Below are 288,358 nucleotides of genomic sequence, written 5' to 3' on the forward strand. Positions count from 1 at the left end.
ATATAAATTTTGGAGGGTCACAATTTAGTTCATAACAACCAGGATTAATGAGTTAGATTTAATTCTAAGTGTCACGGGAGGTCATGGTAGGATTTCATATGGAGTGAATGGCTTTTTATATGTGATTTGTTCCTCCTCTATTATGAGTTGGAGTTTGGAAGCATTATGTTTACTTTTCTGATATGCCAGGTGTGGGCATAGGGAAGGAGAAAATTCAACAGGGAGTGTACAGCTGTTAATGGAGGAACTGGAGTTTAAATCTCTCTTCTGAGCTTGTGTTAAAGAGAATCTCCAGAGTTCACATCACCAAATCTAAAATATATTTTAATCACATGGTGTGGGAATTCTGCAACTTAGCTTAGAATCCCAAAGCTCTGATTCTTCAGTATAATTTATTGGATGGTCTCTCCTTAGAAGCTGATGCCATGCCGCTATCCAGCAGATGGAAAGTAAGAAAGCTTTCTTTGGAGTGGTGGGTGAAGGACAGGTGACTTTGGGCTTTCAGTGGGGGAGAACCCTTCCTCCCCAGCACTCTGTTCCCTTACAGACTCCTATAGTTTCTATGCTCCAAATTTATTGCTTAGAATGGTGATCTGGCCAGAGCCATGATAACTGGGCTCCCTCCACTTTTCTTCCAGTTTGAAGAGACAATATGGATAGGTAGTGTCTCCTGGAATGTTTTCCTGCTTCAACTGAAATCCCATTGTGATGATTTCCTTTATACTTTTCTGTTTTGGATCCAGTCTCTGGCTCTCCGTGTGCCACATTCGACACGTGTGAATGCTCGTGAATGTTCTCAGGATTTTCTAACCACACTCTCCGATGCCTGCTTTATATTAGTATTTTCTTCCATATTGACAGAAGCAAAATCAGTGATCAGGGTTAAATCTACCCTGAGGTGGAAGAATATCTTACACGACACACTCATTCCTGCGGTGGCTTCATGTTTCGTTTTGTATTTGATTCAGTTACACAGTAGCCCCTTCCTCTCCTTAATGTTAGATTGACTTCAATCAGTATTTTTTAATTAAACAATGTTCCTGCCACTGGATTTGTGTTTTTTAATCAAGAACACGAAGCAGAGCAATTAGTTGCTTGAAATTATGAACAAACTAAACCATATAGTTCTCGGCAGACATTGATTCTATTCCGACTCTTTTACATTCTAAATGAAGAAGGGAACTCATAAAAGGCTGCTGTGAACAGAGCAGGCAGAGATAACAGGGGCTCAGACACACTAAAGCTAATTACCTACAGTAAGTGATTTGAAGCAAGGCCAATAAGAGACTGGGGAGTAAGCATATTAAAGCCACTATAATAGAAGACATGAAATGAGACAAAAGAAATGAGGGATGGAAACGTAATACGTGGAAAGAAAGTCACACAAGAGATTAAGGAAATTATACGGCTATTGTGTTTTATTCTAGGGAAAGTGAATGACATTCACTGGCAATGATTTTGAATCTGGTTCTTGTAAGACAGCCCAGACTTGTCTGCGGTCAATGCCACACAGGTTAACTCTTTTTTGTCTTCCCAGTAGCACCTTCTTTCCTTACCCCTTCCCCTCGTGATGTAAATGACTGGGCACATGGCAGAAAATTTATAGGCAGGTGACAATTCAAAGAGCGTAGATGCTGTGGGCTATGCTTCTCTAGATGACGGCACAATTTTCCAATGTCATTCTCATCCTCTTCATCAGTTACCAAACTGTTGGGTTTATACAGTAACAATTCTTCAGTTGATGAAAGGATGTGCTATTGAAACACATTTTTTCAACTTTACTGCTAGTTCCAGAAAGTCTGGCCTTCAGTTGGCTGAATATATATATATTGGTGGAAAGTCATTTTTTCCCCTCATTATTATATACTTATAAATGTGAATAATATGCTTTATTACTCCCATGATAAGGCTGCAATGGGCCACATGGATGGGAGGGAATGGAACATAAGTCAGGCAGCATTCTGGATCTGCGTACTTTCTCCCTAGATACAAAGACAGTGCTATAATCCACAAGATTTTAATGAATAGATACTTGACTAATAAAGTCTAGTCTTTTAATTGCTAAAGCTAAGAAAAAGGGGAGAGACTAGGAAATTAGTCCAACAGGCAATAAAGCATCAGAGTTTTAGAGACATTATATTCTTATCGCATAGTTTTTAATCTGCCATGCCGTGATCTGATTCAGTCATTTTAGCAAAACTATAAATCTTAAAGTTGTATGAGTACTGGCATATTTCAAATTTTAAGGATTATAATAGGGGTACAGACAATCTTTTCAGATTCAAAAAGCGAAAGTACATTAGATAGGGTTTATTTTTCAAGAACAAAATCTACTCTTGCTGATTTAAGCAGAAAGGGAAGTATTACAGAGTACTGAATGATGTGAAGAATGATCAGCCTAGCTGATAAAACAGACTTCAGGCTTCCAGAAACATTTCTCAAATGACCCCACAGACCTGTACAGTCAAGGCAGCTACTGCCTCTGTGATGAAGAAGACGCTGCCCCCTCCAGGACATGGTTGGCTGGGCCATGAGCCACACCAGGAAAATGGCCCTTTATGTGCTGCTGCTCCTCCCACTTCCTTCATGTCTAAATTCTAGTTTCCTAGGAATGCATCCAAAGGAACCCCAAAAATATAGGAGTCAGGGAGATACGATGTATCGATTTCTAGTCCATGCAGTACAAGAGACATACCAAAAACGTTAGACTATCTAATAAAGGTGTCAGTCAAGTATCTGTAATTTTGATTATGGGTTTTACATCAAGATGCCTTTAATGTCTTGCCACTCCAGGGGCACCTGGATGGCTCAGTCATTAAGCACCTGCCTTCAGTTCAGGTCATGATCCCAGAGTCCTGGGATCAAGTCCCGCATCGCGCTCCCTGATCAGCCGGAAGCCTGCTTCTCCCTCTCCCACTCCCCCTGCTTCTGTTCCCTCTCTTGCTATGTCTCTCTGTGTCAAATAAATAAATAAAATCTTTTAAAAACATTTTCTTGGCACTCCAAAGGCTTCAAAATGTCTTCTCAGTTATCAATGCATTTGCTGATCACCACAAGATAATAATGGTTATAGGCCACGTGTCTGATTCTCATTTGTCTTCATACTTCACAATACTCCATAGAAATACTTCTAAGGCATCTGTGCAGCTTTGATTATTGCATTTCAATGATTACTTTTCAAGTATTACCTGATGTAAATATACCCCATGTTATTTAAGAGTCTCTGATGAATGGACATTTACTGAGTTCCCACTTGTCTTCTACTGTAAACAACACAACAGCAAATATCTTTGAACATAATCCTTGTATGCTATTCCTTTTCTCTTTTGCTCTATCAAAGGATAGTGGCTAGTCATTTCTTAATAACCATTTCACCTTCCTCTTTAGTAATAAACTCCTTATATTTCAGTTGAGCATCTTTCTTTCTTTTTTAGATTTTTTAAAATTTATTTGACAGAGAGAGAGAGAGCGAGAGAGAGCACAAACAGGAGGACTGGCAGGAGAAGAAGAGGGAAAATCAGGCTTCCTGCTGAGCAGGACCCTGGGATCATGACCTGAGCTGAAGGCAGAGGCTTAACCCACTGAGCCACCCAGGTGCCCCGAACGTATTTATTTCTTATAGTTAAAAATGGCTAAGTGATGATTATAAGCATAATTTCTAGAAAATGTCCTTAAATGAAGGTGATAAGCCCTTTGATGCCTTTTCTTTTGCATACTAATTGAAGTGTAGGTGTGGTGGCTGGAACTCAAACATTCACCTGAGTCATGAGAGGTAAGCCGGGGGCTAAGGAAGGCAGGAGCAGACATCAGAACCTGATGACTGTGGGGTGTCCTCATCACATTACATATTTTTATTTCTAGGCCTGGTTTATGGGAGATAGAGACATCTCTTTTGTTCCATCACTGGTATATTACATGTTCTTGTTAATGGTAGCCAAATGTATAAATTTTCATTTTAATTGTCAAATTATGTTTTACCTTTGTAGATTTTATCTTTTCATCAATAATGAATAAAAACATACTTTCCCCACATTTTCACACTTTAACATTTTCCAATAATGGATGAAAAGCATTTATGTTGTTTTAGTTTGAATTCTCTTAATATTAATATTTTATTTGAGCATGTTTCCATGTGTATTTGGCCATGTGACCTTTTTTTCCCCGTGAATTATTCTACCGTATTGAGTTGTCCTTTTTTCTTAAAATGTGAGAACTTTTCGTAAGTTATCAATAACATTTTCTCTCTTTGCTGTCATACTGCTTTGCTTTGTTTTGTTTTTAATGATTGTACTTATTTATTAGACAGACAGAGATCACAAGTAGGCAGAGAGGCAGGCAGAGAGAAAGGGGGAAGCAGGCTCCCCGCTGAGCAGAGAGCCCGATGTGGGGCTCAATCCCAGGACCCTAAGGATCATGACCTGAGCCGAAGGCAGAGGCTTAACCCACTGAGCCACCCAAGTGCCCCTGTCATAATGTTTTAGTAAAATTTATTTCTAAAACATTTAACAGTAACAGTAACTCCAGGTTACTTTTCTAAATATATAGTTCTAAACTTCTTTTTATTGAAATTTTTTTTCAGGGTTCCTTAATTAAGCATAGTTTTTTGGTAAATTATCTTCATTATTAAAACAAGATTCTTCTAAGGCTATTTTAAGTTTCCTTTTTAAAAATAAGACATGAGGGGCGCCTGGGTGGCTCAGTGGGTTAAGCCTCTGCCTTCAGCTCAGGTCATGATCTCAGGGTTCTGGGATCCAGTCCCGCATCGGGCTCTCTGCTCAGCAGGGAGCCTGCTTCCTCCTTCCTCTCTCTCTGCTTGCCTCTCTGCCTACTTGTGATCTCTCTCTGTCGAATAAAAAAAAAAAAAAATCTTAAAAAAAAAAAAATAAGACATGACAGGTAATCTTGTGAAATACTTTTAAAATTTTAAAAAGAGCCAGATCAAATATTCTTACCCAGGCCAAGTTTCTAAAGTTGCGGTTCATGTACTCTAGCAGGAAGCTATGGCAGATGCAATGGTGGAGTGACTAAGGTAAACACAGAACCCAAGAGATTGGTGCCGGCAGGAATGCGTGCATTACCAATCTCCATTCTAATTCCCACAGCAAAGCAGTTTCCTCTCAGTGGTGCTTGGCTATGTATCTGGGTAAACTTAGAGAAGTACAAGTTCTAGAATATGATGATTATAGTGGTTGTGTCACATGGAGTTGTTTTATAATTTGTAAGAACATATAAATTAAATGTTTTCTATAATCCAAGCAATTCCTATTATTTTAGTGTTAAGTCAAATGTTTTATAGAATCAAGTGATTGTTATGCTGCTTATGATTTCTTCTAAATGCAGAACTCCTGACTAGGCTCAGTTCTAGAGGACCGATACTTACACAAAGGTATCTAACACTGTGTTAGTAGATTCAAAGTTAGTCTGATGTTATTAGATCTTTGTGAGATATGACTGTACCTACAACAGGTATAAAATTGTTATTGCTTAGTGCCATAACCTTTAATTTTGAATCCCAGGAAGTTAATTAACTTTTCTGCATCTGCATTCTCTCCATGCCCTCTGGTAATCCCTACCTTACATGTAAGGAAGAATAAATACATTAAGATATGTGGAGGCACTTAATTCACTTTCTGGAACATATGGATTCTCAATGCATATAAGATTCATGGATTTTTTTATGTGATGCTATTGGGAAGATGATTTGAGTTTGTATAAATATAAATATAAATATAAATAGATAAAAAATATATGTACACACACATATATATATATATATATATATATATATATATATATATATATAAAATATTCTCCACTCTACAGGAGTAGTTCTCAGCCAAGAAAAGTTACCCAAGAAAAGTCCCACTACTGTCATTTCTTAGAATAGGCCAGGAATTTTGCTAAACATCATACAATGCACAGGACAGCCCCCACAGCAGAGAATGATCTAGCTCAAAATGTCAATAGTGCCTTGCTCTAGAGGAACCTGCCATCTAAAATATCTAGGCATGTTCCTGACTAGATTGGGAACAAAACTGAAAGCATCACCCAACAAACTTGGTTACATTCTCTCCTCGACCATGGTTTGAGGGAGATGCTTTCTGTACTTTTTGCGGAGGCAGCTAGGAGCCTTTCTACAGGAGCTGGGAAGTCTCGGGCCACTCACCCGTAGCCACAGCAGCATCAACTGCAGAATAGGGGTACCTAGCTTGGTGGGTATTGACCGGTTTAAGGCAGCTGGCTCCAGTTGCATGACGACCTCCTCTCTCCACCATACGGCTTTCAGCTGTCAACCAAGCTCTAATGTTATCTGTACCGGACAGGGCAAAATTACCAAGAGTGCTGATGAGCCGCAAAGAATGTAGCCGTCCTGTAATAAATATGCCACGGAAGAAAATGACTGACTGTCGGTGTTTGAGTGAGGAAGTAGGTGGATAGGGTACCTATTCACTTGATTTGTGTGGCAAGGGAGGTAATTTTTATGATTTATTTAAGGCAGAAAATTTCACATCCTTTTTAATAAAGCAGGATGTACAATGAAGAAAATGTATTTTTATGAGGGCACTTTGGGAGTCGGTTGGCATTTCTTTTATTTTTCTATCAGGGTTTTTGCAAGTTTCTCTTTCGATGCTTCCATAAATCAATAGTTGACTTACGAAATGCAGATTCTGCATACTCTGTAAAGTCACAAAAGCCTTCTATAAGGTAATTATAATTGATTAATGTGAGCATAACTTCAATATCCTCAAAATCTGCATGTTTTAAATGGTAATTTTTAAGTGTAAATATCTCTAAGCTTATATATATCAAATAAATTGTAAGCTTTTGTATAGAAATAGTAATTCATCTGCATATTCCACTCCATGTATTGATGCAATATATAATTCCTACATAAATCCATTTAAGCAGTGCCAAAAAAAAACTGTGCAAACAAAATTAAAATATTATCGTGAAACCTCAGCTTCTGCCTGTCCGAATAACTGCTTTTTATGTATTCTAAAATAATATGGGTTTGATAAAATTACAGAGTTCATTATAATGTATTATTATATCACATATATTTTCTTAAGTTATCACAAGTTTAAAAATTAAAATTAGGCAGAGTAAAATTATTTGATAGCAGTATGTCGAACTTCTTCAAATCTCTTTTAACCTATGCTGCTAAAAATGTAGCAGTGTATAAAAAGAGCAAAAAAAGACATATTTTGCCAAGTTTCCAAAGATAGATTGTATCTAATACTGACTATAACAGTCATGCACATTAGTATTAATCTATTAGCCCAAGGCTTAAAAGAATTTGGGCATTACAGTTCGAATACCATAGAAAAATGAGCAAATTTACTGACCATTTTGATCACAATCAACCACTGTCCTGTTATTATACCAAAAACAAAGAACAAATATTGTGAAATGTTTATGCTATCTAGAGCAATCTATGCATCTAATACAATCCCTATCAAAATACCATGAACTTTTTTCAAAGAAATGGAATAATCCTAAAGTTTATATGGAACCAGGAAAGACCCCAAATAGCCAGAGGAATGTTGAAAAAAGAAAACCAAAGTTGGTGGCATCACAGTCCCAGACTTCAAGCTTTATTACAAAGCTGTCATCATCAAGACAGCATGGTACTGGCACAAAAATAGACACATAGATCAATGGAACAGAATAGAGAGCCCAGAAGTGGAACCCTCAACTCTATGGTCAACTAATCTTTGACAAAGCAGAAAAGATTGTCCAATGGAAAAAAGACAGAAAAAAAGACCAACAAATGGTGTTGGGAAAATTGGACAGCCACATGCAGAAGAATGAAACTGGACCGTTTCCTTACACCACACACAAAAATAGACACCAAATGGATGAAAGACCTCAATGTGAGACAAGAATCTATCAAAATCCTTGAGGAGGGGGCACCTGGGTGGCTCAGTGGGTTAAAGCCTCTGCCTTCGGCTGAGGCCATGATCCCAGGGTCCTGGGATCGAGCCCCACATCGGGCTCTCTGCTCAGCAGGGAGCCTGCTTCCTCCTCTCTCTCTGCCTGCCTCTCTGCCTACTTGTGATCTCTCTCTCTCTGTCAAATAAATAGAAAATCTTAAAAAAAAAAAAAAAAAGAATCATTCAAAATCCTTGGGGAGAACATGGGAAGCTACCTCTTTGACCTCAGCTGCAACACTTCCTCCTAGAAACATCACCAAAGGCAAGGGAAGCAATGGCAAAAATGATGAACCATTGGGACTTCATCAAGATCAAATGCTTTTGCACAGCAAAGGAAACAGTCAACAAAACCAAAAGACAACCAACAGAAAGGGAGAAGATATTTGCAAATCACATATCAGATAAAGGGCTAGTATCCAAAATCTAGAAAGAACTAATCAAATTCAACACCCAAAGAACAAATAATCCAATCAGGAAATGGGCAGAGGGCATGAACAGACATTTCTGCAAAGAAGACATCCACATGGCCAACAGACACATGAAAAAGTGCTCACTGTCACTCAGCATCAGGGAAATACAAATCAAAACCACAATGAGATACCACATCACACCAATTAGAATGGCTAAAATTAACTAGTCAGGAAACGACAGGTGCTGGCGAGGATGTGGAGAAAGGGGAACCCTCCTACACTGTTGGTGAGAATGCAAACTGGCACAGCCACTCTGGAAAACAGTATGGAGGTTCCTTAAAAAGTTGAAAATAGAGCTACCCTACAACCCAGCAATTGCACTACTAGGTATTTACTCCAAAGATACAAATGTAGTGATCCGAAGGGGCATGTGCACCCAAATGTTACAGCATCAATGTCCACAATAGCCAAACTATGGAAAGAATCTAGATGTCCATCAACAGATGAATGGATAAAGAAGAAGTGGTGGTATATATACAATGGAATATTATGCAGCCATCAAAAGAAATGAAATCTTGCAATTTGCAATGACATGAATGGAACTATAGGGTATTAGGGTAAGTGAAATAAGTCAATCAGAGGAAGACAATTATCATATGATCTCACTGATATGAGGAATTTGAGAAAAAATACAGAGAATCATAGGGCAGGGAGGGAAAAATGAAACAAGATTGGACCATAGAGGGAGACAAACCATAAGAGACTCTTAATCTCAGAAAACAAACTGAGGGTTGCTGGAGGGGAGTGGGTGGCAGGGATGGACACTGAGGAGTGCTGTGAATTGAGTAAGACTGATGAATCACAGACCTGTACCCCTGAAACAAATAAAATATGTTAATAAACAAAGGGTAGCAATTCTTAATAACCCCTAAAGGTTTTCTAAATTTATACTTGATCATTAGGAGCACATAATTCTAGAGAAATAAGTGTGAATTTGTATTGAAAATTTTAAAGTTTTTTTTTTTTTTTAAGAATTTTATTATTCATGAGAGAGAGAGAGAAAGAGGGAGATAGGGAGACAGAGGAAGGGGGGAGAAGTAAGCTCTCCATGGAGCAGAACTCCAAGGCAGAGCTCCATCCCAGGACCCTGGGACCATACCCTAGCCTAAGGCAGAGGCTTTAACCACTGAGCCACCCAGGTTCCCCTAAAGCTTTCTTTTTTTCTTTTCTTTTTTTTTTTTTCTTTAAGATTTTATTTATTTATTTGACAGAGATCACAAGTAGGCAGAGAAAAGGCAGAGAGAGAGGAGGAAGCAGGCACCCTGCTGAGCAGAGAGCCCGATGGGATGCGGCTCCATCCCAGGACCCTGAGATCATGACCTGAGCCCAAGGCAGAGGCTTTAACCCACTGAGCCACCCAGGCGCCCCAAAGCTTTCTTGAAAATGAGTGACAGTGGGGCACTTTGGTGGCTCAATTGGTTAAGCATCTGCCTTTGGCTCAGATCATGATCCCAGAGCCCTGGCTGGGATCAAGCACCATGTTGGGTTCTCTGCTCAGCAGGAGACTGCTTCTCCTTCCCCCTGCCGCTCCTCCCCACCCTGGCTTGTACTCTCTCTTTCACTGCCAAATAAATAAATAAAATCTTTAAAGAAAAAAAGAAAAGAAAATGAGTAAAGAAACCTCATTTAAAATGGAGTCCCGGAGCCCACTCACTAATAACATAACCAGAAGGAAGAAAAAGAAAGAAAAAGAGCTCTCCCTGCCCTAGCAACAATGTACTAACCACCACTTGTTGCCAATGAGAAATACCCGTAACCTTGAAATGTTATTCTCCTCCACTGAACTTTTGTTTAAAGGAATCCTCCCCAATTTCCTCCTAAACCTTAACAAAAGCTGACCTTCCCTTTGTCTCTTCAGACCTGCCTGCAGTTTTTCATAGTTTGCTTGTCCTGAATTACCGTTCCCCTGTTATGCCCCAATAAACTCCTTTCGCTAATAAAATAAATGGGTTTTTTATTTTTATGGTTGACACATTCAGAAGGTTTAACTTCAAGTAGGTTTTTTGTTTGCTTTTGTTTTTACCTTGCAAGGAGAAAAATGCTAAAAATTTGACTACGTGCTTGAAATAGAAAGAGAGGAGAGGAAACGGGACAGAGAAAACAGTTATAGAGTAAATAAATATATCTACTTGTATCTTATTTTCCTTAAACAAAGGAACTTAGAAATCCCATAGGGGAGGGAAAAATAGGGCATATATGAAATTGAGTAAATAACTTCTGTCATGACTTTATTATTTCTTTCAATTTTCCTATAAAAAGGTATCTTTCTTGCAATAGATATTTTTGGGATTAAAACTTCAATGATAAAAAAGTATTAAGAAATATAGTTTCAAATAAGGAGTGCCGCACTATATCCTTTAATAAAAGAAGTTCTCTACTAAAATAAACTATCTTCTTTTACCAACAAAGATAATAATTCTTTAGTGGAGTTTAATAACAGCAGATAAAAACATGATGCTTACATATCACCTACCCTACCCTCCAATTAAAGTAATGTTAGCAGTACAGAAAGTTCTATACAATTTTTTTTAAAAGTATGCTTATACTTGATATGTGAGTCACATTTTTGTTTTCAATCTTAGACTCTAAGCTAACATATATACTGAGTTATATGTAACCTAAAGGTTCAGGGAGCTATTTGTTTCTGACATTTTCATAATATCAACTTGAAAAAATATTTTGTTAAAATCTGTGACCTCCAGAATGAACAGTCTTTTAATGTTGCCAAAAAAAATAAAATAAAACAAATAAAAATAGCCTTTGATCTTTGTAAAGCTTTCCTTTAGTCATAAAATAATGGGATTTGCAGTTCCTGATATGATTCAGAGTTCATCCTGATATAAACTTTTAGAATTAACAGAAAGAGAAAACAACACACCAGCTATAAAACAAGGTACCATAATGGTAAATCCTTGTTGCACATTTCTGTTATTAAGATTTTGCAAATGACATCTAGGAAAATGGAGCTTAAAATCACTCTTCAGCTACACTATCATATTAAACTGGTTTGTGAGCTATTAGGCCATTGTTGTACTTGGTATTAATATAGATTCGTTGGCTTTTCTTTCCCATTATCACTGTGATATAAAATAAGATGGAGACAAAAAGTTAGATATTGGTAATGTAAAGCGAGTTCCAAGCTGATTAGGATAAAAACTTTAATAAATCCTTTGTTTGAAGTTCAGTACACTGTTTTGCTGTTAACTGTAGAAAAACAAAAACAAAAAGCTCTTCAAGCTATTTTTAGTCTTCTTAATAAATATTATCCTGTGGAATTTGGAAGTGAAAGAGCCAGTGTTAAGGGAAAGTGACATCATTAACCCTATAATAAAACCAGACATTTGAATATGTTTTTGGACATTATAGAACTGAGTGAAATGTTCAAATTTTCTCTTTGAAAGTTACTGCTAAGTAACACCTGTGCCAAGTATCTATCTTTATAGGTAACAACTGCATTGGGTATTATTTGTCTGGGTAAATAAGATTGCTAAAGATTTCAGAGGGTAGGCACCGGATTTCATTATTTCTCCCAGAGTAAGTAAAATTATGTGTAAGAAGTGGTAATTTTGCTAATGCATATACAATGTTTTAAAAAAAACAAACATAGTTTGCAGGTTTTCTCCTTTTCGTGTGTTCTGGGTGGTTTTTTTTTGTTGTTTTTTTTTGTTTGTTTTTAATCATCTCTTTTTCTTAAACCTGTTGAGTATGAGTATAATACGAACCACCGTCCCACACACCATCTTTAAAATAATCCTGTATTTATTTGAATTCCAAAATTAACACGTGTTTTTCCTTAAGTATGCTCATCTGTTTGGGATGAATCAATGTGCTCAGATTTCTCCTCCCCACCTGCCCATCCTAAGATAGGTCTTCTGTACCCAGTGTAATGCTTCATATCCTTGTAGTAGTGTCAGGAAATAGGGACAGTGGATCCCAATGATCTTCGCTGCATCATTTCTGGTCTCTGCTGAACAGTGGCTGATCCTTTCTGTTCCCTGTACTGCTGACCACTGAGCTGCAACTGAGCCCTTTGGCTCAATGAACATTTGAAGATACTTCACTTATGGTGTGTGGTTCCAAACATATGCCACTCTTAGCCCAATCCAGGTCTCTGCTGGTCCACTGAATGCCTTTTTCATGGAAAGAGAAAATATCTGAACCCTCTGAAGCTATTGAGGGGCTGAGGGCCACCTCAGGCTTATCTTTCTAACTACTCCCATCTCTCAGAGCCCTGTAAGTTCTCACTGCCTGATCATGTGACACATGCTGGTCTTTTCCCAAGCTTTCAACGACTTCCTAAGAATTGTGTCCCTGGCCATTGCTTCCTGGTGGTCTCAAGATCTCCTCTCTCCAAATGAGCATTTCTAAAGGGAAAATATAAGGACTCAAATTACTACAACATTTGAGTAGATTACTCCTCTCTCTACTGTCACTGGAGTCTTTATGGATACCTAGCTCACCTACATTCTTTTGAATAATAGAACTTTCCAACTTTATTGTCTTTCTCTCTGAAATGACTTAGATACTCTTTTTTTGTGGCTTACTGGCAAGTAAGAAAGAGAGAAGGGCGAACTGGTTTACAGATAAGAGATTATAAATTAAGGAATATTTAAAAATATGTTTGTTTGGGGGAGCGTGGGTGGCTCATTTGGTTAAGTGTCTGCCTTTCGCTCAGGTCATGATCTCGGGGTCCTGGGATTAAGCCCTGCGTTGGGTTCCCAGCTCAGCTGGGAGCCTGCTTTTCCCTCTCCCCCTGCTCATGCTCTTTCACTCTCTCTCTCTCTCAAATTAATAAATCTTTAAACAAAATAAAACCCAAAACAAAACATATTTGTTTCACATGGATCACATTTCTTTTTCTGTATCTGGAAATAAATGTCCATAAATAGGCTTTTAAAAGAGTAAGTCACTAGTATGTTATTGTAATAATACTGATATATTATTATCTTTTAAAAAATCTTTTCTGGGGCTCCTGGGTGGCTCAGTGGGTTAAGCCTCTGCCTTCACTCAGGTCATGATCTCAGGGTCCTGGGATGGGGTGCCGCATCCATCCATCTCTGCTAAGCAGAGAGCCTGCTTCCCACACCCCACACCTGCCTCTCTGTCTACTTGTGATCTCTATCAAATAAACAAATAAAATCTTTAAAAAAATTGAAAAAATAATCATTGTATAGGAAGCAAAACATAGTGATCATAAATGATCTAGGTAAGTGAAAAACAAACTGAAGGAATAATTTGAATAATATTGTGATATTAACAAGGGAGGGGTCCAATATCTATTGATACTATACATGGAGTTAGGCTATTCTTTTGAATGCTCAATATTAATATTCTTAAGAGTTTTTATTTTAATAATCTGTAACCCCAGAATGGACACTCGTTCTCTGTGGCTTATTAGCTCACATCCTAAAAACCTTGAGCCTGCCATTTTGAGTTCACTACTTCTTATTTATTGTCTGATGAGTTTATACAGATTTGTCTTTTATTAAAAAAAGATAGACTTAGGGGCGCCTGGGTGGCTCAGTGGGCTAAAGCCTCTGCCTTTGGCTCGGGTCATGATCCCAGGGTCCTGGGATGGAGCCCTGCATCAGGCTCTCTGCTCAGCGGGTAGCCTGCTTCCCAACACTGCCCAACCCCACCCCTGCCCCTCTGCCTGCCTCTCTGTCTGCTTGTGATCTCTGTCTGTCAAATAAATACATAAAATCTTTTTTTTTTTTTTAAAAGATAGAATTACTGCTTATTAGAATATTCATAGGTTCAACTTCAGTTAATAGTACCCAATAGCTTTCAATTGTGGTTGTAAAACGTTCCCATTTCTACCATGAATGTAGAATGAAGGAAACATGGTAGAGATTTTTATGATGATTTGGATTCATGATTTTCCTATCACAGTGGAATTGATTTCTAAGGATACAGACCAGCAATTGTGTAAAAATTAGTAACACTCATATGTGAGAGCTTAAAAAGTCAGGGAAGCTTGAACTCAGTGCAGTATTTCTCATAATATTTCTCTGCTGCATCATATGGCAAATAGTTTAATTCCTTTCACTGGCCTCTAATGAAAGGAAAATAAAAATTATTTTCTTATGAGAGTCTAATACATATTAATATGTATTTACATTTATTATATATATTTGGGAACTACAAGTTTTAAAGTAATCTATGACAAAAATTAAAACTAGCATATGTGCCTTCCAAATGCTAACAAGGATAAACATGACAGTCATATATCACATGCTGAAGAGAAAAGAGGAAAAAAAAATCAGAAAAGCATAAAAAATAGAAATTGTTGCAGACATTGAATTATGGAGACATAATTACAGTGATGACAGAATATAGCCCATGTTTTTTCTTCAATTAAGTCTCACACTCAAATGTAAAGGGCATGTAATGCATAGTAAGAAAGTAAGAAATACTGCCTTTAGTGTTTTAAGTTTAAAGATGAGTATGCTTGTTTTCTGAGGACAGGCATTCAGTCAAATGAGTTTAGCTACAGATGAAATATAAAAATGAAAAACAATTAAGTTCCCCTCATGAGACCTAACACAACATCTTGCTTTGCGAGACTTACTTGGGATTTAAAAATAACGGATTAAAAAAAAGTTATCAGGTTAATTGCCTTAATACTTAATTGTCTTTGAGTGTAGAGATGTAACTACTAGTCAGCATATCACTTACATAATGCATTTTGGTAATTTTTAGTAGTTACCATCTACGGTTATAGGCATGGTATTTGTTGGGTCCTGAATAATGGGTCCATGGTCAAAGGAGCAAGACTGATACAAAGCGAAGGTCAAGCAAAGCTTTATTTCATGCCAAGCAACAAGAATCAAACCGACTGTCAAACAGACTGGTTGGGGCCACCTCTTACAGAGAGGGCGACCCCTCCCTGCCTCACAGACTAACTTTTATAGAGCAAAGACCATGCGGTTGAGCCTGGCCACACACAAGTGGCCAATAAGATTGCAACACACAGATAAAGCTGCACAGTCATGCTGGGTCACACACGGGTGGCCAATTGAACTATAATTCACCCCAGAGTAGCTATTTGAACTAGCCTATCACCTTGGTCAGAATTGGCGCCCAAAAAGTGGGGCCCACACTCCTTGATAGCTGGGGAGACAATATGCATACTCCACTGATTGGATGTCTCCACCTGACCCCACTCATCCCTGCATGTCTCCACCTGACCTGACCCACCCTTGTATTTCAGCTTTGTTATGTGGGACTGATTTCCCGAACTTGCTTTTAAGTAAGTTCCCCTGGGGGTGGGGGCAGGGTCAATTTAAGTTTTACTGCATAAACAACAAAATAGCTGTTCAACCAAGGTGCAGCCCCTCTGGCTAAATAGGCCCTTACAGTATTGAACCTATATATATTACCATAATCAATCCTTATGTTGGCTTGGTGGCTCCGGGAGTGCAGGAGAAACAATAGAAATGACCGCTGGGTCCTGCCATCTTCCAGCCTCCCCACCACCTTCCTTAACCCTTGACTCTCCCGCCAAAAGGATGTATGCCCAGGTCACGTCTCCATAGGCAACCCGATACCTATGCAGGAAACAGAAATATCAGGATCCCCCACCCCATACCCTCCAATCACCAAATACCCTACCATATATGGATGTGAGCCCATGCCCTACCTTGGCCCGATAAAAGTCCCCCCATTTCCAACTCCATCCCAGTGCGACTTCCCCCACTCCCCTTTCTGGAGTGGAGGAACCTCGCCGGAGAGTGCCCACCTCCTCCCTGGCATGACTTAAGTGACTCCCCTTCTCCTGAGTCCTGAAACTTCACCGGAGAGTGCCTTTATTAAATCTTGCCTTGTGCCTACCTCGCCTGGTGTTGTGTTTACCTCGCCTGTGAAACTTTACACCTTACAATAAAAATATTTTAAAAATTAGAATTATTGTGCAAATGACAAACATTGAGGTTCAGAATGAAACAACAACTTTCTCAGGTTAATCTGGGTTAGGAAGTGGCCAAAAAGGATGAAAAAGTGCTCGTCTAATTCACCTAACACATAAAGAATTTCTTCAGTACCTGTTCTGCACCTGTTATTTATTTTTACCAATAACATGGATCTGGTTAAACATAAAGGGGGGAGAGGGGTCATTTAATGATAGTAACCCCCTCCTTCTTTTCTATTATATTACTAGATATATATCCTGCTTGATATATATATATATATATATATATATATATATATATATATATACCTAAGATATTGTTTTTTAAGGGGCTATTTAGTAAGTTATATAGTTTGGATTGTTGTTCAGGAAATATTTACACCCCACCCACCCTGCCCCCATGTGAGTGGAGTATACTTTCCCATCTCACTGATGTTGAGTTTGGCCAAGGAATTTGCATTGACCATGGGTTATTTGCCACTGTGATGTGAATGGAAGTTTGAAATGTGCTCTGCAGTCACACTTGGTCATGTGTATTCCTTTCCATGAGGAAAATGTGTCTCAGTTACCTCCTGGTCCAAGGAGAATGAGACACATGGATCCTGTTGATAGGGGAATGGAAGGCTGGCTAAGGACAAAGCAAGAGGTTGACACCGTGCAACCTCCTCCCCACCCCCACTCCTGGGTGGGACCTACAGGACATTCTTTAGGAATCTCCCACCCATCTTAATGTTAATACCTTGCTAGAGGGCAGAACGACCTTGGCAATGGCAAGGCCTCTGGTATCTGGTACCTTGTAGGTCCTCTTTAGCATATGAAATTTCTATTTGAAACCTCCATTTTCCTTACTTCCCCCACCCCCATGGTACATAACCTGCCACCCCTCACAACCCGGGGCAGCAGCTCTTCCTGCCCATGGGTCCTGTCCCCGTGCCATAATAAAGCATCAATTTGGAACAAAGATGTCTCAAGAGTTCTTTCTTCGTCATTGGATCCAGACCTCACCCCACCAAACCTCACGTATATTCTAGAACTTCATCACTGTGACTTTTCTCTTTCCATCTATTAAAGTAGTAAATTAAACTGACTGCTTTCCTAGTTAAACTACCCTTGTACATCTATAATAGTACCTATGAGGCATGAGAAAGCATCCATTTTAAATACTGCTGGCTTTTATTTTCTAATATATTATTAAGGATCTTTGCCTCTATTTTCTTTGGGGATACTGCTCTGTAGTTTTAGAAGTTTTGTGTGCGTGTTATTTTGGTGTAAGGGTAATGCTGGCCTTTTTAAAATTTTCCATTTGAGTTTTTTCAGAATGTTAATACTTCTTCCTCAAATGGTAGATAGAGTTTGCCATTGAAGTCTTCTGGATTTGAAGCTTTCTTTGTTAGATTATTTTACATATGAATTCAAGATGCTTAAGAGGTGTAGGTCTCCCAAGGCTGTCTATTCCCCTTGAGTGAACTGTAGCAGCTTGTCCTTTGAAGATACTTGTCTTTCATCTAAGTGGTGGAATTTATGGGCATAAAGTTATATATAGTATTTTTTAAATTATTCTCATTTTCCAAGTTTCTTAAGAAAGTATCATAGATCACTGATTCAAGGTCTTTCTTATTTTTCTTTTTTTATGTTATAAATTTTTCTGTAAGCGTCATTTATCTGCATCCCACAAATTTTGATATTATGTGTTTTATTTTTTATTCAGGTCAGAATATTTCATATTTTTCTGTGATTTATCCTTTCATCCATGAGTTATTTAGACTGTGTTTGTACATCTTAATTTCTAAATTATGTGGCACTATTCCAGACATGTTTCTGTTTCTAAATTCTGGTTTGATTCTGTGGTCAGAAAATGTAATTTATATAACTTGAATTCTTTTAAGTTTGTTGAGATTTGTTTTTTTTTTTTTTTTTTTTTCCTGCGAAGAATAGTCTATCTTGGTAAATATTCCACTTGAGAAGGATGTGCATTTTGCTGTTGGGATACAGAAGGCTCCACAATTGTCTACTAAAATATGACTACCCCATCTGAAAACCTGAACTTCCAATTTTATTTAATTCATTTATTAACTAAATTTACTTAACTAATTAAATGAATTAATTTAATGCATTAAAAACCTATGAATTAATTCTAAAGCAAATTTTATTTAAAATTCAATAAAATTACCTTACTACACAAAATTTGATGGCTCAAATCTACCGCAACAATCACCATTTCTTATATCTAATTATTCTATGGGTTGCCTAGGCTCAGCTGGCTGGGGCATCTGCTCTATGTCCTTCTGTTTCCTTGAGCCACAGTCATCTGCAAGCCTAGTGAGTGAGGATTTTCAATGAGAAGCTGATGCTGATTTTGCTCTGAGATTTCAGTTTAGGTTGTCAGTTGGTATGCTTTGGTTCTCCTCCCGGGGGACTCTCCACATGACTTGAAGTTCTCACTATATGTGTAAATTCCAAAAATGGAACCTTCCAAAAATTAAAGGTGGAAGCTTCTGAGCTATAGAAGCCAGCCTTCAAAAGTTACACAGTGATATTTCTGCCACATTGTATTGATGAAAACAATTCACAGGACAAACCCAGATTCTAAAAGAGGGTAAATAGACTCAACACTCAATGAGAGTAATAGTAAATAAAGACTTTCCAGCCATTTTTAAGGTTCTCCATAAAATTTCTGCCCATAATTTTCCTTACAAAAACAAAAATTGGTAAGTGGTTATCAAAAGAACTTCTCTCTCTTTTTAAGCAGGAAGTTCACAAAGTCATGGATACTTGATGTTACCATGTTTTGGCAATGCTAACATGTGATTTTTTCCCCCATAAATCAAGAAACACCTTATGATTGAGAGCATTTAACACTTTTAGTGGCAGCATACTTTTTTCTTTATAAGAGTTTAAATAGTGACGTAGATTCGACAAAATACCACAATTTGGGGATTTTTGGTATCTACTTAGCATTAATTATGCTCTTCTTAACCTATGAAAGCTTAGGATTTCACTTTATTCCATGCCCAATGTTATTACACTTAAATGTGAGTATTGAGTCTGCTACAAAATACCTTTGACAGATGGAAAAAGAATCTATGAGCCGACCAACCATGTATGTCAGGGGTTAATCAGAATAGTCTAGGCTATTCTGCCTCAAGCAATCCCCAAATGCATGGCTTAGTAAACTGAAAGGTAAACCACATACTACAAGAGTATGAAAGGTATACTACATACTACAAGAGTATGACAGGTATACTACATACTACAAGAACAATGCAGATTTGTAGGGAGCTTTGTTTCAGGCAGTCATACAGGTACTCATGCTGATCAGACAGTTAACATCTCAGAGTGTCATCATATGTGCATGTGACCTTCCATTATCAGAGCAAGAAAACAGTTTGGTAAATCAGGTATTGGCTTATTTTTCTTTTTTGTTTTCAGTTGGTCCTAAACTTCTCTTACATCATTTATTCATCCTAGTAAATAAACATAGCACCACACAAATTGAAGGTGAGTTTGGTATTTGGAGAAACAGGTATATACTGGCATTGCTTCTGTCCAGTGTGATTTAAGAGGACATTAGGAATTCTGATGAAAAAAAAATTATTGCACAAGCCCATTATCTATGTTCAAATGTCCATTCTTAGGTTATTTATTTCAGGGTATTAAGAATGAATCTCTCATTTTAACTTAAGTATGTAATTATACAGTGAATGCTGAATACCTTGAATCATTATTAAGAGTTTGGTTTGAAAAAAGATGTTTGGGGATTTTTTACAGATGAAGTTAGTAAAATATAACTAGAGAGTGAAATATCAGTCAAGTCAGGCTTCAGTAGTATGTTTTATAAAGGAATTCTGGGCAACTCAGGTAGGGATATTGGCACTAGGCTTCTCAGAGTGACTGAGGTACCATACTACTGAGTATGCTGAATAAGTGGTGGCAGGGTTTTAAAACAAACCTGACTTTACATGACTTACCCCAAAAATAACACCTAAAGGGGAAAAAAAAAGTAGTGAGAATCGCTGGTGTTGTTCTTCTGACATTTTAAATTCTTTGCCCTTGGAGCTTATGGGTGGTTCTTAATTTCTCCCCTACCTTCTGTTGGATAGAAGCTTGTGAACTAATTAGGGCTGATCTGTGAGCATGGGATCTGTTCAGGCACACAGGGTTCTGGCTGAAGTTTTTCCATGTTTGATTTAATTTTCTGTTGTCAACATCATTAAAGTCTTCATTTTTTTTTTTTTTTAAATAAGAGATACCACACTTTAACTTTTCATTGATCCCCACAACTTAGATAGCTAGCCCTGTAAATAGTTCTGAGCAATTAATTGTGAGTAGAAGTGATGTGTGTCCCTCCTGGGTTAGTACCTTTAAAGTCATGGAAAATTTTGGAGCAAGTGAAGGGGCAAGTAAACATTTGATTAAATATAGAAAGAACTCATTGCATGAAGTTGGATATTCAATTCTGTAACGTATGGCTTCTTAAAATAACTACTCTGTCTTTCTGTGTGCGTGGGGCATGTAAATTTGAAGTTCTATGAATGTTTAAGGTTCTTTCCTAATCTGTTCACCTCCACAGTGTTTAGGGCTGTCAGATGCCTTATTCCAGTGTGAACAGAAAAAACAAACATTTTATGTAGTTAATGCTTTGATGTGTCACGTAAGGAATAGTTTGTAGAAAATGTTGGCACAACTTTAACTTTTTAGTGGCTTGTGACATTATATATATGTATATATATCTTCATAAAATTCTTGTGTTTGGTAGTGTAAATGTTCTGGGCAAGTTTTAATATATCAAATGTCTTTAGATAGTCTTGCAATAGAGGCAACACATTCTGCAGGTAGAGTTTTTACTTGTTTGCCTATTTTGACACTAAAAAAGGTCCATAACTGAGTGAGCACAAATTCTACAATGTTACAGAAGTAAGGAAAAATAATGAATAAACTTGTAAATTGTGGTTCTGTTTATCTTATATAGGGTGACATCACTAAACAATTTCTTCATCTAATCTCTTACTATTATTTAAAATCAAGCTTTTAAAAAATACTCTATTTTTTTAATTTTAAAAGTATGGTGAATATCAGTTGGATTTGGTTGTGAACACTAAAAGCTTCAATCAAGGAAAAACTCTGGATTTTCTTCTAACTTAATGCCATAAGTCTTAAGAGAACCACAATTTATTCACTTATTCTCATTCCTAACTGTGAACTTTTGTGATAAATACACTTGTACTACTAAGAAAAAATATTTTGACACCTGACATATGCAAGTAGAGAACTGATAAGTGTCAGTTTCAAAAATGATTTTGTATTTAAAGTTTCTGGCTTACGTATCCAATGGTGCAGATTTTGAAATTTGTAAAAAACAAAATTTGTTTAAAAAAAAAAAACAAAAAAACTTGCTCTAGTTTTGTGACCTTGTGTACTTTTGAAATAAAATCAAGAAAGCAGAAAAAAAGAAAATGATCTTCCACAGCAAATGATCCAGGTATTTCTACCAGCCTGAGTCCAAGAGTGAGTTTCATGCTGAACAGAGTTATCAAGTGAAAACGGTCGTGCCGTATGTAGGAGAAAGAAGCTTGCAGTAGATTACAAATACTGACACAATTCACATTGTTCCATGTATTTGCCCCTTAGGAATATGGTCTCATAGCCTCTTACACCAAAAGTGGGGTCTATTTTTCCACTTCTTGAATCTAGGCTTTCTTGTAACTTGCTTTGGCCAATTAACTGTGGTGGAAATAATGCCTAATCCGAGCCCAAATCTCAAGAGGCCATCCATGCTTTCTCCCTTTCTTGGAACTCTGAAAGCTCTCATGTTAACCAGCAGGGGCTAGTTTGCTGGAGAACAAGACCATAAGGAGCAGAGACGAACCATCCCAGTTGAGATGGCATGTGTGTCTAAGAGCCAAGACACGTGCGTCAAAGCCACCACCTGATGACCCACAGCTGACCACTGATGCTGGAGTGATCCCATCTGAGAACAGATACCCTGTAGAACTATCCATGTGACCTACTGGCTTTTGAGCTTTTTGTATTATTTGGCAAAATAGCTGATTCAAAGATTTGAAAGATGTTTCCTACCACAGCATACTGACCATACTGGAAAACTATTTTTTAAGCACTTACTATATGCTACAGACACTATTCTAAGTTCTTTATATATTATCACATTTGAATCTTAAAACAATTATAATATTCTATTATTAGTCTCATTTTACTGATAAGTAACAGAAAACAATTCATCCAAGGGTTGCAATATATAGTACAACAGAATGCAAAACATGTAATTTCACATTTGGGCCCATTTTTGCAATCACTGCCTTATTTTACTCAAGGTCACAATAATTGCTAATGGGAGAGTTAGTCATATGTTAACGCAGATTATTGGACATCAATATGCATGTTTCTTATTCACTAAATCTGAAGTGGGGCCTGAAAATTTGCACGTCTAACAAGCTGCTAGAATATGGTAATATTGTTGAACTGGGGACCATATGTTGCAACCACTGCTCTTGGCTTTGACCTTGACTGGTTAGAATGTGTTACAGTAAAATTCAGAGCATTTCTCTTGAAATTTATTGCTCTTAATATTTTTTGTATTAAGTAAATTAAAACATGGTTTGATATTTCCAAGAAACATTATATTCACTTCTATTTGTCAGTTGTAAATGAACCACAGAATTCCTACTTAAGATAGGAAATTTTGTGGCAAAATCTTAAAGTAGAACTAGTCAAACTCTGGTTATTCTTTTGCTTCAGAGATGCCTAGAAAAATTGCAGTTATAGGTAGAGTGAGAAGATTAAGGACTAGAATTTTTAATATTCAATTTCACCATATTTTCAGGCTCTTTTGGTTTTAAAAAGTAGTAGTTCATATAAATCTAGATTGCTCTGGTAATTGAAAAAAAAGAAAACTGCAACTTAATTGGTTTCCACAAAGGCTGTATAAAAACAGACATTCTATGCTGATGTTAACCACAGGAGGTCACGGTGAAAGAGAGCCCACTGATGTTCTGATCACTGCTATGAGTCTGTACAGGCATTACTGATGAATGGCTGTTGTTGTGTATTCACTCACAACTGCACTGCACTCCATTATGAAAAGTTTAAAGGGCAGTTTCATCATTATAAGTGACATGAACAGCCAGACAACCCTGGGGAAAACATAGCTAAATAGCGGATTAAAGAGTTTATTTAAGTGGAAGAAATAGTCCATTATTAATTAGAGAAATGAATATCTAACCCTGAAAGCCTGGGCTTTCTGCCACTTACACATGGGCTTATGGCTATCCTGGCAACAACATCAGTACGAGGCCAGTTTGTATAAACCATCCATTTGAAAGACTGAGGAAAACAAATGTACTCTTTTCACCCAAATCATCAAATTGTAGATTGGCATCCTAGCCATCTTCTATGGAAGTTATTGATTCCAGTGGTATCACAGCTGTTACCTTTCTTGTAAGTAAAGAACCAGCTGTCACTTTCATTGGAATCAAATTATCTGGCAAACACTGATGTTGAATACAAAGTTAATATGTGTCTCCCAGTCCAATTTGTGAAGCATCTGATAGAGAAGGGATTTGCCTCAGCACAATAAAGGCCATCTATGAAAAAAATGACAGCTGACATCAATGGTTAAAAACTAAAAGCTTTTCCTAAGATCAGAAATGAGGCATGGATGCCCATTTTTACCACTTTTTCAATTGAGTACTGGAAGTCCTGGCCAGAGCTCTTAGTCAAGAGAAAGAAACAAAAGGCATTCAAGTCAGAAAGAGAGAAGTAAAATGATCTCTGTCTGCAGATTACATGATCATATGTGTAGAAAGGTCTAAGAATTTAACAAAAGATGTTGGCACAAATAAACTGGTCAAGTTATAGGATACATAGCCAACTTAAAAGAATCACTTGCATTTCTATACACTAACAATGAACTATGCAAAAAGCAAAGTAAGAAAACAGTCCCATTTATAAGAGCATCAAAAAAATACTTAGAAATAAACTTATCCAAGGAGGTGAAACATTTGGACAGTGAAAACTACAAAGCATTAATGAAAGAAAATGGTTTGTTTTAGATCTCTAAGAAAACTTAAAGAAATGTGAACTATATTTACCATATATCCTTAAGTATGTGAGCATTGAAATACTTTTGGAATAAACAAAACAAGTGCCCACCTTTATGCTATTTATGCTAAATCCATTTGCTGCCATTTGCTGAGTATGCAACAAGTGCTGGGTTTTGAGCTTGACACTTTATGATTATCCTTTAGCCTCACAATTGGCTTTAAGTTAAATATTTTCTTCCCTTATTAAGCAATTCCCAAATGTGTACTCATAAACAGATCCTCTCATAGCACATTCTCTATTCCATTACAGGTATCTGCAAACTGTGCATTTGTATTAATGGTAACTAAGTCCAAGGATCAAACTGGTAATGTTGATAATTCAATAAATAACATAATTATTTATTGGAGATACCTCCATGTGCTGTCAAAGCATTAATAGCATGTAAAATGAAAAGAACCCATGATGTAAATAGTAATTTAATTGGAGCTACATTTTGGGGCTTATTTCACCAATCACGTGGGACTAACTGTATAAGACAGTACTTAGATTTCTATTTCTATCTGCCAGACATTTCTTCACTTCTTCCTTGACAATGAAATCAGAATCTGGTTTTGTTCAATTATCTAGCCCAAAAGGAGAGTAACCCTGTCCAAAATGTAGAGGTAAATATACTTTAATGAAAACTAATCATAGAAATCCCACACCTCTCATAAATGATTAATTTAGAAGGTGATACAGTTCTGTTCAATGGGCTGTGAAGGAATGCCAGCTCTGACGTTTCTTGGCAGGTTTCTTTTATTTTTAAAGATTTAATTGGAATAGACAGCATTCTTCCCCCTCCCACCTCCTGGCGAACATTATTATATTTTTTCTGTGACAAATGGAACTGCTTCTCCCATCTTCTGATAACAGGGTAGTTGGAAAGGGGACAAGACCAATTCACTGAAGATGGCAGAGAGAAAAAAGAGAATAGCCAAGGTTCTAGGTATTTTTTTCAAACTTTTGATATAACCATTTATAATGTTTTACTATCTCAGGTTGTCCTCAGTATAAAAATAAAAATTTTAATTAAGTGTATTAGATCTAAGCTTTTTCCTGCCTACAGCTGAGGGGCATCCTATCTGTTACAGTATGCAAAATATGAAGTATACACAGACTCTACTGAATTAGGAAATTTATTTTATCTATTACAAAATTTGTTTCATCTTTGTGATCTCTCAGGATTCTGAGACCAGCAGTACTTCATTTGTTTAATAAATAATTTATCTTACCACTTGGTTCTCAAATTCAAATTATAATCATTGAAATATATTAAATATACTTCATAGATGTAGATTCCCCAGAATATGTATGATTTATTTCCAACAATACCTTGAAAATTCAGGTTACTTTTTTCTGAGATTTCTCTGGCCATCATCTCTATAGTTTCATATCCCAATCAAAGAAGATTCTACAAAAGTAAACAAGAATCTAAAGACTATTTTGAATTTCAGTAGACATAGAAATAACTTCAGATTTATCTGGTCTCAAGTCATTTCAGGATAAATAAGAGAAAACAATTGCAAATCCAATAAGACAAAAACCTGGAGCAACACAAAGTAGATGAAATTGATTTGTAACATTGAAGAAAGTGGCATAAAAACACCTATGTGGAAACTTACTTGGCCCTTAATAATCTAGTCCTTTCTTTTTTTTTTTTCCCCCAAACTTTTCCTTCCTTACCCCATATGAAGTATTCCCTGGTCTCTCTCTAGCATTTGCTTTAGACGAGAATTTCTTCCCATTTTCTCATCAAAACCAAAGTTTTCACTCAGCTGAGATATTTCTCTTCAATCCAGCACCTTCTTTCTAGAATGTTCATTTACCAGACTTCAATCTGACCAGCTTCTACTACTTCATTTCTCACAGGAGATACTGTTTTCTTCTTGATGCTTTTTCTGACCTACTACAACCTGTTAAGGTACTTCCCTATTTAGGGTGCACCTAATATTTTTCCCATTATGGCATTATTCTATTATATTGGATTTGACTATTAAATAGACTGGAAACTCCAGGAGAAGAATGTGTGCTTGATTTGTTCACCATCTTATAGCCAGCATGCAACACAGTGCCTAGGTCATAGCAGAAACTTCATAAACACCTGTAGTTTGAATGAATACATAATAACTACTCTGAATAGTGATGCTAACATTCTAGAGCGTATTATAGAATGAGAAGGCATTACACAAAAATAATAGAATTGGAAGCTCTGAGAAGAAAACAAAACAAACTCAGACTCACTAGCAGATCACCGAATATTTTCAGGATGTGGTATCCTACAGGGTTGTAAGTTTAGTTTTATAAACACCAAAAGCTATTGAATACATTATTTTTAGCTTTCTAATATGTATGGGATACCATGCTAGGCACTGGTTAGATCATAATGAAAAAGATCTTGGCTTCTCTGCCTTTAAGAACCATGCAGTCTATGGAATGAGTAAAATCTGAATAATGTGTTTCTGAGTAAGACTTTTTAAAATATTTGCAGTTACCTTCATTCCCCAGACTCCTTTTTTCTCCCCTAGTTCTCTTTTATTAACAACTTATCCAATGAGTTCATGTTTAGACCACAGCGTAGGAGAACTTATGTTAATCTCTTCATGGCCTAGTTAGTTTGGTAAAATCTAAGTGGGTTCCACGCTGAATTGTTGACTTTGGAGTAGCATTTTATTTATTTATCTTTTTAAAGGTTTTATTTATTTGACAGTGATCACAAGTAGGCAGAGAGACAGGCAGAGAGAGAGGGGAAAGCAGGCTTCCTGCTGAGCAGAGAACTCAATGCTACGGGGCTCTATCTCAGGACCCTGGGATAATGACCTGAGCCGAAGTCAGAGGTTTTAACCCACTGAGCCACCCAGTTGCCCCTGAAGTAGCTTTTTAAAAAAGAGATAATGAAAGTGGTGAAGAAACACATTGAACCTTAATTGAAGGGTGGTTCTAAGACCAACGTGAAGATGATCAAACTTTTAAAATAAAAACAGGTTGTCTGAAGTGGTGGAACAATAATGTAATTGAATTTCTCTTGGTGTAAATATGCTGAATGTTCATGTAGAATTAACCCTGGCCCCACACTTGATTACTGTGAAAATATCACACCTATATGCTTTATTGGTAAATAAATATAATGTAAAGTTGAACTAAGTTACAACTTCATAGACTGATATAATTTGTATTATGAATGCAATTTTTTAGCACAGGTGAAGCAACAAACAATAATAAATCCTAGTTAATACAAGGTGAAAGAATAAGAAATATTTCCATATTATATACCAATGTCCATTTTCTTGCTAATGAGACTTAAATCCTGCCTTCATATTTGTTATAGAGACTGAGCTCTTCATGTCCATATTATTGGAAAGGCAGGTACTTCAACTAGGGCAACATATGCAAAAACAAAAAAACAAACAAAATACTCATGCTTCAGAAATTAGAGAACAAATCTAGATTTTCCTGTTTTACTGCAAAAAAATCTTTAGAATAATTTACTAGATTAGGGGCACCTGGCTCAGTTGTTAGGCATCTGTCTTAGGCTCAGGTCATGATTCCAGAGTCCTGGAATCGAGACCAGCATCAGGCTCCCTGCTTGGCAGGAAGCCTGCTTCTCCCTCTCCCACTTCCCCTGCTTTTAATGTATCTCTCTGTCAAATGAATAAATAAAATCTTAAAGAAACAAATTTACTAGATTAAAAAGACCATTTGTAATAATAGAAATATATGTCACTCATTGTTTTACTATACTAAATTACTATTATTAATAACTACATTTATTTCTCTCTTCAAGCTTTTACCTTTTAAAAAATAAAATGTTTTTCTGAAAATCTTAATTGCTGTCTCTCTCTATATCTATATATTTATATAGGTATCTAGATACAGTTTAGTCATACATGTACAAAGCTTATTTTTTCCCTTTGGCTTAAGATTTTATTATGCTAACTCTTAGAATGCCTATTAATTAGAACAAATACCATTTTCTATTAATTTATTTTTTTAACAGATTTCAGATGGTATTTTCCATGAGAAAAAATAGACAATTGAAAAAGACCCATAGGTGACCCAGGTATTAGCATATACAGGTTAGAACTTTAACTGAAATTACCTACCATGTTTACCAAAAAGGTGGGGGGGGGGTGAATCTTCAGAAGAACAAATAAAACGACTGCCAAGTTTGTTAGATTGCACCATGGAAAGCTCCTCAAAGAGCCTTATATGCCCTCCAGAGTTTATTCGCACTTGAATATGGACTGGTTGAACAAAGACAATGGTGATTCCCTTTTGTTTGCCTAATTATAAATGTAGAAGCATGGGTAGAGAAGTCTGCTACTATAGACACTACATGGTGCCACAGTGGAGCATCTTGTGCTCCTGTTAGGTGTAGGAAGAGCATGTGGCTAAGCTGTCTTTATGCAATCTGTCCTGATTTTGTTTTAAGCGTTCAGCAGTAGGAACTATTGCAGGCAGGAGTCAAAAAGGCTCATTTGAGTATTATTCATAGCTCATATCAGGAAAATATAAAGTGTTGAGTTTTCTACAGGCCCTCCAAATAGTACAACAATATTCTGATGACATTAGTTTGCATTGTGTTGAAGATTGCTATGGGTTTCACTACCTTTCTTTTTTGTTATTTATTTTATTTTCATGGGAATAAACATTTCACTTCAGTACTTGTCTTGAGGAAAGTTATGAAAATTATGAAGAAAATTCCATATATACAATGTATTATAATGCACTATTCATATATAAGGATTTATATGATATTTTTCATTTTCTATTTTAAAAGATTTATTTTAGGGGCACCTGGTGCTCAGTGGGTTAGGCCGCTGCCTTCGGCTCAGGTCATGATCTCAGGGTCCTGGGATCGAGTCCTGCATCGGGCTCTCTGCTCAGCAGGGAGCCTGCTTCCTCCTCTCTCTCTGCCTGCCTCTCTGACTACTTGTGATCTCTCTCTGTCAAATAAATAAATAAAATCTTAAAAAAAAAAAGATTTATTTTAAAGGTGATCTTTATCACACTATTGGGAGATCAGTAACCACTTCTTTATGCAGAAAATAACTAAAAATTATTATCTTAATTAAAAAAAAATTTTTTGTATTGTCACAGATTATGTTAAAGGAATGATCTCTATACCCCATTGGGAAAAGATATGTATATGTGAAATTGCATCAGCTCCGATATTAGGAAGACCTAGACTAAATCTAACTTTCTATCATTTTTAATTCAAATAGTTGATAATTTGTCTGGGGTAGTTTAAACATATCTTGCACTGGTTACTGTGTATGCAATACACAGATAAGGCTACCTCGAGATGAAATTTAACACAGTGTCTTAAAAAAAGCAAACAGTACAGTGCCTTAACAGTGCACAGGAATTCTTATTACCAGCAGAGCTTTTTCCTAAACTGGTTCACTTTCTTCCTTATTTCTAGCTACTGAAATCCTACACGTAAGCAAACTTAAATGCTACTTCTATTTTCCCAGTTGTAAGTAATAATTTCAACTAATACTTGAAAATAATTTAACATCATAAATATCAAAGTAATACTTGGAAAAAGTCAACTCTTTCTTAGGCCATTATTTCAAGATAATATTCAGCCTCAAATATTAAGGAAAAATAAACAGATGACTCATATAATTACTGCATGATATACTGTTCATAGGAGGGCCATTTTTATGAAATGGATATTTGAATATTAGAAATGGGGATTCTATTTCAGATTTCATAATTTTCTTACAGATGTTATAAAAATAATACCCCCACTCTTATATACAACACACAGGTACTGAAAAATCCACTGCCCAGTACTTCCATTACTTTTAAAGAGAGAGAAAATAGGACAGTATGCCATTTTGTATAACTAGAGAGTTTAATAATTATAATAATAAAAAACTCTCATATAAAGAACAAAATTAGCTGCACTTGCAAAAGGAGCATAAAACACATTAAAATTTGCTAGAGTAAGTACTTCTTCCTCTTAATGAGCTGAAGCATATTCTGTGTCTGTACAATTGGATACGTTCCTATCAGGACAGGAAAGGGCCATTAAAGCTGAAGAGGCCAGAATATAGCAAAATCTTCAATAATATTAAATGCTTAATAATATCTTCATGCACATAGAGATTCTTCTTGACACTGTTAGTGGATTTCAATGAAATGAATGTAATTAACGTATCTGCAATTATTATTCTTATTTTTAAGGGAGAGTGCATCTATTTAATGTGAATTTTAATTGTTGTACATAAAAATTATATATTAAAAATATAATAATCATTGTTTTTATTCCTCCAGTGAGATTAAATCAAGCTAAGCAACACAAGAATTCAACATTGATAAATTATAAAGCAATAAAGCCACAAGAGAAATGTGTCAAACCTCATTTTGAAGGGTCAGAAGCAGTTTTCAACAAAGTCCCCATGTGACTAACATTTTCTTTCCTATACCTTTTACTCTAGTGCCCCTTAAGTTTATGTTAATAAGAAAAAAAATGTGATCTTTAAATCCATAAGCAGTTACAAATCACCTGACGAAGTCAAACTCTAGCAGAGAGCAACACTATCTGCTGATTGATTGATTTGATGATTAAACAGCTTCCTGGATTACCATGTGTCTCTTCTCCAAAAAAGTTGTGGAATTCATAGATATGACATATATTAATAATAAGGGAGGCTGGTGCAATGTCCCACCTTCACAGGACATTGGCAATCTTAGCAGTGGTAAAATCATGGTTTTTTATTTGAGGTTTTGTTTTGTCTTTTTTCCCCATGGAAATGGATAGCTCAGAAGACAAAAGCAAGGTCAATGTTTATATCCTACTAATCATAAAGAGGTCAAAGCCAAATATAATTCTTGACTTGCTATATCACATTCTAAATAGTAAATATTTGTTCCTTCTTTTTAAGTTATTTGATAAAAGCTTTTGAGGAAAAGCTTCTAAATTCCAGGAACGTGTCATTATGTTGAGAAGGCATTGGAAAGAATTTGAGAAGACGACAAAAATCTCTGAGTAATGGAGATTTTAGGGTTCTAAGAGTTAGAACTATGGGGAAATTTCTTCAAATGGGGGGGAGCTGCCTCCAGTGGTTATAGATCAGCTCCGATCAGGTCCTCCCTCTGATCAGTGCTGCTATGGCTGTAACCTCTGGGCTCTCTCAGAAGTTCTCTTCTAACCTTGGACCAAAAAGTAGACATTTCCTTTGATAATCCTATGTAGAGCCAGAGACAGTTTAATATTTAAAGAGCCAGGGAATAAGAGAAGGAACATGAGTTCTGATAATATAAAGAATTTGAATAGAGTGGTTTAGAAAGGTATTTTAGAGATTTCAAAATTTGAGAGTACAATGCACTGTTTGTGTCCCAACCCTCGATTTCTATGTTAAAATACTAATTCCAATGTGATGGCATTTGGGGGTATGGTCTTTCGGAGGTAATTACGTCTTGAAAGTGGAGTTCCCATGATTGGGATCAACGCCCTTATGAAGAAGAGGTCAGAGAACTAGCTAGCTCTTTTTCCAGGACCTAAGGACACACTTTGAAGTCTGCTGTCTTTACAGCAGGAAATGGACCTTCACCAGACATTGGCACTGCTAGAACCTTGACCTTGGACTTCCCTAGCCATAGGGACTTTTAGAAATAAATGTGTGTTTTTAAGTACCCCCAGTCTATAGAAATTTCTTATAGCAACCTGAACTGACAAGACAGAGAGGTCTCAAACGCTATGAACTTACTAGAGTCCCAATATGTTAATAATGAAGACCTTCGAGCAGAATTATAAAAATTGGCTGTTCTGTAATTGTAAAAAAAAATTATACTTTTCACACAAAATTATGACTGCAAATATAGCATCTTTTAGTTAGGTCATTAATAATCTAAATTTTAACTTCCTTAGAAATATGAAGCCTGAGGACAAATGACCCTTTTTCCTGCCTTGTGTAGGTATTGGATTGCTTTACAGAATTTCTGCCTCACTGTGATCGAATCTTAAATATAGAAAGATGGGGTGCCTAGGTGGCTCATTTGGTAAAGATCTGACTCCTGATTTTGGCTTAGGTCATGACCACAGGGCCCTACATCGGGCTCTGCACCGAGAGCGAAGCCTGTTTAAGGTTCTCTCTCTTTCTCTCTCTGCATCTCTTCCCACCTACCCCTGCCCCCACTTACACATGTTCTCTCTAAACAAACAAACAAACAAAAAAATAACAAAGCAAACAAACAAAAAACACCTTTAAATACAGAAAGATATTCCACTGGGTCCTGAAATGCCTACCACCATGTGGCAGATATCATCTTTTTCACCCACCATTTATGAACACCTTCTACTGCGTGCAGACTTTAAATTTTCTACTGAAACCAAGGCTGATTGCTCTCTCCTTCTTCCTTATTACTACATCTGGTTTTCTGCTAGAGAAAATTTTGAGAGAAGAACCAGATCTCAACAACGTTTATTCAAAAAGAGACACCTATGGTAACAATGAGGTCATTCCCTTAGTAGAGGCAGGGTAGCCAAAAAGAACTCTTTCATTTTGTAAAGCCAACAGGTCTCAAGTGCTAAGACTTTGAAGATCTGTACACTTGAAATGTGAAGTTATTTTCCCCATGTCATGTGGAAAAATACCCAACAGTCTAACAAATAAATATAAAATTATGACGTTCCTGCTCATGGTTAATACATGTACTGAGCTACACGGATTAGGGGTAAATTTCTGACCACAAGTCCTGTGACCTAAATTGTCATATCCATTATCCATTCTTCATTATTAGAGATTAAGCTAGAGGGGTGTGTGTTGGGGGGGAGTGTCTCAAGATATCATTGGCTAGTGACCTGTGAACATCATCTTTTGCAAAAAGACAAGGAGCCGTTCAGATTACTGACTTCAGTATTTGGAATTGGGAAATATTTAGTGACTGAGGCAGCCAGTTTTGGGTCCAGAAGCTGGTCTATTGAGAGATTACTTGATTTACAGATAGTGTTGAAAGGGTCACAGGCAAGCATACAGAGCGAGAGAGCAAAATTTATTAATAAGCAGAGGCACCTGGCTGATAGAGGAAGACCCAACTGGAAGAGCCGGAGATACAATTCAAGGCCTGAGAGAGAGAATTGCTGCAGTTTTTGACAGTTACCTATATCCAATTATCATGGATTTTTTTCACTTAAAAACCGGATTTTTTCCTGAGGTAACCTGAATCTGGGTGAGTCCTAGCTTTTATATAAACTTGACTAAATCATCATCAGTTCTTAGCTTTTACTTCCTATGCTTGACTAAAACAATATTTGGACAATGATCTGTGGGGGAAAATTGGAGGAGAATTCTTTCTTCACCTCATTTTATGGTCAGTATTCCTTTGAGGACAAATTTAGAAACAGCTCATTTAAATTTGATGTCAAAGACATTGATGATTTAGCAGCTTTAACTTCAGGGAGGAGACTGAAGGATTTAGCATCTGTGACAAGGAGATTTAAGGGTCAATGGCTACCCCTTAGATTGTTTCATAAAGAAGAAATGAAAACTGATTGATGCAATTGGCAAATTAATGACCTGCCAGAAACTGTCCCATTTGGGAAGCTCTGGACCCAATCATGAGCTGCTTAGGTAACATCATGAAAGGAACCCAGTCTAAACAGATTCTAGCTTATATTCCTTTGTAACTTACTAAGGACCTGCTGCACATAGGTACTGTGCTAGGTGTTAAGCACCCATGGGAGGAAAATCCAACCAAACCACAACAAAAACAAGTCTACCTACAAAAAAATTACAGCTTCTTCTGTTTAGGCATTTGAATTTTTGCAGCAAATTTACTACAGTACCTAAAACTACCTCAGAATGACAAATGTGAAGCTTCTCTTGGCTTTTAAAAGTTGTATTAAAATGTAATGTTTTTCATGTCAAAGCTAATATATGAAATCATTAATAGCCCACAACATGTTAGCAAGAATTAATTAATTAGGTTAGTGGATTATGAGTAGAGAGAAAATCGTGTTACTGGTAAAATTTTGGGCATCAGCAACAGCAATGGAGAAATATTTATGGCAGTGACCTCATTGAGGCTTTAGAGATCAAAAACTACAGGGAACTCTTTTTTTTTCCTTCTTCTTCTAAGAATAAAGCAGACTTGATTGTGGAACAGACAACAAAAAAGTTATAATGTACACAGAATGGGAGAAGATATTTGCAAATGACAGTACAGACAAAAGGTTGATATTCAGGATCTATAATGAACTCCTCAAACTCAACACACACAAAACAGACAATCATATCAAAAAATGGGCAGAAGATATGAACAGACACTTCTCCAATAAAGACATACAAATGGCTATCAGACACATGAAAAAATGTTCATCATCACTAGCCATCAGGGAGATTCAAATTAAAACTACATTGAGATATCACCTTACACCAGTTAGAATTGCCAAAATTAGCAAGACAGGAAAAGACATGTGTTGGAGGGGATGTGGAGAAAGGGGAACCCTCTTACACTGTTGGTGGGAATGCAAGTTGATGCAGCCTCTTTGGAGAACAGTGTGGAGATTCCTCAAGAAATTAAAAATAGAACTTCCCTATGACCCTGCCATTGCACTCCTGGGTATTTACCCCAAAGATACAGATGTACTGAAAAGAAGGGCCATCTGTACCCCAATGTTTATAGCAGCAATGGCCACGGTCGCCAATCTATGGAAAGAACCAAGATGCCCTTGAACAGACGAATGGATAAGGAAGATGTGGTCCATATACACTATGGAGTATTATGCCTCCATCAGAAAGGATGACTACCCAACTTTTGTAGCAACATGGACGGGACTGGAAGAGATTATGCTGAGTGAAATAAGTCAAGCAGAGAGAGTTAATTATCATATGGTTTCACTTATTTGTGGAGCATAACAAATAGCATGGAGGACATGGGGAGTTAGAGAGGAGAAGGGAGTTGGGGGAAATGGGAAGGGGAGGTGAACCATGAGAGACTATGGACTCTGAAAAACAATCTGAGGGTTTTGAAGGGGGCAGGGGGTGGGAGGTCGGGGTACCAGGTGGTGGGTATTATAGAGGGCACAGATTGCATGGAGACTGGGTGTGGTGCAAAAATAATGAATACTGTTATGCTGAAAATAAAAAATAAATTAAAAAAATTAAAAAAAATTTTTAAAAAAGTTATAATGTAGCATCTCCATGGAGAGTTCTAGGAAGTGAAGAAGTGCCATGAAGGTACTGGGTTTTGGGTAAGGGGAGAGATGTAATGGAGTAGAGATTTAAGAGAAAGAAGTCCTGAAAACAAGTACACTTAGCAACGCAGAGGCAATGAGAAGCCAGAAGAGAAGTGCTGGAAATTTAGATGGTGTTCTGGCCTCATTTGAAAGAGTCCATTTCCTGTTGTTTTGACCATGCTTCTCTAAATTGTGTCTCTTTGTGGAAACATTTTAAAAGCAACCTGTTAACCTTGAGAGCCACTGTGGAAAAGCATCTTCCCAAAATGAGAATTAAAATCTATGAAACTAGAGTTTTCCAGTATCTTTTCCCTGTGGTAGATTTAGGGTGAATCCATAGTTTTTAAATGTGAGAACTTTAAATCCAAAAAATAACATTATAATATTAATAATTATCTTACAGTGAAATGAGACCTAGGATAGAAACTAGCATTTATTAAAAGCAAAACAAACAAAAACCATTGAGCTGCTTTTGGAAAAAAAAATCAGACTTTCAAACTCAGAAGTATATATAATTTAATTACCAGATTAGCATCTTAAGGTCTAATTGGCTTTGAAACAACTTTACTTTTAGAGAGACACCCTGTTGAACTGGTACCTCATCTGACAAAACAGACATTAACTCATGGAGAGTAAAAAGAACGGTGGCATTTCATAAGTATGAGAAGCAATATAAATGCTGAATTGCAATGATGTCATCTCCACACGACATCTTGGGTTTTGTTTGGAAAAATTCTGCTTGTATCTTAGATTACTGTGTCTTCTCCTCTGCATTAAATAAGTGAAATGAAAGTGTATCAAGAAGCAGAAAATGGATAAACACAGAAAAAGTTTAAAGTCTGTTTGGTTATTTAATATATTTGAACTAATTGCTAAGGTGTTACCAGGTATAAAGCTGTGAGACCTACATGCCAATACTAAGTCAAATACACTGAAAAGACAAGACTGTACATATGGAAAGATCCCACCACACAAAAGATGGGTGTCTAGTCAGCTGTGAGAGACCAGAGTTCCAAGGTGGCAAAGGAGGAAAATCCTGAAGGCACTTCCTCCCACGGACCTGAATGAAGGAATTTTTTTTTTTTTTTTAACTGGTCTTGAACTCATAACTTTGAGATTAAAGACCCTGAGATCAGGAGTCAAAAGCTCAACCCACTGAGCCACGCAGGCACCCCCAAAAGAATTTCCTCTTGGAGCGCCTGGGTGGCTCAGTGGGTTAAGCCTCTGCCTTCAGCTCAGGTTATGATCCCAGGGTCCTCGGATAGAGCCCCATATGGGGCTCTCTGCTCAGCAGGGAACCAGTCTGCTTCACCCTCCTCTCTCTGCCTACTTGTGATCTCTCTCTGTCCAATAAATAAATAAAATCTTAAAAAAAAAAAAAAAGAATTTCCTCTTAAAAAACCCGTAAGGATGGCTGAATGAGACTATACATTAGGCAAACAGGAAGAAAACCACATCGAAGACGGCAGAAGAGGCTAGAACACATCTCAGCCTACACCCCACCCTGGCACAATGACCCCCAACCAGAGAAACCTTGAAACCAGGTACTGCTCTCTGAGGAGCAAAGGGTTCTAACTCCACATTGGACAACTCAACTTTTAAGACTTGCACCAGAGATAAGCCCCCCAAACACGTAACTTTGGGAACCAAAGGGGGTCACAGCCCGAAACCCAAAAGACCGCAGACATCTGATAAAGAGCTCGGGGCGCTGGTACTCACGGTCCGGGAGCCCAGGATAGAGGCAGCCATCAAGCTGACCTTAAAGGGAAGGAGGCTCACCTGCTGGTACTGAAGCATTCACCTGAGGAGAGTCGGCTAATTTAACACACGCCTCTAGGAGTTCTGCCTTTATGTCACATTACTGTCATTTCATTACTAAGTGAAATGAAAGTACATTAAAAAAAAAAAATTAGTGAGCAGTGGAGGGGCGGTGAGTTTGGACCTGTGATTTTACAAGAATCACCAAGAAGTCCTCTGAATTCTGCTGAAGGTCAAAATAGAGTTGAGGATTGCTCCCAACACCTGAGAAAGGAGGGCAGCTACCCATTTAAATCTTTAGTATTAGAAATTAGAGGGTCATGGAAGGCAAGAGGTAAAAGTTGAAGCTTTAATTGAGTAGACTATTAGATGCATGAGGGGAAGAAGATCAATTCTTTCTTCCACAAGGAAAACGGACTCAAATTAATATAAGCAGGAAAAGGGACTGTATCTGCTGAGTAACTGAAAACTTGAACGAGTGAACAAGTTGGAGACCCAGTGGGATCTAGACATTAAAACCAGGTGATTAGGTATCTCCGTCTCCACCTCTTAATTCTACATTTATCCAGGTGGGCTACACTCAGGTTTTTTGTCGTCGGAATAAAAACAGCCACCACCAGATAGTTTAAAACTGTCTTTCAAGTTAGAACACTTAGTGAAAGGGACGGCCTCTCTTCCAATAGTTTCAGCCTAGATTCCTCCAGGATGCGGATTTGCATGGTGCTGCGCGAAAGCAGTCACTGAAGCTAGAGAACGAGGAAGCTGATTGGTAGATCCAGGCAATGCTTCCACCTCCCCAGGGGCGAGGGGTGCGGGGTGAGCAGGTTGCAAACAGACCCAAGCACCAAGAGAACGTTCCTCAAAAGAAAGAGAGCCAAGAAAGGGGGCATGCTTGATGGGTAGGAAAACAGGCTTCACAGTCCACCCCACCCTTGTTTCTTACAGGGAGGTATGCAAAGGGACAGAATCAACCTCACCTGGGAGCAAGTATAAATGCAGAATCACTAGGCTTCCCCTGGACCTACCAAGTTAGAATCTGCATTCTAAAAAGATCCCCAGGTGGTTTGTAAGCACGTTAAGATTTTAAACACACTGACTGACATTTCCCTAGAGGATTATATCCATTACCAGTCTCTCCAACCTGCCTTCTGCCAGTTCCTGCTATTAATCCTTTTCTTACCTACATCCTCAGACTCTCAGGTTCTACTTAGTGGCACAAAGGTTCCAGAGAGTCTGATACTTTCCTGTATCACAAGAGCAGAAATAACCCTGATGCAAAGTGACAAGGGGGAGCAAGTTAAGATTTGCTAGCAGGACTGATTATGGCCATCAATTCCCTTCTCTAGATAAATTTTAATTTGAAAGTCTTCCATTTTATCCTTCCTCAGCTTTTCTTTTGCTTTTTGTTAGATTATCATACGGTTTTTGCAGCCAGAAGTTTAAAAGGATTATTGAATGTTCTTTTAGTCATCGTCCCTGCTCAGACCTTGTATAAATCACTCAATTGGCGATTGTTTTCTCTGCTATTGTCTAGGTAATCCCAAATACCCAGGCAAGGGTTGTCAAAACATTCACTGTTCTTTTTTCCTTCATGGCTTTGTTGCTACGCTGCTGTACTTGCTCCGGGTTAATGTGACATTAGTCTCAGGAAGTTTTCATTTTGGCCATTACTAGCAGTTTCAGTGCGTTTTTCCATGGCAGCTTATAAAACGCCCTGGAATGCCTTGTTACTCAGGGGTCATCACAGCGTTGAGGTGAGGGCTTTCCTCATGGTCCCATTTACTAAGATACATCATTAGTTTTGCAGAACCCAACTCCATGTGGCCAATATTGCCTTAAACAGGATTCATTTGACCCTTACTTTATTTAAATCATAAAAGGATCACTTAGTTTATTCTAAGGATTCACTTCTTTTAGCCACCAGTGTTCTGGATTCCTCACTCCTGAAGACATTTTGCTAAAATGTGTCATTCTTGGAAACCCCAAACAGCCTGTTCCTTAAAGTAGAATACCAACAGCTATTTTATGGCTTAATAGAAAGAGGGATGTAGATATTTAGCCTAAAACAGTTTAACTTGGAAATTTAATGTTTATTTGCAATTACTTACCTGTACTTTTCTAATATTTGGACTACTTCAAGAACAACCACAAATAAATTACTTGGAAATAATCATACACTTTGGCTTATGTTGAAATGAGATGCTGAAAGGATCAGAATTTAAAATGGCTTTTTTGTGCATTTTAATGCATCCCTTTCACGTGGAAAAATGTTTTACTTACCGTGTCTAATTCGCTACCCTCTCTCCTCTCCATGGGGTAAATGATTAATTCCTGATCCTTATGATATGATCAGTATATCTACCTTGGGACATAATTTGAAGACTGAGCGATATATGCACAAAGCAATGAAATGATTGTTTCATCTCTGCTGGGAAGTCATTTTATCCTTTAAGTTGAAGAGAAAGGGCAGGTCATGTGGACAGATATTTTTCTCAGTAAAATATAAAATTGCCTATTGGGTTTTAGAATGATAAATGACCATCATCTTAATTTTTTTCAATTTAAATTTTAAAAAGTGTAAACAGTACTATATGTGAGCACAGATCTTAATCCAAATCATTCTTTAATTTGGGTTCAAGAGAAGCAACATGAAAGGGAATCTCAAGTGCTTAGTATAAGCCAGCAAGGTGAAGTAAAAGAAAAGTGGCTGAGAGATAATAGTTCTCTCAAATATTAAATAATTTAGGAGAATTCCTTTTAGTATCTGCCCATATAATTAGGGTTAATCCACAAGCATGGAATCCACAATGTGAGTGTTTCAACCCATTCATTGTCGCACCATCTCTCATGGGTCAAAGAAGTTCCCTAAAAGGAAAAAAATATATATTTTCCCTTAATTGTTTAGGCTTTTAGAATTTGTTGAGCTTTATGGAGCTTTATTAGCAATTTCTGATCTTTCATATGTAGTCCTAGGTCTATGAGTCTTTGTTAAGATAGATCTTTGTCATCTACCCTTGAGAGCCAGTGTTCAATAATGAGGCCATCGAATAGTTGAGTTGTGGCTAGTTCAAACTGAGGTGAATTGTGAGTGTAAAATACATGCTAGATTCTGAAAGCTTAATTTGGGAAGAAAGAAAAAGAATGTAAAGTACCTTTTTATACTTTATATTGAATACACACTGAAATGATAATATTTTGTATATACTGGTTAAATACACCATATTAAATTTACTTCAACTGTTCCTTTTCACAGTTTAAAAGTAGCTACTAAAGAATTTAAAATTACATATGTGGCCCTCAGCCATGGCTCACATTATATTTCTTTTGCAGAGCTGATCTAGATTCTTTATTGTTTCTGAAAAGAATTCAACTTATTACATAATTGCTTAATAATACTAAAATTCTTAGTTGATTAATGAAATATTTTTAACTTCAGTATTTCTGGTGACAATTGAGACAGAAGGACATATGCATCTCTAATATGGTTTGAGATTAGGAGAATATATAATGAGATGTATCTGATTGTGGAGAGTTTTTATTTACTGTTCAAGCTGTCAAATAACTGCAATGTAGAGACAAACAAATGAGTTAATGTTTAAAAGAAAAAGAACAGAAAAATTTTCCCTGAGTACTCTTTGGAAATACCAATGACCTTGGCATTGAGCTACCACATCTGTGACTTAGCTAGAGGTAATTGTTTTTCCCATATTAGAAAGAAAAACAGTCTCTCAAAAGGAAGATTAAAAATAAATGACTGGCACTATCATTTATATTATTAAGCACCAATTTTTGTTAGTTCTTGAATTAAATAGCCAGTTTGTAAAATTGAGTAATAAGAAAAGACCTAGTATAAGAAAATGATGGAACAGTTGGTTTCCTAGGAAGCAATTTGCAGAGGTATTCTGCCAGGAGGAGAGTTGATGTTGAATCTTGCATTGTTAAGTGGCTTTGCTCAAAAATTTTATTGGCACAATTATGATGCATTTTTCCATTAGAAAACCAATTTTCACTTAAGTGGTGAAATCAAGCTCCAGCTTGATTGTTATGGTGAGAAGGATTATGCTGTCAAATCAGTTGGATCCTTGCGAAGACAATGTGTTTGTTTAGACAAATACTGAAAATTATTTGAGTGCAAAAGATCAGCATAACAATAAACCTCCAAGTTCACTGAATAAACTTCAAAGAAAACTTGGCTCTTCTTTCTTAAATGAGCTTTAAAAGACTAGAAAATGCCACAAAGAAAATTTTACTTTTCATAATGAATTTAAAATTTGATTTTGATTTTATGTCGATTACCTGGAATACTATGTTGATGTTTTTATTGATGTTAATATTTCCAGTATTTCCCAGTTGTTCACTTCCAGTATTGCAAGACATTATCCTCAGAGCTTTTAGTCTGGCACAATTCTTTTTGTTGTTTGTTAAAGTACATCATAAAACCAGGAATGGTTAATGGGACAGATCTGTATCCATACACACTTTGCTTAATTTTACTTCATGACCAATGAATTAAGCCTTGGGATTTTATCTATCTGTAACCTTTGTTTTTTTCCAAAAGATTTAGCTTGCCTTTCTGGCTTGTGGCACTGCCTGGCTCTCGCTCTGCCCTTGCAGATGAATCATATACTCAGCCAATGTTTGCTAAATAAATGAATGGACATCTTCACCTAGAGATTTTTGTAAAGCTATGGTTATTGATGAGATGTCTTTAGCTACAGTTTCTGTGAATGATGGAGTCCTAAGATGAGGACTATCACGTTATTTAACAAAACTGAATTCTGTGATGGTAAACAAAGTGACTTGGCAGTGTTGGTGTCAGGAGTTATAGAAATATGGGTTTTTTAATTTGCTTTCCATTTTATATAATCCAGAACTATAAGTCTGGGAGTATATGCATTATACAGATGTTTTGGAAATTGGACAGTTTTAAAGAACATCCCAAGAACTGGGATTTATTTCCATTGAAAATAATGGAGGTTAACAAACCACAGAGGTGGGGCGCCTGAGTGGTTCAGTCCTTAAGCCTCTGCCTTTGGCTCAGGTCATGATCCCAGGGTCCTGCGCTCTAGCCCAGCCTCCGGCTCCCTGCTCTGCAGGAAGCCTGTTTCTCCTTCTCCCACTCCCCCTGCTTGTGTCCCCTCTCTCACTGTGTCTCTCTCTTGTCAAATAAATATATAAAATCCTAAAAAAAAAAAAAAAATCCACAGAGGTAGAAAAGCATGAAGATGAATAGGATGGCAGAAACAGTTGTAGCCAGAGGAAAGTCAATGCATCTTAACACTGATACAGAGTATCTAAGTGATTATGTAAGAGATTAAGTATTAATTTCAGTGTATATAAGAGATTACATCCAGAATGATGATATCCCTAGGTTTGCAAAAATTGGGAAGGTGATAATGGAGGAGAAGCTATCTACTAACACGGTAATACTGAAAACATGTGCAGATACTTCTAGCATTTTGAAAGGTTTGTGCTGGTCCATCTGGCAGGAACATCATGGCATTAGCATAATACTCAAGGATAAATTGCTGGTGGAATGTAGTAAATTGTCAGCAATTAGTGGATACTTACCTTTCTGGAAATGTATGAGGTGGTTGGCATTGTGGAAATCTAATTTTAGAAAGGATCATATTTTCTGAGATAGGAATCAGTTAGTATTACTTTCTGTCTATACGAGGGCACTCAGGCCAGAGAAATGCCTACAAAGGGAAAAAATTATTATTTTAGAAGAGTACTATTTTTGACATTGAGATATAATTGACATACAACATTATATTAGTTTCTTGGAGCACCTGGATGGCTCAGTGGATTAAGCTTCTGCCTTCGGCTCAGGTCATGATCTCAGGGTCCTGGGATGGAGCCCAGGATCAGGCTCTCTGCTCAGTGGGGAGCCTGCTTCCCCCACCTTACTGCCTGCCTCTCTGCCTACTTGTGATCTCTCTCTCAAATAGATAAATAAAATCTTAAAAAAAAAAAAACGCAAAACATATTAGTTTCAGGTGTACATAGCAATTCAGATATATTGTATAATGATCACCATGATAAGTTTAGTTAATATCCATTAACTATTTTTTATGTTCCAAGCCTTATGCTAGGTAAAGCAATGGTGAAAAGAATTAATCCTCATTCAGTTAACTTTCGAATGGTAGAAAAAAATGAATTCATTAGATATAAAATTAAATTAAAGATTAAATTTTAAAAAACATTAATTAAAAAACAAATTAAGTCCTTTTTTATAATACAAATTTACATTGGCAATGTGACAAGCTTTATAAATGTTAGATTTATGGTGCTCTGAGAACTTTAATGAGATTTGATCCTGTTCCTTAAAATACATTTGGAATATGGAATTCTAGATCCTTTCCAAGACCCAAAAGGGGAGTTATCCAGGAGGAAGAGGATGGGAGGTATCCTAGTGGAGGGACAAGTATCTCTAAAGACTAGATATCCTTGGATGCAGTGTCTCAATTTGCTACAGGAGAATGTCTAGAAATAGGCTTTCCCCTGCTTTCCTTTTTGTGGGTGATACATTGAAAAATTGATAAAGAAGTATAGATGCTTCTTTAATTTTGGTGAATACTGTATCTTTCCTTTTTTTTTATTTTTTAAGATTTTATTTATTTATTTATTTGACAGGCAGAGCTCACAAGCAGGTGGAGAGAGAGAGGGAAGCAGACTCCCTGCTGAGCAGAGAACCCGAACCCGATGCGGAACTCGATCCCAGGACCTGAGATCATGACCTGAGCCGAAGGCAGCGGCTTTAACCCACTGAGCCACCCAGGCGCCCTGTATCTTTGCATTTTTGAACAGCTGAAGACATAGGTAGTCTGGTTCATCAAGCTGTGCCGTACCATCATTTGCTTTTGCTTTTTTTTTTTCCCCCTTGGAGCTAACCATCCTGAGTCTACCAAGTCTCACAAGTGGGACCCAAAATACATTGTTATACCTACTAGAAGTGATACCCACCTGAGGAGTTTTCAAGAAGCAGTGACCTCAGCACTTAGACAAGCATAACGTCCTAAGTGTGGCCCATTCCCCACCCCTCACCCACCCCACCCCTACCCCCCGTGCATAAAGAAGTGGTTGATTTCCATTTCTTCTGAGATAACCAGGTCTGTAAAACAATGCAGACAGGGTCAAAGCCTTGCTGGTGGACACTCTGAACAGCAGCTCCTAGGATGCTGGTAGTGCAATGACTCCAAGCATAGGGTTCAGAGGCTAGTTGTTCCAGGAGACTTTTGGGGCAATTGCAGGTAAAAGGACTCTGAGGCCAAAGAAATCCAAAGAGAGCCCTGTTCTTGAACTGCGAAAATCTGATATCCATATCAACCTCCATTTGCTGCATGTTGGGCTAGAATAAGGCTACAGTCTTTCTGAGAGACTCTGGTGCTGGCAGTGGTGAAGAAGTGACCCAATTTGGGGAACAATGCATTCCCCTTCTTCTTTTTAAGCAAACACTGATTTCTTCAGGTACCTAGGTTATGCTCCACTTCCAAAGGGTAAATCCTGATTGGGCAAAGCATATCATGTTGATTTATGTTAATGTGTTTCACTGTTCGTTGCCCAATATAGTTCTATCATGAGACCAAAAATTAATAAAATTCAAAAGGATGTCCACTGAGAAACTTCTGGAAAAGATTTTTCTTCCTATTAAGAGGAAGACCTTTGAGGAGAATGCTCTCCGTTCCTAGCTAAGATGCTATTCTCTAAACCGATGATGCCTGCAGCTTAGTAGCCCTCTTTCTGTGATAAGGGGAGAAAGACTTCATCACCAACCAATACAACAGAGAAGGAGAAATAAAGGAGACTTGAAGATGCCACCAAGTTCCTGAAAATACCTTGGGACTTTCCATCTCCCAGATGTCTTAAGTGAACAAGTAATAAACAATAAATGCCCTGAGCTTTCATCACTGCCCAAAGCATTCTCTTGATGGTGTAATTCCCAGCTTGGTCGTCTAGAGTGCTTGCTCACATCCATTAAGCTCTTCCAGAATTCCAGAGGCCTTGGAATAGGGACAAAGTACTTGACTAAGTCAGTAGGATGGCCTTAGTTAGACCACAGCTGGCCTGATGAAGAGGCAGGAGTGTGATAAAGCTACATTGGCTGCTATGTCTGTATCCTCAGCACTGGCGTTCAGTATACTGGTCCCAGACCATCTCTTTGGAAAAGATAAATGCAACAGCATTAAATGGATGGACAGTCCAGTGCCTTTGCTGATGGTGCTTTATAATCTCTTCATGCCTCCCCACTCCACTTTCTCCTACACTATTGCTCAATGTGCTCTGTTGAAGAGTATCACTGGCTGGAGCTGGGAAAGGTTGTAAGAAATTGATGCATTCACAAGTCCTTGTTGAATGCTCAGAAACAACCATCCATTATTCTTTCCTTTTTTTTTGCAAGGCTTTTAATGACAGTCTCCTAACTAATTCAAGAAACTACGGAAAGGTAGTTTTAATTTTTTTTATTAAGTTTTTTATTTTAATTATAGTATGATGAATATACTATTAGTTTCAGGTATACAATACAGTGATTTAACAACTCTGTACATTGCTCAGTGCTCATCATGATAAGTGTACATATATATATATTTTTTAAGATTTTATTTATTTGACACAGAGAGAGAGATCACAAGTAGGCAGAGAGGCAGGCAGAGAGAGAGGAGGAAGCAGGCTCCCTGTTGAGCAGAGAACCTGATGCAGGGCTCGATCCCAGGACTCTGAGATCATGACCTGAGCCGAAGGCAGCGGCCCAACCAACTGAGCCACCCAGGCGCCCCCTGATACGTGTACTCTTAATCTCCTTCACCCATTTCACCCATCCCTGCCCTACCTTCCTTCTGGTAACCCTCAGTGTGTTCTGTAGGGTTAAGAGTCTGTTTCTCTGTCTCTCTTCCTTTCTCTCTCTCTTTCATTTGTTTTGCTTCTTAAATTCTGCTTTGGTGTGAAATCATACATGATTTGTCTCAGCACCGTATTCTTTAGCTCCATCCATGTTGTTGCGAGTGACAAGATTTTAATCTTTTTTATGGCTGACTAATATGTCATTGTAAATATGTACCACATCTTCTTTATCCATTCATCAATCGATGGACACTTGGGCTGCTTCCATAATTTGGCTATTGTAAATAATGCTACAATAAACATAGAAGTGCATATATCCCTTTGAATTCGTGTATCTTGGGGTAAATACCTTCTAAGGCGATCACAGGATCCTACAGTAGTTCTATTTTTTGCTTTTTGAAGAACCTCCATACTGTTCCCCACAGTGGCTGCACCAGTTTGCATTCCCCCCAACAGTGTACAGTGGTTCCTTTCTCGAATAGTTTGAATTTATTAGTCTGTAATTTCAAAATGTCACGGCACTCAGAAGCAAGCTCTGCGGGGAGAAGTAATTACTGCAGGACCCTGGGAAAACTTCAGGGTACTTGTCAAGAGATTTTAGTTCTTTTTTTTTTTTTTCTTAAAAATTTTATTTATTTATTTGACAGACAGAGATGACAAGCAGGCAGAGAGGCAGGCAGAGAGAGAGGAGGAAGCAGATTCCCCGCCGAGCAGAGAGCCTGATGTGGGGCTCGATCCCAAGACCCTGAGATCATGACCCGAGCTGAAGGCAGACGCTTTAACCCATGAGCCACCCAGGTGCCCCAAGATTTTAGTTCTTGTTCAGACCTGCTACTGTCTAGGATTATTACCTTGGGTCCTCAGTTTATTCATCTGTAAAATGAAGCATGTAGAAGACTGAGTTTCTTCCACAGAACTATTGTCGAACTCTCCGACAGTCCTCACAACTTCGCTGCTCTACCGGAGGCTTCAAACCCACGCTGTACTCTGCGTCGCAGCTCTAATATATATTGTGCTATTTCATTTTTTTAAAAAATGAGGAAGAATGTACATATAACTTCTGGTAGCCACTGGGATTTATATCAAGTAACTCTTGATAGTTTTATACCCAGAGGACATAATACATCAAAGGGATGATCCACTCTGTAACTCTTGACATATTTTACATTGTCAGACCGATGTGTTTTCAGCTACGTATGCCAATACTAAGGTTATACTCAAGGTCTTACAGTATATTTGGACTCCTTAAATGAAATTGAGTTTTCTGTGTCTCCTAGTATCTTGTGTGCGGAAAAAAAATTTCTGTTTTGCTATGGGGTGGGAGTAGTTAATTGTTGCCAGTGATGACAGGAACTGTCTTTCTGTAGGACAAAGAAATAAGTGCTAAAAGGCTTTATATAATACCTTTTATATTACATATAGTTATGCAATATAATATTTAATATATTACCAATGACTAATATTAGTAGTAGTATTAATATTAGTGTTACTATTAATAATACTAGTATTGCACTATGCCAAATTGATTTATTTTAATTGATAGTCAAAAGCTTTGTATTCCCATATACAGCCAATCTCAATATCCTAAACTGAAGACTTCCATGATTTTTCTATAAGCCTGCTGCGTACTGTAGATCTTAACTTACTGAAAGTAAGGGAAAAGGAGGGAAAAAATGAGAAAAGGCCTGTTATCATCCGCATTAGGTGTTTTCACCCAAAACAACTGCTGTGCCTGGAGAGAATCCAGGTAGTTCAGGGAATTTTTCTGACTCATCCACAAAGAATTAACCTAGGCTCTTTCCAAAAGAAGACTTATTGTTCTCTGTATAGCAATAAAGATTTCCTCTTACCCCAACAATTCAAATGAGGAAATGGCCAAGAATCCAGAGATTAAAAATAAAGGTGTGATAATTCCCTTCCATCTCTTTTTGGAGCTGATTTTGCTTTTGCAGTGAACAGATACATTTTCAATCAAAAGCAAGATCTTTTTTTTTTTTTTTTAAACCATCTACACAAATGTAGGTGTTACTACCAAACACCTGAAAATACATTTCTTCTCATCCTAAGTGAAAAAGGCACTGTTAGCATAATTCCTATTACTACTGCACTTGTACTATTTTGCTATTGCAAGACGAAGATTCTGTACATTCTAAGTGCCCCCTGCGAAGTCTCTGCCTTGGCATATTTGGAGTGCCTTGGTTTTTATTTGTCTTCAGATTGACATATTCTATACTACCTGATATTCATGCCACTATCCTTGGTGAAAAAGAAATGTGGTTTTCAACTAAGAGTGAATGTGATTCTTGGATTTTAAGACCCCTGCCCTGGAAGGGGGGCGGAGGGGCAGAAGAAGCAGTGTCTCAGCAATCACGCTCAGGGCCCAAACCCTAAGTCTAGATGACAACCTCCTAGTGGTCATGGTAACTATGGGACATTCTCTAACTTCCCTCAATCAGAGGAGTAGTCTAGGAAGGTGGTCTACCCATCCAGCTTTCCATTTCCCCATGTATGTGTTTTGAAAATTCAAAGAAAAGAGATGTATGGTCACTGGGAAATTTGGCAAAGAAAATTCGTCTTAAGGTGTCACTCTACTCTTCTACCTGTTTTTCATGGACAAATTCCAAAAAGAGAAACAATCTCCTCATTTACTCCCGAAGTGACCTGTACTTATTCCCAGGTAAGTCTCACTTTAGAGTCTCGATTTTGCATCCCACCAGTGATTTGCCATTTATGCTTTGAGATAGTCCCACAATGCTAGAGAATCCCTTAGAGGTCTTGATAGAATGAAGGTTTAAGATTACTTTATGTTTGGGGTGCCTGGAAGGCTCAGTTGGTTAAGCATCAGACTCTTGATTTTAGCTCAGGTGATGATCTCAGGGTCATGAGATTGAGCCCCACATCCAGCTCCACATTGGGGAGTGGAGCCTGCTTAAAATTCTCTCTACCCCTCTCCCTCTGCCTGTCCCCTCTGTTCACAAACACATGTTTTCTATCTCTAAAATATATATATATATATATATGTATATATATGTATATAAATAAAATTACTTTATGCTTTTATCTTTTATACATTTAATTTTCATATATGAAATATGTTTAAAAATATTTTTCCATTATTTAAGGATAATTTGAAAGTGCCACAATACTTTTTCCCTATTTCTTAATTTTGTCATATTAGCAAGAAAAGTGCATGGGTGGGTCTATGTGCCAGAATGACAAATTATTTTCTCTCCCAACCATCCAACAATCCATGCTTTGTCTTTAACATATATATTCATGTACATTTTGCATGTACACATACATACAGAGAGAGACACTGAGAGAGAGAAAGAAAGGAAGGGATACATGCATTTTTGCTGTTGTTGTTCCTAGAACTTTAACCACCTGCTTCAGTTGTCCAAAATGTAATATTTTGTCTTAATACAAAGATGGCCTAGTTAAATGTTGTAGCATTCTCTTCTCCCTTTATCTTTTTGTCAACCAGTGGGCTACAAGGGTGTGGGAAAGACAGTGAGTATCTTTAGTAGCCATGTTCTGCGGGATCATGATTTTTCCACAAAATTCTGGGTGCCATTGGCAGAAAACGAATGGATATTTGTTTTTTCCTCCAAATAGGTTTTAATTATAGTTATGAGCGCAGGACATAGCAAGCTGTTTTGGACCTACAGTATATGAAATTCGATTTCATGGTGATAAAAAAAAATAACTGGTGATAGGACAGAAACCCCAGAACCCCAGGACACTGTGACAATTGAAAGTTTGGTACAAGATCAAAGACAAGTGTTAGTGGTGAGCATAGCTGCCTTCCAAGATCAAAGACCATCTCCAGTGACTGCAAAGAGTGTCTATAAAAACTGATGTACTAAAAAAAACAAAACAAAACAAAACAAAAAAAACAAACTGATGTACTTCTCCGCTTTTAAGGTGAGAAAAAAATTGGTTGGAAATCGAAGGCTTTCACAAGTACCTAATACTGACCAGCAGAGGAACGTCCAGGCACAGTGAGCTAGTACTGCTTTCTGCCCGGAGGTGGCAGTAGAGCACCCACAGGCTTGTAGCCGCCTGTGGCCCTTGACCCAGAAACAGATTTCAATCAAGATCATGGGAGACCACAACCAGAAACTATAGAAGTCAAAAGGACAACTACCGACCTGAGGAATTGACCCCAAGCTAAAATTTAGCTGAGGCAAAAGAGCCTCGGCTAAATCCCAAATCAGTCACATGCGCACAGATACGGTGCTCAGGACTAAATTGCAGAATTCTCTAGTGATCATCACCAAGGAAGAAAGAAGCACAAGTCTCTGAGTGGGTGGCTTATGAAGTTTAAACCTTTCAGAGCGTGTTTCCTCCTCTGTTGGAGACACTAGACCAGAAGGGACATCTGGGTTCAAATTCTACGTTGGTGACTCATTTGCAGTACTAGCCTGCTCTCACATTTTATAGCAAAGGCTCAACCCGCTCAGACATTTTAGGGCTCCCCCAACAGGTCCTGTTCTGGCCTCATTGCCCTATATCTTTTCCTTTTCTAAATATTACTCTGTCTGTAACAGGAATTCCGGGTTTGGGTTCACAGTCTCCATCTCAGGTTCAATGTCTTTATATGACTGATTTCCAAGTCCTTACCTCGCTTCACTTCACCCCTGCCTTACCTGTGGTCTCTTGATTTCAGCGTATTTCTTTCTCCCCCTCTGTTTCCTAAACCAGGTCCATCTCAGGATTGATTTGTCTTGTCCTCCTCCCACTCTCACTCCATCCTCCTAAGCCAAGCAAATTACCGGAGTTTAGGTATCTTAACTCTAAAGGAGAACAATACTAAAAAAATATATAAATAACTTTAGGTGCACTAAATGATGATAGAATGTAAGCTATGGGAAAAAAAAAGTGAAAAGCTGAAGGATCTTAGAAAATCTTTGTTTTTTCATATAAACACTTTGGGTAAATCAGTTTAAGAAAATATGAAGTATTTGGTATTTATTGAAAGCATCCATGATCACAGGAAAAAAACAAAAAAAAGAACACATTTTATAAAACATATTTGATTTTTTTTTAAGACTATTTATTTATTTATTTATTTGCCAGACAGCGATCACAAGTAGGCAGAGAGACAGACAGAGAGAGAGGGAAGCAGGCTCCCTGCTAAGCAGAGAGCCCGATGTGGGGCTTGATTCCAGGACCCTGGGTTCCTGACCTGAGCCAAAGGCAGAGGCTTTAACCCACTGAGCCACCCAGGCTCCCCAATATATTTGAATTTAAACAGATTAATTAATTTTCACATCCAAAATTATATTTTTCAGTGCACACTCTTTTTTCTTAAGAATGGGAAAGAAACATTAAGAAATAAAATATAGGAAGCTTAATTTATTGGGAAGACCTTGATAATAAGGACAAAAATCACTCGTCACCAGGATTTCCTATAAGAAACCTATAGAAAGCTCTTCGGAAACTATGTGCCCTTGTCAGCTTCTGGTTCTTGCTATGCCTTGGCATCTCTTATTTCTCTTTCAGCTAATACTCTCTGGTATCCCTTTCTCAGTAGTAACTGACCTTTGTTTTTATAAGTGTTTGCCATTTTCATAACATAAACTTGCCTTACACGAGTCATTTCGGATCCATCTACTATGACTTCTGTTGACAGAGCTACATTTTGTAGCTGTGAAGTCATGACATCCCCAAGCGGAACTGTGTAGCCGGAGGGATCACAGGTTCACTTGCCCTGCAGACAGCAGCAGGCTTTGGCAGTGGTCGCAACAATTTTTGTAATGGGTGATCTTTAGAAAAATAGCCTCAGGATAGGAGTGCCTGCATGGCTCAGTCAGTTAAGCATCTGCCTTTGGACTAGGTCATGATCCCAGGTTCTTGGGCTGGGGCCCCACATTGGGCTCCCCGCTTAGTGGAGAGCCTGCTTCTCCGTCTCCTTCTGCCTGCCACTCTGACTACTTGTGCTTTCTCTCTGTCTCTCTTGTCAAGTAAATAAATAAAAATGTTTTAAAAAAAAATCCTCAAGATGAAATGTGACTTGCAGTGCTTAGCAGTTACAAAGCTTCTTGTCTGAATACTTCCATGCACCTTCCTGTTTTCCAAAAGTTCCTGGAGGCTAGATTGCTCTGCAGAAAGAGACTGAACTTAGATAGATTAGGTGAATTAGATAAACCTAGATTTGAATTCATGTTCAACCTTTTACAATCTGAGTGATGCCAGGTGAGCTCTGGCACTTTTCTGAGCTTCTATTTCCTTTTTCTTAGAGTGGAAAGAATACCTATGTTCAACCTTTTACAATCTGAGTGATGCCAGGTGAGCTCTGGCACTTTTCTGAGCTTCTATTTCCTTTTTCTTAGAGTGGAAAGAATACCTTGCAGTGGGGTATTCTTGGCCTCAGTGGGGTTTCCTGGCCTCAGCACTATTGATGTTTTAGGCTAGATAATTCTTTTTGTTGTTGTTGTTGTTGTTAAGATTTTATTTATTTATTTGACAGAGAGAGAGAGATTACAAGTAGGCAGAGAAGAAGGCAAAGAGAGAAGGGGGAAGCAGGCTCCCTTGCTGAGCAGAGAGCCCGATGCAGGGCTCAATCCCAGGACCCTGAGATCATGACGTGAGCTGAAGGCAGAGGCTTAACCCACTGAGCCACCCAGGTGCCCCTGGCCTAGATAATTCTTGTGATGGGGGCTCTCCAACACTCTGTATGATGTTCAGCAGCCTCGTTAGCCTCTCCCCACCATACCAGTATTACCAATCTAGTCGTGACAACCAAAAAATGTCTCCAGGCATTGGCCAATGTACCCTGGGGGAAGAAATTACCCCTAACTGACAACTGACAACGCGCCATCTTACAAGTTGTGAGGATTAAATATAATATTTGTGAAATACTTAATATATGGAAATAATGAACTAATAAGTGGCAGTCTCTTGGGTGTCATTTTCAGTTCTGATTTGAATAAATATTTTGGATACTGAGGATAAAACCACACAGACCAATGAGACCAGAGCCCAGAACCCGGTGATCTTAAGAAGGAATTTAAGGGGTCACTGGGGTGGAGTTGGGCATGAAAGCAATCTGGACAAACCATGGAGGGCTACATAGAATATAGTGTCATGCTGAATTATTGACATGAATATTGATAATTATCTGAATTACTGATATGCCCACCAGCCTCTTTGAATTAGGCAGAGAGAAGGATAATGTCTGTTGTTTTACAAGGGGGTAAATGATTTAATTTGGGATGACAGGAGACTTGGGCATACGGCAGTAGCCAATGATAATACTGATGAGTTTCTAAGAGTAACAAACTAAAAAACAACCCAGAGACAACCAGGAGACTGTCTTCCTGAGAGAAATACATATTGCAAATCCAGGATCTGTTATTCTTTCAGCAAGATTTTAAAAATGCCTCCCAAGAGAAGATTTCAGTTTTCAATTGTCTCTTCTCTGTTGTTGTTTTATTCTGCAATATGTGATATTTCAACATGATCTACAATGTAGTCTATGAATTATAAGTTGAAAAATCCAGAAATCTGTGCCCATATTCTCCTATGCAACTATAAATATTTCCTTGGAAATCTTTGTGGCAATGCACTATATACTCTGGGTATTGCTCTATGTAGTGTGGACAGTTCTATAAATTAGCTTGAAAGGAAAAGGGTAGTAAATGTGAGTCATGGCACCACATGCTGCTATAAACAAACTGGGGTGGACTCAGTGACATTTTGAAGTCATTCAGAAGTGTTTTGTGAGGTCACCTGTCCTATTAGATGCATATTCTTATTAATGGTTTCTGTGCTTTTTTTTTTTTTTTTTTTGGTGAGGAGACTAGGAGGAGCTGGGGAAGAAGTTAGAGGAGTGGAGGCGGGTGGGGGAAGTGTCAGCACTGGCAATTAAATTTATTAACTCAATTACCTGGGGTACCCATAAAAGCTGTAATCATGAGGCCATCTAAAAAGCATTAGCTGTTTTACTGCTAATGGGGCTCTTGCCAACAGGAAATGGAACCAGATGCTGTTGGTGGGTGCTGGCAGCTGTTTGGTAGCACGAAATCAAATAGGTTGGACTGTGGGTAGGGCATCTGGACTCGTGACAGACAGGGAAAAAAAAAAAAAAAGAGCTTTGTATTGGTAGAGTGTCTTTATTCAAGGAATACCAGTATATACAGTGCAACAATGGAGGCACGAATTCTCACCGGCCCTCCTCTGGGGAGTTAGCCATAAAGACGGGATGATCATTTTACAGGTAGAGAGAACTATAAGCAAGCGCACACAGAGGTATTCCTTCACAGGCAGTCTGTGAGAGACTGGGCTGTAAAACCTTAGCTGAGCTATGCCCCGGGTTTTTCTTCTCCTTCCCGGCTCTCAGCTGAGGTGGCTCTAGAATTTTTAGTGCCCACTTTAAATCTGTCAACCTAAGTATCCAGTGAGCCGCTCTGTAGGCGGCATCTACCCTGTATTCTGAGGTCTGAAATCACTTGTGATTTTACGAGCAGTTACAGTGTGATCCTTGGACTGCTAAGACCTCAGGGAAGGCATCTGAATATTTAGATCACTTGTTCATTTATCACATCTTTGTTAAAATATGCTAACTGCTGGGGCGCCTGGGTGGCTCAGCCGTTAAGTAACCCACTTGATCTTGGCTCAGGTCATGATCTCAGGGTCATGAGATCAAAGGGCTCTGCACTCAGTGGGGATTCTGCTTGAGATTGTCGCTCTGTTTCCCTTGGCCCCTCCCCCCCCACTCTCTTTCTCAGTCAAATAGATAAATAAGCCTTCGTAAAAAAAAAAATTATATATATATATATATATATATATATATATATATATATATATATACTAACTGCTGAGCATTAGGTTGGAAAAACAAGGTCAAGGAAAATTGTATTGTCCCACACAGAGCTCTCAGGGCAGACTAAAAAAACCCTTACATTTTATGATATGTCTGGGCAATTGTGATGGGTATACACAGTCTGACGCATGTGTGGGTGGTTCAGAGAAAATTCTTGAAAGTCCCTAGAAAGGCACGGCTAAGCTAGATCAGAAGGAAGAGTTAGAGATGACTGGTAAAAAGTGGAGAAAATAGACAGTATCATCTGGATGATAGAATATGTCAAAAGGCTTAGTGGCAAGAAATAACATTTCCTGTTTCAAAAACAAATGGTTCCAGAAGTTGGATGATGGAAAAGAAGAGGGAAAAGGAGAGGATGGAGGAAGATGAACGAAAGAATTATGTAAAGGTCTAGATAAAGACAGGCACAGGAAGGGTTTCAGATGTTGTGCTGAGATCAAACAAGAAGGACAACACAAGGTAAAAAACAAAACAAAACACCACAGAGGATTTTCCCTTTCTATAGGTCATTTGGCTGGCATTCAAGAAGTGAGTAAAATTGGAGGTAAGACCGGCACGTGGCAGCTGCAGCAATCCAGAATTGAAGTGATGAGAATCGGACAGCACGCCGGCAATCATGGAAGGGATTTAGAGATATTATTTGGCGACCATTTGGAGGAGGGCTTTGAAAGATCTGAACTGAGCAGCAGTTCCTGCTAGAGTTGGTCTGTTTCCGATTCTGACTCTGGGGTACAGCTACGGAGGTCCTCATCCGCAGTGACCATAGTGTACCAGGGCCCCGTGTATCTGACACACCTTGGACTGCAATATTTCCCTCTGGTTCTTTGTGCCTGGCGAATGCGGAGCTCAGCCTGGGTTACCTTTATAATTCTAGGAAAGGCATTCACTTTTCATCCCTTGGGGATGGAAAGTTTCCTTTCAGTAATTCTTACGCACATTAGCCTCGCAGATTGTCCAAACAGCTTAACAGTTTGTGAAACTGATTTACAGATTTAAAGAATTTCCAGTGCTCTTCCTAGTTATGGGAACATAGCAGTGATCTCCCTGACAAGGCAGGTGTGAAGACAGGGAAAGGCTCTGATAGTGCCTAACCTCTGCTTTTCATAAAGAAGGTACTTCTAGGAGGACTACATGGAAGTACCCATCCCGCTATGCTCACTTCAGTCGCACTGAGTCCTACACTAAGATGAAAATTAAAGAAGATTTATCAATTCAGAAGACAGAATGACTGATAGAATTGACCTTTCTCGGTTAATTTATTGATAATGAGGTAAAGCTAAATGTTTTGAATATTTATCATATCGGTTGTTTTTTTGTTTGTCATTATTTGTTTTTACTTTTATTTGTAGTGCTTTTTACTTACAAAGCATTGTTTTGTTTGTTTGTTTGATTTTTTGTTTTGGTGGTAGATACATCTGAAGGTGACCTCTTTTTATTTTATTTTATTATTTTTTTAAAAGATTTTATTTATTTGACACACAGAGAGAGAGAGATCACAAGTAGGCAGAGAGGCAGGCAGAAAGAGAGGGGTAAGCAGGCTCCCCGCTGAGCAGAGAGCCTGATGCGGGGCTCCATCCCAGGACCTCGAGATCATGACCTGAGCCGAAGGCAGAGGCTTTAACCCACTGAGCCTCTCAGGTGCCCCTGAAGGTGACCTTCTTTTAGTCATTTCCTAATAAAATATAATAAAAGCGATGGGATTAAATTGCATTATAGAAGACCCCACCTTAGCAAACTGGAGTGAAATTCTCTGTGGTACTGAAGAAGTAAATTACCATGGTAATATGGGACTTCTGAGAGAACCACGTGCAAAGGAATTGCTGAACCATCAGCAATTCCAAGACCTGATCTAAGAACTAAGGGCAGCTGCTGGCTGAGAGCCAGAAAGAACACAGGGATTTACATCCTGTAACCCAATGTTATTGAATTCTGCCAGCAACTACATGAGTGTGGAATAGGACCCTAAGCTCTAGAATGCAGAGAAGATGAGACTTGAGAGCACGCTTTTGCTTGAGACCCTGAGCACAGGAGCCATTTTAAGCTGTTTGGAACCATGAAAACTGAGATTATGAGTATAGACTTTATCAACTGCAAAGTTTGTGGTGATTTGTTATCCAGCATAGGTAGCTCATACAATTGTTATTTGATCAAACCTAGTTTTATGTGATTTTTTTCCACTGTTTTAATTAGGTAGATACCCTCTGCCCATACCAGTACTCTGCCAGATCATCAAATAATCACCCAGTGGTGTGTTCAAGTTCAGAACAAATGCCTGGCTGGCACTCACCAGTAAACAAAATTAAGAAGCCTCCATATTTCCAGGTTATTCATCCACTCTTGATTCATTCATATTTATCTACTGAAACTATTAACCTCCTTAATACCAGTTTTATTTCGTTTTTTTTCCAGATTCTGTCAGCTTTAGCTATGCCAACTGCTTTCCTGATATTGCTGCTTTGTAAAACATTCAAGATTTTCATGACCTTTATTATCTCAAAATGTCACTGTGTTGTAATTTGGTTGGGGATTTTGTATTGGGTGTTGGTGTGTGTTCTAAATGGTGCCTGCACAATTTGGAAGGCAGATTTCTGAAGTTATTGAAATGTCCCTTCTGATGTTATTTCTGATGTCATTTCTCGAGACTGATGCCATAATTTACCATCTTCTTGACTCCCATAGTCTGGAGGTGAGAAGCATTGTGAACCTAGTAAATTATTGTGATGACAGAATTCAAAGGAGTTGGTGATAATTCCTCCATTCTGTGCTGTTGTAGAAATTGGGTTATGATTAGAAATTCCCTATATAGGTAAAATGCATTACTGAATGCTTCCTGACCAGAATTGCTCATAATGAGGTGAAATTGTCTGCCTTAGAGTTAGAAGAAAACAATATTTCAGATGTACACGCAAATGAACACACACATTCTATAAATCCAGTAGCTTAAAAGAGATTTTGCTGAAGTGATACCATTAAAAGAGCCCAAGGATCAATTGTGCAGTCTCGGCACCCCATGAAGCACTCCTGGGTCTTTCTTCATTTGATGGTAATAAAACTCTGTTTGCATTTTCATGTTCATTAATGGAGGCATTCTACCATTGGGAAAGATTTAAATTTCCATAAAAATGCAATGAATCTGGAGCTGGCATAAACGTGTTTATAAGATGACAAGTTATGATCAGTGCTTCGTTGGATGTGGTGGTCTCCTCTTTATTAATCCTAGCAGGAGGTCATTGCATCAGCTGCTCATTAATCATTTCTCCTTTGGTGAAATGACTTTGAAAATGTAGCAGTGCGTAACGTAGCTGTCGTTCCATAACAAGCTTGCTAAATACTGGTCTTGCATGACTCAAAGTAACTAGGCATTTGGCAATGAATTTGCAACCTATTTGTGCATTTGGTATTTGCTTTCATTAACTAGTAAATAACAAGCAGGGTTCCAAAGGCTCAAGAAAAAAATATAGGAGTTTAAAAAATAGTATGTTACAATTCAATGTGATGATATCTCCATATTTCTTCCTAAAGAATGTTAAAACACCTCTAATATATTATATTAGTCATGGTTTACTTGGTTCAGGTGCCACAGTTTGAGTATGACAAATCTACTGCTTTTATATGAAGAACTTCTGTGATGAATTATAATAACATACAAGGCAATAAATGACTACTCATGTTTAATCTGTATGAGGACTAATTCTGAATAAAGAGAGAATTAACAGTGGAGCCAGTTGAGGAGGTTATTTATATATTATGCAAATAATTACATACAGATTCTCAATTGAAAACTAAAAGACATTAAGTATTGTCAAAAGTGTTTGGGGCAGAGTGAATCCAGGTAAATAGATAACAGAGTTAAAACTAATTTTTAAAATGAAAAGCAAAATGGAAAAAGTATGAAAAAATTAAAGATACTCTTAAGTAAAAAGTGTATAATATCCCAGTATATAGGAATGCATTCAAAGTAAAATAGAAATTTTCTTTTTTTAAAAAAAGATTATCTATTTATTTATTTGATGAGAGAGAGAGAGATCACAAGTAGGCAGAGAGAGAGGGGGAAGCGGTCTCCCTGCTGAGCAGAGAGCCCGATGTGGGGTTCGATCCCAGGACCCTGAGATCATGACCTGAGCTGAAGGCAGAGGCTTAACCCACTGAGCCACCCAGGTGCCCCCCAAACCGATTTATTGACAGCTAATGTTTGTGTCACAAAGCTAATCAATTGAGTTAGATTCAAGTTAGATGTGTATATCTCAAGATATTACTATACCTAGAAGAACTGCAACCTGCAGTAGGGATTTTTATGTTCATCTTTCCTTGATCTAGAGTATGGGTCGGAGAGTTCTCTCTCTCTCTCCCCCCATCTCTCTCTATATATTAAATTTCCAAAATCTTGGGAAAGGATGCATGAGAATCTGTGGTGGCCAAAATGTCTTCACTTTAAAAAAAAATAATTTATTTTTATGCTTTGTTGGGTTTGTTTTGTTTTACTGAAAACCAAGGAATCAGAAATTAAGGCTTTGAGTATTCTTATCCGCCAGATTATTAGGCTTTCATATTTGAATGGAGCCTAAAATTATTTATTTCCATAGATGACAGCATCATTCACGCATTAGAGTAGAATGGGCAGTTAGGGATCTACTTCTCTTCTGAGTTTACACATCCAGTCCAATTGCCAAATAAGTTTCTTTGAGTCTCCTTTTCACCATTAGTGGAAAAAAAGACCATTTGAAAACACACTGGCTGTGTGTGTGTGTGTGTGTAGAAATCCATGCCATGAAACTCTTAAAGTGTTAAAAGATAGAAACAGAATAAGGAAAATTCCAATGTAGGTCTCTCTCCTGGAACAATAAGACCAAGAGGGGTGGGGAAAGGCTCCTGAGCACAGATGTGAGCGAGGCTGTTTCATCTCTCTTTGGCTTCTCTTCTTGGCTTTTCTTTCTTGGCTATATAACAGTAGGGATCCTCATTTGACTTCCACAAATTCATAGAAGCTACTACAATAATGCATTATGGGTTTGGGACTGGGGCTAAAATTCAGGGACTATGCTCATAAATCTCGGTCCAAATTCCCCTTTCAAAATTACATGTAGAGATCACCTGTCTGGCGTTTTCACTTTGCGTTATCATAATGGAACTTGATTGTGTCATGGTGTCATATATAATACATTTCCATTATTTCCCTACAATTTTCATAATTTTTATGAGAATTTACTGAACTGTAACAAAAATGATACACTTTCTGCAGCATTTGTGAAGAATTATTTTTACTACTAAAGGAGTTAATCTAATGTTTCATAATTTTTGTTGTTACTAATTAAGACCTGTTAAGAAAACTCTTAAAACTTTGGGGTTTTATGAGTTTGACTATTTTATGTTTCTTATATAAGTGAGACCACAGTATTTGTATTCCATTTAGCATAATGCCCACCAGGCCCTCCATGCTGTCAAAGGTGGCAGGATTTCCTTCTCTCTTAAGGCTGACTAATATTCCACTGTATGTATGTAACATTTTATTTATTTATTTGCCAGAGAGAGAGAGAGAAATGTCTAGAGAGGGAACATAAGCAGGGGGAGTGGGAGAGGCAGAAGCAGGCTTCCGGCTGAGCAGGGAGCCCGATGCAGGGCTTGATCCCAGGACCCTAGGATCATGACCTGAGCCAAAGGCAGACGCCTAATGACTAAGCCACCCAGGCATCCCTATGCCACACATTTTTTATCCATTTATCTGTTGATGAACATTCAAGTTGTTTGTGGGGAGGGGGAAAATTGGATGGTGATGGTTATAGAGTCCAAAGTTTCCGTTATACAATATAAATAGAGATAATAAAGATCTGGAGACCTATACCACAGCATGGTGCGTAAAATGAACAATATTATATACTAAAAATTTTTAAGAGGGCAGATATTAAGTATTTCTACCACATACACAAAGAAACTATAATAATAAACAGGGTGGGAGGAAACTTTGGGAGGTGATGGATAGGTTTATGACTTTGCTCACAGTGATGGTGTCATGGTATATACTTCTCTGCAAATTCATAGAGTTGCATATATTGAATAGGTACACCTTTTGATATGTTAACCAATCTCAGTAAAGCGGTTTTAAAACATACCCTCTCGTTAATTATGCTATCTATGGTTTATGCTTCTCTGTGACCATGACCTTGGATAATCCCTTCCTAAACTGCATCTTGGTTTGCACGTGTAATTTTTTGTTTTGGTCTTTTGGATAATGGGTCAGTATCAAACATAAAAAGGAACAGATACCTGAAAAGCACTTTCTTGTGCTTGACCCTGGGGTAGCCTGCTGCAAGCTGAGAGACATATAGTCCAGTCAGTCCCACTTTCCCATTGACAGCCAGTCAGCTCTGCAAAGCAATACTTTTTTAATGACCAACATTTGAATGCAGATGCATGAGAAAACATGTTCAGTGCCCGAAGAAGGACCATCTAGCTGAGTCTAGGTCAAATTGATGACCCACTGGATTGTGAACTAAATAAATATTTGGGGCTTTTTTTTTTTTTTTTGTTACTCCAAGTGGATATGGTTTATTATGCAGAAAAAAAGTTAACTGGTATTGAAATTGGTACCAGAAATGAGTCACTGCTCATAACATTGGCTTTGGGATCATGTGACAGGCAGTGGCAACAAGGAAGTTGTTAATGCAGTCCAGAAAAGCAGGGGAAAAACTGTTAGGGGTGGCTGAAAAATTTGGTGAGGAAATTGTTTTGGATGTTAGAAAAATGGCTGCTTGTGTGGGTCTGAAACAGTTGGCAAAGCTGTCACTTGCAGTATTTTGAAATCTCAAAAAAGTCCCTAAAACCTTTTGGGTCTGGTTAGAAAGGATGTCAGAAACATTTGTTAGGTTAACCACACAAAATAGGGTATCATAACAGGCAGCTGAGCTAAACAAGGGACCATTTAATATGTAAGCAAAATTTAGAGGGCAGACAGACAAAAGGACTTGCTGGGTTAGAAAATAAACTTGACTCTCAATTCATCCTCTCTAGCTTATAAATGATTTTTATTTATTTATTTTTAAAGATTTTATTTATTTATTTGACAGACAGAGAGATCACAGGACCACAAGTAGGCAGAGAGGCAGGCAGAGAGAGAGGGAGAAGCAGGCTCCCTGCTGAGCAGAGATTCCTGATGCGGGGCTCCATCCCAGTACCCTGACACCATGACCTAAGCCGAAGGCAGAGGCTTTAACCCACTGAGCCACCCAGGCGCCCCTATAAATGATTTTTAAAGAAAATGCAGTTTAAGGAGAAATATTCAGGCAAGGGTTTGGCTGTACAAATCACAAACTTCTCTTAAAACTTCCAACTATTTATGTTAGTACCTAGTAGATACTACGAACTAGGCCAGGGTTTTTCAACCTCAATACTATTGACATTTGGGACTAGATAATTCTTCACTGTGGGGAGTGTCCTGTTCCCTGGAAGATGTTTAGGAATATCCTTGGCCTTTACCCACTAAATGACAGAACACCACTCTTCATCCCAGTTGTGAGAAACAAAAAATGTCTCCTGACATTTTAAAATGTCTCTGAAGACCAAACTCACCCTCCACTGAGAGGAGATGAGTCAGACAAAATAGATTCTAAGGATCTTTATGACATTGTCCACAGAAGCCTGAAATGTCTAGAGTAGAGAAAGGCTGATCTCAAAAAGAACTGTTGGTGGGTTCCTGCTTGACTAGAATGAGCCTCAATTTGATATGTAGCAATTTTACAGATGTTTAAGAGAGTTTTATAAACAAATGGCCGTACCAGATTAGATAAGAATGGGATGATACTGTTCAAGTTTCTAAACGACTCTTGGGACTTTCTATGGGCAAGTAATAGGCTAACAAAGCAACTGCATTGTAAGTACAGAGCATTTTTTTTTTTTACATTAAAAAAAAATAAAAAGTGTGAGTGCGTGAATCCAAGAATCCAGAGAGAGAACAGTCAAGAATAACAGAAGATAACGGAATGGGGACTCACTCTCAGGGAACAGAGCTGGGCCCTCATAAAGAAACATTCCCACGGTATAAGGGCGGTGGCAACAGGTACCTTTCAGGACTTCAGGGGACTTATGCAGTAGACTATATATGCCTTTTGTCTCCTCGTCCCTTGGGCTCACAGAATCTTTTATGACTATCCCATTCCTATTTCACTATGGGGTACTCATATAGGAAGGTCAGATAACTTGTTTTTTATTTCATAGGTTTCAGAATCAAGAATAATTACACCAAAACATCTTCATTAAATTTGATTATAGACTTTATGGTCTTGGATTTTGAGATTGGTCCCATGACGATCCAATGAGATTTCTGGGGTTCCTGGGAAGAAATAAGTGTCTTTTGCTTTGCAAGAAAAGTGAAGCATTGGGGTATCAGGGCACCCTGTGGTAGATACTGTTATAATCATGGTTCCTGTTTTACTGATGCCTTGCATTTTCATCCCTGTAATGGTCTCCACTAACACTGAATCTTGGACTATCCACATGGCTTCTTTTGGCCAATGGCACAAGAGCAAATCTACCTGATATGAAAAGATAATTGAAAAAAGCTTGCCTTTTGGAGCTTGTCCTCTCTTGATGCTCTTTGACCCTCTACATTTCCACCTTGTAGAGATGGCTGCACTGGCCTACTGAATAAAGAAGGTATGTTGACCAAGTCACTCTCATGATCTCAGCTGATGAGTAAATGTCCAGAAGCAGAAGCAACTCATAAGCAGAAGTAGCAGCTAAACACAGAAGCTTGAGCAAACCTAGCCAAGACTGGAAGGATAGCTTAGTTGAGCCCAAGCGAAATTACCAACCTCCACACTCTTAAGCAAAATAAGTGATTGCTGTGTGAAGCCACTAAATTGTGGGAGAATATAATAATTAAATAATTATTCCTAGAGAATCTGCTGCTAGTTGTAATTCATGTTAAAAATACTGCAAGAATGTTAGATTTCCATACCACTATATTTCCTTTTTACTAATGTTTGCATAAAGCCTATCCACAATAGCTCCTCAAAACATATTTAGTTAAGAGAAAATAATTGTAAACAGCCTCTAATTGGTTTAGATAATGGTGTCATGTTTCAGGCTACCAAACTGTCTTTGGTGATAACTTAGAACATATTTCCCCTTTAGATGGGTCCTCTATTAATTTCAAATGACTCAATCTCTCACTTCCTTTTCTTCCAATTCTGAGACTTTGTGGTTAAAGGAAGCTTTTAGTAAAGCCTGTCAACATCCTCACCAAAATAAGCTCAATGTGATGATATATAAGCGTTTGCTATTCTCCCTTAAAAATTATTCTTAATGATGAGAATGCCCTTTATTAACAAGATTATAGAAAGAGTACATTTGCATAAGCATACTAAAAGGGAGCTAGAGAGGGCAGCTCTTCATCTTCATGTGGGAGGAAAATCGAAAATAGCAATATGCTCGATAGGCTATGTGCATGGTCTAATCACAGGGTTGTGCATGTCACTTTATTAATTAACATATAAATGGCTGCTATTTAAAGCTCTATCTCTGAATGAATCACTACATGATACATCAACTAGATATTCCCATTAATGAGACAGCATTGCACAATATTATAGAAAATGGGTATCTGTATTAGGACACTGGGAAATTGGAGGGAATGGTGAAGAGTGTGGCAGATGTCTTCATCAGACAGAGAACTGTGTGACAGGCACCCAGATCCACTTTGATTGGAATAGCCTTGGGGAGTAGAAAATGAGCCAGGACAGGGCAGGGGAGGGGGGGATACAGTTGTATATGTGTTACCTTTTATGAAAGGATTTGCTTAATGCTTTTGTGTGGTTTTTACAAAAAGATTCCAGCCAGCATCATTTCATTTGAATACAGAACTCTTATCTGAGAGAATGGGAAAGAAGTGATACACAGTTCCTATTATTTCAAAAATATTTGAAACTAAATCATGGCTACCTTTTGTTGAAAAACAGAGTGTTAGACATTGTTCTGTTCTATTAAATTACATAAACCCAGGGGCCCCTGGGTAGCTCAGATATTAAGCATCTGCTTTCAGCTCAGGTCATGATCCCAGGTTCCTGGGATCACGCCCCGCATCAGGCTCCCGCTTGGCCAGAAGCCTGCTTCTCCCTCTCCCCCTCCCCCTCCTTGTGTTCCCTCTCTCACTGTGTTTCTCTCTGTCAAATAAATAAATAAAATCTTTAAAACAAACAAATAAATAAATAAATACCTTAAACCAAGTAATATATTTTTATGAAATATATTTTATAGAAATACTATAAAACTTATAATATATGAAATTGTACAATGTTCCAAAATTTTTGGAATAATTTAATTTTTAGCCAAGAAAAATTTTTATTACTTTTCCTGGCCAACAATAATAAATGTAATATGCAGCAACATTTTTGTATTGAAAAGTTAAGAGAAACAAAAGGTGGCATGTTCCTACCTGACTAAATGTGGAATATTTAGTTAACAAAATATTTTCTCTAGTTACATTATTTTTAAAGCTATACTGAGTTTAAAAATATACATATTTTAGGGGCACTTGGATAGCTCAGTTGGTTAAGCATCTGACTCTTTTTTTTTTTTTTTAAAGATTTTTATTTATTTATTTATTTGACAGAGAGAGATGACAAGCAGGCAGAGAGGCAGACAGAGAGAGAGGAGGAAGCAGGCTCCCTGCTGAGCAGAGAGCCCGATGCGGGACTCGATCCCAGGACCCTGAGATCATGACCTGAGCTGAAGGCAGCGGCTTAACCCACTGAGCCACCCAGGCGCCCAAGTATCTGACTCTTGATTTAATCTCAGATCATGATCTCAGAGTCCTGGGACAGAGCACCAAGTCAGGCTCCACACACAGTGGGGAGTCTGCTTCAGGATTCTTTCTCTCCCTCTGCTCCTTCTCCTGCCTGCTCTCTCTCTCTCTCTCTCTCTCCAAAATAAATAAATAAATTTATATGTATATATGTATATACATATACACATAAACATACACACATATAAATAATATTTATAAATATAAATTATATATATAATGTAACTTTAATCATATAAATTAAATATAGGATTATATATATTGACATCTTTGTGATCTTATAGAAACAATCTCTTCTGATCTATATAAAATTTTATAAGGATCAATTTTATTTCACAGCAATAGTTGCATCTAGATATTTCTATATATGTTAGTCCTATGCACATTAGATTTTCTTTAATAATTCTAATTTCAAGTAATATTTCCCTGCCTTTTTGAATGGGTCATTAAGCCTGGTATTAAACAATACTACTTAATTAGTTTAATAAGTATTGCCTAATACAAATCTTATAATTAGACAATAAAACTTTTTTTTTCAATAATTAAAAAGGATACACTGAAGACCTCTTTATGATCACATTAATTTTTGTAGGGTAATATTTGTGGTATGTATGATGTTTACATATCTATAGTTTTAGTATAGATTTTTTCATCATAGAATCTTTTTTTAAAAAAGGAACAGTGAGACATTCCTTTCTTACCATCCATGTTGATGATTTCATCATCATTTCTGCTAGGAATGAACTCACTTCATTTTATTATAACAAATTATTTTTGAAGGTCAGTGCCTAATTTTGCATGAGACATTGAATGACACAGTAATCATTTAAAAATGGCTTCCCAATATTTATTCCATTAGTGCATGTAGGTTCAATTTTTAACTTGATGATGGAATTGGACTTGATTATACTTAACATTTTTGCCTACCTAGATAATCTGATTCTAGGTAGATACATTTAAAAAAAATATTATTATATATCAAAAAGGTGATAATTTTAAAGTTTTACTGATGTAAACATTTTGGATTTCACCTAAGCTAATTTTTCTGTAGTTTTTATATATGTTTTCTCCTGTAATATTTTTGGTCCTTGCAACAATCTTTAGTTCTACAAATGTCAGGTAATTATTTCTTCTTTGTTTTTTTTAAATTTTATTTTACTTAAAATAAATTAATTAACATATAGAGTATCATCAGTTTCAGGGGTAGAGTTCAATTATTTATCAGTTGCTTATAACAACCAGTGTTCATTATATCATGTGCCTTCCTTAATGCCAATCACCCAGTTACCCCATCCCCACACATACCTCCTCTTCAGTAACCTCAGTTTGTTTCCTATAGTAAAGAATATCTTGTGGTTTATCTCCCTTGCTGATTTAGTCTTACTTTATTTTTCCCTCCCTTTCCCTATGATTCTCTGTTTTGTTTCTTAAATACCACATATGAGTGAAATCATATGGTAACTGTTTTTCCCTGATTAAATTTATTTCCGTTAGTGTAATACCCTCTAATTCCAACCATGTTGTTACAAATGGTAAGATTTCATTGTTTTTTTTTTTTTAAAGATTTATTTATTTATTTATTTGACAGAGATCACAAGTAGGCAGAGAGGTAGGCAGAGAGAGAGGGGGAAGCAGGCTCCCTGCTGAGCAGAGCGCCAGAGGCTGGGCTCGATCCCAGGACCCTGGGATCATGACCTGAGCTGAAGGCAGAGGCTTTAACCCACTGAGCCACCCAGGCGCCCCAGATTTCATTGTTTTGATGGCAGAGTAATATTCCATTGTCTATATACACCACATCTTTTTTTTTTATCATTTATCTGTGAATGGACATCTTGGCTTTTTCCATAGTTTGCTTATTATGGATATTTCTGCTATAAGCATTGGGGTGCAGGTATCCCTTCAGAGCACTACATTTGTATCCTTTGGGTAAATATATAGTAGAGCAATTGCTGGATTGTAGGGAATCTCTATTCTTACTTTTTAAAAAGATATTATGTATTTATTTGACAGAGAGATAAAGAAAGAGCACAAGCAGGCAAAGGGAGAGGGAGAAGCAGGTTCTTCACTGGGCAGGGAGCCTGACATGAGGCTCAATCTCAGGACGCTGGGATCATGACCTGAGCTGAAAGCAGAGGTCTAACCCACTGAACTACCCAGATGCCCTTATTTTTAGGTTTTTAAGGAACCACCATACTGTTTTCCATAGTGGCTGCACTATCTTGCATTCCCACCAACAGCGTAAGAGGGTTCCCCTTTCCTCGCATCCTTGTCAACATTTGTTTTTTCCTGACTTGTTAATTTTAGCCATTCTAACTGGTATGAGGTGGTATCTCATTGTGATTTTGATCTGCATTTCCCTGATGACAAGTAATGTCAAGCATCTTTTCATGTGTTTTTTGGCTGTTTGTCTATCTTCTTTGGAGAAATGTCTGTTCATGTCTTCTGCCCATTTCTTTATTGGATTATTTCCTTTGGGGGTGTTAACTTTGATAAGTTTAATAGATCTTGGATACTAGCCCTTTATCTGATAAGAGATTTGCAAATATCTTCTCCCATTTTGCTGATTGTCTTTTTGTTTTGTCGACTGTCTCCTTTGCTGTGCAAAAGATTTTGATCTTGATGAAGTCCCAATAGTTCATTTTTGCTTTTGTTTCCCTTGCCTTTGGAGAGGCGTCTAGGAAGAAGTTGTTGCCAAGGTCAGAGAGTTCTCTCTGCCGGTGTTCTCTTCTAGGATGTTGATGGTTTCCTCTCTCACACTTAGGTCTTTCAACCATTTTGAATTTATTTTTTTGTAAGGTGTAAGTAAATGGTCCAGTTTCATTCTTCTACACATGGCCATCCAATTTTTCCAAAATCATTCCTAAAATCATTTTCCCAAAATGATTTCCCAAAATCATTCCCAAAAAGACATGTTTTTTTGTTTGTTTGCTTGTTTGCTTTTGTATTTGTTTTTCCATTGGACACCGTTTCCCGCTTTGTTGAAGATCAGTTTACCATACAGCTCAGGGTCCATTTCTGGGCTCTGTATTCTGTTCCATTGATCTATGTGTCTATTATTGTGCCAGTACCATACTGTTGTGATGATGGCAGCTTTGTAATAGAGCTTGAAGTCTGGAATTGTGATGATGCCACCAGCTTTGGTTTTCTTTTTCAACATTCCTCTGGCTATTTGGGGTCTTTTCTGGTTCTATACAAATTTTAGAATTGCTTGTTCCAGCTCTGCGAAAAATGATAATGGTATTTTGATAGGGACAACTTTGAATGTGTGGAATGCTTTGGGCAGCATAAACATTTTAACAATATTTGTTCTTCCAGTCTATGAGCATGGAACATTTTTCCACTTATTTGTATCTTCCTCAATTTCTTTCATAAGTGTTCTATAGTTTTCAGAATACAGATCCTTTGGCTCAGAGCTGGTTCTTTGAAAGAATTAATAAGATTGATAAACCCCTAGCCAGATTTATCAAAAAGAAAAGATAAAGGACCCAAATAAATTAAATCATGAATGTAAGAGGAGAGCTCGTAATCAACACTGGAGAAATACAATCAATTATAAGAGAATATTATGAGCCAGTATAGGCTGACAAATTAGGCAATATGGAAGAAAAGGATAAATTCCTAGAAACATATAAACTACCAAAATTGAAACAGGAAGATTTAGAAAAACTAAATAGACCCATAACCAGCAAAGAAATTGAATTAGTAATCAAAGATTTCCAAACAAACAAGAGTCCAGGGCTGGATGGCTTCCCATTCCCAGGGGAATTCTACCAAATATTAAAGAATAATGAATACCTATTCTTATGAAACTCTTCCAGAAAACACAAATGGAAGGAAAACTTCCTCATTCATTCTATGAGGCCAGCACTACCTTGATCCCAAAACCAGAGACCCCACTAAAAAGGAGACTTAACAGACCAATATCCCTGATGGACATGTATGCAAAAATTATCACTAAGATACTAACTAATAGGATCCAACAGTACATTAAGAGGATTATTCACCATGAATAAGTGGGATTTATTCCTTGGCTGCAAGGGTATTTCAACATCCCCAAATCAATCAATGTAATACACCAATTAATTTAAAAAAGGGCAAGAACCATGTGATCCTCTCAAAAGATACAGAAAAAGCATTTGACAAAGTACAGCACCTTTTCTTGATTAAAACCCTTCACAATGTAGGGATAGAGGTAATATACTCAATATCATAAAAGTCATATACAAAAGACCCACAGTGAATATGATCCAGGGAAAAACAGAGCTTTCTCCCTAAGGCGAGGAACAGGACAGTGATGTCCATTCTCACCACTGTTGTTCAACACATTATTGGAAGTCCTAGACTCAGCAATCAGACAACAAAAAGGAATAAAAAGTATCCACATTGGCAAAGAAGTCAAACTTTCATTCTTCACAGAAGACATGATACTCTACATAGAATACCCAAAAGACTCCACCAAAATTTTCTAGAACTGATAGAGGAATTCGGCAAAGTTGCAGCTTATAACATCAATGCACAAAAGTCAGTTGTATATCTATACATTAACAATGAAGCAGCAGAGAGAGAAATCAAGGGATCCATCCCATTTTACAACTAAATTAAGGAATCGATCCTATTTACAACTGTACCGAAAACCATAAGAAACCTAGGAATAAATGTAATATTAGTCTTTCTTTTATCTCTTCCTTTCAAATTCTTTTCCAATTTCTGCTTTCTCTAAGAACATGTCATATAATTTCTATACATACTCTCAGCTCCCCAGCAAGGAGATATAATAGAAATCATTAAATCTTTTGCAAAGTTGATCTAGAAAGAAAATCATGAGAACATGCTCCTTTTAATAAGCCTGGTTATCTTACCTCTTTATTACATTGCTACCATGATTTTATTAGTTGTATAAGACTCTAACATATTTAAAATTGGACACATTAGAGAAAATTTAACATGGACCTGAAGGCCTTTGGTGTGTATGTGTGCCTGTACATATGTACAAAATCAAGTGACAAATCCTAGGCAGAAAAATCTAAATGTAGACTACCAGTTATTTCTAAAATCATGGAGCTTATTTCTGAGAGTCTTGTACTGAAGAATGTCATGATTTACAGTTCCCCAGAGTCTCTAGCAATGCTATATAAATTCTTCATGAAATATTCTATAGAGAATATTAGAATTTTGAGATACAGCAGAAATTATTTATATGCCTTTCCTTTTGGTAAACAATTTGTGTCAGTAAATATGAAGACATGAAGGACTCATATGTTTTGTTTATAGTCAGGCACTCTTGCTTGGGAATTTACTGTAAGGTGAGGCTCTCCCTGCTGAGATTCTATTAAGCCTTCATGGCAACTGAAGCAAGGTTTTTTTTTGTTTTTTTTTGTTTTTTTGTTTTTTAATATCTTAAGATTAGTACCCTTAGGAAATGCTGCATGGTTTGCAATTTGAATTTGTTCTAAGGTATATTTTATAAATCTTCAGTATTTTAAGAGTTAACTATTTCCTATGAGCCAAAGGCACATTTTCCTTCCTCACTCAACTTCAGAAAAGAAAGAAGAAAATCTGCTTACATGAGGTCGGGGGAGGCAGAAAACTACCATTCCAAATAAACATAAACACCCTACCCAGACTACTGAACTTTCAATATATTCAAAAATAAATATTTACATATAATAGACATAGATGCCTCTAATCTCTCCATTGTCCTTAATCCCTTGAGCACATCATATTTCTAAGTTAATAGCAATTTTAAGTAATTACATTTATTCAGGACTTCAGGGAGAATAAAATGAAGAAAGATGGCCCATTCTGCTGAACATTTATCAGATATCTTCTCTTGTCCAAGCAACTATTGGTTGTGCCAAGGACACAAAAATGAAATACCACGTGATGCTTGCCTTTGGAGTACTTTTTAGTAGGGAAAAAGAAAAAAAAAGAAAGATGTGTACACCATAATGGAGAGATTTAAAAAATAATTGTTATGACTCACATGAAAATAAATATTGTTATGATGATAAAATAAAAATAATTGTTATGACAAAATGATACTGTAGATAATAAGGAGGATTAGATAATAATAAAGAGAATTAGAAATCTCTTCATGAATTAAGTTAATAATGTTAATGTCTGGAAATTTCTAACATACACCTGACTTAAAATGTTTAGGGCAGAGATAATTGTATTCATGATACCAAAGTAAACATAAATCAGTTTCTCCCCATGTATTGTTTTAATACATATTCTTGTAGACTCTTTTCTTGATTCTAAAGAGTTATGGGAATGACAAGACAACATGATCAACACATGCTTTACATGGGTTAGTGATTTAAGTTTATATTTAAATTTATCGGGGCGCCTGGGTGGCTCAGTGGGTTAAGCCACTGCCTTCGGCTCAGGTCATGATCTCAGGGTCCTGGGATCGAGTCCCGCATCGGGCTCTCTGCTCAGCAGGGAGCCTGCTTCCTTCTCTCTCTCTCTCTCTGCCTGCCTCTCAGTGTACTTGTAATTTCTCTCTGTCAAATAAATAAATAAAATCTTTAAAAAAAAAAAAATTTATCATCACTTTTATAATTGGGAATTTATACATGTTTTCATGTTTTAAGAGTGCTAAATCCAAATTGTTTTCTATGTCATAAGTTTTATTTATCAGTTTAATTTCCTTTGTGTCCAGATAATACTTGGAAGCATTATAAATGCAGTTATTATTTTTATAAATTAATTTATTTATTTTCAGAAAAACAGTATGCTGTTATTGAAGTGAAAAGTACATCTTAAGTCCAAATATCTGAAGATACTAAAGAGAAGTCCACTTCTCCATTCTTCCTCCAGATCAGCTAAAGATGATCATTTCACAGACACCCGTATGTGCAGGTACTTCTGATCCCTCAGTGGGACTATTGGCTCTCAAGAAAGATCTGAAATCTGAGAGAGTCATTGGTTGGTTTGAGGATTTTTTGTTTCGTTTTGTTTTGTTTTTAACTGACATGCCCGGCAGCCATTGTTTAGAGAGAACTGTTGTGTTCGTTACATCCTGCCAGTTTATGGATAAGAAAAATCACATTCTTATTCTTTCTTAAAAACAACCAAACTTGAAACCAAAATCAAATAAAAAGACAAACCAAAACCAAACCAAAACAAAACCCCTCTTATATCCAATTTTCTGTTATTGTTGTTTGATTTTACATAGATTAACTTTCTTACATTAATAGGTCATAGAGTGAAGCAGTTTATAAACTTACTTAAACACTATACTGATGGCCCTTAGGAAAAAAGAAATCTAATCTTGATATCTTTACCTTATTAGGGAGAGTTGCAGATAAAGATTTCTCATTAGTAAGATCTCTATGGAACCTGACTCATCTCTTTTTTATGAAGGACCTAAAGACAGAATATTTGAAGCTCCAAATTGCTCTGATGGTTGAATCAGTGATGTGGAAATCCTTGCACATAAGAACAATATCAGAATCCTGATGCTGAAAACTACTATTGATCCACTTGTCTGGGAGTCTTGAGCAACGTACCTATAATCTTTCAATGTCTATTGTAAGAAATATAAATTCTATATGATCTACAATCTCAAGGAAACTTGATACATCATCCATGTTTGGGCTTGTAATTTACTTATTTATGTGCTTATTTATGATTTGATCTACAAGAGAAGTGTTTGAAAGACAGCATTACAGTGGTTGGAAGGTCAAGTATTCCACTGGGAAGAAAAACGAAATGTGGGATAAAGATAAGTAATCCCATGCACATTGCCATGCTTGGGTGATATACTTAGGAGTTTCGTTACAAATTCTATTTTGCTCCTAACACACACACACACACACACACGCACACACACTCTTCTAAACCTCTGGGTATTTACATTTTTCTTGTAAGATCATAAAGGCAATAAACATGCTTACTGTGGTTTCTAGACTTGGTGCTAAAAGCTGTGATTTAGGAAACAATCAACATTTAAATAGGGAAAATTAGAACATAAAATAACTTGTTGTCACATAAATTATTTTTATGATATACTACTGTAGCTATGTTATGCATAGGCATGTTCTCATTTAAAATTGGGTTGCATGAATATTGTTTATGCCTTGACAATATGCATGCTTTTTTCCCTATAAAAAGATCCTAAATGCTTTTTGCATATTCCATAAGCACATCCTACAGAGCTCTTAGTAATAAAGCACTGGCTTAAAGGTTAGAAGAGTTACCATAAATTGGTGACTGTGCCCTACTCTGCTCCTCTGCTTTCATGGTTTCTAGGCACTTAATTTTTTAGGAAAATAATGAGGAATGGCAAATGATTATCTATTCTAGGCTAATTCAGGGATGCAATACTGAAATACTGACACATGTTAAATGTTCTTATTGAATAATGGTATAGCTCACAGTTTATTAACATGATATTTCTAGTAACTTTCTCCTACCATGGTATATTTTGATACTTCTCCCATTTAACAGAATTTGTAAGAATATCCCAATTAAAATTCTAGGGGCACCAGTTGGTGTTTCTTTCATGGGCAGCTACTGGATCAAAAACATTACAGCTAAACCAGCCCTACTTATACCTTCTAATCAAAAAGCTCATTAAAAAATAAAAAAATTCTTACAATGATTTTAGGTGTGGTGTATCATGGAAGGTTTAAATTGAAGTTGAAATATTTACAGAATGTCTCTATGTTAGGTAAGAATGATAAAATAAGATAGTGTAAGGTAATGATATCCTGAAATTATCAAACAGTTTCGGGATAAAAGCAGAGATGGCCTGTTGATAACAAACTTTCTATATTCCCCAGTTGGCCAAGTTTCACATATGGCTTAAATTATTCTCTGCCATTTTTTCTCTCTGCCTTTCTCTCCTGAATATGTAAATTGAATGCGTGGATGCAAAGCCTTAAAAAAAATACAAACTTCTCACTTACAATAAACCTTTTCAGCATCAAAACTTTTCAGGCATACTCACAAAATTGGCCCTGTGAAACCTGAGAGAATTGTGAGTCAAAAAAACTTTTGCTTTTTTACCAGTCTTTCTTCTTTCTCTTGAGGTAAATATATTGCATTGTTAAGAAAAGAACTGCCTCCATTCTCCCAAGTTCATTATTGTCTCCGCTGGTATGTAGCACTCTTCAACAAGAGCTCACCTGTCCCTGGTACTTTGATATACACAACTACCCTTGGGTGAGCTAAAAAGTTAACATCTCGACGTTGTATGCAGATGGGGAGGCTGAAGTTCGGACGGCTTAGTGAGTGGCAGAGCTGGAACTGGAATCCATATCTAGTAACTAATATTGATGCTCTTCAGATTGTGGCCATGCAGCCCATCATGCCCACCCTGTGCTCATACTAACCCTAGAATTATAGAACTGGAATGGTCCCCAGGTTGCTTAACTAGTCTCAGTACATATGCTTAAATACATGCCCTCTTTAGGAAAATTAGAAAAATGTGCTTTCAGATGGAGCCTCCTGGTACATTACTTGTCTAGCAAAAAGTGGTAGGTAGGGGTACCTGGGTGGCTCAGTGGGTTAAGCCTCTGCTTTGGCTCAGGTCATGAACTCAGGGTCCTGGGATTGAGCCCCACATCGGGCTCTCTGCTCAGTAGGGAGCCTGCTTCCTCCTCTCTCTCTCTGCCTGCTGCTCTGCCTACTTGTGATCTCTCTCTCTCTCTCTGTCAAATAAATAAATAAAATCTTAAAAAAAAAGGTGGTGATTCACAGAACTGTACCCCTGGGGATAAAAATATATGTTTATAAAAAATAAAAAATTATATTAAAAAAAAAAAAAAAGGTGGGGGTATAAAGAAAAAAATGCGGCTTCAGCTTTGGTGAGTTGTGACCCAGCCCGTTCAGGGCATAACCAGGGCAAGTGAGAGAGCACAAGATCTCCAAGTGAGCTTCCAAAACAAGCGGCTTCCCTTTCCATTGCCGCTGCTGCATTCCAGCTGCTCATCTCCACTCCACTCAGCACTCCCTTGTACTCACCATATTTAACACCTTAACAAGATGAAAATAAACTTGTTTTCAATTTCCATATTACAAAATCTTGTCAGTGGTTCTGTCAGGTATATTGCTCCCTCTCTTATCTGCCTTTTCATTTCCAAAGAGCTAAGAAAGTTTTGAAAATATAAATGAAAATACGTATGAGCAAAACAAATTTTTGAAGATGAAAAAAATATGATTTTGCCATAATTGGGTTCCCATCAGTAGAACCTGAGGATCAAAGGATTAGGCATAATTCAGGGATATGGGCATTCTTTGTAGTTTAGTCATTCTTTTTTTTTTTTTTTTGAATTATACCCCTTCGATCTCCAACTTCATTTTTCTATATTCATCTTTTATGTTTTTGAAAGATTTAGCGTAATTCTGTGGATTTGGAAAACAACATAATTGATGGGTTATTTGTATAAACAAATCCACATTAATGCAAAGTTGGAAATATGTTACAAATGAGTCTGATTTCTCAATTTAGCTTCCTCAGATGTGACTGGTAATTGGTCTTAAGAAATAACTCACTATTTCCTCTTCCAAGAGACTTATGACAGTTGAGCAGCAATCAGGAATGAATCAACCCAAGGGCAGAGAACAATCTCACACACCCCAACAGAAAATAATTGCAGCATTCATTTCTAAAATCTGTAGCAGAGCTTTGAACAGATTCTCTTAAACTCTATTACAGCATATACAGCAATATGGGTTCTATAAAGATGAAATATAACAACTCACTTTTGTTAAATTAAATGTAGACTTCAAGTTTTTGAATCAAACAACTGCCTTAATCATAAAGTCAATATAAAACTAAAAACAAACATTCAAGAATGCATCCAATATGTCCATGGATCGCAGCAGCTATAGTTCAATGAAATAAAAATGCATCAGAATTAAAACTTTAAAATCATTTTGAGGCAAGTTAATGTTCAAGCTTTGAATATGATATAATTTTCATATTTGAAATCAACTCTCCTTTGTGCACCTCAAAGGATTCCCGAAAATAGTTTTAAAAATAAACAAGAAAAGGTAAAGCAGTATTTATTTAGGAAGTTATCTAATAGCTATTGATATTTCACATCAGATATTAAAACAGAAAAATAAAATCGTCTGCTTTCTAAGGTCTTTGAAATATTTTATTTCAGCATCACCAACACTATGGTTGGGAATATAGTAAAAGGTATTTATTGTTGGTGCTCAGTCTTTTCTAGAATCCTGAGCTTTGTGGCTTAATATATAAAAGGCCTCAACAGTGGGCAGTGTCCTCTTTTAATGTTTTTTATTTTTACTTTGGCAGTGTACAAAGAGGATGTCAAAATTAAGCAAGATAGAAATTAAATTGTCTCACTAGAAACAAATAGGGTTGTTGTTAATGAAAAAATTGGCTTTGATTTAAAAATATATGTGTCTTGGGGCACCTGGGTGGCTCAGTGGGTCAAAGCCTCTGCCTTCGGCTCAGGTCATGATCCCAGGGTCCTTGGATCAGCCCCACATTGGGCTCTCTGCTCAGTGGGGAGCCTGCTTCCCCCCCTCCTCTTTCTGCCTGCCTCTCTGCCTAGTTGTGATCTCTGTCTGTCAAATAAATAAATAATTAAGTAAAATCTTTAAAAAACAAAAATAAATAAAAATGTATGTATCTTATATGCCATATACCATAAAACACCCTATAATTATATATAATATATAATTAATGTGTAAAATTAATTATATATTATTAATATGTTAATAATATATCAGTATCAATATAACTATATTGATATATGTTATCAATATATCAATTTTATAAAATATGTTATATAATATATAATAGTTATATATAATATATAATAAATATATTAAATATATATCCTTAACCATTGTTTTTATCAAAGTAGTTTGATTGCCATAATAAGCAACCTCATACATTCAGGGCCAAATATAATAACATTTTTTTTCCTACTTACATAATGATCCATCACAGATATTCTTGGTTGAATTGTCATTTTGCATCTTAGGTTCCATCCATTTTAATTCTACCCCTCTTTAAGTATGGGAAATTCTTCATTCAGTGGCCAAATAACCTAAGGCCTTCATAGTAGGAGGACTGAGAATTGAGACTTTAATCAATAAATGTGTCTCCTTATAAAAAATATGGGGAAGGACAGGAAGCAAGTCTCTAGGTTTACACTTTAGAGGGTTGTACTATGGAAATACAAATGCTGTTTGATTTTGACCATTCTATCTCCATAGCTCTTCTTGCCCTATTCTCAATAGCCCTTCTATGTCCTACCAGCCTTCCCAAGAGAAAGAACCTTCTGCCCTTGTCCCTCCTTTCATCTTTGAAAATACTGATGCATCAGGTTGTTTTCCTCTTTAACTAAGAGCCAACGAAATTCTACTTAAAACATATTAATATTCTTCAAGAGTAAGACCAGGGGAGTTACACATAATGTAAACATATTCATTTTATTAACATGCATTATACTTGCTTCTTGTGAAAATGAACTTGGGCGACACTGTACTGATGATACCTTGATGATACCTTGATGAGAAGACTCTCATTACACAGGATCTCCACAGTAGATGCAAATGTTTTTAATAATTGCAATGGATGACCCCATTTCCCAAATACAAATCTTATGTTGTCTCTCTGCATTTCTGCCTTAATAAAATGGGGAAGGCCATCTCCACTTATTTTGCTACACTAGAAAAACCTGAAAACTGAAATCTCTATAAAATTATGCAATTGAGTGCTGGGACAGATAAAATGTGTAGAGGAGGACAGATGCTGGAACTTTGATAATGGCTTGATATTCTACTAGAAAAATGCCTAATGTTTCTATCTCTCTCTCTCTCTCTTTTTTAAAGGATTTTGGGGTGCCTGGGTGATACAGTCAAGCTAACCATCCAACTCTTGGTTTGGACTCAGTTAGTGATCTCAGAGGGGTGAGATAGAACCAGCATCAGGCTCCATGCTGAGTGGGGAGTCTACTGAAGTTTCTCTCTCCCTCTTCTTTTGTCGCTCCCTCCATGCACTCCCTCTCTCTCATAAATAAATAAATCCTTAAAAAGAAAACAAAAAAAACTTTACTTTTCAAGACCAGTTTTAGGCATAAAATAAAGGTGAGAGGAGGGTACAAAAATATCTCATATACCCCCTGCTCCCACACATGAATAGTCTTCCCCATTGTCAAGATCATCAGCACGATGGTACGTTGTTTATTTACATGACACATCAGAATCACCTGAAATCCATAGTTTACTTAAGGGTTCACTCTTCATGTTGTACATTCAATGGGCAATGGGTTTGGACAAATGCATAATGACCAGTATCGATTTTTTTTTAAATATTCTTTTTTTTTAATTTATTTTTTATTTTCAGCATAACAGTATTCATTATTTTTGCACCACACCCAGTGCTCCATGCAATCCATGCCCTCTATAATACCCACCACCTGGTTCCCCCAACCTCCCACTCCCCGCCCCTTCAAAACCCTCAGATTGTTTTTCAGTCCATAGTCTCTCCTGGTTCACCAGTATCGATTTTTATACCTCCAGAGTATTTTCACTGCCCTAAAATCCTCTGTGCGGTGCTTATTCATCTCCCACTCAATCCCCACAGCAGGCAATCACTGCGCTTTTTGCTTCCATAGTTTTGCCTTTCCAGAGTGTCATAGAGTTGGAATTATACAGTATGTGGCCTTCGCAGATTGGTTTCTTTCACTTAGTAGTTTGTATTTGTTTCCTCCATGTCTTCCTGGCTTGATGGCTCTTTTCTTTTGATTATTGGATATTAGTCCACTGTTTAGGTGTACCACAGTTTATCTACCAATTCTACTGTGGGATATCTTATTTTTGTTTCATAAACCCGTAATCAGGCAACCCGATACACAGTAAGTGCTTTATAAACATTGGGTAAACAAATGAATATTGCTAGAACACCATTAAAATCTGCAGGTCTTAAGTGAGGCCTGGATTTTTTCACAACAATCGCATTTTAAGAATAAATCACACTTTGAAACTGTCTGATAAGTTACTTAAATTAAAAGTTTCTTTTTACATTTTGAGGAACCTCCATGTTGATTAATATTCATAATAATTCAGAGAGGGCAAATAAAAGATTCCAGAACAGTTCTCTTTTTTTTTAAAGATTCTTTTTGTAAAAAAATGTTATTTATTTATTTGACAGACAGAGATCACAAGTAGGCAGAGAGGCAGGCAGAGAGAGAGGGTAAAGCAGGCTCCCTGCTGAGCAGAGAGCCCGATACAGATCTTGATTCCAGGATCATGGGATCATGACCTGAGCTGAAGGCAGAAGCTTTAACCCACTGAGCCACCCAGTTGCCCCCAGAACAGTTCTTAATAAATATTCATATAAGAGTTCTGGTTTTAAAACACAAAAATGGAGTAGAAATAACAATAAAACCTCAGTATACTAAAATTTGATTATATACACTTTGTATCATTCAAGTAATGTTTATGATTTTGGGCTTCTGTTCAAATTTAATTTCATGTTTTCTGGCAAAAATATTCATCTATAATAACAGCTGTACTCTTCAAATGTAAGTACTATTTGTATCTTGAACCTGGCATTAGCATCTGTGTGAAGAAGAGGATTTGGAAAACATATTTGAATTAGCTAATTTAAATAAATAGTGTTATGTTTTGTAGGTGTGGCTTACCAAGTGGAAGGGTTTACTTATCTGTAAGGTCAGATGTGCCTATAGGCTATTTTGTTGTTGGGTAAACTGAATTCCATAACTGATGTCATTCTAGGATAATAGCCTAAATGTAAATTATACATATGTTTCACAGAAATTTTAGTGTCTATGGTTTAATTAGTATTTTCATATTTACTTCAGTGTTTTAGCGACCAGCCATTTTAGAGAACAAGGTAAATTGTTTTTCAGATTTCCCGGATGGAGCTTTTGTTCGGGCAGTTCCTGTTCCTTCAACAGGACTGGAAATTGTGTACTCATTAGGAGAGTTTTTATCATACATATTTCTCATTATTATTCCCTTCACTATTTGAGAACACATGCATGAGAGTAAAGTTAGAAGAAGGGCTTCTTTAATGTGTTTTCTTCTCTGTCTCTTACTCTTTCTCTGTGTATCTCTTATAAATGTTCCTGTTTTCTTTTGAATCATTCAAATACTATGAGTTTTTAAAGTAATGCTTTCCTGTGTCCACAGATTAGGGGATGTGAGTGGGAAGCTAATAATATGTGAACCGATTTCTTAGGAAAGATAATATTATGCTGCTATTACCCACTGTGTGTAACCTTCTTTAGGAAGTCAAAATCCAAGGTCAGACAACAGAAATATCTGAACGTTGAATGGAAATCACCTGTAAACATTAAAAATCATGCAGAAACACAAAATGATAAAAAAGTTTTACAGGCACTCCAATGAAGTCAGCTGTTGATTTTATATATGTATAAAAAAGTAGGACTTCCTGTGCCATCACACTACAGACAAGATTGTTTTTTATATACTCAGTGGGTCTGCTTTCTTTATGAAAATAACACAAATGATAAATACACTTCCTCCAAAGCAAGACAGGACCAGCCGCTTTGTCCTTTGGCCCTATGTTCACTTCCCTTAGGAGCATCTGACCCTTACAGCAGGTGCTTGGCAGTTTCCTGGGGTGCAGGGCCACTGTGTTCTGCACTCACCCTGGAAATCATCTAGTGGAGCTCATGTGGCAAATGACGCATGGAAATAGGAGGAAAAACATCTCCACACTGTAAGCCTTCAGTTCTTTTAAGCCACGTACATTAAAAGAGAAAGAGATATCTGTATTGTGTTGTTTTCCTTTAGTCTTATTTCACAGCATTGGGTTAAACTTCAGGAGAGACAGCTGCATTGTATCTGTTAGGATGAGAAAGTCCATTTACAAGGATGTTCAAATAAACTAGAAAAGAACAAAGACATAGAAGGAAGCTAGATGAAAGAGCTAGTCTGATCATCAGGTAGAAGTTATCTGGCAGAGAAAATGAGGCCTGATTTTCCTGTTTGGTTTTGTGTTCTCCATTTCTAGGAGGATGGATCCTTAAAACGACTCTGCTCTTGAGACCAAATGTCTAATGCCCAGCCTGACCTGAATTTCTTTAGCACTTTCTTATTGTTTAGAATTTACAAACATTGACACCTTTTTATTGAAAAAAAATTTTTTTTTCACAGAAACTACTAATTACAATTGTGTAAGAGCTCACCTTACAGTTTTTTTTTTGTTTTTTTTTTTTTCTATGTGTCTTTTTTTTTTTTAATTTTTTATTTTTTATAAACATATATTTTTATCCCCAGGGGTACAGGTCTGTGAATTACCAGGTTTACACACTTCACAGCACTCACCAAAGCACATACCCTCCCCAATGTCCATAATCCCACCCCCTTCTCCCAAACCCCCTCCCCCCGGCAACCCTCGGTTTGTTTTGTGAGATTAAGAGTCACTTATGGTTTGTCTCCCTCCCAATCCCATCTTGTTTCATTTATTCTTCTTCTACCCACTTAAGCCTCCATGTTGCATCACCACTTCCTCATATCAGGGAGATCATATGATAGTTGTCTTTCTCTGCTTGACTTATTTCGCTAAGCATGATACGCTCTAGTTCCATCCATGTTGTTGCAAATGGCAAGATTTCATTTCTTTTGATGGCTGCATAGTATTCCATTGTGTATATATACCACATCTTCTTGATCCATTCATCTGTTGATGGACATCTAGGTTCTTTCCATAGTTTGGCTATTGTGGACATTGCTGCTATAAACATTCGGGTGCATGTGTCCCTTTGGATCACTACATTTGTATCTTTAGGGTAAATACCCAATAGTGCAATTGCTGGGTCATAGGGCAGTTCTATTTTCAACATTTTGAGGAACCTCCATGCTGTTTTCCAGAGTGGCTGCACCAGCTTGCATTCCCACCAACAGTGTAGGAGGGTTCCCCTTTCTCCGCATCCTCGCCAGCATCTGTCATTTCCTGACTTGTTGATTTTAGGAGTGCGGTTTCAATACCAAGGAGAGCAGCAGAATTCCAGAGGAGGAGAAAGCCAAGCACGGAACTCATGGCTTTTTTCCTGTGATTTTTTTAGTCTTGCAGTTAATTTAATTTTTTCTTTTTCATTTTTTTTTTTTTCTCGCCTTCGGGTAAAATTTTTTTTTTTTTAACTGTTACCTTTTTCTTTTTTAACGATTTTTTACTAGTTTATCTAATATATATATATATATTTTTTACATTTTTCTTAGGTGTTTTCTTTTTTAAAAAAATTCTTTTCTTTTCTTTTCTTTTTTTTTCTTTTTCTTTTCTTTTTGTTTTTTTCTTTCTTTCTTCCTTTTTGAACCTCTTTTTATCCCCTTTCTCCCCACTCACGATTTTGGATCTCTTCTAATTTGGTTAGAAGGGGTTGTTGCCACCCTTTTAGTATTTTACTTGCCCCTTCATTTACTCTTATCTGGACAAAATGACAAGACGTAAAAATTCAACACAAAAAAAAGAACAAGAGGCAGTACCGAAGGCTAGGGACCTAATCAATACAGACATCGGTAATATGTCAGATCTAGAGTTCAGAATGACAATTCTCAAGGTTCTAGCCGGGCTCGAAAAAGGCATGGAAGATATTAGAGAAACCCTCTCGAGAGATATAAAAGCCCTTTCTGGAGAAATAAAAGAACTAAAATCTAACCAAGGTGAAATCAAAAAAGCTATTAATGAGGTGCAATCAAAAATGGAGGCTCTAACTGCTAGGATAAATGAGGCAGAAGAAAGAATTAGTGATATAGAAGACCAAATGACAGAGAATAAAGAAGCTGAGCAAAAGAGGGACAAACAGCTACTGGACCACGAGGGGAGAATTCGAGAGATAAGTGACACCATAAGACGAAACAACATTAGAATAATTGGGATTCCAGAAGAAGAAGAAAGTGAGAGGGGAGCAGAAGGTATACTGGAGAGAATTATTGGGGAGAATTTCCCCAATATGGCAAAGGGAACGAGCATCAAAATTCAGGAGGTTCAGAGAATGCCCCTCAAAATCAATAAGAATAGGCCAACACCCCGTCACCTAATAGTAAAATTTACAAGTCTCAATGACAAAGAGAAAATCCTGAAAGCAGCCCGGGAAAAGAAGTCTGTAACATACAATGGTAAAAATATTAGATAGGCAGCTGACTTATCCACAGAGACCTGGCAGGCCAGAAAGAGCTGGCATGATATTTTCAGAGCACTAAACGAGAAAAACATGCAGCCAAGAATACTATATCCAGCTAGGCTATCATTGAAAATAGAAGGAGAGATTAAAAGCTTCCAGGACAAACAACAACTGAAAGAATTTGCAAATACCAAACCAGCTCTACAGGAAATATTGAAAGGGGTCCTCTAAGCAAAGAGAGAGCCTACAAGTGGTAGATCAGAAAGGAACAGAGACCATATACAGTAACAGTCACCTTACAGGCAATACAATGGCACTAAATTCATATCTCTCAATAGTTACCCTGAATGTGAATGGGCTAAATGCCCCTGTCAAAAGACACAGGGTATCAGAATGGATAAAAAAAACAAAACCCATCTATATGTTGCCTCCAAGAAACACATTTTAAGCCCCGAAGACACCTCCAGATTTAAAGTGAGGGGGTGGAAAAGAATTTACCATGCTAATGGACATCAGAAGAAAGCAGGAGTGGCAATCCTTATATCAGATCAATTAGATTTTAAGCCAAAGACTATAATAAGAGATGAGGAAGGACACTATATCATACTCAAAGGGTCTGTCCAACAAGAAGATTTAACAATTTTAAATATCTATGCCCCCAATGTGGGAGCAGCCAACTATATAAACCAATTAATAACAAAATCAAAGAAACACATCAACAATAATACAATGATAGTAGGGGACTTTAACACTCCCCTCACTGAAATGGACAGGTCATCCAAGCAAAAGATCAGCAAGGAAATAAAGGCCTTAAATGACACACTGGACCAGATGGACATCACAGATATATTCAGAATATTTCATCCCAAAGCAACAGAATACACCTTACAGTTTAGAAGATAAATTAGTTCTTTTTGGAAAAGAACAGGGTGGAGGATATGTGTCTCATCCTAAGACTGAGTAGGCTATGCAAATATTAGAATTAAATAATGTATTAAGAAATACGTTAACTTCCATTTTCTTTTTGAGATTTTTATATGATTCTTTTTTTTAACAATTATGAACATTTATTAAGCACCAAGAGTATACTGCAATGGTTGCTATGTAAAAACATAATTAACAACATAGTGTCATTGCCATCAAGCTTACAATCTAAAATGAAATACAAGAATGCTACATGCCTACCTCAAAATTTCCTTAACTTAGAAATGGTTATTTTGGCAAGTAAATGAGGCAAAATGGCCTATCACTTTAGGTATAATGTTAATAAGGCTTTGAACATGATCCAAAGAATGTTTTGCTTGTACCTACCAGACATTTCCTCAATTATATTAGGCTTGGTAAGAAAAAGAACATGTAGAAATTGGGTAAGAACAATAAATTATTTCGAATTGCCTTCTAGGACTTTAAACAGAGAAAGGCTTACTAGCCTGAGTTTTTCCACTGCCAGGGAAAACCCCATGAACAATATTATGAACTCAACCAAGCCTGTATATGATTCTGATTTAAAAATATTTTGAAAGTCATTAAGTTAAGCAAGCACAGCCAACATGGTCTTTTAATACTTATTTTAAAGGCATTCATATATTAAAAACCAGACATAAGTGTCTAAAATAGATATCGACATAAAATACATAATACAATTTTATAAAATTTTTTCAAAGGTGCGGAATAAAAGAAAGTCTAGAGAGCTCTATCCTACCAGAGCTAGATTAATGAAAATGAGGCCCTATTTTCAAAAAATATGAATATATGAAAACACTGGTAGCTTTGGTAGGGGAAGAGAGATTGAATGAATTAAAGAATTCTAGGAGTTTTCATAAAAGAACAATGAACTATTAAGGTCTTAGCAAATCGTCAATCCTGGTACTCTTCCCTTCATGGAAACGAGCAATAGCCGCTACATCAGCAGTAAGCAGGCGCAATGAGCAGTGCTTATTATGTGCTTCCTATTTGCCAAGCCATCTGTTAAATAATTTTTATAGATTATCACACCAGTATGCGGTGAGTGGACTCCCAAGTCTATGCTTATAGCCCATGAGCTAATCCCTCAAGTGTGCCCTAAAGATTAAGCAAAATATAAAATCTTGGATCTCCTTTTGGTAGAGATACCACAAAATACACAACAGTAAATGATTAGGCACAGGTCTTTATATCATAGACTATGCAGCAGGATAAAGGGAAGAAGGAAGTCAGCAGACACTAGACTGATTAGGAAAAGCTTTTTGGTAACCACTGAAAATGGGCAGCCTCTACTTGTTGGTGTTAAAGGTAGTGGCGATGGCGGGAGAAGATAATTCCAATTTAGAAAAATACATGAAACAAGGCACAGAACATAAAGTACCCATGAGACTGCCTTTGATTAAAGAGCACTGGCAGAACTCAACTCAATTCAAAATTGCCTGAAGCCCCCTCCCCCTCCCTCTATAGCACAACCCAACAAGATACTTTGGCAGAAATCACTATGTTGTGAGATAAATTGCCGGTGGAAACAAACTGAGGAGAGTAAGCTATTTGGAGCTTATTCTTGAAAATGACTCATTCAACTCTGTATGATTTTGTTTTTTCAGTCTAAAATGATTAGCTACATGACTTGAATAGCTAAACATATTCAAAGAGTAAAAATGTGTTTGTATCTTGGAAATAATGGCAAAATGAAATGGGCAATAGGACAGTGATGTGGGCATTTTCTGGAAGAATTTTTCCCTGGTGCAAAACATTTTTCCTGGAGTGCCCACTCCCAGTTAGGCACAATATACTGTCCCCTTCACCCTTCACTTGTTTCTTCAGAGGTGAAGAGGGAAATATTCAATTTAATGGAAAAAGAGACCAATTCAGTGAAGAATAATCCAATGCAGGACAAGATTAACATTTCAGGTTTATCTGTAAGATATTAAATAACTCACTTATCTTACCATAGAAATCTTAAAAATAGATCCATCTCTATTTTTTTAAATTTCATGAAACCAAATTTTTAAAAAGTGATTTTTAAGTATGTGAAATCAGAATAGAAAAAAAAAATTACCTAGGTGATTTCACATTAAATAACATGTCCTAGAGCAATGGAGTATATGTTTCATTAAAAAATTGTGTGTGTTGGGGAGGGTATGTGCTTTGGTGAGTGCTGTGAAGTGTGTCAACCTGGCGATTCACAGACCTGTACCCCTGGGGATAAAAATATATTATATGTTTATAAAAAATTAAAAATTAAAAAAAATTGTGTGTGTGCGTGTGTGTGTGTGTGTGACAACCTTTAATTTTTTCAAGGAAAGAATAAATAATAAAAGAAAAACACTGCTACTCTTCTCACTTTTTTTTTTAGCATAATAGATATTTTAAATGTAAAGTACATGATTTTACAATAAAGAGTTTTGACTTAGGTTGCATAAATTAAGTTGCATAAACTTGCTATGTTTTCCTTATTTTTATTATTTCCTAGCAGAAAAGTAAAGTGTTACAGTGACTGACCTTGGTCTGTGGATTGGACTGGGAACGCCTGATCGCAGGCAATAGTTCAAAACCATTTTATAATTTTAGTAATTGTGAGGCAGAATATTCTATTTTAACTAGGACACAATATGAAATTAGACTTATTTTGTTTTGGGGTGCCTGGGTGGCTTAGTGGGTTAAGCCACTGCCTTTGGCTCAGGTCATGATCTCAGGGTCCTGGGATCGAGCCCCACATCAGACTCTCTGCTCAGCAGGGATCTTGCTTCCCCTTCTCTCTCTGCCTGCCTCTCTGTCTACTTGTGATCTCTCTCTCTCTGTAAAATAAATAAATTTTTTAAAAAAACTAAAAAAAAAAAGACTTATTTTGTTTTCTCTATGGACTTCAAACTAATTTTCCCTACCCCTCTTCCCTATTCTTTGTCAAAATCTGAAATATATTCCCTAATTTTTCTATTCATTTTCAAGGATTAGAGCAGCTTCACTTCAGTTATTTAAAAGTCCTAACAAAGGCGCCTGGGTGGTTCAGTTGATTGAGCAACTGCCTTCGGCTCAGGTCATGGTCCCAGAGCCCTGGGATCAAGTCCCACATCGGGCAGCCAGCTCCATGAGGAGTCTGTTTCTCCCTCTGACCTCCCCTCTCATGCTTTCTTTCACTCTGTCTCTCTCTCTCTCTCAAAATAAGCAAATAAAAAATATTTAAAAGAAATAAAAAATAAAAGTCCTAACAAAAATATTTTAAAGATTCATTTATTTATTTGAGAGAGAGAGAGGGGGTGAGGGAGCAGGGGCAGGGTAGAGGGGTAGACTGAGAGAGAGAGAGAAAGAAGAGAGAGAAGCAGACATCCTGCTGATCATAGAGTCCCACACCTGGCTCAACCTGACCCTGAAATAATGATCTGAGCCAAAATCAAGAGTTGGAGGCTTAACCGACTGAGCCACCCAGGTGCCCCTAAAAGTTTTTAAAAATTTGAATCAAAATTTTAACCTCTTCTTCGATTCAAATTTAATATCCTTTGTAACTCAGGCCATCAATAGGAAAGGGGGCAGGATCTTTTTTTTTTTTTTTTCCCCTCTCTCTCCTTACTATATTATGCTTACTTCTCTACTCCTTCTGCTATTTCTGGCTTCTGTGGGACCTAGGGTGAGGGACAGAGTAAGGGTAAATTAGACAGAAAAGTCAAATTCCTCTTTGCTTGGTGCTGATGTACTTTGGCACTATATGGTGCATGACCAAATTATGGCTATCTCTTGCATTAAGTGCTTTTGTGTAATTTTGAGGCCCTTCTTTTGGGGACTGCTGCACTGAACCGTTACCTGCCGTCAATAATCTATTCAAATCACTTCTTACACATTGTTCCAACATTATACCTCCAGTCTTTCTAGTAGAATACCTCGACCTGGAAGGCAGATATCCTGGGTCAAATCTCTGTAAGATGAACATACATATCAAAGAGCAAAGGCAGCTGGAATAAGGCATCATTGCTCTAACAAATCCTAGAAGCCCAGGTTATATTCATCACTCTCCTCTTTCCTTGTCCTGTTCCCTAAGCACTTACAACCAACTGCTCTACTTGAGAAATCAAGAGTCAAGTCCAAATCTTCAAGTCCTTCCCAAATTCTAGAGGACATATCACATTTACTCAAAATGGAAGACCATTGTGCTAAATGATGTGCCACAGCAGGGTCAGATATATTTTTACAGGCTAGCTAATGTCCAGCCAGAAAGAAAATCCTGGTCTCTACTCTGGAAACCAACCCAGTGCCACCACCTCCATAACAATGTCATCAAGGAATTCCTGTGATGCTCACTAGTCTTGAAGTGGGTGAGGGAGTATGCCCCAGTCCTCTCTATTTCCACTGATTGCTGTAAAGAATTATTTTCTTGGGGGTGCCTGGGTGGCTCAGAGGGTTAAAACCTCTGCCTTAGACTCAGGTCATGATCTCAGGGTCCTGGGATTGAGCCCCGCATTGGGCTCTCTGCTCAGCAGGGAGCCTGCTTCCTCCTCCTCTCTCTCTCTCTCTGTCTGCCTCTCTGCCTACTTGTGATCTCTCTCTGTTAAATAAATAAATAAAATCTTAAAAAAAAAAAAAAAAAAGAGGGGCGCCTGGGTGGCTCAGGTCATGATCTCAGGGTCCTGGGATCGAGTCCCGCATCAGGCTCTCTGCTCAGCAGGGAGCCTGCTTCCCTCTCTCTGCCTGCCTCTCTGCCTACTTGTGATCTCTCTCTGTCAAAGAAAAAGAAAATAATTATTTTCTTCTCCTCAATGAAGCTCTGGCCTTCTTTTATTTAGCCTGCATACTGGTAGCTGAACTATTTTTGATACTTCTTAGCAAACCTTGAAGTGTGTGGCCCAGAAATGTGGAAATTCATTGTCCATGGTGCTAAGAATTGCTGCCTCAGATAAAAATCTCTGAGATCATCGAAAATGCCCTATCCAAGATTTATGAGATTTATTAATATTTTGGCCAAGTCATTTGTTTGAATATTGTGAAAAACATTGATCTAGACAAACCAGAATTGTGAAGGCTAGAGATTTCTTTTTTAAGTGAAGGTTAATTTTAAAGTCTTTATTACTTAAAGAAATTATAGTGAATGACCCAACTCTGCTTGATTTCAGAATGGGCATACATAAGAACAATATGCTTCTGTCTTCTACTTGGAAACTTTAATCTACAAAGCCAGTGCTGTGTGACAACGTTTCCAAGCACAATAGTCAAGCTTAATTTGAAAGTATGGTATGTGCTTCCCAATAGAAAATTTTATAAGCACTGATACTGAATTCTCAAGAAATTGCCATATGAAAATTTTCTTAATGTTTCTCAGTGTAAGCTCTCTCAAACCCTTATCTATGGCAAAATGAATGGCTTATTTATAGCCTTTACAGAATCATTTCCATTTTACAATTCAATATAGCCAAAATTTAATATTTTGATTCTTTACGGTTATATAATGTGCTTGCATGCATGTGTGTGTGTGTGTGAGAGAGAGAGTTGTTCAACATCCTTGACAATCTCTAATCTCCTTTAATTACCAAACACAATAGTTTGGAATCAATCCAAATAAAAGCAACAAACTTAATGAAAAACAGAGCATCAAGAAAGTAGATAAATGGCTACAGCATCCACCTTCACTCTTCTTTTACACATTCATCCAGTTCATCAGTCCAACGTGGGGTTTAGGAGGCTCACGACAGCTGGTGACTTATTACTAATGGTAGCAGTGACATGATATTAACATTTATTTATAGGATATTTTACAGACCAGAAAACTAACATCGAATGATATAAAATGTTGCCATTTTAAGCTGATATGTTTGTAACTGTCTTTTGCATAAAGAGTAATTCAAAAAGATGGGGAGCTTTATTTTTATGGTAGGGGTCTAATAGATAAAAATGTTCAACTGAAAAATAAAGCAAGAAGAAACCACTGTATTTTTTTCTTTCACACCATTTTTTAGGAACATATGATCTAATTATTTTTAGATGACTCTGGGTAACTTGAGGGTCATAAAATACTAACTTTTAAACAAGATAGAATCATTATATATTAAAATGTTCAATTATGTAAGTATTAGTATGAATTTGGCTAATAATTCAGAATCTAGACTTAATAATATCTTAAAATCACACTTTTATTGCAACGAAGATGTGCATTTTACTTAGAACCTAAAATTAGACTGCAGGATTATTTCATGGCAGATAGAAAAAAAAGAGAGAAAAAAAACTTGACATCTATCTATACTTTTTTTTTCCTTGTAAGGTAGTATTCCTAAAATTTTAAATTATTCAGAGAACTTTTCTCATTTTATTTTCATTAGGTTGATGCAAAATTTGTAGGAAACAAGGATAAGCTCTCATTTTTTATTCATGGAATTATAAATATTGGGTGATTATTTTATCTTCTTAATCCCTAGTATACTTCTTTTTCCTATGTTAATTAAACTGAAAAAAAAAATAGATGATTCCATAACTATTCACCAAATTATATGGAAGACTGTCTTACTCTAGCAAAGTGCCTAGTATATGGTGAAAACTGCATAAATATGTGGGATAAATGAGCTTACTTCCACCCCAAACTTAATGAAATAGGAAAATATCAAAACCTAAGGTAGGGATATTACTTGGTTCATATTGTAAAACTTATGATGATGACAAAATGAGACACTAAAACAGGGAAAAAATAATGACAAGCCACTATGTTTCAACAATGGCTGTTAGTCACATTATTTTATTCATTACTCTATCCTTAGATAACAGATTTCATCTCTATCCCCTCTTAAGCAATTTAAAAAATAAGCCAAAATCAGTATAGAAATGCTACTCTTAATATACAGCAAAAGGCAAAGAAAAAAACCTATAGAATGTAGAAATGTTTATTTGAAAGACATTTTTGTATTACTTAGGGAAAAATACACATTCAATGTATATCTGAGTGTAGTAATTTGGTATCATCAAATATTACATATTTGTTTATTATTTCATCTCTGTCTAAAATATATTATCATTTATTTATAACAAATGATATACTTAAAATGAAGGTGTCAAAATATATATAGACCTAGCAAACCAAGGCTACAAAAAAAAAGAAGGAATATAACATACAAACCATAAAAGGGTAATGTTATTAGTCTGACTTATATTACCATAGGCTTGCTCTATTCCTCTTAGGAGAGTCTCCCTTAAAGGCAACCTCTATCTTATCGGGATGGAGGAACACACAAGCTCTTCTAGATAGATTACAGTTTCCTTTGCACTAATTTCTATGAGGGGCCTCATATAAGTAACTTCGTGTGATGACATGTCAAAGACTATCACAAAATATGTTTATGTCAAATACGGTATATATTTATGTGTTACCTCTTACACTGTTCACTGATAATGTCTATGTCACAGTATTAAAATACATTAGGAATTCACACCCAACTTTCCCTTATACTTATGCTCCTTAGGCAAGTGTTTCAATGGGTTTGCTATAGGTTCAGATGAACTTGTAAAAAAGAAACAGTGATTATGTAACCAATTTTGTTGCCTTAATACTTCTATCACTTGGGTATATGTGTTTAGCACCATTAGTTGCAAGATAAAGAAACTTCCACACACCTTCCTTCCTTACTGCCCGCAACGTTTTATCTGTGCAATTCTGTTTCTCCTATCTTCGATTCATTCCAGTGCCATCCCTTATCTTAGAAATTTGTTTATACTTAGCCAACCCAAAACCAACAAGAAAGAATGGTCCATAATACTTTGTTTCTATGATGAACTTGACATTTTGGAGGGTGTAGATCTTAAACTGGGACTTGAGGAGACTGATGCATAGATCTAATTGCTTGACTGCATGAAAGGAATGAGACCAATTACTTATAAGAACAATTTGCATATGAGTTGATTTATTAGGTAAACTAGAAGTTAAGAGAAAAGTTCTAAACTCTATTAGTTATCTGGAAAACAGATCATATATGGGAATGGTTATTGATTAAGGAGTGAAATGATTTAGATAAGGTAACTTATTAGAAGAGCAGACACATAATGATCTCCAAATAAAGTCAGCTCAACATGCACAGATGTGGAATGTGAACAGAACTTCATGTCCAACATACAATACTCTGATTAAATACATGAATTATGAATCAGGTACCAGTAGTATATTTTTGTCAAAGAACTGAGCAAAGTGTAGGAATGGAACTGATTTATACAAATCGCATAAATAATATAATCTCTGTGCTTGTAATTCCATTTGAGATCCTATTATTTAGGGCTATCATAACTGCAAATGATAAAATACTAATATAAATTCTATTTTTAGATTGAAATTTGGGGCTCAAGTAACTCTACAATTCATAGTGACAGATGTGGCTAGCTTTAGTCAGTCTAGATATTGGATCTCAAATGACAGTGTCGGAACACAATTTCTTTCCATTTTGCAACTCTTTTCTTTTTGTCTCCTTCTTTTCAACTTAGTTCACCCCTCAAAAAGTCCAATATAGTCACCAAAGGTTTTGTTTTAACATTACATTTTCCAACAATCTTACAGAAATTATGTACTTTATTTTGAATAGTGTCAGCAAAATAATTGAGTTAATTCCCTGAGCTGACTTGGATCATGTGTTCATCACTGAAATAACTGTGTCAACTCACAGAATGGAAAGTACTGACTAGCCAGGCCTGCAATCCGTGCCTGCTGCTAGGTAGGGAGATGCTGAGCTTTGGAGAGTAGCACCATTCCCACTGCCAAAGCTCCATGAAATGAGGATAGGAGAGAGATGGTTTCCTCTCCCCTCAAGTACGTCATTCTTATTATGAACGAATGAAAATGTGGGTAACTCAGAACCGCAATTGACAATTCAGAAATTAATATATCTAATCTATCACCAGAGATTAAGTGATAAAAGCCAGCTGAGTGATTTGACCAGTGTCATTTGATGGCTCCTTAGAATTAGTGATAGATCTCAGATGTTCTGCTAGTCAGGTGTCAATTCTTTCTGTCTCCTGTAAAGCACTGTTTATGATAATACTGGGAGCTAGGGGTTGGGCTTTGGGCATATTCTGTACTGTTCGCTCTTAAAATGCATAGTGTTCTACCTCTGGTCAAACTTTAGACTTATGCAAACTTAAACACATTAAAATAATAGATAAAATGGGTGGTAGAACTATAATATACAAAAATCAGAATGTACTCAATGTACTTGATCCCACTGTCCCCATTTGGGCATTCTGCAACTGTCTGTCTACCATGTGATGCTAGAGCTTTAATGTTTAATGGGTACAGTTGATTTCTCCCTAGAACACCATCTTTAGCTCTCTAGAAGGTTCCAGATAGCTGATAAGATTTATTCATGGACAATATATATAAGAAATAAAGTTGAATATGTTACCATCTTATTTTACTTCATATTTGTATTTTCTAGGGAATTTAAGATTGTAATGACCATAATGCACATCTTTTTTTTTTTTTTGGCTTTGGAGTTACTATAAAAATGATACTTAGGAAACAAATTTTGTTTATACTGTTTATAAGAAATACCTGCTAAACAGTATATAAATAGCTATCATAAATGTATCATAGTTGTTTACTAAGATAGCAGATTGTTCTGGTTTCATAATTATCTGGTGGAAAGAAAAATTGAGATCATGGATTTCATTGGTCATCACAGTGGTCAGTAAATACTTCTCACTGCTCATGGTAGCTGAAATTACATGAGGAAAACTGAAACTATCACATGGAAATTTAAATCACATTGCAATTAGGTATTGCAATACCTCTCTGCTGGGGGAAATGAGATATAATATTTAACAGTTTCTGAATCTTTGCCTTTCTTACACATTTTCTTAGTAACAAGGGGGTGTAATATTCTATTCTATTTAATTCAGAAACTCTTTTGTTCAGAGAGAGACAGATAGTGATTGATGACACATTATGCTGTCCTTTCTTCTCCAAAACCATCACTATTCCTATGGCTCCGAACTTGCAAAACAGAAATGATTCTATTGTCTTGATTTTTCTTTTCTTTTGGATTTACTTGTGTGTAGACACAAGTTATTGAGAGATTCTAAATGACTGCTTATTCAGCGAACTCTCTAAAGTTCCTGAATTCTCATTGTTATCTGTCAGTCTACATACTGTCTCAATTTACTGCCTTTTAGAATAAACACTACCAGTAAACTCCTAAAAAAAAAAAACAACAACAACCCACAAACAAACAAAAAGAACAGCAAAAAACAAACACAGACAAACAAACCCATGGATTTCCACAGCAGGTAGTTTGGGACAGAACCATAGGCCAGCATCCGCACTTTAAATGATATGTTCCTGAATTTTACAATATGAATATACTGTAATGTTGAACTCATCTTTACTAAATCTATCAGGTGTTAGGAAAGGAAAGTCTGTTTTTCAGGGCTGTATATTCATTTTATTTTATTTTTTTTAAAAAAGATTTTATTTATTTATTTGACAGACAGAGATCACAAGTAGGCAGAGAGGCAGGCAAAGAGAGGAAGGGGGAAGCAGGCTCCCTGCTGAGCCGAGAGCCCAACGTGTAGCTCCATCCCAGGACCCTGAGATGATTATTGACCGAAAGGCAGAGGCTTAACCCACTGAGCCACCCATGCGCCCTTTCATATTCATTTTAAACATTTGCTTTTATTATATCTTCCCTGACCCTGATGTTTACAGGCTGGGGTCTGCCCCAGCCTGTCTGGTCAAGACAAGCTAAGTACAGCTTAAGAGTCCCAAGAACTTTGATGCTGAACATTTAGTGAAGAACACTGTAGGAAATCATTGAAAGTGTGTGTACTTTCCATTGTCAAGACTGATGATGTGGAGTGCTTCCCAGAAAAAATAGAATCTAGCACTCCTCCTTTGCCCTGGCAATTGCCAAAGTAGAAATAAATTTAACTGCTAGAAGCTGCTTATATCCTCATGGCCTAAGGCCATGCATTATTTAGGCTTTATAATGACAATACAAATTTTATAGTTAAGTGCCTGTGAATTGCGAGGGAGAATAACCTAGTAACATATGATTTGAGAGCACACACAATGCTTTTTATTGTATGAATTCCTAAAAAAAAATGGGATTGAAGCATATGTTCCAGTAACATACTTGATGCAGTATTTCTTGTTGATAGTAATTAATCTTACCTCTTGCAACAATAAAGAATTGAAGATGGGTAGTATCTTTCAATTTTCTGAGTGGGTGGTCATGTGCTTCTATGTAAAAAGAGGCAATGACCATAGAGTTGAGAGTCTATTTCTGGGCTCTCTATTCTGTTCCATTGATCTATGGGTCTGTTTTTGTGCCAGTACCATGCTGTCTTGATGATGACAGCTTTGTAATAGAGCTTGAAGTCCGGGATTGTGATGCCACCAACGTTGGCTTTCTTTTTCAATATCCCTTTAGCTATTCGAGGTCTTTTCTGGTTCCATATAAATTTTAGAATTATTTGTTCCATTTCTTTGAAAAAGATGGATGGTACTTTGATAGGAATTGCATTAAATGTGTAGATTGCTTTAGGTAGCATAGACATTTTCACAATATTTATTCTTCCAATCCAGGAGCATGGAACATTTTTCCATTTCTTTGTGTCTTCCTCAATTTCTTTCATGAGTACTTTATAGTTTTCTGAGTATAGATTCTGTGTCTCTTTGGTTAGGTTTATTCCTAGGTATCTTATGGTTTTGGGTGCAATTGTAAATGGGATTGACTCCTTAATTTCCCTTTCTTCTGTCTTGCTGTTGGTGTAGAGAAATGCAACTGATTTCTGTGCATTGATTTTGTATCCTGACACTTTACTGAATTCCTGTATAAGTTCTAGCAGTTTTGGAGTGGAGTCTTTTGGGTTTTCCACATATAGTATCATATCATCTGCGAGGAGTGATAATTTGACTTCTTCTTTGCCGATTTGGATGCCTTTAATTTCCTTTTGTTGTCTGATTGCTGAGGCTAGGACCTCTAGTACTATGTTGAATAGCAGTGGTGATAATGGACATCCCTGCCGTGTTCCTGACCTTAGTGGAAAAGCTTTCAGTTTTTCTCCATTGAGAATGATATTTGCGGTGGGTTTTTCATAGATGGCTTTGATGATATTGAGGTATGTGCCCTCCCTACACTTTGAAGAGTTTTGATCAGGAAGGGATGCTGTACTTTGTCAAATGCTTTTTCAGCATCTATTGAGAGTATCATATGGTTCTTGTTCTTACTTTTATTGATGTGTTGTATCACATTGACTGATTTGCGGATGTTGAACCAACCTTGCAGCCCTGGAATAAATCCCACTTGGTCGTGGTGAATAATCCTTTTAATGTACTGTTGAATACTATTGGCTAGTATTTTGTTGAGTATTTTCGCATCTGTGTTCATCAAGGATATTGGTCTATAGCTCTCTTTTTTGGTGGGATCCTTGTCTGGTTTGGGGATCAAGGTGATGCTGGCCTCATAAAATGAGTTTGGAAGTTTTCCTTCCATTTCTATTTTTTGGAACAGTTTTAGGAGAATAGGAATTAGTTCTTCTTTAAATGTTTGGTAGAATTCCCCCGGGAAGCCGTCTGGCCCTGGGCTTTTGTTTGTTTGGAGATTTTTAATGACTGTTTCAATCTCCTTACTGGTTATGGGTCTGTTCAGGCTTTCTATTTCTTCCTGTTTCAGTTGTGGTAGTTTATATGTTTCTAGGAATGCATCCATTTCTTCCAGATTGTCAAATTTATTGCCGTAGAGTTGCTCATAGTATGTTCTTATAATAGATACAAACGTAGTGATCCAAAGGGGCACGTGTACTCGAATGTTTATAGCAGCAATGTCCACAATAGCCAAACTATGGAAAGAACCTACATGTCCATCAACAGATGAATGGATCAAGAAGATGTGGTATATATACACAATGGAATACTATGCAGCCATGAAAAGAAATGAAATCTTGCCATTTGCGACAACATGGATGGAACTAGAGCGTATCATGCTTAGCGAAATAAGTCAAGCGGAGAAAGACAACTATCATATGATCTCCCTGATATGAGGAAGTGGTGATGCAACATGGGGGCTTAAGTGGGTACGAGAAGAATAAATGAAAGAAGATGGAATTGGGAGGGAGACAAACCATAAGTGACTCTTAATCTCACAAAACAAACTGAGGGTTGTTGGGGGGAGGGGGTTTGGGAGAAGGGGGTGGTATTATGGACATTGGGGAGGGTATGTGCTTTGGTGAGTGCTGTGAAGTGTGTAAACCTGGTGATTCATAGACCTGTACCTCTGGGGATAAAAATATATGTTTATAAAAAATAAAAAATTATATTAAAAAAAAAGAGGCAATGAGAGAGACTGACTGAGGTCTAGTTCCTTGCTAATCTCGGAATACCTCCCTAATAACTATTTTAGGAACCAGACTTGGGAAATACATAAGCTCATGTTGCAGAGGATATGATGCTCCAATGACCCTACAGGAGGCCCACAACCAGAAAGTGTTTTAAGATTGGAGCCACCTTCAGATAAAGATGTAATTGCTCCAGGAATATAATCCTGAACACAATTCTCAAGCACTTTCTCTCCCTTGGGGTTGAGATGAGCTCTCCAGTGGCAAAGCATACATTCCTCCGTGTCTCTAGAGTAGCAATAAATAAAATGCACATAGTTATTATACCAAAATGTTCAGATTGATCCTGTGTATTTTACAATAAGAAGTAGCCTGACATATTTATTTGGGAAATTATATGTCACCCCTGTGGGAGCAAGGCTCAAATAGTCTTTAACAATGATTCTATACTTAATTTTCCTGTTTGCCTCTTCCAGAAATTCAAGGATGACAGAAAGAACAAGTCTGACTGCCTTTCCAGAAATTAAGGGACCAAAATATTGGACTGTTACAAGTTCTGTTATGAAAGTTTTACTCAAACGTACCTATGTGTTTTCCTTTTTTATGACTTTTTGATGGGTATGTGGAAGCTAACAATATGGCATCAGGTCTCTGATAATCCAGAGATGAATTTATGTCAAGATCTTTGGGTTAACCAACATAAACTGCATTTTGTTCATTTTTCTAGGCACTAAGACCAGATGCTTGGAAGGAGCAGTGGTGAATCATCCCTGGTTGGAAAATTTTCCTTCTGAATTGCACCTTAGATGTATGACTTTCCAGTGGAGATAGTTTTCAACCATCTCTTGAGTTCCATAAGGTTTGTGTTTATGGCAGTGCGAGGGGATATAAGTGAGAAAATGGAAAAGAAAGGAGCTAGATATAAAATTACACAACAATAACCTTAGCATCATGTATTTCTGTTCAGTGTTAGGCCTTCATAATGTGTCCATATGACTGGATACTAATGGAAGTCTCTAACTCACCTGGAACCTCTCACAGGTGAAGAATAGGTCCTCTCCCTATTCTTTCTTGGCAATGGTATTACAGATTGCTTTTCAGTCTCAGACTTGCTTCTTTATGGGATGGAATGTGTTGCTTGACATTGTAGTAGTTGCTCTTATTTGGATATGGAACCAGAAGGGGGCAATGTTAACCTTAAGTTTTTAAATCAGGTAAAAGGTTTGTTTTTATTTGAACATGGTTTTTTAAAATTTGGAGATTTTGAGCTATACATACTACTTTGTGTTATATAGATCTCCACCAATATTTAGCATATTTTCAAGATTCCAAATTTTAGTTAATATATCCTTTCATTAGCTATTAAATGATAGAAATAGGAGAATAACACCAATATTCTTGTATTTTACTGGGAAATATTCTGTGAAAAAATGCTTTCATTTTCAATGCAAATACTTGATTTTTTGTTATGTTATGCATAAATCAAGGGCAAAAATGACATTAATTTAAAGTAACAGAACAAAACACAAAGTTAGGCACAGCAAGTTAAACAATATTTGAGCTGCATTTTATTCATGCAAAGGTTCAGGCTAATATAAAATATGTATCACCCATGTATTTTTGGAGGCATATAAATTTGGAAAACAGTGCCAGTTGTCACTTATAAATTTCCCTAGCATAAAATTAGAGTCAATAATATGAAAATCTAATTTGGTGCTGATCAACTTCCATGCATTTATTGTTTCCTAAATGTACTGTAATGTCTTCCTGGCTCTTATAATATGTAGCTTCTGTGTGATCATTTAGATTCTATTTAAAAAGAAAAGACTATGGAAAAGAGCTTCTTCATTGTCAATATCTGACCTGTACTTATCCTTCAGTCTGTCTTCTTCCAATTCTAATTGTAAACCCCTTATTTCCTCACAGATCTCTGAACTACTATTAAAAAACATGTCCCATCGATTATCTTTTATATAGAGTGGAAGTAAGAAGATTACTTAATTTTAATGCCAAGTCAGAAATACAGTAGATTTGCCCACAGTTTCTTCACTTCCATGAGCTTCCCCAAAGCTCAGCCTAGGGGCACTTCTGACAGAAGGGAGTGCTAAAATTTTTGCCTCACCTAATTATCAAGAAGGAAAACAAAATTTCCCAAAAGAGTTGAAGCACCAGACTTTGTCAGGCAGTAGGAAGGAAAGGAAAGGAAGTTATACATCATACTGGTTATTATCGTAGCAGAATTATTTTACCAAGGTTAATAACCAATACTCGAAAGGACTTTCCTGGTCAATGAATAGAAAGGGTTTTCTACTGACATATTCCCTTTGCCATATGAGTGATGCCATATCTAATTTTAAATCTATTTTGCATTTGTTATTTTAATTAATAATAATAGTAATAACAGCAATAGCAATTAAAAGGCACAAAGACCTTTTCACAAGAGGGAAAAGTAATTTCCCTTTCTCTCTTGTCTTCCAACACCCTGTTTTCCTCCCCTGAGATGACCACTGTTAATAGGAATTTGCTAATTAGTGGAATTTGAAAACATTAATGTTTTTTAAAGACTTCTTTTTGGAGCAGTTTTAAATTCACTGCAAAAAGGAGAGGAAAATACAGAGATTTCCCATATATCACCTGTACCCACCACATATAGCCTTTTCCATCATCAATATCCCCCATCAAAGTAGTACATTTGTTACATCTGATTAACCTATATGAACACCTCATCACCCAAAGTCCATAGCTTATATCAGAGTTCATTTTTGGTGTACATCCTACAGACTAGGACAAATACAGTGTACATATTGTGTAAATATGTCGATATACACCCAAAATTATGAAATCATACAAAGTATTTTCACTGTCCTAAAAGTCATCTGTGCTCTTCCTGTCCATCCCTCACTTCCTCCAATCCCTGGCAACCACTGATTTTTTTTTTTTTTAATTTTCTCCATAGTTTTGCCTTTCCTATAATGTGTCAAATGGTTAGAATCATACAGTTTGTAGCCTTTTCAGATTGTCTCCTTTCACTTAGTATTACGCATTTACGTTTCCTCCACGTGTTTTCATAGCTTATAGTTCACTTTTTAGTGGTGAATAATATTCCATTGTCTGAATGTACCAGTTTATTTAACCATTCACCCAATAAAGGACATATTGGTTGCTTCCAAAATCTGGCAATTATGAATAAAGCTGCTTTAAGTGTCTTTATGTAGATGTTTATACAAGCATGTCTTCAATTTCTTTGAATAAACAGCAAGGGGGTACAGCTGCTGAGTCATATGGCAAATATACGCTTAATTTTCTAGGAAACTGCTGAAAGGTATTCCAAAATGACTATACAATTTTTCATGCCTACCAGCAGTGAATGAGCATATGTATTGCTGTTCATCCCTGCCAGCATTTGTTCTGGTCAGTGTCCTGGATTTTGACTAATACAATAGGTGTGTAGTGGTATCTCATTGTTTTAATATGCATTACCCCAGTAACATGATGCGGAACATCTTTTCATACGCTTATTTTCCATTTGTATATCTTTTTATTGGGGTGTCAAGGTCTTCAGCTCATTTTAAAATTAGGTTTTCTTATTGTTGAGTTTTAGGAGTTATTTTTGTGTTTTGGACAACTGTCTTTTATCAGATGTGTGAATGTATCCCTTCATCTGTGACATGTTTTCTCATTCTCTTGATGTTGTCTAGTGAAGAGCAAAAATTAATTTTAATAAAGTCCAGCTTATCAAGTCTTCATGAATCATGCCTTTAGTGTTTTAATTAAAACTTATTACCATACCCAAGATCATCTAGCTTTCCTCCTACATTATATTCTAGGAATTTTATAGGTTTGTCTTTTACACAAAAGTGTAATAGAAGAAAAATAATTTTCACTTTATCCTTCTAAGTTCTTGGCTCTGTCCTTTGTAACAAAAGATAGGTGAAAAGAAAAACAAACAGAAGTTTATTAACATATATACCTTATATATAAACATATATCTCATATATACCATGGACAATACCCAGGGGAAAATGAGTATCTCTCAAAGAGGAGGCTTAGAATTTTGGCCTACTTTCCATTTTCACTAAATCAAAGAAAGAAGGGTGTGGGAAGACCAATTATGAGGTGACCAGGAAAAGTATGGTAAACAAAAATAGGAATTGTTATGCAGATTTAAGTTGGTGCCTTCTTCACTGATACCGGTCTCTGATGATTTAGTCATTCTTCTCTTCATTATATAGAGAGGGAGACAAATTTTCAAATGAAGATTTCCTTTTAAAGTGTAAATTTCAGGGTGCCTGGGTGGCTCAGTTGGTTTAGTGACTGCCTTTGGCTCAGGTCATGATCCTGGACTCCCGGGATCAAGTCCCACATTGGACTCCCTTCTCCATGGGGAGTCTGCTTCTCCCTCTAAACTTCTCCCTACCTCATGCTCTCTCTATCTCTCAAATAAATAAATAAAATCTTTTTTTTTTTTTAAGTGTAAATGTCATCTACAAAAAAGTAACTTCTACTCTGTTTTCAGAGCTCCTTCTGTGACCATTGTTTTTCAGAATAATCAGCTCAGAATAATTCTTATGCCAAGAGTGGTATATTTTTCACCCTTCAGGTCTATGATTCATTTTGAGTTATTTTTTGTGATGTATGTAAGGTCTGTGTCTACATTCTTTTTTTTTCTTTTCTTTTTTTTTTTTTTGGTAAGTGGATGTCCAGTTAATTTTAGTGCTCTTTGTTGAAAAAGACTATTTCTGCTCTATTATATTGTATTTGCTCCTTTGTTAATAATCAGTTGACCGCATTTACATGGATCTATTTGTGTGCTCTCTATTATGTTCCATTGATCTAGTTTCATATTCTTTTCCCAGTACTACACTGTCTTAATTATTGTGGCTTTATAGTAAGTCTTGAACTTGGGTGGTGTTAGTCCTCCAACTTTGTTGTTCTTCAATACTCTTCTGATTTTTAAAAATGTAATTTTCTCACTCCAGAGACATGTTCAGTATAAGAATTTTACCTATACAATGGACTTGGAGGGTATTGTGTGAAGTAAAATAAGTCAGACTGAGGAAGAAAAATACCATATGATTTCACTCATTTGTGGAATCTAAAAAACAAAATAAATGAACAAAGGAAAATAGAGACAAATCAAAAACCAGACTCTTAACTATAAAGAACAAACTAATGGTTACCAGAAGGGAGAGGGGTGGGAGAGATGGTTGATGAAAGTAATGGGGATTAAAGTTACGCCTAACATGATGAGTACTGAATAATGTATAGAGTTGCTGAATCACTATATCGTACACCAGACATTAATATAACACTGTCTATTAACAACAAGAAAAAAGAAATGAATAAACAAGCAAAAAGCAGAATCAGATTTATAAATATGGAGAGCAAACTGATGGTTGCCAGGGAGAAGGAGGATTGGGGGGATGGGCAAAAAGGATAAAGGGCAGTGGGAGATACAGGTTTCAGTTATGGAATGAATAAATCATAAGGACAAAAGGCACAGCATAGGCAATATGGTCGATGATGTTATAATAGCATTGTATGGTGAGAGATGGCAGCTACACTTGTGGTGAGCATAGTATTATGTATAGAGAAGTTGAATCACTACATTTTACACCTGAAACTAAAGTAACTTGGTGCATCAGATACTCAAGTAAAAGGAAATTTTAAAAAATATATATACCTATAGAGGTAAGGACATTAGGTCCTTTCCCCCCTTTTTTGGATCCTCACAAAAATCTATTTTTGTTTGCAACGAATACATTTGTTAACACAAACACAATTGAGGGACTCATGAGACCGTCTAAAGAGGAACAGTAGCTCCTGCCTTGATTCCCAGGACTGAGGAAGAGAGGGAGCCTGGCCGGAGCTCTGAGTTGCAGCATCAAGCATCCGCAGCTCACTGCAGAGAAGCAATGCAACCTCTGACAACTGTGACACCACTTTGGAATATCAGTGTATCTAGCAAGGATTCAAAGATATTAACCGATGACCAGGAGAACTGAAGTCTGAAAATGTGTTGCTTTCACTGGTGTCCATTCCTTCCATTCTTTGATTTCTGCCCACCACAGACACACACAATCTATTACAGTACCTTTCCTCTTGATTATGTATTCAGTAGTTCATTCTTCTGTTCCTACACTATGATCTCTAAATGTCGCTCATGTAACTTACTTCTCTCAACATCATAAGTCAGCGAATGTGTGAAATGGAGTCAGTTTTTCTATCTTAGCACATACCACCCATAGGGGTATCAAATCAGATCATCTTCTCACCTGAAAGAGCACTTAGAAACTTCTTCCTTTAATGTTAATGGGCACCAAGGAGGGCCAATGGCCCCAGAACTACACGTCTAAATCTCCATTGGCTGCTTAGGCTTCCCAGCACCCCTGAATTGAGCTAATTGTCACAATGACATATGTATTTATTTTCAAGCCCAAGATTAGATGACAATGATTTACTTTCCTTGAGGCTCTTTATCTTTCAAACCCAGAAAATAGGCTTACAAAGAATGCATTGGATGGTTTGTTGAAGAAATGCCCTCAGCATGAAACATACACAAAAAATGTTATCATCATGTAAGTTCGGCCACAACCACATACTCCCTTAGATTATCTGAATATTTTTTAGAAATTGATTGTCCCTCATGCTTGTACCTTTGTAAAAAGCTATCTGTTTTATTCCTAATTTTGAGTGAATTGGTTGGGGAAAGGATATTCCATTCCGCTTAGGATAATATCATACTTTGGCTAAATGACATTTTCATTTCCATTTTTTTCCTCTTAATTAAAATATCTAGAGTTAAGTCTATTTGTTCAAAAAGTGACTCTTAATCTCACAAAACAAACTGAGGGTTGCTGGGGGGAGGGGGTTGGAAGAAGGGGGTGGGATTATGGACATTGGGGAGGGTATGTACTTTGGTGAGTGCTGTGAAGTGTGTAAACCTGGTGATTCACAGACCTGTACCCCTGGGGATAAAAATATATGTTTATAAAAAATAAAAAATTAAAAAAATATATGTCTTGATTTCTGTCAGGTGAAATGTTTTTTCCTGGCTTTTGTCATCAGGAGAATGTTTTTCCTGTTCTCTGCTCTTGTTTACAAACTTCCCCCTTTGTCTCATTCTTAAGAGATATATTTCCCTACCTCCCTTTTGGTTCATCAGAATTTATTGTAATTTCTCTCATCTGCAAGAAAAACCTGTTTATGCTTAAGAATGTTTCACTGCACAAACATAGCTACTCTTCAAATCCACAGTTATTGTGGGAGTCTATTTCTGAGAACACTCTGACAAGGAGACAAAGGAGAGAATTTCCCAGAAAACAAAACCAAACAAAGTGGGCTGGTGCTCTTCAGTGCAGAACAGTTATTTGTTTATTTTTATTTGACAGATGAATCTCTGCCATTAAGAGATTGGTACACAACCAAATACTGTACATTTTGTGACAGAATGCAAAATATCCTTAAAATTTAAAGATAAACCCAAAGATCTAAGACTACTTGGGCATGTGAAAGCATGTTTGAATTATGTGCATAGGACGCCTGAGATACTCAATCTAACTCTTCTTCCTTCAGGAGTAATTTTATAGGAAATCTAAAGAAACACTTATTTAGTCGAAAAACACCTGAATTTCAGCAGGATGCCTCAGAGTTTCTAGTGATGTTTTAAAAGTTGGCTAATTGGTAGTGAGATTCCCATTAAAAGAGTTATTTATATAAAGAGACTGGACCTCCAACTGATGGAGATATCACAGCAAGAAATCAAATAGATTTGCAGTTGAACTTAATCAGATTTAAATTTCTTTCTAATATTCATGACCCTAGGTGGTCTTGTTGTTTGTTCCCTTGTTTATTGGGAGACTTTAAACTTACACATGCACTTTTCATAACTTTTCTTGTTTTTCATTATTCCCTAATTGAAACAGAGAGTTGTTATCCTTTAGTCAGAATTTCATATTCTTCTTTAAAAGTTTAACACGGGTAAACAATCCCTATTGATTTTGCTTTTTTTTTTCTTTCCTTACTTTTTTAAAGGTAAGTTCCATTTGCCTTTGACATTTTATGTATATATTTTCTCTTAATCTACCTTAAGTGCTACCTTTTAAAAACAGAAATTTCTAGATTTCTATAATAGTAGATTTCTAGGTTTAAAAAGAAAAACTGCATATGGTTTTATTATTTATAATATTAAAGGTTTCAGTTCTCTGGTGTATTTTGTGAGCATAGAGATGGCACTTATTTTTCTTTTACTACAAATAGATCCTTTAAAATATATTAGCGGATAGATAAAGGAAAGGTACGTATTTGTAATTATAAAATAAACTGTTAAGCAGAACAAAAAAGATGAAACAACTGATATCCAAAGCCATTTTTCACAGTGTATTTGAATGGCTATCATTTGTACCCTCAACTAAGGCAAAGAACTGAGGATAGTGTGTAAAAAGGCTTAACTTAAAGGCTAAGGTAGTATACTCTCTGAATGGTTGAAAATCAGGTATCAAAGGCTCAACTGTCACTTAGGAAATGTTTAAAAATCTGAAAATAAGTGAAACCTAGGGTAGAAGCAGTGATTGTAATGCTTGCAGAGCATAGCCTCCTTAAATGCTAGGACATTTTTGCTTATTAAATCCTTTCTTGGCCAGCTTGCCTGCTGTGTAGGACTCACAAGGAAAAGCAGGCACTTGCAAGGCACAGCTGGAGACCAAGTATAACAGGATTTCAGAACCCAAAACATTCTAAAATTTTCTATCATTTCCCCCACATGCTTACTTAAGAATGCTACGTCTTCCATTGCTAACCTTTTTATGTGTCGGTGGTTTCTGATTAATTACACTACTTGAAATGCTGCTTGAAAAACATAATTCATAATAATGATAGTATCTGAAAGGTATAAAATTTTTATTCTACAGAGTTTAAAGTGTGGTGGTTCATTCTTGTTGTAGAGGTAAAACTGGGGAATATATATCTGCTAGTGTTTGGAGGTGTATTAGTTAATTGTCACTGGAACTAATTTAACAAATTACTTTATAAGATGTTACAGATTATACTAAAGAGATAGACTTTTTATGGGTTGAAGTTATTTATTTATATATAAGATGGTTGGATTAGACTGTCTCTGAGTCACTTTTTTAAATAACATTTTTTGTTATAAGAAGAGATACTTAACATTATTCTCAATCATAAATAGCAAAGGTCTCATAACAAAGCTTTTTTTTTCCATATTTTTCTGTCTTTCTTTGTCTCTCTCTTTTTCCTTCTCTCTCTGTGGTTACAGAATGTTGCTAGAGGCAAGTACAAAAGCTCTTGTAGGACATTCATATATGTAAAATGTACTGTAAGTCTTTAAAGTGATAGAGGTTCTTTATATGTACTAAAAATGATTGGAAATTCATACATAAAAGTATATGGAGAGAACTCCTGGTTTCAGATCTCACATATAAGGAGATTGGAAGTCATCATGCCCATCCTTAAAATAAGATAAATCTGGAAAGACTTAATGAGTGATTTTTCTTGGAACCTACAGAGAACTGAAGTCTTAAGCAAACAGTCCCCCTGAGAATCTGGAGAAAAAGGCACACGTGCAGAGAGACACAAAAACCAAGATTTGCTTATCTGGGGCAGAAGCTACTGGAGATACAAATTGTTAAGGACATTTAATGGTAATTTTGATGAATTGCTGGAAGCTGAGAGTAGATTAACAAGAGCGAGAAAATCCTGGAGGTTACAGTCTTGGGTGAGCCCCCACATTTTTCTGTTTTTTTTTTTTTTTTTTTTTTTTTTTTTTTTTTTTCCCTCTTTTGGGTATCCCATCAAGTATTTATAGTAAGGATCCAAGAATCCAAGGAAACCTGGGACCCATGAGGAGAATGAGGAAAAATCAACAAATCTACTATTTTACTCATTTCCTTCAACACCCTTTTGTTAATAATGTATAGAGTTAGCAGGCAGAAAGTCAGAAAGTATATGTAAGGCCTGTCTAACACTTTTTGCTCATCCTAATTTAAGTGATATTTATAGACTTAATCCAGTCTATAACTACAGAAAAATCCACATTCTTACCGAGCTTACAGGGAACATTTACCAAGATAGGTAATGTTCTGTACCATGAAACACAGCTCAATACATTTAAAAGTCTAAAAATCACATGAAGTATATTCTCAGACCAAAATGGAGTTAAACTGGAAATTAATAACAGGAGGTTCAAAAATCCTCAAATAGATATAAAACAACACATTTCTGAAAGAACGTGGTTCAAAAAGTCTCAACAGAAGTTTTAAATATCATGACTTAAATAAATATGAAAATAGAACTTACCCAAATTTTTCTTAAAGGGACATTTAAAGAATTAAATTAACATGTTATAAAATAAGGAAGGTCTAAAATTTTTAACTCAAACTCCTGCCTTAGGAAAATATAGAAAAAAGAGAAATATAAACTTAATTCAAAAAGAAAGGAAATAATAAAATTAGAGCATATATCAAAAAAGTTGAAAGGAAGAAAACAGCAGAGAAAGAGAAAATTAAATCCAATATTGGTACGCAGAAAAGTTCAGCAAAATTGATAAACTTCCTTTTTTTTTTTAAGACTTTATTTATTTATCTGACAGAAAGAGAGATCACAAGCAGGCAGAAAGGCAGGCAAAGAGAGAAGGGAAAGCAGGCTCCCTGCTGAGCAGAGAGCCTGATGCAGAACTCAATCCCAGGACCCTAAAACCATGACCTGAACCAAAGGGAGAGGCTTTAACCCACTGAGCCACCCAGGCACCAGATATTTTCCAGATAATAGAAATATATGGAACATCTGACTAACTTCATGAGGCCAAAATTACCCAAATATGAAAACCACATAAACACTTCCCAAGAAAGTAAAACTATGGATTAATATTTCTCATAACCATAACTTTAAAAATACTTTGCAAATAAATGCAGTAATATATAAAATGGAAAACACATGATGACCAGTGGGTGTTCATAAAAGGAATTGTGGTTCAACATTGAAAAATCAGTCATTGCATTTTATCACATTAACCGAATGAATAAGAAAAACCATATATTCGTATCTATAGAAGCAGGAAAAATATTTGACAAAATTCAAAACCCATTTACGGTAAAAACTAAAAAAATTAAAAGGAATAGAAGGGAACTTCCTTAATTCAATAAATGTTATAAATGAAAATCCTCTGCTAACATCATACCTAATAGGGAGAGATTAAATATTTGCTCCCGAAGATTGTGAACCAAGTATGGCTTTCTTAACCAGAAGAATAAATAAAAAGTGTTATAAATAAAGATTATAAATAAATAAATAAAACAATTTTTATTCACTGATGACATGATTTTCCATGTAGTAATTCCCAAAGAATCTGTTAAAATAGATAGCTTGAAACTAGTCAACAAGAACAAAATTACAAGATATAAGATCATTAGACAAAACTGCTTTTCCATATATGATGAACACAAATTTTTAAATTGATATTATTTTATTTTAAAGTTTTATTTATTAAAGCAATCTCTACATCCAACATAGGGCCTGAAATCACAACTCTGAAATCAAGAGTCACATGCTCCTCTGACTGAGCTAGACAGGCATCCTTGAATTTGATATTATTTTAAAAATGTTTAAAATAGCAACAAAAATTTGGATACTTAACTAGATATCTTATGGTATATGCATAGAGCTATATAAGGAAAATTATTAAGATTTAAAAAGAATCCTCTAAATAAATGGGAGATATTTTGTGTCCATTTTTGGCATTCTCAATATTGTTAAGAATTACAATTATTCTCAACCTGACCTACAAATTTAATACAATCCCAACCAAAAGCCCCAGTAAGCTTTTTTGGTAGATATCAAGCTACCCATTCTGGAATTTATATGAAAACTCAAAAGACAAAATATACACCAAAATATTGGAGGGTCAGAAGAATAAGAAGGAGGAGGAAGGAGGGGACAAACAGGAGAAGGAAAATGTGAAAAGGTGAACAATAACATCAGCAATGCTGATGGAAGCACATTGCCTTATTTTAAGATAGTTTAAAACAAGTGGTCAAGACACGTATTGATGAAAAAATAGGCACATAGATTAATGAAACATAACAGAGAGCCAAGAATAACATAAATATATTCAATTGATTTTTAACAAATGTGTAAAGACATTTCAATGGAGACTAGATAGTTCATTTTAACAAATGGTGTTGAAACAATTGATCATTCATGTGCAAAAAAAAAAATAAACAGAGATGATGACTTTATGTTTTACACAAAAAAATTAACTCAAAATGCATCATACACCTAAATGTAGAAGGTAAAACTTAAATTTCTATTAGAAAATGTAGAGGAAAATCTATATGACTTTGGTTTGGGTGGTGACATTTTAGATACAATGAAAAATACTATTCTTAAAAGATAACAATATTAAATTGGGCTTTAATAAAGTTAAAGTTCTCTGCTTTATGTAAGACATTGTTAACTGAATAGAAATGTAAATCCCTGATTGGGAGAAAATATTTGTTAATCATAAATTTGATTAAAGACTTGTATCCAAAATATACGAAGAACACTTAAAACTCAAATTAAAAAAAAAAACAAAAAAAACAAAAAAAACTCAACATTAAGAAAATAGCCTAATTAAAAATGATAAAGGACATATATATATATACATACTTCATCAAAGAAGATATACAGAAGGCAAATAAACATGTGAAAAGGTGCTCAGTATAATTTGTCATTAAGGAAACACTATTTTTTTAAAAGATTTTATTTACTTATTTGATAGATATCACAAGTAGGCAGAGAGGCAAGCAGAAAGAGAGAGGAGAAAGCAGGCTCCCCGCGGAGCAGAGAGCACAATGCGGGGCTCGGTCTCAGGACCCTGGGATCATGACCTGAGCCGAAGGCAGAGGCTTTAACCCACTGAGCCACCCAGGTGCCCCAGAAACACTATTTTTTAAAAGATGTATTTATTTATTAAAGAGAGAGAATGAGTGGGAGGGGCAGAGAAAGAGAGAGAGAGAGAGAGACTCAAGCAGACCCTGTGCTGAGTGCAGAGCCTGATGAGGGGCTCCAGTGTCATGACCCTGAGATCACAACCTGAGCAGAAACCAAGAGTCCAGTGCTTAACCAGTCCAGTGCCACCCATGCGCCCCAGAGAAACAGAGTTTGAGCAACAATGGGATACTGCTACACATGTAGTGAAATGGTGAGAATTAAAGAAAGCCTGCCAAATTAATAGCAAGTGAGGATATGGAGCAACAGAAATTCATTCATTGGTGGTGAGAATACAAGATGGCACAACCACTTTGTAAGGAAGTTGCTTACAAAGCTAACCATACTCTTACCATATAATCCAGCAGTTGTACTCCTATGAATTTGTCTAACTTGCTTGATACTGTATCAACACAAAATGCTTCATGTAAACATGTTTATAGAATATTTATTAATAATTGCCAAAATCTTCAAGTGACTAAGATGAACTTCAATAGGTTTATGTATGAATGAACTGGGTTAAACCCACAGAATGAATTAGTTTAGTAACATGAAATGAGTTAACAGTCATGCAAATACATGATCCCATATTGCTACATTAAAGAATCCAATATCTGTGATTCCATTTGTGTGGAATTCTGGAAAAGGCAAAACTGTAGAGATGGTATACAAATCATTGCTTGCCAGGGTTTTAGAGAGGGTGAAAGTATGAATACTTGAAGTAAAGGAGTTTTTTTTTAATGATAGTTAAGATAGTCTTATGATACTGTACTGTTGAAAACATGACACTATTTGTCAATTTAACAAATAGAAGTTTCCAGCTCAAAGAGCCAATGTCAATGTATGCAAATTAAAAGACAATATAGGAAACTGGGAATCCCAGAATGGTATGCAGACTGTGACAAAAGGATGTAACTGTACAAAAAATGTATCAACTCGCTTCCCTGAAGGAGCATGGGAAAAATGTGTTGACCTAAATGACTAAAGAATAAAGATAAAAAACTGCATGTAAGCACTCTTCTTATAGGTTAAGTTGTTCCAGTGGAGTCACAAGTTAATGATTCTTAAACCATTATCAATTGTGTGCCATATGTATACTGGCTCTGAAAACCAGTATGTCATGTAACTGGAAATGAACAGTTATGTACATAGTAACAGATGATAGGAGCTCATTTTCTCATTGCTGGAGTATCAGATTACAGACAAGCAAGGCAGGAGGATGAAGACTAGAATGATCTATATGGTGCTGGGTTTGAGTTGCAGACATCAGTATGGAACCATGTTGACTCTAATATAGATATAATCGTTTGCATGCAGAAATATTTATAGATATGTGTATATAAAAGGATTAGTATGTACATGTATGTCTTTATTTTGTCAGTTGCGAAGGCCCAAAAGCAATGACACTGCCTGGCAATATCCATATCCAGAGCCTACATCTTGATTTTTCTTTTTTTAAGATTTTATTTATTTATTTGAGTGAGAGAGAGAGAGAGCACATGAGTGGATGGGAGGGGTAGAGGGAGAGGGAGAAGCAGACTCCTGACTGGGCAGGGAACCCAGCACAGTCATGGGGAGCTGAGCAGAGAGCCCAATTTGGGGCTTGATCCCAGGACCTTGAGACCATGACCTGAGCCAAAGGCAGGTCATGAGCCACTCAGGCACCCCCATAAGCATTTTTTGAAACAAAGTTTTATTGATACTTTTACTCTCCTTCTTCCACAAAAAAGGGAGGTTAAAACAATTAAATTCTTGTTACCCAAACTCATAAATATTTTGGTTCTCACTTTTTCTTTAACTTCCCAAATATTACTACTATTATTCTCTCTAGTCACTTGTTTAAATCTACCTGTGTAGGTATCTCTTTTCTTTCTCTTTATTTCTTCTTTTATCTCAAATCTTCCCCCTGAGATCATTTTTCTTCTAGAAAAAAAAAATTTAGGAATTTCTTTTTTTTTTTTAAGAAGACTTTATTTATTTATTTGACAGAGAGAGAGAGAGAGAACAAGCAGGAGAAGCAGCAGAGAGAGAGGAGAAGCAGGCTCCCCACCAAGCAGGGAGCCCAATGTGGGACTCAATCTCAGAACCCTGGGATTATGACCTGAGCTGAAGGCAGAGGTTTAACCATCTGAGCCACCCAGGCGCCCTTTGGAATTTCTTTATTGAAGGTCTTTTCTATGGATTTTTAGACTCCTACCCTTCCTATCTACCTATTTGCTTGCTATTGTCAAATATAAGATTTCAGTTTAATACATAAATTATGATTATATTGCACACAGATTATAAATCAGCAGGTCTGGGTTGTCTAAAATTTCACATTTTAAAGAAAGGTATGGTTCTTGTTCATCTCCTGGGAATTAATCTCTAAGTCCTTATCCTGTCTATATAGACCATGTTTGTTTAGAATATCCTGCTTGTACAGTGTGTATTTATCTGATTCTGTATGCCATATCACAAAGTTTACACTAAACATGTGATTTATGGTAGAAACATTAGGTTATGTGGAATCAGCCTGATCTCTGGAGGGGATGTAGGTGGTCAGCCATTCCTGCATGACCAACCCCCAATAAAATTCCTGAACACCAAGGCTTTGGTGAGCTTCTTCCTTGTTTGGTAATATTCCTTGCACGTTGGCATGCATCATTGCTAGGACAATTAAATACTTTCCACATGACTCCATTGAGAGAGGACAACGGAAGCTTGTATCTGGTCTCTACCAGACCCTACTTTATGCCTTTTCCTACTGATGATTTTAGTCTATCTTTTACTGTAATAAACCATAACTGTGAGTATAATAGTTTTTGTGTACTGAAAGCCTTTCCAGCAAATCACTGAAACTAAGTGTAGTCTTAGGAACCCCTAGACACAAAGGCCATATAAAAATTTGTTCTTCTCGGCTGAACAAACATGAAAGAGTGCCTTCTCAGATAAGGCTCAGACAAAACATAGATCTTATCCAATATCAAGCTTTGCCAATCATTTCAAGGCTATAGGTAATCAAGACGGATACAAAGTAGGTCTAAGACATTGCACATAACTATCAAGGCCCCCCTCCTTATTGGATATGAATGCTTTGACCTAGAAAACAGATGAGATTAGCAAGTAACTTCATAAAGAAGGGAAGCATTTAAGTTGTGAAATAGCTCCATTTTACACTCTAGATAATGTGATATTTTCCAGGCATCCATGCCACACAAACTATAGATTTTTGGTTCATTTATTCTACCTAATCCGTAGTCAAGTACATCTCCCTAAAACCATTCCAGGAATAAAGACTGTTGTTCCTAGAAAATATCATTGATTTATTTAAGAGAAGGAGGATAGTCTTGGTCAAGTGCTTTCTTTTTTTCCTCTCTCGGTCTGAATAAATACAGCACAGCTAATTTATATTCTACTTTCCCAAACTAAGTTATGTGTGCACTACAATGATATTTAGCTCAGGAATGTAATTTATATAATTTAAAAATGATGTTAGATGTTTGAGGGCTTTATAAAATGTAGATGGTACTCTGCATTGGTTTTGGGAAAACCTCAATTATCTTTTATAACTTTGCCTCACCCCTTCTTTTGAAACTCCACTTAGATTTTCTCACTTTATCCTTCCTTTTACCTTTCACTGATAAGCCTCTTTGGGGTAACATAATTTCTTTTCAGTCTGTCCTCTTGTTTTCTTAGTTTTCTCTCTAGAAGTAAATAGTATTTTATTAAAAAGAATCAGGTAAGTCAAATTGCCACCATTGTATTTTTATTTCTAGTAGTTTTGCTTATTTCTTCTTTTATATAGTTTTTCATGTTTAATTCATAATTCATCATCTCTTTTATCTTTTGAAATATTATTTTTTATATTGTATATTTGATCATTCTAGGGTTTGAATGATTAGATTTTGGGTGTTTTGTTTTTTGGGTTTTTTTTTTGGATCCTCTGCTGGCTCTTGCTCATGGTGCTACAATTTCTTGTGTGTTTACTAATTTATGTAAACAGTCTTTGCTAGCTGAAAAGTATTAAATAAAATAGTATTAACAACATATTTTCCTTTATTTTCTGATAAGAGGTATATAGATTTAGGTGTGGGAACTGAGAGTAGGCTTAACATTATTCAAAAGTAAAAAATACTTGGGGGCTCAGTCAGTTAAATATCTGCCTTTTGCTCTGGTCATGATCCTCTCCCTCAGCCTCTCCCCTGGCTTGTGTGCTCTCTCTCTCACTTTCATGCTCACTCTTTCTCTCTTAAAAAAAAATTTTTTTTAAATATTCAAAGAAAAAACAAAAGTGAAAAATGCTTGGAATTATTTTCTGTTTCTAGTATTTCAAGTGATAAATGAGGACTACCAGAATCAGTACTAACTGAAGGTCTACCACAGGTGATTAGAGACAACTTATAAAGAAAGCACATGAGCTTTGAAATCAGGCAGAATTGGGTAAATTCCTAGCTCTGACACTTACTGTACATGATAACCAAATTCATCTCAATTTACTCAGATAAAATAAGATAAAATGAGTATGATGATTGTTACCTCATGAAGTTATTATGGATATTGAAAGAGATAATATATGTGATATGCCTAGCACCTGTTTTGCATAACAGATATGCAATGAAGAATTATTGTTATGCTATTATTATCACTTTAAACTATGAAGACCAAATTGTCAGTCATTATGTACACCATATCCAGAGTATTTTAGAACCTTACAAATTGTTCTTAGTGGATTTTATTTTTAGAATTTTTACATTTAAAGCAACAACACATTGAAAAGTACAGTTATATCAATATTAGCCTCCAAATTACCAACACTGAATTTTTAATAAATTTAGTAAGGTGGTTTAGGGCAGACATAGTGAGGCCTGACAATGTAAATAGAATCCCATTTCTAACTCTCATGACTTGGGCAAATTACTTATTTTCTCTCTCTGTCAGTTTTTCATTTTTAAAATGAGAATAATAATAGTGCTATTGTCAGTAAGTTAGTATGAGGATCAAGTATCATTAATATGATTGGAAGATTAACAGGCCTCTACAAAGTTCTAGGTGAGATTTATTAAGTAAAGTTTTGAAAACAAATGTTTTATTAATAAGCTTAAAGTAGGTTTTAGGAAAATGAATCTAAATATAAGAGAAATCTTTAATTGCAGAAACATGGACTTGGTTTTTGAACTATTTCTATAGCTGATTGGTTTCTCAATGAAGCACTATTTTGGTTGTAGTATATTTTCCTGCCTGAGTTAAAATCAACTAGGAGAGCACTTCCACTACTCTTAGTAGATCTGAAAAGTACAATTGTGTGCGAGTGTGTGTGTGTGTGTGTGTGTGTGTGTGTGTGGTGTGTTCAAGTGCTGTGAAGAATAGAAAGCAGCGAAAAGCAGGGGTTCAAATTCCTTTTCTACATGCTGGAAATGACTTAGCTAATTACTCTTTCACTTACCTCTCTTTGATTTTTTTTTTTTTTTTCCCTTAACAAATGGGTCATCCAAAGGGGAGGATGACTACCTAAGCTTTCTCTTCCTCAAGGCAATGAAATCATAGGAACTCTAACATAACTGACAGAAGAATCTCACTCTGCTAATCTATTCTTACAAGAATTAATAGAAAGAATGTCATATGAATGAAATCATACAGTGTATAACCATTTGGCACTGACTTATTTCACTCACCAGATTATTACAAATATCTATAGCTCATTACTTTTTATTGTTAAGCAATAAGCTCATTGTAGTTTTGATTTGTATTTCCCTGATGATAAGTGATCTGGAGCATCTTTTCATGTGTCTGGATGTCTTCTTTGGAAAAAATGTCTCTTCATGCCTTCTGCCCATTTCTTAACTGGATTATGTATTTTTGGGTGTGTTGAGTTTGATAAGTTCTTTATAGATTTTGAATACTAACCCCTTATCAGATATGTCATTCGCAAATATCTTCTATCATTCTGAAGGTTGTCTTCTAGTTTTTAGGATTGCTTCCTTCACTGTGCAGAAGCTTTTTATCTTGAGGAGGTCCCATTAGTTTATTTTTGCTTTTGATTTTCTTGCCTCAGGAGACATATTTAGTAAGAAGTTACTATGGCTAGTGTCAAAGAGGTTGCTGCCTGAGAGATCTCCTCAAGGATTTTGATGGTTTCCTCTCTCACATTTAGATCTTTTCATCCATTTTGAATTTATTTTTGTGAATGGTATAAGGAAATGTTCCATTTTTATCCTTTTGCACGTGGCTGTCCCATTTTCCCAACACCATTTGTTGAAGAGACTATCTCTTTTGCACTGGATATTCTACCTGCTTTGTTAATAATTAGTTGTGGGTTCATTTCTGGGTTTTCTATTCTGTTCCATGAATCTGTGTATCTGTTTTTGTGCCACTACCATTCTGTCTTGATCACTACAGCTTTGACTATAACTTGAAGTCCAGAATTGTAATGTCTCCAGCTTTGCTTTGCTTTTTTAAGATTGCCTTGGCTGTTCAGGGTCTTCTGTGGTTCCATACACATTTTAGGCTTGTTTGTTCTAGTGCTGTGAAAAATGCTGGAGATATTTTGATAGGGATTGCATTGAATGTATAGATTGCTTTGGGTGGTATAGACATTTAAAAAATATTTGTTCTTCCAATTCATGCACATAGAATTACTTTCCATTTCTTTGTTTCCTTTGCAATTTCTTCTGTTAAGTGTTGTATAGTTTTCAGAGTACATATCTTTTACGCTTTTGGTTAGGTTTATTCCTATGTATCTTACAGGTTTTGGTGAAATTATAAATGAGATGGATTCCTTGATTTCTCTTTCTGCCACTTCATTATAGGTGTAGAGAAATGCAACTGTACATTGATTTTGTATCCTGCAATTTTACTGAATTTTGATATCAGCTCTAGCAATTTTATTTTTTTGTGGAGTCTTTTGGAGTTTTCTATATAGAATATCATGTCTGCAAAAAATGGAAGTTTGACTTATTCTGTATTGATTTAAATGCTTTTCTTTCTTTTTGATGTCGGATTGCTGTGGCTAGGACTTCCAGTACTATGCTAAATAACAGTGGTGAGAGTGGACATCTTTGTCTTGTGCCTGACCATAGAGAGTAAGTTCTCAATTTTTCCCCATTGAGGATGATATTAGACATGGTTATTTCTCATGTGGTCTTTATGATGTGAGCTAGGTTCCCTGTATCCCAACTTTATTGAGGGTTTTTATCATGAATGGGTTGTGCTTGATCAAATTTTTTTCTGCATCTATTGAGAGGATTATATGGTTCTTATCCTTTCTTTTATTAATGTGGTGTAGCACATTGGTTGATTTGTGAGTATTGAACTACCCTTGTAGCCCAGGAATAAATCCCCCTAAATTGTGGAGAATCATTCTTTTTTTTACTTACTTTTTTTTATTTACTTGAGAGAGAGAGAGAAGGAGTGAGCATGAACAGGGGTGGGGGAGGGGCAAAGGGAGAGGGAGAAGCAGAATCCCACTGAGCAAGGAGCCAGATGTGGGGCTTGATTGCGGGACCCTGGGATCATGACCTAAGCCAAAGGCAGACTTAACTGACTGAGACATCCAGGCATTCTGTGAATCATTCTTTCAATGTACTGTTGGATTTGACTTGCTAGAGTATTGTTGAAAATTTTTGCATCCATGTTCATCAGGGATATTGGCCTATAGTTCTCTTTTTTAATGGAGTCTTTGTCTGGTTTTGGAATCACAGTAATGTTGGCCTCATAGAATGAGTTTGAAAGTTTTCCTTCCATTCCTATCTTTTGAAACAGTTTGAGAATAGGTGTTAATTCTTCCTTAAACATTTGCTAGAATTCCCTGTGAAGCTATCTGGCCATGCACTTTTGTTTGTTGGGAGATTTTGTATTACTGATTCAATTTCTTTGCTAGTTATGGGTCTTTTTAATTTTTCTACTTCTTCCTGGTTCAGTTTTGGTAGTTTATATCTTTCTAGGAATTTATCCATTTCTTCTCGATTGTCCAATTTCTTGGCATATAATTTTTCATAATACTCTCATAATTCTTTGTATTTGTGTAGTGTTAATTGTTGTTTCTCCTCTCATTTCTAATTTTATTTATTTAGCTCCTTTCTCTTTTCTTTTTGAAAAGTCTGGCTAGGTGTTTACCAAGTTTATTAATTTTTTCAAAGAACTAGTTCCTGGTTTAATTGATCTGTTCTACTGGGTTTTGTTGGTGTTGTTTTTATCATTGTTGTTTTATATATTTGGGTGCTTCCATGTTGGGGGCATAAATATTTAGATGTTTTTGTTGGATAGTACTTTTTATTATGATATAGTGTTCCCCTTCATCTCTTGTTACAGTCTTTGGCTTAAAATCTAGTTTGTCTGATATCCATATGGCTACTCCAGTTTTCTTTTGACATTCTTTTGCATGATAAATTGTTCTTCATTTTCTCACTTTAATCTGCAAGTGTCTTTAGCTCTAAAATGAGTCTCTTGTAGGCAGCATATAGACGGGCCTTGTTTTTTTATTCATTCTAAATCTTATGTCTTTTGATTGGAGCATTTAGTCCATTTACATTTAGAGTGATTACTGATAGATATGAATTCAGTACCATCTTATTACTTGTTTTGTCCTTGTTTCTGGAGATTTTCTCCTTCCTAGTCTTTGTCACATTTGGTCTTTCTTTCCCACTTAGAGTCCCCGTTAATATTTCTCACAGAGTTGGTTTAGTGCTGATGAACTCCTTTAGTTTTTGTTTGTCTGGGAAACAAGGCTACTCCGAATGATAGCCTTGCTGGATAGAATATTCTTGGCTGCATATTTTTCCCATTCAGCCTGCTGAATACATCATGCCATTCTCTTCTTGCTTGTCAAGCTTCTTTGGAGAGATCTGATGTTAGTCTTATGGGTGTTCCTTTAAAAGTTAGGGACTTCTTTTGTCTTGGTGCTTTTAGGATTTTTTTTTCCCCTATATATTTAAAAAGTTTATAAGATATGTCTTGGCATTGGCCTGCTTTTGTTGATTTTGATGGGAGTCCTCTGTGCCTTCTAGGTTTGAAGGTCTCTTTCCTTCCCCAGATTAGGGATGTTTCCAGCTATAATTTCCTTAAGTAAACCTGCCCTCTTTACCCTCTCTTGTCTGGACTCCTGTGTATGAATTTTACTATCGTTGATGGAGTCACCAAGTTCCCTCAATCTACTTTTATGATCCAAGATTTTTTTCCTCTGTTTGGTTTGGCTTCATTATTTTCCATAATTCTATCTTTTATATCACTTATTCATTGCTCTACTTCAATCCTGTGGTCCTTGCATCCAGACAGTTTTAAATCTCAGTTATTGTTATTTTCATTTCAGCCTGATTCATTTTTAGTTCTTCAATCTCGATAGCAAGGTTCTCCCTGATGTTTTCCATGAACTTCTCCAGCCCAGCTAGTATCCTTATGATTCTGGCTTTAAATTATTGATTAGACATTTCACTTATATCTGTTTCAATTAGATCCATGGTGATGACCTTTTCTTGTTCTTTCTTTTGGGATGAATTCCTCTGTCTTGGCATTTTGTCTAGGTCTCTGTCTTCTTCTATGTGTTAGTAAAATAAATTGTGCTATGCTTCCTTCTCTTGAGAGTAATGGCTTTATTAAGAAGAGGTCATAGAATGTCCAGGGTCTTGTACTTCAGGAAATGTCTCTGGTGTGCACTCTGCTGTGTGCACTCTGTGGCTCTGTTTTCACTGCTCTCTCCCTTAGGTCAGTCCTCTGCAGAGTTTTCCCCTGCCAGCAGTGGGGAGTGGTTAGACCCTGGCCAGAGTGTGGCAAGTTTTAACTAGGTGTGTTCTGGTCAGCCTGCTTAAAGAAACCTGATGCTATTCCCACTAGAAACGAAGCTTTGCAGAACTCTATGGTCATAGATGTGGTCTGATCTGGGGGAGAGGCCACTATGCTGGCTGTTAGGCAACCTTGCCCCAGAAAAGCAGTCCCAGTGGAGCACAGAGGAATAAACAATTTAGGCAGCCAGGGTTGCTGCTGTGCTACTTACTGCAGCTGGTATATGCTAATGGGTGGAAGGAGGCATCCTTCCTATTCTTTTGTCCCTGGAAAGGGGAGTCCCTGCTTGCTGCTCTCAGGGAAGCACTTTCAGAGGAGCAAATAATTTCCCACTCGTGTGTCACAGGTGTTTTTCAGAGCGCTGATTTCACACTGTCTCTGGGTCAGTTGTCTACCTGGAGCAGTACAGTGCAACTTGGGCTCTACCCTAGCCAGCCCTGCTAAGGTTGAAAGTTCCAAACATCAGGGACCTGGTGTGGTGAAGACCTGCACTAATCCTCTGGGAAAGGGTCTTATTGTGCTGGGACTGCTGCAGGCTTGACCCAGGACAGTTGTGTCAGAGCACAGGGGTGGGGATGAGGAGCAAACAAGCTTAATAAGAGTGGCCCAGTAAGCTGTGCTCAGCAGGTGTCTCTGCACCTCTGCTGGGTTAGGGGGTGGGGGGGCTAATAGAACCTGCTAGTTCTTTTGTCCCTGGAGAAGCAATGCCACGTCTCACCGATGAACTCCAAAAAGCATGAGAACTGTCTTCCCAATCCCCTTAGGAGATCCTCAGACTGTACAATCTGCTCCAGGATTGCTTGTCTGGCTCCACTCCAGAAGTAGAACAGGGTCATCAGGTCTCATTCACAGCCAAATATGGGGACCTCTGAAATCCCAGTCTTTGAGCCCCACTGGTTGCAAAAGCTCGTGAAATTCAGCCCCTCCCCCTTCCCCAAGCAGTGGCTTTGAGGAAGCATGCTCTTTGTGCTTATCCTTGTGTACCCCCACTCTCCCTCACCTTTCTCTGTGATCAGCCCCCTCACCTCCATAGCAGCCATCTGTTTCTCCCCCAAACCACATCTCCGCACTTTCAACCTTCCTCAAAGTGACTTCTTCTCTCCCTTTAGTTGTGCAATTTGTTCTCTCACTCCTCAGATTAATTTCTTGGGTATTTGGAATGATTTGATGGTTATCTAGCTGTGTTTGAAGGACTAGGCAAACCTAGGGTCCTCTTACTATGCCACAACCTTAGCTCTCTCAAATTTAAGATCTTTTTGCTTAATGCTAGATCCTAAAGTTTTTCTCCTACATGTTATTTCTAAAAGATTTCGCATTTTACCTTTTACATTTAAGTTTGTCGTCTGATCTCTTTAATTTTTGTAGTGTGTAAGATTTAAGTCAGACTTCATTTTTTTCCACTATTTATTATGGGCATCCAACTGTTTCAGCCCACTGTTGAAAGACTCTCTTCCATTGCATTGCCTTGGCAACTTTGCCAGATGTCAGCTGAGTATTACTTGTGTGGGTCTGTTTCTGGGTTTTCTATTTACTTTATTGATCCATACGTTTCCTTCTCTGACACTATCACATAGACTTGATTCATGGTACATAGTAAGTACTGGAATTGGGTAGAATGATTCCTCTCAGATTCTTCTTTTTTAAACATTATTTTATTCTATTTCCAATGCGTTTCCATAAAAATTTTGGAATAAGACTCTCTATGAGTGCAAATATTTTGCTGGGATGGGAATTTTGTTAAATTTGTATGTCAGTTTGGGGAGAATGGATTTCTTTACTATGTTTGAGATTTCCAGGCAATTTTCATGGTATGATTCTCCATTTTTATTTTTTAATTTATTATTTATTTTTTTGAATTTCCATTTTAAAAAATCTTTGATTTCTTTCATTCATGTTGCACAGTTTTCAGCATGCAAACAAATCACCCTCACTCTTTTTTTTAAATTTAGAATTAAACTTAAGTATTTCATTTGTATTCAGTTTATAAAGGGCATTATCTTTTAATTTAATTCCTCACTTATTCATTAGTAGCATAGAGAAATGTAATTGATTTTTGTGTGTTAACCAGGTATCCTACAATCTTACTGAACTCATTTGTTAGTTCCTGGATGCTTGATACCTTAAATTTTCTATGTAGACCACTAGGATAAGGGTCCAGTAAGTGGCAAAGCACAGAATTTGAATCTGTGCTTTCAGATGACAAAGTCCATTTCCTTTCTACTTCATCTGATTAATTTACATGGGTTGTTACTGAAATATATTGGAAATGAATGTTGGATGTTGCACCAAAATGAAAACTAAATATTTATGTAAATAATACACAATAAGGAAAACCAAAAAGAAATAATAATGCTTTATATACAAAACTGTTTAATCAAGACATATGTTGACAAAAAGGAACTCACTTGTTATAATACTTGATCAAATGTAGTATATTACTTTTAAAACAACCACGGAAAGTAATTCTGGCCTTTTTCCTATGGCAGTTCATAAAAAATATGTCACCAGTGGCTCAAACTTCTTGAGAAACATTTTATACACTGACATGCTTCCTTTATCATTAAGACAGTTTTTCTTAAATTATAAATTGTACTTTTGATATAAGTTGGCTAATTTTTTAATAAGGATAGCAATTCTTTCATAGTATTAAGTGTACCTTTTAACTCTTTGTATTTATTTTTGTAAGAGTAGCTTATGGACAAGGAAATATTTTGTTAAAGGATGTTGACTTTTTCAAACAATAGCACCAACTTTGGATTATAAAGAGTATGACACAAATCTCAACATCCTACCATTATTATTTCCCTTTTCACACAAAATCACACCATAATATCTCAATTTTCCTTAGAAAAATGCATTTCCCTTTCATTTTAAAATGTAATAAAGTGAGGCACCCAGGTGACTTGGTTGGTTAAATGACTGCCTTAGGCTCAGGTCATGATCCTGGAGTCTCAGGATCAAGTCCCACAGCAGGCTCCATGCTTGGTGGGGAATTTGCTTCTCCCTCTGACCCCCCTTCTTCTCATGTTCTGTTTCTCTTGCTCATTCTCTCTCTCAAATAAATAAAACCTTTAAAAATTTTAAAAAATGTAATAAAGCATAAGTCATGAAATTAACAGATACCAGCTTTGCAAATTGTGAAACATAAGAATTTTTTTAAGTTTTTTAAGTAATACATATTGCCTGTCTGCCTTCCTTCCTTCCTTCCTTCCTTCCTTCCTTCCTCTTTCTTTCTCTCTCTCTTCCTGTCTTTCTTTTTCTTTTCCTTTTTCTTTCTTTACTTCTTTCTTGTCAAGAAAGAAATGAGAATCCATTGTGGTAAACTCAAACCCTACCAAGATGGTTTTCGGTCTTCAGTCATAAAGACTCTAATTGTGGGACAAAGGGCAGACAGTTTTAAGGTAGGAAGGAAAGGCCCGATATAAGGTGTTAAATGCATTGCAAAATACACAAACCTTAAAATGAGTTTATTTATGTCATACTCCATTTATTTCACTAAATTAAACTAACAGACAAAACACAAATTTGAAATGATTAACCTAAAACTTAATGTTGGAAAGCATACATATGTATTTGAATAATGTTTATATATTTGCTCAAATACCAATATAGGACTTTAACTGATTAAAATTCAGCTCTTTCTTACCTCACCTGTATTCACAGGGCATCTATGTTTTCAGTTTTGGTTTCCTTAAATTAGGCATTGCATTTAAATCTATTTTCAAGGGACTTGGTAAATACAAATACCATCATTTTCCCCAATCTTGTTTGGTCTCTCTCTCACATTTCTTTTTTTTTTTTTTTTTAAAGATTTTATTTATTTGACAGAGAGAGATCACAAGCGGACAGAGAGGAAGCAGAGAGAGAGAGAGAGAGAGGAGGAAGTAGGCTCCCTGCGGAGCAGAGAGCTCGATGTGGGGCTCTTTCCCAGGACCCTGAGATCATGACCCCTGAGATCAGCCGAAGGCAGAGGCTTAACCCACTGAGCCACCCAGGTACCCCCGGTCTCTCATATTTCATTTCATTTTTATTTTTGTGCAATGTTGGAAGCATTTAACCTAATGAAATTAAGTAATTACAATGATAACAAAATTGGTATAACCAAGTTCTGGGGAAAAAAGAGTACTATTTTTATAAGCGTTCAGCTCCACTGTTGAGCAGAGAATTATTGTGGGCACCTTGGACAATTAGCGTACCATGACTTCAGTCTACAGAGTGCTGGTTAAACCTATAAGACAGTTAAGTGGAGGGAAATACAACAAAGCTATTTAATGACTCTGTTTTACATTCATTTCATTTGCCCTATGAATGACAGGCCATAAATCATCTGCAAATCCTCACCAAGGGCCTGGGACATCTCTACATCCTACTGTCACATGTGCCATCTAAAGCAAATACAAATACCATGAACAACAAACACTTCAGCTTCATGTGAATCCAGCTCTGACTAATAGGTGGGTTGGTATATTTTTGGCACCTACTGTTCTTCCCTGTGATTGGATCTAAAATGGTGACAGGTGTTGTGAGCTTTATTATTCCTCTTCAGAAAGAAATCTGAGTGCACTTAAATTTTTGAAATAGTTGTATGCCATCCTATCCAGCTAGCTTAAACCTTCCTTATCCTATCATATCAAAACTGTACTCCTGAAGACTAAGCATGTGAAATATGTAGTAACCTATTCCCCACCTTGCATCAGGCATGTAATACATTCAGAAAAGCAGGAAACAACTCTTAAGAACTTGATCTCTTTAGGTTTCTCCATGACTAAGAATGACTGTGATGGTTCACGACTATGGACAAGCAACTTAAAAGGCCTCCAGCAACTGGCCCTGACTTCCACGACTGTAGGTTCCAAATGCATTCTTCACACACCGTGTTTTTATTTTAATTTTTAAAACAATGTATTTATTTATTCATTTCTTGGAGAGTGAGAGCACATGGGCATGCGTGCAAGTGAAGGGAGGAGGGAAGGGAGAGGGAGAGGGAGGAAGCAGATTCCCCTCTGACTGCCCAGCCTGACAGGGGTCTGGATCCCAGGACCCTGAAATAATGATCTGAGCTGGGCGCTTCATTTACTGAGTCACCCTGTGCTTCATACACACCATGTTTTTATTTTAAAATAGCCCCATTCTTATTGCCATGTGAGAAGGATCAGAAGATCCAAAATAAGCCACTTTGATATGAAGGCATTTGAGAAAAGCAAGACATGTGATTCTCTTCCCTATATGCTTAAAAGCTGGGCACAAATATCTTTTATGGAGGTGTCCTCTTTTCTTATACCAGGAAGGAAAGAACATTCTTTATTCAGCAGAGATACAGGCAGTGCCAAGAGGAGCCTGCATAAACAAAATCTTGTAAAATAACCCTCATCTTCCACTCACCAAGATCTTTCATGTATCTATCTTCCATAATTTACCACCCCTAGAATCTCAAACCCCTTTTCCTTTGTCTTAATGAAGAGGAAAATTACCCAGAGCAGGCCCAGGCTGGCAGACCCCAGTAGGTGAGAAGTTATTAACGATAAGCTAGAGAAAACCAGAAGCCCCGCTGGGAGCAAGACATAACCAGCTGTCTCTGCGCCTGGAAACAGGCTTTCCACCTATAGCAGCTCCCCTCTATGCGCCCCTCCCCTTTAAACCCACCTACCAGCAGTCAGCAGGGCCCTTGGAACCTGACCTACTGCATTTCCCTATAAAAAGCCCTATAAGCTCACTGCCCGGACCCAGAATTTCGAGTGTGAGATCCTCTGGGTTCACTGGGGTAAAATGTTCTCCTACTTCTCTGATTGTCACTTGATTTCTCACTGGTCTGATTATTTTTTCTGCAACATTTCCACTTCTACACAACTTGTTGCCCTTTGTTAAAATGGTATATAACTCCTCCTCTCCCTGCCCTCCCCCTGCTCCCACATTGAGTCTAACTGTTCCTCGGATCTGACTTCTAGGCCTCCATGCACTTAAAAAATTAAAAGAGTAATATAAAACAAAGTTTGAATGCCCTTTTTTCCAGTTAATCTGTCTTTTGTGCATTTAATGCATAGGTCCCAGTGATGTAACATAAGATAGTAGAAGAAAAGTATTTCCTCCTTTTTACATATTAGAAATATATTTTACATTTTAATCCCCGATAACATTTTACTACCCTTTACGACTCTGCTTAGTACTGAGTGGTAGAAAGAAATAGTGTTGTGATAGATATTATGTTAGAAAGAGTATCATGTCGTATTTAAGAGAGGTCCCTTGTCATACTGCCAACTTTTAAATCTGCTTTATCACTTATCATGTAACCCTGAGAATTTAATTAAAATCTCTTGCTTTAGAGGGTTATTTATTTATTTATTTCGGTATGACAACAAATTTGTTGCCTTACAGAATTATGGTGAAAATTAAAGGACTCTATAAGTATAAATCACATTGAACAAAACCTGACTCAGAATGCTCAACTAGGATTAGCTTTAAAAAGTCGTATAAACATTCTGAACACCCTGTGTTGTAGACCGCAGTCTCATGGCTGCCCTGTAGCAAAACCGTAGTGCTCGCATGACATGAAGCCTGTTAGCTTGAAGGTAATTCATTTTGATTCTTTAAAAAAGATTAATTTGAAATTCAGCTTTGGTTTTATCTCTTTAACTGGTCCCTCAGTCAACTCACATATAAAGCACACTGTCCTCTGTCTTCTTCTGTTACCCCAAGTCATGACAACTCAATCCACCCTAGGAAAACAAACACGTAAGTAGCATGTTGGACAATACAAAGATTAGTAAAGTGTGGCTTCTGGCGAGAAAAAATAGAGTTGTTTTTTTTTTGGTAGAGTTCTAGGAAACTGCTGTCTCTTCTGGTAAATCAGAGAATTTTGAATACAAATGGATTGCCAATTTACTCTTGCAGTTGAATAACTGAAATAATGCTTTTGGTTTATAAGACAATGGAAGATAAACTTATATGTTTACATATGATGTAGATTACATCTGCATTTTTTGTAGAAATTAAATTTTCCACCTCTCTAATATATTCATATAATTGGATAAAAATCTTACCTCATTTCTTATATCTAATTACTCACATCATTAATAATTTAAAAATATACTTTTGTCTAATATAAGACTAGTCAGGACTCACACTTCCTGGGGATTTCTTTGTAAAGCGACTTTTCCTATCTGGTTCTTAACCTTGTTCTGTATTTTGGCAGAGACATGAAAAGCGGAATGATCTGACAAGTATAAAGTAACATATTCACAGTGTTTGCATGAACGTACAATGCTCCCCAACCCCATATGATGACTACTGTGATTAATTTATTTAGTATTGTAGGAGCTTTTTGCACTCTGCTTGAAATGGTTAACCTACATGAGCAAAAGGTTTACACAACACAGAAGACCATCATATGTTTATAACACTAAATATCTTATCACTAGGACTTAAATAAAAACCTTCAAAAAGTGATTCTGTATCATCTAAATGATATTTAAAAAGTTATTTTAGAATACATATCCAATTCTGAAAAAAAAAAAAAAACTATAGGAAGACCAGGTTTTCATTTGTAAATGAAATCACATTAAAATAAGCAGGACCTAGATCTATCTTTGGCATAGTCAGCTTTCCATGATGAATCTCTTAAGACACGGAAGGAAGGTGACCTTTTCAGAAAATATCTCTGCTCTGAATAGTCTTCATTTAATCACGTTGCCTCAACACTGACCAATTTAGGTTAGCAAACTCCTTTTTAAAAAAAAAATCTAGCTGTCTCAGGATGTATATTAACTTGGTTTATTAGTCATTCATACCTATTATAGAATATTAGAAAGTGTTTAAATTTTAGAACTTCACCGAAATTTAAAAATTCATCTAGTACACCCTCATATTTAATAGCTCCAGATTCAAGGTCATTTCAGCATAATGGTCAAAACCATTGCTTCAGAGACTGGACTGCCTGAAGACTGCTAGAAAGTTGTGAGACCTTAGGGAAATTACTTAAATTCTCTTTGCCTCATCTTTCTCAATTGTGAAATGGGGGTAATGTCTGATAACTTGGTAACAACTTCACGGGTTATTTTGAGTATTAAATGCCATAGTCTATATAAAATAGTGAGAAGAATACCTGATATATGGTAAGTGTTCTTTTGCTATTATTACGAACTTACTATGGAGATCACAATTGACTTACTTTAAGTGAATACCAGGGTTATTATTTAAAGAGATTTAGAAGAACATTTCCTTTTGAAATTCACTAAATGTCAATGGGCATAGTAAGTAGAAAAGGAACTCATGCATGCACACACCTGGGTCAGAGTGCTACCGTGACGTAAGCCTCACCACATCTTTTTTAAGTGGCATGTGCTCTGGAAGAAAGAGAGATCAAGAGCAGACCTAGACTCCTACTTCATTTTTGGGAGGAGATAAACAGGACAACAGAACAAAACCACTGAAGGTCAGGTTTCCTCTGACTTCTGCCTGGTTTTCTCACACCTCAAATAATCAATTGAATAGTGCTCTGGTAAAAACAAGAAATAATAATAAAAAATTTAAAAATGGTGCTTTAGTAAATGGGAGAAATTTATTTATTGTGTGTAAAGGAGACAAGCACAGTTAAAATTAAATTCACTGAGTTAGCTACTTCTGTCATCCTCAAATACAGTCTCCTAATATCAGAGTGATTTGGGTAGAAATAACAATAGGAATCCAGTTCTAACATAAAGACCTAACACTCTTGGGATGCCTGGGTGGCTCAGTCAGTTAAGCATCTGCCTTAGGCTCAAGTCATGATCCTGGGGTCCTGGGACTGAGTCCCACTTTGGGTTCCTTGCTTAGCGAGGACTCTTCTTCCCCTCTGCCTGCTGATCCCCCTGCTTGTGCTTGGCCTGTCTGTCTCTAATAAATAAATAAAATCTTAAAATAAGAAAAGGCCTAATGCTCTTTTAGCAGAATATGTGAGAAACCAACGATAATCATCAGTCTTATGAGAACACTGAAGGACGCTTAAATAAAAATACCCCATTGGTGAAAACAGCAAAGAACTTTAAGATGCTTTTGCAGTATAGACAGAAAGGGTCAGTTTAGTGAATACCACAAGTGCTCTAATCACATTCTCAACATGAGAGTCCAATTTCTTTCTTTTCAAAAACCCCATTTCCCTAATCATTTCTTTCCATGACATATAAGGATATATAAAGGATTATAATGTTATGATGTTTCCAGTTTACCCAGAACACTAGTTGGCCTTAGGCTCTCTTCTACACAGAGTATTTAAGTCAGTAGTTATTCTGCCTGCTGAAATTCCCTTTATTATTTGAAATAAAAGCTAACATTACTCTGTGGTTTTGTGTTTCCTTTGCCTTTATTTGTAAGACTACTTCTCAACAAAGAGCAGCCATTTCTTCTCAATGAAACCTGAACAATTCAACATAAAAGGGTGAAAACCTTTTTTTTTTTTTTTTCCCCTTGAAGTGTGTCTTCTCAGATGAGAGAAGCAGGAATGCTAGGACTAGGAAGGGCCCAGGTCTTATATGGGAGGAATTTTCTCCCTGTTCATACCTTCCCTAATACCTGGGTAATGGAAAGGGATGAGTTTGTATGCAGATAAAGTTGAGAGTGTTTCTTTCTTTTCATTTCCTTTTTTAAAAAGATTTTATTTATTTATTTGAGAGAGGGGGAAAGAGAGAAAGACAGCAGGAAGGAGAAGGAGAGAATCTGAAGCTGACTCCACACTGACCACAGAGCCCAAAGTGGGATTCATCCCACTGCTGCGAGATCACGACCTGAGCCAAAACCAAGTGTCATGCTTAACTGACTGAGACCCATCAGTGCCCCCAGCTGAGAGTGTTTCTAGAAGGCAACTGGAAGGAATTATGCTGGTAGCCTCCTGGCACTGGCTCCTGAATGTTGAAATGCCAGTGGGGAGTGTATGAGGCTATGGTTACCACCAATCCTAAAACAAGCAGTGTACTCTTGTTCTGTATCTGTATATAGTTCTAGACACAGATCAGTTTAATTGCATCAGAAGTATAAGTTGAATCAGAAGATGGAGGAAGATACACCAAGTGGAGATGGTTCATAAGTTTCATTAGGATCTACTGGGGATAGGACTCAGGACAGGTGAGACAGGGAAGAAAATGAAAGCTGAAAGCAACAGTTATTGTTTCCAGGAATTTCTGGATCCAGGATAGATGTTGGAAGATAAAATATTGGGAACATACAAAAAAACCATTGTAAAATCAACATCAAAATAAAACACATTGGATTTTAAAAGTATTTTACTTGTTTGCTCTATTTTCATGACGGTTCTTTTTCTGAATTCAGCATTTGTTTAGATTTCTGTTTAGATCTCACAGCCAAACAGCAACGTTTCTGTCAAAGCAGCACACAGTATGGAACCAGGGTCAGAATTTGAGTCCTGCCCTCGCCCTCATTACCTTTGTGGTCACGTGCAAGGTGCTGTAACTTTTCTTCTTATTTACAGAATAGGCTTTTTCACAATACATAGCTTATCTGGTGTTATCAAAATTACAGAATGTAGATGGTAAACACTTTGTGAGATATCAAGTAGTATGACCACTAGTAGTATAATAATAATGTAACAGCTAGTGTTGGGCAGATTTATGTGGCTATAAAATTAGGGTAAAGTGTGAGGTTCTGGGCTGCCTGCATGGCTCAGTGGGTTAAGCCTCTGCCTTCAGCTCAGGTCATGATCTCAGGGTCCTGGGATCGAGCCCCACATCGGGCTCTCTGCTCAGCGGGGAGCCTGCTTCCCCTTCTCTCTCTGCCTGCCTCTCTGCCTACTTGTGATCTCTCTCTCTGTCAAATAAATAAATTAAATCTTAAAAAAAAAAAATGAAATGTGAGGCTCCTGTGTCAGCTTTACCTACTCGAGATCATTAGTCTTTTTGCAGAAATAACCCTTGCTGTTTAGGATCTCTGGGTTTGGGTTTGGTTCTGCTTGAGTCCTTTCACCCTACTGCTGGCTAGGGGTTCCTGGTTAGTGTCGCAGACCTGGAAATTTATACACAAGTCAGTATCCGGGCCTGGACAGAAAGCCAGCATAAGAGAGATGAGTCCTAATGATAAAGTTTGGGAATACAGATGAGGTTCGGTGGGGTGAGGTCTGGAGCTGATGACCAAGAAGGATTCTTGAGATGTCTCTGGTGCAAAATGGTGGTTTTTCTGAAGCACAGGGACAAGACCCATGGGCAGAAAGAGCTGCGACACTGGGGTTTGGGGAAATGGCTGAAAATATAGTCAGGAGCTGGTGAGGTGAGGAAAATGAGGTGTCCAGAAGGACTGTCCTGTGCTAATGAAGACGCTCAGGCTACTGGAGGTTGGTTATTGTGAAGCCAAGGCTATTTTCCCCTCTAATGAGGCACTAACATGAAGACAGTTGGGAGTTTCCTAGAGGAATGTGACATTCCCCTATCACATGACCTTGTCAATGGGCTTCAGGTTTAAAAAAAAACAAAAACAATTATATTTATGTTTCCTTCCACCTCACCTCCCTCATTTTCATGGAGTGGAGGGTGATGGTAGGGCTTCAGGAAATGGAGTTGTGTACCTCCGGAAGTTAGGCTATTGATAAGAAAGCTTCTTCCTTGTAAATCACTAGGACATTTGTAAACTGAGGGAGGCTCCTGTCCTGCAGGACTGAGATCTCCATCAGTTGACCATTTGTTCTTCCTTTAGGTTAGGCAGGAGTGTCTGAGGAATGTCACACCTATCACAGGAGCAGGGGGTGGAGGGTGCCATTTTCTGCTTTGAACTCAGCTAGCCTTCTGCTTCCTCACCACAAAGATCTGTGATGCTGTCTGGGAGTGGACGGTAAACACTGGGTCCAAAGGCCAATGCAGTGGGAAGTTCTCTGGGTCCTCCGCAACAGCTTTCCAGAGTTTTCTATATCAGAAGTTGTTTTGGCATCTGCCAGGAGGTTCTGATGCCTACATGGGGGCAAACTGCCAGGATTTCTTTTTTCAGTCTTACTCTACCTAGCCATTCCAGTTTATTTCAAAACACTCATGATTATTTAACATCCTCGGGACCATGGCCCAAACCACCTCCTCCTTCATTTCTGATCTTTATCCAAGATTTTTGCAGGAGCTTTGTTTATAGGAATTTAAAACACTACTTCCTCTCTATAAGTTACAGATTTTTTTTTTTTTTTTGCTGTGTTCTCTATGAGCCATGAGTAACAGCTATAATTGCAAAGTAGCCAAGGCGAAAGTCAGAAGTAATTCCAAAACCTGGATCCAGAGCCTGGGCCGCTCTCTGCTGCTGAGAAAGGACATGGATTTAGTATGCCACCTCCACGGAGATGCCACTGGAGATTCCACTAATATATGTCGCATTAGAATCTACCTTTCAGTTATCAGAGCACGTCAAAACCTATCTGTTGTGTAGCCAAAGGTGGAGACACACTTCCACATCTAGTGAGTCAAGATTGAGGATGACAATAAAACAAAAGACAGGAACGAGAGGTCCTGACCACATTTTTCCCCCTTTCAGTTGATGGAGTAATTTTTGCTTTTAAGCATCTGACTGCTATCAAAATCATGCAGTCTTTTTCCAAACATGGTTGATTTAGTTTTTCATTATTGTCATGGGATTCATTTTTTGCTCTGCTTTATGGTAAATTATCGATCTTTTCCCAAGGCGAGAGTTTTCTGATCACTAGTATTCACAATCCTCTGTTTTATTGTTTTTAGTCAATGATAAAAGCAAAGCTTAGTTGGTCTTTCAACAAGCACCTGTATGTGATGTACACCTACATTATTTTTCAGTTTTCTATCTACTTTTCTGTATTTACGCAAGAGTGATTAAAGAGGCATGCTTTTCTGAGTCACGGAGCATGATTTTTAAACTGAGGTATAACTGACAAAATGTATTGTTCTTCTTATATCCCAGAAAATAAGGTATCAACTGTGTTCTCATGTCCACCCTCTCATTTTATCTTCAAATGTTCTTTTCACCTGGTCTCAGTAGTTGCGCTTAGAGGAGGTTGAGGGAAGACCAAGGAGGAGATAGAAACTATTGGTCTATGTCTTTTGAAATTTTTGTGGATTTTCTAGTCTGTATGGAGTAGTTTATAAAGTAAAACTCTTTAAAAAAACAAAACAAAACAAAACAAAACAAAAAACACTCTTTGTCTCACTAACACCAGAAAGGATGTTTAAGAAGCTGGTGACATATCCCACTATTCCTGAATTTTCAATTACTTTAAAAGGCATCTTTGCTTCCAGAACTAATTTATTCAAAGGTCTCCAGCTGGGTCTTGTTCTGATCTGATAGGTTACATTTTCTAAAGGTGCTCATTATTAAATTGGAGAATACAGTGACAAAAGTTAGTTTAAAAGTGTTTCAATTCCACCTTAGAATCTCGTCATCATTTTATCAAAGACTGCTCCCTTGTTATTATGTAACTAGTATTTTTCTATGGAAACTAATGGTTTTCACTGAATTGTCAACATGATTTAATCCTAACAGGATTTACGTAAACATTTCCCAAAGAGCAAAATGAGTTCTTTATAATTTCCAGAGAAGAAGGGAGATGGACACAGGGCAAATGTGAAGGCATAGTTTACTTACAAATCCTTATTGATTCCTTCAGCATACGTGTTCATTAGCAGTTCCTCAAATTACAGTAGCAGCACTTCTGGTACAATGCGAAGTACCCACATGGCAATTAATCAGTCTAGTTGCTCTGGTAGTTTTGTCCAGGCTAAATGATATGTGGCTTTCTGAATGTGTTTGGTTTGTGGTTTTCCCAGACAGTCCAAAACAATTAAACTAGCACATAAAGGGCCCAAAGCTAAAATTTAATTACTTAAAGCTAAAAAAAAAAAAAAAAATTGTCACAAAGGAGATCTAGATTTATACGGGGATATTCATCTGTATCTCCAAAATTTCCAAGTCCAAAATTCAGGTTTATTTTGCAATCATTTGAATCAGTTACCTAAAAACAGGCAAATGAAAAGAGACAGTCTCCTTATATATTTTATAGAGGCCCATCTGATGTAGAAGATTTTATTTCCATAACAACCAATGATATTCCTTTTTTTCCAAGTGCATATTTGGTAAATTATGGAAAGCACAATGCAAGCAATATCTCCTGTAATCCTCTTAAAAGCAAGACAGGCACAGATGAGGGAAGCAAACTACTCACCAGCTGTGGGACTTCTGCGTAAATCACTTCACCTCTCCGTGATTTCATATCCTTGTCCATAAAACTGAAACGATGATATATAGTACATAACTCATTGGGCTGCTGTAAGAATCAAAAGCCATAATTAATATTAAATACTTAAGAAGCCTAACACCTAGTAAGCCCTTTATAAATGCCCCTATTGAAATGATATGATTGCTATGATATGATACCACGTTTTGTGGACGAACACAATAAGCCCTGGTTTAAAGGCTTTCATGAGCACACAGGTTACGGATTATGGAGCTGCGATCCGAACACGGGTGTATCTGATTTTAAAGCTACAGTTATTTATTGCTCTAGTCTCCCTCACTGCTACTGAGCTGTTCGCCACTGAAAGTCCAAATACAGATTTCAGAAAGTGTCTCTCTTAGAATGACTATTGGCTCAAATGAGAACTAAAAGATGTTTATTGAAAATATTGTTCTAGGCAATTAATACCTCTTATTTTCTCACTCAAAATCAAAGGCTTATGCTAATGGGGGGACATACTCTTTTAATACTTCTCTTGTTTATGTAATAAATAATTGAAAAAAATATTTTTAAATCATTGAAGAAAGCTCCATGTGTTAGAATTCATAAATATTTGAAAATGAGGAGTTTTTAACTACTCTTTATTCATAGTTTAGGTGATTGTGATTTTCAGTATTATATACCTTATTATTTTTTTCATTCAGATGTACAGAAATCAGAAAAAAAATTGTATTTTTTAAAAATAAAGTTTCGGCCTCCTGGAACCACTGAGTTTTGCCTTATCTCATTCTATTGCTTAAATCCTGCATATGTGCTTTACTTTTCTGCATGTTAATAGTGACCTTGAAAGCTAAGAAAGTCTTTGAAATACTCTCTGAATATCCAGTCTCTCCCCCCACATGGCACCCACCCCATCCCCAGCTGCCTAATACAGTTACTCTGGGATCACTGCTTTTATCAAATTCTCACCTCTACTCCCTCTAATCTTTGTCTCAAAAACACAGTTTTTGGGTGACTGTCTATTTTTATTTTATTTAAATTCAGACACTATAAATTTTTATAAAGTCCCATAAAAAGAGGCATTAACTTCCTTAGATATCCTTCAACATCCCACAGGAATGAAATAAAAAGCAAATAGAATTTTTAAAGCATAGTGTTTTTAACAAAAAGAAAAAAAAAATTAGGGCAAAGTGATGTTTTCAGAGCCACTGTCAGAAATTCAAATGCCATTTTAAAGTTAGAAGTTAAAAGAGCCTGAAGCTAAATCACGTGGAAGAATGTTAGAAAATAGTCACTTTAATGAACTTTCTAGTCTAAAAAAGAGTATTTTGAGTAGGATTATATATGATAAAAAGAAAGTTTTGAAGTATAATACCAGACCAGAAAAATGAAATGAGCTACTTGGCTATCTCTCACTCTGTATTTCTCTTTTTTCTCGGAAAGTCTCTGTCTCTCTCTAACAAGCCAAAAATTCCCAGAGCAATCAGCCCCAAATGGCGGGTCTTGATTAATAATTCACTGCTTCCCTAATTTTCGTCTTTGCTGGTATGTTTTTTGTCTCTGCCAGATACGAAGCCCTCACCCATCACACAGCGGCCCAGTTTCTGGTTTTCCTATCTACAGCTTCCCAGTGACAACAGCCTTCCAACAGGGAACCTGCAGGCTTCTCTTTCTTCTGTCCAAGTCTTCCCACTCTTCAGCTTCCCTTGGAGTCTGCCTAATGCAAGTGGCAGCGGCTGACTATGGCAAGCTTTTGCTTTTCCTTATTTGGACTATCCACACTTACTTCATTCACTTTGCCACCTCCCTCTCTCTGAGGCAGAACAGGCAAGGTGGGATATGTAATTATATATATCTCACCACAATCAAGATAACACATATATTCACCATCCCTGAAAGTTTCATCATTCCCTTTCATAAACTCCCCAGCCGGATTAGTCCTGCCTACTCCATCCCTTGACAACCACATACCGTCCTTCTGTCTTTACATATTTGTGTGCATTTTCTAGAAATTTGTATAAATAGGGGCGCCTGGGTGGCTCAGTCAGTTAAGCCTCTGCCTTCAGCTTAGGTCATGATCGCAGGGTCCTGGGATCGAGTCCCACATTGGGCTCCCTGTTCCACTAGGAGTCTCCTTCTCCCTTTGTCCCTCCCCACCGCTTGTGCTCTCACTCTCTCTCATGCTCTCTCTCTCATAAATAAACAAAAAATAAAAATCTTAAAAACAAGAAATTTATATAAATAAAATCATAAACTATATGCTCTCTTATGTCTGCCTTTTTTTCATTCAGCGTAATTGTTTTGAAATGCATCGATGTTGTTCCATGTGTTAATATGTAATTCCTCCTAACTGCTCAGTAGTAGCCCATTGTATGGCTACAGAACTATTCACTCATTCATTCACCTAATATCCACATCTGGATTATTTTCAGTTTTTCACCGTTATGATAAAACACAACAAATATTCACATACAACTCTTGGCACAAACATATGGTTTTATTTTTCTTGGGCAAATACAGAGGAGCAAAATGACTGGGTTGTGTGATAGGTGTACGTTTAACTTTTTATGAAATTGTCGGGACGCCTGGGTGGCTCAGTTGGTTGGACGACTGCCTTCGGCTCAGGTCATGATCCTGGAGTCCCGGGATCGAGTCCCACATCGGGCTTCCAGCTCCACGGGGAGTCTGCTTCTCTCTCTGACCTTCTCCTTGCTCATGCTCTCTCTCACTATCTCTCTCTCAAATAAATAAATAAAAATTAAAAAAAAAAGAAAAAAAAAAAAGAAATTGCCACACAATTTTCTAAAGTGATTTTATTATTTTAAATTTCCACTGGCAGTGTACGAGATATCCAGTTGTTCCAAATCCTTACCAACACTTAGTATGGTCAGACGTTTAAATTTCAGATATGCTGTAATTATGTAGTACTATCTAATGCCTAATGATATTAACCCAGTTTTCATGTGCTTATTTACAATCAGCGTATCTTCTTTGTTGAAGTGATTCCACTTAATTTCATGTGAAGGCTCATTAGCTATAACTCATTATAGTTAATTAATTTCATGTGAAGGCTAATTAGCTATAGCTCATTAAAAGATAATCAGATCTTTAAAGAAGAACAATGCAACATATTTGGGGACTTCTATGGTGTGGAAATAAAAAGTGTAACCATAGCACCAACACTGGGAGGAAAAAAATGTGGTGAGCAGATAAAAAACAAGTACAGGCAGAACTAAAAGTTCCTGTTTTTCACTCTCATACCCAAAGGGCAAGGTGATGTTGTCAAAATATTGCTTTCATGCAATAGTGGTAGATGTGGTTCAAGGGAAAGACAAAACAAATTTAGAACAAATCTGGGTCATCATCTTTGTAGTGGTTTCTATATCACCCACTCCTGAACTTGAAGAAAGTCCAAATCTTTTACCACACACCTTGGAATAACATTACCTAGGCTAGCTGATTTATCTGAGGAAAAATTGCTCCCAGGAGAATCTATGAGATTTTATTAAAATACTGGTATAAATAAAATATAACAAACTGAAAAACTGTACTAGATGAAGCAATATTAATAAGCAAGCAGAAGTAAGATTTATAACACCCTCAAAGATATGAGGTAAATTTCAATAATATGGAACAGGGACAAGGAGAAACAACTGTTTTGTTAACAATTGCTAACAGAAGGACTAATTGGAAATATTAAACATAAAAGCAGTTTAAATAAAGAACTCCATGAATGAGATTTATAACAGAACTGATACAGGTAAGCTATAAATTAATGAGTTCAAATAGTCACAGAATTACCTCAGAAAGCATCAAGAAAAAATAAAGAAAAATTTAATAATTTAGGTGATTTAAAAAATATAAATAGAAGGACAGATATTTGTATATTCTGAGTGCCAGAAAGAGAAAACAAAGAAAGGGAATGTTAAAAGAAAAGTGTCCCTCAAGCCGAAGGAAATCCCCATCAGAAAGTAACATGAATCTACCTGATGCAAGTAAGAGAAATTGAAATGGAAACAATGTAGGTAAATACAGTATTTTTTTCCTTCTACAAATAAAAAAAATGGTAATTGGAAAATACTAAAATTTATTGCAAGTCAAAAGATCTTAGTTGGAACCGAGTTATATACCAATCAAAATTCGCCAAAAGAGAAAAAAAAAGTACACTGCTTTCCACCACGTCTGGTGATGATGGCTAGGCCAAATGTCATTCTGCAAGAGTGACTTAACTACTTCCAAGTTTATTTCTGCATAAAGCACCTGAAAGCTTCCTTTATGTCTTTCTTCCTGCCATGAATGCAGATATCATTGTTGAAGCTCCAGATCATCTTCCTACACTGAGGGTAGGCTGTGGCATGGCTCAGCACCAGCAAGACAGTAACAGTTGACCTCAAGATTTTGTGTGGGTAATTAGAACACTGGTTCTCAGCAGGAAGAATGCAAGCATTTTTTGTTGTTGTTGTGAATTCATTATCTTTATATCAAAATACTTTTGTCAGTGCACTTCTATTTCAGACACTGGTCAACAGCTTTATGCAGTTTCATTTTTTTAATTAAAAAAATTTTAATTAACATATAATGTATTATTAGCCCCAGGGGTACAGGTCTGTGAATCGCCAGGTTTACACTTCACAGCATTCACCATAGCACATACCCTCCCCAATGTCCATAACCCAACCACCCCCTCCCTACCCCACTCCCCGGCATGTCCGTCAATAGATGAATGGATAAAGAAGATGTGGTATATACATACAATGGAATACTATGCAGCCGTCAAAAGAAATGAAATCCTGCCATTTGTGACGATGTGGATGGACCTAGAGGGTATTATGCTGAGCGAAATAAGTCAATCAGAGAAAGACAATTATCATGATCTCCCTGATATGAGGAAGTGGAGAGGCAACATGGGGATTCTGGTGGGTAGGAAAGGAATAAATGAAACAAGATGGGATCGGGAGGGAGATAAACCATAAGAGACTCTTAATCTCACAAAACAAACTGAGGGTTTCCAAAGGGGCGTGTGCACCTGAATGTTTATAGCAGCCATGTTCACAATTGCCGAACTACGGAAAGAAGGTTTATGCACTTTTCTGGTGCTTCCCTAATTTTTCCTTCCCCTCCTCTTCTTTAACCCCTTCCCTTCCCACTAATCTCTGATATCTCACCACAGGCCTTCGTAATTTTCTTTAACCCTGACCTCCTTCACTTCCTCTGCCTCCTTCCATTTCTACTCCCCTAAAGAGTGTTATCACAGACTCAGGGAAAAACCACAAAGAGGAATAGACTCTCACTAGGGAAAGGGATGACACACTGGGGAAAGGTACTGCAACTCAGAACCATTGCGAAGATCGAAGATCAGAAGAGCTTCTGGAGATGGTGCTTTTGCAAGTGATCTCTCAAAAGAGTTAAAGAAAATACTGAAATCTCAGCAGAAAAACTACATTAGAGATGACAGGTATGAGAATGTCCTTGACAGCAGGGCAGGCTTCTATGGAAGCAGCAGAACAAATATAGTAGCTAATAATTTATATTAGAATGTTAATAAATGTTTAATAATTTTATTATTAAAAATTTATTTTCTCTTGATGGATTATATATTTTATTTAAAATACAAAAATTTAGTTCTACCCTTCTAAAATTAATATTGAAGAATTTATTTTTACCAACATATTAGAATGAATGTCAGAACTGCATTAAGACCTAGATTTTTAAAAATACCAGCATTCTGCTTAGTTATTTTCTCTTGTTTTTCCATAATCTTCTCGCATGGGAAAAATAAAGCCTTATATGTTTGTCACTGTCTTTCTCTCATTTGCAAGTGAATGAACACATTTCTAATAAAGAAACTATATTTCTCTTTAAGTATACACATTTGTATATGAAACAGACAGAAAAGGGTCAATTATGATCTATCTAATTAACAATGTGCCTCTATCAAGGAATATTTCAATTTTTCTCTCCTTCTTGAAAAATCGTATTAGTTGTGTAAATGAAATAAAAATTAAAAAGCACGTGTGACAAAAAGCAAAATTGACCAGGACCAGTTTTAATTAGGATCCACCAAAGAGTTATTTTTAGATAATTTTAAAAAGATGACATGGAGGATGAATAGTCTTTCAACAAGACTATTTCCATTTTCCTCATATTTTCAACCCATTCCACCACCATCTCATACCCCCTCATTCTCTTTACTTTTCTTGCTTTTATTTCCAAAGAAAATAGAAACCTGTAGCTAGATGTTCCTTCAAGTGAAGTTACCAGATATTTAATGATTCCCACCTCTGAACACATCCTCTTCTTTAAAAAATATATATATATATATAAAATATATATTATTTTATAAATAAAATAATATCTATTATATATAAAATAAAATATATAAATTATCTATTAAATATTATATATAAAATATAAAATAGATATTATATATAATAATATCTATTATATATAAAAATATATATAATATACAATATATATTGTATATATATTATATGTATTATATATATTTATTTGAGAGAGAGAGAGAGCATGAGACAGGGAGAGGGGCTGAGGGAGAGGGAGAAAAAGCAGATGCACCACTGAGCATGGAGCCCAATTGGGGGGGAGGGTGGGTTTCAATCTCACACCCCTGAAATCTCAATCTTGAGATCGTGACCTGAGCTGAAACCAAGAGTCAGCCGCTTAATTGACTGAGGCACCCAGACACCCCTACATCTAACTCTTCATTTCAGCTCAGGTCTTGATCTCAGGGTATTGAGTTCAAGTTCCATAAGGTCCACATTCAAGCCCAGCATGGAGGCTGCATAAAACAAACACAAACACAAACACAAAACACAAAACACAAAAGAAGTCATCTCATATACGGCACAGCTGAGACAGAAATCTTTCCTTCTTCAATTTCTCTCATTGCCAACTTTTATTTATAAATAAAAGTTTTAAATCCAGAAAGATGCTGGGCTTCCCTAATACAGTCAATCCTTCTTCCATCACTTGCCAACATCCAACTAATCAGTAAGTCCTGTATACTTTTTAACCTCTTGAACAGCCAAGAATCCAACCAATTTCTTGAAAAAATTCTACTATATTTACTATTACCTAAAGCATCATCCCTTAAACTATGACCTAGACACGAAAATGATATTTTTCTAAGCACTTTCTCCATTCTCATTTCCAGCATTCATGAATAAAACCAGAATCATGATGATGACTATTTAAGTCTCAACTATGAGTACACATGTATTAATTAAAACATTCAGTAAATTTCATTTTGAGGTTATAAACAAAAACCCTTTAAGACAACATGCAATTTCTCACTAATCTGACCCTTGCTTCTGTCTCATCCTTCCTTTGATATCATACTTCTACTTGTTCACCACATTTCTTTTTTGTTCTGAAATAGGTCACCTTTCCTCCTGAAATTAGATATTTAACATATGATCTTTATACTGTGGATTCTCTTCAGATTGCATAAATCTTTTGCCTTTAATATATGATCTTTTCCCTGGCTAGAAGAATTATTTCTTTCATGCAACTTACTTAAAATCTTATTTTTCAGATAGCTTCAATTCTTTCACATTGTCTGTAATGTCTTCTCTGGTGTTATGTGTAGGGTAAACCAGCTCTCACCCTAAGATTTCATAACTCACACACTTTTCCCTATTTAGGAGTTTTCACACTTTAAGGTATGCATTGAATTAATTTCTCTCTTCCCAGTCTATGATGGAAAAGATTATGGGTGTTTTTGAATCCTCAGTGTCCAACAATATATCAAATACATAGTTAGATGGCCAAGAGATATTTAGTGAATTAAATAAAATGAGATGAGTGAATGAATGACACAATCATTCAATCAACCAACACTACATTGGACAATAAAGTTTGTGACTTAGCATGGAAATTCTTGTTTCCAATATAATAAAATTAAGGCATATATAAATATTTTTTAGACACTGAACAGATTTCCACTGAAGATAGAGGAAAAAAATGCAGGCAGATTGTTTCTGGAAAAGAAAAATTCAGTAATTGAACAGATATTTATTAGCCATCTTCTGCATTACCTTCATTTTGCTAGATACTGAAGATACAAATTCCAAAGTACACAGTCCTTTCTCTCAATAGATGAAGGAAAAACATGAAATATAAATGTAAATTCAGTAACAGGGGGTGAAAAGTAACAGATTCAAAAGAGGTTACAATAGGGAAAATGAAATTATTTTTAATGCTCAGGTAATATTGTCTTTGTAAGATAGTACTAATTTTGAAATATTCCTTTATCTAAAAGTCCTATAATTGCTACCTTTATGTGTCTAAGAGCTCTGAAAACAGTATGCATTTAAAATACATTTTGCTAGTCATAAGTTTACCCAGTGATTAAATACACATGATGGTATCTGCTTTCCATCTTACCTCACAAGGCTAGAATGAGGTAATAATGTGAACATATTCTGGAAACAAATATAAACTACTATATTAATGTAAAATATATATATTTTTTGATTCAGCTAAAATTGATATAAAATATTTTGGAAACAAACATAATTTTTACAACAGTATTAGACTTCCTCATTCCTACCTTGCTTAATCTCCAGAGCTGTGTCACAGGATGGACAATTAAAGACATTTTTATATAGTTGTAGACACTCTCATTTGAACTAAAAGTTAATTTTCAAGCCAAAATGTCTAAATATAATACAAAATATATGTTGGTACTACCTGTATAAAGATCAGAAAGCTGAACAATTTGTATACTAAGATACTCTTCATAATGTTTTTCTCATGAACTTATATAAACTGGAATGGAATAAAGTCACATATCTGTCCTGAATCATGATACTGAATTAGCAACTATGTATTATACAATGCTGGTGAATTACATGGAATATGAATTACATCTTTAATAAAGCTGCTATAAAAATATTAGCATTTTTGCCAAATAGTGAAATAATGCAATCAATTGAGGTGCTACATTGGGTAAAAATTTATTTTTCATGGTAATAATAAGATAAAAGGGAAGTTTCTTTAAACTTAGAAGAAAATGTGTGATAAAAGTAAAATAACATTTAATATAATAAAAAATGTAATGTGTGATATAGGAGTTTATAACTATTAAAATATTTTTGTATTTCTTAAAGCTCTGTGTTATCCAGGAAAAAATTACTGTCTGCAAAAGTAGATGGGCATATACCCAGTAAAAGAAGTTCTAGATCATCTATTTTGATTAAATATGTAACAGAAGAAAACAAAATGGATGACTGCATGTCATGGTTTTTGATATCAGAATGAAGCATTATCTTATACTATGAAACACAAAGTTTAAAGGAGAGAAACTTTTTTAAAGGGCCATATTTCTGAGGCAGATAGTGAGATCTTTATCCTATTACTATCTAAATTATAGGCAAGCTAGTAGAATTGCTAAATTAAAACATTATAGCAATAAATATATGATAAAAGGTATTTCCCTCAACTCAAGGTAAACATCTGAGTAACTGCAGTGGAAATAATAATGGTGTTTATAGAAACACTAATACTTGGCTAATGTTATTGATGATTATTCCAAATACATATATAATTAATTTGGTCTACCTTTGGTAACTATTAATTTCTAGGCTAGAATCCAGTACTTTAGTACATAGATACCTTCAAATGAAGATTAAGCTAAAATTTAGTCCACAATAAAATTTCTATCACAAAATTCAGTGAATGAACTTGAAAAAATACATTGTTAATTTATCACTATATCTTTAATCATACTACATTTCTTTTTCCTGGCTATAAAGATAATACGATCAGACTTATTTTTAAAAAAAGAAAAAGATTATTTGTTTGAGAGAGAGAGCAAACACAAGCAGGGGAGGGGCAGAAGGAGGAAATCTCAAGCAGACTCCCTTCTGAGCATAGAACCCCATGTGGGGCTTGATCCCATGTCCCTGAGATCATGACCTGAGCTGAAACCAAGAGTCAGATGCTTAACCTAATGAGCCATCAAGCTACCTCACAATGAGACTTTTTAAAATAATGGAGAATATCAGGATAAATGTATCAATATCATTAGCTAAATATGTGATTGAACTGGTGAAGTTTCAGAGTAATTGCAGTAATGAAACACTTAAGCAATAACACTGTTATTCTTCAGTGATTAGTCAGTGCTTGAAATATCTGATACTGCATGCTCTTAAGTAGTATAACTTGTCTAAGAATCTCATTTTTTAGTAAAAAAAGCAAATGACAAGTTATTTCTAATTCAACATAAACTGTAGATTCAATAAATGTTTACTGAAAGAATGAATATTAGGGGAAAGTTCAGTTAAAAAGGATGGATATTTAGATGCAAACCAATTGGTAGGAATATATTTGGATGCAATAAAGTGAGATTTTATATATGTATATACATATATATATCCCAAATTTTATTATATGTATATGTATGATGTATACATTTATTATATATTACATATTTTACATATGTATTAAATGTATACATCAATATAAGGAATAGAATTCACATATACTTTACCCACATGTGAAATGTACTAGTATTTTAAATTAATAGCTTAATAGCTTAGTGTTGGATTATAGATGATTAGTAACCAAGGATGTAAGTAACATGATTTAAAACTTATTTAGGTAGACAGAGCTCATATAAATATATGATTAATTCCTGATCCACAATTAAGTAGTGAAACTTTCCTTCTATTAATTAAAAGAATTTCTTTTATCTATCTACAAACTTTTTAGGAAGTTCATCAACAGAATTTGAAATGATAGAGAAGCCCTATGATACATTCTAGAATTTTAAGTGGAAGGTTTTATGACAGGGAACTATACATCAGTCTGAATAGAAATGATAAAAATGTTATCTCAAGCATAAACTGTGTACCTGTAGGTGTTGAGATATTGAGTAGGAAAGGACTGGATTATACTTCAGCAGTTGATGGAAGGTTTACCCTTGATACAAGGGGTTGGAGTGGTATTGAATCTCTGTGCTGAACCAGAAAGGGTCCAGTTCCTAGGATGAGACCGAGAGTCCTCTGTGTATCTGTTCTGGAACAGTTACAATCTCTGAACCTTTATTCCCTCATTAAAAATGAGAATTATACTACCTTCCTCCTTAGGTGGATATGTGAATTACATGAGTTATGAGAGGTAAAGTGTTCAGTATGGGTCTTTTGATGGTTGTTATTATTTTTTTTAATGCTCCTGACAAAGCAAGTGATCATAGAATCTATTCATTTTACCCTCACTTCTTCCCAGAAATGGACAGCAGCAATTGTTCCTTTGCTGTCAGATTGAAATGTATCCAGGAATTTGCAGGCATGGGTGGTCAGATCACGTCTGGTTGAGGTTCCACAACTCTATACTTACTTGTTATTTGAAAGTAATTTAACAAGAGATAAATGTGTAATTTCAGTCATTGATTAAAATTGGTAGCTATAAATGCAAAATTTGCTTTGCATGTTGCAACTGATTTCACAAAAGTGACATACAGATTAATTGTTTTAATTAAATGGGGATAAGAAAGCACTCAGATTTTAAGATACCTGAGGTGAGGGAAGAAAATACTCCATGTGTGGGTAGCTTTCTGGAGGAGAAAGCAGAGCACACAGGAGTAACTGGAAGCTTGGAATAAATTTGTAATGGGGTCATACATAATACTGTCTTGGAAGAGGTATTTTATCCCTAGTTATAAATACATAGAAGGTTCCTTTTCTTATGATGCCTAAAGCAGTTAGTTTTTATGACTTGAGAATACAAGTTATTGCAATGTCAAGTTTTTGAAGCTTAATTTTCTTAAAAAATCATTAATCACCATATAACTGAAATTGCTTTTTTCCATAAAATTATAAGTCATGAAGAAAAAATAGTAAGTGCTTACTGATTGCATATAATAGAAAAAATAAAAGACTGTCATATGATGTTAACATGATTACTATCTTCATTCGCTCACCCACTCATTCATTCACTCCATAAATATTCATTTAAGATCTATGTGCTAGGAATGGTGCTAACTAGTAGAGGTTCAAATAAGACATAGAACTACCCCAAGAAATGAAACAAAACAAAACCAAAAACCTATACATAAGTAAGCATTTCAAAAGACAATTGAAGATATGAATTAATTTTTTAGAAACTTTCCTGAGTTAGTTTTTAAAAAAGATTTATTTATTTAGAGAGAGAGAGAGAGAGAGAGCATGCATGCACATGGGGTGTGGCGGGCAGAGGAGAAGGAAGAGAGAATCATCAAGCAGACTCCCTGCTGAGTACGAAGCCCACCACTGGGCTTGATTCCAGGTTCCTGAGATCATGACCTGTGCTGAAATCAAGAGTTGGACACTTAACCTACAGAGCCTCCCTAAGTGCCCCATGAATTACTTGTTAAATATCCAAAAATCCACAACTATAAGAAGTTGACAATTAAACTCCAGCCACAAAAACAATGAAGAAAATATTATGATTTGGACTTCAGGAGAATAGGGAGAGAAACCACTGTTTAGGAATGGTGGATTCATGATCCATTTTCTCTAGGAGCAACGGTCTTCCATTAGTTACATACAGGAAAAAATTGACCCAAATGATTTGATATCCCCAATTGATGGTAAGTAAACTATCTCATGACATTTATAATTCTTATGATGCATTTATAATTGGAGTATTTATTGGAAAGTTTATTAATTTTATTACAAATTAAAATGCAAATGACTCACATCATATACAACAGATAGCAAGAAACCTCACCAACTATTTTTTAAAAATATTATTTTGGGGGTGCCTTTGTGGCTCAGTGGTTAAGAATCTGCCTTTGGCTCAGGTTATGATCTCAGGGTCTTGGGATGGAGTTCCCCATAGGTTTCCCTGCTCAATGAGAAGCCTGATTTTTCCTTTCCCTCTGTTCCTCTCACCCACCCCCATTCATGCTCTTGCTCTCTATCTCTCTCAAATAAATAAATAAAATCTCTTTAAATAAAAAGATCTTATCTTTTTGAGCAATTTTAAGTTTACAGAAAAATTATGAGGGAGGTACAGAGATTTCTCATATATCTCCCACCTCCACTCATGCATAGCTTCTCTAAATATTAAAATCCCCTACCAGAGTGGCACATTTGTTACAGTTGATGAACCTACATAAACACATCTTAGTCAACCAAAGTTCATAGTTCATATTAAGATTCACTCTTGGTGTTGTATATTCGATGGCTTTGGACAAATATATAATGATATGTGATAATCATTACAGTATTATACAAAGTATTTTCACTGTCCTGAAATCCTCCATGCTCCTTCTCTGCATCCCTCCACCTCACAACTCCAGACAACCACTGATATTTTTCTTGTTGCCATAGTTTCACCTTTCTCAGAAAGTCACATAGTTGCAATCACACAATAAGTAGCCTTTTCAGAACAACTACATTCACTTAGTAATATGTACTTAAGATTCCTCATGTCTTTTCATGGCTTCAGAGTTCATTTTTTAAAATTTTATATGATTTTAATTAATTATTTGAGAGAGAGAAACTGGGGGTGGGGGGAGGGACAGAAGGAGACTGAGAGGGATAGGCAGACTCCCTGCAGACAGTATAGCTTTGGACACATTCATTTTTTTCACTTGAAACTATTTTAAAGATTGTTGTAAATTCAAATGTAGTTATAAGAAATATTGTAGGGATGCAAGCGTGGGTCAGTCGATTAAATGGCTGCCTTTGGCTCAGATCATGATCCCCAGGGTCCTGGGATCCAGTCCAACATTGGGCTCCTTGCTGAGCAGGGAGCCTGCTTCTCCCTCTTCCTCTGCCTGTCATCCCCCCTACTTGAGTGCTTTCTCTCTCTCTGACAAATAAATAAATAAAACCTTGAAAAAAAAGAAATAATATAGTAATATTCTGCATACTCTTTATCCCATTTCCTTCTGTAAGAAAATCTTTTAAAACTATAGTACAATAGCACAACCAAGATATTGACATTCACACTACCCATGATTACTGCATTCATTTGTTTATGTGTCTATGTGTGTTTAGTTCTTCATAATTTTATCACATGTATAGGTTTATGAAACCACCACCAGAGTCAGGATACAAAATCACCACAAAGATTACTATGTTACCCCTTTATAAAAATCCCTACTTCCTTCACCTCTGTTTAGCTCTTAAAGCTCAACAGAAAACAAAACAAAACAAAATAATCTAATTAGAAATTGAGTAACAGACATGAAAGAAACACTAATTAAATCTATCATGAGACATCACTACATACCCACCAGAATGATTAACAAAAAATAGCAATAATACCAATATTGGTGTGAAAAAACACTGCTGGCAGAAGTGTAAAATGTTATAGTGAAACAATATGGGATCGGGAGACAGACAAACCATAGCAGACCCTTAATCTCACAAACAAACTGAGGGTTGCTGGGGCAAAAGGGGTATGAAGAGGGTGGCTGGGTTATGAATATTGGGGAGGGTATGTGCTGTGGTGAGTGCTGTGAAATGTGTAAGCCTGACGATTCACAGACCTGTACCCCTGGGGCAAATAATCCATTATATGTTAATAAAAATTTTTTAAAAATGTTATAGTCTGGTAAATCCTTTAGAAATTTCCTATAAACCTAAACATGGAAGTATTATATGGCACAAGCAGTTGTCTAGGGCATTTCACTCAAAAGAAATGAAAAATTATGTTCACACAACATGTACACTAGGTTCAATATTGATTTAACTGCAATAACCACGAACTGGGGAAAGCACAGATGCCTTTTAATGGACGAATGGTCAAACATACCACACATTTTTACACTAATTTATGATTCAACAGTAATTCTAGTTTTGAATATTTTCTAACCCCATCAGGAAACCTTCAACATAAACAAGACTTTCAATAAATTCACCCTTTCAAGAAATTTCCTCACATCCTTTGCAATCTCTTCTTTTCCCCCATGTCTCCCTTCCTGTTCTGGAAGTCATTGATCTGCTTTCTGACACTATAAATTAATTTGAACTATGTAGAATTTAATGTAAATAGTGTAATATATATTACTCCTTCTATGATTTGTTTCACTTATTTGCCATTCATACATATTCTTTCAAGAAGTTTCATTTCGGAGGAGGAGTCAAGATGGTGGAGAAGTAGCAGGCTGAGACTACTTCAGCTAGCAGGAGATCAGCTAGATAGCTTATCTAAAGATTGCAAACACCTGCAAATCCATCGGCAGATCTAAGAGAAGAAGAACGGCAATTCTGGAAACAGAAAAACAACCACTTTCTGAAAGGTAGGACCGGCGGAGATGTGAATCCAAAGCGACGGGAAGATAGACCCCGGGGGGAGGGGCCGGCTCCTGGAAAGTGGCGGAGCAACAGAGCACTAATTCAGGACTTTTAAAAGTCTGTTCTGATGAGGGACATAGCTCCAGAGGCTAAACCGGGGTGAAGCCCACGCGGGGTCAGCGTGGCCTCAGGTCCCGCAGGGTCACAGAAGGATCGGGGATGTCTGAGTGTCGCAGAGCTTGCGGGTATTGGAACGGGAAAACTGGCTACAGAGACAGAGCCGACAGTAAGCTCACAGCTCAGTGTTACCTTGAACCGGCAACAGGCTCGGTGAGCTCAGAGCGTGGCTGGAGGTCAGGCAGACGGGAGTTACTGGGCGCTGTTCTCTGAGGGCACACTGAGGAGTGGGACCCCGGGCTCTCGGATCCTCTGGGCGGGAGACCAGGAGGACGCCAATGTATTCCCAGGAAGGACACTATATCATACTCAAAGGGTCTGTCCAACAAGAAGATTTAACAATTTTAAATATCTATGCCCCCAACGTGGGAGCAGCCAACTATATAAACCAATTAATAACAAAATCAAAGAAACACATCAACAATAATACAATAATAGTAGGGGACTTTAACACTCCCCTCACTGAAATGGACAGGTCATCCAAGCTAAAGATCAGCAAGAAAATAAAGGCCTTAAACGACACACTGGACCAGATGGACATCACAGATATATTCAGAACATTTCATCCCAAAGCAACAGAATACACATTCTTCTCTAGTGCACATGGAACATTCTCCAGAATAGATCACATCCTCGGTCCTAAATCAGGACTCAACCGGTATCAAAAGATTGGGATCATTCCCTGCATATTTTCAGACCACAATGCTCTAAAGCTAGAACTCAACCACAAGAGGAAGTTTGGAAAGAACCCAAATACATGGAGACTAAACAGCATCCTTCTAAAGAATGAATGGGTCAACCGGGAAATCAAAGAAGAATTGAAAAAAATCATGGAAACAAATGATAATGAAAATAGAACGGTTCAAAATCTGTGGGACACAACAAAGGCAGTCCTGAGAGGAAAATATATAGAGGTTCAAGCCTTTCTCAAGAAACAAGAAAGGTCTCAGGTACACAACCTAACCCTACACCTAAAGGAGCTGGAGAAAGAACAAGAAAGAAACCCTAAGCCCAGCAGGGGAAGAGAAATAAGAAAGATCAGAGAAGAAATCAATGAAATAGAAACCAAAAAAAAAAAACAATAGAGCAAATCAACGAAACCAGGAGCTTGTTCTTTGAAAGAATTAATAAAATTGATAAACCCCTGGCCCGACTTATCAAAAAGAAAAGACAAAGGACCCAAATAAATAAAATCATGAACAAAAGAGGAGAGATCACAACTAACACCAATGAAATACAAACTATTATAAGAACATACTATGAGCAACTCTACACCAATAAATTTGACAATCTGGAAGAAATGGATGCATTCCTAGAAACATATAAACTACCACAACTGAACCAGGAAGAAATAGAAAGCCTGAACAGACCCATAACCAGTAAGGAGATTGAAACAGTCATTAAAAATCTCCAAACAAACAAAAGCCCAGGGCCAGACGGCTTCCCAGGGGAATTCTACCAAACATTTAAAGAAGAACTAATTCCTATTCTCCTGAAACTGTTCCAAAAAATAGAAATGGAAGGAAAACTTCCAAACTCATTTTATGAGGCCAGCATCACCTTGATCCCCAAACCAGACAAGGATCCCACCAAAAAAGAGAGCTATAGACCAATATCCTTGATGAACACAGATGCGAAAATACTCAACAAAATACTAGCCAATAGGATTAAACAGTACATTAAAAAGATTATTCACCACGACCAAGTGGGGTTTATTCCAGGGCTGCAAGGTTGGTTCAACATCCGCAAATCAGTCAATGTGATATGACACATCAATAAAAGAAAGAACAAGAACCATATGATACTCTCAATAGATGCTGAAAAAGCATTTGACAAAGTACAGCATCCCTTCCTGATCAAAACACTTCAAAGTGTAGGGATAGAGGGCACATACCTCAATATCATCAAAGCCATCTATGAAAAACCCACCGCAAATATCATTCTCAATGGAGAAAAACTCAAAGCTTTTCCACTAAGGTCAGGAACACGGCAGGGATGTCCATTATCACCACTGCTATTCAACATAGTACTAGAGGTCCTAGCCTCAGCAATCAGACAACAAAAGGTAATTAGAGGCATCAAATCGGCAAAGAAGAAGTCAAATTATCACTCTTCACAGATGATATGATACTATATGTGGAAAACCCAAAAGACTCCACTCCAAAACTGCTAGAACTTATACAGGAATTCAGTAAAGTGTCAGGATACAAAATCAATGCACAGAAATCAGTTGCATTTCTCTACACCAACAACAAGACAGAAGAAAGAGAAATTAAGGAGTCAATCCCATTTACAATTGCACCCAAAACCATAATATACCTAGGAAAAAACCTAACCAAAGAGGCAAAGAATCTATACTCAGAAAACTATAAAGTACTCATGAAAGAAATTGAGGAAGACACAAAGAAATGGAAAAATGTTCCATGCTCCTGGATTGGAAGAATAAATATTGTGAAAATGTCTATGCTACCTAAAGCAATCTACACATTTAATGCAATTCCTATCAAAGTACCATCCATCTTTTTCAAAGAAATGGAACAAATAATTCTAAAATTTATATGGAACCAGAAAAGACCTCGAATAGCTAAAGGGATATTGAAAAAGAAAGCCAACGTTGGTGGCATCACAATTCCGGACTTCAAGCTCTATTACAAAGCTGTCATCATCAAGACAGCATGGTACTGGCACAAAAACAGACACATAGATCAATGGAACAGAATAGAGAGCCCAGAAATAGACCCTCACCTCTATGGTCAACTAATCTTCAACAAAGCAGGAAAGAATGTCCATGGAAAAAAGACAGCCTCTTCAATAAATGGTGTTGGAAAAATTGGACAGCCACATGCAGAAAAATTAAATTGGACTATTTCCTTACACCACACACAAAAATAGACTCAAAATGGATGAAGGACCTCAATGTGAGAAAGGAATCCATCAAAATCCTTGACGAGAGCACAGGCAGCAACCTCTTCGACCTCAGCTGCAGCAACATCTTCCTAGGAACATCTCCAAAGGCAAGGGAAACAAGGGCAAAAATGAACTATTGGGATTTCATCAAGATCAAAAGCTTTTGCACAGCAAAGGAAACAGTTAACAAAATAACAAAACTGACAGAATGGAGAAGATATTTGCAAACGACATATCAGATAAAGGACTAGTGTCCAAAATCTATAAAGAACTTAGCAAACTCAACACCCAAAGAACAAATAATCCAATCAAGAAATGGGCAGAGAACATGAACAGACATTTCTGCAAAGAAGACATCCAGATGGCCAACAGACACATGAAAAAGTGCTCCATATCATTCGGCATCAGGGAAATACAAATCAAAACCACAATGAAATATCACCTCACACCAGTCAGAATGGCTAAAATCAACAAGTCAGGAAATGACAGATGTTGGCGAGGATGTGGAGAAAGGAGAACCCTCTACACTGTTGGTGGGAATGCAAGCTGGTGCAACCACTCTGGAAAACAGCATGGAGGTTCTTCAAAATGTTGAAAATAGAACTGCCCTATGACCCACCAATTGCACTACTGGGTATTTACCCTAAAGATACTAACGTAGTGATCCAAAGGGGCACGTGCACTCCAATGTTTATAGCAGCAATTTCCACAATAGCCAAACTATGGAAAGAACCTAAATGTCCATCAACAGATGAATGGATAGGGAAGATGTGGTATATATACACAATGGAATACTATGCAGCCATCAAAAGAAATGAAATCTTGCCATTTGTGACAACATGGATGGAACTAGAGCGTATCATGCTTAGTGAAATAAGTCAAACAGAGAAAGCCAACTATCATATGATCTCCCTGATATGAGGAAGTGGTGATGCAACATGGGGGCTGAAGTGGGTAGGAGAAGAATCAATGAAACAAGATGGGATTGGGAGGGAGACACACCATAAGAGACTCTTAATCTCACAAAACAAACTGAGGGTTGCTGAGGGGAGGGGGGTTGGGAGAAGGGGGGTGGGGTTATGGACATTGGAAAGGGTATGTGCTTTGGTGAGTGCTGTGAAGTGTGTAAACCTGGCGATTCACAGACCTGTACCCCTGGGCATAAAAATATATGTTTATAAAAATTAAAAAATTTAAAAAAAAAAGAAGTTTCATTTCAAAAATGTGTCCCGTTATTTATTAATTTAGTATGGTATTTATCTTTTTGTTAATTAAGTTTTAAATGCCTTAAACATATTTTGGATATAAGCCTTTTACCAGATATATGATTTTCATATGTTTTATCCTGACCTGTAACAAATCTTTTATTATCTCAATGTAACTTCTCAAAGAGCCAACTTCTCAATTTTTATGAAGTCTGCATTGTCTATCTTAATAGCTTGTTCTTTCAGTGTCATACCTAAGACATCTTTGCCTAAGTGAAGTCAAAAGTATTTTTTCTGATGTTTTCTTTTAGACGTTTTATAATGTTAGCTATTTCACTTACATATGCTACATCTTAGTTAATTTTATACACAGTGCAAAATACAGACCAAAATTATTATCTTGTATATATGGATATCTCATTGATTTCACCCATTTATTTAAAAGATTTCATTCCACCACTGAATTGCCTTTGCCTCTTTGAAAAAAAAATTTCCATATATTTAGAGTTCTATTTTATGACTCTTCAGTTCCAATGATCTTTTGTTCTATTTGGACAATAAATAACATGCTTTCTTGATTAGTTGATGATCATAGTCCTATAGAGTAAATAAATTAATTTTGGTATTTAAGTAGCTAAGTACATATATAATTTCAATCAATTTTACATAATTTGTCTATTGTTTGTTACTAAGACTTGTGCATATTTAGAAAACTTCTCCATGAGGAATAGAGCTAATGTATGATTCACCTCACTGTTACCTACCCAAGTGTTATACTTGAGAATGTTTGGCCCAATTAAACATTTACACATGCCAGGGGAATGCAGTTACCATGTCAGAAGGACTGCTTCTGTAATACTCAGGAATCTCAGAATGAGTAGGTGAGAAATTTCAATATATTTTTTTCTGTTAAGTTATATTTTTCACCTAAAACTGTGAACAGCAAACTTTGAGTGCAAACATATTTGATAACACATTCTTCTTATTATCAGCTAAGGCTGGCTGAAAACTTTGACTTCTGCATAAGTCAAACTATTAAAATGAACTTTAGTGTACATCATTTTCCTGAAATTTTCTACCTTTTCCATTTATTGGTTGGGATGCGTTTTCTAAGTGTATTATTGGAAAGAGTTAAACTTTCACTTTCTCCTCTTTTTAATAGGAGATAAGGCTAGAAAATCATGAAAATCTTTGATAGTTGCCAAACTGACAAATGACACTAAGAAGAAAATAGACCCTATGCAGAGGAATTAATTTTGACTTTCTAATAATATATTTGGTGTAATTATAATGTCATCTTTGATAGATAGAGTCTTTTATTCCTCATTTATAACTTATATAGTGTCTTCCGCAAGAAAAAGACAAAGTTACTGATTGTTTGAAGTAGGTTTTCTCAGAAATTCACTAATTATTATCACAGATTTATTTAGGTATTTAATTAACATGACCAAATAATTATAGAAAGAGCATTTTATGGCTTTCAATACATTTATCTTCGCAAATAATTTAATGCAAAATAGTTTTGTAATATGTGCATATGCATACTGATCAAAAAACCTCTATCTTTAGAATGATTATAACAAATCAACAAGAATGTTCTTTAATTCTTAGTAATCAATATAGACTACTAAAATATAAATTGTGAGGTTAATAGCAAGTTAATATAAAGGTAGCCACATCAAATTAAATCTTGCGCATGTTGTGTGAGTTTGCAGATTTTATAACAGTACAGAGTCATGGGCAATGATATAGTATCAAATTCATGCTAGTAAGTTTCTTTCTAATATAAATAATAAGGAAAAACATTTAAGACAAATTCATTAAAAACAGAGGAATACTATAATAATAAAATTCACAAAGAATATATAACTAGCATAAATATTTCTGTCACCCTGCAAATTTTATCTATATCAACACTTATATCTACATGTATATCTCTAAGTATATCTGTATTTGGATGAATGGATAGATAGATGCAATTATTAGGGCTATAAGGGAAATTGAGAGAAATTCAGAAATATTAGGGTAAGCTAACATATTAACTTCTCGCTACTCAGAGTGTTACTGAAAAGCATAAAAGTTAACAAATTGCCAAAATCTTCACAGAAGGAGGGATTGTAATAGAGACTTCTGGAATTGACTGAAACAAGATGGAGAGTAAGTGGTATTACCCAATGGCAGGGGTTGTTTGGTTTAGGATGAAGGTGGGGACAGAAACCTGTATGTCGTAATGAGGAGCAAAAAGCATCTCTGATGCTAGCAGAATGAGGAAGTAACTAGTCACCCCTTAAGAAGCCTGCAAAAAAGAAGCTTCCTTTCAAACAACCAGGCTTTAAGTTACATGATAAGGTAGGAAGATGTAGAGCAAGTTCAGGGGTAGATAGTTGATAGACTATAAGTTACAAATTGGAAGGGTTTGGCACAGAAGATAAAAATCACACAAAATAATGTTGATTGTACTATGTCATTTTTTTCCTGAGTCACAGTATGTCATTTTAACCTGCAGATTCAAGTCTTTCCTTTGGGAATAATTTCCTCTATCTGGAGTATTTTCCATTTGTCTGTTCTATTCTCCTCTCCAAAAAGCCAATTACTAAATCTACCAAAATATTCATATTTTCCTTTTAAACTTTTTTATTTCAATTTTCTCTAGAATGACTGCAATATAACTTCCTGAGTTTATAGTCTTTAATATTTTCTACTTTTAATGTGATAGTCCTTTTTATAATGCCTTTATATACTTTGTTTTGCCTTTGAATACTCTTTAATTGATTTGTTGGCTTGCTAATTACTCTTTACATAAATTATCTTTGAACCTTTATACTGACATATATTTATTTCAAATGTGCAGGTAGATGAGTTTATTCAAATGGATAGTCATATAACTATCACCACAAACAAAATATAAAATATTTCCATCACCACAAAATTTCTCTAGTGCTTTTGTTTGCTTTATAATGTCTTTTTTGACAGTTTAATTGATATATAATCATATACTGCAAATTTATCCATTTAAAGTATACATTTCAATGTATTTAGTATATTCAGAGTTATGAAACCAACACAACAATAAATTTTAGAACATTTTATCACTCCAGTAAGAAATCCTATACCCATTAGCAGGTACCTCAAACCCACCTATCTATCTCTATCTCTGGGCAACAATTATTCTATTTTTGTTCTCTACAGACTTTCCCAGTCTGAATATTTTACATAAATTGTATCATATAATATGTGGTCTTCTGTTACTGATTTTTTTTCACTTAGCATAGTTTTCAGAGTTCATTTATGTTGCAGTACCTAGTTGTTATTATCTACATTTTTTTATGATAACCATCATATTGGGTATGAAGTGATATCTCATTATGGCCTTGATTTCTGTTTCTACTTGGATAACGAGCAACATTTCACACATTTGTTGGCCACTGTATATCTTCTTTTTTTTTTAAGATTTTTAAATTTATCTTAGAGAGAGGGAGAGAGAGCATGAATGGGAGGGGCAGAAGGAGAGGCAGAGAGACTCTAAAGAGACTCCATGCTGAGCAGAGAACCAGATGCAGGGCTTGATCTCACATGAGGCTCGTGAGATCATGACCTGAGCCAAAACCAAGTTGTGAGCTCGACTGTTCTATGCAGGTATATTGTATATTTTCTTTGGAGAAATACCCATTCATATCCATTACTCATTATTTAATTGGGTAATTTCCCTTATTATTCTGCTTTAAGGGATGGTTATACATCTTAGATATAAATCTCTTGTCAGATCCATAGGATTTGCTAATTTTCACTTTCCTGTTGGTTTCTATAGAAGCACAAATATTGTTAATTTTGATGACTGGATTGTCTTTTCATTTGCTTTCATTTGTTTTATCTGTTGTCTTATTATTAACTAGTAAGGGTCTATTATACAGCATAGTTATAAGTCCTTGATCTGATAGTATGTTTTACAGGTATTTCCTCCCAGTCTCTGACTTGTTTTTCATTCCTTCAACAATGGATGGTGAAGAGCAAAAAACATCTTTTCAGTTAAGACATAATATTTACTTACTTTTCTTTAAGTCATCTGGTTTAAACTGTGATTTTCCTTTCTCTGATGAATTGCCTTGGCACTTTTGACAAAAATCAATTGGCTATGCTCCTGGACTCTCTACTCTTTTTCATTGAGCTACAGATTTCTTTTTCTGAATACCTAGCTATCTTGATTACTATGACTTTATTATAAATGTTGAAATATGTTTAAGATAACTTTTGCAGCATTATTTTTCTTTTAAATATTGCTTCGGACATTATAGATGCTTTGAATTCTTTTATAAGTCTTAGAATAATCTTGTCCATTTCTAGAGATAAAAACCTGCTAGGGGTTTCCTCAGGAATATACTGAATCTAGACATCCATATGGGGAGAAGTGCTCTTATAGCACTGTTGATTCTCTAATACATGAGCATCACTTTTCTTCTCATTCATTTAATTTCTCTCAGCAAGGGATGTCTGGGTGGTTCAGTCAGTTAAGTGTCTGCCTTAGGCTCAGGTCATGATCCCAGGGTCCTAGGATTAAATCTGCTTGCTCAGCTGGGAGAAAGCTTCTCCTTCTCCCTGTCACTGCCCCCTGCTTGTGCTCTCTCTCTCTCTCTCTCTGATAAATAAATAAAATTTTTAAAACTATCTCTCTCAACAACATATTTATTTCTTAATGTAGAAAACGTGTGCATACATTTTGGATACAGTCATAGGTAATTTTTGCTATCATAAATGGAATTATTTTTTTAATTTCAATTTTACAATCCTTTGCTGCTACCTATTCAAATAAAATTAATTTTTATACTGAACTTGAATCTGCTAACTTCATACATCTAATAATTTGGCTTCTTAGTTACAACTATTATAGATTTCCTACAATTTTTATAAATAATCATAACATCTACAAATAGGAAATTTTAACTCCTTCCTTTTTAATCTTACACCTTTATTTGCCTTACCTTATTCGAATGGCTAGGTCCTCTAATAAAAAGTCAAATGCAACTGATGAAAACACATATCCTAGTATTCCATCTTAAGGATAAAACATTCAGCATTTCACCACTAGTATGATTTTTGGTTATTGGTGTTTTGGAAGCTACTCTTTATCAGCTTCAGTTCCTTAATATTTCAAGTTTGCTCATTCTTTTTATCCTGAATGGAAGCTGGGTACTGTCAAACAGAACAGTGATTTATTCCTCTTCATTTTATGGGAAAATTGAGTAAATCTGGCATTTTTCCTTTTGAACTGTCTAATAAAATGTACTAGAGACACCATCTGTATCTAGTATTTTTATTTCAGAAAAGATTGATATAAACATGCATATTTGGAAATATTTGGTACTAATCAGATAGTCTATTTCTTCTAATCAGTTCACTTGCAATCCTATCTAGTGTATGCTTCATTTCAGATATATTTTTTCAAAGTTTTTTTTAACTTTATTTTTTCAGTGTTCCGAGTTTCATTGTTTATGCATCACACCCAATGCTCCATGCAATATGTGCCCTCCATAATACCCACTACCAGGCTCACCGAACCCCCCACACCCCACCCCTTCAAAATACTCAGTTTGTTTCTCGGAGTCCACAGTCTCTCATGGTTTATCTCCCCACTCTGATTTCCCCCAATTCCCTTCTCCTCTCCTTCTCCCAATGTCCTCTGTGTTATTCCTTATGCTCCACAAGTAAGTGAAACCATATAATTGACTCTCTCTGCTTGACTTATTTCACTCAGCATAATCTCTTTCAATCCCATCCATGTTGATACAAAAGCTGGGTATTCATCCTTTCTGATGGAGGCATAATACTCCATTGTATATATGGACCATATCTTCTTTATCCATTCGTTTGTTGAAGGGAATCTTGGTTCTTTCCACAATTTGGCGACTGTGGCCATTGCTGCTATGAACATTGGGGTACAGATGGCCCTTCTTTTCACTACATCTGTATTTTGGGGTAAATACCCAGTAGTGCAATGGGAGGGTCAAAGGGTAGCTCTATTTTTAATTTTTAAAGGAATCTCCACACTGTTTACCAAAGTGGTTTCACCAACTTGTATTCCCACCAACAGTGTAAGAGGGCTCCCCTTTCTCCACATCCTCTCTAACACTTGTTTACAGTCTTGTTAATTTGGGGCATTCTAACTGGTGTAAGGTGGTATCTCAATGTGGTTTTAATTTGAATCTCCCTGATGGCTAATGATGATGAAGATTTTTTCATGTGTTTGTTAGCCATTTGTATGTTTGTAACTTTTTCTATTTTGTTTCATCATGTTATACTTTTGTTTATATCCACAAGAATATGGAGATTATGGATTTAACATTTTTATTTATTTATTTATTTAGTTAGTTAGTTAGTTAGTTACTTATGTTAGTCACCATATAGTACATCATTACTTTTTGATGTAGGTTCCATTATTCATTGTTTGCATATAATACCCACTGATTGTAACATTTTTAATATCCTTTTCTTTGTTCTTTGCAGATCTCTTTTTATTGAATTTTTGGTAAATGACAACACTAACAATTTAATAAAATAATACCAAAAAATCAGCCCACTAATATCTCACCTATATCCCAAATTCAGTCTACTGAATTTTTAAAAGAACACTCTAGTTGTTTCTTACTAAAGTTACTGTACATTGGCATAGTACTTAACAGTTGTTTTAGATCAGACAGTGGTTTCCTTGCAATCTCGAAATATTTCAGTTACTTACTGTGGTAAATATATTGTATTTCTGCTCAACAACATAAAGTTCTTTCTCCAGAGTCAACATAATAGTTCCCTACCACTTTGATATGAAAAACAGCCATCTGATTTGATTATGACAATGAAATGTTAGTGCTAGTTTTGAGGATTTAAGGGCTGCTGAAGTAGTCAGCAGTGTCCTAGCCTGCCTAAACCATCATCCTCAAAGATTCATGATGCCAAAAATTAAAAAGCATAACCACCAGTCAACCATAATGGATACATAGCTTGAAAGAGAATTATATGTTTGTGTTTCTCAACCATTAAGATTAATTTTTGTTTATTTATTAGTAAGAGTTATGATCATTTATTAATAAGAAATAAATTATTGTATACATTACAACTGACATTTAACTGGTAGTTAATAATGTTTCCTATCAGGTTCTAAACACTGCTGTAGAATCAATACTAGACTGTGTTCCAAAATCTATACATTATTTTGCTAGAAATACAAAATTGTCTATAGAGATACTATGACACAGAAAATCCCTAAACCAGAATTGGCACTTGGGATGGGGAAATTATTATCGCACAAATTTTGGGAACTGAAAAGTAACTGACTTAAATAAATGTATCAGAAAAGAAGTTGAGTTCATTTAAATTTTTAGAAGAAATTATTTTATGGTGATAGAACTTTGCCAGTGCACTGAAAAATAATAGTTCATTTAAACACCTTTGAAGAATATATTTGCTTTGCTTCCTTGTCCATTAATGAACTATTTAATGTTTCATCCAAAAGAATTTCAATCAAGGGGGTTTACATTTGTCAAACTGTTATTATTTTTATTAAAAAAAATTTCTCAACCTAATTTCACCAAGACATGCATGACAGCTAGTGCTCATAGTCTAATACACTTAATTTTAGGGCTAGAGTTGCCAGCTAATGAAGTCGATCTGTTGATCCAAGACAGTTTTAATCCATTTTGATTAATCTAATTAAATGTCACTTCTGCAATCTTCCCCATTAGTCTGTGACATGTTAAACTTTTATCAGCTAAGAAATTACTGTATTTTATGTCCAGTTTCTTTATTTTTGAGAAGTGCCAGAGAGACCCTGCTTTCTGTTGCCTGTTTTCTGTACTTCCAATGAACATACTTGCAAATATGTTTTCTTTTTTTTTTTTTTAATTTATTTGACAGACAGAGATCACAAGTAGGTAAAGAGGCAGGCAGAGAGAAAGGAAGGAAAGCAGTCTCCCTGCTGAGCAGAGAGCCCGATGCAGGGCTTGATCCCAGGATCCTGGGATCATGACCCAAGCTGAAAGCAGAGGCTTTAACCCACTGAGCCACCCAGGCGCCCCGAAAATACGTTTTCAATGTGTAAAAAGGTAAAGGTCTCCTTTTAAACATTGAATAATGTTTACATATTTATTGTCAATTTCTAAAACATTAACATATTTTCATTTCAGGGGTGACTAACAAATTAAAACTAAGACCTCACTTACATTTCAATAAACTATTATGCCTAGGGAGTGTGCACCAAACGCTTGCATTGCTGTCTTTGTGGTTGGTTTCTTTTTCCCTTTCTTCCTCCCTCCTTCTTCTTTTTCTCCTTTTCTTTTCTTTCTTTCCTTCCTTCCTTTTTTTCTCTCTCTCCCTCCCTTCCTCCCTTTCCTTTCTTCCCTCACCACAAAAAATGTACACCTGTTTTGATGTTTAGTTTTGCTCCCCAAAGTTCCTTTACATTAATAAGACTGTTAGCCTTTTTCAAAGTGAAAAGTGAGAAAGTGTTTTAAGTATAATAACAAATTTGAGGTAAATCAAAATTTTAAACTTAAAACTTTACATAAACAATTTGGGCTTTTTTCTTGAATCACCTGAATACCTGAAACTTACAAATGTTCTTTAGAAGAACTTTTATACCCATTAGCTTTAGGAATATAATATTTCAGACTGTTCTGAAAATTTAACCTATTGCCATTCTAATACACAACAGATAAGAATTATTCAAGTTACCTGTGTTGTTGGCCCCCAAAGCCAGAGAGAGTTTCTTCCTAAAATCCAATTTGATTGTTTTCTTTCTTTGCATTGATTTAAAATTCTTATCACTTAGAATTTTATTGAAGGCCCTCAGAAATTTAGTTTCAGTCTACCCTCACCTTTTACTGGCTCTTCACATCTATGCATCGAAACAATTAGGCATTTTCCTGAGACATTTCACTTATTACCTGAAAACTTGATAATATACATATAATTTTTTTTAAGAAGTCAAGCAGCATCTATTACCTTGGTCTATCATACTGGTCTTGTTACTTTTCCTTCACAATTAAATGGTTTTCTGCCTTCTCTCCCTCCCCCCCACAATTCTGGCTACTAAACACAGTACATCCTTGAACCATTAGCTCATAGCAACACTATGCTTATTCTCCTTCTCTAACACCATTCATTCACAGATCAAAGTTCTGGTGCACAAACCCTTCCCTGTAGGAATTTCAGTGCTTTTGAAAGGATCTGTTATAATCCAGGTCCCTAGGAAGGCCAGCTCCAGTGACATGAGGATGGACAGTAGCAGCCTGCTGGTTGTCACTTTTCTGAACACTGGACAGAGAATCTTTCCACTTCTGCTCAAGTTTTCACTTGTATTTGTTTACCGACCTCCTCTTGGTACATTCCAACTGGTCACACTGCTCCCCCAGCTCTTCTGTGATTTCTGGGCCAATCTGGCTAGTCTCTGGGGCAGTCCAATGAGAGCACCCAATACTCTGGGTAGTCCAGTTCAGGCCATCAGTACCTTGCAGAAGCAACTCTCTTTGAGACTGCAACCCCCTCACACGTTCATTCTCTACAGTGTATGCGCCATATTTCATGTGCCCTCACCCTCCAGGTGGGGTTGTCAAAGATATGCGTCTTACTTTCTGATGAAGGTTTGGCAAGGCCTTCTGGTAGGTTTGAAGCTTTGACATCATAAGGTTAGGGAAAAATAGAGGTGCATGATGTGGTTTCTCTTCCATCTCTGCCAGAATTTCATTTGCAACAGGAAAAATCTGATCAGCTGCTGCTTCTCTTCTGTCCCTGCCATCCACAGGAGACACTCTGGCACCCCTGAAAGGTGTTCATGGAGGCCATAGAAGACCTCATGAAGTTTCTTAAAATGTTACAAATAAGGTGTCGGAAGTGGCCATGGCACAGGTCATGCTCCAGCAGTGGCCACCGAGATTTGCATCAAGAGGTCTACTCCGATCCCCAGGATCAGCCATCCACCCCAACATATATTGGGGCAACTGCCCCACCACTGCCTGGAACAAGGTGCTTCCTGCAGCTAAAATATTTTTTAATACATGAGGAAATTCATTGTTTAAAGGAGAAAATCTTCTCCCCGAAAGTGTTATTTTGTTTAATCTTAAATTAAAAGACTGCTTTTTGGATAATTTGTTTTATCACAATAATTGTTATAAAACTGTATTTTTCTTTGGCACACAGATCAAGTAATATTACGCAAAGAAAAGACTATGACTTGACATACAGAACCACATAGTAACATCCTTTCGGACAACTTTTGGGTCAAAATCTCCTGCCTGGGGGGGAGGGGGTTTGGGAGAAGGGGGTGGGATTATGGACATTGGGGAGGGTATGTGCTTTGGTGAGTGCTGTGAAGTGTGTAAACCTGGTGATTCACAGACCTGTACCCCTGGGGATAAAAATATATGTTTATAAAAAATAAATAAATAAATAAAAAGAAAAAAAATCTCCTGCCTGCTATAAACTGATATTTTAGAATTATCACATTTGTAAATGATTTATATTTTGATTAGTTCTGTTTGTCTCATTATACTCTGTTTACCTCTATTTGGCTGGTTCGTGTCCCCTATAGTGTACATTATCTATAGCCTCCATTGTTCTAGGTGGTTACATTTATCAATATTTATAGTTTTCTTTACTGATGATTGATTGCTACATCTTCATTTTTAGATTTCACATGTTTTACTCGTAAAGACAGAGCCTTGTGTTTGTGGAATAACTGGAACCAGATTAGTTTTCTGCTGTGAACAGCTATAAAACTGGACAAAGCATATGAGGCATCTGGTTTCATAAAATGAGTGCAAAGCTACAATCCCTGACAGAACTTCAGCAATGACTTGAGCTCAGTGATGTGAACTCAACAATAACACTCCTCTGCCTGGGTACGATTTTCTCAGCCTTAATAAAGATGTGGAATTTTGCAAAACATAGAATTCCCATTGTGCTGAGGAGCCAGAAATCAGAGTTCTGGTCAGCTGAAGCAGCAGGAATCTATAAGCCAGGATAGTGATGAGGAAGGTGCTGGGTAGAGACTGGAATTCAGAAGTCAGCATAAGGATTCCTTGGGAATCCATGGCTGAGGGGCGGCTTGTACACTCATGTCTCAGCAGAAAGTGGCCATCAAAGATTTAAAGAGGAATAGATACCAGAAGGTGAGGGACATCTTGGTAGAAGAGTTCCTTAGGACATAGGAAATCTGTCAGAATTGTTCAACTTACTTGATACCTCCTTGATACCCCTGGAATTCCTCTGAGAAATCAAAAAGGCCGAATCTGAAAAATAAGGACCATTCCCTATCGTAAGACTTCTATTTGTTTCCTGGAACTGCCATAATGAAGTACAAAGATGTGAGTGACTTAACCAACAGAAATTTTGTTCTGGAGACTAGAAGTCTGAGTTCAAGGCTTTGGCCGAGTTAGTTCCTTCTGATACCATGAGAGAGTATCTGTTCCATGCCTCTCTTCTAGCTTCTGGTGCTTTGCCAGCAATCTGCCATCCTTTGTCTTGTAGACCCTGTACTGTATCTCTGCCTTCATATTCCCATGAGTCTTCTCTGTATGTGTGTCTTTGTTCATATTCCCCCCCCTTTTTTTTAGATTTTTTATTTTTATTTTTATTTTATTTGACAGAGAGAGAGAGATCACAAGTAGGCAGAGAGGCAGGCAGAGACAGAGGGGGAAGCAGGCTCCCTGCTGAGCAGAGAGCCCGATGCGGGGCTCGATCCCAGGACTCTGGGATCATGACCTGAGCCGAAGGCAGCGGCTTAATCCACTGAGCCACCCAGGCGCCCCATATTTCCCCCTTTTATACAATCACCAGTTATACTGGGTTGAAGCCCACCTTACTTCAGTATGACCTCATCTCTACTTATTACATCTAGAATAACCCTATTTCCAAGTAAGTTCACATTTGGAAGTACTTGGGGGTTAAGATTACAATATTTGAATTTGTAGGGAGACACTGTACAACCCATAATACTTTAGAATCATCTTAAAAGAAAGAGTTCTGAAAAGATTCCCTAGGGGACAAAGGGTCTGGAGGGTGAGCTCCCCTAGTTAAAACAACTATGAAATATCTTGGGCCTTCCACAGTTAAAACTAACAAAGTTTAAACAAAGCCTACAGAAATTCAGTTATACATAAAAGCCTCATGCAAAATTGTGGTCTCTAAATTGCTTCATATTGAAATTGTTTTAATTATTCATTATTCTCAATCTTTTCTTACAAGAGGCCTATATATGCTTTACTAAATTCCTTTTAATAGTTATAGTGAATACTGAAATAAAAATACTTTTTAATTGAACTGCCTGCTAGGATAGGAAAATAAACATTCTGCAGAACTTGGTTTATGATGAAAAACTTAAGGGAGCGCCAAAAAATCAGGTTATCTAGATAAATATTTCAATGCAACTCTCAAAAACAAAAATAATGTGAAAAATCCATGATAAATACAATAGAAAGATTTTAAATATAGATAGTATCAGCTACACAAACACTCACACACACACACACTCATACACATACATATGTGTATATAGACTCAGGCTACAATATCCAACATAAAATTTAAGCTACACATTCTGAAATATACTAAATATACTAATGAAGTATAATTTAATATGCTGCATCATATATATATTGTATTTTAAGTGTTTATTCTCTCAGGAAATCAATAACTTAATTTTTGTTTTAAATTCAGTCATGCACTCACAGCTTTGTAGAAACTAGCAGCAGTTGCATTTTAATTTTATTACACATTTCTAAAAAGTATCTTTATTTCAATGTTCACTAGCACTATTAAAAGGAGTTAATGTAAAATATATGGCCCTTTTCTGCAGAAAGGATCGAGGATAATGATATATTAAAGTAATTGGAACATGATGTAATTCAGAGGCACAATTTGAATGAGGCGCTTCCACATATTGCTTGTATCTGATGGAAATTTGAAAAGTCATTTAAGTACCTAATAAATTGAACTATACTGTAAGCCCACATCTATAAACATCAGAAAAGAACAAAATAATAAAACTAGATTTAACTATTTTTGTACTAAAAACTAGACTATTAACAATGACGTTACAAAAGAAACGAGACTCTATGTTGGCAATGGAGTTAATATAAAATAAGCCAACTGATAGAGACATTCATGTTGCAAAATTTTGCTGAGCAAATTTATGCAGTGCTAAGGTATCTATTTTATTAATCTTATTTTATAATTTCCTCAGCAGATATATTACATACTTTGATTCTATTCCTGTGTTTATAGCCTATCAAAAATAGCACTACATTGTTGTTTTAATAGGTAAATATAAAATAAAAATACTAAAACCTTTCCGAAAGTAATAAATGTAGAATTTCAGTGACAGGTTTAAAAATAAGAAAATTAAGTCAAATTAGGGGAAAGTCTCTTAAATACATGTTGACAGGCAAACAGAAAACAACAAAGGAGCCCAGTAGAACTGCAGGATCTTATTCTGGTAGTTCTGTCTTTAATTTCTGAGGAAGCTCCATACTGTTTTTCATAGTGGTTGCATAGATAGTGCACAAGGATTCCCCTTCTCCATCCCTGGCCAGAATTTGCTAGCTTTTGTCTTTTTGATAACAGCCATTCTAACAGGTGTGAGGTGATAAATCATAATGGTTTTGATTAGCATTTCCCTGATGATCAGTGATGCTGAGCCTTTTGCCTTTACCTGTTAGCCATTTGTCTTTGGAAAATATGTCTACATCTACTCAAGTCTTCTGCCCATTTTTTTTTAAAAGATTTTATTTATTTATTTGAGAGAGGGAGAGAGAGCATGAGAAGGGAGAAGCAGACTCCCCAAGAAGCTGGGAGCCTGATGTGGGACTTGATCCCAGAACTCCAGGATCATGACCTGAGCTGAAGGCAGTGGCTTAACCAACTGAGCCACCCAGGCATCCCCTTCTGCCCATTTTTAACTCACATTACTGTGATTGTTGTTTGCTATTGAGAGGTATAAGTTCTATACACTTTGGATATTAGTGTCTTCTCAGACAAGATGGTTTGCAAATATTTTCTCCCACTCTTTTAACTGACTTTTTCATTTTGCTGATTGTTTCTTTGGTGTTGCAAAAATTTTCTTTCACACAATCCCCGCCCCCCCCTTTTTTTTAAGGAATCACATTTGTTTAGTTTTGTTTTAGTTGCTTGCACTTTTGGTATCACATACTTAAAAATTATTGCCAAGACCAATCTGAAAGAGTTGACCTTTGTGTTTTCTTCTAGGACTTTTCCGGTTTCCAGTCTTATATTTAAAGCTTTAGTCCACCTACAGTTAATTTTTTTGAGTGGTATAAGATGGAAGTGCAGTTTTATGTCATTTATGGAAGAGACTATCTTCTCTTCATTTAATATTCTTGGCTTCCTTATCAAATATTTGTTGACCATATATGTGTGGGTTTATTTCGGGGCACTCCATTCTGTTCCATTGCTCTATGCCTTTGTTTTTGAGCCAGAGTCACAGGATTTGTTTACTATAGCTTCGTAATTAAGTTGGAATGTAGAAGTGTGAAGCCTCCAGCTTTGCTCTTTTTCAGGATTGCATTAGCTATTCGGGATCTTTTGTGCTTCCATACAATTTTTAGGTTTTGTTTTATTTTTATTTAGTGAAAAATGCCATTGGAATTTTTATACTGAACTGAATTTATAAATGGCTTGGGTATTACAGACATGTTAACAATATTAATTATTCTGATCCACGAACCTGTGATATTTTTGTATGTATTTGTGTCTTCAATTTATTTCATCAGTGTCTTATAATTTTCAGTATACAAACTTTCATCACCTTGGTTAAATTGATCCCTAAGTATTTTCTAGTTTTTGATGCTATTGTCAATGGTATTGTTTCATTTCTTTTTTCAGGTATGTCATCGTTAGTGAATAGAAATGCAACTGATTTTGTATATTAATTTAATATACTGAAACATTATTGTATTTGTTGATTAGTTATAACCACTTTTTGGTGTAGTCTTTAGGATTTTCTCTATATAAATATTATACACAGAGACAGTGTTTGACATGATCACTGCTTAGTTAAAGCTATTTTTATTAGTTTATTTTCTCAGTATTCTCACCTTAAATGTAATTTCTTCACCAGAAAAAATCAGAGAAAAGTGATCTGAAAGCAAGTGTGATAATTCTTGAGATTGTCCATTAGTTCTTACATTCATTATTTTAATTCAACCTCTTTTTCAGGATTCATATCTTTGGTTAGCATTATCTCCAAATGAAATAATTTTTGATATAGTTTCTATTTCTCCTAAACATAACTTCATAAAACTTCAGTATGATAGGTATTGAAAACAGAATGTTAAAAATATGTGTGATGATAGCTTTTAAAAAATGGCAACTTACAAAAGTAGACTATCCACATCCAAACCAAGAACCTGAAAAACATTCTGATTCCTATTAAAACCAAAAGGCTGTGTAGAAATAATCAGCTTCTAGGAGTAGGAATTGTTATTTAACTAGTTTAACTAGGGTCTTCATAAATTCACACTGAAGAGGATTAAATCAACATGTTAAGTTCTAAAATCTAATATAACAATTAGATCTTGAAAAGTTACAGTGGAAAGAATTTCATGAATCATGTTTAGTTTCTTAAATTTAAGGCGGGGGAGTGCTCAGTCAGTTAAGCATCTGCCTTCGGCTCAGGTCATGATCTCAGGGTCCTGGGATTGAGCCCTGTGTCCAACTCTCTACTAGCAGGGAGCCTATTTCTCCCTCTCTTTCTCTTTCTCTTTTTTTTTTTTAATTTATTTTTTATTTATTTTCAGCATAACAGTATTCATTATTTTTTTACCACACCCAGTGCTACATGCAATCCGTGCCCTCTATAATACCCACCACCTGGTACCCCAACCTCCCATCCCCCCAACACTTCAAACCCCTCAGATTGTTTTTCAGAGTCCATAGTCTCTCATGGTTCACCTCCCCTTCCCATTTCCCCCAACTCCCTTCTCCTCTCTAACCCCCCATGTCCTCCATGCTATTTGTTATGCTCCACAAATAAGTGAAACCATATGATAATTGACTATCTCTGCTTTACTTATTTCACTCAACATAATCTCCTCCAGTCCTGTCCATGTTGCTACAAAAGTTGGGTATTCATCCTTTCTGATGGACACATAATACTCCATAGTGTTATGGACCACATCTTCCTTATCCATTCATCTGTTGAAGGGCATCTTGGTTCTTTCCCCAGTTTGGCAACCATGGCCATTGCTGCTATAAACATTGGGGTACAGATGGCCCTTCTTTTCACTACATCTGTATCTTTGGGGTAAATACCCAGGAGTGCAATGGCAGGGTCATAGGGAAGTTCTATTTTTAATTTCTTGAGGAATCTCCACACTGTTCACCAAAGAGGCTGCACCAACTTGCATTCCCATCAACAGTGGAAGAGGGTTCCCCTTTCTCCACATCCCCTCCAACACATATTGTTTCCTGTCTTGTTAATTTTGGCCATTCTAACTGGTATAAAGTGATATCTCAATGTGGTTTTAATTTGAATCTCCCTGATGGCTAGTGATGATGAACATTTTTTCATGTGTCTGATAGCCATTTGTATGTCTTTATTAGAGAAGTCTCTGTTCATATCTTCTGCCCATTTTTTGATACGATTGTCTGTTTTGTGTGTGTTGAGTTTGAGGAGTTCATTATAGATCCTGGATATCAACCTTTTGTCTGTACTGTCATTTGCAAATATCTTCTCCCATTCCGTAGGTTGCCTCTTTGTTTTTTTGACTGTTTCCTTTGCTGTGCAGAATCTTTTGGTTTTGATGAAGTCCCGAAAGTTTATTTTCGCTTTTGTTTCCTTTGCCTTTGGAGACATATCTTGAAAGAAGTTGCTGTGGCTGATATCGAAGAGATTACTGCCTATGTTCTCCTCTAAAATTCTGATGGATTCCTGCCTCACATTGAAGTCTTTTATCCATTTTGAGTTTATCTTTGTGTACGGTGTAAGAGAATGGTCGAGTTTCATTCTTCTACATATAGCTTCCCAGTTTTCCCAGCACCATTTATTGAAGAAACTGTCTTTTTTCCACTGTATATTTTTTCCTGCTTTGTTGAAGATTATTTGCCCATAGAGTTGAGGGTCTATATCTGGGCTCTCTACTCTGTTCCACTGGTCTATGTGTCTGTTTTTATGCCAGTACCATGCTGTCTTGGTGATCACAGCTTTGTAGTAAAGCTTGAAATCAGGTAATGTGATGCCCCCCATTTTATTTTTGTTTTTCAACATTTCCTTAGCAATTTGGGGTCTCTTCTGATTCCATACAAATTTTTGGATTATTTGCTCCAGCTTTTTGAAGAATACCAGTGGATTGGAATGTCATTAAAAGTATAGATTGCGGGGCGCCTGGGTGGCTCAGTGGGTTAAGCCACTGCCTTCGGCTCGGGTCATGATCTCAGGGTCCTGGGATCGAGTCCTGCATCGGCTCTCTGCTGGGCAGGGAGCCTGCTTCCCTCTCTCTCTCTCTCTCTGCCTGCCTCTCCATCTACTTGTGATTTCTCTCTGTCAAATAAATAAATAAAATCTTTTAAAAAAAAAGTATAGATTGCTCTAGGCAGTATAGACATTTTAACAATGAAAAGATTATCCACCATAACCAGGTAGGATTCATCCCTGGGCTACAAGGATGGTTCAACATTTGCAAATCAATCCATGTGATAGAACAAATTAATACGAGAAGAGAAAAGAACCACATGGTCCTCTCAATCGATGCAGAAAAAGCATTTGACAAAATCCAGCATCCGTTCCTTATTAAAACACTTCAAAGTATAGGGATAGACGGAACATTCCTGAACTTCATAAAATCTATCTATGAAAGACCCACAGAAAATATCATCCTCAATGGGAAAAAGCTTGCAGCCTTCCCATTGAGATCAGGAACACAACAAGGATGCCCACTCTCACCACTCTTGTTCAACATAGTATTAGAAGTCTTAGTAACAGCAATCAGACAACAAAGAGAAATAAAAGGTATCCAAATTGGCAATGAAGAAGTCAAACTCTCTCTCTTTGCAGATGACATGATTCTTTATATAGAAAACCCAAAAGACTCCACCCCCAAACTACTAGAACTCATACAGCAATTCAGCAACGTGGCAGGATACAAAGTCAATGTACAGAAACCAATTGCTTTCTTATACACTAACAATGAAAATACAGAAAGGGAAATTAGAGAATTGATTCCATTTACTATAGCACCAAGAACCATAAGATACCTGGGAATAAGCCTAACCAAAGTGGTAAAGGATCTGTACTCGAAGAACTACAGAACACTCATGAAAGAAATCGAAGAAGACACAAAAAGATGGAAGACCATTCCATGTTCTTGGATTGGAAGAATAAACATTGTTAAAATGTCTCTCTCTCTCTTGAACTTTCCTACCAGCTTGTGCTCTCTCTCACATGAATTCTGTCCTCTCTCTCTCAAATAAATAAAACCTTTAAAAATAAATAAATAAATTCAAATATGACTAATTAGAGCCTTTTAGCTTAGCTCTTTACTTCTCAAATGAAAGATCAGATTTTTACTTTATTAGAAATGTATTACATTTCCCTGTAAATGTTTTTGGTGTTTTATTCAAAAGGGTGACTACATCATTTTGAAGCTGGCTTTTCTTCTTAGGAAAACATTTGTTATTTTATAGTCATAGTTAATATAAAATACCATTTTTGGCAAAATGTTTCTTGCCATGTTTCCCTTCTTTCTCATAGAATCTTTATTCTATTTATTAAAGCTTTTCTGGAACTACATTCTTCTCCAAATAAAACTAAAGAGCTAACATCTTGTCTATGTCTAGATACAATCTGCATATTTTCATTTTACTCACAGTACAAGTTTTTATCAATATTGCTAATAAAGTTGGAAATGAAAATATCTTAAATTGATACAAAACTGCCTAATAATCAATTTTCACTATTAACAGTGATGTTATAGGGTCAAAATCAAGTTTTAAGCATCTCTTCTTCTGAAAGAATATTAATGTTGAAATTAGAAGCTGATAAATCAAAAACAATCCTCAAAATTGATGTAAAAAATTGCAAATGGTTTCCGGAGACCAAAAGTCTAAGAAAGTTATCTATTATTTTTGAAAGTAACTTGTAAACATAAGAAGGAATTTAAAACAGTCAATTCATTAAATAACAGAAAAACTTTCATTTATGTACAAGAGATTGAATAGTTTGCTTTTGAGAAAGCTTTATTATTATCTATTTGCAAAATATGCAATTTCAAACTATTATATAGATCGAATATGTTATTATTACTTTGTGTATTTGTGAGTTTTATTAATATACAGACTAATTTGGTCATATAGAAATAAGAAACTTCATTCAAATATATTATAATCCTTTGTTATCAAAATTAAAATATCAGTTCTCTTTAACTCATTATAGGATTTTAATTCATGATTTTAATTTGTTTGGACCTTTACACATCACACAGCCATAGGTTTTTGTCTAAATCTAGACTGGTATTGATCTTCCCAAAGTGATCTTAAACACACACACACACACACACACACACACACACACACCCCTACCTGCACATGTGTGCTTTAGTACTTGGCTTTCACCATTACTAACAATCATCAAAACTATTTCATCTATTTATTTCCTTTCATACTGCCAGTGATTCTCCTCAGCACACACAAAAGAAAGTTCAGATTATTCATATTATCATGCCTTTTAAATAAATACCACAGTGTTGTTCTTTACTGGTTTCTTAATTTTTAGTCTATGCTGATATTTTCCAGGGTTTCAGGAATGCACTTGCCAATAGTCAACAACAAAAAAGTTCAGAAATTATCCCAGCCTCACTCCATTTCATTTGCTTCTAAATGCCTTACCCTTCTGCATAGCTTCAGTTTCTTACATGTGTTTTTCAGAGTATGTATCCTTTTATTCTAGCTATGTTACTATTAAGGAACACCCTTTCCACCATTCACCATGATCACTCTTACCACTTCCTTAAGGTGGTGGTACTTTGGACTATTTTCACCCAGTTCCATGTTAGGGCTCTTGGTGGGGGCTGCCTCCGTTCTGTACCTTTTCTGGTCCTCCAGGAATTCTACTTGACTGTACTCGTCATGACACTTTCTCACTTTGCTTTAACATTAGGCCTTAGTCTCATCACTACATTTAGATCCAAAATACGTTTTGCCATTCACCTATACAAATTACGAAATCAATAACAGTAAATTGAATAGTGAGTTATTTTCAGTATTCCAATTAGACCATGAAAAATTTTAAAAATGTCACTCTGTTTTACCTTGAATACATAGTTCTTTAAATATTTGAGTAATATTTTTTTAAAGATTTTATTTTTTATTTTTTTTATTTTTTTATTTTTTTTTAAGATTTTATTTATTTATTTGACAGAGAGTAATCACAAGTAGATGGAGAGGCAGGCAGAGAGAGAGAGAGGGAAGCAGGCTCCCTGCTGAGCAGAGAGCTCGATGCGGGCCTCGATCCCAGGACCCTGAGATCATGACCTGAGCCGAAGGCAGCGGCTTAACCCACTGAGCCACCCAGGCGCCCTATATTTTATTTTTTGACAGAGAAAGAGAGAGATCACAAGTAGTCAGAGAGGCAGACTGGGGGTGGGGGAAGCAGACTCCCTGCTGAGCAGAGAGCCTGATGCGAGGCTCAATCCCAGGACCCCGAGACCATGACCTCAGCCAAAGACAGAGGCTAAATCCACTGAGCCACCCAGGCGCCCCAAATATTTGAGTAATATTAACAGGAAGTGGACTACTACTTAATGAATGTCCTTTGATAGAAAAAAATAGCATGATATAATACAGTTAATAAAAAAGGCTTTAGTGACAGAGAGGAGATAAGTTTCTAGCTCAACAAAATAGAAAATGCATTAAAAGCAGCTTATAACAGAGAAGGATAAGAACTCTGTAAACTTAAAATAATTAGAAAAATAAATATGACCTCAAAATGTGTTTTTAAAAATCCCCTCTAGGACACAAATGAGTTTTTGAAACTTCTGGTGTTACCAATCTATCTATATGCTTGTTGTATGTAACCTTTCGGTGTTATCCATTTATATGCTTGCCAACTATGCTTAGAAAGAGCTATTGTCAGTGGAATTTAGTACCCAAATTTAGACTTCTGATACTGTCCTAAGACTCAGCTAAATCAATGTTTGGGGGAAGCAAAGTCAAGATAACCCAGGAATATCTTGTTATTTCCAAAAAGCAAAGATAATTTCAAAGATGTCTAAAATAGTACCAGTGAGAATGAAGAAGCCAGGGAATTAGAGTTCCCATCTGCCAAATACTGACAATTTGAGATTCATATCAACAAAATAGCAGGGGCATCTGGGTGGCTCAGTGGGTTAAAGCCTTTACCTTGGGCTCAGGTTATGATCCCGGGGTCCTGGAATCGAGCCCAGCATCGGGCTCTCTGCTCATCAGGGAGCCTGCTTCCCTTCCTCTCTCTCTGCCTGCCTCTCTGCCTCCTTGTGATCTCTGTCTATCAAATAAATAAATAAAATCTTAAAAAAAAAGAAAATAGTAATTACTGTCAGTTTTATTAAGTTGATTTTATAAAAGTTCTAAGTCCAAGGTGACACTCAAAAAGGACAAATACTTAAAATGTACTAAAGGTAAATCACACAGGACTTTCCCAAGTATGTTTACAAAACAAAAATTTCTATATACTGAACCATATTTCAGCAGAATGCATCTTAGGCAATTATGTTTTCATTTATTGCACGAATTAAATAAGTAGTATATATAAATTTCGGTAATTGCCTACTTGAAAATCATATGGGATATACAGCATTTAAGAGAATAAAAATAACTTTTAAACATATTTATATTGCTTGTTAATGTTAATTAAAAATGTTAGAATACATTGAACCATATAAAAGGTAATACTAAGTAAGTATTATGACAGCAGTATTATAAATGACATCATACCAAATAAAACCAATAAAATATATGATATAAGAGAAGATGGGAGAAGTTTAAACCTCTATTATATTAGATACAGAAACAGCTAAAGAACTCAACAATAAGTTGGTAACTACTTTCTAAGGCAGGATTAAACAAAATCAATATAAGAGCTTATCGGAATTTTCATAGTATTTTACAACTAGTCAGGGTTTCATGACCTTTTTTCTTCTTATTAAAAATAGAGACATGCATATGTTACACTTTATGGGGGACTTTGGGAACAAATTCTTTGGCACCCTATTTATGCTGGATAGTATAGAAGATCAGGCAGAAAAAAAGTCTTCTGAGATAAATTAAAGAGGAAAACTGTAAGTTAAATTATATATACATATATAGAGAGTTTATAAAGATAACATATGTACATATATATGTATATCTATCTATATATGTATGAATGTATGTATGTATGTATGTATGTATGGTTTGCTTCTTTTAAAGCTCATTGAAATATTAATAATTTAACACATTCTCCAAAGAAGGTTATGGTATATGATCTCCAAACATAATGGACCACAAAATTGTTGTCTTTTCTGGCCATCTTGAGGAACTAAATTTCTGCAGAATGCACTTTAAGAAATTATTTTCATTTATTGTACAAAAATATGAATTGGACTAATAACACACATGGAAATTCCTATTTCTGGTTTTTCTAAGATTGAAACAAAGTTTTGTTGTCTATTGTGCATTCATAATGCTTCTAGGATTACACTGGCATCACCATTAACTATAACAGTATATTTTTAGGTAGGCCTATATTTTAAAGGAAAACTTTAATAAGGGGAGAAACTGCACTTTTTTTTTCTTTTCTAAAATAGTACTCAATATTCAAATTCACACCATGCTCTGATTTTCCTTTTCCAGAGCTTAACATACATAGACTAATAAAGAATAAGTAATTTCTCTTCTGATTTCTGATTTGAGAACCGTAACAGTAAAACAGCTTGCTCTAAAACTGCATAATATGTCATTTTAAGATTTCTAGAAATGCATTGTAATAGCACTGGGAAAGATCTAGGAGGAATATAATAGAAAGTCACATTAAAGTAATATTCTCTCTTGAAAGTAAAAATAGTACACATTATTGCATGTTTGCAATTCCATATTGCTTTTCATCTCAATACTTCAAATGCTCAGAGTGTGATTATAATGGTGGCAGGTTCACCTAACAGGATTGGGAGAAGAAGGATGCTGTGCAAGTGAAAACATTGTATATTGTTAGAGAAAATTTGTTTTCACTGCACTTGTATAAGAGCTGGGAGTCTGGGTTTTGATTTTGTGGTTATTGTAAAGGTAGTTTTTCTTAATCTGCCTAATACCTTTCAGGAAATTAATGGGTTAGAAAAAAGTTAGGTATTTGACTGTATTTTTATCACAATAGCAAGTGCTTATTTATTTAAAGTAAAATACTAAATTCAAAAATAATAGGACAAAAGATATAGTACAGAGTAACATAATGGAAACTCTACTGCAAATTCTTTAACCTTTTGAGGACATCTGGTCTCGAGGGCCTTTTTCAGTGTGAGCATAATACAGTATCACGAACTCTATGTCAACTTGCCCTCGATCCTTCTATCCAAAGGGTCTCACAGCTGCCTTCCACAGCAATGAAACTACTCTGGATCTGTAGGTTCCAGAGACCTCAGTTCTGTCCTCCTGGTACCAGATTTATGACCATGCCACAGGTTTCCAACTTGACTGGTCTTACACATTACATAAGAATTACCACACATACACACTTCCAGGCCTGGTGCTTTGCAAGCAACAGTGGCCTTATCCTGTCTCACTGACTAAATGCTCACATTGTATCTAATATTTTAAAAAGCACCTCTATGGAGTGGGTTGTTTTTTGTTTTTTGTTTTTTTGTTTTGTTTTGTTTTGTTTTTGTATTTTGAATCTAGTGGTTGTCCTTAGTAAATGACCTTCAATTACCCAGCTGCAGTGCTGGCATAGAAGTTAACAAAAGATGCTTCTGAATAGACAAGCCTTAAAATTTTTTCTTGGATGAAAAGAACACAGAAGTAAAAGTGGCAAGAGAATGAGTGGGACAAAGTTGGGCTCCAGGCTCTGTCCTATTTTTTTCTAGCATTACGTATTTTTTTTTTAAATTAAAATAGTCTGAGTGGATTTACTGAACCCAGATGAATTCAAGGAATCATAGAAAGGAAGAAGGCAAGGCTATAAAAAATGTGGGAGTTCCAGAGGGTAACTATTGCACTCACCTGCCACATGGCCAGCTTCCCTCTTAGTGTGGGATTGGCCTTGTTCTATTCATACACGGAAGAAAGCTAATTAAAACTTAAATAGGGAGCATAAAGTCTCCTTTCCAGGGATATCGGCTTATATATGGTTTCCCTATTCAACTGTTCTAATTTTGAGACACAATTTTTACACTTTCTTCTTGATGTAGAACATCGACTATATTGCAAGTAGGCAAAAGACACCCATGCATCACTGTATTTGTTTAACCCTCAGTACACGTTGGAAGAATATTATTATTATTTTACAAAGGAAGAAAAATTAGGCTCAGACGAATTACCCAAATCATTGACATTAATAGGGAAAAATAGGAAGAATTGTTATAAAGAAAAATGCCAAAGCTAATTCTCATTCCTTTATAATCTGGCCCATTCATTTATTTATACACTGAGTGTTTGCTGAAGACTCACCTAGCCTTGAGTACTGAGCTAGGTGAAAGGGAGATATGACAGTCATTGTGAGTAATTTTCCAGGTGACTTTATCCTGTTCTCTTTCTAACAGAAGAGCAACCTCATTGGAAGATTTCCCAAGAAACATCTCATGACTGACACTGGTCAGTCATAATCCCCCACCCTTTTGGTGGATACATGCTTTTCTTACTTCTGTTGTTATGGAGTTAGGGGCAAGAAGATTTTTGTGAAAAAAAAAAAAAAAGAAAAGAAAGATTGAGTTTTTTGAAGACCAAAAGCCACAGCCTTTCAAAGAGAAGACCTTGCTCATACCCTTTCTCCCTGCTGGGTTGCTGGAGTCATCTTACATAAGACAAAGACGACGGGCCCATGTGTTGAGAGGGGAAAAGATGGAATAGGTTGGTGATGACACTGAGGCACTGAGTAAACTCTGGTCTATCTCTGAATTTTTATAACTTAATTGGGTCAGAAAGATTTCTCCAAGGGAGCAAGAAAGACCTGAAGGATCAGTAAGAATTAATTAAGCAAAAAGAGCACTTGTCCTCTCAAGCTTCTATGTAGCATAATGTGTTCTAAGAATGTAAATATATGATACTGTCCAGAAAAGGATTAATTTTGCAAAAAAAAAAAAAAAAAAAACATTTGACCTGTACTCAGCTCCTGGAAGATAATCTCAAAGCCCCTCAAAGTTTCTGCCAGGTAACAGTGTCTTTTATCAACTGGGCCATCAGCTGACCCACATTCTCTATGTTAACAATATGATTTATGGTGGGGCCTTGGAGGAGCTGGAAACTTTAAAGGGACTCATTGTGGCATAGCCCCAATAAAACCTCTAGACACCAAGGCTCTGGTAATCTTGTTGGCTATTCTCCATGCATACTGTGGCACATAGTTGATGAGAGAAGGAAGCTCTGCCTGTACCCACTGGAAGAGGGCAACTGGAAGGTCCATCCTTGGAACTCTCCTGACTCCTCTTCTATATGCCTCTTCCTTTGCTGATTTTAATCTAGATCATTTTGTTGTAATAAACTGTAACTGTAAGTAAAATAGCTTTTTGTAGATATTGTGAGCACATCCAACAAATTATTAAAACTTACAGTGTTTGGCAAACCCCTGAACATGCAGTTGATGTGAGAAGTTGATGCCTTAAACTTCGTAGATGGTTTACAATACTTATATCTCAAAAAATTTATTGATACACTGAGTGTATAAGTATTGCTTACATTATTTATCACACCTAGTTCTTCTCTTTCTATAGCTTTTCTTGATGGCTAAAGATGGTATGTAGAATTATATATGCTTGGTCATTAAAAGAGAGTTAGACTGTTTCAATTTTAAGTAGTCTTTTTTGGATGAATGTATTTGCCCAGATGACTTTAGAAAAATATTTCTGTATTAATTTTCTAGGGTTATGTAACAAAAATACCACAGACTGGGTGGCCAAAAATAACAGAAATTATTGTCTCAGCTCAGGAAATAGAAGTCTAAAAATCAAGTTGTCAGCAGGATCACGTTTACGCTGAAACCTGTAACGTAACCTCCTTTCTACATCTTCCTAAAACCTTCTGATGATCCGCCAGAGATCCTTAATCCTTGATTGTTCGTCTTCCAGAAAAAATGCACAGTATCTGCCTGTGTCATCAAAGAGGTTTCTTCTCTCTGCTTCTGTTACAACATTTCCTTCTCATTCTGAGGACTCTAGCTACATTAGATTAAGCGCCTACCCCTCTGCAGTAACATTAGATAATTACAACTGCTATGACCCTATTTCCAAATAAAGAATATTTTGAGATACTGAATATATTACTCCAACATATATTTTAGGGGGACAATTCAACCCATAACTGTTCTCTTATTTCTTTTACTTTTCTTTCCTGTTTGTAAAATATTGTGGTATATGGAGAATTGCATGCATTCTTACGGTGACCTCTAACTTAGCTCTATGAAACTAAGGCTCTGGCAACTCCGTGGAATGCTCATGCTTGTCTGAATGTGAAGACAGGGAAATGGGCTGGCAAATTCTCTCAGGCTCTGCTGTGGGAAGTTACTGGGATTTCATTACAAATCCATTTCCATAAAGATCTCCATCCTTTTTTGAGAGTAATATAGAAGACAAATCAGGATACTTGGTCTGACCCCTCTATTATCTCTCCTTCAGGTTTATTCCACTTTCAAAGTGGTGGACATTTGAGAGTTACTGTGGATGTAAAGGAAGGGTGTGGTGAGAGGGGAAGGAATATACTTCATTGCTGGAACTGGGGAAGTAAACAGCTCAGCTCTGCCGCAGGTCATTAAAACACGGTTACTGTGGAGATATTCATTGGAGTGATTTTCCCTTATTTTCAAATCTTCTAAAATATTAATACACTATACCAGATCAAATGCAAAGATCAAAATAAATGTAGTATACCTTTATCCTTGAACTTCTATTTACTAAAGATTAAAATATAACTTTCTTCTAAGACCTATGATTTACATGATATTCTTCTGCTTAAAATTATGAAAAGTGTTTCTCTTGTGCTATGGATTTTATCAAGTATAATCTTATAGCTTAGCAATGACTTTTCTGGCCAAGTGGCATTAACTCTTTTGCAAAGTACTTAAACTATTTATATAATTCGTAAGGATCCTCATGATTTTATGCTTTAAAGTTAATAAAATTTTAATTAATAAATAATTTAAAATATTCTATGCATCAAAAGCACATCTGGACTAGAATTTGATGAGTTAAAACATCCTGGTTTTCCTTGTAGGATGCTCACATAATTTCGTGGACCACTGATATTGATATTGTTGAGATCCCAGCCCCTGTCCTCTTACGAACTATTAATATTAATATATTCTCTAATTTTTACAACAACCTGTTCCAAGATTTCTGAAATCATACACTAAAGTTACAGCTCACTGGGAGGTGTTTAGCTCTTCCTCATAACAGCCACAGGAATGTTGTACATGTTGCTTCATATGCTTAGCGTGCTCTTTCATGCTTGTTGCATGGCTGACTCATTTGCAGGTTTCTTGTGTAAAATGTCATCTTTTGATACCTCTGTTAAGATCTCATCTTTTCATAGACATCTTCTATAATAATCCAAACAATGTAGCCCCACTAGTAATTCTCTATGCTATATTCCTTCTAAGTTCTAGTTTCTCTACCTGAAATGATCTCATTTTAAACCTGACTCATCTCTCTACATCTTCTAAAATATAAATCCAGTGGACATAAGGATGGTATATGGTATCTGGCATTAAGTATCCAATAAATCAAGGTGAAGTATAATAATAAAACATCATTTCAGCTAAATTAAAAAGTACAACCTGTGAAGCTTTGTGATCTTCCCTGATAACTTTCCATCACTTTGGATTTGGAATAAGAACTTTGAAGAGTGGACTAGGAGGGGAATGATGTACCAGAAGGAAACTGTAAGTCAGGAATTTGGCAAGTTTAAGAAGAATAAAGTATAGATACTGAGAGAATGGGAGATTGAGATAAATATAAGATATGCTCTTAATAACATTTATGTTCAAATTGGTTTCACTACCTCATAAAAAGCACATCCCCAAATATGTTTTCAAATGAGCTCTTCCTTAAGTTGATTTTCATGTGATTACTAGAGTTTGGCTTGTTCAGAAGACAGGGTAAGAATTCCTGAGAAAAGAGTAGATATGGAGGACCAATTTTATATAAGAATTTAGATCAGAAATGAGTCAAGAGGGAAGCTCTTTCAGGAAGGCAAGGATTTTTTAGTGTCTATAGCTCTGTAGGTTATTGTTATTCTCTCTTTCCTCATTAATCCATGAAATTTTATTGAGCTCACACTCGCAGCATTCCTCAGGCACTATAGATAAACCAATGAATTACACACTCCAATTCCTTGACATTATGATATTTACATCGTAATGGGGGACATATCAAATTAAATAAAAACTTACTCTGGTTAGATCCGAAAGACTGAATGCCTTCAAGTAGAGTTAATTCTTCCTTAAATGTCATATAAGCAACATTAACAACAATTAAAATGGTTAAAGAGATTGTTATAAGCAACATTCTACAAGAACAGAGAGAACAGAGCAGAGAATATATTTCTGAAGCTAAAAAGAAATGACTGAGTGATAGAAGATTTAGAGTATCAGAGTCTGTAGTATAGAAAACCAATGAGCAGCTTTTTTTTTAACCTATCAGAAGTCCCACAAAGTTTCCAAAATTAATACTGCCAGATGCCTTTGCAATTGTGGGATATGGGCAAAGCTAAAATTAGTAAGACAGGTGAAGTTTCTTTAAAAAGCTGTAAGTGACTCACTCTTTCCCCCATTCCATGCAGGCTGTGAAATTATATCCCCACCACAGTAAAAGATGGGGGTTGTAGTCTCCAAAGAGAATTAAACAGAAGACTTGGAAACCAGGCATGGTTGAGAGCGAGGAAACCATATGGAAAATGTACAGAATAAAGAGAGTTGTATATCCTCCAGGTCATTGTAATTCCAGTAAGAAAATAGAAAATTGTGTTCTGGGAAATCTTTCAAGTAAAAAGTAGATATTTAATTCAAATTACTTAGTTATATCCCATGCAGCAATTTCATTATACTACTCTTAGCTTTAGGTAAGTCTCAGTGCATTAATCTCATAAATGATGAGATAAATAAGAATTCTCAAGTCAGAGAAAAATGTCAGATATGTAAGAAAGAGACATAAGCAAATAAATGAACAGCAGTCTCCAGGAAACAAACAATTTGAAGGTAAAAGTAAATATAAAAATATATTTTTAATATCAACAGAAAAAGAAGATATTTTAAAATTTGCAAGAACAGGATAGTATAAAAAAGTATACATAGAACATTCTAAAAACTATTTAAAATTAAAAATATAATGTTAGTACTTAAAAACTCAAGAAAAGTTTAAGTGGTGGGAATCTTCCAGAAAAAAGCAAAACACAACTGTAGAAAATAAAAAGGAAAGCCAAGGTGACTGGATGATCCATTCAGGCATGCCAACCTCTAAATAGTGAGAGCCTAAAAACAGCGAACTCATTAAGGAAATAAAATATTCAAGAAAATTTTCAGAGCAACAACAAAATGTTTCCCTATGTATAACTTTAACTTTGTACTGCAACAAACAAACAAAATAAATGAACATAAACCTATACCATGTAGAAATTACTATGCATTTACTAAACTGTATCTCGTTTGAGCTAAACTGGCTGTGAAGCTACTGTATTTTCTCTACTTTCTTCCCACACTTGCTGGCTGGATAGAAATGATCCAGCAGAGGATTCCTCCAAGGCCCTAGTAACTTTCAGAATGACTAGTTGAGGAGCCTGATATATCACACTGAAAGCCATATTCCAAGTACCTTCCAAACTGACTGACAGATGAACTATAACCTCTGTCGTAGCAAGCTACAGAAATTTGGGATTGTTTGTTTAGCAGTAGCCTCAGTGATTAATAGAAACTGTAAACACTATTTCTCTAATCTAAATCCTGATATAACCACATTAAGGATATGGAAAGTGAAAGTATAGAAAATGTGTTTGTGGGGCACCTGGATGGCTCAGTCGCTTAAGCATCTTCCTCTTGGTTTTAGCTCAGGTCATGATCTCAGGGTCCTGCAATGGAGCCCTGAGATGGGCTCTATGCTCAGTGCCAAGGCTCCTTGTCCCTTTGCCTCTACTCCTACCCCTGTGTGTACTCTCTCTCTCATAAATAAATAAAATCTAAAAAGAAGAAGAAGAAGAAGAAGAAGAAACTGTGTTTGTAGAGGGAGGGGACAGGGGATGGAAGACAGAGGCATATTTTTCATTCTTTTTGATAGTGGAAAGTAAACAGATAATGATTCAAGGTAAAAAAGGGAATCTAGAATTAGTAAGTTAGTCTATTATTTAGAGATTATATAAATAAATGTCAAAATAATTGGCTAAAAGAGTTAAAAGACACTATACTTGTAGAAAATTGTGGAATGGGTATTTTCTTTTCCTTAAGGACATTTAAGAAACTATTTGACAGGGAAGGAGTCAAGATGGTGGAGGAGTAGCAGACTGAGATGAGATCAGGTCACAGGATTTCAGTTAGGTAGTTATCAAGCCATTCCAAACACCTACAAACCCAACAGGAGATTGAAGAAAAGAAGAGCAGTAATTCTAGAAACAGAAAATCAACCATTTTCTTTCTTTTTTTTTTTTTAAAGATTTTTTATTCATTTATTTGACAGAGGGAGATCACAAGCAGGCAGAGAGGCAGGCAGAGAGAGAGGAGGAAGCAGGCTCCCTGCTGAGCAGAGAGCCCGATGTGGGACTCGATCCCAGGACCCTGAGATCATGACCTGAGCCGAAGGCAGCGGCTTAACCCATTGAGCCACCCAGGCGCCCCTCAACCATTTTCTGAAAGGTAGGATGTGCAGAGAAATGAATCCAAAGCAATGGGAAGATAGACCGTGGGGGGAGGGGCCAGCTCCTGGCAAGTGGTGGAGCAATGTAGCACAAAATTCGAACTTTTAAAAGTCAGATGTCCACTGAGGGACATCGCTCCAGAGGCTAAGCAGGGGTGGAGACCTTGTGGGGATAGTGTGGTCTTAAGTTCCACAGAGTCACAGAAGGATCAGGGGTGTCTGAGTGTAGCAGAGCTCATAGGTATTAGAGCAAGGAAGCCAGCTACAGAGATGGAGCCAAGGAGCAAGCTCTCAGTTTGGGATAACCTTAAAATGTGATCCATGGCACAATGAAACCACTACTCTTTGAACAGGGACCCCACAAGTGGCAGATCTGGGGAGAGCCACCAGAAGAGCAGAGTGGCAGGAATCTGTTGGGTTTGGAGACTCCAAACAGGGCTGTGAGCCAGAGACAGAAACACTCGGTCACAGGTTGGGTGAGTTCAGAGTACCGCTGGAGACCAGAGGGACAGGAGTGATTGACTGCTTTTCTCTGAGGGCTCACAGAGGAGTGGGGCCCCGAGCTCTTGGCTCCTCTGGGCCAGAGATTGGGAGGCCACTATTTTCATTCACGTCCTCCAGAGCTCTACGGAAAGCCTTCAGGGAACAAAAGTTCCTGAGAGCGAACTCAAGAAGATTATTTAGTCCAGCCCCTGGTAAAAGGGGGGGGAATACTGCCTCAGGCAAAAACATTTGAGAATCACAACAACAGGTCCCTCCCCCAGAAGATTGGCAAGAACATCTAAGCAAGACCAAGCTCATTGATCAAGAACAGTGAAATTCCAGAGGAAGGAAAAGCAATGCATGGAATTCATGGCTTTTTCCCCAAGATTTTTTAATCTTGCAAAGTTAAATTTTTTAATTTTATTTTTCTCTTATTCTAATTTTTAAACTTTTCCTCTTTCCTCTTCGAGCATTTTTAACTAGTTTATCTTAACAATACTTTCTTAAAAAATATTTTTAAACCTTAATTATTATAGTGATATTTTATCATTAATTGTATCTAACTTTATTTTTTTGTATACATATAGGGATTTTCTTCTATAAAATTTTGGGATACAACTTCTAATAGATCAAAATATACCCTAAATCTAGCACAAGGCTTTGTTCTAGTCTCCAGCCTGAGCAAATTATCTCCAGTTTCTTTTTCCTTCTTTTATCAACCAACTTATCTTATCAATTCCTTTTTTAGATTTCTTTAAAATTTTCGTCTTTATAAGCATATTCCATCCCTTCATCGTGTTTACCCTTATTTTCATATATTTATCAGTTTTTCCTTCTTTAAAATTTTGGGAGGTAGTCTCTTCTAAGAGACCAAAATACACCCCAAATCAAGAGGATGGCTCTGATATATTCACCAGTCTGAGATACACACACACACACACACACACACACATACATTTTAATTTTTTTAAAATTTTTTTTTAAAACTTGTTTTTACCACCTTTCTTCTTCCCCTGATTTGGGGTATCTTCTGATTTGGTTAGTGTACATTTTTCTGGGGTCTTTGCCACCCTTTTAGTATTTTATTCTCTCATTCATATATTCTTATCTGGATAAAATGATAAGGCAGAAACACTCACCACAAAAAATAGAACAAGAGGTCCCAAAGGCTAGGGACCTAATCAGTATGGACATTGGCAATATGTTAGATCTAGAGTTCAGAATGATGATTCTCAGAGTGCTAGCTGGGCTTAAAAAAGGCATGGGAGATATTAGAGAAATGCTTTCTGGAGAAATAAAAGCCCTTTCTGGAGAAATAAAAGCACTAAAATCTAACCAAGCTGAAATTAAAAAAGCTATTAGTGAGGTGTAATAAAAAGTGGAGGCTCTTACTGCTAGGAGGCAGGAGAGAGAATTAGTGATATATAAGACCAAGTGATGGAGAATAAAAAGCTGACTAAAAGAGAGACAAACAGCTACTGGAACATGAGGGGAGAATTCAAGAGATAAGTGATACTGTAAGACAAAACCATTTAAGAATAATTGGGATTCTAGAAGAAGAAGAAAGAGAGAGGGGGGCTGAAGGTATATTGGAGCAAATTATTGTAGAGAATTTCCCTAATATGGCAAAGGTAGCAAGCATCAAAATCCAGGAGGCGCAGAGAATCCCCCTCAAAATCAATAAGAATAGGTCCATACCCCATCATCTAATAGTAAAACTTCCAAGTCTTAGTGACAAAGAAAAGATCCTGAATGCAGCCCAGTAATAGAAGTCTGTAACATACAATGGCAAAAATATTAGATTGGCAGCAGACTTATCCACAGAGACCTGGCAGGCCAGAAAGAACTGGCATGATATATTCAGAGCACTAAAAGAAAAAAACATGCAGCCAAGAATACTATATCCAGCTAGGCTGTCATTGAAAATAGAGAGATAAAAAGCTTCCAAGACAAACAAAAACTGAAAGAATTTGCAAACACCAAACCAGCCCTACAGGAAATATTGAAAGGGGTCCTCTAAGCAAAGAGAGAGCCTAAAAGTAACATATCAGAAAGGAACAGAGACAATATACAGTAACAGTCACTTTATAGGCAATACAATGGCACTAAATTTATTTCTTTCAATAGTTACCCTGAATGTAAATGGGCTAAATGCTCCAATCAAAAGACACAGTGTATCAGAATGGATTAAGAAAAACAAAACCTATCAATGTGCTGTCTACAAGAAACTCATTTTAGACCCAAAGGTACCTCCAGATTTAAAGTGAGGACATGGAAAACAATTTATCATGCTAATGGACATCAAAAGAAAGCTGGGGGTGGCAATTCTTATATTAGATAAATTAGATTTTAAGCCAAAGATTATAATAAGAGATGAGGAAGGACACTATATCATACTCAAAGGATCTATCAAATAAGAAGATCTACAACTTTAAATATCCTTGCCCCTAACATGGGAGCAGCCAACTACATAAATCAATTAATAACAAAATCAAAGAAATACATTGACCATAATATAATAATAGTAGGGGACTTTAACACCCCTCTCACTGAAATGGACAGATCATCTAAGCAAAAGATTAACAAGGAAATAAAGGCTTTATTTATTTATTTATTTATTTATTTAGATTTTTTCTTTCTTTATTTATCACAAGTAGGCAGAGAGGCAGGCAGAGAGAGAGGAGGAAGCAGGCTCCCTGCAGAGCAGAAAGCCCCGATGTGGGGCTCAATCCCAGGACCCTGGGATCATGACCTGAGCCGAAGGCAGAGGCTTAACCCACTGAGCCACCCATGTGCCCCCGGAAATAAAGGCTTTAAATGACACACTGGACCAGATGGACATCACAGAATATTCAGAACATTCCATCCCATAGCAACAGAACACACATTCTTCTCTAGTACACATGAACATTCGCCAGAACAGATCACATCCTGGGTCACAAATCAGGTCTCAATTGGTACCAAAAGATTGGGATCATTCCTTGTGTATTTTCAGACCACAATGCTCTGAAGCTACAACTCAAGCACAAGAATTTGGGAAGAACCCAAATACAAGGAGGCTAAAGAGCATCCTACTAAAAAAATGAATGGGTCAACCAGGAAATTAAAGAAGAATTGAAAAAATTCATGGAAACAAGTGATAAAACACAACTGTTCAAAATCTGTGGGACACAGCAAATGCAAACCTGAGAGGAAACTATATAGTGATAAAAGCCTTTCTCAAGAAACAGGAAAGGTCTCAAATATACATCCTAACCCTACACCTAGAGAAGCTGGAGAAGGAACAGCAAAGATAGCCTAAACTCAGTGGGAGAAGAGAAATCATAAAGATCAGAGAAGAAATCAATGAAGTAGAAAACAAAAGAACAGTAGAATAAATCAAAGAAACTAAGATCTGATTCTTTGAAAGAATTAATAAGATTCACAAACCTCTGGCCAGACTTATCAAAAAGAAAAGAGAAAGGACCAAAATAAATAAAATCATGAATAAAAGAGGAGAGATCACAACACCAAATAAATACAAACAATTATAAGAACATATTATGAGCAACTATATACCAGCAGATTTGACAATCTGGAAGAAATGGAACATTCCTAGAGACGTATAAACTACCACAACTGAACCGGGAAGAAATAGAAAACCTGAACAGATCCATAACCAGTAAGGAGATGGAAACAGTCATCAAAAACAAGAGCCCAGGGCCAGACAGCTTCCCAGGGAAATCCTACCAAGCATTTAAAGAACAATTAATTCCTATTGTCCTGAAACTGTTCCAAAAAATAGAAATGGAAGGAAAACTTCTGAACTCATTTGATGAGGCCATCATTACCTTGATCTCAAAACCAGACAAAGATCCCATCAAAAAGAATTACAGACCAATATCCTTGATGAACACAGATATGAAAATTCTTACCAAATGCTAGCCAATAGGATCCAACAGTACATTCAAAGGATTATTCACCACAACTAAGTGGGATTTATTTCTGGGCTGCAAGGTTGGTTCAACATCTGCAAATCAATCAGTGTAACACAATACATTTAAAAAAGAAAGAACAAGAACCATATGATACTCTCATTAGATTCTAAAAGACGTTTGCAAAGTATAACATCCTTTCTTGATCAAAACTTCACAGTATTGGGATTGAGGGTACATACCTCAATACCATAAAAGCCATCTATTAAAAACCCACAGGAAATATCATTCTCAGTTGGGAAAAACTGAGATCTTTTCCACTAAGGTCAGGAACACAGCAGGGATGTCGACTCTCACTACTGCTTTTCAAAATAGTACTAGAAGTCCGACCCTCAGCAACCAGACAACAAAAAGAAATTAAAGGCATCTGAATCAGCAAAGAAGAAGTCAAACTCTCACTCTTTGCAGATAATATGATACCTTATGTGGAAAACCCAAAAGACTCCACTCCAAAACTTCTAGAACTTTACAGGAATTCAGTAAAGTGTCAGGATATAAAATCAGTGCTCAGAAGCCAGCTGCATTTCTCTACACCAACAACAAGGCATAAGAAAGAGAAATTAAGGAGTCAATCTCATTTATAATTGCACCCCAAACCACAAGATACCTAGGAATAAACCTAACCAAAGAGGCAAAGAATCTGTACTCAGAAAACTATAAAGTACTCATGAAAGAAATTGAGGAGGACACAAAGAAATGGAAAAATGTTCCATGCTCCTGGATTGGAAGAATAAATATTGTCAAAATGTCTATGCTACCTAAAGCAATCTGCACATTTAATGCAATCGCTATCAAAATACCATCATTTTCTTTTCAAAGAAATGGAACAAATAATCCTAAAATTTATATGGAACCAGAAAAGACCTTGAATAGCCAGAGGAATGTTGAAAATGAAAGCCAAAGTTGGTGGAATCACAATTCCAGACTTCAAGCTCTATTACAAAGTTGTCATCATCAAGGCAGTATGGTACTGGCACAAAAACTGACACACAGATCATTGGAACAGAATAGAGAGCCCAGAAATAGACCCTCAACTCTATGGCCAGCTAATCTTCGACAAAACAGGAAATAATGTCTAATAGAAAAAAGACAATCTCTTCAGCAAATGGTGTTGGAAAAATTGGACAGTCACATACAGAAAAATGAAAGTGGACCATTTCCTTACACCACACACAATGGATGAAAGACCTCCGTGTGAGACAGGAATCCATCAAAATCCTTGAAGAGAACACAGGCAGCAACCTCTTCAACCTTAGCCACAGCAACTTCTTCCTAGAAACATCACCAAAGGCAAGGGAAGCAAGGGCAAAAATGAACTATTGGAACTTCCTCAAAATGAAGAGCTTTTTGCACAGAGGAAACAGTCAACAAAACCAAAAAACAATTGACAGAGTGTGAGAAGATATTTTCAAATGACATATCAGATAAAGGGCTAGTATCCAAAATCTATAAAGAACTTATCAAACTCCATAACCAAAGAACAAATAATCCAATCAAGAAGTGGGCAGAGGACATGAACAGACATTTCTGCAAAGACATCAAGATGGCCAACAGACACATGAAAAAGTTTTTCACATCACTCAGCATCAGGGAAATACAAATCAAAACCACAATGAGATACTAACCTCACAACAGTCAGAATGGCTAAAATTAACAAGTCAGGAAATGAAAGATGCTAGTGAGGATGCAGAGAAAGGGGAACCCTCCTACACTGTTGATGGGAATGCAAGCAAGTGCAGCCACTCTGGAAAACAGCACAGAGGCTCCTCAAAGTGTTGAAAATAGAGCTAACCTATGACCCAGCAATCACACTACTGGGTATTTACCCTAAAAATACAAACGTAGTGATCAGAAGGTGCATGTGCACCTGAATGTTTATAGCAGCAATGTCCATAATAGCCAAAAACGAAAGAACTTAGATGTCCATCAAGAGATGAATGGATAAGGAAGTGATATATGTGTGTGTGTGTGTGTGTATATATATATATATATATATATATATATATATATATGCATGCATGCAGTGGAATACTACAACTATCAAAAGAAATGAAATCTTGCCATTTGCAATGACGTGGATGGAACTAAAGGGTATTATGCTGAGCAAAATAAGTCAGTCAGAGAAAGACAATTATCATATGATCTTCCTGATATGAGGAATTTGAGAGGGAGTGTGAGGGGTTTGGGGGAAGGGAAGGAAAAAAATGAAACAAGATGGGGTCGGGAGGGAGGCAAACCATAAGAGACTCTCAATCTCACAAAACAAACTGAGGGTTGCCAGGGGTAAGAGGGTAGAGAGGTGGTTGGGTTATGGACATTGGGGAGGGTATGTGCTATGGTGATTGCTGTGAAGTGTGTAAGCCTGACGAGTCATAGACCTGTATCCCTGGGGCTAATAATACTTTACATGTTAATTAAAAATAAAATAAAATATGAAAAAAGTAAAATTAAAAAAATAAAACTATTTGACCTTTTGAATTGTATTTATGTATAACTGAGTTAAAGCTCAGGACAAAAGAAAAATATTTCAAATATGAAAACTTTACAAATGAGTGACAAGAGTTTTCAGAATTGAGGAACCTAACCTGGAAGGAATGGTGAATCAAGAAATGCAATAAGTAACAATAATATCTGAGATCTGGAAGATGACCTGGTATTATGTAGGGTCTTTCATATTCCTATCTGCTGGTATCTAAAATTATGTGTTCCATTCATTTATTAGAAATCAGAAAAAGTTTCATTTGAATATGGAAATAACATGAGAAAAATATATCGCTAAAATATTTTGAAACGTTTAAACAAAATAGTCTTGGAGAATTATACTGAACTGAAACCCCAAATAAGTTAGAGTGATCTGGTTTATACAAGAAAAAGGCATTAAACTATATATTTTTTTCTAATTTGAAAAAAATATATATATATAGAATGCAAGCCTCTTTTTCCATTTTAATCATAATCAATTATGGTGGAGGAACATTTCTGCCATTGGCTAAGAGCGAGTTGTGTGGGAAGGTGTGTATCTTATCCTCCTTATTCAGAAATAATAAAACTTTAGTACTGGAATTATAAAGCTTTTAACAAAATTCTCAAACGTAATATGTCACAGTTTAAAGCTTCCTCTAATTTGTGTTTTATGTTTCATTCTCTCGGAACACCTAACCCTAAGCACAATGGACCATTTGTCCAATAACCTATAGAGCAACACATGCTTTTAACAGTGGAAAATTCAGGGCAATTCTTTCTTGTACAGTCTCTCCAGCACCCTGACATCATAGACCTGTGCTTACTCTCACAGACAGGAGGCACTTCCAACTCTACTATGCTTATTCCCCTTTCTTGAAAATGTTTTCTAAAACTAATGCTGACAAAAATAACTTGGGGGTGTAAGAAGAAAACTTAATTAGCTGAAAGGAAAAACAACATATCAAAGTCTACACCCGTGAGCTAAAATGCAAAACAATGTTATTGTTCCTAGAAGAAATCTTTTCTTGGCTCTCAATATGTGAAAGTGTGAAGGAGATTAATGATCCTTTAGCTAAAAGACTCCAGCAGAAAGTATCTGTAAATCATTTGTTGGTTTCTAGGAAAACACCCCACGTTACTTTCATTATACGTTCTATTTCAGTAATAGTATTCCTCTTTTTTCTTCAAGCCTTTTCTTCTTTTCAGAGTTTCTAGCCTTATAATCAATGAATACATGCTAATTATGTTTCTCTCCAATGAGGCTTCTCTAGTATAAGCTCTGTGTCTACCAAACACTGTAAATGGGATTACCAGACCAACTGACTCATTCCAAATTTATACACCTAAATAACTATATCTTCTGTTCTTGCAACTTGGATGTGAACATCAAAGTATACAAGAATGATTTCAATTGTTACCTATATAGCACCTCCTTGGTCATCCTTCTTTGTTTAAATTTGGAAAATACTGTCTTCTAAATCTGAAAGAGAAATTGTTAGGTAATTTATCTTCCACCTTAAATTCACTGTGTTTTCCCCCTCTATATATCTTTTTTCACTTCTCTGTGTTAACTGATGTTTTGGGGAGTGCATGAATTGTTAAGTTTGTTTGGTCACATTTTTGGCTATTCAAAACATCTCAAATATTATTGGCACTCAATGATTCATTATTTTTTTTTAAGATTTTATTTATTTATTTGACAGACAGAGATCACAAGTAAGCAGAGAGGCAGAGAGAGAGAGAGAGAGAGAGAGTGGAGGAGAAGCAGGCTCCCTGCTGAGCAGAGAGCCCAATGCGGGGCTTGATCCAGGACCCTGGGATCATGACCTGAGCTGAAGGCAGAGGCTTAACCACCCAGGTGCCCCTCAGTGATTCATTATTAAATAAAGTCCATGTTATGGGATAAAATCAGGAAATAATAAGCATTTAGAGAAACCCTATGTAATGAATGTCAAAACCATGGATGAAAACTTTACCGTACTTCCACAGAAGGAGTAGAAATAGTGCTAATTTTAAATTAAAACAAAAAGAAAATGAGCAAGAATACTCATTAAACATTAAGAATGTGCATAAGAAATAGGTAAGAGAATTGCAAGTTAGTAACTTTTTTTTAAATTAATAACTTCTAATTAGTGGAAGCTTTCATTGAGAAGATGGTCTGTGTTCCAGCAACATTAATTTTATGTATTTGTTTACTAAAGAAAGATGTGTACTCTGAAATTCAGAAGTATCACTTAGGTGTTTCTCAATTATTCACATTACTATATCTCATATTTCTCTTACTCAAAAAAAAAAAAGACAGGTCATGATGGTAGAATAAAATGTTACATGTCAAATTATTTCCTTTTCCCTCAAGACTCAGCCAATTCAAGTCAATAGAAATATGTTTCTCTAAAGTTTGTTTGCCAAACAAAAACAATAAAAATATTAATTTTTTATTTAGAATTTCTGATGCTATGGAGAATAAGTATATTTTAAATGCATTTGATGTAAAAATACAATACACTCAGTTTTATGAGTTTTTAAGCAGTCACATACACACTCTGAATTTACTAATGTATCATCTAGATTAGCATTTTGATAAAAGGGGTACAAGGTATTTAATAAAAATCTCTATTTTTATATTTCCTTGACCAATATTTTTTCCCTTAAAAAATAATTTTGAAATATGTTGTATTTTTCCTAATAATACTGCTCAATATATGTGAATTGCTTAGCACAACACTTGACACAAAATAACATTTTATATGCATACTAACTGTTGAACTTATCAGTCATCCTTTAATTATTTTATTGTATTATATATACAAAGTATTTTGCTTGTGTATATTCACATTCCTGGAGGGCAGGGGCCCTCCACATCTTTTTCATTGGTGTATCGTCACTGTCTAGCAAAATGCATACAGAAGACTCTTGATTATGTGAAGAAAAAATGATAAGAAAATAATGAATAAGCAAAAGCTATATTGCTGATAAATTCTCAGCAAAGAGAGAGAAATGATTTATTGCTTGCTTCTGACACAGCATGTTATAAACACCCAAGGCAAAAATATCCTCATTATAAAATTAGAATAATACCTAGAGTCCTCCTTTGGCAGAAGGTAGGTCAGAATAAATAGAGACTTGTATAATATCTCTATAGTAAATTCACTTTTTAAAACTCCATGATTTAATAGTTATCATAGTATCTAAATAATTTAATACATTTAGCAAAGCATTTTATAAAGTACTATATTCATAGTTAAAATAGAGGAGCAAAAGAAGACTTTGTTGATAACAAATTTAACTCTCAAATCTTTTAATTTAATCTAATTTAATTTTTCTACGTGGGATGCTTGCTGGCAGAAGCTGGGACATGATCAGGGTGGTTGGGAACATGGGGGTTTTCTAAGAATGAAAAGAGGGAAAAGGGTAAATAGGATGCACTTAGAGCCTGCAAGGTGCACTCTGTGGTTCTCGCTGTGTGGGGGGAAAACAGGTGCAGGTCCTGATGGAGGGCAGAGAGAGGATGAGCTGGGATGCATCAAGCACCAGGGAGGCTGAGAGAATGGTGAAGTCAGACCGGAGGCAATGCTACCACTCTTCCCAGAAGGAGCCTCATCTCTCGGGATCTGGGGAATTCTATAGGATAGTAGTGACATTCCACAATGAGAAACACCTAGATGCCTTGGTGCCAGACCCCTTGTGCCACACACATTTGTAAGAAGTCTGGCTTGTGCCATCTATCAAGTGAACCCCAATGTTCATCACACCTAGCCCCCCACCACACCCCTAGAGTCACAGTACAGGGAAACCCCCCTCTAGGGCATACGTGTGGCAGGCGCTCTTTCTGCAGGCAGAAAGAGTTACTAGGGTTTATATGTGGTATGTGAGTTCTCCATAAAACACTACTATTTCCCTTTCCATCTCAAAATGTTCAACATAGGGGCACCTGGGTGGCTCGGTGGGTTAAAGCCTCTGCCTTCGGCTCAGGTCGTGATCCTAGGGTCCTGGAATGGAGCCCTGCATTGGGCTCCCTGCTCAGCAGGGAGCCTGCTTCCTCCTCTCTCTCTGCCTGCCTCTCTGCCTACTTGTGATCTCTGTCTGTCAAATAAATAAAAATAAAATCTTTCAAAAAATGTTCAACATAATCTAAAGGAATTGTTAAAATACCATCTAGTCTTCCGTAATAAATACATAATGAATTAACAAGTTCTTGATTATACTTAATGAACATTTTCATTATTTGTCATGAACATCATTATATTTCCTTAGGATAAAAGGGGGCTAGAAGTACCTGAAATTGCTTTGCTCAGGAATTTGGGAGACTATAAGCCTTTTCTATCCACATTATGTTGTTTATTATCACAAAACCTCCTGAGTATTTAAAGCATACGTCTACCTTTTGGTCATGCTTTCCTCATGATATGTATTTCCTGTTTTTATTGTCCTATTTTGGCAGTCCACTTGCTCTAGAATATAATGCAGCTGAATTAGAACTCTGTTTCTTGTTTCTTCTAGGGTCTAGTCTAACACAAAACGGAACATTAAGTCAAAAGAAAAATTTAGTACAAGTCTAGATTTATGACAGCCAAAGTTTCCTATGGTGTAGATTTCCAAGAAAGAAGTGCAGGGAACTCAAGTATGCTAAAATGTCCAAAGCTATATGTTGGCCAGAACAGAAGTATATAGATTTTTTTTTAAAAAAGTCTTTATGAAGTCACCCCTGTGACTCTAGGGGTGTGGTGGGGGGCTAGTACATATTTCAGTACATATTTCTTAAGGAAAAATTTTTTTTCTCAGAGAATTCAGGGCTTGATGTAGAAAGACACCTTCTATACCACCTCCAGCAAAACTGCTGCTGCTTCTCTCCCTGAGAATGCATTCAATTATTCACCAGGGCTAGGGAATTACGCTTAAAAGCTTGAATTAAAAAAAAAAAAAATCTTATTGCCACCATTTCCAAGAAAGAACGTGAAATCAATGGCAACGTCCCAAACTTTGAAGGATGATTATGCGTAAATAATTTAGAGTTCAGAGATAAATAAGGCACGTTTCTTTCCTTCCAGAATGTTCATTCTGGTGGAGAAGACAAACACTTCCATAACCATTTGGGGCCAAATGTGGCAAACTCTATTGATATGATACAAGCAATGGACTAGGGAAATACTTGGAAGACAGAGTTTATTTTGAATGGAGGAATGGGAAACTTGAAGAGATGGAGATTGAGATGGACCCTAATGAATGGACTCAAGAAGACCTTCTTTGATGTGACCAAATAGAGAAGAAATTCAAGGCATAGGAAATAGGTAACACTGAAAAAAAAATATATAGGAAAGGTCTTCTTTAATTTAAATTTTCAAGAGTCAGATTTTTTTAGCTGGAAATGGAGTTCATTTATTTTATGAGTCTTCAAATCACATTTCTACTTACACTTAATATAGAAGTGTTTCTAGGAAGTGAAGATAAAGGGAAAATATTTTGTTGCAAAAATTAAATTTCAGTGCCAGTAGTCATTTCTAATTGCTCAATTTTACTGAAAAAGAAATAGCTTCTTGGAAGATGCATATGATATCTATTTTGTCAGAAATCGTTTTGCCTAGAAAACGAGATTCGGGAGTCCTGACTTGTATTCCAATAAACTTTGGCTTAGTTTATTATTACCATGTATCTTTTTATCTGTAAGGATTGAGCCAATCTTTGAAAATTTAAAAAAAACAGAAGATAGGTTATGATAGTAGCAGACTTTCATTTTTTTATCCAATAAATTGTTTTAAGACATGATTAATGAGCTTCTACAGTATAGTAGGCATGATTTTTATGCATAAGAAGTATAAGAGGAAACAGAGAAAAGTCCTATTTGCATGGAATGCAGATACTATCAGAAGAATTTTTATCAACTTACTAATGTTTACATTATCAACATTATTATCAACACAGAAAGCACAAATGTGTAATGTTTGTAATTAAGAGAAAATACAGGAAAGGAATTTAAAACACATGTTCTAGTACTAAACCATCAGTGTTTAAATCTAGTATCTTCTCCTTATTGTCTGAATGATCACATGTATATTGCTTAACCTGTGTCTCAGTTTCCTCATTTGTAAAACTGGGTAACTATGCTACTGAGTTTATAGTGTTGTTTGAAGGATTAAATGAGATAGTACATAAATTGAAATGTTCCTAGGATTCATTATTATTTTCTTTGTCATTGTCTTTTTTTAAACTTCATTTTTGTTGTTATATTAGCGTATATACCTTTTCTAGTCTTTTATTTTTAATTTATTTAATTAAAGTAAAATAGACACAAAAAACTACAGATATTTAAAGTGTACAAATATGATAAATTTTGCAGTAAGTAAGTATACATCAGTGGAAAATTTCACTATAAAATAATGAACACCCCTAAGTCTATTACCCCTAAGTCTCCTCATGTACTTTGTACTTCTTCCTTACTTTTCCTCCTATCCCTTACCTGTTCCTAGGCAACCACTAGAAATTATATTTGCATTTTCTAGAATTTTATGTAAATGGTACCATACAGATGTTCTCCTTTTGTCTGACTTCTTTCACTCAGCATAATTATGTCTAGGTTCATTTACATTGTTGTATGTAGCTATCTGTTTCTTTATATTGCTAGATGTATTTTATTATACAAATTATGCCATAATTTGTTTATCTATTCACCTGTTGGAACATAATTCTGTTGTTTCTAGTTTTTGGCTAATGCAAATAAAGTTGCAATAAAACTTCAAATAGGAGTCTTTTTAAGTATGTAATGATATTGTACAACTTTTCATGTGCTTACTTTACCGTCCTCGGTTTTTTTTTTATGAAGTGTTTGATCTAAACTTTGGATCATTTTATATTGAGCTTTATCTTATCCTTCAGATTTAGGAATTCTTTATATATTTGGGTACATTTCATTTATGGTTTGCAAATAGTTTTCCCCATTTGTGGCTTCTCTTCATTCTCTTGGGAATGCTTTTGAAGAGAAGGTATTTTAAATTTTGATACAGTCCAACTTATTAATATTTTCCTTTATGGAAAATGATTTTTATGACAGATCTAAAATCCAGAGACATAAATAATTTTTCTACACTTTTCCTGATCTTATGAGTTTTACGTTGTACATTTAGGTCTGCAGTGCATATTGAGTTAAATCATTCTTTAGATATAGACGCAATTTCACTTTTCTCTGCATGCAAATATCCTCTTTTTAAATTACCATTTTTTCAAAAGCCTATTCTTATTCCACTGAATTCTTCTGCACAGTCATTAAAAATCAGTTATCCTTGGGTCACCTCGGTGGCTCAGTCAGTTGGTTAAGCGTTTGACTCTTGATCTTGGCTCAGATCATGATCTCAGGGTTATGAGATTGAGTTCTGCCATTGGTCTCTGCACTGGGTGTGGAACCTGAAATATTCTCTTTCTCCCTCTCCCTCTGCCACTTGAACCCTCCTCTCTCTCAAGAAAAAAAAAAAGTTGAAAAAAAAAATTAAAGGGATGAAGTTGCACTGCTCACGCTGTGTGTGTGTGTGTGTGTGTGTGTGTGTGTGTGAAAAAAATCCTTTATCCTTTTCTGTTTGGGTATATTTCTAGACTACCTATTCTGTTCCCTTAGACCAATACAACACTGTTTCAAAAGTACAGCTTTATAAAATCATTAGTTTCCGTCTTCATATTTTTTTTCAAAATTGTTTTGAGCATACTAGGCTCTTTGCATTTCCATACAGAATTTAGACTCTGTTTGACAATTTTTATAAAAAAATACCAAAAACACTTCTGGGATTTCTATTTGATTAGATAGAATCTATAGATCAATATGGAGAATATTTACAGCTTAATATCAAATGATCTGACACATGACCAAAATGTATCACTCCATTAACTTAGATGGTCTTTATTTTTTTCTTAAAAATGATTTTAGTGTTCATGTATCAGTTTTCCACATATTTCACCAAATTTATCCTTAAGGATTTTATATTTTGTGATGCTACACTATTTGGTGTATTTTTATTTCAATTTTTGATTATGTTGCTAGTACATAGAAATATAATTGATATTTTGTCTACTGATCTGATACTAGGCAGACTTACTAAACTGAATTACTTATTCAGGTAGGTTTTCTCTTGTGAGTTTTACAAAATTTTCTACATAGATGATCATGTCTTCTAGGAATAGTTTTGATTACTTTTTCTCTAATCTGAATAACTTTCATTGCCTTTTTTTGGCTTGTTTCACTACCTAAAATCTCAAGATAACATTGCATAGAAGTGAATATTTTAGGACGAAAACACTCAGTGTTTCATTATATACCATGCTGTTAATACTAGTTTTTTCATAGATGTCCATTATAAAATTGAGGAAATTCTGTTCTATTTAATTGTTCATTTTGTCAAATGATATTTTTATACATTTATTGCCATGTTTATATGTTTTCTATTTTCCTTTTTAGTGTTAATATGGTAGCTTATATAGTTGATTTTTGTATTTTAAGCCAATCTTGAATTCCTGAGATAAACCCTGGTGATAAGCTATTGGGTTCAAATTTATTTATTTATTTTTTTAGTAGGCTCCACAACCAGAGCTCACACCCAGTGTGGAGCCTCATGAGGTACTTGAACTCTCAACCCTGAGATTAAGGCCTGACCTGAGATCAAGAATTGGATGCTTAATGGACTGAACTAACCCAGGCATCCTTCAATTTAATAAAATTTTCAAGATTTTTGTATCTACATTCTGCAGCTTTCTTTTCTTGTAATGTCTTTGTCTGACTGGAATGTATCCTCTCCTCATCAATTATCTGGAAGAGTGGTGTAGTGTTGATATTAATTTTTTCACAATTATTTCATAGAATTCATTAGCGAAGTCATTGAGGCCTGAGGTTTTTTTCTGTTTACGTTTTTAATCTTCTGTGTGAACTGTGTCAATGAATGTGTTCATTTCACCTACATTGTCAAGTTACTTCCATGAATTTGTTAATAATATTTTCTGTTTATCCTTTAAAGTCTACAGAATCTCTAGTGATGTCACCTCTCTTATTTTTGGAATTGGTAATTTCTGCTTTTTCTTATTTTTTTTCCCTTGATCTGACAATCTACAGGTTTATCAATTTTATGATCTCAAAAACTACATTTTATTACATTTATCTTTTTTTACTGATTTTACCTTATCACATTATTTAACAGTTCAATATTAAATATGCCTTTTTTAATCAGCTTTGGATTTAATTTACTCTTTTCTAGTTTCTTAGGGTGGTAGCTGAAGTGATTGATTTGAAAAGTTTTTCTTACCTAACAAAGGCACTATTGCTATATACTTCTTTAGTACTGCTTCAGTGGACTCAAATTAGGATTTTCTTTTCATTTTCATTCTCTTGAAATATTCTGCAATTTAATTTTGCTTCTCTTTTGATCTTTGGGCTACTTGGAAATGTGTTTTATTTCCAAATATTCATGAATTTTACACACATCTTCCTTTTACTGATTTGTAATTTAACTCACCTGTGGTCAGAGACTATTTTGTATGATTTTAAATTAGTGGCACTTGTTTTATGGTCTATCTTGGTAAATAATTCATGCGTTTTTATAAAGAATATACTCTGCTGTTTGGCAGATTCTTCTAAAAAAGTCAATTTGTTAAAGTATTTGGGTTGCTCAGATATTTTATCTTATTGATTTTCACTTCATTTGCCCTACAGTTACTGAGAGATAAATATTTAAATTTCAAAAAAAATTGTAGATTTCTCTATTTCTCCCTGTACTTGTACTCCTCCTCCCTGCCTTCCCTTTATACATTGAAAAATTAACAATTTAAATGCTTATTTCTGAGAAGCAGTGCTTCTGACTTCATCAGCAAAAGTTTTCAGTAGTTTTTGTCTGTTCAAAGAGCAAGCCACGTTTTGCTTTAAAAATGATCACCTTGGGACGCCTGGGTGGCTCAGTTGGTTAAGCAGCTGCCTTCGGCTCAGGTCATGATCCCAGTGTCCTGGGATCGAGTCCCACATCGGGCTCCTTGCTCCGCGGGGAGCCTGCTTCTCCCTCTGCCTCTGCCTGCCACTCTGTCTGCCTGTGCTCGCTCTCGCTCTCTCTCTCTGACTAAATTAAAAAAAAAAAAAAAATTAAAAAAAAAATCTTAAAAAAAAAAATGATCACCTCAAACAGCAGGGCTAAACTATATAAAGATAAAAAATCACATCTGCGTTTGATTGAGTGGACAATTAACTTCTGTTAAAATGTCTGATCCAGAATTATCTGATCACAAATCTTTCTTAAAATCTCCTGAACTATTTTTATATAAAATATAAAATACTAAAAGTAAATATATAATATAGTATTTTTATTCATATTATATATAAAAATATAACTATAATCTATCACTATACAGCCAATCAAATTTCTATAAGATCATATATGTTTTGGATGACTACATAATATAAAAATACATAATATAGAAATGCAATATTTAATATATAATAAAATCATATAATACATAATACATTTATTTATACAATTAAATTTTTAAAAATATTTATATAATATATATTACATAGTTAGATATAGATTATAGGTATGGATACATAGTTAGATATATGAGTACATATGAACTTAATTATTTCCACAAAGATGATTATTCCAGAGTGCCATCTTTTTTTTTTTTTAAGATTTTATTTATTTATTTGAGAGAGACACACACAGAGAGAGGAACACAAGCAAGGGGGGTGGGAGAGGGAGACAAAGGCTTCCCACTGAGCAGGGGGCCAAATGTGGGGTTCATGCAGGGCTTGATCCCAGGATACTGGGATCATCTCCTGAGCTCAAGGCAGATGTTTAACAAACTGAGCCACCCAGGCACCCCATCCAGTGTGCCATCTAAAGACATGAAGTTTTCTTCAATTGGTAACTCTCATGGGAGAAGTTTTCTTTTGTCTTTTTAAAGATGATAATGTAGCTATTTCAATAGAAACATTCTAGGGGTGCCTAGGTGGCTCACTTGTTGAGCATCTGTCTTCTGCTCAGGTTGTGATTCCAGGACTCTGGGATGGAGCCCCATATCCGGCTCCCTGCTCCGCAGGAAGCCAGCTTCTCCCTCTCCCACTCTCCCTGCTTCTCTACCCTCCTTGCTGTGTCTCTTTGTCAAATAATAAATAAGATCTTTTAAAAAGAGAGAGAGAAACATTCTATTATACCATTGAGAGTTGTATTTCCTCAGCATAATGAGCAATTTTAATTTGGTCTGTGGATCATTACTTCTTACTTGATAGTGCTAGAATTCTAGTGTTTTGAACTGTGGCTGTCATATAGCAGATTTATGCATTTTGCAAAATAACTATCTTGGAGAATTAATCTTGTCTTACACAGAGAGAGACTTCATCTTGTACAACCTAATGACTATTTTATTTTCTTCCTTGAGACATCTGAAAAAAATATTTCTTCTTTCCCTGGATTTCTAGAATACTTAGAATACTATTTAACTTTAGAATAATGAGTAACCCTCTGCCATCTTATCTCACTGGTGTACGTGAAATATTTAGTTCTCAGTGCACACTGAAATTTCTTGTTCTGTCCACACTGGAGTAGATATGGAGAGACAGCTTGTCCTTTCCAAAATACATTTTCTTTTTATTTCCTAATGAGAACCCTAACTATGTTCTAACCCTAATTTGCCCAGCATAAAAAGACAATCTACATTTTCTACTCTCTCTTAATCCTTTGAACATTTCCTGTTCCTGCACAAAATTCAAACAAGATGTCTGATGATAAAGCAGCCACCCTACACCTTAAGGAAATGACCTAGTGCATTGCTGAGACTTTAGATCTGATGTCTTTGGGCCTCTGAAACAATGTCATTTTCTACTTGAAAACTCTAACTCTGTTACAATTGTCACTGTTATTTTTTGGATCACTATTTAGCTTTTCTTTACATGCAACTGTTCTTATTACTCCATGGCTGTGGCAGATACTATAAAGTTTCCTATTACAACAATTCTGTATGATCTATGATACATTTTATATTGACTATTTCAATGATTGTCATTCTTGGCGATCCTAGCTTAAAAATTAGAGAATTCTAGGTTCATATAACTGGAGAGGTTGGGGGACTATAAGCAATGTGGAGGGATATATCAATGCTCTGTCGTGTTATTTTGAAATACTTGGTGTGAATTGTATGTTCAGGCTGGTATCTGAAAAACTATAGTTATTCTAGGCCATGTATATTCATACTCAATTTCCAAAGAAAAGGAGAAAAATAATTTCCAAAAATTTTCTCAAAAGAGAAAAGGAAAGGCCCTTTGTAAATCTTCTATAGTATTAAAATATACAACCAAGGGATTTCCAAGCACTGACTGTTTTAAGTCTGTCCCTGTCTAAATGAACCTCTAGGATAGGATTACTTACTACTGCCTAGCTCAGAGAAGTGGGTTTAAACTTATCTGATGACCAATCTCATCAAACAAAAACAGGTATTTACATTGTGAGCCATCAGGAACATGTGTACATACACAAAACCAATTTTTCAAATCACAGAACTCCCACATTTTATTTAATTTTAGTTATTTAAATGATAACAACACTATAAGTGGATTTGATAACCTTCACGTAGGTCACAACTTCTGTTTATAAAATTAAGGCTTAGACCAATTGTATCTAATCATATGGTGAATATTACTGACTGCATTTTGATAAAATAGAGTGGGAAAAGTATTAAAGATACAACCATATTGGTCCTTAATACCCTCAAAATACCACAATGTCGCAAACACATAGATTTTGGTTTACTGATTCTAGGGACTCACAAAAATCTCTCAAAGTATGTGGGGTCCTGGGTGGCTCAGGATTAAGCCTCCATCTCTTGATTTCAGCTCAGATCATAATCTCAGGGTCATGAGACCAAGCCCCAAGTCAAGCTCCCCACTCGGCATGGAGCCTGCTTGAGATAATCTCTCTTCCTCCGCCTCTGCCCCTCCACCTGCTCTCTCTCGCTCTCTCTCAGTCAAATAAATATAGTCTTAAAAAAAAAATCCCTCAGAGCTCTCAAATGATGTGATTAGCTTATCTTAAATTTTAGGAATCTAATAAAAAAATAAGAAGAGTTTTCTAACTACCTTAAAATTTAAATTTATTTCTCTGGAAGCTTATTGATTTTATTATGTACGTAACAGAAAAAAATCATAGTATGGAAACAATGATGAAAAATTACATGTTTGCCCTTTTAAGTTTGAAATGATTGTATCATGGATAGTCACTGAATACAAGTCAATAAATTGCAGGTAATGGGTGAGGCAATTTGGAATAGAAATTCATGATAACAGAACTTTTTTATTTTCAGATTTTTTTAACTAAAATAATTTATTAAGAATTCAGTTAGTATGTTTATTCTGGTAGCATTTCCCTAAAATCTGGTAAGTAACAAAAAGTTAGATGAGTTGAGTTCATTATTTAAATAAACATTGATACTTTTAGGATCCCTTCTCTCTTATTTATTTATTTATTTGTTTATTTTGGCATCTTTTACATACAAGACAGACTGTTCTTCATTTTGTGTAGCCAAAGGAAAAGTTTGGTTACACTGTGGTAACAAAAATTCCATAATCTCAACATGTAGTACATTTTTGTTTGTTTTTTTTGTGCTGTATCATTACTCTCTCTTTCTTTTAGTAGTCAGCTCCTGTCTTTCTTACTCTAGGATTAGGCTGGTTATCTGACATATTGCAATTTATTATTGTAAAAAAGAACGTGGTGAGTTATGCAGTGACACTTATGGCATTATCCAAAGTAATAACTCTCCTCCACTCATGTTTAATCCACTGAATCACATGACCCTAATCCAAGGAGTAGTGAAGAGCTACACTACCATTGAAAATACTTCATAAACTGTACCAATGTCCACTTCTTGCATTTAAAAAAATTTTTTTCGTTTGGTGCCTGGGTGGCTCAGTGGGTTAAGCCACTGCCTTTGACTCAGGTCATGATCTCAGGGTACTGGGATCGAGGCCCGCATTGGGCTCTCTGTTCAGTGGGGAGCCTGCATCTGCCTACTTGTGATCTCTCTCTCTCTGTCAAATAAATAAATAAAATCTTTTAAAAAAATTATTTTCAAAAATTTTTAGTCAAAATGGATATATGTGCTGCAAAATTAGACAGATGTGATCCTTTTAGTAATAGACTCATGGAGCAATTGGAATAGTAGCTAAACTGTTCTCAGTAGGAGTATTGCAGAAGGTTCCATGGATATGACATAAACTAGTTCTACAAGGACAGATAGTAGTTGCAGAGGCACCTGAGCAATCTTTGCTAAGGAAAGCACATGATCATTGCAGCATGAAGGACAGACTAGATTAGAGTGAGAATGGAAGAATAAAGAGTGAGAAGCCAAATGGCAGTAGTTAAGGTGAAGGGCAATGAAGTAAGAAGGAAGTATAACATGGAAGATTGACTGAGTTTGGTCTATAGTAGATAGAGAAGTAAGCAAGAGACAAAAATTTATTGATAAATTCTGGTTATAGCTTGGGGAAGTGTTTAGGAAATGGAACCCTGGTTTGGTGATATAGTAACTGCTATATTATAAAAAAAATTATCCATAATCAAATGGCATTAGAAAATATTTTACCTATGCTGTTCCCCCTTATAATTCATCATAAATATTTGCCTGTTAAGGTCACAGGAATTCTTACAATAAGGAAACATGTTTAACTCAACATTCCCAACTTGATAAGTTTTTTTTTTTATAAACAACATCTCTTAACAGCCCATATACACAATGAAAACAGTTTAGAAGTTCTGATTTAGTACTGAATATGAGTTGTGCTTCCTGCTATGTGACTAGGTGTGTCATGCTTAATACAGTTACAGAAATGACGTATCAGTTTTCAAGGGGGAAAGATGAACACTAAAGATGTGCTGAATATACACCATAGTCTTTTTAATTCACAAGTCACTTTAGAATATTGCAAAGTTTCAGAGTTCTCATTATATGCTATTATTTTAAAAGTAGAAAAATTAGGAAAGATTTTTAATCTTTATTAATCTCAATACATGTCCCAGAAATAACATGTTATAAAATCAGGCTATTTCTTTGTCATTTGTGTTGACTTGACAGGAAATGAAAAAAAATTAGCAGTATGGATTTTGGCATTAGTTTTTAAGTATGTACATACGTATGTATGTATGTAATCTCTACACCCAATGTGGTGCTCAAACTCACAATCCCAAGATCAAGAGGCACATGTTCCACTGACTGAGCCAGCCAGGTGCCCCTGATTTTGGCATTACTTTTAATACCTAAATATCTATATCTATAGATAAACATATATAAAAATAGATACATATATATAGGCTCTATGATTTAAAAACATGAATAACTGGGATCCTTCTAATTCAATAGTTTTTCTTCTTCCCACTTCTAATGTTAGCAGTTACTGCTGTTGTTTTTGAGAATGACATACTGAATTTTGTTTCTGTCAAGATTTCAGGTGTCTAAAAAAATGACCATTTTATTTATCAACAATAACAAAAATCCCTGGCACTTTCTCTGATTCAGTCTTGGATATATTAGGTGATCTAATATAGGTTGAATGATTAATTCATTTCTTCACAAATGAGTATGCAGATGTTTAAGTATAAATGAGAATCACTTTATTTTTACCATTCTTTGTTATGTCATGAAAGGTAAATCTATATTAATGAAAATATGATCTATTCTTGCTTCATATATGATGATACACACATATGCATCAAATATATTGGCTCAAAGGGGATTATATGTAACACAAATTTATTAATTTATTTATGAAGAGTACATTTATCATAAGTTTATCAGAAAAATAATAAATTAGTAAATTCAACTACACCTACATTAATTCTCATCACTCAAAACTTTTCTGAACTCTGAAGGGCCAGAGTTCATTGGCCCTTTATTCAGTTACTACTTTGTATTTATTAGCTGATATTCATGTTGATTCAAATTCTGTCCAATTGGATTTATAATTCCTTATGGTCATGAACTGAGTCTCTAGGTTTTAATATTCTATTAGGTATACTTTCCCAGCACTATTAATTCTCATGTTAGCAATGTGGTCAAAAGGAGGATTAGTAAGCCTTGGTAGATTGAAATAGCCTTCTGCTCATTGTACCCCCTTCTACTCCCTGCACTGGCAGATGCATTTTCCTTCATACTTTTCTTTCATTTCATAATTTTAATTACCCAGTGAATTTTTTGTAGTACACTAAAGAATACTGTGATCAAATGTAAAGTACTCTTGGGGAGAAAACATTAAATATAATTGTGATGTAAATGAAGTGATAACTAGTGTTTCACACATCTGAAAAATTGTTTTAGGAACCAGATAGTTTTTTCTCTTGCATACCTTTTATCATTTAGTACTTCTCTGAAGCCCAGTATCACTTTGTTTGCTTGACTCTGACCCAAAAAAATATAGTTCAAAAGAAGTGAAAAAATTATTTGGAAACAATATGGGTGCATACACTGGTGCGCGCGCACACACACACACACACACACAGTATGTATATACCACATAAGACTATAAATTAAAACATGCTTTCTTGAAAGTAAAATGGTGAGATAAATATAATGCCTTGTACCACAAAAATGCCAGTTTTGAGCATCTAATTAGCCTTCTAATTTGGAACATACTGTAATTGGGTCTCCTCTGTTATGAGAGTTGAAATTGAAAACAAGTGTATATTTCTTACATTTATATTCCTAAATTGTCAAACATAATTGTTTTTTATTTCTGCAGGTAATTGACTTGTAATTTTTATGTTATTGCTATATACTTCTGCCTAGGAATCTATTTATAATCCAGATCCCCTGCAAATTCTTTATATCAAGGACTACAGAATGTTTTATAACATGAACTCACTTATATAGCTTCATGGAAATAGTATTGCCTAAAAAGGAGTCACTTTGTAAACCAACTAATAAAACATTTTAGCACACTTTCTTATGGTCCACAACCCTTTTTATTATAAACTAACTACTATAAAATTATAGAGTATCTGGAAATAAAAACAGAATATGCAATCATTTTAATTTCTTGATATGTTTACATATGTTTACACTGATATAAATATAATTTAAATTGGTTTACACTTTCAAGTATAAAACCTTGAAAGAACTAACAAGTGTGAGAGAGGATGTTTGCCTGAAGCAAAAAGTTTGCGGATTTACTTATTTACCTAAGATTTATTTATCAAATTGAATATAATTTCTAATTATAATTTTAGTAATATAGAGCAGTTGAGATTTTGTTGGTCATGCTACCAAAAAGCAGATAAAAAAGATAATTTGATACTGGATATTTGACTAATAATGAGTGAATGGGAGCCTGAAACAGGAAGTGTCTAGAAAGGAAATATTGTTTATGGTAGGAAAGGGTATGCTACAGAAAAAAAAAAAAAATCTTATTAGGTTAATTCTACAAAATAATTGTTTCTCACTCACCCAAATATCCAATGCATGTTTGGTTGATTCAACTCCACAATATCATGAAGGATCCGGGATAATAAAAGTTGTTTTTGCTTTTATATTAATCCATTATCTGTAAAGATGAGGTGTCTCTGGTCACTCTATCAGGGAAAGAGAGAGAGTCTCATAAATGATTTAGCCTAGAAGTAAAGATGTGTCATGCTGCTTACACCACTATGACAAGAACAAGTAAGTTACAATGCTCTCTATCTTACTGAAAAAGTTAGAAAGTTTACTTTTCTTTGTGAGCCCAAAAGGAGATGCAGATGGGGATGCGCTCTGATTATATCTACCATAGACAAGTAGTCATACAATTAACCCCTGAGCAATACAGGTTTGAAATCCACAGGTTCACTTATATGAGGATTTTTAAACAATACAGTACTATAAATTATTTTCCTTTTGATTTTTAATAACTTCTTCAACTTACCTTTTTGTAAGAATACAGTATATATATTACATATATCATACAAAATATGTGTTAACTGTTTATGTTATTGGTAAGGTCAACATATCATGTTGACTTGTCAACAAATAGGATACTAGTAGTTAGGTTTTTGGGGAGTCAAAAGTTATATGCAGATTCTTGACTGTGTAGGGGGGTTGGTGCCCCTAACTCCATGTGGTTCAAAAGCCACCTCTAGTCTCACAATTCCAGCTGACTAAATATGAGTAAAAACATAACTCCATTCATTAGAATTATCTTTCTTCAGTGTATTTAGTGTGCTGACTAGTACCCATACAAAATTCATGTTCACTTGGAACATAAGAATGTGACTTATTTGGAAGTGGGGTTTTTGTGGATGTTATTAAGGTGATATCACACTGAATTGAAAATACAATGACTGGTATCCTTATACCTTATAAGAGGAGGGGACACCAGAGATACACAAAGAAAAAGGACAGGTGAACATGTAGGCCGAAGGTGGGGTGATGGAGCTTTAAGCTGAAGATTACCCACAACCCCACGGAACCTAAGAAGCAAAGGAGGATTCTTTCCTAGAGTCTCCAGAGAGAACATGATGTTGCTGACATTTTGTTTTTTTGTGTTTTTTCTTTTTTGGATTCTAGCCTCCAAAACTATGAGAAAATTTTTTCTGTTGTTTTAAGCCATCAAATTTGTGGTAATTTTTTACAGTAACTCTCCAACTAATACAGTATATTTCATCAAATTTTCAAAAGTTCAATTTTATCTCAGTTTCCCTGCAAGCAGTATTAGTTTATTGTGAAGCCTTTTTTGCTGGAAAGATTTACTTAAAATTCTATTAAGGATTTTCATTTGTATTTGATACTACTACTTAAATTTTGGATTTTACATAAAAAATTGTTGTACCTTTCTTTGAAGAGAAAATTTTCCTTCCAAATTTATTTTAATTAAAATGACTATCATAATAAGATGCAAATAATTAAAAGGATAAAAACTTAGAATCATAATTCTGCAGCTTTTTATTCACAATCGGTCATATCTTATGTGGATTAAATTTTAAAAGATATCTAAGCAAAGATAATTATGTAATGTGAGAGAGGTACTAAATATCGCTACAATAATCACATTTTATAAATGTATGAAGTTAACATATTGCAATCCATAAATTTACATAATGTTATATGTCAAATAGATTAAATAAAAAATAAAAATTTGTTTGAAGTGTTTCACATTGTGTAGGTGTTCAATGAAGAGTAAATCATGTTTAATTGTGATTATATATATATATAATTGCAATTAGTGCAATTATATATATGTTGATAATCACATAAAGTACTATTAGACATAGAAAAACAGAGTTTTATTAGTATTTACCCCAAATAACATATGTGATTCTTGAGCTAAGTACACAAACACACAAGTACAGCTAAAACTGGCACTATCTCAAATAAAATTTTGTTTTTATTGCTTATTGGTAAGCAATAAAACATCAATATCCTGGTTGTGATACCACACTATAATTTTGCAAGATGTTGCCACAGGAGGAAATTGTATAAATAGTACACAAGAACTCTATATTTTTTCTTAAATAGAATGTGAGTCTATAGGAATTTCAAAATAAAAATTTAATTATATAATAGAGTAATAGAGCTACATTAAAACATATAATATTGAAAACAAACCTCCCCCCGCCAAAAATGTTCCACAGATAACTACCATTGGGAAATAAGGGAATGTGTGTGTGTTTGTGTGTTGATAGATAGAGTAGTACTAATGGAAGAAAATCTTTAAGAAATTTTTATGACATCTATTAAACTACTAATAAAAGTTTTGAAAAATGATATTAAATTTTCAATAACTTTATTCATTTCATCAAAATTACCAGTTTTAATTATGACTGTGGACCACAGGATATGATCAAGAAATTTATTTTTTCCATGTTATTGATAAAATGTGATAGTTCCTAGCTATATTTAGTATTAATTTTATGTTAATTCATAAAAGCATCTTGCTGAATATAAAAAAGGAAGAAAAAAATGGAGGTGAAAAAACGTTTTCACTAAAGAATGATAAAAGGCTACAAACATTTTATCAGTGGTTAATATAATTTGTTATTTTAGCATTTGTACCCTAAAGCCTGAATTATTATTCTTAATTGCAATTTTAAAATTCAATATTGGAGAGAGTTCAAGGTGGTGGAGGAGTAGGAGACCTTAATTTTATCTGGTCCCAGGAATTCAGCTAGATAGCTATCAAGTCATTCTGAATATCTAAAAAGTCAGCTAGAGATCTAAAATAAGAATAGCTACAACTCCGTGAACAGAAAAGTGACCACTTTCTGCAAGGCAGGAGCTACAGAGAAGTGAATACAAGGTGATATAGGGGAAGATAGGCTTGGGGAAGATAGTTTCCAATAGCACAATACCAGCAAGTGATATAGCAGCAGAGCACATCAGATCATTTAGACATCGGCTCTGGTGAGGAATGTTGCTCTGGCAGCTCAGCGGGGGCAGAATCCTAGGTGGGACAGTGTGGTCTCACGGTCACAAGGAGACCAGGGATGCCTGAGTGCAGCAGAGCTCCCATGTATCAGAGCAGGAAAGCAGGCTGCAAAGAGTGAGTCCAGGAGTGAGCCCAACCTGGGCTCTCAGGTTGAGGTTGACATAAATCATGATCCATGGCACAGTGGGGTGACTACTCTTTGAGCAGGGCTGAACAAGTGGCAGAACCAGTGAGAACCCCCTTCTACCCCTGTGAATGGCACAGGAATGCACCATAGGAGTCTGCAGGAATTAGAGATTTGAAAGAGGCTCATGTGCCTGAGATAAAAATGCTTTGTCACAGGCCAAGTGAGCACAGAGTATAGCTGGAGACCAAGGAGACAGGAGTGATTTTTTTTTTTTCTGAAGGCTCACTAAGGATTGGGGCCCCAAGATTTCAGCTCCAGGTCTTGGGATTGGGAAGCCACCATTTTCATTCTTGTGCCCTAAAGCTGCAAGGGAAAGCCTTTGGGGAACAAAATCTACATAGACCAAACCAGAGCAGATTACTTAGCCTGGCCCTCTGGCAAGAATGGTACAATTCTGTTTGGGGGCAAATACACTTGAGAATCAATGCACCAGACTCCTCCCCCAGAAGGTCAGCAAAAACATCAGGCCAAGACCTAGTTTACTGATCAATGAGAAATGAAGGACTCCAGCACTAGGAGAAAACAGCACATAGAATTCATGGTTTTTTTCCCTATGGTTCCTTAGTCCTTCAACTTTAATTTTTTTTTCTTTCCTTTTTCAACCAATTTCTTATTTTATCAACTCCTTTTTTTTTAATTTAAAAATTTTTATTTTTTAAAAATTATTCACAGATCTCCTAAGTTAATTTTTTTAATTTCTTTTCAGCGTAGCAGTATTCATTGTTTTTGCACCACACCCAGTGCTATCAACTCCTTTTTAAAATCTTTTTTGAAACTTTCATTTTTACAGTTACACTCTATCCCTTCATTGTATTTAACCTTATTCTTACATATAGATAAGTTTTTCTTTCTTTTTAATTTTGGGATGAAGTTTCTTCAAACAGACCAAAATATACCCCAAATCTAGTGTATGGCTCTGTTCTATTTACCTGTCTGATCATGTTCTCTTTCTTTTTTAAAAATATTTTATTTATGTATATGACAGAGAGACAATACAAGCAGGGGGAGTGGGAGAAGAAGAAGCAGGCTCTCTGTGGAGCAGGGAGACTGATGTGGGGTTTAATCCCATGACCCTGGGATTATGAAGCTGAAGGCAGACATTTAATGATTGACCCACCCAGGCATCCCAGATTATGTTCTCTTTTTGTTGTTGCTGTTTTTTTCTCTCTCTCTTTTTTTTCCCCTCTTCCTTTCTTTCCTGCTTTCCTTGTTTTTGTTTTGTTTTTTTTAAAGTCTTTTGAAATTTTCATCTTTAGAGTTACATTCTATCCTTTCAATGTATTTAATTTTATTTTTTGTATATATAAGTTTTTCTTTCTTTGCAATTTTGAGATTTATTTTCTTCTAACAAACTGACCAAAATACACTCAGGAGATAGTGTATTGCTCTGTTCTATTCACCTGTTTGTTCATATCCCTTTCTTTTTGTTGTTGTTTCTTTTTATTTCTTATTTTTTTCTCTTTTGATTTTTCTTGTCTTTAATTTTCATTTTTACAGTTACATTCTATACTTTCACTGTATTTAACTTTATGTGAGTTTTTTCTTTCTTTACAATTTCTAGTTTTCTAAAAAACAGACCAAAATACACATAGAATCCAGGGCATTGCTCTATTCTGCTCACCTGCCTGATTATATTCTCACTTTGTATTTTGGGTTTTGTTTTGTTTTGTTTTTGTTTTTTCCTCCAGTTTTGGGCCTCATCTGATTTGTTTAGTGTCTATTTCTCTGAGGTTGTTGTTGCCATTTTAGTATTTTGTTCTCTTGTTCATCTAATCTTTGAACAGAATGACAAGACAGAAAAACTCACCTCAGAAAAGAAAACAAGAGGCAGTACTGACTGCCAGGGATCTAATCAGTATGGCCATAAGTAAGATGTTGGAAAATAGGGCTCAGAATAATGATTATAAACATACTAGCTAGGCTTGAAAAAAGCATAGAAGACACTAGAGAATCCCTTTCTTGTGAAATAAACAAACAAAAGTCTAATCAAGTTGAGAGAAAAAAATGCTATTAACAAGATGCAATCAAAACTCTAACTATTAATGCTATTAATTAGATGCAATCAAAACTCTAACTGCTAGGATAAACTAGGCAGAAGAGAGAATTGGTGATATAGAAGACCAAATGATGGAGAATAAAAAGCTGAGAAAAAGAGAGATAAGCAGCTACTGGATCAGAAGGGGAGAATTCAAGAGATAAGTGATATCATAAAGTAAAATAATATTAGAATAATTGGGATCCCAGAGTAAGAGGAAAGAGAGAAAAGGGTAGAGGTATATTGAAGCAAATTATAGCAGAGAACTCCCTATTTAGGGGAAGGAACAGGAATTAAAGTCTAGGCAGCACAGCGAACACTCCTTCAAAATCAGTAAAAATCGATCAACATCTCAACATATACTAGTGAAACTTACAAATATCAGAGACAAAGAGAAAATCTGGAAAGCAGCTCAGGACAAGAAGCTAGTAACCTACAAAGATAGAAACATTAGATTGGCAGCAGACCTATCCACAGAGACCTGGCAGGCCAGAAACGACTGGCATGATACATTCAGAGTACTAAATGAGAAAAATATGCAGCCAAAAATATTTTATCCAGCTAGGATATCATTCAAAATAAAAAGAGAAATAAAAACTTCCAGGACAAACAGAACTTTCAGGAACTTGTGATCACCAAACACCCCTACAAGAAATACTAAAAGGATCCTCTAAGCAAAGACAGCCCACAAGTAACATAGACCAGAAAGGAACAGAGACTATATAAAGTAACAGTCAGGTTATACAATGGCATTAAATTCAAACCTTTCAATAGTTACTCTGAATGTAAATGGGCTAAGTGCCCTAGTCAAAAGATATAGGATATCAGATTGGATAAAAAGCAAGACCCATCAATATGCTATCTGCAAGAGATTCATTTAGATCCAAAGACACCTCCACATTGAAAGTGAGGGGATAAATGGAAAACCATTTATCATGGTAATGGAAATCAAAAGATATCTGGGGTGACAACCCTTATATCAGACAGATTAGATTTTTTTTTTTAATTTTTTTTTTCTGTTTTATTTATTTATTTATTTTTTAAAATTTTTTATAAACATATATTTTTATCCCCCAAAGATTAGAATAAGAGGTGAGGAAGGATACTATGTCATAATTAAAGGGTCTACCCAACAAGAAGATCTAACAATTTTAAATATCTATGCCTCTAACATGGGAGCAGCCAATTATATAAGCCAATTAATAACAAAATCAAGGAAACAGATCAATAATAATACAATATTAGTAGGGGACTTTAACACCCCCCTCACTGTAATGGACAGATCATCTCAGCAGAAGATCAAGAAAATAAAGGCTTTGAATGATACACTGTACCAGATGGACTTCACAGATATATTCAGAACATTCTATCCTAAATCAACAGAAGATACATTCTTCTCCAGTGCACATGGAACACTCTCCAGAACAGATCACATCCTGGGTCACAAATCAGGTCTCAACTGGTACCAAAAGATTGGGATCATTCCCAGGAGATTTTCAGAAAACAGTACTTTGACATTGGAACTCAAGTCACAAGAGGAAATTTGGAAAGAACTCAAATACGTGGAGACTAAACAGCATCCTACTAAAGAATGAGTGGGTCAACTAGGAAATTAAAGAAGAATTTTAAAAATTCATGGAAATTGTTCAAAAATCTTTGGGATGAGACAAATGTTGTCCTAAGTATATAGCAATACAAGCTTTTCTCAAGAAAGAAGAAAGGTTTCAAATACACAAACAACATAACCTCACACCTAAAGGAGGTGGAGAAATAACAACAAAGAAAGCCTAAATCTAGCAGGAGAAGAGAAATAATAAAGATTAGAGAAGAAATCAATGGAATAGAAACCAGAAGAACAGTAGAAAATAAGGGCTGTTTCTTTGGAAGAATTAGTAAGATCAATAAATCCCTGGTAAGACTTATCAAAAAGAGAAAAGAAAGGACCCAAATAATAAAATCATGAATGAAAGAGGAAAAATCACAACCAACACCAAAGAAAAACAAATAATTATAAGAACATATTATGAAAAATTATATGCCAACAAATTATCCAATGTGGAAGAAATGAATGCATTCCTCGAGACATATACACTACCAAAACTAAACCAGGAAGAGATAGAAAACCTGAACAGACCCATAACCAGGAAGAAAATTGAAACAGTAACCAAAAATCTCCAAACAAACAAGAGTCCAGGGCCAGATGCCTTCCCAAGGGATTTCTACCAAACATCTAAAGAAGAAATACTTATTCTTCTGAAGCTATTCCAAAAAACACAAGTGGAAGGAATATTTCCAAATTCTTTCTGTGAGGCCAGCATTACCTTGAACCCAAAACCAGACAAAGACCCCAGAAAAGGGAATTATAGACCAATATCCCTGAAGAACATGGATGCAAAAATTCTCACTATGATACTAGCCAATAGGATCCAAGAGTACATTAAAAAGATTGTTCACCATGACCAAGTGGGATTTATTCCTGGGATTCAAGGTTGGTTTAACATCCACAAATCGATCAATGTGATACACTACATAAATAACAGAAAGGACAAGAACCATATGATCCTCTCAATAGATGCTGAAAAGGCATTTGACAAAGTACTTCATCCTCTCTTGTTTAAAACCCTTCACAGTGTAGGGATAGAGGGAACATACCCCAATATCATAAAAGCCATAAATGAAAAGCCCACAGTGAAAATCATTCTCAATGGGGAAAAACTGAGAGCTTTTCCCCTAAGGTCAGGAAAAAAACAGGGATGTCCATTATCACAACTGCTGTTCAACATAGTACTAGAAGTCCTAGTTCCAGTAATCAGACAACAAAAAGAAATAAAAGGCATCCAAATCATCAAAGAAGAAGTCAAACTCTCTTTCTTTGCACATAACATGAAACTCTATGTGGAAATCGCAAAAGACTCCACTCCGAAATTGCTAGAACTCATACAGGAATTTAGCAAAGTGGAATGATATAAAATCAATGCACTGAAATCTGTTGCATTCTTACAAACTAACAATGAGACTTTTTAAAAAGGGGGAATAAGGAGTTGATCCAATTTACAACTGTACCCAGAACTGTAAGATATCTAGAAATAAACCTAACCAAAGAGGCAAAGGATCTGTACTCAGAAAACTATAGAAAATTCATGAAAGAAATTGAGGAAGACACAAAGAAATGAAAGATGTACCATGCTCATGGATTAGAAGAACAGATATTGTTAAAATGTTTATGCTACTTAGAGCAATCTACACATTCAATGCAATCTCTATTAAAATACCATCAGCTTTTTTCACAGAGTTGTAACAAATAATCCTAAAATTTACATGGAACCAGAAAAGCTTCTGAATAAGCAAAGGGATGCTGAAAAAGAAAACCAAAACTGGTGGCATCACAATGCCTGACTTCAAACTCTATTATAAAGCTGTAGTCATTAAAAGAGTATGGTACTGGCACAAAAACAGATACATAAATCAGTGGAACAGAAAAAAGAACCCAGAAATGAACCCTCACCTCTATGGTCAACTAATCTTCAATAAAGCAGAAAAGAAGATCCAAAGGAAAAAAGACAGTCTTTTTATCAAATGGTATTGGGAAAATTGGATGCCACATGCAGAAGAATAAAACTGGACCATTTCCTTACACCATACACAAAAACAGATTCAAAATGGATGAAAGACCTAAATATGAGATGGGAATCCATCAAAATCCTAGAGAAGAATGCAGACAGCATTATTTTGACCTTGGCTGCAGCAGATCCTTGCTAAAAACATCTCCAAAGGCAAGAGAAACAAAAGCAAAAGTGAACTCTGGGCATTCATCAAGATAAAATCTTTTGCACAGCAAAGGAAACAGTTAACAAAACAAAAAGACAATTGGCTAAGTGGGAGAAGATATTTGCAAATGTTTTATCAGATAAAGGGCTAGTATCCAAGATCTATAAAGTACTTATCAAAGTCAACATCCCAAAACAAATAATTCAATCACGAAATGGGCAAAAGACATGAATAGATATTTCTTCAAAGAAGACATCCAAATGGTCAACAGACACATTAAAAAGTGCTCAACATCACTTGGCATCAGAGAAAAGCAAATCAGAACCACAATGAGAAACCACCTCACAGCAGTCAGAATGGCTAAAATTAACAAGTCAGGAAACTACAGATGTTGGCAAGGATGCAGAGAAAGGGGAACACTTCTACACTGTTGGTGAGAATGCAAGATGGTATAGCCACTCTGGAAAATAGTATGGAGGCTCCTCATAATGTTGAAAATAGAGGTACCCTATGTCTGCAATTGTACTACTGATTATTTACCCCCAACTAGAATTGTAGTGACCTGAAGGGGCACCTGCACCCCAATGTTTATAGCAGCAAAGTCCACAATAGCCAAACTATGGAAAGAACCTAGATATCCATCAACAGATGAATGGATAAAGAAGAAGTAGAATATTACACAACCATCAAATGACACCTTGCCATTTTCAACAACATGGATGGAATTAGAAGATATTATGTGAAGTGAAACAAGTCAATCAGAGAAAAGTAAGTATCATATGCTCTCACTGATATGCAGAATTTAAGAAACAAAACAGGATCATAGGGAAGAGAGGAAAAAATAAAACAAGATGAAACTAGAGAGGGAGACAAACCATAAGGGACTTAATCACAGGAAACAAACAGAGTTTCTGGAGGGAGGGGTTGGAAGGATGGAGTAACTGGGTGGTGGACATTAAGGAGGGCACGTGATGTAATGAGCACTGGGTATTATATAAGACTAATGAATCACAGGCCTGTACTTCTGAAACCAATAATATATCATATTTTAATTAACTGAAGGTAAATAAAATTTAAAAAATAAAAGTTAATATTAATGCCAACATGGAAGATTTCAGTTATTGTCAAATTAAATATGCTACTCTAAAAAATAACTGTGTGTGGATTTAGATTGAGTTAGTTCCTACAGAAACTTGTATAATTAATTATACTCTTCTTGCCCTGAGTCTGCTGCTTACTCTCTTCTAAATTCTAGAAAAAGTAACTTTTGTTTTTACATTTAAAATTTTTCATTTTTAGCTTTTATAACTCTAAATAATACATAAATGTAAAATGTTACTGATTTATTATCTTTAGTGAACAAAAGATATAGTGTGTATATAGTACATATCTAAATTTCTAATTCTTGTTTTATTAGCCAAAGAGTATCCCTTGGCTTCTCTTCATGTAATATGACCAACCTAGCAGCTCCTCCATTACCTCCATCTGCCCACCCTATCATAATTTTCCCCTCCAAATATTTATCCCATTTACTACTATACTTTTGAGGTGTAATATCTCTAAAAGTTCTGTAAGTTAGAAACCAACCAGTACTTTGTAAATTTTTTTTTGTCATAGAGCCAAGAATGTACTAGGACTATTTCTGTCTGATTCCAGTAACACAATTTCTCTATTATACAATGGAAATGAGTTCTAGATGGAAAATTATTTTTCCTCATGTTCCAAAAATCATGCCATATTTTAGTTTGGACCACTCTTTGGACTATTTTGGACTATTTTCTTGTATTTGGCTCTCTCCTCTATATCTAGCAATCATTTTTGTTCTTTTCTCTTATTAAAAAGATGGATTTCTAAAGACAATTCCTTTCAAAACAACCCTATATTTTGAATGGAAGTGGAGAAAATATTGGTGGTGTGGTAGAGAGATTGGGACTAATCAATGCCATTTCTCTTTATAGTAATGTATGGTTGGTGATATGTTATCATCTATAATATCAGATACTTGTCTAGGTCTCTTTATCACCTACCAATTTGCAAGACTGGGTCCTCTGGTATTTTGCTTAGAAGATGGGCTTTCATACATAAAATATATGTTGTCAAAAACTTTTATTCAATGATACTACTTAAGATAATTTTTGAGAAATTGTGATGTCTGTGAGAAGAGAAAACAGACTATCACATGAAAAAAGGATAGTTAAATATACCCAAAATATACCAACTTTTCAGATTTTATAAATAAGTCAGGATCTCTTTCTATACTTTTATATTATTGAGTAATCCATACTTTACAGTCTATTTCCTCTCTAAAAGCATAGGTTGCCTCAATATTGCTTAACATAATATCTTTACATAATGACAAGATAATTTTTTGGAGAATAAAAAGATGAATAATGAGTCAAGGAAAGGGTTGTATGATGTTTAAGAATACAATTATATATTGCATTTGCCAGAAAGTTCTGGTCTACCCGGTAACCTTTTTTTTTTTCTCCTATAAAATTAGAAAATCATCTAATTAAATATATTCCAATTAAAATATTACCTCTTCAAATATGCAATTTTGTATGTATTTCTCTATTTTATGTTAATTTTTAATACCATTATCATCGATCACATTTCCATAACTAATACCCAATATTTCAATGACATTTTTTCTCTATGTAAAGAGGAATCATACCCAGATGAATTTAATAAGACTTTTAAAAAAGATTTTATTTATTTATTTGACAGAGAGAGAAAAGCGAGAGAGGGAAGAGAAGCAGGGGGAGTGGGAGAGGGAAAAGAAGGTTTCCCACCGAGCAGGGAGCCTGATGCAGGGTTCAATATCAGGACCCTGGATCACGACCTGAGCCAAAGGCAGATGCTTAATGACTGAGCCACCCAGGCACCCCAGATTTAATAAGACGTTTGTCATGAGATACATAATAGTCTAATGAATGGAAACCAACCTATATATATGATCACTAAATCTAAGATACTTATATGAAGGAAGATTATAAGCAAACTTGAATTATTTAGTAATTCATCCAATGATAAATTGTTCTGGTTATAGAGTTTGAACTGGGTTTATAGTGTGAATTTAAGAGAGAAAATATTTATCCCTTAAAAAATGATACCTTTTCTAGAAGAGAAGACAGATAAACTAAGCAGATACATTATTATTTTTTCTTTTTTATTTTATTTTATTTTTATTTATTTTCAGCGTAACAGTATTCATTGTTTTTGCACCACATCCATGCAATCCATGCCCTCTCCAATACCCACCACCTGGTTCCCCCAACCTCCCATCCCCTGCCCCTTTAAACCCCTCAGATTGTTTTTCAGAGTCCATAGTCTCTCATGGTTCACCTCCCCTTCCAATTTCCCTCAACTCCCTTCTCCTCTCTAACTCCCCATATCCTCCATGCTATTTGTTATGCTCCACAAATAAGTGAAACCATATGATAATTGATTCTCTCTGCTTGACTTATTTCACTCAGTATAATCTCTTCCAGTCTCATCCATGTTGCTACAAAAGTTGGATATTCATCCTTTCTGATGGAGGCATAATACTCCATAGTGTAAGCAGATACATTATTAATAAAAGAGATTGTGAGAATTTCTGTAAATCAAATAAATAAGGAAATATGCTATAAAACTGAGAAAATTTCTTTTGATAAGATGGAGAAAAAGCCTTTTTGAATAATGGACAAAAAGAATTTCAGTGATTGACACAAGATTCTTTTTTGAAACTTCACATCAACTGTCAGTAAGCTTTGTCAGATTCATCAGTGAGGTTATTACACAGTGTTTATATTCATATATTTTTATGCTTTTAAGAAAAAAAAAGTAAGAAATTGTCTGACATATATTATAGAAAATTCCATGCCAAAAAGCCAACATTTTCGGGGTGCCTGGGTGGCTCAGTGGGTTAAAGCCTCTGCTTTCGGCTAAAGTCATGATCCCAGGGTCCTGGGATCGAGCCCCGCATTGGGCTCTCTGCTCAGCAAGGAGCCTGCTCATGAGGTAGTCTGCTTCCCCCTCTCTCTCTGCCTGCCTCTCTGCCTACTTGTAATATCTGTAAAATAAATAAATAAAATCTTTTTAAAAAGCCAATATTTTCTTTTTTTAGTGAAACTTAAACCAATATACAGCAGCAGGACAATTAAATATTTCCAAAATGATTAAAGGTTGTGATTTGAGAGTGTTTAGTAGGGTGTATACATGGGAAAAATAAGGCAGGACGAATATTACAATAATCACAGGAAGAATTAGTTTTATATTGTAAGGATTCTGCAACTAGTGTCTAAGAGATGGGGTAAAAGGAATAGTTACGCATGAATTAATTCATATATATGGCAAAATCACTACTTATGGGATATATCATTGTTGTTAAATAAATGCTATTATTCTAATAAATATCACTTCTTTCTCTAGTTTATATTGTTGTCCCTGATATAGAATTGCATAGTAAATCACTGAAGATATCCAATTTAATAAGGAGTTTAGATTTCATTTCGTATATCATTCCAATACCTTAGCCAACAGATTAAAAAAGAAAAACCAAAAGTTACCTTCAAGACAGTGCCTGAGGGCGCCTGAGTGGCTCAGTGGGTTAAGCCGCTGCCTTCGGCTCAGGTCATGATCTCGGGGTCCTGGGATCGAGTCCCACATCGGGCTCTCTGCTCAGCAGGGAGCCTGCTTCCCTCTATCTCCCTCTCTGCTTGCCTCTCCATCTGCTTGTGATCTCTCTCTGTCAAATAAATAAATAAAATCTTAAAAAAAAAAAAAAAAGACAGTGCCTGAATGTTGTGATAACCTAGAAAGAGTTAAGAATTAGGAAAGCAATTCATTCAGTTTAGGCTGCACAATAGTTTCAGACAGGTTCACAGAATTTCTATTGTAAATCCTGCAGTCCAATTCAGCTTTTCATTTGTTGATACCTCTATTAAGGAGGAATTAATTAGGATGGTGATTAACTAGAGAGGATTGGGGTTGACCTAGGAATAGTTCCTATTAATGCTAAAGCACTGGAAGTATAGGGTTGTGGGTCTATCACATCAATCTCCACCTATGGAAGGATCTTTATCATGATGGTGTCACATTTGCAAACAAAACTGTTCCAACGCTGAAGTATCAGCTTTAACTGTAACCATTTCACACAGTGTTTTCTGTTCTCTAAAATGTTTAATTCTCAGATAGAATAAGTTGAATAGGGTAGATAGTTACTCATTTATTTGGGCAAAATATCAACTCATATCAACTCAGGGAAATACATCTAGAAGTGTCCACCACTTGCTTCAGCCCTTGCTGTGTCCATTCATGACATGGCAGGTGGTTTGCTCACAAAGTGGTATACAGGTTCCTCTTCCAATTAATCATAATCCCTTCCCTAATTCTGTAGTGGCAATACAACATCTGGTTCCAATATACAATGAATAAAGTTAGAGACACATATGTGCATATCTTTTATATTTCTTGAGAATTCATCATGAGTTCTCTTTTACATAAACATTTAGAGGCAAAGGCCTTCTATCAGTTGCTGTTATTCTAAAAACAAACAAACAAGCAAAAACAGCAATGGCCACAGTCACCAAATTGTGGAAAAAGCCAAGATGCCCTTCAACAGGCGAATGGATAAAGAAGATATGGACCTTATATACAATGGAGTATTCTGCCTCCATCAGAAAGGATGAATACCCAACTTTTGTAGCAACATGGATGGGACTGGAAGAGATTATGCTGAGTGAAATAAGTCAAGCAAAGAGAGTCAATTATCATATGGTTTCACTTACTTGTGGAGCATAACAAATAACATGGAGGACATTGGGAGAAGGAGAGGAGAAGGGTGTTGGGGGGATCTGGAGGGGGAGACAAACGATGAGAGACTCTGGACTCTGAGAAACAAACTGAGGGTTTTGGAGCAGAGTGGGGTGGGGGGTTGGGTGAGCCTGGTGGTGGGTATTAAGGAGGGCATGTACTGCATGGAGCACTGGGTGTAATGCATAAACAATGAATCTTGGAACACTGAAAAAATAAAATAAAGTTTAATAAATAAATTTAAAAACATTAACTGAAATAAAATGACTTTATTTTAATACATCAAGTTCGATAAATTTGCTCTTCCCCCAACCACAACAAACCTATTATTAATTGTTGTGAGACATTAGTAGAAATCTGGGGGTCTTAAAAACCCTGATATATTCTTAGCACATGCAGTCTTCATAACATTTTTTCCTGCCTGTTTGCATATGCTTTTTGCAGTAAATTCAAACTGCATTTTCATATGTAGTTGAGTCAAGATGGACATTATGCCTAAAAGATGACAGATTTTGGTGGCCCTAAAAGGCTTAGTGAGGATTAGAATAAGATTTACAGAGGAAATAGTGATGGCAAACAAAATAATCCATCTCCCCTCCCTTAAACAAGTAAAAATAAGATAACATAGGTCTTTGGGGAAAGCAACCAGACAAAAACCAGTTAACCTGGGGCACCTGGTGGCTCTGTTAGTTGAGTGTCCATCCCTTGATTTCAGCTAGGTCATGATCTCAGAGTCATGAGATGGAGCCCCATTTGGGCTCTATGCTCAGCAAGGAGTTTGCTTGAGATTCTCTTTCTCCCTCTGCTCCCCCCATCCCGCCCCACTTTCTCTCTCTCTCTAATAAATAATAAATAAATAAAACTTAAAAAAAAAAAAAAGAAAACAGTTAACCAGTAGAGTCTATTTTCAGACATCACAACATCAGGTTATTTGTTTTATAGGTTGAGACATTAAAAATATCTGGTGTTATGGCACTTGACAAAGGTACAGTTTAGGCAATGATTATAAAGGTTAACATTGAAAAGTGTAAACTTTAATAACTTGACATCACTATTTCACCAGAATTTTAAGAGAATTATCAGCTACTAAGTCACAACCTGATAATGAATCACTGGTTGCTTCTGAAACCAATTTATTTACTTTCCAAAGCAATTTCAGATAAATTCATAGCTATTAAAATAATTAAATACAAGTGACATGCTGGGAAAATGTAGAGGAAAGAAAACATTCTGAAATAGTCGTTATTTCTTAAAAGTGAAATCCCACAGATTGGACTACTGAGTTATTGGTTTCTCAATCAGCCAAATAATCAGAAAAGGGTGGTTTTTCTTTCTGCATTTTAAAATTAAACTTAATTCTTTAATTTAGCTATGCTTGGCATGCAAAAACTGCACATATTTAAAGTGTGCAATTTGATGGTTTGACATATGTATACACCATTGAAACCATCACCATAATGAAGATACTAAACATATTCATCACCTTCGAAACTTTCCTTGTGCCACTCTCTCATGCCTCCTTTTGACTACTCCTAGAACCCCCTGCCTGAGACACCACTGAACTGTGTTCTGTCACTATGGTTTAGTTTACATTTTCTAGAGCTCTATATAATTAAAATAATACAGTATAGACTTCTTTTGCCTGGCCTTTTCCACTCAGCATAATTAGTTTGAGACTCATCAATATTGTACTATATATCAATAGTGCATTTGTGTATTGCTGAGTAGCATAACACTATTTTGCCATAGGAGAGTTTGCTTATCCATTAACCTATAAATAAACAATTTTGGTTATTACAAAAAAAGCTGCTATGTATATTGTGTAGACATCTCTGTGTAGACTCATACTGTCTTTTCCCTTGGGTAAACGCTCAGGAATGTAATGACAGGATCATGTGAGAGGTGTCTATTTATATTTTAAGAAACTGGGGATTCCAAAGTAATAACATTTTATACTGCCATGGTCAGGTTTTAGAGTTCCAGTTCCTCTTTATGACTACTTAAATTTCATATTTCTTAAAAATTTGATTTTATTTTTTCTGTGTTCCAAGATTCATTATTTATATACCATACCCAGTGCTCCATGCAATACATGCCCTCCTTAGAATCCACCACCAGGCTCACCTAAACCCCCACCCTAAAACTTCATATTTTGGCTAAAGTTATTCTAATTGGTGTGTAGAGTGTCCACTGTTAATTTTGTTTAGTTTGTATTTTGCTAATAACATGTGATACTAAGTATCTTTTCCTATGCTTATTTGCCATTTATGTATCTTCTTGGGTAAAATGCCTATTCAAACCTTTGTGCTTTTAAAAATATTTGGGTATTTTGTTATCTTATAATTGAGTTTTGAAGAATTGTTTATAATATGTATAAACTAAATAAAAATTCTTAATCAGACCAATAATTTGTAAATATTTCTCCAATTCCTCAACTCTCAAATTTATCTTTTTATTTCTCATATAGTATCTTCCAAAGAGCAGAAGTATATATGGAAGGAGGGGAAGTTAAAATGGTGGAGTAGTAAGAGGACCCTTTCTATGCTAGATAGTAGTAGGGGGATCCTGCTAGATAAATATCATTATTCTGAACACCCAAGAAATCTATCTGAGGACTGAGAGAACAAACTGCACAACTAGTGGAAGAAAAGAGGCCACAATGTGGAAGGTAGATCCTTCAGAGATATGATTTAGATGAGAAAAGGATCATGGGTGCTGTAGAGGGAAGGGATCCATGATCACAGAGAGAGGAGAGAGAGAGACAGATAGCACACAGTCAGTGGGAGGGAGAGGGAGAAACAGACATCCCTGTCCAATGCAAGGTTAGATTCCAGGAGCCCCGGGGATCATGACCTCAATGGAAGGCAGACCCTTGACCAACTGAGACACCCAGGTGCCCCTGGGGGCAGAAGGTTTATTTGAGGAAATTATAGCTAAACACCTTTCTTATCTGAAGAAAGAGACATCTAAATCCAAGAGGCACAGAGTACTGCCATCAAAATCAACAAAAGGAGGCCAACGCCAAGACATAGCATAGCACAATTTGCAAAATATAGACATAAAGAAAAAAAATCCTAAAAGCAGCAAAGGAAATGAAACCCCTAATTTATCAGGGAAGAAAATTAAGATTAGCAGCAAATGTCTCCATAAAAATGTGGCAGGCCAGAAGAAAGAGGTATGACATATTCAATGTGTTGAATGGCAAAAGTGTGCAGACAAAAATACTCTATCCAGCAAGGCTGTCATTGAGAATCAGAGAGAAATGGAGTTTCCCTGACAAACAAAAACTAAATGAGTGATGACCAATAAATTAGCCTTGCAAGAAATACGAAGTGGGGCTCTTTGAATGGGAAAGAAAGGCCAAAAGCAACAAACACCAGGAAGAACAGAAAAAAATCTCCAGAAACAAGGAAAAACAAGTAATAAGATGGCACTGAATTCATACCTGTCAATAATCACTCTGAATGTAAATGAACTAAATTCTCCAATCAAAAGACAATGGGTATCGGACTGGGTAAAAAAAAAAAAAAAAAAAACCCCAACAAGAATTCTCTATATGCTGCCTACAAGAGACTCCTTTTAGGCCTAAAGACATCTGCAAATTGAGAGTAAGTGGATGGAGAACAATTTATCATGCTAATGGACATCAAAATAAATCTGGAAGAGCCATACTTATACCCCCAACTTGGGAGAACCCAATATATAAAACAATTCATAACAAACATAAAGGAGCTAATTGATAATAACACAATAATAATAGAGGACTTTAACACCTCACTTACATCAGTGGATAGATCATCAAGCAGAAAATCAACAAAGAAACAAGGGCTTTGAATGACACACTGGACCAGATGGACTTAACAGATATATTCAGAACCTTTCCTCCTAAAGTAGCAGAATACACTATCTTTTCAAGGGCAAATGAGACATTCTCCAGAACAGATTACAAACTATACTATAAGTCTGGCCTCAACAAATACAAAAAGATTGAGATCATACCATTCATATTTTCTAACCACAACACTATGAAACTTGAAGTAAGACACAAGAAACAATTTGGAAAACCACAAATACATGGAGCTTAAAGAACACTTTACTGGGTGATGGGCACGTGATTCTGATGAGCATTGGGTGTTATTCACAACTAATGAATCAGTGAACACTACATCAAAAGCTAATGGTGTACTATATGTTGGCTAACTTAACTTAATAATAATAAAAAAAACCTTACTAAAGAAAGAATGTACTAACCCAGAAATTAAAGTGGAAATTTTTAAAAATATGGAAATAAAATAAATAAAAACACAATGGTCCAAAACCTTTAGGATGTAACAAAAGTGGTCATTTGAGGGAAGTGTATAGCAATACGAGCCTAACTCAAGATGGAAGAAAAATCTCAAATATATAAACTAACCTTATACCTAAATGAGCTAGAAAGAGAAGAAATGAATCCTAAAGCCAGCAGAAAATAGGAAATAATAAAAATTAGAGTAGAAATAAATGATACAGAAACAAACAAACAAACAAACACTATAATGAAATGAAATGAAACTGGGAGTTGGTTCTTTGAAAGAATTAAAAACTGATAAACCTCCAAAAGAAGAAAGGACCCAATGTGAGAGGAGAGATCACAACCAACACCACATAAATACAAATAGTTATGAGAATAGTATGAAAAATTACTTGCCAACAAACTGGATAACTGGAAGAAATGGATAAATTCCTAGAAACATATAAACTATCAAAATTGAAAAAGAGAGAAAAAGAGAAACTGAACAGACCCATAGTCAGCAAAGAATTTGAATCAGTAATCAAAAATTTCTCAACAAATGAAAAGTCCAGGGTCAGATAGCTTCCTGGGGAATTCTATTAGACATTTAAAGAAGAGTTAATGCCTATTCTTCTCAAAGTGTTCCAAAAAATAGAAATGGAAGGAAAACTTCCAAATTCATTCTGTGAATGAATTCTATCAGTTCTATAATTCTATCAATCACTTTAAGCCCAAAACCAGACAAAGACTCCAGTAAAAAAAAGAATTATTGGGCAATATTCCTGATGAACAAGGATGCAAAAATTCTCAACAAGATACTAGCAAATCAATTCCAACAGTACGTTAAAAGAATGATTCACCACAATCAAGTAGGATTTATTCATGTGCTATAAGCGTGGTTCAATATTCCCAAATCAATCAATGTGATACACCTCATTAATAAAGAAAAGATGAGAACCATATGATGGTTTCTGTACATGCAGAAAAAACATTTGACAAAGTACAGTACCCATTCTTGATCAAAACACTCAAGAAAGTAGGGATAGAAGGAACATACAACAATATAAAGACCATATAAGAAAGACCCACAGCTAATATCACCCTCAATGGGGGAAATCTAAGATCTGTTCCTCTAACTAACGTCAGGAATAAGAAAAGGATGTCCACTCTCACTACTGTTATTTAACATAGTATAAGAAGTCCTAGCCTCCATAATCAGACAAAAACAACAACAATAACAACAATGACAATGAAAATAAATGTTATTCAAATCAGCAATAAATAAGCCAAACTTTTATTATTTCCAGATGACATGATTCTGTATGGAAAGCCCAAAAGACTCCACCCAAAAAAATTGCTAGAACTGATACAAAATCAATGTTCAGAACTCTCTTGCATTTCTATACATCAATCATGCAGCAGTAGAAAGAGAAATCAAGGAATCCATCCCATTTACAGTTGCACCAAAAACCATAAAATACCTAGGAATAAACCTAACAGAAGAGATAAAAGATCTTTACTCTGAAAACTGCAGAAGACTTATAAAAGAAACTGAAGATGACACAAAGAAATAGAAAGGCATCCCATGCTCATGGATTGGAAAAATAGACATTGCTAAAATGTCCATACTACTCAAAACAATTTACACATTTAATGCAATCTCTATCAAAATACCACCAGCATTTTTTACTGAGCTAGAACAAACAAGACTAAAATTTGTGTGGAACCACAAAAGACCCCAAACAGCAAAGGCAATCTTGAAAAAGAAAAGCAAAGCTGGAGGCACCACAATTCTGGACCTCAAGCTCTACTATAAAGTTGTAGTGATCAAGACATTATGGTGTGGCACAAAAACAGATACAAAGATCAATGGAATAAAACAGAAAACCCAGAAATGAACCCACAACTATATGGCCATCTAATCATGGACAAAGAGGAAAGAATATCCAATGGGATAAAGATGGTCTCTTCAACAAATGTTGTTGGGAAAACTGAATGGCAACATGCAAAAGAATGAAATTGGACCACACTTTTTTACACCACTCACAAAAACAGATTCAAAATGGGTGAAAGAACTAAATGTGAGACAGGAAACACAAAATCCTAGAGTAATGGGGCACCTGGGTGGCTCAGTGGGTTAAAGCCTCTGCCTTTGGCTCAGGTCATGATCCCAGGGTCCTGGAATCAAGCCCTGCATCGGGCTCTCTGCTCGGTAGGGAGCCTGTTTCCTCCTGTCTCTGCCTGCCTCTCTGCCTACTTGTAATATCTCTCTCTGTCAAATAAATAAATAAAATCTTAAAAAAAATCCTAGAGAAAAACACAGGCAGCAACCTCTTTGCCGTTAGCAATAGCATCTTCTTACTAGATATGTCTCATAGGCAAGAGAAACAAAAACAAAACAGAAATATTAGGACTTCAGCAAGATAAAAATCTGCACAGTGAAGGAAACAGTCAACAAAACTAAAAGGCAACCTAAAAATCAGCAAGAGGCATTGCAAATGGCATATCTGATAAAGGGTTAATATTCAAAATCTATAAATAATTTATCAACATCCCCCAAAACAAATAATCCAGTTAAGAAATGGGCAGAAGACATGAGTAGACATTTTTACAAAGAAGACATCATCTGGTTAACAGACACATGAAAAGATGCTCCACATCACTCATCAACAGGGAAATTCATATCAAAACTACATTTAAATATCCTCTCACATCAGTCACACTGACAAAATTAACAACGCAGGAAACAACAGATGTTGGAAGATGTGGAAAAAGCAGAACACTCTTACACCATTGGTGGGAATACAGACTTGTGCAGTCATTTTGGAAAGTAATATGGAGGTTCCTCAAAAAGTTAAAAATAGAGTTATCCTATGATCCAGCCATTACAGTACTAAGTATTTACCCAAAGGATACAAAAATGCCAATTTGAAGGGGCACATTACCCAGACATTTATATCAGCATTATCAATAATAACCAAATTATGGAAAGAGCCCAAGGGTCAATCAACTGATGACTGGAGAAAGAAGATATTACCATACACACACACACACACACACACACACACACACACACACATATACATATTTATATTTATAGTATATATAATGGAATGTTACTCAGTGATCAAAAAGAATAAAATCTTGCCATCAGCAATGGTGTGGATGGAGCTAGAGTGTATTATGCTAAGGGAAATAAGTCAGACAGAGAAAGATAAATACTGTATGATCCTACTTATATGTGGAATTTAATAAATGCAACAGATAAACATAGTGGGAGAAGAGAAAGGGGCAAACCATAAAACAGACTCTTAATTAACTATGGAGAACAAACTGAGGGATGCTGAAGGGGAGGTGGGTGGGGGAATGGGTTAGGTAGGTGATGGGTATTAAGGAAGGCACATGTTGTGATGAGTTTACAGTGTTATATAAAGTTATGAATCACTAAATTCTACTCACAAAACTAACATTACCCTATATGTTAACTAACAGGAATTAAAATAAAAATGTGAAAAAGAAAAAAAATTATTAAGGACCTTCCACATGCCAAGCATTCCAGTGGACACTAGAGACACACAAGTGACCAAAAACAATAATTATTCTCACTCAAACAGAGCTTACAGGCTAATAGATCATAGTTGAGCCATGAATAAAAGTGTTAATCTACTTGCTGGTCTACCAAAGAAAAGAATTAGAAACCTAAAGTAATGTAAGTTTCCTTGAATAAACATTGTAGTGACATGTGAAAAAAAGAAGTATATATGGAAGACTAACTATAGTCATATGTCTTACATAGCAGGGGGAATCATGGAAAGACTTTTAAATATACTGATTCCTGAGCTACATTTCTAGAGTTAGTAGGTCTGAGGAAGAGGTTGGGGATACACATTTGTTTGGGTGAAATGTATATTATTGATGAAGAAAATCCCTATGATATTGATTCATTTCCTGATTAATCAATGTCAGATATAATTTACATTAAATAAAGTTCAGCATATTTTGATAAATCTTTGATAAATTTTGATAAATCAGTATATTTTGATAAATCTTTATTATTGTATAGCTAACATGAAAATCAAGATAGAGGATTATATCGCAAGCCAAATGAATTCCTTGCTACTCAGGACCTGATATCATGCAACCAGTGGTTTACTTACTTGAAGTAGAGATTTGGCTTTAGAGAAAATGATACAAATATAATCATACAGTGGAATGTTGTGTCTGGCTCACTTCACTTAACATAATGCTTTTGAGGTACATTCATCTTGGTGGTGGTATCATTAATCTATTCCTTTGTTTGTTGCTGAGTAGTACAGTAGTGACATAAGACAGTTTTAGTATTCTTCCATGATTGACAGGCACTTAGTTTACTTCCAGGTTTTGGTTATTATGAATACTATAGAAAATTTCCTTAACCCAATTTTGTGTTGCATATTTTTTCCATTTACATAACAATGACATACCTTTGATATATGACAGGTCTAATTGATCCACATCTTTTAAACATTTGGTGTTATCAGTATTTCTAATTTTACATATTCTAATGAGTATAGTTGCTTCTTATTGTGGATTTTCTTTGCAATTGCCTAGCAGCTAATGATTTTGAACATCTTTTCACATATACCTTTGTATAACTTTTCTAATATACAGCCTATAAAATATTAAGCTCATTGAAACTCATTCTTTTGGCTTCTCATTATTGAGTTGTAAGATAAGTCCTATATTAGAAATGGGTTTTGCAAATAATTTCTTCCATTCCATTACTTGGGTTTTAATTTTTATAACAGTTTTTTTTTTTAAATTTTCAAGGGCAGAAGTTTTAATCTTGATTATGTCCAAGTACCCTTGTAATTCTTGCATGGTTCATGCTTATTTTTAATATCCTAAGATAACATGACCTAGACCAAGGACATCCATATTTTGTTCTAATTTTTTCTGGTAATTTTATAGTTTTGAGTCTTAAAGTTAGATTGCTACTTTCTGTTTGTTTGGTTGGTTGGTTGGTTAACTTTCTACAAAATAGTTTGAGGCACAGGTCAAGTTCACATTTTTGTCCTCTGGCTATGAAACTGTTTCAATATCATGAGTTGAAATATGTATCTTTTTACTTTTGAATTGTTTGGGCACACTTGTTAAAACTGAATTGATCAACATATACATTTCTGGACTCCCAATACCATTCAATTGATCTCTGTTTCTATCTGTAATGTCAGTATCACTCAGTTTCATTAGTGTAGTTTGGGCAAAATGTTAATGTAGTTTAATTCCTTCAATAATGTTCTTTTATTTAAAAAAAGGTATTTTTTGTTGCTCTAGTGTCTTTTTTTGCATATCCATATAAGTTTTAGAAGCAAACTATAAATTTCTTTGAACAAATAGTTTGCTGAATTTTTATTAGAATTTGGGTAGTGTTGATGGCTTAACTATAGTAAATCTTTTGATATAAGAAATCTTACAATTTCATAGGTTCATTTTCATCCTTGGTCTTTTATATTATAGTTATTGTATTAAATCTAAATGCATGGATGCCTGGGTGGCTCAGTTGGTTAAGCATCTGCCTTTGGCTCAGATTATGATCCCAGGGTCCTGGGATCAAGTCCCACATCTGGATCCCCACTCAGCAGGAAGCCTATTTCTCCCTCGGCTTGCTGCTCTCCCTGTTTGTGCTCACTTGTTCTTTCTCTCCCTCTGACAAGTAAATAAACTATTATAAAAATAATAAATGTAAATGCATTAATAAATTCTAAGACTATTCCTGAAACTTTGCTTTAAATACCTATGATCTATAGTAAGTTAACAGGGAAAAGGCCAAAAATAATCTTTTGCAATTTACCCAGTTATTTACCGTTTCTAATACTCCACTTCTTTATTGGTTTCCCTAAGGCTTGGAATTTCTAACTGGTACCTTGCCCATTAACTTGAATGGTTTCCCTTTAGCAATTCTGCTGACACAGAACAATTTTATATTTTTTATCCAGAAAGTGAATTTATTTATTTCACTTTTTATCTTGAATGATATTTGGAATATAAAATTTTGAGCTGACAGTTTCCTTATGGTGGTGGTCTTATGATTATATGTAATAAATAAGGACTGTTAGATTAATATCCACCACATGAATGATCCTGTAATTTGTATGGCATGTACAAGAGGAGTGGATTCGACTTTATTTTCCCTAACTCTTCAACCCTTATCAAATAGCTGAATGCAACTGACAAACTCTCCCTATGAAAGGGTTTGGGTAATACAGCTTCATAAACCGTGCCTCACTTGGATTATTCAACATCCAAGGATCGCCTTTCTAGTTGATACTTTTAGTCATTCCCAAATAAGTGTTCCTCTGTTCTATGAATACAAAGAAAAATGTGTATCATATCTGTGTACATATTTTTCTTCATTAGAAACATGGGAATTTATCACCAGAACTGTTATTATGAACTATATTTATATTTATTTAAATATTTATATTTATATTTATGAACTATTATTATGAACTATACATAGATAATGCAAACCTCTAAAAAAGTTTGAACTTGTTAACTTATCACAAAGTCTATATTAAATGTATTTAAGCCAAGTTACATTTTTTTTAATTATTAAAAAAAACAAACCTCCCCTGGTTTCACACAGGGTGGTGAAAATTTCCAGGGTTATGGCTAACAAATTCTGTTTTAACTCCCTAATTATTTTGTCAAGTGAGAGTAAGTTCAATTATTTATTTATTTATTTATTTATTTATTTATTTTTATTATTAATTTTTTATTTTTAAAAACATATATTTTTATCCCCAGGGGTACAGGTCTGTGAATCACCAGGTTTACACACTTCACAGCACTCACCAAAGCACATACCCTCCCCAATGTCCATAATCCCACCCCCTTCTCCCAAACCCCCTCCCCACAGCAACCCTCAGTTTGTTTTGTAAGATTAAGAGTCACTTATGGTTTGTCTCCCTCCCAATCCCATCTTGTTTCATTGATTCTTCTCCTACCCACTTCAGCCCCCATGTTGCATCACCACTTCCTCATATCAGGGAGATCATATGATAGTTGTCTTTCTCTGCTTGACTTATTTCGCTAAGCATGATATGCTCTAGTTCTATCCATGTTGTCGCAAATGGCAAGATTTCATTTCTTTTGATGGCTGCATAGTATTCCATTGTGTATATATACCACTTCTTCTTGATCCATTCATCTGTTGATGGACATCTAGGTTCTTTCCATAGTTTGGCTATTGTGGACATTGCTGCTATAAACATTCGGGTGCACGTGCCCCTTTGGATCACTATGTTGGTATCTTTAGGGTAAATACCCAGTAGTGCAATTGCTGGGTCATAGGGCAGTTCTATTTTCAACATTTTGAGGAACCTCCATGCTGTTTTCCAGAGTGGCTGCACCAGCTTGCATTCCCACCAAATGTGTAGGAGGGGTCCCCTTTCTCCGCATCCTCGCCAGCATCTGTCATTTCCTGACTTGTTGATTTTAGCCATTCTGACTGGTGTGAGGTGATATCTCATTGTGGTTTTGATTTGTATTTCCCTGATGCCGAGTGATATGGAGAACTTTTTCATGTGTCTGTTGGCCATCTGGATGTCTTCTTTGCAGAAATGTCTGTTCATGTCCTCTGCCCATTTCTTGATTGGATTATTTGTTCTTTGGGTGTTGAGTTTGCTAAGTTCTTTATAAATTTTGGACACTAGTCCTTTAGATAAAGGATATATCTAGATAAAACATATGTAGTTTGCAAATAACTTCTCCCATTCTGTCAGTTGTCTTTTGATTTTGTTAACTGTTTCCTTTGCTGTACAAAAACTTTTGATCTTGATGAAGTCCCAATAGTTCATTTTTGCCCTTGCTTCCCTTGCCTTTGGCGTTGTTCCTAGGAAGATGTTGCTGCGGCTGAGGTCGAAGAGGTTGCTGCCTGTGTTCTCCTCAAGGATTTTGATGGATTCCTTCGCACATTGAGGTCCTTCATCCATTTTGAGTCTATTTTTGTGTGTGGTGTAAGGAAATGGTCCAATTTCATTTTTCTGCATGTGGCTGTCCAATTTTCCCAGCACCATTTAATGAAGAGGCTGTCTTTTTTCCATTGGACATTCTTTCCTGCTTTGTCAAAGATTAGTTGACTGTAGAGTTGAGGGTCTATTTCTGGGCTCTCTATTCTGTTCCATTGGTCTATGTGTCTGTTTTTGTGCCAGTACCATGCTGTCTTGATGATGAGAGCTTTGTAATAGAGCTTGAAGTCCAGAATTGTGATGCCACCAACGTTGGCTTTCTTTTTCAATATCCCTTTGGCTATTCGAGGTCTTTTCTGGTTCCATATAAATTTTAGAATTATTTGTTCCATTTCTTGAAAAAGATGGATGGTACTTTGATAGGAATTGCATTAAATGTGTAGATTGCTTTAGGTAGCATAGACATTTTCACAATATTTATTCTTCCAATCCAGGAGCATGGAACATTTTTCCATTTCTTTGTGTCTTCCTCAATTTCTTTCATGAGTACTTATAGTTTTCTGAGTATAGATTCTGTGTCTCTTGGGTTAGGTTTATTCCTAGGTATCTTATGGTTTTTGGATGCAATTGTAAATGGGATTGACTCCTTAATTTCTCTTCCTTCTGTCTTGTTGTTGGTGTAAAGAAATGCAACTGATTTCTGTGCATTGATTTTGTATCCTGACACTTTACTGAATTCCTGTACAAGTTCTAGCAGTTTTGGAGTGGAGTCTTTTGGGTTTTCCACATATAGTATCATATCATCTGCGAAGAGTGATAATTTGACTTCTTCTTTGCCGATTTGGATGCCTTTAATTTCCTTTTGCTGTCTGATTGCTGAGGCTAGGACCTCTAGTACTATGTTGAATAGCAGTGGTGATAATGGACATCCCTGCCGTGTTCCTGACCTTAGCGGAAAAGCTTTCAGTTTTTCTCCATTGAGAATGATATTTGCGGTGGGTTTTTCATAGATGGCTTTGATGATACTGAGGTATGTGCCCTCTATCCCTACACTTTGAAGAGTTTTGATCAGGAAGGGATGCTGTACTTTGTCAAATGCTTTTTCAGCATCTATGGAGAGTATCATATGGTTCTTGTTATTTCTTTTATTGATGTGTCGTATCACATTGACTGATTTGCGGATGTTGAACCAACCTTGCAGCCCTGGAATAAATCCCACTTGGTCGTGGTGCATAATCCTTTTAATGTACTGTTGAATACTATTGGCTAGTATTTTGTTGAGTATTATTGCATCTGTGTTCATCAAGGATATTGGTCTATAGCTCTCTTTTTTGGTGGGTTCCTTGTGGTTTTGGGATCAAGGTGATGCTGGCTTCATAAAATGAGTTTGGAAGTTTTCCTTCCATTTCTATTTTTTGGAACAGTTTCAGGAGAATAGGAATTAGTTCTTCTTTAAATGTTTGGTAGAATTCCCCCGGGACGCCGTCTGGCCCTGGGCTTTTGTTTGTTTGGAGATTTTTAATGACTGTTTCAATCTCCTTACTGGTTATGGGTCTGTTCAGGATTTCTATTTCTTCCTGGTTCAGTTGTGGTAGTTTATATGTTTCTAGGAATGCATCCATTTCTTCCAGATTGTCAATATTTTTGGCGTAGAGTTGCTCACAGTATGTTCTTATAATAGTTTGTATTTCTTTGATGTTAGTTGTGATCTCTCCTCTTTCATTCACGATTTTATTTATTTGGGTCCTTTCTCTTTTCTTTTTGATAAGTCGGGCAGGGGTTTATCAATTTTATTAATTCTTTCAAAGAACCAGCTCCTAGTTTCATTGATTTGCTCTATTTTTTTTTTGGTTTCTATTTCATTGATTTCTGCTCTGATCTTTATGATTTCTCTTCTCCTGCTGGGCTTAGGGTTCTTTCTTGTTCTTTCTCCAGCTCCTTTAGGTGTAGGGTTAGGTTGTGTATCTGAGACCTTTCTTGTTTCTTGAGAAAGGCTTGTACTGCTATATTTTTCCTCTCAGGACTGCCTTTGTTGTGTCCCACAGATTTTGAACCGTTTTATTTTCATTATCATTTGTTTCCATGATATTTTTCAATTCTTCTTTAATTTCCCGGTTGACCATTCATTCTTTAGAAGGATGCTGTTTAGTCTCCATGTATTTGGGTTTTTCCAAACTTCCTTTTTGTGGTTGAGTTCTAGCCTTTAGAGCATTGTGGTCTGAAAATATGCAGGCAATGATCCCAATCTTTTGATACTGGTTGAGTCCTGATTTAGGACCAAGGATGTGATGTATTCTGGAGAATGTTCCATGTGCACTAGAGAAGAAAGTGTATTCTGTTGCTTTGGGATGAAATATTCTGAATATATCTGTGATGTCCATCTGGTCCAGTGTGTCGTTTAAGGCCTTTATTTCCTTGCTGATCTTTTGCTTGGATGATCTGTCCATTTCAGTGAGGGGAGTGTTAAAGTCCCCTACTATTATTGTATTATTGTTGATGTGGTTCTTTGGTTTTGTTATTAATTGGTTTATATAGTTGGCTGCTCCCACGTTGGGGCATAGATATTTAAAATTATTAAATCTTCTTGTTGGACAGACCCTTTGAGTATGATATAGTGTCCTTCCTGATCTCTTATTATAGTCTTTGGCTTAAAATCTAATTGATCTGATATAAGGATTGCCAGTCCTGCTTTCTTCTGATGTCCATTAGCATGGTAAATTCTTTTCCACTCCCTCACTTTAAATCTGGAGGTGTCTTCGGGCTTAAAATGAGTTTCTTGGAGGCAACATATAGATGGGTTTTGCTTTTTTATCCATTTTGATACCCTGTGTCTTTTGACAGGGGCATTTAGCCCATTAACATTCAGGGTAACTATTGAGAGATATGAATTTAGTGCCATTGTATTGCCTGTAAGGTGACTGTTACTGTATATGGTCTCTGTTCCTTTCTGATCTACCACTTGTAGGCTCTCTCTTTGCTTAGAGGACCCCTTTCAATATTTCCTGTAGAGCTGGTTTGGTATTTGCAAATTCTTTCAGTTTTTGTTTGTCCTGGATGCTTTTAATCTCTCCTATTTTCAATGATTGCCTAGGTGGATATAGTATTCTTGGCTGCATGTTTTTCTCGTTTAGTGCTCTGAAAATATCATGCCAGCTCTTTATGGCCTTCCAGGTCTCTGTGGATAAGTCAGCTGCCAATCTAATATTTTTACCATTGTATGTTACTGACTTCTTTTCCCGGGCTGCTTTCAGGATTTTCTCTTTGTCACTGAGACTTGTAAATCTTACTATTAGGTGATGAGGTGTGGGCCTATTCTTATTGATCTTGAGGGGCATTCTCTGAACCTCCTGAATTTTGATGCTCGTTCCCTTTGCCATATTGGGGAAATTCTCCCCAATAATTCTCTCCAGTATACCTTCTGCTCCCCTCTCTCTTTCTTCTTCTTCTGGCATCCCAATTATTCTAATGTTGTTTCGTCTTATGGTGTCACTTATTTCTCGAATTCTCCCCTCGTGGTCCAGTAGCTGTTTGTCCCTCTTTTGCTCAGCTTCTTTATTCTCTGTCATTTGGTCTTCTATATCACTAATTCTTTCTTCTGCCTCATTTATCCTATCAGTGAGAGCCTCCATTTTTTATTGCACCTCATTAATAGCTTTTTTGATTTCAACTTGGTTAGATTTTAGTTCTTTTATTTCTCCAGAAAGGGCTTTTATATCTCTTGAGAGGGTTTCTCTAATATCTTCCATGCCTTTTTTGAGCCTGGCTAGAACCTTGAGAATTGTCATTCTGAACTCTAGATCTGACATATTACCAATGTCTGTATTGATTAGGTCCCTAGCCTTCGGTACTGCCTCTTGTTCTTTTTTTTGTGTTGAATTTTTCTGTCTTGTCCTTTTGTCCAGATAAGAGTATATGAAAGGGCAAGCAAAATACTAAAAGGGTGGTAACAACCCCAGGAAAATATGCTTTAACCAAATTAGAAGAGATCCCAAATTGTAAGGGTGAAAAAAGGGGATAAAAAGAGGTTCAAAAAGGAAGAAAGAAAAAAAAAGAGAAAAAAGAAAAAAAAACGGAAGAAAAGAATTAAAAAAAAATAAAACACCTAAGAAAAGTGTAAAAAAAAATATATATATATATATATATTAGATAAACTAGTAAAAAATCGTTAAAAAAGAAAAAGGTAACAGTTATAAAAATTTTACCCGAAGGCGAGGAAAAAAAACAAAAAATGAAAAAGAAAAAAATTAAATTAACTGCAAGATTAAAAAAAATCACAGGTAAAAAGCCATGAGTTCCGTGCTTTGCTTTCTCCTCCTCTGGAATTCTGCTGCTCTCCTTGGTATTGAAACCACACTCCTTGGTAGGTGAACTTGGTCTTGGCTGGATTTCTTTTTGATCTTCTGGGGGAGGGGCCTGTTGTAGTGATTCTCAAGTGTCTTTGCCCCAGGCGGAATTGCACCGCCCTTACCCGGGGCCGGGGTGAGTAATCCGCTTGGGTTTGCTTTCAGGAGCTTTTGTTCCCTGAGCGCTTTCCGTAGAGTTCCGGAGGATGGGAATACAAATGGCGGCCTCCTGGTCTCCAGCCCGGAGGCCACGCTGACCCCGCGTGTGCTTCACCCCGGTTTAGCCTCTGGAGCGATGTCCCTCAGCGGAATAGACTTTTAAAAGTCCTGATTTTGTGCGCGGTTGCTCCGCCGCTTGCTGGGAGCCGGCCCCTCCCCCCGGGGTCTATCTTCCCGTCGCTTTGGATTCACTTCTCCGCCGGTCCTACCTTTCAGAAAGTGGTTGTTTTTCTGTTTCCAGAATTGCTGTTCTTCTTCTCTTAGATCTGCCGATGGATTTGCAGGTGTTTGCAATCTTTAGATAAGCTATCTAGCTGATCTCCGGCTAGCTGAAGTAGTCTCAGCCTGCTCCTTCTCCGCCATCTTGACTCCTCCCCTCGTAAGTTCAATTTTTAACATGATAAAGACATTAAGAAAGATAAGAGATAGGGCATCATTATTTAAAATAATGATAGCTAATCAAATGCTGGCAAGGTTCTGGTGGTATAAGTGCACTTAGAAACTGTACATTTCAGTGTATATTGATAGAACCAACTATAAAGATAGTAAACTGGGTTCAAATCCTTAAAAATGCCTATATTCAAGGTTAATCCCATTTTAAAGACTGATTCTAATTAAATAAAATTGTGAAACAAATTGTATGAATAAATATATTCATAGCTTGATAAAACCTGTAATAATAAACATTTGGAAATAACCAAAATAAACAATATGAAAATATAAAATAAACTACAATACAATTACACAGGGAAACACCACAAAATATGAAAATGTTGCCTTAAATATGTAGAGGCCTAATAAACTATTTGTATCATAAAATTTAGTTTAAAAGCAAAAAACACAGTACTGTATAAGCAAATATTCAAAAACACACATGTATAGCGAAAAATACTGACATTGAAAACACTGACATTAAAAATACATGAAAAGTGGGACGCCTGGGTGGCTCAGTTGGTTAAGCAGCTGCCTTCGGCTCAGGTCATGATCCCAGCGTCCTGGGATTGAGTCCCACATCGGGCTCCTTGCTCCACAGGGAGCCTGCTTCTCCCTCTGACTCTTCCTTCCACTCTGTCTACCTGTGCTCGCTCTCACTCACTCTCTCTCTGACAAATAAATAAATAAAATCTTTAAAAAAAAAATACATGAAAAGTTTAGAATGGTTATATTTAGTGGTGGCACAGCAGGTGATTTTTACATTCTTTTGTGGCAAGTGCCTTCTTCTGACAGGCTGACCAAGAGATGTGTATCGATGGGAACATGTAACAAGCTCCATCATCATTTGAGAATAGAGCAGTGGTCCTTTCACTTGGTTTTCTCACTTGGTTGATATCGCTTGGTTTATCACCTCACCCAGACCATAGAGTAAGATTTACCATCTTTGTGTGATTTCATTTGTATCCACAGGCTTAAAGGAAGGGCTTGAGTGAATTTAGCCTTTGCACTTTTTTGTCCCCTGTCTTTTGAAAGTTCTCTACATTGTGCATGTATTGGTTTTATATTCAGAAAAGAAATTATTTAATTTTAAAAAGTACATATTAAATAATTTTGGACTGATGAAAAAATAAGGTAGAAATCAAAGAATAGAACAGAAATTGCTTTATAATCTAGATATTGTATTCTTGATTAAATTCAACATGTTTGGAGCTACAAGGCTTTCTGTTGAGAATTACAATCATTAAACTGAGTTAAACTCCAATTTTATGTATCTGTGCAGGTCATGCTTTAGTAAACAGATGTTTCAAATCAGAGTGATTTTCTTAAAATTAAAAGATAGCTATAATGCAGATGAATATCTTATAAATAATACAATCTCACAATTTCTCTCTCTCTCTTAATTCAAAAGACTCTCTGAGAGTATTTCCTTATATGTGGGTGTATATGGATTGCTATCCTTCAGGTCTAAAGTAAAACTAATCCATTTCATTTCTTGTTAAGATGAATAACTTTTTTTCTAAAACGTAATATCTATCCACAAAGTGGAATTTTTATGGTGCAAATAAAACAGGCTTGAATCTGTCAAAAATTTCAATTTAGGTTCTCATATGTGATAGTTCTTAGCTACTGTGAACTTCTCTGTCTAGGCACTGATTTGCTTTCATCTGAAACTCTCACTAGATGTTCATTATTAGAGTTTCACCACACTGCCAAGACATAAATTTTCTAAAAATTACCCAGTATATATAGAGTACTGTTGTTACCTCAGAACCCTAAGAAATAAATAACATTTAGCTGTTCCACAATAAGACATGATTAAAATATAAATTTAAGTATGCTAGTCAATGAATGTCTTACCTGCTGAAATAAACATACTTTGGCTTGAAGAGTGAAAAATAAACTAGATGAAACAGACAGAAGCAGACAGTATTCTCATAAGAGAAATAGGGGGGGACATTCCTTTACGATGTACTATCAAGGTGTTGGGTGACTTTTATTATTCTTAAAACTAATTTTTCCATTTATTCTTTGAAGCAACTTCATGTACTATTTTAATTCCCTTTTACAATTAGAAGATCACTTAACAGCATAGATTGGCTCTTGGTTTTATTTAGAAAACAGAAAAACCAAAACCATAATAGGTCAATAACATGAAATTCCGCCATTTTCTGGCATGTGTGTGCTTGTGTGTGTGTGTGTTTATGGTTCCACTTACAAATCTAGAAAAAAGATACACAAATTTAGGTACTGATGATACTCATTAAAATAACCATTTGGAAAGTGCCAAACTGGAGGGAGGAGCAAGATGGCAGAAGAGTAGGAGACCTAATATCATCAGACCCCAGGAGTTCAGCTCAATAGTTGTCAAACAACTCTGAACACTTACAAATTCAATAGGAGAGCAAAGAGAAGAGCAGCAATTCTAGAAACAAAAAAATCGACCAGTTTCTCTAAGTTAGGATATATGGAGAAGTGAATCTGAGGCAACATATGGGAAGATAGACCACAGAGGGAGGGGTTGGCTCCCAGAAAGCAGTAGAGCAGCAGAGCACAAAATCAGGTCTTTTAGAAGTCGGCTCACTGAGGCACATTGCTCCAGAGGCTAAGCAGGTGGTGGAGCCCTCGCAGGGACAGTGTGGTCTCAGGACCTGTGGGGTCACAGAAAGACCAGGGGTACCTGAGTGTGGCAGAGCCCCAAGGAATCAGAGTGGGGAAGCTGGCTATAGAGATGGAACTGAGGAGGGAGCTTTCTACTCAGGGTTACCTTAAACTGTGATCTGAGGCGCTGTCAGGAAATTGCTCTTTGAGCTGGGACCCCACAAGTGGCAGATCCATGGAGACTCCCTCCTTCTTCCTCTGGCAGGAGTGGCGTGGGGAATGTGGCATTAATCTGCTGGGTTTGGAGGCTCCAAATGGGGCTCTGAGCCAGAGATAGAAATGATTGGTCACAGGTTGGGTGAGCATGGAATGCTGCCCCAGACCAGAGAGATGGGAATGATTGATCACTTTTCTCTGAGAGCACACTGAGGAGTGGGGCCCTGAGCTCTCAGCTCCTATAGGCCTGAGACTGGGAGGTCACCATTTTCATTGCTGCCCTCCAAAGCTGTACTGAAAGCATTCATTGAACAAAAGCTATGGAGACCAAACATAGCAGATTACTTAGCCTGGCCCCTGGTAAGGGTGGTGCAATTCTGCCTCAGGCAAAGACATTTGAGAATCACTGCAACAGGCCCCTACCCCTAAGATCAGCAAGAAAATCCAGTCAAGACCAAGTTCACCCAGTAGTGAGAACAGCAGAACTCCAGAGTGAGGGGAATGCAACACATAGAATTCATGGCTTTTCCTCCCATGATTCTTTAGTCTTTCAAAGTTAAATTTTTTAAATTTTTTTTTCTTATTCTATTTTTTAAAAAAATTTCCTCTTTCCTATTTTAATGTTTTTAACTATTTTAGCTTATCAATGCTTTTAAAAAATCTTTTAAAATTTTCATTGTTATAGTCATATTCTATCCCTTCATTGTATTTAGCCTTGTTTTTTATATACATATAGGTTTTTCTTTCCTTAAAATTTTGGGATAAAGTTTATTCTAACAGACCAAAATATACCCTAAATCTAACACATAGCTTTGTTCTACTCCCCAGCCTGATCACATTCTTTCTTTTTATTTTTCTTTTTTCCTTTTTTCAACCAGCTTCTTATCAATTCCTTTTTTAGAATCTTTTTAAATTTCCATCTTTACAGTCATATTCCATCCCTTCATTGTGTTTACCCTTATTTTGTATATAGATGCTTTTTTTTCTTTAAAATTTTAGGAGGTAGTTTCCTCTGACAGAGTAAAATACATCCAAAATCAAGTGTGTGGCTTTGTGGCTCTGTTCTATTCACCAGTCTAATATGTGTGAATATATATATATAATTTTAAAAATAATTAAAATTAATTTAATAAATAAATAATTTAATAAATTTAATTAATTAAAATGTTTTGTGTATATATATATAGATATAGATATCTATATATATATATAATTTCCCCCCTCCTTTCTTCTCCCCTGCTCCCCCACACACACCCAGTTTCAGGTCTCCTCTGATTTGGTTAGTGGATATTTTTCTGGGATCATTGCTACCCTTTTAGTATTTTGTTCTCTCATTCCCCTATTCTTATCTGGATAAAAAGACAAGGCAGAAAAACTCACCTCAAAAAACAAACAAACAAATAACGAAACAAGAGGCAGTACTGAGGGCTAGGGACCTAATCAATACAGACATTAGTAAGATGTGAGATCTAGAGTTCAGAATGATGATTATCAAGGTACTAGCTGGGCTAGAAAAAAGCATGTGAGATACTAGAGCATCCCCTTCTGGAGGAATAAAATCCCTTTCTGGAGAAATAAAGGAACTAAAATCTAACCAAATTGAAATTTAAAAAGCTATTAATGAGGCGGAATAAAAAATGGAGATTCTTACTGCTAGGATAAATGAGGCAGAAGAGAAAATTAGTGATACAGAACACCAAATGATGGAGAAAAAAGAATCTGAGAAAAAGAGAGATAAAAAACTACTGGACCATGAGGGGAGAATTCGAGAGATAAGTTATATCATAAAATGAAACAATATGAGAATAATTGCAATCCCAGAAGAAGAAGAAATATGGGGGGGGAGGCAGAAGGAATAATGGAACCAATTATAGCAGATATTTTCCCTAATTTGGCAAAGGCAAGAAGCATCAAAATCCAAGAGTCACAGAGATCTCCCCTCAGAATCAATAAACAGAGGTCAACACCCTGTCATCTAATAGTAAAACTTGCAAGTATCAGTGACAAAGAGAAAATCCTGAAAGTAGCTTGGGACAAGAGGTCTGTAATATACAATGGTAGAAATATTAGATTGGCAGCAGACCTATCTACAGAGACCTGGCCAGACAGAAAGGACAGGCATGATACATTCAGAGTGATAAATGAGAAAAATATGCAGTCAAAAATACTATATCCAGCTAGCCTGTCATTGAAAATAGAAGGAGAGATAAAAGGCATCCAGACAAAGAAAAACTAAAAGAATTTGAAAACATCAAACCAGCTCTACAGGAAATACTGAAAGGGGTCCTCTAAGCCCAAAGAGAGCCTTAAAGTAACAGACCAGAAAGGAACAGAGACAATATATAGTAACATTGATCTTACAGGCAATACAATGGCACTATATTCATATCTCTCAATAGTTACCCTGAATGTAAATGCCCCAATCAAAAGACACAGCATATCAGAATGGATTAAAAAAAAAAAAAAAAGACCAACAAATATGCTGTCTACAGGAAACTCATTTTAGACCCAAAGTCACCTCCAGATTAAAAGTGAGGGGGTAGAAAACAATTTACCATGCTAATGGACATCAAAAGAAAGCAGGAGTGGCAATCCTTATATCAGATAAATTAGATTTTAATCCAAAGACTATAATAAGGGATGAGTAAGGACACTATAGCATACTTGAAGGGTTTATCCAATAAGAAGATCTAACCCTTTTAAATATCTATGTCTCTCACAAGAGAGCTGCCAATTATATAAACCAATTAATAACAAAATCAAAGACACAGATCCACAATAATATGATAATACTAGCGGACTTTAACATTCCCCACACTGAAATGGACAGAATAGCTAAGCAAAAGATCAACAAGAAAATAAAGGCTTTATATGATACACTGAACTAGATGGACATCACAGATATATTCAGAAGTTTCCATCCCAAAGTAACAGAATACACATTTTTCTCTACTGCACATGTAACATTCTATATAATAGATCACATCCTGGGTCACAAATCAGGTCTCAACCAGTACCAAAATACTGGGATCATTCCTTGCATATTTTCAGACCACAGTGCTTTGAAACTACAATTCAACAAGTAGAAAGTTAGAAAGAATTCAAATACATGGGGGTTAAAGAGCATCCTACCAAAAAAAAAGAATGAACCAAGAAATTAAAGAAAAGTTTTTTAAAAATCATGGAAACAAATGAAAATGAAAGCACAACTGTTCAAAACCTGTGGGATGCAGCAAAGGCAGTCCTGAGAGGAAAGTAGATAGCCATATAAGCCCTTCTCAAGAAACAAGAAAGGTCTCAAGTACACAACCTAACCTTACACCTAAAGAAGCTGGAGAAAGAATAGCAAAGAAAGCCTAAACCCATCAGGAGAAGAGAAATAATAAAGATCAGAGCAGAAGTCAATGAAATAGAAACCAAAAGAACAGTGGAACAAATCAATGAAACTAGGAGCAGATTCTCTGAAAGAATTAATAAGATTGAGAAACTCCTGTCCAGACTTACCAAAAAGAAAAGAGAAAGGACCTAAATTAATAAAATCATGAATAAAATAGGAGAGATCACAACCAACACTAAATAAATACAAACAATTATAAGAACATATTATGAACAATAATATGCCAGCAAATTTGAAAATCTGGAAAAAATGGGTACATTCCTAGAGATGTATAAACTACCAAAATTGGACCAAGAAGAAATAGTAAACCTGAACAGACCCATAACCAGAAAGGAGATGGAAGCAGTCATCAAAACTCTCCCAACAAACAAGAGCCCAGGCTCAGATGGCTTCCCAGGGAAATTTTACCAAACATTTGAAGAAGAATTAATACCCATTGTCCTGCAACTGTCCCAAAAAATAGAAATGGAAGGAAAACTTCCAAACTCATTTTATGAAGCCAGTATTACCATGGTCCCAAAACCAAAGACCCCATCAAAAAGGAGAATTATAGACCACTATCCCTGATGAACACAGATGTGAAAATTCTCACCAAAACACTAGCCAATAGGATCCAACAGTACATTAAAAGGATTATTCGCCACAACTAAGTGGGATTTATTCCTGGGCTGCAAGGTTGGTTCAACATTTGCAACTCAATCAGTGTAACACAATACATTTAAAAAAGAAAGAACAAGAACCATATGATACTCTCATTACATTCTAAAAAACCTTTGACAAAGTACAGCATCCTTTCTTGATCAAAACTCTTCACAGTATTAGGATGAAGGGTACATATCTCAATACCACAAAAGCCATCTATTAAAAACAGACAGCAAATATTCTCAATGGGGAAAAACTGAGAACTTTTCCACTAAGGTCAAGAACAAGCAGGGACGTCCACTCTCACCACTGCTATTCGACATAATACTAGAAGTCCTAGTCTCAGCAATCAGACAACAAAAAGAAATAAAAGGCATCTGAATCAGTAAAGAAGAAGTAAAACTCTCATTCTTTGAAGATAATATGATACCTTATGTGGAAAACCCAAAAGACTCCACTCCAAAACTTCTAGAACTTTACAGGAATTCAGTAAAGTGTCAGGATATAAAATCAATGCTCAGAAGTCAGCTGCATTTCTATACACCACCACCAAGACAGAAGAAAAAGAAATTAAGGAGTCAATCTCATTTACAATTGGACCCAACACCACAAGATACCTAGGAATAAACCTAACAGAAGAGGCAAAGAATCTACTCAGAAAACTATAAAGTGCTCATAAAAAAATTGAGGAGGAAAAAAAGAAATGGAAATATGTTCCATGCTCCTGGATTGGAAGAGTAAATATTGTGAAAATGTCTATGCTACCTAAAGCAATCTACACATTTAATGCAATCTCTATCAAAATACCATCATTTTTTTTTAAAGAAATGGAACAAATAATCCTAAAGTTTATATGGAACCAGAAAAGACCTCAAATAGCCAGAGGAAAGTTGAAAATGAAAGCCAAAGTTGGTGGCATCACAATTCCAGACTTCAAGCTCTATTACAAAGGTGTCATCATCAAGACAGTGTAGTACTGGCACAAAAACAGACACATAGATCAATGGAACAGAATAGAGAGCCCAGAAATAGACCCTCAACTCTATGATCAACTAATCTTTGACAAAGCAGGAAAGAATGTCCAATGGAAAAAGGACAGTCTCTTCAACAAATGGTGTTGGGAAAATTTGGACAGCCACATGCAGGAAAATGAAACTGGACCATTTCCTTACACCACACACAAAGAAAGACTGAAAATGAATGAAAGACCTCCATGTGAAATGGGAATCCATCAAAATCATTGAGGAGAACACAGGCAGTAATCTCTTTGACCTCAGCCACAGCAACTTCTTCCTAGTAAACATCACCAAAGGCAAGGGAAGCAAGGGCAAAATGAACTGTTGTGACTTCATCAAGGTGAAAAGCTTTTGCACAGCAAAGGAATGGTCAACAAAACTAAAAGATAATTGACAAAATGGAAGAAGGTATTTGCAAGTGACCTATCAGATAAAGGGCTAGTATTCAAAATCTATAAAGAACTTATCAAACTCAACACTCAAAAAACAAATAATCCAATCAAGAAATGGGCAGAGGACATGAACAGACATTTCTGCAAAGAAGACATCCAGATGGCCAACAGACACATGAAAAAGTGCTCCATATCACTCGGCATCAGGGAAATACAAATCAAAACCACAAATGAGATACCACCTCACAACAGTCAGAATGGCTAAAATTAACAAGTCAGGAAATGACAGATGCTGAGAAGGATGCAGAGAAAAGGGAAACTTCTCCTACGCTGTTGGTGGGAATGCAAGCTGGTGCAGCCACTCTGGAAAACAGCATGGAGGTTCCTCAAAAAGTTGAAAATAGAGCTACCCCACAACCCAGCAATCATACTACTGGGTATTTACCCTAAAGATACAGATGTAGTGATCCAAAGGGGCACATGCACCCAAATGTTTATAGCAGCAATGTCCACAATAGACCAACTATGGAAAGAACCTAGATATCTGTCAAAAAATGAATGGATAAAGAAGAAGTGATATGTAGATAGATACATAAATAGAGAGAGAGAGAGAGAGAGAGAGAGAATGGAATACTATGCAGCCAACAAAAAGCCAAAATCTTGCCATTTGCAATGATGTGGTTGGAACTAGAGAGTATTATGCTAAGCAAAATAAATCAATCTGAGAAAGATAATTAACATATTATCTCTCTTATATGTGGAATTTGATAGGCAGGCCTGGAGGGTCATGTGGGGCAGGGAGGGAAAAAGTCAAACAAGATGAAACCAGGGAGGGAGAGAAACCATAAGAGACTCTTAAGCTCAGGAGACAAACTGAGGTTTGCTGGGGGCGGGGTGAGTATGGATAAGGTCCCTGGGTTATGGACATTGGGGTGGGTATGTGCTATGGTGAATGCTATGAGTTGTGTAAGACTAATGATTCACAGACTTGTACCACTGAAGCAAGAAATATATTATATGTTAATTAAAGAAATAATTTTTAAAAAAAGAAAGAAAAGTGACAAACTAGGAATTCCTTAGTACCATAGTCGGTTAAGTGCCCATCTCCTGATTTTGGCTCAGGTCCTGATTTCAAGGTTTGAGTTCAAGTCCCATGTCAGACTCCACACTCTATGCAAAGTCTACAGGAGTACAATTAAAAAGGTATGTATAAATCAAGATTCAAACACTTGTGTCCTGTTTTGTGAACTATCTTCTTCCAACAATTAGAAATGTATGAAAGAAAAAGTATGGGGTGAATAAAAGGAAGTTCTTTATTATCTGAACACTGACTTTCAGATTATGGCAGATTTTAGAATCTATTATCAGTGAAAAGATTGTAATTATGCTATAGTTCTATTGCTTCCTTGTTTATTTTTTAAAAATTTATTAAGTAATATAAACTGTTAGATTACCCACTCATATTACCATGATTCTTTTGTTTTAGGATAAAGAAGATATGTCTGTCCAAAATAGCTCTGCATCATGGAGTAAAAATTATTTCAAGCCTAAATTCAACTTAGTAATATGAAAAATTTGGAGCACTGGGAACCTTCTGAATATTTTCTTTTGTTCCTATATTAGGTTAAAATAGTGAAAAAATTAGGTGCCTTGAATCAACACAGAATCAGGAGAATCAAATGTGAAGATTTAAACTTGATCCTTTAAATTTGAGACTTAAAATTAAGGGTGGAGAATTCACCCTCTATGTTTAACCATTTTGTGAACAGCCACAATGTTTTGCAAAAGTCAAATCTCATTATAAAATATGATCACTTGCACTGAAAAGTCAAAAGGAAGTAAGTTAATAAAATAGGAGGGTGATAGTATCTATGTTTTAACTGTAATTCATCATTAGATATATGAAATAAACATGAAAGAAAATGTCTGAAAGGTATGCTTGTAAACACTTCAGAGAATGCTGATTCTGTACATTGGAATCCCCTTCATCCCAAAGTTGCTTTTATTTTATCAATAGGTAGATGTCAAGGTCAAGATAACACAATGCTTTTAGGTTTAACTTTGAAGATTCCTGCTCCAATTTGAGTGACCATATAATTTCAGATATCTTGAAGAAAAAAATAAATAAGTAGTCTCATTCATTTGAGGCAACTTTGTCTTTCATTCTTTCCTGCTCTGCAAAGGATGTGACATTTATTACTCCTATGTATAATTCTATACTCCTAAGATCTATATTCTTCCAGCTTCAAATCAAATAGCTACCATAAGCAACTTTCTTCATCCTTAATGACAAATTTCACTTCAACTACTTTCTTTATTGGCTTTAATGGGAAGTAAAAGATAGGTATCTGTTACACTCAGACAGAGAAAAAAAGGTAAAAATACTCATAAAATTAACAAAATCTCTTCTTCAGAGCTTAGCTCCAAACACCTTCAGAGAATGTGTATGCCACTATCCCAATTTACATGTTACATAAATCTCTAACTAATAGCTTTTTAACCAGAAAGTCTTTAGAACAATTTCACATAACAGCAGGGAAGGTGACCAGTACTGATTAACAACTTTCTTGTTCAATTTTCTTGCTAGAGAGAGAAAATTGTTCAAATTCATCTTGGATTCTTACCTTGATGTTTATTACAGCAGATGAGATTTCCCCTCTAGGCAACCACTGTGTTATTGCTCTTTCACACTAAACTTATTTCCTGCTACAGTTGTGTTAATCTTCCTTTCCTTTCCTTTCCTTTCCTTTCCTTTCCTTCCCTTTCCTTTTCCCCCTCCTCTTCCCTTCCCTCCCTCCCTCTCTTTCCCTCTCTCTTTCTGCTAGCCTTTTAAATTTCATATTTTATATATCCAAAATCTCAGCTATATAATCATGACCCATGAATTGATAATTAGCTCATTTTTTAACAACTCAAATTTAACATCAGTGTATCGATACCTCTTCCTGGATTTATTTATTTTTTAAAGATTTTATTGATTTATTTGAGAGTGAGAAAGAGAGAGAGAGCATGAGAAGGGGGAAGGAGAAGCAGGCTCCCAGCTGTGCAGGGAGCTTGACACAGGGATCAATCCCAGGACTCTGGGATCATGACCTGAGCCAAAGGAAGATGCTTAAAAAACAGAGCCACCCAGGTGCACCATCTTTCTGAATTTAAAAGTATCCTCTGAAACTGGTGAAAGGTGTTACAATTAATCATGTACATGGCTAAGCTTCATGGAGTTTAAGCCAGATGTTTATGATATTGATAGTGATTCAATAAATATTTTTAAAAGATATTATTTATTTATTTGAGAGAGAGAGAGAGAGAGCATGAGAGGGGAGAAGTCAGAGGGAGAAGCAGACTCCCCGCTGAGCTGGGAGCCCAATGCAGGACTTGATCCGGGGACTCCAGGGTCATGACCTGAGCTGAAGGCAGTTGCCTAACCAACTGAGCCACCTAGGTGCCCTGAATAAATATTTTTATTACATAAGTTTTGTCAACAGTATCGGACCTACAATTTTAACAATGCCATAAAGCATAATTTTCTCATTTCAACTATCTTAAGAGATAATGTAAGCAGACATATAATTGATTTTTTAATGTAAATTCAGTTAGTCATCATTAGTCTCAGATGTAGTGCTCAACAATTTATCAGTTGTGTATAACACCCAGTGTTCATCACATCATGTGCCCTCCTTAATATCCATCACCTAATTACTCCAACCCCTACCCACTGCTCTTCCATCAACTGCCAGGTTGTTTTCTTAACTTAACCCTCAGTTTGTTTTCTTAACTTAAGAGTCTCATTGATTTTCTCCCCTTTGATGACTTCCCATTAAGTTTTTCCCTACCATCCCCTATGATACTCTGTGCCCTTTCCTATATTCCATGTATAAGTGATTTGTATTTAGCTGATGCCAAGTGATGCTGAACATTTTTTTTAATTTTTTAAAAATTTTTATAAAAATATATTTTTATCCCCAGGGGTACAGGTCTGTGAATCACCAGGTTTACACACTTCACAGCACTCACCATAGCACATACCCTCCCCAATGTCCATAACCCAACCCCCCTTCTCCCAACCACTCTCTCCCCAGCAACCCTCAGTTTGTTTTGTGAGATTAAGAGTCACTTATAGTTTGAGTCCCTCCAAATCCCATCTTGTTTCATTCATTCTTCTCCTACCCCCTTGACCCCCCCATGTTGCATCTCCACTTCCTCATATCAGGGAGATCATATGATAGTTGTCTTTCTATGATTGACTTATTTCACTAAGCATGATATCCTCTAGTTCCATCCACATCATCGCAAATGGCAAGATTTCATTTCTTTTGATGGCTGCATAGTATTCCATTGTGTATATATACCACATCTTCCTTATCCATTCATCTGTTGATGGACATCTAGGTTCTTTCCATAGTTTGGCTATTGTGGAAATTGATGCTATAAACATTGGAGTGCACATGCCCCTTTGGATCACTACGTTAGTATCTTTAGGGTAAATACCCAATAGTGCAATTGCTGGGTCATAGGGCAGTTCTATTTTCAACATTTTGAGGAACCTCCATGCTGTTTTCCAGAGTGGCTGCACCAGCTTGCATTCCCACCAACAGTGTAGGAGGGTTCCCCTTTCTCCACATCCTCACCAGCGTCTGTCATTTCCTGACTTGTTGATTTTAGCCATTCTGACTGGTGTGAGGTGATATCTCATTGTGGTTTTGATTTGTATTTCCCTGATGCCGAGTGATATGGAGAACTTTTTCATGTGTCTGTTGGCCATCTGGATGTCTTCTTTGCAGAAATGTCTGTTCATGTCCTCTTCCCATTTCTTGATTGGATTATTTGTTCTTTGGGTGTTGAGTTTGCTAAGTTCTTTATAGATTCTAGACACAAGTCCTTTATCTGATATGTCGTTTGCAAATATCTTCTCCCATTCTGTCAGTTGTCTTTTGATTTTGTTAACTGTTTCCTTTGCTGTGCAAAAGCTTTTCATCTTGATGAAATCCCAATAGTTCATTTTTGCCCTGGCTTCCCTTGCCTTTGGCGTTGTTCCTAGGAAGATGTTGCTGCGGTTGAGGTCGAAGAGGTTGCTGCCTGTGTTCTCCTCAAGGATTTTGATGGATTCCTTTCGCACATTGAGGTCCTTCATCCATTTTGAGTCTATTTTTGTGTGTGGTGTAAGGAAATGGTCCAATTTCATTTTTCTGCATGTGGCTGTCCAATTTTCCCAGCACCATTTATTGAAGAGGCTGTCTTTTTTCCATTGGACATTCTTTCCTGCTTTGTCGAAGATTAGTTGACTGTAGAGTTGAGGGTCTATTTCTGGGCTCTCTATTCTGTTCCATTGGTCTATGTGTCTGTTTTTGTGCCAGTACCATGCTGTCTTGATGATGACAGCTTTGTAATAGAGCTTGAAGTCCGGAATTGTGATGCCACCAACGTTGGCTTTCTTTTTCAATATCCCTTTGGCTATTCGAGGTCTTTTCTGGTTCCATATAAATTTTAGAATTATTTGTTCCATTTCTTTGAAAAAGATGGATGGTACTTTGATAGGAATTGCATTAAATGTGTAGATTGCTTTAGGTAGCATAGACATTTTCACAATAGTTATTCTTCCAATCCAGGAGCATGGGACATTTTTCCATTTCTTTGTGTCTTCCTCAATTTCTTTCATGAGTACTTTATAGTTTTCTGAGTATAGATTCTTTGCCTCTTTGTTTAGGTTTTTTCCTAGGTATATTATGGTTTTGGATGCAATTGTAAATGGGATTGACTCCTTAATTTCTCTTTCTTCTGTCTTGCTGTTGGTGTAGAGAAATGCAACTGATTTCTGTGCATTGATTTTATATCCTGACACTATACTGAATTCCTGTACAAGTTCTAGCAGTTTTGGAGTGGAGTCTTTTCGGTTTTCCACATATAGTATCATATCATCTGCGAAGAGTGATAGTTTGACTTCTTCTTTGCTGATTTGCATGCCTTTAATTTCCTTTTGTTGTCCGATTGCTGAGGCTAGGACTTCTAGTACTATGTTGAATAGCAGTGGTGATAATGGACATCCCTGTCATGTTCCTGACCTTAGCAGAAAAACTTTCAGTTTTTCTCAATTGAGAATAATATTTCCAGTGGGTTTTTCATAGATGGCTTTGATGATATTGAGGTATGTGCCCTCTATCCCTACACTTTGAAGAGTTTTGATCAGGAAGGGATGCTGTACTTTGTCAAATGCTTTTTCAGCATCTATTGAGAGTATCATGTGGTTCTTGTTCTTTCTTTTATTAATGTGTTGTATCACATTGATTGATTTGCAGATGTTGAACCAACTTTGCAGCCCTGGAATAAACCCCACTCGGTCGTGGTGAATAATCCTTTTAATGTACTGTTGAATCCCATTGGTTAGTATTTTAGTGAGAATTTTTGCATCTGTGTTCTTTAATGATATTGGTCTGTAGCTCTCTTTTTTGATGGGATCCTTGTCTGGTTTTGGGGTCAAGGTGATGCTGGCCTCATAAAATGAGTTTGGAAGTTTTCCTTCCATTTCTATTTTTTGGAACAGTTTCAGGAGAATAGGAATTAATTCTTCTTTAAATGTTTGATAGAATTCCCCCAGGAAGCTGTCTGGGCCCTGGGCTTTTGTTTGTTTGGAGATTTTTGATGACTGTTTCAATCTCTTTACTCGTTGTGGGTCTGTTCAGGCTTTCTATTTCTTCCTGGTTCAGTTGTGGCAGTTTATATGTTTCTAGGAATGCATCCATTTCTTCCAGATTGTCAAATTTGTTGGCGTACAGTTGCTCATAGTATGTTCTTATAATTGTCTGTATTTCTTTGGTGTTAGTTGTGATCTCTCCTCTCATTCATGATTTTATTTATTTGGTTGCTTTCTCTTTTCTTTTTGATAGGTCTGGCCAGGGGTTTATCAATCTTATTAATTCTTTCAAAGAACCAGCTCCTAGTTTTGTTGATTTGTTCTGTTGTTTTTTGGTTTCTATTTCATTGATTTCTGCTCTGATCTTTATGATTTCTCTTCTCCTGCTGGGTTTAGGGTTTCTTTCTTGTTCTTTCTCCAGCTCCTTTAGGTGTAGGGTTAGGTTGTGTACCTGAGACCTTTCTTGTTTCTTGCGAAAGGCTTGAATCGTTATATATTTTCCTCTCAGGACTGCCTTTGTTGTATCCCACAGATTTGGAACCATTGTGTTTTCATTATCATTCGTTTCCATGAATTTTTTCAATTCTTCTTTAATGTCCTGGTTGACCCATTCATTCTTCAGAAGGACGCTGTTTAGTCTCCATGTATTTGGGTTCTTTCCTAATTTCCTCTTGTGATTGAGTTCTAGCTTCAGAGCATTGTGGTCTGAAAATATGCAGGGAATGATCCCAATCTTTTGATACCAGTTGAGGCCTGATTTAGGATGGAGGATGTGATCTATTTTGGAGAATGTTCCATGTGCACTAGAGAAGAATGTGTATTCTGTTGCTTTGGGATGAAATGTTCTGAATATATCTGTGATGTCCATCTGGTCCAGTGTGTCATTTAAGGCCTTTATTTCCTTGTTTATCTTTTGCTTGAATGATATGTCCATTTCAGTGAGGAGATTATTAAAGTCCCCTACTATTATTGTATTATTGTTGATGTGTTTCTTTGATTTTGTTATTAATTGGTTTATATATTGGCTGCTCCTATCTTGGGGACATAGATATTTAAAATTGTTAGATCTTCTTGTTGGACAGATCCTTTGAGTATAATATATTGTCCTTCCTCATCTCTTTTTATAGTCGTTGGCTTAAAATCTAATTGATCTTGATATAAGGATTGCCATTCCTGTTTTCTTCTGATGTACATTAGCATGATAAATTCTTTTCCACCCCCTCACTTTAAATATGGAGGTGTCTTCGTGTTTAAAATGAGTTTCTTGTAGGCAACATATAAATGGGTTTTGGTTTTTTTATCCATTCTGATACCCTGTGTGTTTTGATTGGGGCATTTCACCCATCAACATTCAGGGTAACTATCGAGAGATATGAATTTAGTGCCATTGTATTGCCTGTAAAGTGACTGTTACTGTATATTGTTTCTGTTCCTTTCTAATCTACCACTTGTAGGCTCTCTCTTTCCTTAGAGGACCCCTTTCAATATTTCCCTTAGGGCTGGTTTGGTGTTTGCAAATTCTTTCAGTTTTTGTTTGTCCTGGAAGCTTTTAATCTCTCCTTCTATTTCAATAATAGCCTAGCTGGATATAGTATTCTTGGCTGCATGTTTTTCTCGTATAGTGCTCTGAATATATCATGCCAGCTCTTTCTGGCCTGCCAGGTCTCTGTGAATAAGTTTGCTGCCAGTCTAGTTTTACCATTGTATGTTACAGACTTCTTTTCCCAGGCTGCTTTCAGGATTTTCTCTTTGTCACTGAGACTTGTAAATTTTACTATTAGGTGATGGGGTGTGGACCTATTCTTATTGATTTTGATAGGGGTTCTCTGCACCTCCTGGATTTTGATGCTTGTTCCCTTTGCCATATTGGGGAAATTCTCTCCAATAATTCTCTCCAATATACCATCTGCTCCCCTCTCTTTCTAATTCGGAATCCCAATTATTCTAATGTTGTTTCGTCTTATGTTGTCACTTATCTCTCGAATTCTGCCCTTGTGGTCCAGTAGCTGTTTGTCCCTCTTTTGCTCAGCTTCTTTATTCTCTGTCATTTGGTCTTCTATATTGCTAATTATTTCTTTGCATTATTTACCCTAGCAGTGAGAGCCTCTATTTTTGACTGGACCTCATTAATAGCTTTTTTTATTTCAACTTGGTTAGATTTTAGTTCTTTTATTTCTCCAGAAAGGGGTTTTATGTCTCCTGAGAGGGTTTCCCTAATATCTTCCATGCCTTTTTCGAGCCCAGCTAGAACCCTTAAAACCGTCATTCTGAACTCTAGATCTGACATATTGCCAATGTCTGTATTGATTAGGTCCATAGCCTTCGGTACTGCCTCTTGTTCTTTTTTTTGTGGTGAATTTTTCTGCCTTGTCATTTTGTCCAGATAAGAGTATATGAAGAAGCAAGTAAAATACTAAAAGGGTGGCAACAACCCCAGGAAAATATGCTTTAACCAAATCAGAAGAGATCCCAAATCATGAGGGTGAAGAAAGGGGATAAAAAGAGGTTCAGAAAGAAAAAAAAGGAAAGAAAGAAAGAAAAGAAACAAAAAAAGAAAACGAATAGAGAAAAAATATAAAAAAGAAAAAAGTATATATATATATTAGATAAACTAGTTAATAAAAAACGTTAAAAAAGAAAAGGGTAAAAGTTTAAAAAATTTAGCAGAAGAAGAGAAAAAAATTGAAAAAGAAGAAAAAATTAAATTAACTGCAAGACTAATGAATCATGGGGAGAAAGCCATGAGTTCCGTGCTTTGTTTTCTCCTCCTCTGGAATTTCGCTGCTCTCCTTGGTATTGGCACTGCACTCCTTGGTAGGGGAACTTGGTCCTGACTAGATTTCTTGTTGATCTTCTAGGGGAGGGGCCTGTTGTAGTGATTCACATGTTTCTTTGCCCCAGGCAGAATTGCACTGCCCTTACCAGGGGCCGGGCTGAATAATCCCTTCAGGTTTGCTTTCAGGAACTTTTGTTCCTGAAAATTCCCTGAGCACTTTCCATAGAGTTCCGGAGGACAGGAATGAAAATGGTGGCTTCCTGGTCTCCAGCCCAGAGGAGTTGAGAGCTTGGGGCCCCACTCCTCAGTGCGCCCTCAGAGAACAGTGCCCAATTACTCCCTTCTCCCCGGCCTCCAGCTGCGCTCTGAGCTCACCCAGCCTGTGACCAGTTCAAGGTAACCCCGAGCTGTGATCTCACTCCTTGGCTTTGTCTCTATAGCCAGCTTTCCCTGACACTCAGACACCCCCGAGCCTTCTGTGACCCTGCGGTACCTGAGGCCACGCTGACCCCGCGTGGGCTTCACCTTGGTTTAGCCTCTGGAGCAATGTCCCTCAGCGGAACAGACTTTTAAAAGTCCTGATTTTGTGCTCCATTGCTCCACTGCTTGCCAGGATCCAGCCCCTCCCCCCCGGGGTCTATCTTCCCATCGCTTTGGATTCACTTCTCTGCCAGTCCTACCTTTCAGAAAGTGGTTGATTTTCTGTTTCTAGAATTGCTGTTCTTCTTCTCTTCGATCTCCCGTTGGATTTGTAGGTGTTTGCAATCTTTAGATAAGCTATCTAGCTGATCTGCTAGCTGAAGTAGTCTCAGCCTGCTACTTCTCCGCTGTCTTGACTCCTCTCCTGATGCTGAACATTTTTTTATGTGTCTGTTGGCCATTGACATACAATTGATTTGAAGTATTATGCAATGGTTTGTTCTGCCCTAGCATGATTTGTACTGTTTATACTCACTGAATTAATATTCAAAAATTTAGAAACATCATTTGTTATTTCACAGTCATAATACTCAAGTCCTAGAAGTGATGATTATAATTTTTCCTCATATTTTTCATGAAGTAAAAGAGGGGTATGTAGAAAAAAGCCACATAAACCAAACAACAATAACCCCTCACCAGTAATGTTTTTAGAAGTGATATTCGTGCTTCTAATTGGAATACTTCTAATAGGATAAGAGGTTTATGTTCAATATGAATTTTTAACTCACTCTTAAGTCCCTTTTGCTTGTTACTCATAAAGTATCACTGAGAAAGAATGCCAAGGACATACACACTTGAAAACATTGCTCTATTATTTTCAACACATGATCTTTTAGTGGAGGTATTTCTACATATCTAAGGATTCCATAGTCATTTAAAAAGTTTACTTTAAAAAAAATAAATATACGATTTTTATAAAAATAACAATCAGCTTGAAAAAATGAAAAGGGTATTACAATAACTTGAAACCTCTTTACTCACATACAGTCATATTAAAGCTTTTGTGAGCAGCACTGTACCCATTCCTCCCTACCTATAAAGAGTTACATATTAGATATCATGTAATAAATTGTGATTGGACTATATGTAGTTATCAAAATGAAATAAAATATTTAAATGCATTTCATTTCTTAGTGAGACAAAAAAGAATTTGAAGACAGTGTTGAAATTTAGGTAGGTACTTTCTTAACAAGATATATCTATATATTTAAAAATCTCCAAAATTTAAGAAGATTATTACAAGAGGATGTTTGACTTTTCTGAGTGCTATCTGTTCCAAATTTTGGGGTGCTGGGATTTAGTCCCACATTGGGCTCCTTGTTTGGCAGGGAGCCTGTTTCTCCCTCTACCTCTGCCTGCCATTCTGCCTACCTGTGCTTTCTCTCTATCTCTCTGACAAATAAATAAATAAAATCTTAAAGAGAGAGAGAGTGAGAGAGAGAGAGAGAAGACTGTGGTGTTGACATCTCATATTTTCCTACTTAGACTGCCCACATCCTATAATAAATTATAGCATCACTTTAATTGTTAGTGTATAACATATTTGTTTCTATATCTAAAGTCATCACAATTAACACTAAATGAATTCAAAATTCAATATCTGTCTGTTGCACTTGTTGCTGGAGCCTTTTTCACCTTTCTGTATGAAGATACATGTGATGTGTGCTGCTGTTTATAAAGGTCACTAGAGTTTTTTGTTTAATGACTCTACCAGAATATGCCATGGTGCTGATTATTTTTGATATTCACCTGAGAAATACAGTGTCACTTCAGAATTTCAGAAGCATTTTTATTATACCTACAAATATATTTCTGTTTATTATGTTATTTTTGTCAAGAAAATATTATGGATATGTTGGAAAAGTTTGGCCTTCCAACAAAGCAACTTAAGGAAAATAAAATTTCTCTGTGATTAAGTTTTGTTTGGTACTGCATCATTGTCCAGGTTGGTCATTTTAGTTATTCTTTTTTAAAGTAATTTCTTTTACACCATGCTTCATTTCTATAATAATTTTATTTTTCTGTTTTTAGTCATTGCTTATTAAAAATATGCATCCTTACTTTATCTCTCTGGTTTCTTAAAAATATTCCTAATACCTTTAACTTTTCAATATATATTATGTTCTCTATAGTTTGTTATTTTTATAATACTGTTTGTTTAGAAATATTTTTTCCTGAAATCTACATTTAGTTGATTTTTTTTTCTCTGAAGGATTATTATTATCTTTCATTACCTCATGTTCCTCTTCTTCCAATTATATGCATAGACTGTGGTGGTAAGCATTTATTTAAAAACAAGTTATGGGAAGGTTGGGTATTAAAAGAATTTGAATTTCATTTCTTTTCTCACACTTACTCTCAACCAATTGGTTATTTTCTTTACCCCTCTGAGCAGATCTGTATTCAGCTTTGGTGCTTAATGTGTCAGTGACTCCATCTAGTTTTTAAATCACAGGCTCTGGAAATGAAAGTTGCTCTGTGTCTCCTTTCTGATTCCACTTTGCCTCAACTCTATCATTGTCCTCATGTGGGAAATCTAAGATGCAAACATTCAAAAGGAGAAGAAGGGTTTTGTGTTGACTCAATCCCCACCTGCTGATCTGTGATACTGATCTAAGTCTCTACAGACTCAGCCTTTTCCATTTCCATTTCCATTACATTTTCTCTTCCTATAAAGCAAAACTCATGTTGATGACATCCATTTCCTTATACTCTTATATCCCTCTTCCTTTCTTCTACCCCTCCTTCCTTCCTTCTCCCCTGCCTTTCCTTTCCTTTCTTTTTCCTTTTTAAAGTTTGTCTTCTTTATGTTCTTTGCCTCTGTGAAACAGTACACAAACACTTCAAAAGTATTGTAAGAAAATAAGGTGAGAGTTCTACTTCATCTTCAAAGGATTGTTCAAATCATCAACATATTTGTCACGTATTTCAAAAATATTATGTTATGAATTGTCTTAGATATGCTACAGTTTGTTAGATAAAATTGTAACTATCTCCATTCTTTTCCAAAGACACAATTTTCCCCTTCTTAATCTTTTTTTTTGCTCCATTGGGTTTTGGAAAAATGGAGTAAAAATATCTTAACCATGCCATCTTTAAAAGGGATTCTCTATATAAGTAATATTTAATGGCTTATTTTAAAGACATCTTAGCACTTTATTTTTTATCTTGTATGCAGGCAGGTGCTCAAGCATTTCTACTAAAAAATATTTTAATCAGTGAGATTGTTTATTGTTCACTTCTGGCAAGATATGAGGTCCCTAGACATTTTCTACTTCAATTTTTTTCCTCTTCTCTCCTTCTCTTCCTTTAGTTTTACACATTCTTCTTCCTCTTTTAAAGGAAAAGAAATGTGGAGAATAAATAGAATTTTTAATGAAATATATGCATATCCTTTATCTAAATGATTTGTACTACATGTAGACATATACAAATGGAAGTACTTTGAAATTTTTTTCTCACAACAATGATAAGGAAAAACTAAACTTTACACACATTTATAACACAATTAGATTTAGTACAAATAGTATTTTGAATTAAATAAGAATAAACTATTATTTCTATAGTTAATTATTATAGGTATAGAACAGCAATATTAGCTGTATGGTAGGTGCACCTATGAGACCATTTTAGCCATGGTTTTAGTAAAATAGTGATTTGTTGTTATTAACGTAGGTGGTGATGGCAGAAATGATTAGCCAATTCAACTACCTGCCTAGATGAGTATTGGGATAGGATAGCTATTTCATTATCATTACAAACATATTTCATTATGGAAATTTATAAAGCAAATTTTGACAACTTGGGGCAAGGATCTATAAACTATTGCCTAAAAGCCAAATCTGGAGGGCAGTCTGCTTTGCAGATGAAGTTTTGTTGGAATAGAGCCACGCACCTTCCAGTATGTATTAGCAAAGACAGCGTTTGTACTTATATAAAGTTTAAAAGGCTTAATGGAACTATATGGCTACCAAAGCTGAAAATATATGGCCTGTTAAAGAAGAAGTTTGCCATCTCCTGAATTAGGATACTACATGCATTACAAAGGCTAATTCTTTGCTTTAAATCATATTCATTAATCTTTACACTCACTTATATAATGTTGAAAATTTTAACTATGTTTGCATATCATAATATTGTCACAAGATATTAACAGGAGAAATAATGAAGACTCATTTCAATAAATGGATGTTTTTATTTGAGTTAATAACTCATTCTTTAAAATAGGAACCAGGGGCACCTGGGTGGCTCAGTGGGTTAAGCCGCTGCCTTTGGCTCAGGTCATGATCTCAGGGTCCTGGGATCGAGTTCTGCATCGGGCTCTTTGCTCAGCAGGAAGCCTGCTTCCCTTCCTCTCTCTCTGCCTGCCTCTCTGCCTACTTGTGATCTCTTTCTGTCAAATAAATAAATAAAATCTTAAAAAAAAAAAAATAAAATAGGAACCAAAGTCAGCAAAAATGTTGCTATATGCTGATTTAGTATTTCTCACCTTTGGCCAAATTAATGTGTTTCTCTATTAATTTAAATTATGAAAACTAACTTCTTTCACATTTATTTCACAATCCAGATAACTATCATTTTAAAATTTTTTATTAGTTAGTTTGTAGGTAATGGCTTATAATCTCATATTTTGTATAAAAATATAAATGTATCTATTAGGGACTTTTGATGCAAGCAATAGAAAATAACTAAGGCTTGAGGCACCTGGGTGGCTCAATGGGTTAAGGCCTCTGCTTTCAGCTCAGGTCATGGTCCCAGGGTTCTGGGATGGAGCCCTGCATTGGGATCTCTGCTTGGCAGGGAGCCTGCTTCCCCCTCTCTCTATCTGTCTGCCTCTCTGCCTACTTGTGATCTCTGTCAAATAAATAAATCAAATCTTAAAAAAAAAAAAAGAAAGAAAAGAAAAGAACTAAGGTTTACTTAAGGAAAAAAGGGGGGGGGATTATTCACAGAATACTTATTAGGTCACATCACGAATTATTGTACCAGGATACTTTGGTCAGAAAAAAATATGAAAAGGGGCATCTGGGTTGTTCAGTCAATTAAGCGACTAACTCTTGATTTTGGCTCAGGTCATGATCTCAGGGGTGGGGTCATGATCAAGACCTGCATTAGACTTGGTGCCCAGTAGGAGTCCGCTCCAGCCTTTTTCTCCCTCTCCCTCTGCCCCTCCCCCACATTTGTGAATATGCTCTCTCTCTAGATAACAAACAAACAAACAAACATCTTTAAAACAAAAACAACAAAGCCATGACAACCAAAACAGGAATCAGGCAATTACAAATATCTAGAGACAAAGAGACTCTTAACCTTATTTTGCAGGTATCATCCCTGTTTTTGAATCTCAGTTTTTCTCAGTTTTTCTCTTTAACTTTGAATAATTTCTCTCATAATTCAAAAATACATGCAAGAAAGAAATCAATTGGTCCGTCTACCCTCTGACTATACCGTGACCAAATGAGAAGGGATTTAACAGTAAGAACATCTAGCAGGACTTTCATGGTGAGAAAACCAAACCCTTTATTATTCTACAAGGATGACAGAAAATGAAGTAGATGCTGTACCTCACATTAAACACAAGCAAAAAGTGATCTTATAAGGAGAAATGGGTGCTGGGTGTTCAAAATAAATATATTACTTCACTTTCCTCAAATCTACTGGAAAAAAAAAAATACCAGAGGAAATGCTGTATGGTTTACTTCTTTCCCAGAAGCATCAGTGGACTTTATTGCCTAGCATCTATTCCCTATACCTTACATCAAAGCACCCAAAGTGCATATGGATAGAAACATTGAACAATACCAAGTCTAAACACAAAGATATCTACCATGAATACCCATCTCCTCCCTCTCCTCTATGGAGCTTGAAGTAAATAACTAGGAAATGACAGAAACCAATTAAGGAAGAAACCTATGTTGTGACTCACCTCACAGAGCAAAACACTTACAAGAACTGTCTGACTCACACTGTGATGCACTTAGAAACTCAACCTTTGAGTTGAGCTCTTGACTTCCTTCCATTACTTATTTTAACCTGTACATGTAATTAACGATAACTGGAATTTGAATTTATGTAATGAATGTGGACTATCACTCATAGAAATTTTCTTATTCTCTTTTTCTCTCTCTCCAATAAGCCAGTGAGACCTGATAATGTGTAAAGGAAAATTTTAAAACTCACCCACTCCTATTCTGTTTTTCATTGTGTAATATAAGGTGTGCTTCTTAATATATACTAGAAAGATATTTAAGGAGTTGCAAACTCTAATTTATTGTGGTTATTGCACTTAAGTAATGTGTTTTTATCACTTTAAATGTATTTCTTTGAAATTATTCCATGGATTGTATCATAATGCTTTTAGAGGCCCTGATGTTACACTAACAACTTAGTATTTTCTAAGGAAACAATATTACCTTCAACCCAAATCAGACAATTTCATCACTACTTTCCTTCTTTGAGAATGTGTCACACTTCATGTGCATCTCTAACCAGTCCTTTTTCCCTTTGAATTTCAATAGAAAATGTTTCCAACCTGCTCTTGACACTTACCTTAAACCGCTCTGATTTGTAGTTTTGTTTGCAAGTCTTATCTGTTCATCCAGATTGTAAGTACTTTAAGACAGTGACCATGTTTAAAGAATTTGTGTGCCCTATTGCACTTAATAGATATACCTTGTAAATTTTTGCAAAATGACAGTTATTACAGCTCTAAAGTGACTTACGTGGTCCTGCAGCCTTGGTTTGATCATTTTCCTACAAGTTTATTTTAAATGAACCTGTTTTCTGATATGTCATCCTGCTACAAAAATAACAATAAGCCTCCTTTGTAGATCACTGGCCTAACAGCTACTGCAAAGGCCTTATTCAATTATTTAACATTAACTTTTACGTATATTGTTTTTTATCTCATCTGCAGTATGACAAAGTCTTACCTTCTTTGTGGACAGTTGCCATTCCTTTATACCCATAGTCCCCGCAAAATAATGCAATGAATTATGACACCAGCTGTCATTAAAAAGAGTTCTTTAAAATGTAAATGGAGAAAACTTTGTACTTACTGTTATTACTAAGCAATATTATTTCTTAGTCACTTGTACTGTTCTATCCTTAAGTCAAAAGGATAATTATTAAATATTTAATATTATTAGACATAACTATAAAGGCATATTATTAGAAGTGGTGGCATATTTTATCATTACACTCTTGTAGTTTCATTGGTAAGAAAATACATAGAGAAGCTGTTTAAAGTAATATTTTAGTGCTTTTTGAAGCAAGTATATAAGCAGAAGACTGAACTATCTTTGATTTAATCAACATCTGTTAAAAACCTATCTGATGTTTAAGTCTGTATTTATGTCTACATAAATTCACCAGATATCTAATATTCCTATTTATATTACTGATAATTTTACTGAATTCAGAATGGATCATTTATTTTGAGCTTACATTTTACAAAAGCAATACAATGCAGGCATAGCTATCAGGTACTGACAAAATAGATTTTCCACTTTCTGAGTGAATCTCTAAATTACACACACACAGAGACACACATCATTCTTGGGTATATCTTGCCCATATAGAAGAACATGGGCAACTAAGAGATGGATTCATTTAGAAATATAAGCATACAAATTTAGATTATTAATTTTAGATAAAGAACAAGAATCACATGCTTAAGGTTGACAACCTCATTAGAAGCCTAAAACAGATTCCTTTCTTCACTCTTTTGTTCCCTTGAATACATAGGATATGAGGATAGGATAAATGGCAACATCATTCAAGTGCCCAGAGAGTATTTGAGATTTCTCAGTACCTGAAGTGGAACATCGTGGCTTGCTCCTTCCCCAACTTTTTTGATTCATACTATATCAGCAATCTAGCTCAGAAAAACATTTAAAATGTATATTTGAGTGAGCACAACATAGAAATTTAAAAACGTGCAAAAATTTTGCCTCAACCTATATAATTTTTCCTCTTTATGTAAACTGGTAGACACCAATGATCAAAAGCTAAGACAGAGATTGTGGCATAATCTTTAAATAATTGAAACATAACTTTCCATAGGGTTTCTTTATTTTTTCCTTTCTGCTTCAAATTCTATTATTAACTTATGGACTCTTGTTGTTTTCATTAGGAGCACACATAAAGCCTTTCATTCTCATAGTAACCTGGTCTGCCTTACTACTATATAGGGATAGGAAGCTCTAAGTATAAAGTCTAAAGATAAGAGTGAAGGCATCTATAGTTCTATAGTAATAAGACTGGACACTTGAAAATGTACTATAAATCACCTTCTTAACTACTGTAACTTGTATTAATCTCTTTCAAAACAAATCACAAATTGCTATCAATTATTATGAAATTGTATTTGTATTCCTTCAGTGTTAAATAGTCTTTACAGTCTGGAAGGGTATAAAATAATTTTTTATATCTTCAAATGCAAAAATGTCAACATGCAATACTGAATAATAGAAAAAGTGCCTGAAATTTTAATAAATCACTAAGAAACAGTGACATGAGATTCAGAACTGAATGCCCTTGCTTGTGTCATCTATTAGCAAACTATAACAATGCTTTTCAGTCTACCTGTATCTTCATCTAAATTTAAAAAAATAAGTGTTTATATCAGATATTGAAAAAAAGGAAAACCTATGCATCACGTGTGCTCCATGTTGGGGGAAGGCAATGAAAGGTTACAGGGGTATCAAGATTTCAGGGGCAACAGTGACTTAGTTCTGAAGGCAAAATCTTTTGTACAGCATTTGTGATACTCAGCAGCATCTTAATGTAGATGTAGACTTGGAATCTAAATGTATGATAATACAAGAATAAAAAAACTAGGACTTAAGAATGACTTTGTTGGGGCGACCTGAGTGGCTTATTCAGTTAAGTGTCTGCCTTCGGCTCAGGTCATGATCCCAGGGTCCTGGGACCTGACATCAAATAGTAAACCATCTGAGTTCACATAGCTCTGAACTTGTAAAGCCAGCACTGGCATATGAGCTTTTGTAATGCAAATATCTGTTCTGTTCATCTCCCCCTCCAATTTCCCTCAACTCCCTTCTCCTCTCCATCTCCCCATGTCCTCCGTGTTATGCTACACAAATAAGTGAAACTTATGATAATTGACTCTCTGCTTGACTTATTTCACTCAGCATAATCTCTTACAGTCCTGTCCATGTTGATACAAAAGTTACGTATTCATCCTTTCTGATGGAGGCATAATACTCCACAGTGTATATGGAACCACATCTTCTTTATCCATTCGTCCATCGAAGGGCATCTTGGTTCTTTCCACAGTTTGGCGACGGTGGCCATTGCTGCTATGAACATTGGGGTACAGATGGCCCTTCTTTTCACTACATCTGTATCTTTGGGGTAAATACCCAGGAGTGCAATTACAGGGTCATAGGAAAGGTCTATTTTTAATTTCCTAAGGAATCTCCACACTGTTCTCCAAAGTGGCTGCACCAACTTGCATTCCCACCAACAGTGGAAGAGGGTTCCCCTTTCTCCACATCCTCTCCAACATATGTTGTTTCCTGTCTTGCTAATTTTGGCCATTCAAACTGGTGTAAGGTGATATCTCAATGTGGTTTGAACTTGAATCTCCCTGATGGCTAGTGATGATGAACAATTTTTCATGTGTCTGTTAGCCATTTGTATGTCTTCATTGGAGAAGTGTCTGTTCATAACTTCTGCCCATTTTTTGATATGATTATCTGTTTTGTGTGTGTTGAGTTTGAGAAGTTCTTTATAGATCCTGGATATTAACCTTTTGTCTGTACTGTCATTTGCAAATATCTTCTCCCATTTCGTGGGTTGCCTCTTTGTTTTGTTGACAGTTTCCTTTGCTGTGCAGAAGCTTTTGATCTTAATGAAGTCCCCAAAATTCATTTTTGCTTTTGTTTCCTTTGCCTTTGGAGACATATCTTGAAAGAAGTTGCTGTGGCTGATATCAAAGAGGTTACTGCCTATGTTCTCCTCTAGGATTCTGATGGATTCCTGTCTCACATTGAGGTATTTTATGCATTTCGAGTTTATCTTTGTGTATGGTGTAAGAGAATGGTAGAGTTTCATTCTTCTACATCATAGCTGTCCAATTTTCCCAGCACCATTTATTGAAGAGACTGTCTTTTTTCCACTGTATATTTTTTCCAGCTTTGTTGAAGATTATTTGCCCATAGAGTTGAGGGTCCATATCTGGGCTCTCTACTCTGTTCCACTGGTCTATGTGTCTGTTTTTATGCCAGTACCATGCTATCTTGGTGATCACAGCTTTGTAGTAAAGCTTGAAATCAGGTAATGTGACGCTGCCAGTTTTATTTTTGTTTTTCAACATTTTCTTAGCGATTCGGGGTCTCTTCTGATTCCATACAAATTTTAGGATTATTTACTCCAGCTTTTTGAAAAATACCGGTGGAATTTTGATCGGAATGGCATTAAAAGTATAGATTGCTCTAGGCAGTATAGACATTTTAACAATGTTTATTCTTCCAATCCAAGAGCATGGAATGATCTTCCATCTTTTTGTGTCTTCTTCAATATCCTTCATGAGGGTTCTGTAGTTCCTCAAGTACAGATCCTTTACCTCTTTGGTTAGGTTTATTCCCAGGTACCTTATGGTTCTTGGTGCTATAGTAAATGGAATCGATTCTCTAATTTCCCTTTCTGTATTTTCATTGTTAGTGTATAAGAAAGCAACTGATTTATGTACATTGACTTTGTATCCTGCCACGTAACTGAATTGCTGTATGAGTTCTAGTAGTTTGGGGGTGGAGTCTTTTGGGTTTTCCATATAAAGAATCATGTCATGTGCAAAGAAAGAGAGCTTGACTTCTTCACTGCCAATTTGGATACCTTTTATTTTCTCTTTGTTGTCTGATTGCTGTTGCTAGGACTTCTAATACTATGTTGAACAAGAGTGGTGAGAGTGGGCATCCTTGTGTTCCTAATCTCAACGGGAAGCCTGTGAGCTTTTTCCCATTGAGGATGATATTTGCTGTGGGTCTTTCATAGATAGATTTTATGAAGTTCAGGAATGTTCTCTCTATCCCTATACTTTGAACCATTTTAATCAGGAACGGGTGCTGGATTTTGTCAAATGCTTTTTTTGCATCAATTCGGAGGACCATGTGGTTCTTCTCTCTTCACTCATTGATTTGTTCTATTATATTGATTGATTTGCGAATGTTGAACCATCCTTGTGACCCAGGGATGAATCCCACCTGGTCATAGTAGATAATCTTTTTAATGTGCTGTTGGATCCTGTTTGCTAGGATCTTTTTGAGAATTTTAGCATCCATATTCATCAGTGTTATTGGTCTGAAATTCTCCTTTTTGGTGTGGTCTTTGCTCGGTTTGGGGATCAGGATAATGCTGGCTTCATAAAAAGAGTCTGGAAGTTTTCCTTCTGCTTCAATTTTTTGAAACAGCTTCAGGAGAATAGGTGTTATTTCTTCTTCAAAAGTTTGGTAGAATTCCTCAGGGAATCCTTCAGGTCCTGGGCTCTTGATTTTTGGGAGGTTTTTGATCACTCCTTCAATCTCGTTACTAGATATAGGTCTATTCAGGTTGTCGATTTCTTCCTGGTTCGATTTTGGGAGTTTATAGTTTTCCAAGAATGCATCCATTTCATCTAGGTTGCTTAACTTATTGGCATATAACTGTTGATAATAACTTCTGATTATTGTTTCTACTTCCTTGTTACAATTAGAATCTGCATTTTTATTGTTAAAAAGAGGAGTAACTTAGGGCATGTTCAAATTATGCATTATACTATAGTATAGATAAAATAAACCAACAATATACTGCCATGGTTCATTAGACTGTATAAGGAAGAGAAACAATGTGGAAAGAAGAATTTCCAATCTTCCAGTCTTTCCAATATGCCAATATAGGCCTAGCTTCTGTGTTGTCCATTCAATATCTTACTTACCACCCAAGTGACAAAGAGAAGCTAATTTATCATGTGAGACCTTTCATGCAGTCCTTATTTTTCTCACCCATATTTCAAGCTGTAAGGTACAAATCAATCTCAGAGACAAAACTGAGATAGTCACCTGAGATAAAAGTTAGCCATAAGGCTTAGTGTTTTTAGTTTATACATTTATACAGTTAAACATTTAGTTTATACATTTATACAGTTAAGCATTTAGTTTATACAGTTTATACATTAAAAGCTTAGCTACAGAGTAGGGGAGGGTTACTATATTATACCTCCTACTATGACAAAATGTCTAGTCATCCTGCTTTTTGCCTAGCCTCTTCTGAAAAACAGCTGGTATCACTCACTAGTGATTAGCAAAAGACAAAATTAGAGCTTCGACTAAATAAACCAAAGCTGCTTTTTATTTTTTTTTTTTTAAAGACGTTGAATATATTACATTAGAAAACAGGGAATCCGTTATCTAAATCAGAGGAAAGAGGAAAGTCTGTCTACTTCTATGTTGTTCTAAACTTTTTCAGCCTCAGAATTTGAGTTGATTAGTTGCTGTATCTGCCTCGGGTCGTAGGTGGCAGCAATGTAGCTTTCCATTGATTTCAAATCGCTTTGAAAACAGTGACAAATCATATTTACCGATGGCAACAAAATAAACTGAGGTAGGCCACTGATCAATCACAGCAGTGAGGTCCACAGCAAAAGAGCAAAGTCATTTGAACCATTTTTCTCTATTTGCCTCCTGTTCACATTAGTTTGATTCAGTCAGATTTAGCTGCCACTTGTACATATCTTTTCTGTGTCAAATATTACTCTACTAAAGTGTTGTTATTACTGGTAACAAAGTATAGAATAAGTGATTTGCTTTTTTAAAACTATAAAACAGGCTCATTTGGCCAAAAACAAACAAACAAAAACCAAAAACCAAAACCCACAAGACTTTACTGCTTCTATCAAGTATTAATTTCCCAATGATTTAGCTTAAGTCAAGTGGAGAAAGAATTTGATACAGACATTTTATCCCAATAAAAGTATTTGGCAAATGATGTTTTGCTCTTTTTAGGTGGTGTTTATAAGTACTATTTTCTCTCATCTTCTGATTGTGCTGTATCACCAATTATAAATTCCTGCCATTTTTTTCCTTCATTAATTTATCCTTGGTTGAAATATAATTTACATTTACTGAAACGTTCACGTCCTGAGTGTAACTTTCAATCAAGTTTTGACAAATGCAAATTAAGACAAAGAATTTTTCCATCACACCAGAAAATTCTCTCCTGCCCTTTCCCCAACTAGAAGTGACAACTTATCTGATTTCTATTAATATGGATTAATTTTGGATAATCTTGGTTCTATATTAATGTAGTCTTACAGTACTGTTTATTCTTTTGGCTGACTGGCTCCTTTCATTCAGCAAAATATTCTTGAGATTCCTCCTGTCACTGTACATGTCAGTAATTTGTTATTTTTTTATTACCTGGGAATAATCAAACACAGTGTGTCCATCCATTCTCCAGTTGATGAATGTTGGGATTATTTTAAAGTTTCTATTGGTTTGTGTTGCTATCATAAATAAATCTGTTATGTATATTCTTTTCAAGGTTCTTGAGGACAAACCTTTTTATTTATCTTAAAAAGCCTCAGTGCAGAACTGCTGGACCACAGGGTGATATGTTTAATTAAAGAAAATGACAGTTTTCCAAAGGGGTTATATACCAAATTTATATTTCTCCCAATAACACATGAGAGTTTTGCTAGTTCCATATCCTCTACAACTTTAAATATTTTCATATTTTCACTTTCTTTTTCTTTTTTCATTTATTTGTACTTCATGATGGATTTAATTTTCATACTATAGGCAATTGATATGAAGCACTTTTTCATGTGCTTATTAGACCCTTATATATTTTCCTTCTCAAGTGTTGGTTCAAATAGTTTGTCTATTCTTCTATTGGATTTTTTTTTTAAAATGTGGATTTTTAATTCCTTTTTATATGGATATGTCATTTGTCAAGTACATGTGTTACAGATTTTTTCTCCCAGTATGCCTTAACTATATATATTTCTAGTCACTTTTTTTTTTTTTTAAAATATTTTATTTATTTATTTGACAGAGAGAGATCACAAGTAGGCAGAGAGGCAGGCAGAGAGAGAGGAGGAAGCAGGCTCCCTACTGAGCAGAGAGCCCGATGCGGAGCTCGATCCCAGGACCCTGAGATCATGACCTGAGCCGAAGGCAGAGGCTTTAACCCACTGAGCCACATTTTTTTTTTAAGATTTTATTTATTTGAGAGAAAGACAGCAAGAGAGAGCAGAGCAGGGATGGGGAGAGGCAGAGGGAGAGAGAGAAGCAGACTTTCCACTGAGTGGGGAGCCTGATGCTGGCCTTGATCCCAGGACCTCAAGATCATGATCTGCACTGCAGTCAGATGTTTAACAGACTCTGCCACTCAGGCACTGCCCCCCAATTACATTTTCTTATGAGCTAAAAATGTCATCATATTGATGTACATTGTATCAATTTTCTTTTGTTTTATGGTTCTTCCTTTCTGTGTTCTAAGAAATATATCCTATCCTACACTTATAAAAGATATTCAGTTTTCTTCTAGAATTTTAATAGTTTTACATTAGAGACTATTCTCAAATTGATTTTTTTGTATATGACTTTGTTCTTATGTGCATGTCTTTGAATGTACCCTATATTCATACTGATTTCTATTTCTTTATTTATTCTGTACCCTCTTTTTAAAGTACCTGCTTCATAATGCTTTAAAGTTCATTTCATAGTCCCTTCCCCCTCCATATATATTTTTCCAACTTAGATTAAAAATCCTTCTTTAAAATTTCTAAAAATTTAGTATTTTGGAGTCTATAATAAATGGTATATTCATTTCATTTTTTAAATTTTTCAGTGCTAATATGTAGATATACAATTGATCGTTGATAGTCTCTTGGTATTCTCAGATTCTGTAGCATTGCTAAAATCATTTATTCTTTCTTACAGATATTTTGTTAAGTTCTTCAAGATTGTCTATAATCAAAAATGGGACACCTGGGTGGCTCAGTGGGTTAAAGCTCTGCCTTCAGCTCAAGTCATGATCTCAGGGTCCTGGGACCGAGCCCCACATTGGGCTCTCTGCTCAGCAGGGAGATTGCTTCCCCCTCTCTCTCTATTTGCTCTCTCTGCCTACTTGTGATCTCTGTCAAATAAATAAATACAATCTTTAAAAAAAAGACTGTCTATAATCAAAAACATATCCTCTGTAAATAAAGTAAGTTTTTCTTCTTCCTTATTCCTTTCTAATGTTTTATTGCAATGGCTACCATTCCTAATACATTGATAAGTAGAAGTGATATGAAAAGATGATGTCTTATTCCTCAGTTAACAATGTGGGCTTGAATTGCACAGGTCCATTTCTATAAATATATTTTTTTATTCATATAGTATAGTACTGCAAATGTATTTTCTCTCGCTTACAATTTTTAAAAAGATTTCATTTATTTATTTGAAAAAGAAAGAGCACAAGCAGGGGGAGCAGCAGGCAGAGGGAGCAGGAGAAGCAGGCTCCCAGGAATGGGGCTCAATCCCAGGACCCAGGGATCATGACCTGAGCAGAAGACAGACACTTAACTGACTGAGCCACCCAGTTCCTCTTATATTTTTCTTTCTTTCTTTTCTTTCTTTCTTTCTTTCTTTTTTTTTTTTTTAAAGAATTTATTAATTTGAGAGAGAGAAAGAAAGAGCATGACTGGAGGGGAGAGAAGGAGAAGCAGGCTCCCCAATGAGCAGGGAAGCTGATGTGGGACTCAATCCTAGGACTCTGGGATCATTATGTGAGCCAAAGGCAGACGCTTAACAGATTGAGCCACCCAGATGCCCCTCTTATATTTTTCTTAATAACATTTTCTTTACTCTAGTTTATATTATTGTATGAATACAATATATACTATACATACAAAATATGTGTTCATTGTTAATGCTGTCAGTAAGGTTTCTGGGAAATGGCAGACTCTTAGTAGTTAAGTTTTGGGGGAGTCAAAAGTTATACCTGGATTTTTGCGTATGCAGGGCAGTCAGCACCTCAGCATCTCACCATGTTCCAGGTCAACTGTGTAACTATTTGATTTTTTACTATTAGATATACTAGCTTAGCTTTTGATTGATTTGCTTTATTAAGTTGAGGAACTTCTATTCTTAGCTTGCTAAGAGTTTGCCTTTTTTAAAAAAAAATCATAAATAGTTTTATTTCGTGAAAAAGTTATTCTGTTTTTATTGGAATCATAATTTTTTTCTCCTTGAACTCCTTCATGTGGTAAGTTGCAATTAAAATTAATTTTCCTAGGTAAAACCTTCTTCTTATTCCTAAAATCAATTCTGCTTGCTAATAGTATTATATTTATTACATATTGCTTGACTTCAAAGATATTATATGAGGATATTATTAAACTATAACTTTTTTAAAAAGATTTATTTATTTATTTTAGAGAGAGAGAGAGCATGAGCAGCAGGAGGGGTAAAGGTTGGGAGGCAATCTCAAGCAGACTCCCCAGTGAACATGGAGCTCAGATTCAGGGCTTGATCTCAGGACCCTGAGATCATCACCTGAGCCAAAATCAAGAGTTGGACACTTAAATGTTGGACAATTAAGAGTTGGAAACTTAAGAACCACCCAGTCACCCTTATTAATCTATTACATTTTTAAACCAGGAAATTCAGAAGGAACTATTTATGAGGCAATTTTCATCAAAGGACAAAATGTAAACATTGTATTATATTCATAAGATATACATATAAAGTATGTATAAAAATAGCACTTAATATAAAATATCATTTGATATTCTTTATAATAGGGGCACCTGGGTGGCTCAGTGGGTTAAAGCCTTTGCCTTCAGCTCAGGTCATGATCTCAGGGTCCTGGGGTCAAGCCCCGTGTCAGGCTCTCTGCTCAGTGGGGAGCCTTCTTCCCTATCTCTCTGCCTGCCTCTCCGCCTGCTTGTGATCTCTGCCTGTCAAAGAAATAAATAAAATCTTAAAAAAATTCTTTATAATATTATATAATATTATAAATAATATTAAAAATATTCTTTATAATAGAGGTAGTGAGACTTCTAGGTTTTTAACTCTAACAGGACACTGTTTTAGTTCTTGGTTTTTGATATTAAATATCAGTTATATGAACCTGCACTCTACAATTTAATGAGATGTTGTATTATATTAAGGTCATTTTGATTAATGACTAATTGAGCCAAGGGTTATAATTTACATTGTGATACTTCACAAAACAGATATTACATAGTTATTCTAAAAAAAATAGTTTAAAAACATTGGCTAATAAATACAAAAATATATTTCAGAATATTACAAAGGTCTAGAATAGCTATGATATTGTGTCTTTTGTATAAAGAAAGAAAATAAGAAAATGGATAGATATATAGCTAGATGTATCAGCTTTTGCAAAATAAAAATTAAACACCAGATATCTTTGGGGCTAGAAAATGGAGATGTATAATAAGAAAAGGAAATTTTGGGGCACCTGGGTGGCTCAGTGGGTTAAGCCTCTGCCTTTGGCTCAGGTCGTGATCCCAAGGTCCTGCAATCGAGGTCTGCAATCGAGCTCCCTGCTGAGCAGAGAGCCCGCTTCCCTCTCTCTCTGCCTACCTTTCTGCCTCTCTGTCTGTCAAATAAATAAATAAATAAATAAATAAATTTAAAAAAAAAAAAAAAAGGAAATTTTGCTGTTTCACATGTACCGACCCGGTTTTAAAAAAAATACTTAAAATGTATTATTTAAGTATTAAAATACTTAAAATGTATTATTTAAAGAAAGTACTAAATTGTGTTATTATGGGATTTGAAATTAATAGCCATTACTGTTTCTATGTGTATATGTATATATTTGTTTGTGTGAGGCTGGGGGGAGGAAGAAATGAAGATAAAAGATTAGACAAAGGCAATCCCAGCTATGTCATCTTGTAGCTACAGAAAACAACATAAACAAGCAAATGGTAATTACTACCCTCTTCTACTTTGAACCAATCAGAACAAATGACAAATATTTGTTCTTTGCTACTCAACCAATCAGTAAAGAGGACTGACTTATTTACAGTGCAAATATTTGTGTAAGAATGATATCATCATACTATTATAAATTCTGGAGAGAACGAGAAAACACAAAAGATGGGCTGATAGCTACGGAATATATTTTTCTTCGTAGGAGCCATTACTGAACAATCGTACAGCTTATAACAGCATTGAAAAATATTTCTAATAAAATAGTTTTATGTGGCCATAAAATGGCATTGATGTTGGCCATACTAATATTAATACCTCTAATTCCTAACCACATGTGCTAGTTTACACTGCCCCTAATATTAATAGATCAGTATAAATTTTAATTATATTTTCTAATTTCTTCATAAATTCCTAGTAAAAACAAATTAAAGTAGAAAAAGAGAGTAATTTTTGGTATTGGATTTCCTTAAATTATTTCAGTATTTTTGCTAGTGAGGAGTTTCCTATTCTTATGAACCCAGATAATACATTTTAGTTTGTCCCTTATTCCCTGATCTCAAAATCCTAACATAAATATCAACAGGGAAGAGAAGTAAGCTTTCCATTCACAACAAATAGAATTTGTCTCTCCTGTTAAACTGTTTTGCTTCAGGGAAAGTCCTTTGGAAAAATTGTGCGTGGTACATAGACTTGGAATCATTCATTTGCGCCTCATGGCACACTGCTCACTTCTCCATCCCGTCTTCTGCCTGGGAAGCTGAGATATATAAACCACATCAATAGGGCCTTTGTCTTCTGGCTGGGCTCCAAAATTATTGCAGTCCACCAGGAATTGGAAGAAGAGGTACTGAAGCACAAGGTCAGGGCGTTTATTCCTTTGACATTCCTTTGTAGCTATCAGCCCATCTTGAGCTGGTTATTACCTACCAACAAAGTATACTTATCTTTCACTGTGGATGACCCTATGTCATTCTCTCTCCTTTCTCTGGTTCTAGTAACTGTCTTTCCCTTTGACTCTTGGTCTTAATTAGCAATTTGAATTACCTCCAAACTCAGGGTGGGGGGTAAAATAACCATTTGCTATATTCGCATATTTTATGGGTCAGCTATCCAGAGGGAGTGGAGTATGGTCAGGCTGTGTCTGGTTCACGATGGTTGAGGCCTCTGAGGAAGATTAAAAGACTCAGAAATAGTAAATAACCCAAGACTGGAATTTCCTGCAGACCTGCTCATTCTCATGACTGGTATTTAATGCAGATTGTCAGCTGGAATTTTAGCTGTACACTGGGACACCGTCATGGAACCCTCCAGAAAGCCTGGACTTCCTCATATTATGGTGACTGGATTTAAAATGTGAGCGTCCTCCTTGTGAGAGAGACATAAACATGTGGAAACAGTGACAGAGAAGGACAGAGAGAGGCAGAAACTAGAAAGAGGTCTATTGTCTTTTAGATTTAACCAAAAAGGCTGGACTAGGTTCCATCTCAGATGTTTTCTAGCATCACTTCAACCCCATTCTTCCGACTGAGACATCACTATGTCCGATCTGGCTTTGAAAAAAAGATCAAATAGAACCTAACTCTTAATTGGGGGATTCTAAAAGTATTCACAGGATCCCAGATATTGCTACAGTCACACTGGGAAAACCTAATCTGGCACCAGGCTTGGGGTATCAAGTGTTTGTTCACTACTAATCCTACTATCCCTTGCGGTCTCTAAACTTTCAAAAATAAACTCTCTTGGCTCATTCAGAGTGTTTTCTGTTTTTTGTTGGAACTCTAAATAACAAAGTACACTATTCAAGTATCATTTGAAAAAAAAAAAAAGAACAATTTTCAGTATATTGAGGTAGTTATAATTAAAATGTACATAGCAAGCTGTAAATCTTTTAACTTTTGAAGTTGAATTCTTATTTGTCACCTGGAAATTAGGTAGAAGGCAAGTAAAACCAAAATAACATATTTTTCATTTAATCCACAGAATTCCTAAGGAGCAAGTTAAAGAAACCTACTATTGCCCTTATTTTCAATACATTTTGCAACTTCTGGCTGATATGATAGGAAGAAAATTTTAAAGAAAAAAATATTACAAAATACTGGACAAAATTATATGCATTTCTAGGTGGTACAGTCAAATATCTGAAAGCCTAAAAAACAGTTCCAAAATATGTATAAAAGTTAAGTATAGGAGATATGCCTGTTTTTATAATAACCATTTAAATATACAAGTACCAAAAATTACTTTTGTGGTAGATTAATTGCGTTAATGACCACAGTGTTCTCCTTGTATGCACATGCTTTGCAATGTGACTTTGCTTGTTCTCCCAATAAAAGAAGCACCCATAGTCTCTACTGTTTCTTGACTCCTTGAAACCACTCTGCCTGTGTGACTTATTTTCACTAGATCAGTATGGTGAGAAACCGACATTAGCCAGTTGAATTCTAGGGATTGGGAAGTCTTGCATTTTCATTTCTAATTTTTGAATCCAGCTTCCTTCATGAGAACAGGCTAACCTCTAAGAGAGTAATAAACTAACCCCTGCTCACTGTTACCAAACACTCAGAAACAGGAGGACAAACCAACCAGCAGCTGTTGGCAGATACATGGAAAGAGCCACAGAAACCAAAATAACCAGCTAAACCTAATCTAAATAATTGGCTTTCTGATTCATGAGTTGTTATTTTTGTATTCAGTTGAATTTTTAGGTATTTTCTTGATCAACATCAGTACTTAACTGATATACCACTCATAAATGTTTCAAAAATATATAATATTCAACAATATTTAATAGGAAATATCTGTATCTATAAACACATGTATATAACACCAAATATCTGTTATAATTCCTGTTTTATATAGAGAGTTATATATTTAAAATAAATATATGACTATAAAAATTTTGTTGTATATAGGATATTTAGCAGGAAATATATGTATACATCATAGTTTTTATGTGTATAGCATATTCATATTATATGTACATATAATACATATAAATACATACATACATATAAAATAAGATTTGAAATAATGAAAAGTAATGCTCTGCTTCTTGGTTAGTAAAATCATAAATATTTCAGTTGTTCAAAATATTCTTTAATTTATATGCAGTTGCAGTCAGAATCCTAAAAGGAAATTTTGCTCTTGTGCTTTTTGTTGTTATTCTTTTTCTCCTTTTAAAATAGTCATTTTCTTTTGAACTCATTCCCAGGAATATCCATGAAATATTTTAAAATGAAGACAATAAAAATGACAGCTAATGGGTGGGGTAATCCTGTGGTAAATGGTAAAGTTTACAAAATAATCACTGTAATTTAAAAGTTCAAATGTCATGAGAAAATAAAAACAAATATGTAAAACACATTTAATTATCCATAAATAGATAATGCAAGTATATATAAAAACTATGTAAAAGAAGTAGACTATTTGTCAGAATAATGAGAAAAAAATGGTTTAATAACTAGGATACCCTAACTATTCCTCTGAAAAAAGGCAAAGAAAAAACATTTACTGTACTAACTCATGCTATATACAAATGTAAATCCAAAGAGATTAAATAATTAAAATTTTAAAGTAAAAGGATAAAGATACCAGAACAAAAATAAAAAACATACACACGAATGTACATTTCACTTTTAGTTTTTAATAATATTGTTGTTGGATGTAGGCTAGTTGACTTCTGTACCTAAGGTCTCTACCAAATGCCCATGTTTTCAACAAGAAACCTTCAACTTAACCTGGTCAAATCTGGAAAAACTTTAATCCCTGCATGAGCTATGGGAATTGGTTAGCTCATAATTTCATAAGTAATACTTTTCTCATTGGTCATTGCTGGCCTAGTCTGACAGAATCTAACATGCACGCACAGTTTAGGATTGTGCCAGGTATTTAAAAGGGCCTCTATACAAATTCCTGCATATCTTTCTAAGATTAACTTCCTCCTGTCTAGCTGTCAGCCCTACAAATTCCAGTCACCTACATCTCCCCAAAGACCAACCTCTGTCTCCCCAGTTGGTGAGAATACCAAGATCTCTTCCCCACCCAAGGTAGAAAGCCTGTTATGTTCTCAGATCTCTCCTCACTTGTATTCCCTATGAAGAATCATGGCTCCACGGTGCCCAATTTCCAAAATCATTAATTTGACATACTTTTCTCAGTTTTCTAATTTATTTTAGAAAGAGGGTTTTGGATAATAGGTCAGTGCCCAAATAATATTTTTGTATCTTTGTAGACACCATATATCAAGAAGTCAATGAATGATTAACAGCTTGCAAAAACTTTGCAACATATATACATAAAGAGGTACTATCCATTGTATATAAAGAACTCTTAAACTAAACAAAAAAAAAAAAAAAGACTAAAAAATATAACAGAAAAAAAACAAATAAAATGCATATTAGAAAATTCATTAAAGGAGTATATTAATAAACCAATTATTTGACATTCTTCTTAAAAAAAAAGAAAATTCATTAAAGGGAAAAAACACATTGTTATTAGGATATAGAAAATACTATATTTCGAGGGAGGAGTCAAGATGGCGGAGAAGTAGCAGGCTGAGACTACTTCAGCTAGCAGGAGATCAGCTAGAGAGCTTATCTAAAGATTGCAAACACCTGCAAATCCATCGGCAGATCGAACAGAAGAACAGCAATTCTGGAAACAGAAAAACAACCACTTTCTGAAAGGTAGGACCGGCAGAGAAGTGAATCCAAAGCGACGGGAAGATAGACCCCGGGGGGAGGGGCCGGCTCCCAGCAAGCGGCGGAGCAAAGGCGCACAAAATCAGGACTTTTAAAAGTCTGTTCCGCTGAGGGACATCGCTCCAGAGGCTAAACCGGGGCAAAGCCCACGTGGGGTCAGTGTGGCCTCAGGTCCCGCAGGGTCACAGAAGGATCGGGGGTGTCTGAGAGTTGCAGAGCTTGCGGGTATTGGAACGGGAAAGCCGGCTATGGAGACAGAGCCGACAGTAAGCTCACAGTGCAGTGTTACCTTGAACCAGCCGCAGGCTCGGTGAGCTCAGAGCGCAGCTGGAGGTCAGGCAGACGGGAGTAACTGGGCGCTGTTCTCTGAGGGCGCAATGAGGAGTAGGGGCCCTGGGCTCTCGGCTCCTCCAGGCCAGAGACCAGGAGGCCGCCATTTGTATTCCCGTCCTCCGGAACTCTACGGAAAGCGCTCAGGGAACAAAAGCTCCTGAAATCAAACCCGAGCGGATTACTCACCCTGGCCCCTATTAAGGGCGATACAATTCCGCCTGGGGCAAAGACACTTGAGAATCACTACAACAGGCCCCTCCCCCAGAAGATCAACAAGAAATCCAGCCGAGACCAAGTTCACCTACCAAGGAGTGCGGTTTGAATACCAAGGAGAGCAGCAGAATTCCAGAGGAGGAGAAAGCAAAGCACGGAACTCATGACTTTTTCCCTGTGATTTTTTTTTAGTCTTGCAGTTAATTTAATTTTTTTCTTTTTCATTTTTTGTTTTTTTTCTCGCCTTCTGGTAAATTTTTTTTTAACTTTTACCTTTTTCTTTTTTAACGTTTTTTAACGAGTTTATCTAATATATATATATTTTTTTTCTTTTTTATATTTTTCTTATTTGTTTTCTTTTTTTTAATTCTTTTCTTTTTTCTTTTTTTTTTCTTTCTTTCTTCCTTTTTGAACCTCTTTCTATCCCCTTTCTCCCCCCTCACGATTTGGGATCTCTTCTAATTTGGTTAAAGCATATTTTCCTGGGGTTGTTGCCACCCTTTTAGTATTTTCCTTGCTCCTTCATACACTCTTATCTGGACAAAATGACAAGACAGAAAAATTCAACACAAAAAAAAGAACAAGAGGCAGTACTGAAGGCTAGGGACCTAATCAATACAGACATTGGTAATATGTCAGATTTACAGTTCAGAATGACAATTCTCAAGGTTCTAGCCGGGCTCGATAAAGGCATGGAAGATATGAGAGAAACCCTCTCGAGAGATATAAAAGCCCTTTCTGGAGAAATAAAAAAACTAAAATCTAACCAAGTTGAAATAAAAAAAGCTATTAATGAGGTGCAATCAAAAATGGAGGCTCTCACTGCTATGATAAATGAGGCAGAAGAAAGAATTAGTGATATAGAAGACCAAATGACAGAGAATAAAGAAGCTGAGCAAAAGAGGGACAAACAGCTACTGGACCACGAGGGGAGAATTCGAGAGATAAGTGACACCATAAGACGAAACTACATTAGAATAATTGGGATTCCAGAAGAAGAAGAAAGAGAGAGGGGAGCAGAAGGTATACTGGAGAGAATTATTGGGGAGAATTTCCCCAATATGGCAAAGGGAAGGAGCATCAAAATTCAGGAGGTTCAGAGAATGCCCCTCAAAATCAATAAGAATAGGCCCACACCCCATCATGTAAGAGTAAAATTTACAAGTCTCAGTGACAAAGAGAAAATCCTGAAAGCAGCCCGGGAAAAGAAGTCTGTAACATACAATGGTAAAAATATTAGATTGGCAGCTGACTTATCCACAGAGACCTGGCAGGCCAGAAAGAGCTGGCATGATATTTTCAGAGCACTAAACGAGAAAAACATGCAGCCAAGAATACTATATCCAGCTAGGCTATCATTGAAAATAGAAGGAGAGATTAAAAGCTTCCAGGACAAACAACAACTGAAAGAATTTGCAAATACCAAACCAGCTCTACAGGAAATATTGAAAGGGGTCCTCTAAGCAAAGAGAGAGCCTACAAGTGGTAGATCAGAAAGGAACAGAGACCATATACAGTTACAGTCACCTTACAGGCAATACAATGGCACTAAATTCATATCTCTCAATAGTTACCCTGAATGTTAATGGGCTAAATGCCCCTGTCAAAAGACACAGGGTATCAGAATGGATAAAAAAACAAAACCTATCTATATGTTGCCTCCCAGAAACTCATTTTAAGCCCGAAGACACCTCCAGGGTTAAAGTGAGGGAGTGGAAAAGAATTTACCATGCTAATGGACATCAGAAGAAAGCAGGAGTGGCAATCCTTATATCAGATGAATTAGATTTTAAGCCAAAAACTATAATAAGAGATGAGGAAGGACACTATATCATACTCAAAGGGTCTGTCCAACAAGAAGATTTAACAAATTTAAATATCTATGCCCCCAACGTGGGAGCAGCCAACTATATGAAACCAATTAATAACAAAATCAAAGAAACACATCAACAATAATACAATAATAGTTGGGGACTTTAACACTCCCCTCACTGAAATAGACAGATCATCCAAGCAAAAGATCAGCAAGGAAATAAAGGCCTTAAACGAAACACTGGACCAGATGGACATCACAGATATATTCAGAACATTTCATCCCAAAGCAACAGAATACACATTCTTCTCTAGTGCACATGGAACATTCTCCAGAATAGATCACATCCTCGGTCCTAAATCAGGACTCAACCGGTATCAAAAGATTGGGATCATTCCCAGCATATTTTCAGACCACAATGCTCTAAAGCTAGAACTCAACCAAAAAAGGAAGTTTGAAAAGAGCCCAAATACATGGAGACTAAACAGCATCCTTCTAAAGAATGAATGGGTCAACCAGGAAATTAAAGAAATTGCAAAAAATCATGGAAAGAAATGATAATGAAAATACAACGGTTCAAAATCTGTGGGACCCAACAAAGGCAGTCCTGAGAGGAAAATATATAGCAGTACAAGCCTTTCTCAAGAAACAAGAAAGGTCTCAGGTACACAACCTAAACTTACACCTAAAGAGGCTGGAGAAAGAACAAGAAAGAAACCCTAAGCCCAGCAGGAGAAGAGAAATCATAAAGATCAGAGCAGAAATCAATGAAATAGAAACCAAAAAAAACAATAGAACAAATCAACGAAAGTAGGAGCTGGTTCTTTGAAAGAATTAATAAAATTGATAAACCCCTGGCCAGACTTATAAAAAGAAAAGAGAAAGGACCCAAATAAATAAAATCATGAATGAAAGAGGAGAGATCACAACTAACACCAAAGAAATACAAACTATTATAAGAACATACTATGAGCAACTCTACGCCAACAAATTTGACAATCTGGAAGAAATGGATGCATTCCTAGAAACATATAAACTACCACAACTGAACCAAGAAGAAATAGAAAGCCTGAACAGACCCATAACCAGTAAAGAGATTGAAACAGTCATATAAAACCTCCAAACAAACAAAAGCCCAGGGCCAGACGGCTTCCCAGGTGAATTCTACCAAACATTTAAAGAAGAACTAATTCCTATTCTCCTGAAACTGTTCCAAAAAATAGAAATGGAAGGAAAACTTCCAAACTCATTTTATGAGGCCAGCATCACCTTGATCCCAAAACCAGATAAGGATCCCATCAAAAAAGAGAGCTATAGACCAATATCCTTGATGAACAAAGTTGTGAAAATACTCAACAAATACTAGCCAATAGGATTCAACAGTACACTAAAAGGATTATTCACCACGACCAAGTGGGATTTATTCCAGGGCTGCAAGGTTGGTTCAACATCCGCAAATCAGTCAATGTGATACAACACATCAATAAAAGAAAGAACAAGAACCATATGATACTCTCCATAGATGCTGAAAAAGCATTTGACAAAGTACAGCATCCCTTCCTGATCAAAACTCTTCAAAGTGCAGGGATAGAGGGCACATACCTCAATATCATCAAAGCCATCTATGAAAAACCCACCGCAAATATCATTCTCAATGGAGAAAAACTGAAAGCTTTTCCGCTAAGGTCAGGAACACGGCAGGGATGTCCATTATCACCACTGCTATTCAACATAGTACTAGAGGTCCTAGCCTCAGCAATCAGACAACAAAAGGTAATTAGAGGCATCAAATCGGCAAAGAAGAAGTCAAATTATCACTCTTCGCAGATGATATGATACTATATGTGGAAAACCCAAAAGACTCCACTCCAAAACTGCTAGAACTTATACAGGAATTCAGTAAAGTGTCAGGATATAAAATCAATGCACAGAAATCAGTTGCATTTCTCTACACCAACAGCAAGACAAAAGAAAGAGAAATTAAGGAGTCCATCCCATTTACAATTGCACCCAAAACCATAATATACCTAGGAATAAACCTAACAAAAGAGACTAAGAATCTATACTCAGAAAACTATAAAGTACTCATGAAAGAAATTGAGGAAGACACAAAGAAATGGAAAAATGTTCCATGCTCCTGGATTGGAAGAATAACTATTGTGAAAATGTCTATGCTACCTAAAGCAATCTACACATTTAATGCAATTCCTATCAAAGTACCATCCATCTTTTTCAAAGAAATGGAACAAATAATTCTAAAATTTATATGGAACCAGAAAAGACCTCGAATAGCCAAAGGGATATTGAAAAAGAAAGCCAACGTTGGTGGCATCACAATTCTGGACTTCAAGCTCTATTACAAAGCTCTCATCATCAAGACAGCATGGTACTGGCGCAAAAACAGACACATAGACCAATGGAACAGAATAGAGAGCCCAGAAATAGACCCTCAACTCTACAGTCAACTAATGTTCGACAAAGCAGGAAAGAATGTCCAATGGAAAAAAGACAGCCTCTTCAATAAATGGTGCTGGGAAAATTGGACAGCCACATGCAGTAAAATGAAATTGGACCATTTCCTTTCACCACACACAAAAATAGACTCAAAATGGATGAAGGACCTCAATGTGCGAAAGGAATCCATCAAAATCCTTGAGGAGAACACAGGCAGCAACCTCTTCGACCTCTGCCACAGCAACAACTTCCTAGGAACAACGCCAATGGCAAGGGAAGCAAGGGCAAAAATGAACTATTGGGACTTCATCAAGATCAAAAGCTTTTGCACAGCAAAGGAAACAGTTAACAAAATCAAAAGACAACTGACAGAATGGGAGAAAATATTTGCAAGCGACATATATTTTATCTAGATATATCCTTTATCTAAAGGACTAGTGTCCAAAATTTATAAAGAACTTAGCAAACTCAACACCCAAAGAACAAATAATCCAATCAAGAAATGGGAAGAGGACATGAACAGACATTTCTGCAAAGAAGACATCCAGATGACCAACAGACACATAATAAAGTGCTCCATATCATTCGGCATCAGGGAAATACAAATCAAAACCACAATGAGATATCACCTCACACCAGTCAGAATGGCTAAAATCAACAAGTCAGGAAATGACAGATGCTGGCGAGGATGTGGAGAAAGGGGAACCCTCCTACACTGTTGGTGGGAATGCAAGCTGGTGCAGCCACTCTGGAAAACAGCATGGAG

General features: G+C 36.0%; 1 pseudogene; it reads right to left on the bottom strand.

Annotated features, from left to right (window-relative positions):
- Positions 1-163,753: 163,753 nt before the first annotated feature.
- On the bottom strand, positions 163,754-164,461 carry LOC101680233 (annotated as a pseudogene).
- Between the last annotated feature and the right edge of the window lie 123,897 nt (positions 164,462-288,358).

The sequence above is a fragment of the Mustela putorius genome, unplaced genomic scaffold (genome assembly GCF_011764305.1).
Source record: "Mustela putorius furo isolate JIRA1106 unplaced genomic scaffold, ASM1176430v1.1 tig00537350_pilon_pilon_pilon, whole genome shotgun sequence".
Classification (NCBI taxonomy): domain Eukaryota; kingdom Metazoa; phylum Chordata; class Mammalia; order Carnivora; family Mustelidae; genus Mustela; species Mustela putorius.